This window comes from Moschus berezovskii, chromosome 12, assembly GCF_049115385.1.
Source record: "Moschus berezovskii isolate FMDL1 chromosome 12, NW_MosBer_1.0, whole genome shotgun sequence".
Classification (NCBI taxonomy): Eukaryota; Metazoa; Chordata; class Mammalia; order Artiodactyla; family Moschidae; genus Moschus; species Moschus berezovskii.
In genome coordinates, this window is record NC_142471.1 from 9,339,249 (window position 1) to 9,627,606 (window position 288,358).

General features: G+C 42.7%; 2 protein-coding genes, 2 non-coding genes and 2 pseudogenes across 5 annotated transcripts; 4 read left to right on the plus strand and 2 right to left on the minus strand.

The window, feature by feature from the left end:
- Window positions 1–7,031: 7,031 nt before the first annotated feature.
- On the plus strand, window positions 7,032–88,038 carry ACTN2 (actinin alpha 2). Its single transcript, XM_055425748.2, has 21 exons — window positions 7,032–7,231; window positions 39,950–40,064; window positions 40,933–41,052; window positions 43,435–43,521; window positions 49,422–49,509; window positions 51,017–51,095; window positions 54,429–54,510; window positions 58,629–58,714; window positions 60,338–60,430; window positions 62,263–62,493; window positions 64,804–64,951; window positions 66,823–66,973; window positions 72,334–72,442; window positions 74,682–74,822; window positions 76,989–77,171; window positions 80,062–80,196; window positions 81,097–81,276; window positions 82,160–82,306; window positions 84,015–84,080; window positions 86,153–86,311; window positions 87,813–88,038. The coding sequence occupies exons 1-21, from the start codon at window positions 7,106–7,108 to the stop codon at window positions 87,969–87,971; spliced, it is 2,685 nt and encodes an 894-aa protein (XP_055281723.1). The 5' UTR covers window positions 7,032–7,105; the 3' UTR covers window positions 87,972–88,038.
- On the minus strand, window positions 15,183–15,517 carry LOC148775930 (small integral membrane protein 20 pseudogene; annotated as a pseudogene).
- Window positions 46,847–46,953, minus strand: LOC129556096 (U6 spliceosomal RNA). The gene has a single exon (XR_008685930.1). It is a non-coding gene; the product is annotated as a U6 spliceosomal RNA (small nuclear RNA).
- A 12,925-nt stretch (window positions 88,039–100,963) lies between the features above and the next one.
- MTR (5-methyltetrahydrofolate-homocysteine methyltransferase) lies at window positions 100,964–227,592 on the plus strand. 2 transcript variants are annotated; one of them, XM_055425744.2, is made up of 33 exons: window positions 100,964–101,420; window positions 116,619–116,833; window positions 124,150–124,239; window positions 126,642–126,711; window positions 128,679–128,771; window positions 130,137–130,243; window positions 132,366–132,425; window positions 133,192–133,286; window positions 136,879–136,979; window positions 138,010–138,071; window positions 139,115–139,182; window positions 141,561–141,640; window positions 144,263–144,375; window positions 147,667–147,807; window positions 148,944–149,129; window positions 168,067–168,246; window positions 171,013–171,129; window positions 171,439–171,579; window positions 182,218–182,307; window positions 183,332–183,484; window positions 186,551–186,658; window positions 187,716–187,816; window positions 196,168–196,235; window positions 196,790–196,910; window positions 206,073–206,154; window positions 210,637–210,735; window positions 211,794–211,869; window positions 214,722–214,877; window positions 216,474–216,670; window positions 220,396–220,596; window positions 221,267–221,459; window positions 222,901–223,013; window positions 223,473–227,592. In XM_055425744.2, exons 1-33 carry the CDS (start codon window positions 101,387–101,389, stop codon window positions 223,557–223,559), a joined length of 3,798 nt encoding a protein of 1,265 aa, XP_055281719.2. In that variant the 5' UTR covers window positions 100,964–101,386; the 3' UTR covers window positions 223,560–227,592. The 2 variants fall into 2 exon arrangements, with proteins under 2 accessions (XP_055281719.2, XP_055281720.2); XM_055425745.2 differs by having other exon boundaries at window positions 116,622–116,833.
- TRNAE-UUC (transfer RNA glutamic acid (anticodon UUC)) lies at window positions 176,768–176,840 on the plus strand. The gene has a single exon. It is a non-coding gene; the product is annotated as a tRNA-Glu (tRNA).
- On the plus strand, window positions 227,237–227,591 carry LOC148775931 (large ribosomal subunit protein eL34 pseudogene; annotated as a pseudogene).
- Window positions 227,593–288,358: the final 60,766 nt, after the last annotated feature.

The window sequence follows — 288,358 nt, forward strand, 5'->3', positions numbered from 1 at the left end:
CTTAGTCATGTCCTACTTTTTGTGACCCTATGGTCTGTAGCCCACCGGGCTCCTGTGTTCAAGGGGATTCTCCAGGCAAGAATACTGGTTGCCATGTCCTCCTCCAGGGGATCTTCCCAACCCAGGGATTGAACCTAGGTCTCCCACATTACAGGTGGATTCTTTACCTTCTGAGCCACCAAGGAAGCTCATGAATACTGGAGTTGGTAGCCCAACCCTTCTCCAGGGGATCTTCCCGACCTAGGAATTGAACTGGGGTCTCCTTCAAGTCCCTAAAATCCCTTTTGAATTTTCATTTCATCCTGGGGTTACCGAGAAATGTGTTACTGAATTTCTAAACATCTGGGGATATTCTAGAGGTCTTTTTGTTTCTGATTTCTAATTTAATTCTATTGTGGTTTGAGAGCATACTTTGTAAGACTTACATATCCTTTTCAACTTACTGAGAGTTGTTTTATGGCCTTGGATATGATCTATCTTACTGCTCATGGTAGTTATTCATAATCCTTAAGTCCCATTGGGGTGACTCAAAGGCCCCTTTTGGAAGCCTGTCCCCATGGCAGGTTTTGTTATAGGAGAGGAAGACTGAGCTTGGCGACTTGAGACCTTCATAGCAGAAGCAAGACTGCTCTTTGTTTGAGGGCAAATGCTACCTCATCTGTCAAGATTGCTCACTGCAAATATAATGGTGAGAAATAGCCTGGATAAATAAAGCAGCTAGGGTTCTGCAATTTTGGCATACCTATGAGAATGTGTAGTCATACTCGGGACCCATGGTAGATTACCCCCCAATAAGGTCACTAAAGTTCTTCTCATTCTCCTGGATTATTTTTTTCTGTCTCTATTTCATTTTGGATAGCTTCTATTTTTAAAAAATATTTATTTATTTGACCGTGCTGGGCCTTAGTTGCAGCATGTGGGATCCTTAGTTGTGGTATGCAAACTCTGAGTTGTGGCATGTGGGATCTAGTTTCCCAACCAGGGATTGAACTCGAGTTCCTTGCATTGGGAATGTGGAGTCTTAGCCACTGGACCACCAAGAAAGTCCCCATAATTTTTTATTTTTATACTTTCAAATTCGCTACTCTTTTCATCTGCAATCTCTAACCTGCTCATAATCCCATCCAGCATACTTTAATCTCAGATATAAGTCATTTTATTTCTAGAAGTTTCATTTAGATATTTAAAAAATATGTATCCTCCATGTTTGTTTTTAGCTTTTTAAACATATGGAATACAGTTATCACAACTGTTTTAATGTCCTTGTTCTTTCTTTCTGTTTTTAAGGTAAGAGCTGAGGTTATTAATACAAGATCCTTCTTTGCTAATATAAGCATTTAGTGCTATAAATTTCTCCTTAAGTAAGAGTTAGTCATTCTGTCATGCCCAACTCTTCATGACCCCATGGACTGCAGCCCACCAGGCTCCTGTGTCCATGAGATTTTCCAGGCAAGGATACTGGAGTGGGTTGCCATTTCTTTCTTAAACACTGCTTTAATGGCACCCCACAACTTCTGATATATTGTTTTCATCTTCATTCAGTTAAAAAAATACTTTCTAACACCTCCCCACCTTGTTTTTAGAGTTAATACGCACTCAGATGGGAAACTCAGAAGATGCCCAGAGCCCTCTCTCTGTGTGTAGCCCTTTCCTCTCTGATACTTTATCCTATGAATACTTGCTGTCTTGTCTCCCTGGACTCTCAGCTTCACGTCCTCAACTCAGGGAACCCTCTGGACTCTACCTCTAACATCTGCGTCAGCCCTCGATCAGTTTTAACTGCTTGCTATTTTCACTATGGGTTGTGTTTTCCTGCTTCTTTGCACATGTGGGAATCTTTGATTGTGTGCTGGAAATTGTGACTTTCACCTTGTTGAGTGCTGGATGTTGTGTCTTTATAAATCTTGAGCTTTGCTCTGTGATGTAGTTCAGTTACTTAGAAACAGTTTTATCCTTTTGAGTCTCGCTTTTATAAATTTGTGATTCTTTTATGATTTGTTTTTTAGGGAAGAGCAGTGGTCATTCTAGGCTTAATCTAGAAATAATTAAGTCCATGCTACTACTTGTCTAGGAATAATTCATTCTACACAACTGAAGTAAGATCTCCCTAGGGACTTCCCTGGTGGTCCAGTGGTTAAGAATTTGCCTTCCAATGCAGGGGACATAGGTTCAATCCCTGGTCTGGGAAGATCCCACATGCCTTGGGGCAACTTAGCCTGTGGGCCACAGCAACTGAGCCCATGCATCTAGAGCCCTTGTTCCTCAATAAGAGAAGCCACCATATGAGAGACCTGTGTGCCGCACCTGGAGAGTAGCCCCTGCTCACTGCAACTAGAGAAAGCTGAGCACAACAGTGAAGGCCTAGCACAGCCATAAAGAAATAAGTTTTAAATGCTTAAAATGGCAATTAAAAAAAAATAAAGACCCTCCTAGGTCCTCTAGTCAATGCTCCGTGAACTGAATGTTTTTGCAGTCCTGGCATTGGAGCAGGCACCCACCCGGTCCCGTGTGAATGCCACGCACTATTCTAACACTTGCAGATGGCTCTTTCCTTGATCATGGTGGCTGCCTCTCAAGCATGTTCTGATCAGTATGCACTCAGATGGGAAACCCAGAAGTCCAGAAGATGCCCAGAGCCCTCTCCCTGTGTGTGGTCCTCTCCTCTCTGATAGTCTATCCTATGAATACTTGCTGCCTTTGTCTCCCTGGACCCTCAGCTTCATGTCCTCAACTCAGGGAGCCTTTTGGACTCTACCTCAATGGTCTGGTCTGCAAGCTTGCTCAGGGATACAAACTGAGGCAGTTAAAGAACTCTCTTGGTTTGTTTCCCATCTCAGGATTCCTGTCCTTCATTACACGATATCTGTTGTATCAGAAAACCATTGTTTCATATGCTGTCATTTCCTTTTTTTTCCTTCTTGTTTCACGAGGAAAGGTGAGGGACTTCCCTGGTGATCCAATGGTTAAGAATCTGCCTCGAAATTCAAGAGACTCAGATTTGATCCCTGGTCAGGTGGACGGAGGAGCCTGGTAGGCTGCAGTCCATGGGGTCGAGAAGAGTCGGACACGACTGAGCGACTTCACTTTCATGCATTGGAGAAGGAAATGGCAACCCACTCCAGTGTTCTTGCCTGGAGAATCCCAGGGATGGGGGAGCCTGGTGGGCTGCCGTCTACGGGGTCGCACGGAGTCGGACACGACTGAAGTGACTTAGCAGAAGCAGCATCAGGGAACTAAGATCCCACATGCCGTGGAGTGACTAAGCCCATGTGCCGCAACTACTGAGCCCACACATCACCACTAGATGTGACGCAACTAAAAATAATGAACAACTGAGAAACCTGATGCAGCCAAATAAATATTTTTTAAAAAAGAGGAAAGGTAATTTCAGTCCTTATTGCTTCATGTTGGCCAGAAGTAGAAGTCTCTTTACTAACTTCTTAAGTTTAGCTGTTATTCCTTCAAGGTTTTTTTTTCTCTATTCTTTCACTTTAGGGACTCTAACTACACAAACATTAGACTGCTGGAAATTTTGCCATCTCACTCATCCTCTGCTTATTTTTTTTCTCTCTCCATGTTTGTATTGGATTATTTCTATTGCTAAGTGTTCAAGTTCACTAATCTTTTCTTAGCCAATGTCTACCCTGTAGTGAACCCCATTTAGGGTATTTTTAAAACATTTAATTTATGAATTTGGCTGCATCAGGTCTCAGTTGCGGTGTGTGGGCATCTCTAGTAGTGGCACATGGGCTTAGTTGCCCTGCAGATTGTGGAATCTTTGTTCTCCAACCAGGGATTGATCCTGCATCCCCTGCATTGAGAGGCAGATTCTTAACCAATGGACCACCAGGGAAGCCTCCCATTAAGGGTATTTTAAATCTCAGATATTGTACTTTCTAGATATTCAATTTGGGTCTTTTTTTTTTTTTTTAATCTTCCATGTCTCTGCATAGTATGTTCAATCTTTCCTTGAGCTTCCTGAGTACATGGAAAGTAGTAATAGTTGCTTCCAGTGTTCTTTCCTAGGCTTCCCTGGTGGCTCAGACAGTCTGCCTGCAGTGAGGGAGACCTGGGTTCGATTCCTGGGTTGGGAAGATCCCCTGGAGAAGGAAATGGCAACTCACTCCAGTACTCTTGGCTGGAAAATTCCATGGACTGAGGAGCCTGGTGGGCAACAGTCCATGGGGTCACAAAGAGTCGGATACAACTGAGCGACTTCACTACTACTGGTGTTCTTTTCTACTAACTCTATCATGTGTCAATTTTGGATCAGTTTTGATTGATTGTTCTCATTATGGATCATACATTCCTGTTTCATTACATACTTGGTAATATTTGATAGGTGCCAGAAACTGCAATTTTTACCTTGGTAAGTGTTGAACAGTTTTGTTTTCCTATGTATATTTTTAAGTTTTTTTCTGGGATGCAGTGATGTGATCTGGAAACAGTTTGACTCTTTCAGATCTCGCTTTGGAGCTTTTTCAAGTAGCATCAATACATCTAGCTATGACAAACCTAGACAGCGTATTAAAAAGCACAGACATTATATTACTTTGCCGACAAAGCTCCATATAGTCAAAGTTACGGTTTTTCCAGTAGTCATGTACTGATGTGAAAGTTGGATCCTAAAGAAGGCTGAGCACCAAAGAACTGATGCTTTTGAATGGTGGTGTTGGAGAAGAATTCGAGAGTCCCTTGGACTACAAGGAGATCAAACCAGTCAATCCTGAAGGAAATAAATCCTGAATATTCTTTGGAAGGACTGATGCAGAAGCTTCAAGACTTTGGTCACCTGATGCAAAGAGCCAACTCATTGAAAAAGACCCCGGATGCTGGGAAAGATTGAAGGCAGGAAGAGGGAAAAAAGAGGATGAGATGGTTGGATGGCATCACTGACTCAACGGACATGAGTTTGAGCAAACTCCGAGAGATGGTGAGGGACAGGGAAGCCTGGTGTGCTGCAGTCCACGGGTCGCAGAGTCAGACTTGAACGAGTGACTGAACAACAACCAGTATGCATCATTTAGTTTAAGCCTAAAGCCTCTTTCCCGAACCTTCACTTCTGAATACTCCATCTGATGCTCTGTGAATTTTAAGGTTTTCCCCTCTAGTTAATGGAAATGGAAACTATTCCTAGACTTTTGTAAATTCTAAGTATCAATCTTTCTAATCTTTTAGGGTGCTTCTTTCTTGACCTCAAATGTTTTTTTCCTGTGCATTCACTGATCAGACTCAAGGGAGACCCTCTGCAAGTCTCCAGGGTTCTCTCTTTTTGCAGCCGTCTCCTCTTCTGCAACTGGCCTTGCGAATTCTAGCCGCAGTTCAGGAAGACCACTGAGTTATACCTGCGTTCCCTTTATTCCTTTTATGATACATCTTGGAATCTTTTTCCAGGTGATAATCTGGGACAATCATAATACACATGCCATTTGTTTTCTGCCTCTCAAGGATCATCATCCTTTGTTGCCTGATGGTCAGTGTCTTAAAATGCTTTGCTTAATATATTTCCCCTCAGATTTTAGTTGTTTCAGGCAGAATTGTAAATCTGATGTCTTTTAACACCTCTCATCTGGAACCTGAGGTCCCCACAATTTTCAAGGTCTAATATGAACAGTTTTTGTAGTTGTTGGTCCTATTTCTAATAGTTAAAATTTACTCATAAACTTGTTGAGAGATTATGATTTTAATCCAAAACTAAAATTTTAAATTTAAACCCCAGCAAATTAGTTCAGTCACTATTTCTAAGGGTACCTATTTCATCAACAAACAGTTGTGCACATAGTGTATGTTATATGGCAGACATATTTCTAATTTCTGGGGATTACAGCCATGAATGAGACTAAATCCCTGGCCTCACAGAGTTCATATTTTAGTGGACGTTTTGTTTAAAAACGAACATTTAGTGGACATGTTGTTTAAAAACGTTAGCATGATGTATTTGCAAATTTGTCAAAGTCTTTTGGCAGAAAGCTCAAAACAATAAAACTAAGTGATGGAAAAAATTCTAAGGAACAATGGTAAATCCAGGCATACTTTCAGCTTGAAACCTGTCAACAAGTTAGTAGCCCTGAACCACAGCTGTGTAGCCTGTGGGCACTTTTATTCACTTTGGACATAAGTTGCAGGAGGCAAGTGTCTTGCCTGTCAGCCGCCCTCTGGGTTCCCAGTGTCTACCGCAACCTCCTCTTCAAGGGACCTCATCTTGGTTCCTACAGGGGCACAAGGGACAGGAAACAGCTAGCCTGGGCCGTAGGGATGAAAAGGCTTAAGTGCAACACATCAGGGAGAGATGAACATGTAACTCGAGGCTGGCTGCTTGTCCTCCATTGTCAGTTGTTTCAAATTTACGACTGGCAGGTGACAGCAGACACTTTCTGCCTTTGGTTTGGTTCCTGACTTTTTAACACCGTTGGTCCAAGTCCTTTGCCTTGATTTCCCCAGGTGAGGGTAAGGGAGGAGAGTAAGAAGAAAAGGGAGTCTGTAGCTTCTGAACTTTACTTTTTAGGGGTGTGTGTGTGTGGAATCTATGAATATGTGGGAACACATGGAAAACCTGAATACGCTGGACAACACAGATGTGCCGGGGGATGGGGGGGTGGGGGGAGGTCAGGGACCCAAGCCATGTGTGCCCCTCCTCTGATCCCCGAACACCCAAGCACCCGGGTAACCCAACTGGGCGCCGGCCAGTCCTGCCGTTCGATAAGCCTCAGGGTGTAGATGGGCGGCGTGGGCCGGTGCCGGTGGGCTCAGCTCGCCGTGGGGCAGGTTTGGGGCGGCACCGGGCGTGCGGACCCGAGTCGCCGCGCCCCGCCGGCGGCCAGCACGTGCTGGGAGCGCCGTGGCGGGCGCGGGCGGAGGCCGGGCGGGGCGGGGGCGCGGCCGGGCGGCCACGTGACGGGCGGCGCGGGTATTAAGCGGCGCGGCAGCCGCGCGGGGCCCGAGCTGGTGCTTCGCCCGCGACCCAGCGCCCAGCGTGCCGCCCCGAGAGGACCGCGCGAAGGTCACCCCGCGCCCGCCTGCCCGCCGCCCGTGCCTCGCCGGCTCCGCCGCGTCTCCGCCCGCCCGCCCGTCCGACCCCGCGCGCCGCGCCGCCGCCCCGAGCGCCATGAACCAGATCGAGCCTGGCGTGCAGTACAACTACGTCTACGAGGATGACGAGTACATGATCCAGGAGGAGGAGTGGGACCGCGACCTGCTCCTCGACCCCGCCTGGGAGAAGCAGCAGAGGAAGGTCAGCCGGGGTCGCGCGCTCGCTGTCTGCGGGCTCCACCCGCTTGTCCGCGTCTTCCCTGACCCGGGGGCCGCCCGGGTGCACCTGCGGGAGGGCGCTTGATGGAGGGCTGTGCGGTCCCGTGTCCCGGTAGCCCGGCTGCCCCGGGAGAGGCGAGATAAAGTCCAGGGACGGTCACGGATCTGGGCGTCGTGGGTGCGCGCGCGCGTGGGTGCGCGCGTGTGTCACCCAAGAGTTACAAAACGAAAAATGTTAAGGGAAGAACAGTGCGGGCGTTTCAGTTTTAACCTGCATTAGAGCCCAATCTCAGAGTCTCAGGTCCGCTCCTGACCCCTCGAGTCTGTGACCTTCGCCACAGAGTTATTTCTTGGTCCCGTTGTGTTCAGTAATGCCCCCCCCACCCCTCCCCAAATAAAAGAGGTCAAATGAACATCAGTTTCATTCCGATTTTCACAGGGCTGCCCCAGAGTAGAACTGGAAATCATTTATTAAATGTTCTGGGGCTTCTTGGAGAGGGATGCTGTATGATCACCAGATATTCACCCATAAAGTAATAGTTATTTCACACTCTATTTATGGTTCGTTGAGGTAAGCACACAGGGACGAGGGAGTCAGCCAGCTCTAAAAGTTCCCTGCTCATCTTCGTTGGCGCTCTCTGGGGGCCCAATGGAACATTCCACTATTTCAAGGTTTCTTCTTGATCCCCTTGGCTAGAACTCTAGGGACTGCTCACCAGGAGGCTAAATCCCGCCTCCGTTTGACTGGGCGCAGAGCCTGGCCAGGTCAGGGATGCCAGCGCAGACCTGCTCAACCCAGCCTTCTGATGACAGTGTCCTGGCAGAAGCGAAGTGCCCTATGCTTTTTCACCCCCTGTTTTTCTTGGGGTGGGGCAAAGTGGGTTTCCCTTCTAAGGGCCTGCTTTTAAGTGGATAACGCCTGTTGACCATATGTGTGCATGGGAACGCTCTGTGTAACTGCCACAGTGGTGATTATCTGATAATGCCTGGTGAATGAGTGTCTGGCTGCAGGAGACACATCCCATACTCCTAACAAACAGAAGCAGAGAGGTCTCCTATTTGGATGATTATCAAATAACCATTTTAGAGGGGTTTTTGGTTATTTATAAAATAACCAAAGATTTTCAAATCCAGATTTTTATTTTGTTGTTATTTCTCTGTTAAGGAGACCACTTAATAAATTATTTATTTTAAAACTCTGGTTTAGCTACATTTCATTCTCCCTCCCTACTTTCTTGAAAACAGTGGAATGAGAGTGATAAGTGGAAGTTGAATCTATAGAGGAGAATAAAATTTCAGACCTTCTACAGTTTTTAAAATAACTATTGTGAGGGAAACACCTGGTCTGAGGATTATTACTGTTTATTATTATTGTGTCATCTGGGCTGATGGACACATTATCAGTCAGAAAGAAGTTAAATCGTTGCCTTAATTTTTAACAGTGTGTTTCTTTTTTAAAGTTTTCCAGTTTTGATTACTACATTTTTTTCAAGGATTTGTTGCAAAGATTGCTCTTTTTTTTCCCCTGATAGGTAGTCTGCCCATCATTTTTGAAAGTAATAGTCTAATCACAATAGTTTGTGTTGATTTTTTAAAATTACAGTACAGGGCAGAGTTAGTTTCCAAAGGCCATATAGACATTTGTCGTTTGTCATATATACATATATGTATATAAAAATATATATATTCACACACACAGTTTTTAATTATTTTACATATAATGTATAATTATATATAATTTTTTAATGCACACTGTTTGGGGATATAATTTCATTGTTGTAATTTTTTAAAGTTTGGGGTTCCTATGTGAATATATTATTAAAACTGTATAACACTTGAAATATGTTATTAAAAAACAGAGATATGTCCTGGTCCTAGTACAGAATAATGCTAAAAAGTGATAATTCATTTTTTTTCTCAGGTGGGTTGAGTGCTGTGTTGTGACATTAGGGAAAAACAAAACAGAAGGAAACTTTCTATTAGGATATGAATCTGAACAGATCCAGAAGATCCTCTGTTTTCTACTTTTTGTAGAGAACCCACTCAAGGCAGTAAAATAGTTCTGAACTGTGAGGTCCCGGCAGCCAGAGCAGTGGCCTCTATTTATGTCCTATGAGCCAAACTGCTGGAACAGGACAAGGATAAAATGCCATTGTTTCTATTGTGGGCTACCTTCTCCACACTTGCCGTTTCGGTGATATGCCGGGTATGAGATCTGTCAACAGATGCTGGTAACACATGATGACGTCTGTAGTGTTATAATGGATGTGGGGCCTAATTATATCCACAGTTCACAGAGTCTCATGGGCTGTGGTAATCCTTGCTCTCTGGTATGGAATTCCTCACTACAGAAGGACTTAGTAAAAGTATAGTGCTGTGTGTGTGATGAGAGGTTTTTTTTTTTTTAACATTAATTTTGTCATCTTGACTATTTTAAAGTGTACAGTTCAGTGGTGTCAAGTTGAATGTTACTTAACTATGAATGTTAAGTACATTCATATTGTGTAGTCAGTCTCCGTTAACTCTTTCCTTCTTACAAAACCCATTGAACCCAAACTCTGCACCCACTGAATGATAATTTTCTATTCCCCCCACCCCCAGCTCCTGGCAACCACCCTTCTACTTTCTGTCTCTATGAATTAGACCCCTGGGGACCTCCTCCTGGACTCATACACTATTTGCCCTTTAGTGTCTGGCTGATTTCACTTAGCAGCATGTCCTCTAGGTTCATCCATGTTGTCATGTGTCAGAATTTCCTTACTTTTTAAAGCTGAATAATAATTCACTGACTGTATGGGCCACATATTTTGTTTATCCATCCATTGATTGATTCACCCATGGGTTGCTTCTACCTTTTGACTATTGTAAATAGTGCTGTGAACATAGATATATATAAATACCTCTTCTTGACCTTGCTTTCAGTTTTCTTTTTGATTATGTACCCAGAAGTGAAATCTCTGGATCTTGTGGCAATAATTGGTTTTCAATTTTTTGAGGACACACCATGCTCTTGCCACAGTTTAGAAGATGTTGAATTTAGCAAGAGTGTGTACAGGTGCTTCAGAGTTCTCCCCTGCTCTTTCCAGGGGTATTTGAGAATATTTGTATTCATGTAAATGGGGCTCTCTTCAGTGGACTTTTAAAACTTCTAGATCTTAGAAGTAAGTTTCTCCTGGAAGCAAAGAGCACATTCAGGCTTTAATTCAACAGCGGCTTAATTGGGAGGTGACTTGTCAGAGCAGCAATGCTGAATATGTGTGCTATCTCCGTGGGCACAGAGTGCTGTCCTTCACCACCCTGCAAAGCTAAAACAGGCCTTTTAAGGAAGTGACTGTGTGTTTCGATACAAAAAGTCTTCTTCATCCTTAATCTGTAAGAGCTAGGAGATCAATACACTTTTCTGTTCATTGTCAAGAACATAAGAGAGTTGTTCACTTATTCCACATTCAGAATTCCGACCAGTTCTCATTGTTTCTAAAGAAATTCAAGTTCTGTGTATTCACAATTTAGATGGACCAGCTCACCGTTCCTTGGTGCACTGGCTGTCAGTCCTGCCATCAGACTAAAATGTTGCCACGTGGGGTCAGGCAGTGTGGAAGGACACTTGTGTGGGAGTAGCTGCCCACAGGTCCGGATTAAATAGAGAGCTCAGAAACTGCCAGTTGCCCCTTTCCGTGTTGTGACGAGCAGCTTAGGATGGCTTAGGATGCAGGTGTGGGCTCTTCTACCCTGCACTTAGGAGTACGCTCTTGTGGGAATTTTTCCTGGGGAAGAAAAGGTGAGAATTGTTCCAATAAGGTGAATGATGAACCAAGGACCCGTGAAGTGTCTCAAATTCATGAGCCCTAGATGAACCTCACCTCCACCTGGTACTCTCTGTTTGGTCATAATTAAGTCACTAGACCTTTAGAGTTGTGTCTCTTCATCTGGAAAATAAAGATAAGGGATTCCGTGTCTTTCTTGCCTCACAGTGTTTCAGAATCAAATGGTCAAACTAGTTTCCATCGAAAGGGGCTTTGTAGACCGCACAGTGATCTGTAACTGTAAATATTATTACTATTCTTATGCAGCCAGTAGTTGTTAATTTCATCAAGCAGTGTCGATAGTAATCAGTATTGTGGTTGGACTTTCGAGGGAAGAAGAAGCACATTATTTGTTCCTTAGTGATCTGGATGTACTTTTTTGTGTGTGAAGTAAAATGTACAGAGCATAAACTTCACCATTTTAACCATTTTTAGGAGTACAGTTCAGTGACATAAGTACAGTCACATCTGACCTGGAGGGGTGGGGTGGGGGAGGGTGAGAAAGTCACCGAGTGGCCAGACCGGGATTTGGGCCTCGAGACACTCAGCTCTGTGTTAATGGATGTGCTTGCTGACATGTCTGCTATTCAAGATGTGTCTGAGGAAGTGTGAAGAAGAGAGGAGCTTAACTGAAGCCAAAGATGCAGATTCAGTCCCAGTGCTCTGTGACAACCTAGAGAGGTGGGATGCAGTGAGAGGTAGGAGGGAGGTTCGAGAGGGAGGGGACATGTGTATACTTATGGCTGATTTGTGTTGATGTATGGCAGAAGCCAGCCCAATATTGTAATTTTCCTCCAATTAAAAATAAATGAAGAACAAATTCAGAGAGAAAATTACATCGGTAAACTGGGGAACCAGGTTATAGAGGACCTGGGATGCCAGGCTGAGCGTGGACTTCGAGCTCCAAGAGTGCTCTTGGGAATGCTTGAGCTAGGAGGGGCCATGTTTCAAGTAGTTTATTGTTTGCAGCATAAACGGGAGTCGGTAAGCGCCTGAGGTGGAGGATTCCAGGTAGAACTCATTACGGGGACTATACATTTCAAGTGGTGAGGATTAGAGGCAGTGCTGAGGAAGGCATTGATTTGAGAGAGATCAGGAGGGATTATAAAAAGTATTAAATAACCCCATGTGGTTCCCTGGCAGGCTGTTGTATAAATCCAATTAAGTGGGCATGATCTCACCATTAGAGCTCCTGGACTTAAAACTCAAGATAGTGATATCGACAAGTAACAAAACTAACCAGGAGTACCTGCTTCTCCATTAGGAGATGTGTCTGGGCAGAAAGCTAACCATTTATGGGATGTATCATCCAGTTCAGGGGGGCGAGTTGTGCATCCAGGTGGCTGTTGCCTGAAGAGAGGGCTGGAGTTTCAGGTATCCTTTGGTGTCCAGAGAGAGTTGATGATGGGTACTCTTGCCTGGAAAATCCCATGGATGGAGGAGCCTGGTAGGCTGCAGTCCATGGGGTCGCTAAGAGTCGGACACGACTGAGTGACTTCCCTTTCAGTTTTCACGTTCATGCATTGGAGAAGGAAATGGCAACCCACTCCAGTGTTCTTGCCTGGAGACTCCCAGGGATGGGGGAGCCTGGTGGGCTGCCGTCTATGGGGTTGCACGGAGTCGGACACGACTGAAGCAACTTAGCAGCAGCAGGCTTATAAGACAGGGTCTTGTAGGAGCCCTAAGAGACCTCTGCCCCCAGAGTGGCTGTTGTTCTCAAGGTGCCCTTGGTTTGCTTTGCAGAGTCGCAGGTGCAGTAGCTGTAAGGTGGAGAAATCAGTCTTTTTCTCTTCATCTTCTTTTAGGTACTGTGATATGCCCTGGAGTCTGTTCACTCTTCAACCTAATTCACCGAGGAAGAAACTTGAACCCCAAATAAGCTTTTCTGAGAGTGTGGGAGGAGGAATAGAACTCTTAGCTGGGAAACGTAATGAACACAGCTTCAGAAAACTGTCAGAATGCCCTGCAGTTGATGGCTGCAGCTGGGAGACACCTACAGAAAAGGCGCAGCTCCGGGGTGGGTGGGGGTGCTCCCATGACGAGCAGAGGAGTTGACACGGAATACGTTGGAGGACAGTCAGAACTCTACCACTGTTTCCCTGGGAACGGGACTAGTTCTTCCAGAAAGAACAGAAAGCAAAGATGAGGGGAAATTGCTTGCTAACTACCGTGCTAGACGAATTTCTCAGGCAGGAACATCTCAAACACAAGATGGTCTGTCTAAAGAAGGCTGAGGACTGTGATTTACACAAGTACCTGTCTGAGCAATTGCACACACACACACTCATTTGTGAGTATACCCCCCACCCACAATTTCCTTGAGCAGAAACTGTCAGTAGAAGATTGTTTTTCCCCTTGCAACCTCTACTGAAGAGCAGAACAGAAGTGGAGCAGGAGCATGGCTGTTCGTTCTTTCATCCCTTTGGCAGCTGTTGATGACAGTCGTGCTGGGGACCAGGGTTAGAGCAGGGAGTTAGCTCCATCCCAGGCCTTAAGGGGCTTGCAGCATAGTTCAGGAGACAGGGGAGTGGGGAGGACAGAGCAGGGACTGGCTCACGGAGTGAAGCGGAGAGCATTTCCGGAGCCCCTTCTGCATGGTTCCTGGTCATGGTGCTTGGAAACATAGTCCTCTATGTACCCAGGTGGGCAACCTGGGAGTTACCCTTGAGCCCGTCCTCTCTCCCACCCCTGTGGAGCCCACCTGCTAAAGTCCCCCAGACCCTGCCCCTTCCTCCCAGCATGTGCTTGAAGGCCCTTCAGGGTTTCTGCGTTAACTGTCTGGATGGGGGGGTGGCCTCTGCTCTGTCAACCTTCCATACTCCGTGCATGTGCTCAGACTCGTCCCCCTGGTGCTGCAGGAGTGATCTTTATGAAACACAAGCCGGGTCGTGTATTTCTACTTAAAGCTACTCTGTGGTTCTTTTTTAAAATTTATTTATTTGGCTGCCTCGGGTCTTAGGAGTGGCGCACGGATCTTTGATGTGTTATTTAGGATCTTTCATTGCTGCACGATGACTCTAGTTGTGGCTTGCAAGCTTCATTGCTCCGTGGGAACTTAGTTCGTCAGCCAGGGATTGATCCCGTGTCCCTTGCATTGCAAGGCAAATTCTTAACCACTGGACCACCAGGGAAGTCTCCCTCTGTGGTTCTTTATTGCCTTGAGGGGGCCTTTCAGATCTCTCACAGGGTTTGGGAGGTCAGGCCAGCCCCTGTCTGGTGCTCCTCTTAACCCAAGGGTTCTTGGGGTCATCGTGTTGTTTTTAGTTCATCCCTTTGCTTATACCCGAGTCCGGCCTCCTCCCCTGTTCTGGGAGTTCTTCCTGCTCAGGCCCCTCCTCTAGAACGTGGCTCACTAGATGCTCTCCTGGTCTCTCCCGTGAGCAGATGCTCTTCTCTGGTCCCCTGGGCCTACTCAGAGTCTGCACTCACATTTGTGAAGTACAGAAATTATAAGTCATATTTTGGAAAAGAATTTAGTACAGTTATTAATAATTTTTTTTGCAATCTTTGTAACTCCATGAGCTAAAGATGTATTAAATCCAACTCACACTAATGTTTAATGCTTTTTTTTTTTTTGAAGTAAGAGAAATCATTTTAATATATACATTTTCACTTCAGTCAATTCAACAATGATTGCTAATAGGCATGCAGACCCATTTAGTTTGCTTCAAATTTGTTTATTTCTCAACAGGCAGCAACCTTCCTAATGAGATAGTGAGTTGAACTATTTATTCTTAAAGAGTACAATGTACCTTGTCCTCAAAGAATTTTATCAACTTTAACATTTTCAAAGAGCCCTATGAGGTTGCTCAATACGGTAGTTTTCCCCTGAAATTTCCTATTTGGAGGATGGCAAAACAGTCTAGAATCTTCCCCAGTCTACTGGTTGCTTGTATTCATATCACAGCTTGGCTGGCTAAGAGGTAGAGACTGAATAATATGTAGATAGCCTTCAAGCCCAGCTGAGTGAGACAGCTTCATTTTTAGAAAGGAAACCAAATCATGAAAACCCTCCTAATAGTATGATTTGTTCCACGGTTCTTTTAAGAAGGGACGTAATCCTCATGCACAGGACTCTTTACGGCCTGCTAGAGTTTTCTGCTCCAGCCAGCGTTCTCTAGCCAGGTGACTTACTGCACTTGCTGCAGAACTAATAGCATGAAGTCTCTGTCTACTTTCAAAATTAGAGGTGGCGTTAGTCTTCTCATTTCCGGCCAAATGGATCCGACCACACTTTCAACCCTGGTGGCTGCACGTCTTCTTGAACAATACCCGCTCGATTTATGGCTTGTTCCTTCTTGTACTGCTCCAGCCGCATTAAGGGCCGGAAGTAGATGGGGTAGAAGGTGGCGCCGATCAGGGAGATGAAGCCGCCGAAAATGACAGCAGTGCGCAGGTTCCGGGACATGGCTCCAGCCGGGGCTACCCGGAATCTCCGAGTGCCCGGGACTCTCCAAACCCGGCTCCCCCCGCTGGGCCGTGACCCCGCTCGGAAGAGCTGTTTAATGCTTCTTAAAGGTGTTTTCTCAAGTTCCACAAATGATGGATTTCTCCAACTTGGTTCTTATTCCAAGACTGATCCTAGAAGAGAAGCTGCTTAATGTTTTTTAAAAGTTGCAATTTAGAGATTTGGGGAATAAAATAAAACCATACATGTAGATATATTTAAATGATAATAAAATGTGTCACCGCATGAATGAACAAAATTCTGATAACCTAGATTTGATTTCATATGACTCTTTTGTCCAGATTGAAAACATCTACCCATGTGATAAAGTTCCAAATTCATTTAGACAGAGAAATATACATTTAGATCTGTTCTTCTGTATGTAAAACCTGGTAAGACAAGAATTTTTGGAAGACATGCCAGGCTTCACAGTAGCAGAATTAGAAAATAGGGAAGAGATGCAGGTGTGTGGACCCTGGAAAAGAATCTGCCTGGGGCAGTCTTGGTATAAGCCAAATAGCTTGTATAAGCTACAGAGGTAGTGTGACTTTGAGTTGTTGCATTTGTTTGTTTTTGCTAGGGGATAAATATGTTACTCATCATTCCTAGAGATAACTGTTTCATGAAAATAGATTCTTATTAGTGTCTGTTACAACAAGAAAAGGCTTGCTATCTTAGTAAAAATCTTCTATTTTTTTTAGTAATTGTGAGGGTCACGTGAACAAGGAGGTGCCTATGCGACTGGGGTGGAAAATGACAACAGCATTTGATATTGAAGGTATGACTGCATCTTATATAGATGCTTATAACTGAGATTGGCAAATAAAGAAATCCTATCTTTTAGAGTTACGAGGTGTCTTTAAGTTACTTTATCGTAGTGAAACAGGATGGGAAGATAATAATTACTTAGAAGATAATCTCATTGCTTTTTATTAGAATTTTAAGATATTTTATACTTATTAGTTTGAACCATAGGAAATTTTGACTTTGACCATTTTGACCTCCCCAAATTGCAGTTTCTTATGGCTCAACCGGATAAAACCGCTGTATCACTGCTTCTGTCCCACTATATTCGAGGTACAGTATTTGACCAAGACCTCACAACAGCCAAGCCATAAAACTGAAATCAGCTTGCTTCTAGTCTTATCTCTAGAGCCTTTGGTATTCAACTGGGAAAATCAGGGGGTGGTTAGGTTTTTGTAGCAGTTAAAATTGAGAGGTTTGGATTGGGGGATTGATTGACAGCCCATGGAAACATCAAAAAGAAAGGTCAAGCCTAGAGATTTATGTGCAAGAGTTACCTGCTCAGAGGCCAAGTGTGAAGCTATTAGGAGGGGGAAGTAGAAGATGCACCTGGCAAATGCTGAGGTGAGCTGACAGCGAGGGCTCCTGCAGGAAGCAGTAATTACCGAAATGTGGAAGCTTTGCTTCTCTGGATGAAAACATGCATTTATTGGACGACTTGGAACCACTCGAACTGTTGAAATGTCTTTGCTTTTCTTCCTGGAGAAATCTCACCTTGGTGTTTTGTTGGACCTTTGCCAGTCCATCTGAATCTGGCATTTGAATTGGTTTAGTTGCTAGAACAGAAACCCAAGGACTTGGCACCATGGAATGGGAGCTCTTTTGGCTCATGAGATAAGTTATGGTTTCCAAAGGAAGTGAAAAGCTGTAAGAAACTATTTGTGGTGGTGTGCTCAAGTCTGTGACATAAAATCTTTCTGCAACTGGAATGGCCAAGGTGGGGCCTTCTTGAGGAAGACTTTATTGCAAATTTGTAAGGATTATCAAGAGAAGTAGTTTCATGACTGAAAAGAATTTGTTTCATCTTAACATACCGAATGTAACATTCAATCACAAGGTAGATTTCTCTTTTCTGTTTTTGTTTATTATTATTATTTAGCTGCACCATGCGGGATTTAGTTCCCCAACTAGGGATTGAACCTGCGCACCCTGAACTGGAAGCTCAGGATTTTAACCACTGGACCGCCAGGGAAGTCCCTAATATCCCCTTTGGTTTTTCCTTTCATCCTTAGGAAACATGTTATTGAATTTCCAGTTATCTGGGAATTTTCTGGAGGGCTTTTTGTTTCTGATTTCTAACTTAATTCTGTTGTGGTCTGAGATACTTTGTAAGACTTATATCCTTTTAAATTTACTGAGAGTTGTTTCATGGCTCTGAATGTGATATATCTTGCTGCTCATGCTGGTTCTTCCTAATCCCCAAGTGTCATCTGAGTGACTCAAAGTGCCCACAATAGAAACCTGCACACACACTGGGTTTTGTTATAGGAGAGAAGGCTGGGCTCTGCGAGTCCTGACTGCCCAGGAAGTCCCAACTTCTTCTGTTTTATTGTTTATAAAATTTTAAAATGAGATGAATGGTGGTCCTCATTTAGGTGTTTTGTTTCAAGTTTTTTTTCTTTAAACTTGTTTATATTTGTTTTTTCAGTATAACAATACAAGAAAAATATTCCAGTAAGAGTAAAAATGATCTTTTAAAATATGGATTTTTTGGCTAGTGGATTAAAAAGGGGAAGGGGATTTGGCACATGGTTCCCAGTATTCCAAGCTATTCACTGTTACAGGACAGAGCAGCTCTTTATTGAGAATTTCCAGGCACTGTTTTAACCATACATATTATTTTATTCTAATGTCACAGCAGTCTTAAGAGATGAGTATTGTGATTCTTACTTTTCCATTAGGAAGGTTAACCCACCTACGGATGGTTGAGGGTGGGGAAGTGGTAGCTGGGAAATAAATGTACACAGAATTTTGTCTGTTTTACAAAGATATTATCTTTCACAACCAAAATTATATAAAATACAGAGGTGCTAATTATTTTATTGTGTATTTTGATCTGCAAGCGGCAGAGCTGAACTTTGCATCCAGGTGGCAATGGCAAGCCACTCCAGTACTCTTGCCTGGAAAATCCCATGGATGGAGGAGCCTGGTAGGCTGCAGTCCTTGGGGTCGCTAAGGGTCGGACACGACTGAGCGACTTCACTTTCACACATTGGAGAAGGAAATGGCAACCCACTCCAGTGTTCTTGCCTGGAGAATCCCAGGGATGGGGAAGCCTGGTGGGCTTCCGTCTATGGGGTCACACAGAGTCGGACACGACTGAGGTGACTTAGCAGCAGACTTAACTCCAGCGGAGGTGCTTTTATTTTAATTTTTGAAAGATTTATCTTGTTGAAGTTTGGTTGATTTACAATATTGTGTTAATTTCTGCTGTACAGCAAAGTGATTCAGTTACATATATATATTCTTTTTCATGTTCTTTCCCATTATAGTTTCTTACAGGATATTGAATATAGTTCCCTATGCTATACAGCAGGACCTTGTTATCCATTATATATTGGATTGAGCCAAAATATGGGTTGATCAGAAAATTCATTCAGGTTTTCCCATAACACTTATGCAAAAAACTCTGAATGAACTTTTTGGCCAACCCCAAATATAATAGTTTGCATCTGTTAAACCCAGATTCCCAATTCATCCTTCCCCCAACCCCCCTGTTTGGAAGGGGGTGTGTGTCTGGATTTTCAGTTTCTCAGTGATTCAAGGGGGACTCTCTGATGAGAACGAGAACACTGAATCTGAGACATGGAAACTATTGTCCTTCCAAGATTTTCCACTAGTCAGGCTCTAGCAATCGCTCTACCCCACAGAAATGCCAGAGAAGGAGCACAGGGGCCACAGGAAAGCCAACTACATCTTTCAAATGGAGGCTTATTGGACATGCCACTAAGGGCACATCTTTGGGATTAACTGCTGGTCTGTCTGACACAGTTCCAGAAAGAAACTGGAGTTCAGGATGCCTAAGTAATTGAGTCAGTTCCCTTTGGGAATGAGAAAAGGAGACTTCCAGAAGCAGGAGTGTAGATTAGAGCCATCTTCCTGCAGACATGATGTCTTAGTGGACAGGGATGCTTGCCAAGACTCAGGCTCCATAGACATTTGGCCAGTGGCAGTGCCAAGGACTCCCTTCACTTTACATTGAAAATACCCTGCCTTTCTTTTATTTATTTTTAACTTATTATAGAAAATTTCAAACATACACAGAAGCAGAGAGAACATACAGTGAATCCCTCTGAACCCTACTGGGCAAGGGAAACCCAAGTTTTGCAAATAAAGGATGCCTGGCTCTTCCCCCCACCCCAGCTTTATTGAGGTATCATTGAGAAGTGAAAAATTGTATATATTTAGTGTGCCACATATTTTGATAAATGTGTACATTGTGAAGTAATTACCAGGGATGTGCAATCCTAAAAGGAAAAAGAAAAAAAGTTATGTTCAACAGATGCTTTATTCTCTAAACAAAATTGTGAAGCAAAACTGCCAAGTGAGCCAATTGTTGCCTTCCCTGTTTTGAAAGTTCTGGTTCCTCCCCTCAGACCCAGGCTTCCTGCTGCCTGCTTTTGCCCATCCAGGCCTCTTCCCTGCTCTGCTTGGACACCTCTCCTAACCCCCAGTTCCCCTGAAAATTTCTCACAGTGTTATGATTATGTTATGATTGTTCCTAAAAACTAAAGATTTTTAGGCTGGACCTGCCTTCCCAAGGATCATCAATTATTTTAACTTTCTTTTTTGGCTGCACTGGGTTGTGGCTGCTGTGCACAGGCTTTCCCTAGTTGTGAGGAGTGGGGGCTTCGCTCTAGTTGTGGTGGGCAGACTTTTCATTGCAGTGGCTTCTTTTGTTGCGGAGCACAGGTTCTAGGGCATGAAGGTTTCAGTAGTTGTAGCATGCGGGCTTAGTTGCCTCACAGCATGTGGATCTTCCTGGACCAGAGATCAAACCATTGGCAGGTGGATTCTTAACCACTGGACCACCAGGAGTGTCCAGGGGATCATCAATATTTTAGCGGTGACCTTTCTAAGACAATAATGCTGTTGTCTTATTCCTAGTTCCAAGAAGAACCGTAATGGTGAATTTCAGGCTCAGAAGGGGAAGAGAACAAAATGGTGCCAAGAAACCTCTGTTGGCAGAGGCAAAGCCTTTTAACATCCTGTAAACATGGTGGATGGGTTCACCGTAGTTTGTGGCCCCACGTGAGAAGGCAGTACTGGTAGGCTGTTTCTCTTCTCTTGCTGCAGACTGATCTGATAAATTGACCCCATAGGCTCCTTCAGGTTTATTGGTCTGACTCCTGTGACCATTGGAGAAGGCAATGGCAACCCACTCCAGTACTCTTGCCTGGAAAATCCCATGGACGGAGGAGGCTGGTAGGCTGCAGTCCGTGGGGTCGCTAAGAGTCAGACATGACTGAGCGACTTCATTTTCACTTTTCACTTTCATGCATTGGAGAAGGCAATGGCAGCCTACTCCAGTGTTCTTGCCTGGAGAATCCCAGGGACGGGGGAGCCTGGTGGGCGGCCGTCTATGGGGTCGCACAGAGTCGGACACGACTGAAGCGACTTAGCAGCAGCAGTAGCAGCTGTGATCATTGCTTTTACTGCTTTGAGTGGGGAGCTTGAATTTGAGACAGGAGGTGGGAACAGTGTCTGAAGATGCTGAATTTGATACCTCTGCATCTTTATTTCCTCCACCACCCCCAGAAGAGAGCCAGAGGAAGGAGCCGAGCAGACATGTAACATGTCTTTGGGGAAAGGTTATTTTTAGGGGCAGTCTTGCCAAGACTGCTTCCGGAGCTTTTATTTAGACATAGATCAGATCCTCACCTGCTTAGGTATGTGAATTTCTAGGGGAGGCCTGGAAGGGATAGGGGCTATCTGCGTGTAGCAGTTCCTGGCCACCTCCTTCCTTGCAAAGATTCATTTTATTTGTTTCCCAGCTTTATTGGGATGTAATAGACATTTAACACTGTGTTAGTTGAAGGCGTATGGCGTGATGCCCATCCCTCAGATTTTCAGTTCTTTATGAAAGGAAATGAGGAAGAGGGGGAGTTTGAGCCCAGAGGTCAGGTGACTCCCTCATCTAGGTTTTTCCAAGACAATCTCAGTTGTGGCTCTTGTCCTAGAGTCACCTTTGACCCTCAGAGGTGCTCTGGCTTAGACTTCAAATTCTTTGGTCATTCTGTTCAGAGGAGATACACAAGGCCATTTCAGAGAAGGTTAAAATAATATCAAGACCCAAATAATTTGTATATTGGACAATAATGCCTTTTCTGAGAGTTCTGGCCTATTTCTGAACTTGAAAAAAATGCAAACATTAGTGAAACGAGAGTTCTAAAACTTCGACAGATTTAAATATCACAGCCCAGTAATTTCTGAATCTTCTAACTCATGAATCCTTTAGAAGACCAAGCCTTGCAGCCAGCATTGGGAGTGAGCCCTATATCTGAGAGGTATGGGACCACTGACCTCACTGGAGGCCTCCCGTGGGCCAGGTTTCCCTCTGATCCACATCACTGTGTCATTTTGGTAGTTTTTATACTGTCCGTGTAGTCTTATAAGTAGTATTTATGCTCATACCTCAGATGGTTTGATAATAATATGTGCTAGACTTTAAGGGTACTGATTTTGCATGTCTAGAAAATTAAGGATTTGGACTTCACCAGTGGCTCAGGTTAAAGAGTTTGCCTGCCAATGCAGGAGACATGGGTTTAATCCTTGATCCCTGATTCAAGCAACTAAGCCCATGCTCCAAAGCTATTGAGCCTGTGCTCTGGTGCCTGGGAGCCGCAACTACTGAGCCCCTGTGCTGCAGCTTCTGAAGCCCATGCACCCTGGGGCCTGTGACCCACAGCAAGAGACGCCACAGCACCACTCACACATCACAACTGGAGAGTAGCCCCCGCTTGCAGCAACTGGAGGAAGCCCATGTAGCAAGGAAGACCCAGCACAGTAAAAAAAAATAAAAATAAAAAACCTAAAGTGCTAATCGTTCAGTTGTGTCCAACTCTTTGCAACCCCATAGACTGTAGCCTACAAGACTACTCTGTCCATGGAATTCTCCAGCCAAGAATACTGGAGTGGGTAGCTGTTCCCTTCTGCAGGGGATCTTCCTGACCCAGGAATCGAACCCGGGTCTCCTGCATTGCAGGTGGATTCTTTACCACCTGAGTCACCAGGAAAGCCCCCAAAATCCGAGTTAAATGTTATTAAAATATCTGGACCTATTTGCAGGTCAGATCTCTAAGTTTGTTTTTATGACAGCTTAAGTCTTCTTCTTAAAGAAATTATACATATCTTTAGAGACTTGAAAGTCTGATAGTAAAGTGGGAATAAGTATATTTACTGTGGGATAAAATTGTGTTTAATGTGAAATTGTCCCTTCTGTAATGAGACGCAGGTAGAGTAGTTGCCATGGGAGTCCTTTAAGGACTTGGTCAGGAAGCAGGGAAATTGCTGTCAGAAATACCTGGGGGGTGACCGTGGGTCTATTGCTGTCGCTGGTGTCTGGGTAACTAGATACTAAGGACTCCAAAGGATTTCTCTTCCATGGCCCTTGGACTTGGACAGTGTGTACCTTCTCCATGGGGCATTTTTTGTTGTTGTTGGAGTATAGTTGATTTACAATGTTGTGTTAGCTTCAGGAATATAGCAAAGTGAATTGGTTATACATATACATATTTCCATTCTTGTTTATTTAAAGATTCTTTTCCCATATAGGCCATTACAGAGTGTTGAGTAGAATTCTCTGTGCAATGCAGTAGATTCTTGTCACTTATCTATTTTATATTACATTTTAAAATGTGATATTGAACTAGGGATTTCTACTGTGAAACTTACAAAAAAAAAAAAGCCTTGAAGTAGCACTTTATCAAGTGATTAACTTCAGAAATTTAGACTTGCTGGAGTATGTCCAATTTAATGACGAAGGCTGAGGAAAGTAAAGCTAGTTAGCATAATTACAGCTAACCAGAGAAGGGCAGAGAGTCTAACCTAACAGATTGTATAGGCTTTCCTAAACTACTTTTTGGAGATACATTTTCAAATAATTGCCCAAGTCATATGTCTTTATTACAGAAAATATGGAGAAGAAATTTTTTAAAGTCACACCATAGAGAAAACTAGTGTTAACATTTTGTCATATTGCCTGCTAGATGACTTGAGGCCATAGTTGAAAAGCATATATTTATTTTTTATACTATAATATATATTGTCTTAAATGGCTTAGGATATGAAGACTTTTGACCACTTTGCCCTTAGCATGATACCTAGGGAAGAACTTCTTGATGGAGGAAGTGCCAGCTCGGTTCCCTCAAGTGGCAGGAGCTTTGGAAATGCCCAGCTTCCCTCTTTCGTAGCCCTTCTGCTTTCCAGAGCTGTCCCTGTATGCAGAGCCAACCTGTGGATGGAGCTGACTGGGGCCTGTTACCCACTTAGAACCATGCTAGGGTTCCAACCACCAGCCCAAAGGATGTGGTGTATTCCAGAGAGTCATTTCCTTCAAAATAAGCACTTCTAATTTTTCTTCGTAGACAACCATTTATTTGGGTCCCAGAAAATAGTAGCAGTATGGTGAACTTGAATTAAAGTATATTTATTTTGCTGTCTGGGTAGAACAAGCTGCTTCCCCAGTTGCTGGGATGGACTAGGGGGAAGGGACGGGGAGGCAGGGGAAAACATCAGTAAGCTTTTCTTTAAGCTTGAATTCATCCTCAAGAAGAGGGTCATGAAAGCACAATGAATGCTGCTCTTGCCTGTAACCAAGGAACAGTTGGGTCTGCCCTGACCCAGAGCCGTGTCTTGCACATAATCACCCAGGCTCCAAGGGAACAAGTTATTTTGGGAAGCATAGCTCAGGATCAATCATATGTAAGGCTGTTTGTTGGGAACCTTAAATGCTTGCTTACCAGAAAGTCCTCAAAGGAATTCTTCACCAAGGTTGTGCCAGCTTGGGGGAGGCAGGTGTGACCCCACGCAACTCCCAGCCAGAGGCTAAGTCAGGTTGTTGGCCTCAGGAAATCTTTAAGCTCAGATGACCAGGCATCAGTAGCTTTCATGTGGTTCTTTGAACTTACCTTTTTTGTTGTTGTTGTTTTAATACTTTAAAACAAAAATAACCAAAATTTTGATTCAGTGGATATTTGATTTGGTTAGCATATGCTTCCAGTCCTAAAATTGTTTGGGAAGTAACTGCAGATTGCTAATCTTAACTTTCTTTTTTTCCATTTAACAGTTAAGATGGGGCATTTCATCACGATCATTTAACTGCCCTGTGGAAGACAGAATGCTGTAACTTTTTAGAAAATTTATTTTAATTGGATAATTACTTTACAGTGCTCTGTTGATTTCTGCTGTACAGCAGTGTCGAATCAACTGTAAGTATAGATGTATCCCCTCCCTGTTGAGTCTCCCTCCCACCCATCTAGGTCACCACTGAGCTCCAAGCCGAGCTTCCTGTGCTGTGCAGCAGTTTCCCACTGTTTTACACGTGCTAAGGTATATGTCAATGCTGCTCTCTTAATTTGTCCCACCCTCTCCTTCCACAGCAGTTCTCTCAAGAACTGAAAAACATCCCTTGGAATGAAAGTAAAAGTAGTTTGGATTGCAAACTAGTATTGGGTCTGTGGCCCAGAGAACTGTTGATGTCCTTGCTAGGTTGCTTCTATCTTGAGGGCTACAGAGCTGTAAAGATGAGTAATTGCAGCTGAAAAGTAAGAATTAGGGAATGAGTAATAAAGACTCCTGTAAGTGGTAATAAAATGTTTGTAGGGAGTTTTCTTGAGTGGGGAGGAAATTAACAGATGGAAATATACTTTAGCTTCTAGAGAAATGTATGATTTTTTTATGAAACAGAGAAAAGTGCTAAATAATTCAACCCAAATCCAATATTATTTATGGTGATCTGTGTAAGAGGGAACACGGGGACACACATTGGGATTGAAATGAAAAAGGAATGCAGTAAGCTGAGACTTCTGACAGTTGTCATTTTCACAGGACAAGGGAAGTGTACTGTCATTAATGTCAGTGAGTGATAGACTCCAGTTAGTTCAGTGTTTCATTCTTTTTTGTAACATTTTTGTTCATGTCCTTTTTATTTTTTATTGTCATATAGTTGATTTACAATGTTGTGTTAGTTTCTGGTGTACAGCAAAGTGATTCAGTTATACATCCATACATATGTATATATGTTAGCATATTCTTTTTTGCATTCTTCTCCATTATGATTTGTTACAGAATATTGACTATAGTTCCCTGTGCTCTACAGTAGGACCTTGTCATTTACTTTATATATATTAGTTTGTATCTGCTAACCCTAAATTACTAATTTATCACTCCCCCACCCTTATCCCTCTTTGGTAACCATGCGTTTGTTTTCTATAGATATCATTCTTGTGCATTGATTACTACTGGCCTTAATCAAAGTCAGATCAGTAAAATTTAGATTGGAATAGTGAATATTTTAGCACATTTGAATGTTTACCTCTTTTTAGATGAAATACTCTAAAACTATAAGACAGTTCTTAAGGTAAAATCACGACTCTCATATAAGCAGAAAAATAAACACGTGTTAAAGATGATATTTAATTAACTCATGAGAAAACTGGAGAGGTGTTCCAGCTGGTTCAAAAGATAATCTGAAGCACAGTTATACATTTATAGATTAGGAGTATTGAAACTAATGTCCGAATATTGGTAGACACTTTTTAATGGGAGCAAGGAGGATTGTCCCTGAACTGAACAAAAGGCATTCCTTGTCTGTAGAAAAGAACCGGTCTGCATTGCTCTCATCCATCTATTGGTTAGATAGATGAGCTGTAGAATAGCGTAGAAGGGGTGCTGTAGACGGAGCTCAGATTTTTCCTAACATAAAGTACCTTATTATTTTCAACATTTATTTTTTAGTTGAAGGTAATTGCTTTACAGAGTTTTGTTGTTCTCTGTCAAACATCAACATGAATCAGCCATAGTTATACATATATCCCCTCCCTCTTGAATCTCCCTACAGTACCTTATTTACCTACTTCCTCTTTCCAAATTCCATGACTTTAATCTGTCCCATCCTTTCTGGAAGTTATGAAGGAGACTCCACATATCAGACAGGTCATTCCTTAAACCAGAATTAGCCTGGGCTAGACTTGGCTTTGTTTAAAACCTGAAAAGCATTTTTGTCCCATTAGGCAGCCTTGAGGATCGTTAGCACATTTTTGTAATCTATTCTGAACATCCAGGAACTAAATGGAAGTCAGTTTTATGAACCTGGTGATTGAAGCCTAAAATTCATGATGAAAACCAGACCTGGTTAGGACTGTATTTTCAAGGGCTGGGAAAGCCATTTTTACCCTCTCCACTTCAAGTTTCACTTATTAGCCAGATTCTATTTTTAGATCCTCTTCAGTAGTGAGGATTTTTATGAGTTCAGTTCAGTTCAGTCGCTCAGTCGTGTCCGACTCTCTGCGACCCCATGAATCACAGCACGCCAGGCCTCCCTGTCCATCACCAACTCCCGGAGTTCACTCAAACTCATGTCCACAGAGTCGGTGATGCCATCCAGCCATCTCATTCTCCATCGTACCCTTCTCCTCCCGCCCCCAACCTTTCCTAGCATCAGAGTCTTTTCCAGTGAGTCAACTCGTCGCATGAGGTGGCCAAAGTATTGCAGTTTCAGCTTTAGCATCAGTCCCTCCAATGAACATCCAGGATAGTGAGCCATTTTTTTGGGGGACAAGATTCTTCTTTTTTTTTTTTTTAAATATATAAGGGTTCTCTAGTTAAGTTTGACATAATAAGAATCTTTGGAAGCCTGGAACTTGACCAGATAGAGATTTCTAGCTCTGCAGTGGTTTTTATTTTTTTCAGTTTAGAAAGTCTGATAGCTGTCTTCTTTGTCCCAGAAAGTCAAACAAGATGTTATTCAGCAAATAGTTACTGAGTGCCACTGTGTCCCAGGATAAAGTGTCTGGAACACAAAACAAAAATCCCATCTTTGGGAATTCCCTGGCAGTCCAGGGGTTAGGACTCTGAGCTTCCAAGCTGGAGGTCTGGGTTTGAGCCCTTGTCAGGGAACCAAGTTTCCCACAAAGTGTGTGGTGCAGGAAAAAAAAGAAATCCCAGATTCTCTGTGTGTCACTCTCACAGACATTTCTAGAATGTTCCAGGTGGTGGTATCACCCACCAGGTATTTCTGAGAGGATTTTTCCTGCTCCCCTACCAAGTCTTTAAAGCCTTCTCATGGTGACAGCCCTACTTGAGTTGCTCGTAGGCTTTGACACTCCTTAATTAGAGATTGTTAGCTATTCTCACATTGCCTAGAAAGAAAGCCTGAATCCTTGTAGGCAGTATTTGTTGGGGATGAATCAGTGGGAAAAGACTGCCTCTCTTTTTTTTCTCTTACTTTATCTTTGAGTCATTAAATTTGTGTTTATGTGTATTCCTGATACTCAGATGAAAAGCTGTATGTTGGTACTGTTAAGGCTCCAATTTATTTATGACTGAAATTGTCACAGTTTAAGCTTGAAGTATTAAAAACTTGAATGGGTCCTGGCTCTGTATGGGTTCATACAGGTGTACCTGCTGGGTGCTGGGTTCATTAGGTGACACAAAGGTGAATAAGGCAGGCAGTAGCAGCAGAGACTACTGTGTTCATTTTGTGGATCTTTAATGTATAATATGTGTGCCTGTGGGCATGTGGAAAGCCTGAGAAACCAGTTGTGGGCCTTCCATTTGCAATGGAGCACAATGGAATTTGCCTTTTTGCATGAGTTAACTTTAAAGCTGTTTGTATCTAATGTATCACGAACCAAGTTCTGATTCCCATGGAGGCCTTCATATTAACTCTGCCTTAGGAGTAAGTTGTTTTTTAATGCATGGACAAAATATTGTTACCCTTATGAGCAAACACTAGTATTGTAAGCACCATGGACCCTGAGGAAGTTAAGGTACGCCAGTGGTGTCCTCGGTCCTTTGATTGGTGGGGTGAGTACCTGTGATAAGCAGGAGAGGCAGAGAGCTGGTGTGGATCTGGGTCCATGCACCCCCTCTGTCTGTGTGTAGCAGCGGTCTGTGGAGTGTGCTCAACTGACAGTGTGCTTACGCTCGGTTTGTCAGAGGTGGAGTATCTCCTGTGCTTTCAGTCAGTTCAGTTCAGTCACTCAGTCGTGTCCGACTCTGCGACCCCATGAGTCACAGAACGCCAGGCCTCCCTGTCCATCACCAACTCCTGGAGTTCACTCACACTCATGTCCATCGAGTCGGTGATGCCATCCAGCCATCTCATTCTCTGTCGTCCCCTTCTCCTCCCACCCCCAACCTTTCCCAGCCTCAGAGTCTTTTCCAGTGAGTCAGCTCATCGCGTGAGGTGGCCAAAGTATCTCCTATGCTTACTGAGACATAAATTGTGACCATGGACTGTCTTTATTTTTCTATGCAGTGACTTACTTCCCTTTCCATTGAAACCCCAAAGCACCTCAGATTTCTTTGAACTTCCATCACCTACCGCTTGCTGTTTTCTTGTGTTCCTGTAGCATTTATATTTGCAAAATATTTTCCAGTCCCCTACAATTCGTCATACTTCCCAGCCAGCTCATTGTTTTAGGTTCATGATGCATTGCTTAGGGGAAGAAATAAGCCACAGGATTGGCAGAGGCAAACTATTATTTTAGGATGGATAAACAACAAGTCCCACTGTCTAGCACAGGGAACTATATTCAATATCCTGTGATAAACCATAATGAAAAAGAAGATGAAGAAAATATATATGTGTATAACTGAGTCACTTCGCTATACAGCAGAAATTAACACAACATGGCAAGCCAGTTGTACTTCAATGAAATTTAAAACAAGAAAAAAAAGTCACAGGAAAGATGAGCTGACTTGCCCACACCAGACGCTGAGTTGGTCACAGAGCCAAGCTCAGGCTTTTAGAGCCGGTGATTTTTAGGGACTGCTAACCTGAGCTGTTGTGTGCTGTGTTATCTAGCAGGATCTTGGAGACTAAGCAGAGATTTTTGGGCAGAGAATAAAAGGGCTGCCCACCATGCTGATAGCTGCCTGGTTATGCCAGTTTTGAGAACGTTAGGGCCCCGAATGGACATCCGAGATGTCTGGTAATTGATTGCAGCGCATACAGCATCCTTAGAAGGAGCATTCTACTTCTTGCTTTGATTCAGTTTTTTAAAATGCTGTCTGTAATTGAAAAGTGTGCTTGGGTGCTTGGCAACCTTGAAGATTTGGAGTTTTTTAAAGATCACTATGATCTTGGTTGATGATTAGTCAGTGCTCATTGTGCTAAATGTTGGTCACCATTGTGAGTGACTGCTGAGTCCAGAGAGCTATTCTAATGTTAAACACCAGCAGCAACACCTCCCCCGCTCCCCGCAACTGCATTACATTTTTTTCTTTTTTTTAAATTGACATATGCTTGATTTACAGTGTTGTGTTACTGCTGTACAGGAAAGTGATTCAGTTACACGCATGTATACAGTCTTTTTCTTTTATATCCTTTTCCCTTGGGGTTTCTCATAGACTTTTGCATATAGATCTCTGTGCTATACAGTAGAACATTGTTGTTTATCCGTCCTATAAACAGTAGTTTGCCTCTACCAGTCCTGTGACTTATTTCTTCCCCTAAGCAATGATCCATGAACCTAATACAATGAGTTCGTTGGGAAGTATGATGAATTGTAGGGGACTGGAAAAATATTTTGCAAATATAGATTGTGTAAGAGCACAGGAGAACAGCAGTAGGTGTTTTTTATCTATATAAAAGCTTACATCTGCTAACCCCAACCCTCTACTCTATGCCATCCCTCTCCCAACGCCTCCCCCCTGACAACCACCAGTCTATTCTCTTGTGTCCCTGATCCTGAGAAACACCTTTTAAATGTTTTTAAAGTTGGTAGAGTGTCTTACCCTTTCAATTTAGGGTCACTCTGCTGATTTTTCTGATGTGATTCTGAAGCAGCATATTTTTCTGGGCATTGTGGCAACATGCAAACTCACCCAGGGCTGTTCCCCCATGATGCATGGGTCAGGGTCTTTCTGGATGAGGGGTGGAGAAACTTTGAGGTGAACTAGCATGGCTGCCCGGAGAAGGCAATGGCAAGCCACTCCGGTACTCTTGCCTAGAAAATCCCATGGATGGAGGAGCCTGGTAGGCTGCAGTCCGTGGAGTCGCTATGGGTCGGACACGACTGAGCGACTTCACTTTCACTTTTCACTTTCACACATTGGAGAAGGAAATGGCAACCCACTCCAGTGTTCTTGCCTGGAGAATCCCAGGGAAGGGGGAGCCTGGTGGGCTTCCGTCTATGGGGTCACACAGAGTCGGACACGACTGAAGTGACTTAGCAGCAGCAGCAGCAGCATGGCTGCCTCTACCAGCCACGTGGGTTGCATGGATCGTCTCCCTCAGAGGAGCGGCTCCCTGCCCTTGAGGAGGGCAGTGCCTCCTTACTTAAAATGCCAGAGCTGCCTGCTTCTCCTCCCTTAACCAGACATTTTACAAAATGTGTGCATCTTCCTAGACACTCCCACCCCCTGCCTTACTTTTCAAATATTAAAGAAGGACCAGGATAGTAATTAGAAGCAATCCTGGCAAATTGGGAATTTGTGAAGTGGAAAAGAAAACACGGTTATAATGATTATTGTAAATAGAAAAAGAAATGGAGCGTTGTTAGAAAATCGACTTAACAGAGTTGTAGTTTTCAATAGTTTTTTGAGGGAGGCTGTTCAGAGCTATTGTGATAATAGATTGTGTTGCCCAGCTAGCTTTTGTATTTCTTCCCCTGATAACCTTTTGAATTATTTCATAAAGTTGATCGTGGCAATTTTTTTGGTAGCTGGGAAAGTGTCAGGACATGAAGGACAAATAATTGCATGGTGTCAGAATCAGAAATAGAATCTGAGTTCCAAGCCATGATAGTGAGTTGGACCGGGCCCCCCACTCCTTCTTGGGGACCACTATTTCTGCTCACCTGGGGCTCAGTTTTCTTGCCCAGAGGATCTGGCCGGGAATCCACACTCTGACCCTCTTGATGTCTTTACTCATGGATGACAGTAAATGATAAGCAAACTCAAAATTGTAGAAAACTCTAATGCTGCCTTAAACTAGTTTTGACCTGATAGACAATGCTGCTTTTTAAGTATAGTTGATTTACAGTGTTGTATTAATTTCTGCTGTACAGCAAAGAGATTCAGTTATTTATATACATTTCTTTCTTTTTTAATATTCTTTTCTGTTGTATCTCAAGATATTGAATATATTACAGCTCCCTGTGCTATAGAGTAGGACTTTGTTGTTTATCCATTCTTTATATAATAGTTTGCATTTGCCAACCCCAAACTCTCAGTAACAGTGTTTTATAATTAGTGGATTGAAAAGCTGAAAGTTATTCAGGCTTACCTAGCCCAAATTTCATGCTGCTGCTGCTGCTAAGTCGCTTCAGTCGTGTCCGACTCTGTGCGACCCCATAGACGGCAGCCTACCAGGCTCCCCCGTCCCTGGGATTCTCCAGGCAAGAACACTGGAGTGGGTTGTCATTTCCTTCTCCAACGCATGAAAGTGAAAAGTGAAAGTGAAGTCGCTAAGTCGTGTTCGACTCTTAGCGACCCCATGGACTGCAGCCCACCAGGCTCCTCCATCCATGGGATTTTCTAGGCAAGAGTACTGGAGTGGCTTGCCATTGCCTTCTCCGTAACTTCATGCTGCTGTGCCCAAATGTCCCAGCTCTCAGTAAACCCTGTTCTGTTTCGTTCAGAAATGCCCAATGACTGAAGTGAGTCTCCATGTTAGGAAATGTGACCTCAAATTAGTATTTTATATAGTTATTATGAAAATAAAAGCTGGTTCACAAAATGTAAAGGAAATTGATATCTGTTATGTTGCCAGATTTTTGTTTGGAGAAAATGGAATAGTAAATTGAACAAGGGTGGTCTTACAGGAGCCAGCCCAATCTTACAGCCTTATTGCTAGAAAAATTAATAATTAACTGATGGCATGAAATGGACTCATACTCAGAGAGCTGTGTCAGATTCAGGATTGATTTTTTCTTTTTTCTTTTCGTCCTTTTTTGTGTCAGATGATGATGTCTCCCAGGTAGAGATGCAAACTTGCGTTATTTTAACAATATAATTAATCACAGATATTACCCATTTTCATGGAAAGATATTGTTTTCCCCTCTCTCTTTGGAATAATCTACATTGTATCTGTAGGCTTAATTAACTTAAAAAGAAACTAAATACAAATGCATAATGTTCAATAACTCAAGCATATCTCAACATTTCAGTGAGGATATAAGTACTTTTTTGTCATTAAGCACAGTGTACTGATTGTCATGACATATAATTTAACTTTGAGAAAGGCAATGGTCTTAGAGTTTCTATGTACTTGGAACTTTGCTAGTAAGTTCTTCAAAGAAGAAGGTGTGGCTTCTGAATGGGGATAGCAATTCATGCTAACAGATATTTTTAGGAAACTCCTACAACTGACATTTTTATTTCTTTTTAAAAGATTTTTATATTAGAGTACAGTCGATTTCTAGTGTGTTTCAGGTGTAGAGTTCCCTGTGCTATATAGCAGGTCATTTTGGTCATCTGTTTTATATAGCAGTGTACATGTGTTTTGGAGAAGGAAATGGCAACCCACTCCAGTGTTCTTGCCTGGAGAATCCCAGGGACGGGGGAGCCTGGTGGGCTTCCATCTATGGGGTCACACAGAGTCGGACATGACTAAAGTGACTTAGCAGCAGCAGCAGTACATGTGTTAATCCCAAACTCTTCTAATTTACCCCTTCCCCCAACCTTTCTCCCTTGGTAAATATAAGTTTGTTTTCTATCTGTGAATCTGTTTCTGTTTTGTAAATAAGTTCATTTGTGTCAGATTTAGATAGACATATAAGTGATGTCACATGATATTTGTTTTTCTCAGACATACTTTGCTTAGTGTGACAGTCTCTCAGTGCATCCATGTTGCTGCAGGTGGCATTTCATTCTTTATTATGACTGAGTAATATTCCATTGTATATATGTACCACATCTTTATCCATTCATCTGTCAATGGACATTTAGGTTGCTTACATGTTTTGGCCATTCCAACTGACATTTTTCTCAACTACCGTGTTTTAGGGGTTGAAGAGTGTTTTCTGGCTCTCTAGATTATGTTCAGAAGTATAATGGAGCTGCACCTGTTGATCATTTGAATATCCTGCAGACTTTTCATGTGAAAACATAATACTACAAGTCGTGGGCACAGAGCCTTAACCCCCAGCTGTTTTCCTAGGCTCTCTGTTTTTTCAGTTTCACTACAGTGGCCAGAGAGGGTCCTGTATGAGCAGGGAGACCAGTCTGCACCCACTGCCCTTCCTGGCCAGTGACTCATGGAGTATGATTCTGTATATTTCAGGGGGAAATGCTATTCTTTACTCCTCTGCCAAAGGAATATATACACAGTGAGTCAAAGACTCCTGTGCCTTTCCATCTTTCAGTGACTGAACACTCATTCCCTTAGCTTTTAAAGAAATAAATACATATGTATTTATTTTATTTTTAATTGAAGTATAATTGATATAAAGGGTTAATTTCAGGTGTATAGCAGAGTGATTCAGTTATACGTATGTCTATTCTTTTTCAGATTCTTTTCCCTTATAGGTTATTACAAAATATTGACTATAGTTTCCTGTGCCATACAGGAGGTCCTTGTTGGTTATCTATTTTATACATAGTAGGGTGTATCTGTGAATTCCAAACTCCTAATTTATCCTCCCCCCTTCCCCTTTGGTAACCATAAGTTTGTTTTCTATGTCTGTGATTCTATTTCTGTTTTATATATAAATTCATTTGTATTCCCTTTTTTGAAAAAATTCTACATATAAGCAGTATTGTATGGTACTTGTTATTTCTCTGACTTACTTCAGTTAGTACGATCATCTCCAAGGCCCATCATTCCCTTAGCTTTGTCGAGAGCATCTTCGGAGGGTGAAAAGGACTGAGAACGTCAGCCTTTTCTATCTGTGGGTAGATGGTTATGTGTTTTCCCATCTTGTTTCTCTTTATGTGGCTCAGAAAGATTGTTTAAGTGTGCTTAATTTTAAGATGCAGAAAGGATCTATAGAGACTTCCCTGGTGGTCCCATGGTTAAGAATCCACCTGGCAATGTAGGGGACATGGATTCAGTCAGTCTGGGAAGATCCCACATGCTTATGGAGCAATTAAGCCCTAGAGCCACAACTCAAGAGCTCCTATGCTGCAAGCATCCTGGAGCCACAACTAAAACCTGACAGCCAAGTAAATAAAAAAAAAAGTATATGTGTTTATCACTAGGTGAACAGGAGCAGAGAAGTAGCTGTTTTCTAGGAGAGAGGTAGAGGGAGGTTTGAGTTGGAGGCAAGGGAGGAGGTTAGAGAGCTTTAATGTGACGAGGCGGCATCTGAGATGGACTCTAGGCTGGGGGACATTGACCTGTTTCCTCGAGGGACTGTGTCTGGTTTACAGAATACTATTCCTTTTAAGAAAGGACACCTGCCTTGGTAATCTGGTTTGAACGAAGGAGCCTCCTTTCAAAACCACATGGACATACCTTGGTTCCATTTCAGTTTTCCAAGATTTAGTTTGCAGGGACCTTAAAGATGCACGTTGCCATCAAGTAACAAGAAAATCCACAAAGATGCCTTTTAGGTACAACGTGTGGGATTTTGTTGCTGCTGTGGTGGCTTTCGTTTTTATCTCCTTCATGATTTGCAGCTTTTTACAGAAGCAGGGGACAATGGGGAAGGCATGCAAATGGTTTCTTTGGGCCACGGTAATGAAAACTGTAAATAGAGTGAAAATTAAACAGTCTAATAAAGCTTAAAATTCCTTTTCAGAATGCACTGGCCTCTTTGCAAGCTATTATCACAAAGCCATTGGGGTCCTTTTTTGCATTGAAGTTAGTTAGTCACCTTCGGAATACTCATTAAAGAAAGTGAAACTTCATTACACTTAACTGACTAAATTGACCTTGTAGATTCAATTCATTCTCTGGCTTTGTGCAACTGAATAATTATCTATGGTAAATTACCTTCATCGTATGCATACCTAGAAAAAGGTGGTATCCTACAGCCGTTCACAGTGTTCCACGGTGGGGGGTCAGGAACTGCACTGATTTCATGAATAGACTTGGGGTTCTATCCCGAAATGCTTCTGATACTTGTATTATGAAGGGGCTTAAATAACATGGTAACAAAGTAAGGAAACTTACACCAGCAATATTTGCACATTTTTAAGTAGAATCTAGATAGGGACAACTCAATCAAGATTTTTTTTGAGTTGCGTTTTTAATTTTTTTCTCTATCAATTCCATTAAAAAAAATCACAACCTGCTATATTCTTTTGTGCCTTTCCCAAAAGATTAGGAATATGGTTAGTCTCTGTATTGTCAGAAAAAACAAACTGAAAAACTACTTTCAAAGTAGTTTTGCTTGCTGAAAATGGAGCCTGGGAAGTTTTTCAACTATATGAACTTAGTTATCTGGAAGCAGCCTAAAATGTTCATCCAAGGAACTAGTTCAAAAAAGATGGTATAGTCACAACAGTGGAATACTACGCAACCATAAAAGGAGTAATCTTTGTTGATATTGAATGATCCCTAGGTTATATTTTTCTTTCTTTCTTTTTTTTTGGTTAAAGCAATTGCTAAATTTTTTTTTAATTTATTTTAATTGGAGGCTAATGACTGTGTGGATCACAAGAAACTGTGGAAAATTCTGAAAGAGATGGGAATACCAGACCACCTGACCTGCCTCTTGAGAAACCTGTATGCAGGTCAGGAAGCAACAGTCAGAACTGTACATGGAACAACAGACTGGTTCCAAATAGGAAAAGGAGTACATCAAGGCTGTATATTGTCACCCTGTTTATTTAACTTATATGCAGAGTACATCATGAGGAACGCTGGGCTGGAAGAAGCACAAGCTGGAATCAAGATTGCCGGGAGAAATATTAATACCTCAGATATGCAGATGACACCATCCTTATGGCAGAAAGTGAAGAGGAACTCAAAAGCCTCTTGATGAAAGTGGAAGAGGAGAGTGAAAAGGTTGGCTTGAAGCTCAACATTCAGAAAACAAAGATCATGGCATCTGGCCCCATCACTTCATGGGAAATAGATGGGAAAACAGTGTCAGACTTTATATTTTTGGGCTCCAAAATCACTGTGGATGCTGATTGCAGCCATGAAATTAAAAGACGCTTACTCCTTGGAAGGAAAGTTATGACCAACCTAGATAGTATATTAAGAAAAGCAGAGACATTACTTTGCCAACCAAGGTCCGTCTAGTCAAGGCTATGGTTTTTCCCGTGGTCACGTATGGATGTGAGAGTTGGACTGTGAAGAAAGCTGATCGCCGAAGAATTGATGCTTTTGAACTGTGGTGTTGGAGAAGACTCTTGAGAGTCCCTTGTACTGCAAGGAGATCCAACCAGTCCATTCTAAAGGAGATCAATCCTGGGTGTTCATTGGATGCTAAAGCTGAAACTGCAATACTTTGGCCACCTCATGTGACGAGTTGACTCACTGGAAAAGACTCTGAGGCTGGGAAAGGTTGGGGGCAGGAGGAGAAGGGGACGACAGAGAATGAGATGGCTGGATGGCATCGCCAACTCTATGGACATGAGTTTGAGTGAACTCCGGGAGTTGGTGATGGACAGGGAGGCCTGGCGTGCTGTGATTCGTGGGGTCGCAGAGAGTCGGACACGACTGAGCGACTGAACTGAACTGACTGAACTGAATTACTTTACAATAATGTAGTGGTTTTTGCCATACATTGACATGAACCAGCCATAAATTAAAAATTCAGGTGCAGAACAGTGTGTCTATTATGATTTATGTTAAAGGGATAGAGAAAATGACGTATGTGTCTGTGTTTCCACATGTGTAGAATGTTGTTGAAGAGAAATGCAAGAAACTGAATCTCTTTGTTGTTCCCTCTGGGGAAGGAAACTGGGCGACCGAGAACAGGAGTGGAGAGGGAAGCTTTCTCCTTTATACCGTTTTGTACCCCTTGAATTTTGAATAATAGATTCTTGAAACGATAGATAGGTAATAATAGACTCTTGTTAATAATCTTAGCTTCAGAACAGAAACTCTGACTATCTAGACTAGCGCTGTCCAGTAGAACTTTCATGTTCCATGCCTGCACCATCCAATGTAGCAGCCACTAGTCCTGTGTGGCTTCTGAGCACTCAAAAGGTGGCTTGTACAGCTGGGGGACTAAAATTTTAATTTCCTTTAATTTTAATTGATTATATTTAAATAGCCAAGTGTGTCAGTGACTACCATTTTGATTAGGTGCAGATCTAGAGTGTATGGCTTAGGGTATCTCTCTGTTTAGACCAGAATAAAGTTTAGGGGTGTTTTGGGAGAAATAATTATTAGTTTAGGCTCTCACAGTAACATTTATTATTGTAAATCTAAGAAAATACCTATGTTTTCTTTTTACCCTAGAATTTAATGCCGTCACATGTTTCTTTTTAGAAATTTATTTTATTGAAGTAGAGTTGATTTGCAGTGTTGTGTTAGTTCCTTTTGTACAGGAGAGCGATTCAGTTATACATATGTATTCATTCTTTTTCATGTTCTTTTCCACTGTGATTTATCGCAGGATATTGAATATAGTTCCCTGTGCTATATCCAGTTAGGACCTTCTTGTTTATTCATTCTGTACGTAATGGTTTGCATCTACTATCTAACCTTCCAATCCATCTCGCTCCTGACCCCTGACCCCTTCCGCCTTGGCAACAACAAATCTGTTCTCTGTGTCTGTGAGTCTGTTTCTGTTTTGTAGATAAGTTCATTGGTGCCATATTTTAGATTCCACATGTAAGTGATATCGTATGGTATTTGTCTTTCTCTTTCTGACTTACTTCGCTTGGTATGATCGTCTCTACGTCCATCTATGCTGCTGCTGCTGCAAATTCCTTTCGCATATTTCTTGAAATAACTATTAGTCAAATTTGAAAATCCTTTTTATTACCCAGGAAAATCATTTTAATGGAAACTGTCTTTTTGTATTCTAACTTGGAAAATGTCTACTTCTGAGAGGTTTATTTTCTTACCTATAGCACAAACCCTATTTGTGTGTCTCCCTCCAGTGTAGTGTGCCGGGCACTTTGTTCTTGAGCTCAGCAGCTGTTGTGTGACAAGGGGACAGTTTGCATTCTTAGCCAGCAGCTGCCAGGAGCATTTCTAATCTGGTTTTGGCAGGAAATAGTGCACAAGTGGAAGCCAAGTTAAAAGCTTGAAAAATAAACAGAATGACTTCGGATACCCCTTAGTATATCATTCATATTTCTACTTAATATTGCTCTAGTTATTTCTTAACTTGACTGGAATCTGAACCTTTCTAGGGCAGAACTCTATCTAGTTGTCTTTGAAATCTGGGGTCTAACCCAGGGCCTGGAATATGCCAGTAGGAGGCCACTATTATTACTCTTGCTGTGATTAGTAATGATTGACTGTACTGCAAATTTGTTTAATTGATTCAGTTCCTAGCTGAAAACTGTTGTTCATGCAGGATAAACTAGTTGTAGATAATTAGTGGTTATGAGTCCCTCTTTTCTTCCCCTTCCTACTACACAGTGCCTCCCACCTTCTGCTCTAAAGTATGACATTTTGAACATTCTGTAAGGATTATTTATTCATCTGTTCTGTAAACACATGGATTTTTCTTGTACGCACATCCTAATTTAATCTGTCTTTCTTACAGAGTAAGAGGTTTTCAGAAGGCAAGGGCATCGGTGTAAAAACACAGTACCTTTTACAAAATTTTTATTATTTTTTTATTGAAGTATAGTTGATTTACTAACAGGTATACAGCACAGAGATTCAGTTACATATATATATGTATGTGTATGTGTTTGTGTGTGTGTGTGTGTATATATATATGAACTTCCCTGATGGCTCAGCTGTAAAGAATCTGCCTGCAGAGAAAGAGACAGAGGAGATGCAGGTTCGATCCCTAAGTGGGGAAGATCCCTTGGAGGAGGAAATGGCAACCCACTCCAGTATTCTTGCCTGGAAAATCCCATGGACAGAGGAACCTGGTGGGCTATAGTCCATGGGGTTGCAAAGAATCGGATACAACTGAAATGATTTGGCACAGCATGGTTCCTTCATGCAGTGCTTTGAGGAGGATATATGTGTGTATGTATATACATATATATATATATATATATATATATATATTCTTTTTCAGATTCTTTTCCATTGTAGGTTATTACAAAATGTTGAATATAGTTCCCTGTGCTACACAGTAGGTCCTTGTTGGCTATCCATTTTATATATAGTGGTGTGTATATGTTAATTCCAAAAGTAGTACCTATTTAAACTGAACAAAAATTCCTCAAGTGGTTAGACCAAATAAACGACTTCCTTTTCTTTGTCTCTGAAGAGGAAATGTTGCTTATATCTTACCTTTGGGCTGCAAATCGTTCTTTCTATCCAATTCCAAGATGCCCCAGCCTCCTGTGTCCCAGAAGGTGTAAGATGTTGGGTGTGGTCCACGCAGAGGGGCGCTGAGTGTGGACAGAGCTGTGCTCAGCACTGTTCGCTTCTTGTTGCAGACCTTCACCGCCTGGTGTAACTCCCACCTCAGGAAAGCTGGCACTCAGATCGAGAACATCGAGGAAGATTTCCGGAATGGCCTTAAGCTCATGCTACTTTTGGAAGTCATCTCAGGTGAGTCTTAAACATTTTTAGTAGGTGTTATACCCAGTTTGTCTGAGCAGTAGATATGTATGCATCTGTTTTTTTTTTTTTAAAAAAAGCTCCCTTTGAACCTGGCTGGGCAAGAACATGGTATTATTGGCAAAGAAAACTTTCCAAAGAGCAATCTGTCTGGAGTTATTTTTCTCTTCTAAAAGAGGAGTGAATTCTGTTTAAAACGGACTTATTAAAATAATGTTTCTGCCACCCACCTCGGAACAGAATGAGAGAAGAGAAAATGACGTTTATATAACTCCTCACCAGGCTGCCCTGTCCAGCTTTAGTCCAGCTAGTGTGTATTCCAAAAATTCTCTTTCATGCCAAAAGCCAGTGTACACATTGGCTTAACTCTGCAAACAGCATATAAAGTTTCTGAGGGGTCTACCTTGCCCTGAATGTCTGTCAGCTAGCTAGTTTAAACATTGGGTTGGAGAATGGATGAAGGCAGGGCTACCCTGATCCGGGTATCCTCATACTCCCATGTTTGAGATGAGCCCTGAACTTTGAAAGAGGCTCCCTGACTTCTTATCATAGCTGGTCAGCTACTCCAATTGCTGCGGCGGCCCCAGCCGGCTTCTCTCTTTTTATTTTAACATTGGTTCATAGACCAAACAAGGCTCTCCCAGCAGGTCTGAAAAGCATATGGACTTCATAGCACAGCCTCTGCTCTCGTCCATTTCATCTTGAAAGTACTGTGATTTATAGAAACTGGAGACACACGAGAAACAGTCAGATAATGATTTTTGTTTAAGGAGGGCGTGAACTCTGAATTTTCTCATCTTGATTCCGCATCAAGGGGCTCTCTTCTCTGTGTCTACATGATTCTTTCTTCACCCGACAGGGGAAAGGCTGCCCAAACCTGACCGAGGAAAAATGCGATTCCACAAAATCGCTAACGTCAACAAAGCCTTGGATTACATAGCCAGCAAAGGCGTGAAGCTGGTGTCCATCGGGGCAGAAGGTAAATGGGGTGTGATGGGAAAGTGCACCAACCTCCCCATAGGGCAGTGGGCCTGCAGCTGGTTGCCTTCGTCCCTCCCCGTTCCCTCCTGTGTCAGCCTCTTTGCCAAGCTCTGGATACCGTGACCAGGAGACAAGGCTCTAAGGTTGTTTGAAAAGAATAGAGTCAAATAGAGCCGATACTTTCCCCTCGTATGTTAAGCTTTTAACTTACTAGCTGTATTGATTTAGCGCTTATTTTTAACATTGACATGAAACAAAGATGGCTTCTTTTTTTAGGCATTTTTTGAGAACACAGTGTCTAGATTTTAAGAAGATATTGCCACTATCCCAATGATCTTATTGTTAGATAACTTAGAGTGAATGGGATTTGAACTTCATGCATTTGTGTGTGTATGTGTGTGCTCAGTCATGTCCGACTCTTTGCAACCCCATGAACTGTAGCCCACCAGGTTCCTCTGTCCATGGAATTTTCTAGGCAAGAATACTGGAGTGGGTTGCCATTTCCTTCTCCAGGGGATCTTCCTGAACCAGGGACTAAATCTGCATCACCTGCATTGTCAGGCAGATTCTTTATCACTGAGCCACCTGGGAAGCCCTAATACATTTTTAGAGGGTGTCAGATTCAGAACTAGACAGATCCATCTCCTGACCCTAAACATGGTCCTAAAGTAAATTGCTTTAGAAAATTGGATCCCAAAGATTACAGATGGGGAATTTTGAAGTCTGTCTGTATTCCATTGGCAATCAAAAAGGCCCAACTAAAATAATTGTGGCAAGGCTGACAGATATGACAGATATGACAACTGTGGACTGTTTGAAAAATATCATAGCTTAAAGATTATGACTTTGGAAGAACTGAGGTGATCAGCAGTGAAAAGAATCAGAACATGTGACATTCCTTAAAAAATAATTTTAATTTGAATAATTTTTCCTGTATTACACATAATAAAGAGAAACTCTTAATGCTTTGTGCAGAAAAACGAATAGAGTCAAATATGCTGCTGTCCCCTTCAGACTAATCATCTGAAGGAGAAAGAGTTTATACAGCCCAATGAGTTTTTTAAAAAATTGGAGTATAATTGCTTTACAATGTTGTGTTAGTTTCTGCCATACAGCAGTGTGAATCGGCTGTATGTGTACATATATCCCCTCCCTCTTGAGCCTCCCTCTCACTCTCCACATCCCACCCCTTTGGGTCATCACAGAGCACCGCGCTGAGCACCCTGTGCCATACAGCAGCTTCTTCCACTAGCTGTGTGTTTCACACAGTGCAGTGTCTGTATGTCAGTGCTGTTCTCTTGGTTCGTCCTACTGTCTTCTTCCCCTGCTGTGTGCACAAGCCTGTTCTCTGCATCTGCGTCTGTGTTCCTGCTCTGCAAATAGATTCATTAGTGCCATTTCTGTAGATTGCATATATATGCATTAATATATGATATTTTTCTCTTTCTGACTTACTTCCCTCTGTATACCATACTTTAGGTTCATCCACATCACTATAGCTGACTCAATTTCATTCCTTTTTATGACTGAGTAATAGTCCCTTATAAATATGTGAATGTGAAGTTGCTCACTTGTGTCCAGCTCTTCACGACCCCATGGACTGTAGCCTGCCAGGCTCCTCTGTCTGCGGGGATTCTCCAGGCAAGAATAGTGGAGTGGGTTGCCATTTCCTTCTCCAGGAGATCTTCCTGACCCAGGGATCGAACCTGGATCTCCCACATTGTAGGCAGACGCTTTACCCTCTGTGCCACCAGCGAACTTTATACAACTTTTCTATCTATTCATCTGTCAGTGGACGTCTAGGTTGCTTCCATGTCCTGGCTGTTGTAAATAGTACTGCAGTGAACATTGGGGTATGTGTGTTTTTTTGAATTATGATTTCCTCAGCCCAGTGACTCTTAATGAGAACTAATAGGAAAGATCTCCATTATCTGTGGGAGATTGGGAGTCCTGGTGAGTCTAGCGGGAGCTGAGACTACCCTGCCATTCATTTATTTTGCAACTGAATCCGACAGCCTGCCAACTGGGGAGCTTGAGAAGAAGAATCAGAGTAAAGATGAGTCTGTGTTCGATTATTTAGAACCTTAGCACATCTAGTCTTTAAACCTGGGAAATCCCTGGGTTGTTTTCAGTGACTTTGCATATGCACGATCTGTGCTCATTATTAACTTGGAATTTATTTAAACTGGAGGAATTTGGTTATGAATACCACATTTATAACTAGACATGCTACGACACTTACAAAAACAGAAACTGGTCTTTCCATATGTTATTTTCCAATAGCTCTGAAGTCAAAGCTTGTAGAAGACTCATAGGAAAACTTTATGTGCTGATTATGTTATCTTTAACCTCATTTTTTGTTGTTTTTTCTTACCTAAAGAAATTGTTGATGGCAATGTGAAGATGACGCTGGGTATGATCTGGACCATCATCCTGCGCTTTGCTATTCAGGATATTTCAGTTGAAGGTAAAAGATTTGGGTAAAAACCTGGTAGATACTTAGAATAAAATTGAGTTGATAAAGTCAAGTTTGAATAGAGTTTTGTAAAACTGAACAGTCACATGATTGAATGAAAGCTGCTTGAATTGGGTTTTCACGAGTTTTCTATTTGTATGAAAAAAGACCCCAGCAATGCTGTTTCATTCATGGGGGTGGAATCATTTAGGAAAAGATGAGCACATGTTCAGAACAGAAGTTGCTTTTTTAAATGAGTATTTTTCTGAGCTTCTTTATTGCTTGTTATACTTGTCGGTTCATGATTATAACAGTTCTTTAGACTTCACAGCTTGAAACCCTTTTTTTTCCAAGTGCGAAAAGATAATCAATTGAAATCTGTTTGTTCATTCCTTAGTTCTTTTTTAACTTCCTCTTTCTCTTATCCTTCACTCCTTACCCCCCCTTTTTTTTTTAAAAACAAAATCTCTATTGTCATCCTGCCTTTCAGCCCAGTAACTGTTCCATTGTTGTAATATAATCCTAGTCCTTGGCCCTGCCACTGAAGTGGGTCTTTTACACCCACTGCATTCCCAAATATTTTGATGAATTCAACACTGTCAAAAGTGTCAAATTGACTTTCTTAAAATTAGAACTTGGCTTGTTTAGCACTTGAATCACAAAATGCATAGCTGCACATCATACTTAAGGGTAGTCTGACTTGTTCAGCCTTCTCCAAATTTGTCACCTAACAGATAACTAGGCACCTGAATGGTAAGGTCAGAGAGCATTGTTTATAATTCTGTCTAGGAATTTCTCTAAAGATCAAACTAAGATATAATGATATTAAAGCCTCAATAATTCAAGCTCAGGAATAGCAGCCAGCTTGAATTTATTGAGTCTGAATTTGAAAACTTTCAAATGGACTTTTTAAAAGAAATATTTGTTTATTTATTTATTTGACTGTGTCGTGTCTTAATTGTGCATTAGTGATCTTCACTGCAGACACGTGGGCTAGTTTTGGCGCATGGGCTCCGGAGCATCTGGGCTCAATGGTTGAAGCTCTCGGGCTTAGTTGCTCTGTGGCAGGGGGGATCTTAGTTCCCTGACCAGGGATCAAACCCATAACTCCTGCATTGTGAGGCAGATTCTCAACCACTGAACCATCAGGAAAGTCCTTCATACAGTATACTCTTATTAAAGTATATTCCTTTCATGCTTGTGAAATAATAAGATGCTTTTTAAAAGTTCCTGCTTTATTAAGAAAGAATAATTTGTAATCATTTAATCAATTTTATATACTTCTGCATTTAAATATTTAAGCAATTGAGCCCACTTTGTAGAGCAAGTTAAAAAATCTTGTTCACATCATTGCATTTACTACACTACCAAGTCCTTTTTCCACAGATATTACAGAGGTGAGCTTGACCTCAGGTTTTTCTGATTGGTTACATTTTAAGTCACTGATAATATTAATTGAAAACTTACTTCTATTTCAAATGTTACTATGAATGGAATGATCCACTAGAGGTTTTCCCCAAAATTATTATTAATGTGCCCAGGATAAGATAATCAAATCATAGTTTTTTTGTAAAACACATCATGATAGAAAGATTTTCAAATGACTAGGAAATAAGCATTCAGAAGTGTGATTTCACTGGCAAAATGCTTAAATCTCTTCAAACAGAAGTCTTTTAGTGTCCTACACAGTAGATAGTTTGCTAATTTATTTTTTTATTTGTTTAACTTTCATGGAGTCATTTCTTAAAAACCTCACTTAATTTCTGTAAGTGTACAGAAAAATTGTCTGATTTATTTAAATGACATCTATTATGTAGAAAAAGACATTGTTATTTAGACGGAATTCTTTGAGAAGCAACTCTCCATCACAGAAAGGATGGGCCTCTTCTAAGAAGGAAAATGAGAGGTTGCCATATCTGCGTTGAGGGCAGTGCAGAGATGCCTGAGTAGGTGCGGTTCCTTGGTGTGTCCTATGGTTGTTCATGATGGAATGACAGATGACACTGCCTATTATAGCATGCTTTGTATACCCACCGTCAGGGTTTCGTGTGTGGACTTTTCAGGTTTAACCTTTACCTGCAGGAGGTGAGGTGTACCTCAGTCATGTGCTGTTTGGCACAAGCTTGGAACCTTCTGTTGAATGCCTCAAAATGAAATTGGGGTGAGAGAGGGTCAGCTTTGTTACAGTAGCCAACTCAATAGGGAGAATACTTGCTTCAGCATTCATGGTCTAAGAGTGTTCAGACACATTCAAACAGAAATTAGGTTAAACTCATAGCTTTTCTTGCCTGAGGAATCCCATGGACGGAAGGAGCCTGGCAGGCTACCATCCATGGGGTCGCAAAGAGTCGGACACGACTTAGTGACTAAACAATAATGATTTACAAAATGACTGACAAAAATTAAGGGACTTCCCTGGTGGTCCAGCAGTTAAGACTTTCCCTTCCAAAGCAGTGAAACTCAATCCCTAGTTGGGGAGCTAACATCCCCAACCTTGGGGCCAAACAAACCAAAACAAAACAGAAGCAATATTGTAACCAATTCAATAAAGACTATAAAAATGGTCCACGTCAAAAAATCTTTAAGAAAAATCGTAAATTTAAATGTAAGTGGCAGTAATGACAAATGTAATTAAGATTGTATTAATCTACTTTCTGTATGTTTACTTATCTAACCTGTTTTTTTTATTGAAGGATAGTTGCTTTACACAATTTTGTTGTTTTCTGTCAAACCTCAACATGAATCAGCCATAGGTATATACATATAACCCCTCCCTTTTGAACCTCCCTCCCGTCTCCCTCCCCATCCCACCGCTCTAGATTGATTCAGAGCCCCTGTTTGAGTTTCCTGAGCCATACAGCAAATTCCCGTTGGCTCTCTATTTTACATGTGGTAATGTAAGTTTCCTTGTTACTCTCTCCATATATCTCGCCCTCTCCTCTCCTCTCCCCATGTCCATAAGTCTCTTCTCTCTGTCTGTTTCTCCACTGCTGCCCTGTAAATGAATTCTTCAGAACCATTTCTCTGCTGCTGCTGCTAAGTCACTTTAGTCGTGTCCGACTCTGTGTGATCCCATAGATGGAAGCCCACCAGGCTCCCCCATCCCTGGGATTCTCCAGGCAAGAACACTGGAGTGGGTTGCCATTTCCTTCTCCAATGTGTGAAAGTGAAAAGAGAAAGTGAAGTCGCTCAGTCGTGTCCGACCCCTAGCGACCCCATGGACTGCAGCCTACCAGGCTCCTCCATCCATGGGATTTTCTAGGCAAGAGTACTGGAGTGGCTTGCCATTGCCTTCTCCGAACCATTTCTCTAGATTTCATCTATGTGTGTTAGAATACAGCATTTTAAAATATTCACAGATTTTCGTGTCATTCTTGCCAAGGGGCCATGCTAATCTTCTCTGTATTGTTCCACTTTTAGTATATGTGCTACTGAAGTGAGCACTAACCTAAGTTTTATTTAAAGTTTATTTTAAAAGTTTGGATTATCTCCTCCTATTGTACTTTTTCTTACTAATTCCACTGGCCAGAGCCCCAAAGGCAGGCTGTTATGTCTACAGCAGAACAGCTAGCTATGGAGTGCCATATTTCAATATCTGTATAAATTAGTATTTCAATGAAGTCTTAGAACTTTCAGTCTTTTTCCTTAACAGGAACTTGATATTCATAAGAGACATGATCAGGAACCATTCAAATTATTCTTGGAGCACATGAAATTTGGGGGCTTGTGTTGTTTCATCTGGATTATGGGTCAAAGAAAAGTCTGAACTAGAAGTGGGAACTTTAGAGAAGTAATTATAGAATACTTATCTGGATTTGAAAAAGTCAACTTCATACTGAAATGGAAGGCCAAGGCCCAGTTTTGACTAAGAGTCCACACTTTCAGGTTTTGAGGAGCTGTTTGGATGTATGAAACTTTGGGTCCTCTAAGAAGCAAGTGCCAAGATGGTGTTATAAGCTGTCATAACCTATTCAGGCTGCCATACAATATACCATAGGCTGGGTGGCTTAACAGAAATTTATTTGGCTGGAAGTGCAAGATCAGGTTGCCATCTTTGTTAGTTTCTAGTGAGGGCTCTCTTCTTGGCTTGTAGATGGCTGCCTTCTCTCTGTGTCCTCACATGGCAGAGAAAAAGAGGGAAGGGAGAAAGACAGGTGGGAAAAGAAGACAGAGGCAGCAGAGAGCTTGCTCATCTTATAAGGGCACTAATCCCATCATGAGGGCCCTACCCTCAGGACCTCACCTAACCCTAATCACCTGCCCAAAGCTCCATCTCGAAGTACCAGCGCATTGGTGGTTAGGGCTCCAACCCATGAATCTGAGGGGGACACAGACATTCAGTTGGAGGAGGCAATGGCATCCCACTCCAGTACTCTTTCCTGGAAAATCCCATCGACAGACGAGCCTGGTAGGCTGCGGTTCACTTTCACTTTTCACTTTTTTATGCATTGGAGAAGGAAATGGCAACCTACTCCAGTGTTCTTGCCTGGAGAATCCCAGGGACAGGGGAGCCTGGTGGGCTGCCGTCTATGGGGTCACACAGAGTCAGACACGACTGAAGCGCCTTAGCAGCAGACATTCAGTGGAGAAGGAAATGGCAACCCACTCCAGTACTCTTGCCTGGAGAATCCCACGGACAAAGGAGCCTGGTGGGCTACAGTCCATGGGGTCGCAAAGAGTTGGACACGACTGAGTGACTAACACACATACACAGACATTCAGTTCATAGCAAAAATGCTAGAGATTTGTTGGGGAAATGCCTGTGGAGGATAAGATAAGGGAAGCAGTAGATGGCAGGGCACCTTCAGGCCTGGTGCCTGGCTGACACTTGTGCTGTGGAGAGAAGGACTTGGGAAAGAAAAGTCTCATTCTGCAGAGTGGCCCTCAGGCAGGTTCAGCCGGGCCGATGGGGACTCCTTCAGCCTGAGTTGCTCTCAGAGGAGTCCCACGTGTGGCAGGAATGGCCCCACTCTGGTGCCCCTCCCTTGCTCAGCCTGGGACTGGAGTAGCCCCGAAGAAGTGTGTCCTCAGGGGGATGCAAGGGTGGATTCAGAGGATGGCAGCAGGGATGTCAGTTCTGTGCTGTGTTCCCAGCAGTGAGACATCTAAGCAGTGTCTTCATGGCTGTTGCAGCAAGGTGGCTGCTGTTCTTGATGTTTTGCCACACTGTGTGACATGCGGTATCTTAGTTCTCCAACTAGAGATGGGACCTGAGCCCCTGCAGTGGACGTGTAGTCTTAACCCCTGGAATACCAGGAAATTCCCAGCAGTGGTTGGTTGGTGTTTTTTTTCCCACCTTGGTCAGAACCCCATTGGCCAAACGTGGAATTTACCAATAAAAACCTTTAAGTATTTTAAAATCACTGAGGGAATATTGAAGGGAATACATTTCAGACACAGTGGCCTCTCTGAATTCCATTTATTTAAGAATATACATTTTAAATGAGATCTTGACAAGTTGTGTATATGTGTTAGTCGCTCAGTCGTGTCCGACTCTTTGCGACCCCATGGACTATAGCCCTCAGGCTCCTCCGTCCATGGGATTCTCCAGGCAAGAATACTGGAGTGGGTTGCCATTTCTTTCTCCAGGCAATGACCGGTTAGTTAAGTTATAAAGTATACACATAAAAAAATTTTTTTTTCATCAGAAAGGTAAGTTACCAGTACCCCTCATGTCTGGTTTGGTATTCATTATGTCATACCTTCTGTATTATCCTTTTTAAGCCCCTTCAAGGGCCTCAGAAGTCAGTCCCTGGGAACACGGTTCCAGCCCCTCTCCTCTTGCAGAGGTGATGTCTTTGGCGATGGGCCCTCTAGGAAGTCTCTTTTAACAAGTGACAAGAACTTGGGTGAGTGACGGGTAAGGGTGAGGGTGTTTCCTTGCGAACTCTTTCTCTTGGCTTTTGTTACAGAAACCTCTGCCAAAGAAGGCCTGCTACTTTGGTGTCAAAGGAAGACCGCTCCTTATAGAAATGTGAACATTCAGAACTTCCATACCAGGTGAGCACCCAGGGCCCTGGGGTCCTTATAGGCCCTCTGGCATGTGAGTGGACAGGGAGAACAGTGTTTCTTTATTTCAGTGTCTCTTCCTGTCTGTGGGGCGTTTTCTGTATGTAGTAGAACTCAGGCTCTGGGCTGATGGATGCTTAGGGTCCCACTGGGGAAAACGTTGGATTTAGGCTAGGGAGACTGGTACTGTTCGTGAGCATCATGCAGGGATACGGCAGGGATGGCTTCTTAGGGACAAGGAGAGATTGAACTGGGGTCTGCATATCCCATGTACGAGGTCCTCCCTGTCCCTCTTGTCTGCAGTGCCCAGAAGATGCTTCATCAGTCAGCTTTGTAGGCTGGGATTGGAGAAAAGTAGAAAAGGCCTGTTTGAAAAACCATAGGGAGCTGAATGAAGGAGATCCAGAAATAATGTGAGAGCATGATGCTTCAGTCTTTCCTTTCTCGTGAACATCCTGTGCCAGGTGTTTATGTTTTCTCCCTTTGTGTGATAGGGATGCCCGTGAATATAAATGGGTCCCTAGCCCCCATAGATTACAGGAAAGAAATGAAGGATACAGATGAGCCCCCAGGACCAACCGGGGAGGTTCCTCTAGGGAGATAAGTATTATTAGGTGTCCTGAGTGCACACAGGTGAGAAGGAGCCTTGCTGTTCCTACAACAAGCTGTCAGGATGAGAGCACCTGGGAAGGCTGGGACCTGCCGGTTGAATGTCAGAGGCCCAGTCTGGCCTCCCACTCACCTTCTTTTCTTCCTCTGGCCCAAAATGGGCCTTCAACAGTGTAGCCCCTGGGGTCTCCTTCTTCCCCACCCTTCAAGGCACAGGACTCCTGCTCCTGGTCGTCACCAGGGAGCTCATAGCCTGAGGGTGTCTGGTGGTGTCTTTGAGCAGAGCGGAAATCCAGACTCTCCCAGCTAAGTCCTTCAAGTACTTACTTGTCATTGCCTTCAAACAAACAAACAAAGCAATAATAGAAAAGAACCCTATGAAGAAGGATAGGGGAGAGGGTAGGATTTCGGAGTATACTGAGGAGCCTGCTCTTGGAGGAAAGTGTGTCCTGGGCATTTCAGGGTAGACCGTCCTGGTGTCTGTCTGTTGGGCCGGGGAGGAAGCCAGACCTGCCAGACCCTGAGCGGGGAGAGGGGCAGTGGTGGGGGGAGCATCTTCCCTCTGTCCCTGCTGGTTCTCCCAGCACAGAACTGACCAGTGCAGGAGAAGCGTGGCAGGGAGGGAGTCCCAGGCAGGGCTGAGCCCGAAGCTGTAGATGGAATCGAGACTAGTAAGGGGGAGGCAGTCCTCGGCAGACTCCAGGAGAGAGATGAGTACTCCCAGGGAAGGGGCCACGGCGTCACTGGGTCGGGGAGCGAGGGAGGTACCTGGGGCTCCGGGTCTCAGATTCCAGGCCGACATGTGTGTAAGGGCAGCCCCTTGCTGCTGCTGCCACCGCCTCTCCGTTAACCCGAGTTCCTGTTCCTCCCGACTGTGACCGTCGCGCAGCTGGAAAGACGGCCTTGGACTCTGTGCGCTCATCCACAGACACCGGCCCGACCTCATTGACTACTCAAAGCTGAACAAGGTCATTTGGGGGGCCCGGCATGCTGTGTCCACCCTGCCCCCAGCATGTCGTCTGAGACTGAGCCCGTTGGCCCTGAACTCACAACACCCAGGCTGCTGCCAGTATGCGCTCCCGGCCGGCCCAGCGAGGGGTGAGGACAGGAAGGGTGGCTGGGAGCGTGCTCACCCGTCATTTTAGGGCAGGACGGGACCCAGAGCCAAGTCACCGTTTTGGCCCACATTACGATGTTTGTTTTATTGGCTTGATTGACTATGAAAGCTTTATATGTGTTTCTTAGGGATTTTACATTCCCAGATTGAAAATATGGGAAGTGAAGTATCCATTTGGGGAAGGAGATGCAGATACCCCAAACCTTGTATTTAAATTCCTTTTATCTTTTCTGAAGGATTTAGTTGCTGACATAGTTACTCAGAGTTGATTAACTTGTTTCTCACTCAAGAGATGCTTCATAATTACCTTGCTATTGATGTAAGGTGTTAGTTGCACCCTTAGAAAAGAGGTTTGGGGGATATGGGGTCTTCTCTTTTTAAAAAATTCAGCTTATGAAATTTTTTATTTTTTTCAGCTTAGGAAAGTTTCATTCTCCCTTTAAGCTTAAGCTTTTATTGCGCTTAAGTTTAAAATAGTCTGAATTCTTTCTTTAAAATAGCTTGCACATATGATCTGTGATGGAAAAAAGAAATCCTGCCCCCTTCTAAATCTTGCAGTGGACAGTCTGTCTGCCCAGTAGTAAGGCCACATAAAGACTTAGACGCCCCGTGACCGTTCCTGCTGGCGCGTCGGGCGCGTTTCCTCCCGCTGCTGGTGCGCTTGGCTGGCCGTGCACTCGAGTCGCTGTGTTTGGTGTGGGGTCTGGTCTTTGCTGCATGCTTCTCACGGTGTGGCCCGTGGGCGGTGGGGTGGAAGAGTGTGCTGGCTTTCGCCACCTTGCAGTTGTCACATGCTCACCACCCTCCCCCTGACCTGTCTTCACTGACCATGGGGTAGCACATGAAAAATGCACTTGTGTCCTGAAGATGAGAACTGTGGTCCTCAAATGGATTGCCAAAGGGAATGGGCAGCCAGAGTTTTTCAACTTCCTCAAGAGTATTTTCTCAGCCCAGAGTTATTCTGAAATGTAGAGACAGTGTATATTTTTTTCAGTTACTGTTTAGCTTATTTGTAAAATGAGGGAATTATACTAAATAAAGCTAACTTCATCAGCAGTTTATAAGGGTCAGTTTTTAGTGCTCAGTCTCTCAGTCGTGTCTGACTCTTTGCAGCCCCATGGACTGTAGCCTGCCAGGCTCCTCTGTCCATGGGATTTTGCAGGCAAGAATACTAGAGTAGGTTGCCATTTCCATTACTCCAGGGGGTCTTCCCAACCATGGGATTGAACCTGAGTCTTTTGTTTCTCCTGCCGTGGCAGGCGGATTCTTAACCACTAACGCCACCTGGGAAGTTTTTATTACGAAAGGTCAATAGACATGTGGTAATTGGCCACCTATGATCAGTAAAAATATGATAATAATTAACAATACCAGTTAATACTTTGATAAGCTCTAGATTAGGCACTTAATAAGTATATATGTTTATTATGTATGTATTAGTCTGTGTCATACATCTGGGTGTTACTATTAATATTAATGCATATATTTTATGTATATTATGCAAGGGCTTCCCCGGTGTCTCAGCTGTAAAGAATCTGCCTCCAATGCAGGAGACACAGGTTCAGTCCCTGGGTCGGGAAGATCCCCTGGAGGAGGGCATGGCAACCCAGTCCAGTATTCTTGCTAGGAAAGTCCTATGGACAGAGGACCCTGGCGGGCTATGGTGCATGGAGTTGCAAAGAGTCAGACACAGCTGAAGCGACTGAGCACACATGCATGCACGTGCACAGATAGTCTTTCAGTCTTCGTAACGCACAGTAAACTATGTAAGGTAACGTGCCAATAACGTTGGTACTCTTGTTATCCGAGATTTACAGATGAAGAAGAGGAGAATTTTGTAATCTGCCCAGGGTCGCATACCAGTAACTGAGCCAAGAAAACACTTAATTGCCATGTTTTATGTCAAGTCACATTCTAAGTGAGATACCATTCACAGAGTCTCTGAATTATTACTTTGTTTTTAATGCTGAAATTTTTCTTCTGTGTTAAGAACAAAAAGAAACTTTTACTCAGCTATTTGGCTTTATAACATTTGCATAAAATGTGCAGCTGAGACTCCCCTTATTATATGGCTGTTTTTAATTAAAGGATTATATGCTTTGTGAAGACAACATGGAATTGAAAAAACGTTTTGCCTGCAATGATAGTAAACTCTGAGAGGCCAGGAGGCTTGCCTTGGTTTCTTCCTTGAACACTGAACGTCTTTGAAGCCTGCATGTTTTAAATGTTTCACCATGTCAAAGTGATTGTTCTCATTGCAAAACATTACAGCTTCTGAAGAGTTTAAATGGCTTTGATGGTAAAGTTCATTATAGTCATCTCTGGACTAACATTACTTCTCATTTTGATTTTTCTGTATTGTATACTCCCCCATCCCATTTCAGATTCATGATACTTAATCTCTTTAGAAGATAAAAAGAAGAAATATTAAATACATTTTTAAATTTTTCAGTATTTCAGTTAAAAATTTCTGGTTAAATATACTGTGTTATGTTACATATATGTTTAACCAGTTTTACTGTGGATGACAAACAGTCATGAGAACAAGAATTTCTTCACAGTTTTCATTTACAGTATTGTTTCTATGGTTTCTTTAATAATTTGATTTTTTAAATTTAATATTCTGAAAACCGAACTTTGGCTCTTTGCCACGTTGTAGCAATCTTTAGTGATCTAAAAGTTTTACCTAAACAGGCTAAAAGCAGAATTTTCTTGTATTTAAAACATAAATCACTGTAAAGTTAGTGTTTTACTAATAAATATTCTCCGTGACCACCTTCCAGATCTGGAAAAAATGTATGTTTCATGCTTCCTTTTGGGGTCATCTAAATTTTTGTTATCAAGAGTTGGAAATAAATGCTAAGGTATCCAGGATGGTTTTTTTTTTCCCCATTCATGAGAAGATATCTCACAACTTTCCTCCCAGCCACACAGTATCTGCTCTCTCAGACTTTTTGCTCACATTTTATAAAGTGTGCATGGATTGAGTGATTTTTATGTTATTTTTGATGTTTCTCTAAATGTTTGAAGTGTTTGGGGAAAGATAAGAAAGAAAATCTTATACTATTGTGGTTATGTATGGATGGGAAAGTTTCATCCCCAAAATGAGGCATATAAAAAAAAATTAATGAAGTGCTGTTCAAAAAAACATGTTAAAAAACTGGTTATATTCTTTTCCACGCAGGATGACCCAATAGGAAATATCAACCTGGCCATGGAAATAGCAGAGAAGCACCTGGATATTCCCAAAATGTTGGATGCAGAAGGTGAGATGAAAATTGTGTTTACTGACTTACAGAAAATTGTGTTTACAGTTACACTGACTTACTGTGGGCTCCCTGTTACAGCCACACATGGGGACTTGTAAACTGTATACCTAGGTTACATCTGGCGTGCTGTGGTTCATGGGGTCGCAAAGAGTCGGACACGACTGAGCGACTGAACTGAACTGAACTGAGGTTACATCTGAAGCACGAGGGGCCCTTAGAAGTTTCTGTCATTGGCCTCATAATTATTAGAATATTTCATGTGTAGCTAGTTCAAAATTATTTTTTAGAATCCTACTCAAAACCAAGCCAGCAAGACTGTCGTGAAAGGACTTGGTAAAAGGTTCAACTTTGGCAAAGAAATGGAATGCTTTGGTTTGTGATTTTCAATGGAAAGCTGCCTATCTTAATTTAATTTTTTAAACAACCTAAGGTTACTTCTTTTTTTAACTACATAGGCAGAAATTTAGTAAATAAATCTCCTTAAGCTTTAAGACTCCACAAGGGAAAAAAGTCCTTCCCACCAGAAGTTATGGAAGCACAGCGTAGACTATAGAACAGTTAGCTGTCGTGTGCCTCTCAAGACTTTCATGTTTCATCTTGAATTTGTTCAAGTTAAATTTAGTTTCACTAGAGCTGGAACCTCTCGATATGTTGCAGCTTAGCAGCCCTCATGCTGGGGACTGGTTTCAGTACTTTTCCTGCCCTTTTTGTGAGATGAGTTTGTCTGAGTTTTGCCCTGGCACAGCGTCGAAAGTGCATATACATGGACATCATTCACTTATTTCATCTCACTTATGCATGAATCACTTCTCACTCAGCAGATACTTGATGAGCACCCACCGTATACAAGACCCTGGAGATGTTTCAGGAGATGATGAGATGCATCAGGCAGGGCCCAGCCCTCAAGGAATGTATATTCCCGTGCTTGGTGTTAATCTTATTAGTCTCTCTTGGTTTGTTGCTTCTGCTAATTAGCGTTGTTGGGGAAAGAGCTTAGTTCTAGTCAGTTGTCAATCTTCTGTTCTTCCTCATTTTTGGTGACTGTATCACGGCTGCCCTAACAAAATACCACTAAGTAAGTGACTTGAAACAACAGAAATTTATTCTCTTATAGTTCTGTAAACCTAACTCTGAAATCACGGTGTTGGCAGGGCCGTTCTCCCTCCAAAGTCTGTGGAGGAGGGCCTCCTCTTGTTCTTCCAGCTTCTAGGAGCCCCAGGTGTTCTTCGGCTCCTGTTAGCCTCGCTGCAGTCTCTGAGTGTCATTACGTGGCCGTCTTCCCTCTGCGTCTGTCTCTGTGTCTTTTCCGTCTTCCTGAAGGATACCTGTCACCGTGGATTAAGGGTGCGTCTTTCTCCAGCATGATGTCAGCTTAACTTGATCACATCTGCAAAGATCTGCTTCTAATAAGGTCACATTCACAGGTACCAAGAAGCAGGACTCCGCCTGTCATTTTGGGGGCCACAGTGTAACCCACTCAGTGATGTGTCAGTAGTCGAATTTTGCCCGCTTGTTAATGGCCATTTTATCAAACACCTGTAATGCTGGGTGTTGAACACAACTTGAATACATTCTTCAGAATCTACTTACGGTTTTTCACAAACCCATTAGAGGGAGAAAGGCAATGAAACAATGAAGTCTTCATGTAGAAAAAGTACCTTTTTCTTCTTATCCATCCATCTTCTGACCTACGTTTACATTTGGGTGCTCTGTCCTTTAAACTTTGCACACAGTAAATACCTATGCAGAGTTTATCACTTGAATGAACAGCTAGGATACTGAAGAGAGGAAAAAACGAGTGACCGTAAATTCATGTTTTCCTTCACTGATGCCTCCCTGACTTCTGACAGTGGAGGGTGAGCTTGGAATTACCCTGTTACTCTGGCAGGCCGCCCATCCTCTTGCTCCTGGCTCTCCTTTAGTCTCTGAGTCCTGGTCTGGGCATATCTTCTGCTTATCCTGAGCCCGTGGGATATGTTGGCACTCTGTTCATTTCCTGCTCCTTCGTGACATCCTTGCCTCTTATTATTTTTCTTTTTTGTTTTGTTTTTGATGGTTCATAAAAATGCTTATGCACGATATTATTTTCTTTGCAGAGTAGTTTCTGTAAGAGTCTTCTGGCGAAAGAGTTATGAACTTGAGTGGCTTGGGTGTGGGGTGTGCGGTGGTGTAACCATCTCCCCAGCAGATCTTCCCTTGCCGTTAATTATTCTTTATGTGTTTTCCACCTGCATCTGGACTCACCGAGCCCACAGCTTCGTAGTAACATGTTCCTCCCTCTGTCACTCTCTCATTGTAATGTCTTAAATACCAGTTTCCTCCCCTCAGATCATTATCACTTTGGCGAATCCTTGCCTCCATCCCAACCCCCCCACCTCCCCCTACTGCTCTTGACCTTACTTCCTGTCATTTGTGATGGTCTCTGAACTCTAAATGGAGGAGCCACCCACCTGTGAACCCGTAATAAAAACTGGTGAGATTCTTTCCCGGCTTAAGTACCTTCCACACTTTTTAAAAAGCTGTGAAAGTTGTTTCTCTATGTTCCTCCCTCCAGCGAGCACCAGGTGCAGATTTGTCGGTGCTCATGTTCCGTGTGGACCTGCCGGAGGCACCTTGGTGACCCGGGACACCCCATCTGTCTAGAGGGAGGGAAACACGGTTGTGTGGACTCAGTGGAATTCTAGAGTTCCAACTCCAGGTGTGGATGAGACTTACTTGCTTGTTTAGGGCTCTTCTGAACTGGCCGTACCCTTTTCTCTGGCGGTTCTTAGAAGTACACACAGAGTAAGGAATTTGCAAATGTGACTTCCTTGATTTGAGCCAAAGTTTGAACATCAGAAGTGTGTGGGCAAGGGGGAAGATTTGAGACTTTGGCCTCTCTGAGAGGCCTGCTGCTATTGGAACATCCAAGCAGTTAACCTTTTTTCCACACGGATTTAGTATACGCTGCCAGACCTGATGAGAGAGCCTGTTACTATTGTGCTTTTGCTGGTGCGCAGAAGGCGAGGGTGTGAAACATAAGTCACCACTCACCTCTTACCTTCTGTGTCTTGATGTTTTCTTTCGTTGTTTTTCTCTCCCCCGTCTCCCAAATCCTTAGAGTAAGGAGATCCATCTGGTTCCGAAGAAGCAGTTGTTTGTTTTTTTCAGTCTGTTTTTCTTTGAAACGTACTGTCTATGCAGTAAGTAGTATGCCATTCATGTTCGTTTTCTAGAAGGTTCCATGGGGTTCCACAAGCCCACATCCTATTGATACCCTCTGGTAATCCGATGACGAGCTTTCACCTTGGGGAATTACACGGCACCTTTTTAAACTGCATTCTGTCAGTGACTGAACTGAGTCTCCAGTTAGAAAGCTTGATAATTCAGCCACAAATGGGGTGGCCAAGGTGAGAAAGGAAGAGTGTGTGTTCCTGTGGTTCTATTTTCTCTCTTCCTGGTGGTTGTCCTGGCAGCTCCTATACATGGTGGCAAGAGTCATAGGGAGAAGTTCAAGTCATCTGTGCCCTTCTGTTTAGAAGTTCTGTTTCTCTGGGTGGCTCCCATCAGTGGCATGGTAAGGATGGGTGGAAGGATTAGGGCATGTGCTGTCTTCAGTGAACTTCATCCCCAGTTAAGTGAGGGCTGTGCACAGAGCAGAAAGCCAAGGATTATGAGGGAGGGGAGGGGAAGTGGTGGCCACGAGGGGGCCAAAGAGGTCTGCTTGTCCTCCTGCATCTTGCAAAGGGACACACCTTGCTCGCAGCCAAAGTGGCAGATGATGTGATCCACTAAAAGGCAGGATCCCACAGGTCCTTAGGAAGTGGGAACCAACTCTAATAGGCAGCACCCGGGTTCCCTGAAGTGCACCTTACCTGCAGTTAAAAAAAACAACACAACCAACCCGGGGTGGGAGAGAAACCCTCATTTTGACGATGTAAAAAGAAATGTGCTGGTTGAAAGCATTGCGTTCACGAGCGTTCAGTTCTGTACAGCCTTCCTAAAGGTCAGGGTGGTGGGCCCAAAAAACACAGAAAGTCAAATGGAAACCAGTTTGTTCTTCCCTTTGTTCACCCTGGTTTCTGCTCTTCATCTGTGTGTGTGTCTATTCTCTGTGTTATTTTTCCCTCCCTCAGACATTGTGAACACTCCCAAGCCCGATGAAAGAGCTATCATGACATACGTTTCCTGCTTCTACCATGCTTTCGCTGGCGCGGAGCAGGTACTTAACCCTCGTCTGTCCGGTTGCCCTGATGCCCTTGTGCACTGGTTTCAGTTATGTGTGTATGTGTGCGCGTGAGCACGTGCGTGCATACCTGGGTGTGTGTCCGTGCGCTTCACATCTTACCCAGGACTCTTTCTGAGTGTTTGGTAATGACCTAACTTGGCAAGTTCCAAACTGTGAATGCCTTTTTACTTAACAGCTTTACCGTTCAAGTTCTTGAAGTGTTCTTAGTTCTCTGTCCTTCTGAGATATTGCTCATATTTCACTAGTCAGTTGTGGGAAATACTCGTGCTTTAGGAAAAGCAAGAGCCATGAAAATTGGGCTGCATTGGTTGAGCGGTGAAGGGGGATTTGACCAGGAGGAGTGAACACCTTTCCAGGGCCCATTTTTATTGACAGTTCTCTTCTATCTGGATGCCCTTCACTTTCGGTGACCTGTTCAAACATCTTGCAAGATGAATATTAATGTAACTGAAATAGTGAAAAGATAACAGTGTTAAAACCTCAAAAAAATGCATACGCCTTAACCAACAGCCTGAGGGACATCACAGGTTGGTGTCCCTCTCTTTTCTCCGTGGTCCCCTGTTTTTGCCTCCTGCCTCTTCCTGTGTCTCTACTTGCAGTGTTCTTATAGATGGGGGTGGACAAGGGATGTATTATTTCTGTGATCTCTATAACTCTATAAGACTGTCACCAGCAAATGGTGGTAATTGGAAATTGGCCCCTATGAGGGTTTCAGAAGCAAGGCTTGGGACGAGGCAGGAGGGCTGGAAGCCAGATGGGTCTCATGGTCATGGTTTAAGGTTCTTGGCCACTCCCAGCTCAAGCTCCCCACAAAAGGACAATGGAAAATTATTGATACCACAACAGCTACTCAGGTGGATTAAACAAAGTCTTAAAGCAGGTTCTGTTCCGAGAAAGGATCCCAGCTAACACATTCTACGTGTTCATTTTGGGAGAAAAGGGCTTCTGAGAGCTCAGGGCAGTGACAGATGTATTCAGATCCCAGTCCTCTCTGCTGTGATATCTAATGTGATTGGAGGGTTCCTGCCCTGTAGTTTTGAGGTTGGTTAGAGCAGCGGTCTCCAACCTCTTTGGCACCAGGGACCGATTTTGGGGAAGACAGTTTTTCCGGGGACCGGGGTGGGGGATGGTTTCGGGATGATTCAAGTGCATTACATTTACTGTGCACTTTATTTCCAGTCTTATTACATCTTAATTACATCAGCTGCACCTCAGATCATCCGGCATTAGATCCCGGAATTTGGGGACCCCTGGGAGGGCTCAGGTGGATGCCCAGGGACCGGAGATTTTTGTTTCTGCGACCCATTGATTTCTGTTACTAACCTGTTTGATGTTCCACAAAGCTCATGTTTTCAACTAACGCTAATCTTCCCGTTATTCCCTACAGTATCACCTTGCTGTGTAAGTCTGTATGAAACTGTCCCAAAGGAGTGCAATGACCCATAGTGTGAAAGAGCCATATCCTCAGGCTTACCCCAGCAGAAGCTAGAACCTGCACCATTTACAGCACATGCCACCCCCGCCCTGCCGCCTTCCGCCTCATGTATGCATGTCCCTGTCGACAGAGCCGTCCCGTTTACCTATTGTGTTTTACAGGCCGAGACAGCGGCTAACAGGATATGTAAGGTTCTTGCTGTGAATCAAGAGAATGAGAGGCTGATGGAAGAATATGAGAGGCTAGCGAGTGAGGTAAAGGAAACGGGTCCCCGCGGTCTTGTCCATTCCCTCCCTGAGGGTGAGAAACAGAGGGTGAACATGGATTGTCAAGTGTTTTGTTTTTTTTTTTTCTTTGCATTTTTCATCTCGGGTAGAATAAAGTAGGAAGCTCCACTAGCTCTCAGGAATTGTTCATCTTGTAGCAGCTTGATTATTCGCACAAAGATCATGCTGCAGGTTGTTCCAAGTGCTGCAGGGCATGGAGGTAGTTTGCATGTTGCAAGGTGCAGTAGAAGCTGTGTACCTCCACGGTTAGACTCCCCTAGATGACACTGCGTTCCTTGTTTTTTTCCTGCTTCATTGGCTTCTGACATCACATTGGATGCGCTCTGTATTTAGAATCCTGGATCCACGCAGTGACTTAGGATCTAAGGAACATGCCCAATCCATAGTGAGAGGACAGAGGCTCAGTCCTGTGTATGTATTTAAATATTAAATATCTAAAGGGAATCTGGTGGAGGCAGAGCTGGTAGAGCCCTCCATCCAAGAGTCCTCCTTTGAGCATGAGTTTCCAGGATGCCTTTTTACTGCTCTTCAGTCAGGTTCTTGGTTAGAGTAGCACTTTCCACACTGCTCTTCTTTTTGTTCTTATTATAGTATAATATTAACTAAGCAGGACCAGGGAGGCCAGGTGGCTTAGTGGTAAAGAACCCACGTGCCAGTGCAGGAGATGCAGGAGACTCAAGTTAGATGTCTGGGTCAGGAAGACCCAGGACATGGCAACCTACTCTAGTATTCTTGCCTGGAGAATCCCATGGACAGAGGAGCCTAGCAGGCTATAGTCCATGGGGTTGCAAAGAGTTGGCCACAACTGAGCATGCATGCAACAAAAACAAAGCAGGACCAGGGTGAGGTCCACAGTCACCTCCTCTCTGGATTGAACTCAGCCACAGTGACAGCAGCGGAGAACAAGTAATATTTGCTGTGAGTTACTCGGGCTCATACTTGGCCTGTCCTGGGTAAGGCATCGGAACACTTGGAATCAGTTTTCCCAAGTAGTTGTATGTATTAGGCCAAGCTGATGATGCTGTTTTTTACTTTGTACTGTTGTGGGAAAATTCCATTTGCAGCATCATTTAATGCCAGTGATCCAGCTTCAGGGTTGAAGTGTGACCAGGACTGAAGGACGGATGCTCCTCGGTGATGATAACCTTCATTTTCTTACTTGGTCCTTTATTCATCCTCTTCAGATAGACTGTGTGGGGCATTTGTATGGCCTTGGTGCTAATTCAAGAGAAAGGGGCATCCTTCATTCTTGGGAGTCACTGCCATTTTCACCTTCACCCTGTGTATTTCCTTGAAAGTTAGCTATTAAAATGCACTTTGGCGTTGAGTCAGTTCCAGATTTAGTGCTTTTGTCTAGTAACTAGACCCATTAGATTTGAGCCGATTGAAACTAGAAGTACATTTTAAGATAAACCCAGTCCTTTCCTGATTTTATTCCACCACGTGAAGTTTTCGTTTTTTTTTTTTTTTCATTTGAAAGCTCCATCCAGCATTTGTCTGCTCATGTCTGGTCCCCAAGTTTCCTGTAAATGTCTCAGTTTTGTAAAACATGCCTCGTGCTGACTCTGAGTTTTCAACCCGTGCACTTGGGCAAGGGTGAGTGGCCCTGGGTGGGGACTGAGGTCTCCATTGTGCCCTCCTTACAGATGGGGCTTTTACAGACTTCTGTAATGTCAGGAGCTTTGGGTCCACCCATTCCCAATTGTTAGGTGCCTCTGTTTTATAACTGGAGGTCAGTTTGCTGGTGTTTTCAGCAGGTTTTTTTTTTTTGTGTGTGTCTGTGTATGTTTTGGGAGCAGCTTTTGGAATGGATTCGGCGCACGATCCCCTGGCTCGAGAACCGGACTCCTGAGAAGACCATGCAGGCCATGCAGAAGAAGCTGGAGGACTTCCGGGATTATCGCCGGAAGCACAAGCCTCCCAAGGTGCAGGAGAAGTGCCAGCTGGAGATCAACTTCAACACCCTGCAGACCAAGCTGAGGATCAGCAACCGGCCAGCCTTCATGCCCTCTGAGGGCAAGATGGTGTCGGTGAGTAGCCCCTTGGCCCTGGGGGCACCCCGCTCTTTTTTTTCATTAAGTCCCTCCTCTGATTTGCCGCTGAGAGGAGGCACTGGCTATAATTTTGAGCCTGTGACCACTTCCTTCTGGATGTTTTCTCTCTGCCATCATGCAGTTCTTGCCTCTCCCTGCTGTGGGTGCCTCACACAGAGCAGGCCTCTCACAGACACCTGGTGGTGAGGGTCCCTCCCTCTCCTCCCCGCCTCTGGGTGGACCGGCATCTCCATCACATACCTCTGTTCCCTCCTGGTACCACCTCCCCGTTTCACCTTCTCCAGGGCTCAGTCCTACATTTACCTCCCTCTCTGCATATCAGTTTCTCCCACTCTTCCGAATCTTTCCCATCCGCATTAGGAAGCCATCTAGAATCTGCCAGACAAAAATGAAAACCTCCTATGACTACACATCTCCCCACAGCAGCTGTCCTGTTTCTCAGCTCCCTTTGCAGCAGGACATCCAGAGAGAATTCTTTATGGTCCTTATCTTTCGTTCCTTCCTCTTATTTTACTTCTTTTACTCTTCAACCTGCAGTGAGTAACCTGGCTTCCATCCCCACCTGCATGGAGACTGTTCTGTTCAAAGTCAGCAGGATCCATGTTGACAACCCAGTGGTCGCTTCTGATTTCATGTTCTCTGTTGCTGTGACCATGCTTCCTAGAAACTCCTTCCACTCTTGAACTTAGCTGAGTTCCTCCTGCCTGACCACCAGGTCCTTCCAGTCACTGCTCACAGCTTGGCTTCCTCCCCCGAAGCTATAGGTGAATGCTTTCTGGGTCAAGGGCTCCTGATTTTCTCCTCTGTCTTGACACCTGCAAGTGAACTCATCCAGGCTTGAGGCTTTAATTACCAGCTATAACGGCAATGTCTCCCAAATTTTACATCTCCAGCTCTGATTTCTGCCCTAGTTCCAGATTCATATGTCCACTTGGATGTCTCAAAACCTAACGTCCAGGAGTCCTTCTGCAGTGAGCTCTGTCTGAGTAAATGGCATCACTGACCCCTAAGTTACTAAAGCCCCAAACCCAGCTGTCATCTCAGATCCTCCCTTTCTGTCACTTTCTCGCATCTGGTTCCTCAGCAAGTTCCACTGGCTCGGGATCATACCTTGAATCTGAGCCCTTTTCTCTACCTCCGCTGCTGTCGCCTGTGCTAAGCCACCATTGCTTCTCTTTGGACCCTGCAGTAACTTTCTCACTTGCTTTTCTTGTTCTTTTCCCCCTAAAATGCATTCTCTACATAGCAGCTGCCGTCATCTTTTAAAAAAAATTTTTGCCCTGTGGCATGTGGGATCGCGTAGTTCCCCAACCAGGAATCAAACCTACATCCCCTGCATTGAGTCTTAAGCCCTGGACTACCAGGGAAGTCCCCATCTTTTTTAAAACATAAATCAAAGTATGTCTCCTTTCTTCTCAAAACCCTCCGGTGACTTTCTAAAATATCTGGCGTAAGATGCAGATCCCTTTTCCGGAATCTGATGTGGTCTGACCCCCACCCCACCCTGCTGACCTCGTCTCCAGCTGCTCTGCCCCTCACCCATCTGTGGACACACCACCTGCTGTGGTCCTTCCGAAGCCCAGAGTGCACCCCTTCCGCGGGCCTTTAGCTCATCGCTCACTTCATCATGAACTTGGCTTTTCCATCCCTGAGGTCTTGACTCAAATGCCACCTCCTCAGAGGGGTCTCCACTCAGGAAGCCGCCTAAAGGAACCGCTGTCACATGCCCTCAGTGTCACTTGACTGTGAGTTGTTTTCCCTTAGCGGCACATCACTGTCGGAAATAGGAGTTTTGCTGTTTAATTCCTTATTTGTTGTCTTTCTTCCACCCCCCACCACAATCATGAAAACTACACCGGGGCCCTGGGAACTTTACAGGTGCTGTCTACTCTTGTATCAAAGGTTCCCACAGTGCCTGGCGTGTGTGTGATGCCCAGGAACCAGTTGACGGCTGGGAGAGCCCAGTCCCTGAGTCATTTGGGGGCTGAGTCACTTTGCGGCTTCAGCTTCTAGTAGCCAGAAAATTAAAGCATGTAAGCCTCTGTCCACATCTGGAGAAGCATGTGGTATCTGTTCACTGATGATCCTAAAAAGGCCTGGTGATAATGAAGATGTTTAGAAGCCAGAACACGGGGATGGTTATTTGGGGTGGGTGGGGAGTACAGAGGGCGAAGGAAGGACAAGAAGACACCAAGGAAAATGCCGCTGACATCACAGAGGGGATCGTAGGGGAGCCCAGGGGCCAAAGCATAACAGATGTGTCGTGCTGGTTCCCAACCATCCCAGGACATTGCGGGCGCCTGGCAGCGGCTGGAGCAGGCGGAGAAGGGCTACGAGGAGTGGCTGCTGAATGAGATCCGGAGGCTGGAGCGCGTGGAGCACCTGGCTGAGAAGTTCCGGCAGAAGGCATCCACGCATGAAACCTGGGCGTACGGTGAGTCCTGGGGGCACGGTGGGGCTCCTGGAAATTCAGGGTTGAGTTGCAGACAGAGCCACACATGTGTGCAGTGATCACTGTCCCTGGCACCTGTGACCCCGCAGGCAGCTGTCCTCGCCCCTTTCTGGTTGGCTGTCCCAGGTACTAGGGTACTTCGGGAGATGGGTATGGGGGATTTCCTGGCAGTCTAGCGGTTAGGACTTGGTGCTTTCATCGCTGTGGCCCAGGTTCAATCCCAGGTCAGGGAACTAAGACCCAACAAGCTGTACTGTGCAGCCAAAAAAATAAAAAGTAGATATGAAGATGGGTGTTTTTACCAAACAGTACTCATAGTACATTCTTCCCACACTTAGCTACACAGCTAGGCCTCCTCCTTAAGGCCCAGCCCCCTCCTGACTCACCCCACTTTCTTCCGTCTGATTCCACAATCATCTGTTTATTCCCTAACTGTGGGTCAGACAGCCCTGGCCCAGACACTAGCTTCTGCAGATAAAGGTTTTATTAAATGCTACAAAAGGAACAAAATTTCCCACTTAGAAAATCTGCTTGCAAGGAAAGAACACAAGAAATGGTTTTCTGTCTTCCTAATGCTCTTGTTTCCCTTAGATTCATCTGCTCCTTTCAGGCCTCACAGGCATCCCTGTTTGCATGGCTGTGATGCTGTGCTTGTGGTATCGTTTTGACTCTCTGCTCCTTGCTGAGCTAGAAGAACAGAACATCCCCTTATGACATGCATCTATTTTAAGAAAGAATAGGGAGGGTTCCCTCATCCTCTGGGTTCCTTTTGCGGTCGTACTGCTTGACTGTCCGTGTTGCGCAGCAGGACAGTCGCACAGACATGCAGCCAGGCAGGTTGGCGTCCTAGCACTGACACCTCCCAGCTGTGTACCCTGCGTGCTGCTCACCTCTCAGGGCCTCCGTGTCCTCTGCAAAGCAGGCTCACAGTCGTCCTTCCTTCACAGGGTTTTTATGAAGGTTTGATGAGTTCATATTTATAAGGTATTTCAGTTGGCATTTGGCATGTAGTCAATGCTATGTTGTCATCAGTCAGTATGTGAATATTTGCTTTCCATGTCTTGCTTTGTGGAATTAAATTCTTAAAGGTCATCACCCAGGGAATAAAAATGGGTCCAGTTATAACCACAGACGTTGCTTGAATTAAGAAATATTTGTGGGGAAACAGTCTCAGAGAGAAATTTTTCTATTGTTATTAGAAAAAAGTCACAGGCTGCATTTAATCTCATTAAAAAATAAAGTTTTCAAACCAGCAGAATTGGGCCAATATGGTTGAACCTATGGGCAGACAAGAGTACAAGTATCTTATCTAATAATCCCAGATAATTTTCATGGGCTAGTAATTACTAGCTTAACTGAGCATCATACAGGAAAGTCAGATACTTCTTTAGGAATAACACAGACTTGTTATTTAGAATGTGCTCAGGGTGCTTTCCCGACTTCCCAGGTGGCGTTAATGGTAACAGACTTGCCTGGCAGTGCAGGAGACTTAAGAGATGGAGGTTCTATCCCTGGGTTGAGAAGATCCCTTGGGAGAGGGCACAGCAACCCATTCCAGTATTCTTTCCTGGAGAATCCCATGGCCATAGAAGGCTTCAGGCTACAGTCCCTAGAGTTGCAAAGAGTCGGACATGACTGGAGTGACTTAGCATGCACGCAGTGTGCTTTCCACCCTTCCAGAACACACAGGGGCTCAAGGCCTCCTTAGCAGAGTGACAGCCTGAATTCTAGCTGAGATATTATCTCTGCCTCTTCAGGGCTGTCCTTTTCTCCCTCCTCTTCATTCTCTGAAATGACCCAGGACTTTGCAAAGAGGCCAAAGCCCTCACACTCCCTTGCTGCAACCATTGTAGGCAAAGAGCAGATCTTGCTGCAGAAGGATTACGAGTCGGCAACCCTGACGGAAGTCCGGGCTCTGCTGCGGAAACACGAGGCCTTCGAGAGCGACCTGGCTGCGCATCAGGACCGTGTGGAGCAGATTGCTGCCATTGCCCAGGAGCTCAAGTACGTGCTGCCTGCGGGTGCTGGTGCTGACATTGAGCCCTGGGTCCAAGCAGGGACCCCACCGAGAGCTTCCCCAGGCATTCCCAGGGAGGGGTCTCTGGGGGGCCACCTTTCCTGTCCTGTCCTAAACATCGATCCAAGCCAGAGGATGCTGTGATGGGATCGGTCCTGTTTGGTTTTTTTCTTTTCTTTTTTCCTTTTTTATTTTGTATTGGGTTCCCCCCCCCTCAACTTTATATTTTGTATTGGGGTATCAGGGCTTCCTTGGTGGCTCAGACAGTAAAGAATCTGCCTGCAATGCAGGAGATCCCTGGGTCAGGAAGATCCCCTGGAGAAGGGAATGGCTACCCACTCCTGTAGTCTTGGCCTGAAGAATTTCATGGACAGAGGAGCCTGGCGGGCTACAGTCCATGGGTTCGCAAAGAGTTGGACATGACTGAGTGACCAGACCTTCACTTTCAGATAGCCAATTAACTGTGTTGTGGTAGTTTCAGGTGAACAGCAAAGAAACTCAGCCCTACATATACATGTATCCATTTTCCCCCAGACTCCCCTCCCATCCAGGCTGCCACATGACATTGAACCAGTGTGCTATATAGTAGGTCTTTGTTGGTTATCCATTTTAAATATAGTAGTGTGTACATGTCCATCCCAAACGTTTAACTGTCCCTTCCCCCTGTCCTTCCCCCACCCGGCCACCATAAGTTCATTCTCTAAATCTGTGAGTCTGTTTCTGTTTTTTAAGGAAGTTCATTTATGTCATTTCTTTTTAGATTCCATCTATAAGGGATGTTATAGGATATTTCTCGTTCTCTGTCTGACTCACTTCACTCAGTATGACAATCTCTGGGTCCATCCATGTTGCTGCAAATGGCCTTATTTCATTCTTTTTAATGGATGAATAGTATTCAAGGTCCTTTTTTATTTCCTTAAAGATTGACACTGACTTTTGCTCTGGTCCTTTGGTTTTGGTAGTGTCCCTGTGTCCATCCATCAGGCAGCACCCCCACGCCCAGCACAGGCAGCTCCACTTCCAATAGGATGAGAAACAGCACTCGGGATGGGAGCATGGCTTGCAAAGGGGGCCTCACCCAGGCCTGGTGCACGAGATGGTCCCATATTGCACCCCCCCGAAACCAAAGACCAAGATGCCTCCAAAGGAAGAGATGTTAAGGCCCCACTTTCCTTTGTCATCAAATAAGTGGCGTTTCATTTTCATGCTCTTTATTTTATGGGAGGAGCTCTTGCCTAGAAAATCCCATGGATGGAGGAGCCTGGTAGGCTGCAGTCTGTGGGGTCGCTAAGGGTCAGACACGACTGAGCGACTTCATTTTCACTTTTCACTTTCACACATTGGAGAAGGAAATGGCAACCCACTCCAGTGTTCTTGCCTGGAGAATCCCAGGGACAGGGGAGCCTGGTGGGCTTCCGTCTATGGGGTCACACAGAGTCGGACACGACTGAAGTGACTTAGCAGCAGCAGCAGCAGCATGAGGAGGCTAGGGTAGTTTAAGCCCCAGTGGGCGTTGTAGGTCCCACTGGTCCAGACGCTGCTTCTGGCTATGGCCACCCTTCCAGAGAGGGACTGCTCTGTTGTTCCTAAGCCTTCTATTTTTCTTTTTTTTAAGGTCCTTGCTTCTTTTCCTAAATACAGAATTCCATTCCCTACTTCTCTATCCCTCATTATCACCACTGATAGATCTGTACAATTTTTAGAGCCTGTCACATAATGATAACTTTAAACAACCAATAGTAAATGTTTCTTATGATAATGTTACATTTTAAGACTCTTATGTTCCTCCCTTTTGACTGGAGCGAATTCCTTAATTAACAGAGATGGCCTCTTTTAAGAGTATCTTCTTATTCAGTTCAGTTCAGTCACTCAGTCGTGTCAGACTCTTTGCGACCCCATGAATCACAGCACACCAGGCCTCCCTGTCCATCACCAACTCCCAGAGTTCACTCAAACTCACCTCCATCGAGTCGGTGATGCCATCCAGCCATCTCATTCTCTGTCGTCCCCTTTTCCTCCTGCACCCAATCCCTCCCAGCATCAGAGTCTTTTCCAGTGAGTCAACTCGTCGCATGAGGTGGCCAAAGTATTGGAGCTTCAGCTTTAGCATCAGTCCTTCCAATGAACACCCAGGATTGATCTCCTTTAGAATGGACTGGTTGGATCTCCTTGTAGTCCAAGGGACACGCAAGAGTCTTCTCTAACACCACAGTTCAAAAGCATCCGTTCTTCGGCAATCAGCTTTCTTCACAGTCCAAATCCACATCCATACGTGACTACTGGAAAAAAACATAGCCTTGACTAAACGGACCTTGGTTGGCAAAGTAATGTCTCTGCTTTTTAATATGCTATCTAGGTTGGTCATAACTTTCCTTCCAAGGAGTAAGATCTTTTAATTTCATGGCTGCAGTCACCTTCTGCAGTGATTTTGGAGCCCCCCCAAATAAAGTCTGACACTGTTTCCCCATCTATTTCCCATGAAGTGATGGGACCAGATGCCATGATGTTAGTTTTCTGAATGTTGAGCTTCAAGCCAACTCTTTCACTCTCCTCTTTCACTTTCATCAAGAGGCCTTTTAGTTCCTCTTCACTTTCTGCCATAAGGGTGGTGTCATCTGCATATCTGAGGTTATTGATATTTCTCCCGGCAATCTTGGTTCCAGCCTGTGCTTCTTCCAGCCCAGCGTTCCTCATGATGTACTCTGCATATAAGTTAAATAAGCAGGGTGACAATATACAACCTTGACATACACCTTTTCCTATTTGGAACCAGTCAGTTGTTCCATGTCTAGTTCTGACTGTTGCTTCCTGACCTGCATACAGGTTTCTCAAGAGGCAGGTCAGGTGGTCTGGTATTCCCATCTCTTTCGGAATGTTCCACAGTTTCTTGTGATCCACACAGTCAAAGGCTTTGGCATAGTCAATGAAGCAGAAATAGATGTTTTTCTGGAACTCTCTTGCTTTTTCCATGATCCAGCGGATGTTGGCAATTTGATCTGTGGTGCCTCTGCCTTTTCTAAAACCTGCTTGAACATCTGGAAGTTCACGGTTCACACATTACTGAAGCCTGGCTTGGAGAATTTTGAGTATGACTTTACTAGTGTGTGAGATGAGTGCAATTGTGCGGTAGTTTGAGCATTCTTTGGCATTCCCTTTCTTTGGGATTGGAATGAAGACTGACCTTTTCCAGTCCTGTGGCCACTGCTGAGTTTTCCAAATTTGCTGGCATATTGAGTGCAGCACTTTCACAGCATCATCTTTCAGGATTTGAAATAGCTCAACTGGAATTCCATCACCTCCACTAGCTTTGTTCGTTGTGATGCTTTCTAAGGCTCACTTGACTTCATATTCCAAGATGTCTGGCTCTAGGTCAGATCGTGATTATCTTGGTCGTGAAAACTTTTTTGTACAGTTCTTCTGTGTATTCTTGCCACCTCTTCTTAGTATCTTCTGCTTCTGTTAGATATCTTCTTTTTCAGCCTTGCCCAAATATATTCTTAAATATTTGTGGCCTTCATATCCAGTTTTTCACTGTATTTGTGGCTTTACCATTGTCTTATTTCTTAATGCTTCTTGAATGTTGGCCATCTGGCTGCTTGTTAACAATTTCAAATAAAAAAAGGGAGAGAAACACAAGCAATTTAATGTTGTATCATAGTTCCCACAAATAATTTGGGATGGTTTCAAGTATTGCTCATAAAAATTAAGTAACAATTTTATATTATTATTATTCCTGGTATCCCCAATGTATATTTCTTTACTCACTCAAGAGAGGAACTGCAGAATCTAAACCTGTGTTCATCTTACTATTATTAGCATCCCTTTCCTTTTTACCTTTTCTAAAATAATGAATGTTTATGCAGTCCTCAAAGTACAAAAGGAAAGAAAATGCCCTGCACAGCTATGCACACCCTAAGTCCTCGAAACTAGGTATGTGTAGAGCTAGTGTGTATGAATTAGAAAGAGGGATAAATGTTCACCCTGATGATAATCACAGAAAGCTGTGATCGATGCCTCCACTGTGGATCAGTAGAAGGTTCCTGGGTTTTTAGTTCTGAAATCTTTCTGCTCTTTAATTGCACTTGGTTGCATTTGAAGAGCCGTATCCTTTTCACTTTGTATTCAGGGCTGTGCACATTGCTGGCATATTTTGGTTGGTTTTGATTTTCTGGTTATAATAATCGCAGAATCTCTATTCATCTCAGTTAGTGGTGTGTGTGTATCTGTGTGTGTACATGTGTACATGTGTACACTGCTGCTCTTAAGACCTGGATTCTTTAGATGATTAGGAACTTCTTACCCACAGAAAGCACACTCATATCACAACACATGCATCTCCTTTGTTCAGAAACAGTGACATTCAATAAAGACAAGTTAACTTTGTTTAAGAGAATAAAAAACAAGTTAACAAACAACCATTGCCTTAATTTAGAGTCGAAAGAAGGAATAAGCTTCAGGGAAATGGATTTGGTCCTATAGGAGGGGATTTCCTGAAAGCCTCACTTTGGACCATTTTGAAAGGAGTCTCCTGAAGATGTCTATAAACCTCCCTGTCTTGCTTTTATCCTAACTAGAAAGGTGGTTAAATTTTGTCCAGGATTCAAACTTTCTATCCCCAGAGACACTAGGCTTACTTTGTAGTCAGTAATTTGCTTGAGTGGTAAATTCAGGTTATCTCACAGAGACCCTGTTAGGATGTACAGCAGGGCTGCTGAGGAACAGGGACTGCCGAGGGAGAAGTCATGCTGTCCCTGCTGTCACACGAGTGACGGATGATGAGTCAGCCCTTGTCAGCGGGGAAGGGCTTGCTTCTGCTGGGCTCAGAGTCCCAGCACCCCCGCCCCCGCCCTCCCCCCAGGACGCGGTGCTCTGTCCAGCCTGATGCCCTTTGAGAGGAACCAAGGGCACAATGGGGTGCAAGCTGATCCCCCTCTCCCTCCCTCCCCCATGACTCATTTGATGTTCCAGTCACCGAGGTTTCAGCACGGCCCCCGGGACTGTCCTCAGGTCAGATTCTTGGCTTCATTTACAGGTACATCACCACTTAAAAATAATGCATTCCGGGGGCCTGGCCAAGAAAATGAAGGCAGAGTAAAGTTAACCCGGGGTGTCAGGAGGACAGCTTTTCTGTTTAGAAATCTGTTGACCACCAAGAATTTTCCTAATTCTTCCTGAGATCTGTCAAGAGAATAGTGATCATGTTTGCAATGCCAAACAAAACCCTGAAATACCCTGCTCGTTCTCCATTACATCTTTTTTTTTTAATTACTACCAATTTATTCTGAGCCTGTGTCCACTTTTCTTCATGTCATCTGGGAAAGTTATTCTTCATTTTCCCTTCTAATAGTGAACTGGACTATCATGATGCTGTGAATGTTAATGATCGCTGCCAGAAAATCTGTGACCAGTGGGATCGGCTGGGAACGCTTACACAGAAGAGGAGAGAGGCCCTGGAGGTGAGTCTCCAGGCCACCTGTTGGCATGACACCTTCTGATAGAGGTTCCTTTACTAACTCACTGTTATTCATTTTGTTTTTCTGCGTCATGATGTGTATAAACCGAAACAGATTGTCTGTGAACTTCCCTGGTGCTCCAGTGGCTAAGACGCTATGCTCCCAATGCAGGGGTCCCAGGTTCGATCCCTGGTGAGGGAACTAGATCCCATATGTCACAGCTAAAGATCCTGTGTGCCACAACTAAGACACAACACAGCCAAATAAAATAAATATTAAAAAATTAAAAAAGCATGTGTCGTGAATAGAGCTTCTGCAGAGAACATGAAAAGCAGGAGAACAGGGAAAATGGAAAGCTGGTAGTTGTGTTGTCATTTATCCATATGGCAGCGACACGCCATGTTGAATTAAAAATACAGAAATCCAGTAGTAATGAGATAATGGTATAAACTCATTTTTGTGAAATAATAATGGCAGTGAGTTTCCCAACGTCCTTATCTAAGAGTAAATTGAGCTGAGACTGAGTCAGGAAATAAGGAAGAATGGAAGTTGAGACGTTCAAAGGGAAGATGGCAACACATGTTGAGGTAAGTAAAAATGGATGTGAAACAGAATCAGGATGAATCTGGTCTTATTCAAGTATAAGACTTGGAGAAACAGAAGTAAGTGGCTGGTTTTTAGCTGAACCTAATCATCTCTCAGGAGAAGGAAATGACAACCCACTCCAGTGTTCTTGCCTGGAGAATCCCAGGGACGGCGGAGCCTGATAGGCTGCCGTCTGTGGGGTCGCACAGAGTCAGACACGACTGAAGTGACTTAGCCGCAGCAGCAGCAGCAATCATCTGTCAAGATTTCCCCGGTGGCTCAGTGGTAAAGAATCTGCCTGCAGTGCAGGAGATACAGGAGACACGAGTTTGATTCCTGGGTCAGGGAGATCCTCTGGAGGAGGGCATGGCAACCCATTCCAGTATTCTTGCCAGGAGAATCCCATGGACAGAAGAGCCTGGCGGGCTATGGTTCATAGTGTTGCAAAGAGTCAGACACAGCTGAAGCAACTGAGCACACGCACATGCTGTCTCCTCTCACCGTGAAGGACTTGGACGACATGAAGAAAGAAGCAGTTAGCAATTTTCTGAGTCTTTTCACCCTGACTCTGATGAAACTTTTAACATGTGTAATCAGCTATTAATATATTCACTTAAAGAAAGAAAGGAAGGACCGGGCATGTGACAGAGAAAGCTCAAATTTTTTGAACAGGAGGCAAAATGACTCCAACTATGGAAGAGTTTTAGATTCCAGATGCCTCCCTGCCTGCTTGCCAGCCTCTCTGCTATAGGAAACGAGCGAAGTATAGTTCTCTATGACTTGAAGCTTTGTGCTTTCAAATGCCCAGAAAGGCAGAGAGGTTCTCCAAGTTAAATCCTGAATGAGGATTTAAGAACATGAAAGTGTAATTCTTCCTGTCCTCTCTAGGTGGTTGACTGTTGGGAAAGGCACAGTGTTGATCATAAAATGAGAACAATACCGTGAATTTTCTGTGAACCAACATGGTTAGAGAATCAGGTCCTCTAACTTCTAAACTGTGCTTTAGCTGAAAGCACCTTACTGCATACTCTATGTGAATTCTCAGTCTTCCAAAGGTAGGATGTGGGGACTTTTCCGGGGGTCTAGTGGCTAAGAATCTGCGTGTCAATAGAGGGGACATGGGTTTGATCCCAGGTCCCTGGGAAGGTTCCACATGCCACGGAGCAACTAAGCCTGTGCCACAGCTGTTAATACTGAGCCTGTGCTCTGGAGCGCATGCTCTGTGATAAGAGAAGCCACTGCAATGAGACGCCTGAGAAACACAAGGAAGAGGAGCCCCCACTCGCCACAAGTGGAGAAAGCAAACCCGCAGCCACAAAGACCCAGCACAGCCAAAAATAGACAAATAAATAAATAATTTAAAAAATTATTATTATTACCAGAGTAACGTGTGGTAGAGTATTTTAAATACTTTCAGAACATTGTGACTCTGAATGTAGTTAAATCCACCTCTGATTCAGAAGGCACTTCAGAGACCTGCAGGGTTCAGCCTAATCCTTTGCACATCAGTTGATCTTTTTGTATGCACACGCTAGTGATGAGAGGGTTGTGATGAAACATTAGGTAATAGTTTATTGTCCTGGAGTGCATCTTTACATGTTCCGAGAACTTTTCATGATTTAGTCTGTGATAACACTGGCTTCTATTTCGTCTTCAGAGAACTGAGAAATTGCTGGAAACCATCGATCAGCTTCACCTGGAGTTTGCTAAGAGAGCAGCTCCTTTCAACAACTGGATGGAAGGTGCCATGGAGGATTTGCAAGACATGTTCATTGTCCACAGCATTGAAGAGATCCAGGTAACTGAACACAGCTCTGTATTCCCACTACTAGAAATGAATCGTAATTTCAAAAGAGTTCTCTCTTTTGTTTTGTCTCATTTTTTAATTAAGAAAAATGTGGCTGGGGGCAGCCCTGGTAGTCTAGTGGTTAAGACTCTGAGCTTCCACTTTAGGAAGTAGGGGTTTACTGCCTAGTCAGGAAACTAAGATTCTGCATGCTGTGCAGCAAGGCCAAACACACACACACATATATAGGGCTAGAAATCCCAATGTACCCTTTGACCTTTAGCTTAAAAATGTGTATACTACTTTGCTACAGCTAAAGTAACATCAGCCAAATAAAGGAGAACATGTTTAAAAGTGTATGTTCTTTAAAATAGAATGTGAAATCATATGAGCAGAATAGACATATACGCTCTTGGACTTAGTCACAGCAAATTAAGAGTTTATTGGCTGCTAAGTTACCAAGTTTGCAATGTTTGCATTTACTGTTCATTAAAATCTATAGAATTTCACCAGCATAAAAAAACCTAAGGCATAAAAACAACCCCACAAATCAGTACCTTCCACCTCCCACAATCCGAAATGTTCTGCTTTTGATCTCTTCTGGAGCATCAGTTACAAATAAGACTTAAAAGTGATTTAGGGAGGTGGTTCAGTTCAGTTCAGTCGCTCAGTCGTGTCCGACTCTTTGAGACCCCATGAATCACAGCACGCCAGGCCTCCCTGTCCATCACCAACTCCCGGAGTTCACTCAAACTCATGTCCATCGAGTCGGTGATGCCATCCAGCCATTTCATTCTCTGTCGTCCCCGTCTCCTCCCACCCCCAATCCCTCCTAGCATCAGACTCTTTTCCAGTGAGTCAACTCGTCGCATGAGGTGGCCAAAGTATTGGAGTTTCAGCTTTAGCATCAGTCCTTCCAATGAACACCCAGGATTGATCTCCTCTAGAATGGACTGGTTGGATCTCCTTGCAGTCCAAGGGACTCTCAAGAGTCTTCTCCAACACCACAGTTCAAAAGCATCAATTCTTCAGTGATCAGCTTTCTTCACAGTCCAACTCTCACATCCATACATGACCACGGGAAAAACCATAGCCTTGACTAGACGGACCTTTGTTGGCAAAGTAATGTCTCTGCTTTTTAATATGCTATAAGTTCCTCTCAAATACCCAGGACCCAATTTATTTAGAGACCATTTGATATATAATGGAATATAAAGAGAAAATACTGTTAGATTCTTTTTTTCTGTAAAATAGATTAATCATCAAAAATAATCTAGATATAAAAGAAATAGTGAAGGTTGGGATTTGAACCCAACCAAGGAGCATTCTAGAAGGGTTTGTACCTGATTGTAAGGGGAAAGAAGTTACTTCCATGAACATGACCTTTGTCTTCTGAAATAAGCTGTGACAGTATTTCTTGTATGCACTCTTAAGCAGAGGTTGGCAATCTAAAATCATTTTTGGAATAAGTGAGACATCAAAATATTCCTTGGAAGCCATACTTGATGCGTGAAGTAGTCGCTTCATTTAGTGAAAGGTTTGCTGGCAGCTGATTGGTTGCAGCATCTGTACTGAGTATTAGCATCACCCTGGAAGGTGGTCCCCATGGCATCTACATACAACTGAACATAAGGAGCTGCTGTCTTACACGCTAGGGTCTAAGGATAGGGTTGTTAAGTGGTGGCTTTATAAAGCCTGAGGGGAGTGAGTTGGTTTCTGTGGCCTTTTCTTTTGCATGAAAGGGATGTACTTCCTGGTGGTCTGTAGGTATAAAGGCAGCAAATGGTAGGTTCCTTTTGAGGGGCTAAGGCTAAATAAACCCTGGTCATTAGGAAGGGCAGCTAATTTAAGTTCTGTACGTTGCTGGTGAGTAAGACCTAAACAATAGCTGAGAATCATGATTAAATCAATTATGATTTTTAAAAGAAGAAAACAATTATTTTTTAAAGACTTTGGATTAATAGACACCAGTGAGTCATCAGGAGGTCTTTTTTTCCCCCCCATTTTGACGAACTTGACTTTTGTGTAACAGATAGCTTCTCTGAGACATTCAGAATTTGTCATCCACTGGAGAGTCCTGCAATTGTAAAGTTATTTATATGCCTGCGGAAGGGAATAGCAAACCTGTAAAATTCACTCTGAAGTAAGTCAGGTTTTCTCCACTTGTCTCTGGCTTAGAGCTTGATCACTGCCCATGAGCAGTTCAAGGCCACGCTGCCTGAGGCCGACGGCGAGCGGCAGTCCATCCTGGCCATCCAGAACGAGGTGGAGAAGGTGATCCAGAGCTACAGCATCAGGATCAGCTCAAGCAACCCCTACAGCACCGTCACCGTGGACGAGATCCGGTCCAAGTGGGACAAGGTGGGTGACTCAGGGTCCAGGGGTGGGCATGGAGGGTGTGGGGTGAGGCGGGTGTTCTCAAGTCGAGGTGGAGAGATGAGGTGAACCCCTGGGGAAGTTAGAGTGATTCCCTGGTGATCAGAGTTGCCTTTACCCCAAATTTCACAGCTGTGTTAAAAGAGAAACTGAGGCATAGTAGCAAGTTTAAGTTTTTTTTGAACAAAAGTCAGTTTGAACTGGGCTGCATCCAATCTAGCAGACAGAAGGGAGCTCCAAGGAGCTGTACAAAATGAAAGATTTTTATAGGCAGAAAAGAGTAGGAACAAGGAAGTTACATGGCCAAAAAAAGAAGGTTGGTTATTGCGAAGTTACTTCCCTTTAGGGGTCTACTTGGCAGATGGTCTCACTAGTGCTGATCAGGTGATTCCTGACTGACTGGTTTTTAAGATTCCATTTCTGGGAGAGCGGAAACTGTATTTAAGTCTAGGTCTGGTGGAGTGGGATTTAGCATAAGCGACTCTATTTTGGGCCTGTTGTCTTGTTTTTCACAGATGAAATATGTTACACTCTTCAATACCTAAATACATGTAGCAGTTTCTGTGATCTGTAAGAAAGTAGAAATGATTGTCCTTAAGGAAAATCTTATCAGTGTTAGCAAACTCAGTACAGGTTATGATACTAAAACTATTTTTAAAACCCCAGCTGAAAATTTGGTGGAATCCATTTTCTGCTGGTACTTCATCAGAGATTTTTAAGAATATGGGATAGACATGTCCCAAGTGTGTGTGAATTTAAAATATGGGAAAATTACTTAGGAAACTATATATGGGGAACCAAAGGACTCCCTGCTAGTTTACTGCCACTTATATTTTGGGAAACTATACAGATTTAATTATAGTCCAGTGGGATCATTTGAACCCTTTTGTCTCATTCTTAAGAAAGATTTATTTTCATGGTTTAAATTGTAGTATGGTTATCTTAGTAGGCTGCTAAGTCTTCAGTGAAGAAGTACACCAGGTGGATTTGAGGTAGCTTGCTAAAATGGCAACCCACTCCAGTGTTCTTGCCTGGAGAATCCCAGGGACGGCGGAGCCTGGTCGGCTGCCGTCTATGGGGTCACACAGAGTCGGACACGACTGAAGCGACTTAGCAGCAGCAGCTATAAAAACACACGTAACAGCTGTTTAGTTATAAACCATGCAAAAGAGGAGGGAAAGAAACAGGTATGGGAAAGAGAGTGTTAAACTGAGAGATAGTTAGTTCTTGTTTCTGACCTTAAAATTAGCTCTGGTCTTCTGAGAGTCAGAGTAAAAAGGAAACCGTGTTGAGCTGAGTAGTTTCCTTGGGTGGAAAAAGGGAAATATGTCATTTCTTTTCTTAAAATTTATTATTTTTTAATTGAAGGATGATTGCTTTACAGAATTTTGTTGTTTTCTGCCAAATATCAACATGAATCAGCCACAGGTATACACGTGTCCCCTCCCTCTTGAGCCTCCCTCCCTTAAAGTGAGATAAACTTTTCTCCTGTCACTTAAGTTATAAAGCAAAATTTTCCAGAGGGAGTTTTGTAAAAGGGACATTAAATAGTAATGTCTTTTTGCCAATACACACAGAAAAAGGCTTCTGATGTAGCTCTTTTGTCTATGGATTCAAAGAGAACTCAGGCATAGCATAAAATATAAATCACAGGGTACAAATGGAATGGAAAAAAATGTAGGCCAAGTGGGATCCTTTCTGGTGAGCCAACATTATATAGGGTTGCTCATGAACCTGGCAGGGGTTCCCAACGTTTTTGTGTCTTAGATCCTTTGGTAGTCCAGGGAAGCCTGTGGATCCAGTCTGATAAAAATATGTATAAATTCACAAAAAATATTAAAGGTTACAAAGCAAATAAATAGTTATTAAAATATATATGTGTATAACTGAATCACTTTGCTATACAACTGAAATTAGCACAACATTATGAATCAACTATACTTCAATAAAAATAAATATTAAAGAAGACCAAAAATATGTATTTTTAAAGTTGGAATATACTGCCATATTTTAAACCAAGATCTAATAGCAGATCTAGTAAACGTGAGTGGTGATGAGTGTCCATGATATTTTGAGAGGTTCAGTTCAGTTCAGTCGCTCAGTCGTGTCTGACTCTTTGCGACCCCATGAATCACAGCACGCCAGGCCTCCCTGTCCATCACCAACTCCCGGAGTTCACTCAAACTCATGTCCATCTAGTCGGTGATGCCATCCTGCCATCCCATTCTCTGTCGTCCCCTTCTCCTCCCGCCCCCAATCCCTCCCAGCATCAGAGTCTTTTCCAGTGAGTCAACTCGTCGCATGAGGTGGCCAAAGTATTGGAGTTTCAGCTTCAACATCAGTCCTTCCAATGAACACCCAGGATCGATCTCCTTTAGAATGGGCAGTAACTAATGAATATAAGAATGTGATTTTTGTTGTGATAAAGTCACAGTGGACTTAGTGTCCATATTCATAATCAAAGGAAATGCTCATTTTCCGCTGCAGCTGGGGAAAATAAGGATGTCAGTTTTGGTTCATTCAAGTTCGCAAATCCTCTGCACTCTGTACCCAGCCCTGCAACCCGCACCCCGCCCCATCCGGGTTAGTGCGGCAGGCCAGGAACCCCAAGCTGGACAAATGGTCAATGTCCCTTGTGCAGACTTAGCCTTCAGCAGGCACTGGTGGCACTGGGTGGCAATCAAGGCGAGCCTGAGCGCCCCCTTTAGTCTCTAAAGCAGGGAGCTCACTCCCCTTCCTCCCCCTCCCGCTCCCCGTCCTCCCCTCCTCTCCTACTCTGCTCCCACCCCTGCCCTCCTCCCACCACCACCTATCTTGGTCACTCCTCCTGGACCACCACTGGCCTCTAACCCCTGTTGTCCTCGAATCCTGGCAGGTGAAGCAGCTTGTGCCCATCCGGGACCAGTCACTGCAGGAGGAGCTGGCCCGCCAGCATGCCAACGAGCGTCTGCGGCGCCAGTTCGCCGCCCAGGCCAACGCCATCGGGCCCTGGATCCAGAACAAGATGGAGGTGGGTTGGTGCTTCAGAGAGAGCATGTCACGGCCTCCAATTGGTCCCCAAGCTGCCACAACCACTGCTCTCCACTCGGCGCCGTGAGAACCCTGTCCAAGCCACCTGGGTCTTACCCTGGGTGGCCCCTGGGCTGTTGCAGCCCGTGCATCAGTTTAGAGGGGGTTGAGGGGAGGATGCACACGCACCAAAGCCTGGCGAGGCTGTTCTTGCTGTCATCTGTTCATCTCGTCATTAAAAATGGTGATGAGTCTCCTTCTCAGTTTTCAGCCTCTACAGGACCTAGATTTTAAACCATCCATCCCTAAGGAGGATGCATGAGGAGTCACAAATACTTGGCATTTGAAGAACCTTTAAGGAAAAGTAATCTTTGAATGACACTGATTTCTGGGTTCATTTTATTACCAAGAACAGTGAAGAGACATTATTGACCTACTGTTGTTTTCTCTGAGTCCCCCCTTATGGTGATAAAATGTTAGCTTCTTTCTTAAAGAAGAGAGCATCTAAAAATCTAGGAAATTCTTCTGACCACTGATGAAGCATCCAGTGGTCTGAAATCTCTCAGGCAGCCACATTCCTGCAGACCATCCCCAAGTCTCCTCGAAAAGAGGCAGCTTCAGGCATCCGTCTTTATTGGAAGAGGCTGAAAGGCCTCCTTTCTTCATGGATCTTGGTTGATTTTTTTCTTTTCCTATTCTCTAGATAGATTAGAACTAGGGCTTCCTTCATGCTGTGGTACTGCCCTATTTCCTACTTCATCTGAAAAATAAGGGACTTTGGCTGCCGCCTAAAATGCTGGTGTAGCTGGCATCAGAAGCAGAACCAGGAAGGATGCCGCCCACATAGTCACTCGAGAGGCCGGCTCACCTTGTCCTCCTCCCCTGCCCTTGCCTCCACCAGGAGATTGCCCGGAGCTCTATCCAGATCACGGGAGCCCTGGAGGACCAGATGAACCAACTGAAGCAGTACGAGCACAACATCATTAACTACAAGAACAACATCGACAAGCTGGAAGGCGACCATCAGCTCATCCAGGAGGCCCTGGTCTTTGACAACAAGCACACTAACTATACCATGGAGGTACAGCTGCGGCACAGGCCTGCGGTGCCCTGGTGTCTGCTTGTGACCATTTCACCTAGTCAGGGTGTCTTCCGCCCACATTTGTCTCTATCTGTTCCTGTTTCATTCGACAAGTATGAAAGTGAGGGATCATTAAGCCTTTACTGTCACTTTATGTGAAACAGTTTTGTGAACTAGATCAAGCACTGTGTGTGGGTGATCAGTCGCTCAGTCACGTCCAACTCTTTGCAACGCCATGGACTATATAGCCTGCCGTGCGCCTCTGTCCATGGGATTTCCAAGTCAAGAATACTGGAGTGGGTTGCCATTTTCTCCTCCAAGGGGTCTTCCTGACCCAGAGATTATACCCATGTCTCTTGCATCTCCTACATTGTCAGGCAGATTCTTTACCACTAGCGCCACTTGAGCAGCTCAGATCAAGTGCTATATAGTTGTTATTTATCAACATCATCCTCAACTTTGTCATAATTATTATTACAACAGTGAATTCATTGCACTGCTTTGGAGAGACTCCCAGGAATGGGACTGTTTCATTTCTACCAGTTTGGCCCAGTTTGATCTTTCTGGGAACCAGTGGGTATAATCCAGGGCCCATCCTGCTACCTGGGGAACAGAAAGGTGTTCCTGGTGACAGAAAGACTGTACACTGTACATTTTATTCTACAAAGTGCTAGTTGTCACTGTTAGAACCCTGCTCCTCACTTCTGAGTATTTCCGACTACAGAATCTTGAAAGAAAGTGGAAAAGTAGAATTTAAAAAAAAAAGTATGGAGAAGTCCTACTTGTCTCCCTTTGGATTGACTCTCCTGTTATGAAAATGAGCAGGCAAGATTGACCTGCTGGGAGAACCTGGAACTGATCATTTTCTATTTTCTTTTGGTAGCACATTCGTGTGGGCTGGGAGCTGCTGCTGACGACTATCGCCAGAACCATCAATGAAGTGGAGACGCAGATCCTGACAAGAGATGCGAAGGGCATCACCCAGGAGCAGATGAATGAGTTCAGAGCCTCCTTCAACCACTTCGACAGGGTACCTCACTCCTAGTTATTTGAAAGGCAACACTGGGGACATCAAAAGATGTATTTGAAATAGCACTCATGCTGTTATTGTTAAGTCGCCACGTCCTTAAAATTTATTGGGAAACAGGATGATTAAGGCCAGAGGAAAAGAGCCACTGAAATGAAGTGTGCTAAGTTCTGATGTTGCTCGAGGTGACATCAGACAAAGGCTAGGTTTGTGGGCTCTTTTATACAGATCACTTAACAAATGCCTTTGTAGTTGGGAGCAAAGCAAGATTTATTCTAAGTGAGAGTGTATCCTTAACAGAATATAGTTGAAGGATTTAGGTCATTTTCTAAGCACATAAATACAAAGCTCTAATGTACTTTTCCTAATTAGCTATTTAGGTGAAGCACCTGATGAAAATTAGCCTACTCTTTTGCCATAAAACTTAATTTTCTTTTTTGATGAACAAAATCAGCTCATGAAATGTTATAAGGAAAATGTATCAACAAAATGATGATCATATAAAAAGTTTAGTGCTACTCTTAAAATATTATCTAATATTTTGATTTAAATATAATTGGATAAAACCAGTTCTTCACAAGAAAATGCCCAGTTTGCTTATCATTTAGTTAATAGTGACTCCTAAGGCCACATTCCATTTGTTAAAAGATCCCTAACAAAGTATATTTCATTCTCTTGCTCAGGACCCTGTGTATGATTTTCAAATATTAGTTAAATGGTTCTTAAAATGCCTGTGGACTAGACCAGCCATATTCAGGCCTATTAATGAGTTCAGAAAATAGACTTCTGATCAGGGAGCTGAAGCATAAATAAAGTATTATATCCAGAGATGGATACTAAAGTTATTTTGGCTTCAGCACAGCTGTACTGTCCATGCTATAACACTGACCTGACTTCCTTCAGGTCGGGTCATTTTCCTCCCATGGAGGGAACTAATCGTTGTTGCTGCACACATCACCTGGGCTTGTAGGAGGATAGCTCCGCTTATTTGGGTCACCTCAGAGAGGGAAAATCCACATCTGTTTGAATCCAGGGTAACGAGACTGTCTTTTGCAATAAAAGTCCAAAGGAGGAGAATGCAGAATCTGCCAAGCTTAAAAGTTTAAGTAAAGCAACTATATTCCAATAAAAATTAATTAAAAAAACAAAAAACCCAGCTTCCCAGTCTCAGTGAACAATTTACATTCATCTAACAAGAACTCCTTTCATACCAGCTTTCCCTTCCCACCCCCAGTAAAAAAATTAATAGAAGTTTAAGTTAAGGATTCTGTCTTGGAGGGGCTTGGGCCTGAGAGTGACTGTCATGCTGTCATCTTTGGGGGAATTTTACAAGCGAGGTCTGCCTGGGGCCTGAAGAGTGTGAGGCTTTCTCAGAACACTTACATTGTGTTCGGTCATCAGTGGGTGGCAGTGGGCAGCTTCTGACGTGGTCATTTTCAGTGGTACTGGATATTCCTCCTGCTTTCTTGAAGGTGTGGTCTCCATTTCTGACTGCTGTTTACCCTCCTTCCCTACTTTTTCCTTTTTAAGAAATTATTTTGTAATGTAATGTCCCTATGTTGGGTCTGTCCTTTCTGTAAATCAGACCTTTAAAAATTCTTTGACACATGTCAAAGTGTCCCTTCTCTTGCTGGATTTTGTTCCTGGTCAAGTAGAGTTGTTTATTCTGCCTCTAACACTCAACTTCTTTCTTCTTTGTCTTTGTTGGCAGAGGAAGAATGGTCTAATGGATCATGAGGATTTCAGAGCCTGCCTGATCTCCATGGGTTATGACTTGGTAAGACAGAAGTTGAAATTTTACTACTATGATATTCTACTGAGATTATTTAGGTTTGTATTTTAGAAGACAACTGCCTTAAACTATGGCATCACTTGGGATTGTTTCATTTACCAAGGTTACTAGGTAACATTGAAGGTTTGCCTGGTACCATATAAAAATAACTTCCCGGAGCCAGAACATATATTTTCATTCAGTCATTGGTCAGCTGGTTTTTTCCTTGTGAAGGAAGATAACATAAACTTTTCTGATGGTGTTTAAACAGCATTATTTGAGAGAGAATGGATATACCATACAATTTGTCCATTGAAAAATTTCCTGCTGATTTTTAAAGTGCTTTTTCCTCTAGTATTTTAGAAGGTAGAAAGTTTTTAGTGGGCTCCCCTGGTAGCTCAGTGGTAAAGAATCCACCTGCCAATGCCAGAGACACAGGGTTGCTCCTTGATCTGGGAAGATCCCATGTGCCTTGGAGCAACTAAGCCCATGTACCACAACTGTTGAGGTACCCTGTGCTCTAGAGCCAGGGGACTACTGCTGCTGAGCCCATGTACCACGGCTGCTGAAGCCTGTGCATCCTAGAGGCTGTCTGCATAACAAGGGAAGCCACCACAATGAGAAGCCCTTGTGCAACTAGAGAGTAGCCCCCGCTCTTTGTGACTAGAGAAAAGCCCACGCAGCAATGAAGACCTAGCACAGCCAAACAACTAAGAAATTAATTATTTTTAAAAAAGTTTAAAATCAGCTAAGAAAGCTTACATTTCCCTGTGGGTTGTGAGTACCTGTATTAACCTCACTTCTCTGTTACCTGTTAACACATTACTGACCAAAGACATATGAATATGTCTTTTGTTACCTGAACATTATTGACTGGAGATGTGAGAGTGATATAATTTATATCATCATGCGAAGCTGTTAGAGCTTAAAACTGACCAAGGGTTTATTATGCAAAACTTAACGATTGTTGTTATCATTCACATTTTGCCCCATTAGCTTCTAGTCCCAACTTGTGTATATTATAAACACAAGCTTATTACCATAAAATTTTCAAAAATGATGCATAGCAAAATTTTGAGTGAAGAAGAATTTTTCAATGAATTTTATGCAGATTCTTTCTCTGATTGTCCCAGTGACATATATACTTTAGTGTCTCATAATATGATAGTTCTTCCAAATATAGTTCTGATTCAGACGATGTAAAAATTAGACCAACAAAAAGACAAAATATCTTAATGATTGATTCTGATACGGAAAGTGAAAATGAAACTCACTGTGCTGGAAGAGACTTTATATAGGTGTCAGGTGTAATTATTGAATGTAATAACCTGCAAAGTGTTAGTGAAGTAACAGTATTAATTTTTGGCCAGTCAAAGCAAAAATCACTGTTCCACAGGCATTAGTTTCTGCGAAAATCCCCCAGTCAATAATGACTTAATATGTAATGTTGAACAGGAACTGCTTTGATGCATCTCCCTTTCAAATAACCACTGTGAGAGCCCACCTCTAACCAGCCTTCTCTTTGGCAGTATTATTCTTCTCAATTATAGCCTGAGAAAAGGCCTAAGTCTCTGAATTCTTCTTCCATAATTATGTTAAATCCCAAGGTAAAAGCAGTGACTCAGCAGTAAAGAATCTGCCTGCCATTGGAGGAGATGGGAAACGTGGGTTTGGTCCCTGGGTCAGGAACATCCCCTGGAGAAGAATATGGCAACCCGCTCCAATATTCTTGCCTGGAGAATCCTATAGACAGAGGAGCCCGGTGGGTGACAAAAAGAGTCAGAGATGACTTAGCAACTAAACAACAACAACCCGAGGCAACATGGATCAGGGAGAGAAAGGAATTCTGACATCAGGAGCTTCTGGGTTGATTCTGTAGCTACATTTCAGAATCCTTCAATGGCAGTAAAGTTAAGTCACCCATAAGAGGAATCTTCTAAAAATGGAAGGGAAGTGCAGGGAATATTTAAGTTTTCAAGCAAAAAGGAACTTGCATGCCAACAGGTAAAAGCGGGAGAGCAGCTCAGTTAGGAGTTGTGTACTGTTGAAGTAAATGTTTCCTTGCAACCTTGCCTCAGGGTGAAGCTGAGTTTGCCCGCATCATGACCCTGGTGGATCCCAACGGGCAGGGCACTGTCACCTTCCAGTCCTTCATTGACTTCATGACCAGAGAGACGGCTGATACCGACACTGCCGAGCAGGTCATCGCGTCCTTCCGGATCCTGGCCTCCGACAAGGTCTGCATCGACACATTTTCTTCTGCCTTTCTGACAGTCTACTGCTTTATTCCAATAAGAATGGAAACAATGTTGCAAATAATAATGATTTTGATACTACTGCATTTTATACCACATCAGCACTGAATTCAGAAAGCACTGAAACAGAACAGTGGTGTACTTAGAACAGGTTAAACACAGACATTCTGTCCTGGCATTTGTGCTTGGTCCTTGTAGGGAGTTTCATAGAAGGAGCCAGTAGTATGAATTTTGCAGGTTTTTTGTGTTGTTTTTCTGGTTCAACCCTACTTTACATTCTGGATTGGTAGATAAGATTTCTGAAAGATGAAACAGTACAATTCAGATGTTAGAAAACTGAGAACCTTCTCTCAAGGATCAATGACACTCACTGTGGCCAGCCCGTGGAGTAGAGTTAAATAGAGCCATTCATTCTTTGTAAAAATTGTCAAGTTTTTCATTACATGTAACCTAGAAATTAAGTAGGAGTTTAACTGCAAGTTCAGAATTTTCAAATCTCCCAAAACAATATTAAAACTTTTCAGTATGTATAAGTTCAATTTGGGATATGATCCCTTTGCCTTGTGTTCTAGCTGAAAGGGAAAGGAAGTTAGGATTCTAAAACACATCAGCTTGGCCATATTTATTACCTTAAAAAAAATCTTATCTGACAACATAAACTATCTTTAAAATAATTATGTTTGTTTTAAAATGAATCCTTTATCATGTGGATATGGGTTGAGGGGAGAAAGTCCAACTGATTTAGGAAATAATAAGCCAAGGCTTATCTAACACACCCAAAACCCTACTGTATATTACAGTATATTTGCTCTTTATTTATCTTCACCTATCAGTTTGTTTTATGAGAATTATCCTATTTTCTCTTGGACATTTGACATTAAAAACAAAAGACTCCGTTATTCAATGTCAGTTTAGCTTTGCTTTAGAAGGAGTTTTTCACCAGTGGCAACATGCCTCTAGTTTTTAAATAAATTGTGTAGGAAAGCAAGCACATATCACATGTATTTTTTAAAAACCACATTGATCATTTTAAATTAAATGTTCCTATATTTTCATTAGTGTATGCTGTAAACCAACTTCCCCTTTATCTTTCTGTATAAAATTTACATCATAGTATTTTTCACTGACATATGGCTCAGTTTGAGAAGCATTGATGGCACTGCTCCCTTTGCCTCTATGAAGCATATTAAATTTCCCACTGGCCAGAAGACAAATTACAAGTAAAAGTCAGCCTTTGGTTGGCTGTCCGGTACTGTGCCCGTCAGACTCCCTACCTTTAGTCTTTTGTTTTTTTATCTTTATCTTATATTAGAATATAGTTGATTAACAATGTTGTGTTAATTTCAGGTGTATAGCAGAGTGATTCAGTTAATGTTTTTTTTAACAATTAAATAAATGCAAGAAGTATGTCAGTATTTAAACCATATAAGTTCCAGTGTGTCTTGCCATTGATTTTTTAAAACATATGTGTACTGTTTTCCAGCCATACATCTTGGCGGAGGAGCTGCGTCGGGAGCTGCCCCCAGACCAGGCCCAGTACTGCATCAAAAGGATGCCTGCCTACTCAGGCCCAGGCAGTGTGCCCGGAGCCCTGGATTACACCGCATTCTCCTCTGCACTCTACGGGGAGAGCGATCTGTGAGGCTGGGGTTTTGTAGTCACTGATCAGAATGCAATAAAAGCTGAAGTCACAGTTTGTTTCTTGGAAACTTTGACAAGCTTTATTACGTTATAGAGGGAGAACACTTTTCTCGCAGCTCAGTTATTGCCAGCAATGTAAGATGGCTGAAGTTAAGTTTTTCTAGTAGATGACATAGTGTACTTTATAAGTAGGTTTCTTTACTTCTGAGTTTTTAGCTAAATGCAATGAACTATCAGGGGTTCTGCTGGTTTCTTTGATAAAACAAAGCCAATCCTTGAGTAGTGTGGCTGGGAAAGGTTGGGGGCGGGAGGAGAAGGGGATGACGGAGAATGAGATGGCTGGATGGCATCACCGATTCTGTGGACATGAGTTTGAGTGAACTCCGGGAGTTGGTGATGGACAGGGAGGCCTGGCGTGCTGTGATTCATGGGGTCGCGGAGAGTCGGACACGACTGAGCGACTGAACTGAACTGAACTGAACTGAACTGAAGGATAGAAGGAACATACAAAATGGGAAAATTCTGAAATATCCAAGATTCAAGACCAGAAAAACAATAGTAAATGTTTGACATTGAAAAAAAAAATTCTCCATATATATAATATGTTTATATGGTTATCTCTTGGGGAATATATTTGGGATACTGGTGTTTTGCTTTCTGGCTCATCCAAAGATTAACTATATTTAAGATAAATGGTAACTGTCACCTCATTAGCTGAACTGAATATTGTGAACTTCCGGAGAATATAAACAGACACCCCAAAAGACTTTTAGCACTGAAAACATTTTAGGTAGAAATCATAGTCAGCTCTTCGTTATTTAGGACTACATGGTCCAGTTAGTTGATCGCAATGCCTTACTCATACTGCAAAGCAGGAACCTCACCATGGAAGTTAGCTTCATTGTCAGGGAGGAAGATGGAAGCACTAGGTAAAATGTGTTTGGGGGGGATTATTGATTCCAGGTTTCTGTGCTTTTTTTTAGAGCTTGTTAGTATGTTAGATACGAGATGACCATATATAAGTGCTCTGTTTTTAAGCAAACAGGTGTCAATAGCAATAGTTATGATGGGGGACAAGTCAAAAGCTGCTATTTTTATAGCTTTCCAGGCAGAATTTCTCCTTTTTTGCCTTTTAGTTTTACTATCTGGTAGAGAGAAGGTGTTAGAGGGAAGAGTTGGTAGGAAAGGACTAATTCTCACCAACAGTAGAGGCAAGTTCTTTAACTGCAGAACCTTTACATACTTCAGGTGGATTCATTTTGTGTAGCAGGAATTCTTGATGTTTCTGCCAGCCCTCGGTGAGTGTCCCCACTGTGACTGGATGGGGCATTGCCACACATTCTTCCACGTCTATGTGGAAGCCCCTTGTAGAGGACACCAATGGCTCCTGCCATCCTATCTGTCAGCTTTCATTCATTTTTCTGCTTGTGCTGCTGTATGCTGTACCTCCCCTGTTTTTCCATCTTGTTGACAGCTTGTAAAGAATAAAGCAGGAATTCTTTTTATATCTGAATCCTTAATGATCAGATGAATTAGAAACAAACAAAAACAGTTGTAAACAGCAATCGAAGTGTTACTAGAAAAACAGTCATGTGCCTGTTAACCTATAGTCTTTTTCTTCAGATTTTTCTAGATTTCCACCAGAAATGGGATATTTTCCATTCATGACTGTCTTGTAACTTAATATTTTTACACAATTGGCCCATTTAGAACCTTCAATCTTTGTAAGTTTCATTGGATTTGCTTCGTTTTATTAAGTAGCTGATAGTTTACAAATTTCTGAAATCTGAGTCCTTGAGTTCAGTGCCAGATACCTTTGAGGTGGTGTTTAGGTGAACTGTGACTCCTTATTCTACTTCATGCAGGTGCTATATTCCAGCTGTATAGGGAGAAAAACGGGAAGATATTCTGCCTTTGAGGCTACTAGTGGGAATTTGTGGTGTTTTACGGTTGGTATAGGTAGTTCATCTTCCTAAAATTTTAGTTTCTTTACAACATTCAAGCAAGAGAATGGATCAACACTATCTGCTAACAAATGAAAAAGGGAAATAAACTCTGAAACACTTAATAAACATATTTATACTCTCATTTTAGAAGTTATTTTTATTTCTGAAGCTGAATTATTGATTAAACTTAATTTGTAAAAGAAAAGGAATCCTTGTTTTATTATTATTATTATTTCAACTAATAACCAGTTTCTTTGGTTAACCACAAACTTTCCTCACTTAAAATTTCCATCATCACTTAAAGCTTTCATTTGGTTTAGCATTTGTCTTGTTTAAAGAATTAGAGACTGGCTTGTTGGGTAGAGGGTAAATTTGAGATGAGGAATTAAAGTTGGCCCAGTTAGAGATGAGTGATGAATGGACTAGGGAACGAAATGGATTAGGAAAAAATTTTTACCCCAGATATCATTTCAGAATCCCCAGTAGGTATTTTGAAAATGTATGGCACCCCCAGCCCTAACCCCAGAGCTTCTAGTTGTGAAGGTCTGCGTTAAGACCTGGACATCTGCATTTTCTGAAAGCTCCATGGATGATTCTGCTGCTGCTGCTAAGTCTCTTCAGTCGTGTCCGACTCTGTGCGACCCCATAGACGGCAGCCGACCAGGCTCCTCCGCCGTCCCTGGGATTCTCCAGGCAAGAACACGGGAGTGGGTTGCCATTTCCTTCTCCAATGTGTGAAAGTGAAAAGTGAAAGTGAAGTTGCTCAGTCGTGTCCGACCCTTAGCGACCCCATGGACTGCAGCTCACCAGGCTCCTCTGTCCATGTGATTTTCTAGGCAAGAGTACTGGAGTGGCTTGCCATTGCCTTCTCTGATGGATGATTCTACTAACCCTCAATTGAAAACCACTGGATTAGAGGTAATGGAAAGGGTCATTAGTAATCAGGAAGTGTAAAACAGATAGAGAAGCTCTTACTGGAAAGGTTAATGGTTGGACCACATGAATGGCCAGGCCAACCCCTGTACCATCTGGTTGGTGATACACAGATATTGGCAATGGCTGAATTTCAGATGGGTACACTTGTCTTCATATTCTTTCCTGCTGCGTACCTGATTCACACATATTCATGAAATAAGCTGGAGATGAGCTCTCTACAGCCTTTAAGTGAAAAGAAGCAAATCAAAATGATATAAAGTCAGAAATGTGTATTTCTTTTTAAAATTAATTTTAATTGGAGTATAGTTGATTTACAATGCTGTATTAATTTCAGCTGTACAACAAAGTGAATCAGTTATACATACACATATATTCACTTTTTAAGATTCTTTTCCTATATAGGTCATTGCAGAGTACTGAGTAGAATTCTCTGTGCTATATAGTAGGTTATTATTAGTTGCTGCTAAGTCGTCCGGGAGTTGGTAATGGATAGGGAGGCCTGGCGTGCTGTGATTCATGGGGTCGCAAAGAGTCGGACATGACTGAGCGACTGAATTGAACTGAACTGAAGTTACTTCAGTCGTGTCCGACTCTGTGTGACCCCATAGACGGAAGCCCACCAGGCTCCCCCATCACTGGGATTCTCCAGTCAAGAACACTGGAGTGGGTTGCCATTTAGTTACCTGCTTTATATATAATAGTGTGTGTATGTCAATCTTAATCTCCTAATTTATTCCTCCCTGTCTTTGTATTTTAAGAAGCAGCGAATTGTTACCAAGCTGACAAAGACTCACCCACAGTTGCCTTGGGTTATTTGACAAGAAGGCACTGAGTGTGTTCAACTGTGTCTGTGAACTTTCTCAAATACCCAGGAGCGTGTGTAGCACTTTAACTGCGCTCTGGGGGATGTTCTCATATTTCAGATGGAATCAGCAGAGAAGGAGACAGGTTTTTTTTTCCCCCTTTTGGATTCATTAATTAATAACTCAGTACTTAGTGTGTTAGTTACTCAGTTGTGTCCAACTCTTTGTGACCCCATGGACTGTAGCCTGCTAGGATCCTCTGTCCATGGCATTCTCCAGGCAAGAATACTGGGGTGGGTAGCCATTCTCTTCTCCAGGAGATCTTCCCAACCTGTGGATGGAACCCAGGTCTCCTGCACTGTAGTCAGATTCTTTACCATCTGAGTCATCAAACAGCTGACAAATCATCATTCTTTTTAAGCTGGGAGCTGGAGACAGTTGTGATCCATCAATGGGAATCCCTAACCAAGGATTCCCCACGACCTTAAAGTCTTTTCGAAGTAATCTCCAGAGCACTGCAAACTTCCGTGTTGATAAAACAAACGGGCAGAAGTGATGGCAAACTGGAGTATCAGTAAGAAATAAATGGCTTTTTTGGGTCATGTATTTAAACATTAGGAATTCTTTTCAACTACTTTCAATAATAATACTTAGAACAAAGAAACAATCCAACTGAAAAATGGGCAGAAGACCTAAGCAGACACTTCTTCAATGAAGACATACAGATGGCCAACAGGCACATGAAAAAATATTCCACTTCGTTAATTATTAAGAAGTGCAAATCAAAACTACAATGAGGTACCACCTTACACTGGTCAGAAAGGCCATCATTTAAAAGTCTACAGATAATGAATGCTGGAGAGAGTGTGGAGAAAAGGGAACCCTCTTACACTGTTAGTGGGAATGTCAACTGGTACAGCCACTATGGAGAACATATAGAGGTTCCTCAAAAAAAAAAAAAGAGTGGCCATAAGATCCTGCCATCCCACTCCTCAGCATATTTATCCAGAAAAACACTAATTGGAAAAGACACATGCACCCCAATGTTCACTGTAGCACTATTCACAACGCCGAGACATGGAAATAACCTAAATGTCTATCGACAAATGAATAAAGATTAGTATACGTATACACAATAGAATACTACTCAGCCATAAAAAAGAATGAAACAATGCCATTTGAGGCAACATGGGTGGACCTAGAGATTATCATCCTAAATGAAGTAAGTTAGAGAAAAATACCATATGATATCATTTATATGTGGAATCTAAAATACAACACAAAGAACTTGCCTATGAAACAGACTCACAGAACAGATTTGTGCTTGCCGTGGAGGAGGGAAGGACTGGGAGTTTGGGATTAGGAGATACAAGCTATTATATATAGAATGGATAAACAACAATGTCTACTGTACAGCACAGGAACTATATTCAATATCTGGTGATAAATCATAATGGAAAAGAATATGAGGAAGAATGTATATATATGTCTAACTGAATCACTTTACAGTAGAAATTAACAGAACCTTATAAATCATTAAAGAATAATCCTTAGAATGATTTAACTTCAGTTGCTAAGTTGTGTCCAACTCTTGTGACCCCATGGACTGTAACCCACCAGACTCGTCTGTCCGTGGAATTTTTCAGGCACGCATACTGGAGTGGGTAGCCATTTCCTTCTCCAGGGGATCTTCCCAATGCAGGGATCGAACCCGGACTCTTTACCACTGAGCCACCAGGAAGCCCTAAGAATGAGTTAGCCAATTAGAAAAGCACCTCTGAAAAACCAGGCAGCATAGACTGGTAACAAGAATGCTTTCTGAGACAACCACAATTGTCAAGTTTCACTAGATAAAAGTTGTGGTAATTGTTTACATGCTTTCGTTTAGATTTGATGTATATTATATGAGAAAACACTTAAAACATATTTATCCAAGCATATAAAATATTCCCATTACAATCTTTGACTTACTTCATCTTACAAAATATTCAGTATGTACTATTTCATGTTAGCAAAAACATATAATTTATGCTAGATACCAGACTAATTTTTGATAGTTTATATTTTACTCTTTCATTAAATACTTTGAAAAACTTTGATCAGAATGTTTAAGACAATGGAATTAGTTCCTGAATTTATACATGATTTTTATATAACTATTCCCAAACACGACTTCAGTACACATAAGCACAGACACTTACCAACGGAGCTCCATTCCTTTTATCATCTCTCCCCTTGTTTCATGAAAAACTTAAAAAGTGTAGCTACATATTATACTGCACAAATGAGAAAGATTTACGTAATACAAATTTTAATTCTATTAGCACAATAGCATTTTAATCTTGACTTAACTGCCTTTATAAGATTCTGTTCAATATTTATTTCTCAGTGGTTTTTAAACAATTCGTCAAAATAAAGATTTAAGTTTATTTGAATTGAAAATGAAGTCAGATTTTTTTTTTTAACAACAGAAAGTAAGGCTGATTTACTTAATCATTTAGCTTTACTTGGGTAATTAGGCTACATGGGGGACATTTTCCATTTTTTTCAGTTATCTAAATCTGAGGTTCCAATGTTTTGATGAAAACATAAAACACATGATAATATAAAAACATTTTATTGAAAGAAAAAAGGAATTGGCAAAGCTGTGTTAAAACAGCTTCCCCTAACTTTTTCTGAATACGGTGGTCTAAATAAGGAGTCTTTAGGAGAAAAGTAACAGGAGTCATTCATAGTTGCTAAGTTCGAGGAATGGCACAGCTACAGCTTAGAAGAAATCTGAGTTTCTGTTTGGGAGATCACCCCAGTGATACGGGCTGCTCCCCTCAAAACTGCCATGTGGAAACAGAAACTTGTGTATGTTTTAAGCCACTGTATTTAGAATATCTGTTACAACAGCTTGACCTTACCCTAAATAATACTAGTAAAAGTAACCTTGACAGCTTCCTCACCTAGCTGTATAGCTACGTTTATGATATTTTAGATATACTAAACATTTTAACTTTTACCTTTTTATTTCTCAACTTTATATGAGTTTTGATAAAGAGAGATAAGGACATTTTGTTCCTAATTCGACACATTCATTCACTCATTTTACAACCACTGTATTTTACAGCCACTATTATCCAGAATGCTGCATGGTGTGGCCAAAAAAATTATTTAATAAAATAATACTAGTACATATGAAAGTGTCTTAAATTCAATGAAGTTTAATAATCCTAGGCTACATACAGACATGGAAGAGGAGCATATAGTGATTTGGAGAAATCAGAATGAGGTGAAGAGTTTAGACAGCAATTTTCTTAAAAATGGAGGACAGGTGACAAAAGGATGAGAGGAGACTAACAAAGCAATAGCAGAATTACAATCTGCATCAGAAATGGATTTTATAAAGACAGCAATTATTTTGCAAAAATCAGAAGTGGAGGATGGATATCTAAGTTAAATGTTTTTAAACCCTAAAACTTACAATTATTCTAAAGTAACAGAATGGTTGAACAGAAGCAATAATCAAATATATCACTAAATAAGATTTTCTTGAACTGAAAAAAAAAAGGATTTAAGCATTCAAGCAAAAGAGCACACAGTATACTGGGCAAAACTCAATGAAGAAAAACTAACACCTAGATATATTCTGCCATTCAAAAAAGATAATTTTCAAGATAAGAAAATAATGCAACCAGGCAGAAAAAAAGACAATAAAATATAAGTCATTTGGGCTCAGACTTCTCTCTAACACGAGATGCAAGACGACAACATAGGAAGAATGGAGATGATTAAAATAGCTGTCCCTCCAACAACAAAAACAACTGAATTGGCAGGAGCTGTCTGAAGCAACTAGTTTGGAAAGCTGGGCTGGTAGAACACTTGCAGAGCCTGGGGAGGGTCTATTGAAGCAACTGAATCTCAGGCAGTACGAGGTACCCATCTCTCATCCTTCAACCCTGTGGCAGGCAGCTGTGAACAGAGGCAAGAAATTCCTGGTGCAGCTTGCTACAGTCAAGGTGGGTAACAAGGAGCTTATCCTCCAAAAGTTGAGGTCATGTGTTTTGAGTGCTGCTGCTGCTAAGTCGCTTCAGTCGTGTCCGACTCTGTGTGACCCCATAGACGGCAGCCCACCAGGCTCCCCTGTCCCTGGGATTCTCCAGGCAAGAACACTGGAGTGGGTTGCCATTTCCTTCTCCAATGCATGAAAGTTAAAAGTGAAAGTGAAGTCGCTCAGTTGTGTCCGACTCTTAGCAACCCCATCACTGTGGAGCCAACACAGAAGTCAAGCATTATTTCAACCCACATGGGCTGAAGTGGCTTTCCAGCAAGGAGGGGATTCAAAGATGGGATCTATTTTTCACTTTATGGGAACCAGACATTTAAGGAAATCTTTGTAAGGCCAAAGACAACTGCAGAGATGATGAAAGAGATAAGTGATCTTACCTAACATACAATACAAGTGCTGCAAAGTTTGGAAAATTCACATGGCTCAAGCCTTCAACCAGCAAAAACTAGCAATCCCTGAAGAGCGGGAGAATTAGACTTCCAGAATTACTACATTATACTCAGAAGGTTTAGTTCTCAACAACAACAAAAAAATGTAAAACATACCATAAACAGGAAAGTATGACCCATTCATTGGAAATAAAAAATCTGAGGGACTTTCCTGGTGGTTCAGTGGTTAAGACTCCTTGCTTACAATGCAGGGGGTGTGGGTTCAATCCCTGGTCAGGGAACTAAGATCCCACATGGCACATGGCATGGCCAAATAAATGAACAGAGTCTTAGAAAAGATGACATTTAAAAAGAGAAAAGCCATCCAGATTAGAAAGAAAGTGAAATTATCTCTGTTTTACAGATGATATGATCTTCTATGTAGAAAATTCTAACAAACCTATACAAATTTGTCAGAGCCAAAAGAATTCAGTAAGGAGATTTAACATCAACACCTCAAAATCAGCTGTATTTCTACACACTTGCAATTAACAATCTGAAAAGGAACCAATGAAACAGTTCCATTTACAACAGCATTAAAAAGTAATATCATTTTCCTTCCTGCCCACTTGTCTTACTCCATCTGGGCTGCTCTAACAAGATGCCACAGGCACCTATAGGTAGGGTATTAACAACAGATTTATATTTCTCATAGTTCTGGAGGCTGAGAAGTTCAAGATCATGGCGTTGGCATGGTTAGATGAGAACCCAAACTTCCCTGTATATCCTCATATAGCAGAAGGGACAAGGGAGCCTTCCTGGGCCTCTCTTACAAGGTCCCTAACTCCCTCCGATGGTTCCACCTTCATGACCTAGCCACATCCCAAAGCCCCTACTACCAACGAGCATTAGGGTTTCAACATATGAATTTGGAGGGGACACAAACATTTAGCCCATAGGTCCATTATTTTTTCTTATATTGTAGTCCAAATCTATCTCTTTACATAAATTTCTTGGGTTTTCATATTTTGAATGAACTTCTTTCTTTTCTCTAGTCACTAGCTTTCCCCTTGAATTTCTGTTATTCCATTTATTATGATCCACTTTGTCTTATTCACTCATAATTTGTCTTGCAGGATCTTTGGGGAGCAAATCCTATTCTGAACATCTTTACGTATCCCCAAAGCATCTGATATGGTGCCTATCCACTTTAGGTACTTAACTGGCATTTATTTGATAGAATTTTCTGCTATCAATATTAATTATACACTTTGATAATCTGAACAGTGTAGGTTACAGTTTCTTTGAAATTCATTTAGTTCCTAATTTTAAAAGAAATCCAAGATTGAATATACACAGAACTAACCTTGCACTGCACATTAATGGTTTTTGACAAATTGAATAATTGGTGATTAAATATTTACTTGAAGAAAAAATACATTATTTAATTTTAATGTTCATTTCTGTGTGACATCCAAATTGATGGTTTTGATAATTTATATTAAGGTTCTTAATACCAGTTGGCTGGCCAAGTGTAAAAACCACCTCAAATACTATTAGAAGTACATGATCCTTATACATGGGTATCCGTAATCACACACCAGGTATAGTACTTCTACACTTGAAAGGGGAACAGCAATCCCAACATGGCTGTCTGTCACCAGAGAAAGACTAGCTTTCTAGAAAAACAGGCAATACTTGAATGACTTTGAAAACTAGTGTTGTCCAGACATTACAGCAGAAGATACACAATCTCCATTACAGACACCAGCTGCACCTTCATCTCAGGAACAGGGTTAAAGATCTCAGCAGCCAGGTGAGCATTCCTGAGTTCCTTGGTCTACGCCTCCATTCCTAACCAATACTCAGTCCCACCCTCCCATAGTTGCTGAGAGGCAGGTGTTTCTTTACCAAGATTAATAACTTTAATCAAGTTACAGTCAGCTTGACCTTGGGAATATTTTGCTTTATTTAGTGTTAACACTAGTGAAATTTATCTTGTGTGTGTGCTAAGTTGCTCCAGTTACATCCTGTGACTCTATGGACTGTAGCCCGCCATGCTCCTCTGCAAATGGGATTCTCCAGGCAAGAATACTGGAGTGGGTTTCCGTGCCCTCCGCCAGGGTATCTTCCCCACCCAGGGATCAAACCCCACCGTATCTTTTGTCTCCTGCATTGGCAGGTGGGTTCTTTACCATTGGCACCACCTGGGAGATTTATCTTACCATTGGCAAATAAAGGAATCATATTTCCAATTTTAGAGAATGATTATAGCTTTCAAGTTACATCCTGGTTAAGACAAAACAAAACAAAGAAACAAAAACCCCCTCTTTCTGCCAGTAAAAAGTCTGCTATGGAAGCTGTGCTAGCAGTGTTCATCAGATAATGTCCAAAAAATGGTGACTGCAATATTTCTCCAGTAATTTACCCTTGTGAACACTGTTTAGTCACATGCCACCTTGTGCCAGGTATTAAATGTTGCTGTGGCTATATAACAAGACCAAGACAGAAAAAGTCTGTCCTAAAATAAGACTTTCTTTTTTTAAATAAGCTTATTTAGTGCCTATCATCTGCATATGTGCTCTGCTTAGTCGCTCAGTAATGTCTGACTCTTTGCGACCCCACGGACTGTAGCCCACCAGGCTCCTCTGTCCCTGGGGGTTCTCCAGGCAAGAATATTGGAGTGGGTTGCCATGCCTTCCTCCAGGGGATTTTCCCAACTCAGGGATCGAAACCTTGTCTCCTGCATTGGCAGCTGGATTCTTTACCACTGAGCCACCAGGGAAGCCCCAACTCTTTATTCATTTATTTCTCTTAGGCTTCACAGGGTCTTTTGGTGGTGAGGGCTGTCTCTAGTTGAGGGAATGAGGGCTTTCTCTAGTGGCCAATACGTGGGCTTTTCGTTACGGTGGCTTCTCTGGTTGCAGAGTACAGGCTTCAGGCACAGAGGCTTCCCAAGTTGTGTCACACAGGCCCTAGAGTGCATGGGTTTCAGTGGTTGTGGAGCACTGGCTTAGTTGCTCCAAGGTATGTGAGATCTTTCTGAACCAGGGATCGAATCCATGTCCCCTGCATTAGCAGGTGGATTTTTAATCAAGGGACCACTGGGGAAGTCCCCATTAACCCTGTAAACATTAAAGTTTTATCTGTCCCCAAACGCCAAGTAGGATTTTCTCCCATTGAAAATATAGAATATTTAAGATTCCAGGGTTTCATGAATGACAATAACATTTGTTTAATGTTAACAGTGAGGCAACATTTTATAATCTCACTTTATTCTGTAAATTAAGGCCAGGGAATCTGAGTAACAATGGAAATTGCAAGCAATTTGGTGTGTCCATATTTCTGGAAACGGGGCTCTTTCATCAGCTGTTCAAAGGAAGTGTTAAGGCTTAGTGATAAACAGGAGGAATGTTGAAACCAGTTTCCCCAGGTTTGAAGTCCAGCTTTACCACCTCTTAGAAGTGTGACCTTGGGCAGCTTGTTTAACTTCTGTTTTTTTTTCCTGCCTTTTTCTTCTAGGTTAGTTAAGTGAAGCAGTGGGGGTGGAGAAGAAACAAAGAAATCTGCAACTGGTTGTGATCAATGAATTGTAAACAGCGTTGCACTCTTGCCCTCTGATCAGCCAACCTCTCTTTACTTTGGTTTTCTTATCAGTAAACAAGGATGATGACAGACACTAGCTTATAGAGATCCTCCTCCAGGGTACTAATCTTGCTTTATAAAGATATACTTGATTATCATTTGTCCTACCCTCTAGGCCAAGGGTCCCCAAACTCTGGACCGAGGATCAGTACCTCCTGTCAGATCAACGATGGCATCAGATTAGAAATATACAATAAACGTAATAATCTTGAATCACCCTGAAACCGTACCCCGCCCCCTGGGCCATGGAAAAATTGTCTTCCACGAAACTGGTTGTTGTTGTTCAGTCGCTAAGTCCTGTCCAACTCTTTCCAACCCCATGGACTGCAGCACGCCAGGTTCCCCTGTCACGTCTACTGAGCTGATGATATCTTCCAGCCATCTCATCTTACACAGCTGTCCTTTGTTTTCAAATTCTCTCAAGTGCTGTTTCTACCCACTAGTTTATCTCTACAAAAATGGCCTTAACTTGGCACATACTTTCTCTTTAGAACTCAGCTTCTCCTTTGAAATCTTCCCCCAACACCCTTGGGGTTCTGAGTTTCTTTGGTACACTACATGTGATTCTTTTTTTTTTTTTCTGTTAAATTATTATTCTTAATCAGATTGTGAGTTCTCCCTCTTAAGAGAAAGGTGGGGATATGATGTAGCTTGTCTGTCTTTGCATTTCAAGTGTGTAGTCTAAAGTCTGACACATAGTGTGTGCTTAATAAATGTTTATTGTCAAAAAGTGACAATTAACATGCATATATGTACTTCAGAGTTTCCCAGCACGTTCACACAATCCTACTACTAATCCCTACAACAACCTTGTAAAATAGTAATTATCATCACCCTATCATTTTCTATTTTATAAAGTGTAGAGCGGAGCCTGAGATTATCTTGCCCAAAGCCAGTTAACAGTAAAGCGTGACTAGTACCTACTCTTCCAGACTTCAAGTATCAGCCTCTTGACATCATTAATACATTTTGAAGTCAGCGCCAACTTCGTACCAGGATTTAAATTTGGGGAGACCACTGGTGGCCACACTTTCAGACGTCGGACTGAGATGCTCAACTCCTCGGAGGGGTACCTGGGATCCTGAACTACATCTCCCAGAAATCCCGAGGGGGGGGAGGGGGGCGGCAAAGCCTCATGTGAGTGGTTGAATCGGTCAGCCAATAGAGTCGCTACGAGCTCCTATAGACCAATCGCGGGCCTGAAGGGGCGGGACCTCCCACCGCGAGGCTGGATTGCGCGCAGAGTAACAGTATTCTGAGTTACCCAAACCCACGGGGGACTGCGAGCCCTGGCCCAGCTCCGCGGCCGCCACGTCGTCCTCCTCTTCGGGTCCAGCCCGCGTCCTCCTCTCGACTCGGCCTCCGGTCGCGCTGTTTTAGCCACCGGGCCTTTGCCGAGGACAGGCCAGGTGACCGAGAAGAAAGCACGTGTTAAGCAGCGGTCTGGGCAGGGGGCCCTCCTGTCAGCGCCGCGCGGCGCTCGGGCCCTGACTGAAGCCCCGCTGTCGGGTCTGGTTGCGGGGAGGCCCCTCAGTGTCCCTGGGATCCCGACCTTCTGTGAACTCCTGGCCGGGCGCTGGCTGGAGTGACTCTGGGCAGTCACGTGTGGAGGGTGCGTCTTTTCGGCCGAGTCCCCCGGCCCGAGGAGGAGAGGACTCCGCAGCATGGCCCCCACGCTCCAGGACCTGACGCCGTCTGGTAACTCCACTCCCCGCGCTTCGGTGGTTTATTACCTCCTAATCCCTAGGGTGATTCAGTTACCACCCGGAGACACCTGGTTAGCTTTCCCGGGGCGGGCGGCGCCTCTGAACGTGCGAACCCTGAGGTCCCCTGTTTCCTCGCTGCCTGCGTTCCTTCTCTCCCCCACCCACCCGGCTTCCTCCCCAGGTAGACAAACCATCAAATCCACAAAGCACGCCCCGACCGGTGCCCCAGAAACATTCTGAGCACCAGGGTAACGAAACTTTTCAGTTTGATGTACCGTCCGGGCCTTATAGAAGTTATGCATGATTGAACGTTTTTATTCAATATGTTTATTGAGCATCTAAGCCAAAGAAAGTTCAGGTGCTGAGAAATAAGGAAGCCCAGAAAGCTATTTAAAACTGCATTGACCTTTTATTTTCCACTTCGAGGTTACAACAGTAGTTCTGCCAACTCTAGTGTGTGTAAAATCACTATGTTCGAATAGATTAGCGGGTATTCAGTAGGTTGGGATGTGGTGTTGGAGAAGACTCTTGAGAGTCCCTTATACTGCAAGGAGATCCAACCAGTCCATTCTAAAGGAGATCAATCCTGGATGTTCATTGGAGGGACTGATGCTAAAGCTGAAACTCCAATACTTTGGCCACCTCATGAGACGAATTGACTCACTGGAAAAGACTCTGATGCTGGGAAAGGTTGGGGGCGGGAGGAGAAGGGGACGACGGAGAATGAGATGGCTGGATGGCATCACCGACTCTGTGGACATGAGTTTGAGTGTAATCCGGGAGTTGGTGATGGAAAGGGAGGCCTGGCGTGCAGTGATTCATGGGGTCGCGGAGAGTCGGACACGACTGAGCGACTGAACTGAACTGAACTGAACTGGGATAAGGGGTAATAATAATTCCAGGTGATTTTGATGTTGGTGACTCTCACATTAAAAATGAGGAAAAAGAAAACTAACACAAGAATTAAGTATATCAATATTTTCAGTTTTACAATGAGCCCTAGGTCTTTAATGCCCTCCCTGATTGTAATTTGTGAACAAATATACCTATTAAAACTTGTGAGGTATGAAGAAGCAAATGAAGAAACAAGAGAATCAGTAACAAGGACATAACAGTAGATGTGACAGATAAGGATCTTCAGCTCAGGAATTCCATAACTCTGAAATTTTTCAGGGGTGAGCTCAGTTCAGTTCAGTTGCTCAGTCGGGTCCGACTCTGCGACCCCATGAATCACAGCACGCCAGGCCTCCCTGTCCATCACCAACTCCCAGAGTTCACTCAAACTCATGTCCATCGAGTCGGTGATGCCATCCAGCCATCTCATTCTCTGTCGTCCCCTTCTCCTCCTGCCCCCAATCCCTCCCAGCATCAGTCTTTTCCAGTGAGTCAACTCTTTGGCCAAAGTATGGAGTTTCATTTTTCGCATCAGTCCTTCCAATGAACACCCAGGATTGATCTCCTTTAGAATGGACTGGTTGGATCTCCTTGCAGTTCAAGGGACTCTCAAGAGTCTTCTCCAACACCACAGTTCAAAAGCATCAATTCTTCGGCGCTCAGCTTTCTTCACAGTCCAACTCTCACATCCATACATGACCACTGGAAAAACCATAGCCTTGACTAGATGGACCTTTTTTGGCAAAGTAACGTCTCTGCTTTTTAATTTGCTGTTTAGGTTGGTCATAACCTTCCTTCCAAGGAATAAGCGTCTTTTAATTTCATGGCTGCAGTCAGCATCCGCAGTGATTTTGGAGCCCAGAAAAATAAAGTCTGACACTGTTTCCACTGTTAGTGACCGTTTTATTCTAGTTCAGTTCAGTTCAGTCGCTCAGTCGTGTCCGACTCTTTGCAACCCCATGAATCACAGCACGCCAGGCCTCCCTGTCCATCACCAACTCCCGGAGTTCACTCAAACTCATGTCCATCGAGTCGGTGATGCCATCCTGCCATCTCATTCTCTGTCGTCCCCTTCTCCTCCCGCCCCCAATCCCTCCCAGCATCAGAGTCTTTTCCAGTGAGTCAACTCGTTGCACGGAGAAGGCAATGGCAAGCCACTCCAGTACTATTGCCTAGAAAATCCCATGGATGGAGGAGCCCGGTAGGCTGCAGTCCGTGGGGTCGCTAAGCACGACTGAGCGACTTCACTTTCACTTTTCACTTTCACACATTGGAGAAGGAAATGGCAACCCACTCCAGTGTTCTTGCCTGGAGAATCCCAGGGACGGGGGAGCCTGGTAGGCTTCCATCTATGGGGTCACACAGAGTCGGACACGACTGAAGTGACTTCGCAGCAGCAGCAGCAGCAGCAACTCGTCACATGAGGTGGCCAAAGTATTGGAATTTCAGCTTTAGCATCAGTCCTTCCAATGAACACCCATGATTGATCTCCTTTAGAATGGATGGAGGTTCGTGACATTGTTCAGGAGACAGGGACCAAGACCATCCCCATGGAAAAGAAATGCAAAAAAGCAAAATGGCTGTCTGAGGAGGCCTTACAAATAGCTGTGAAAAGAAGAGAAGCGAAAAGCAAAGGAGAAAAGGAAAGATATAAGCATCTAAATGCAGAGTTCCAAAGAATAGCAAGGAGAGATAAGAAAGCCTTCCTCAGTGATCAGTGCAAAGAAATAGAGGAAAACAACAGAATAGGAAAAACAAGAGATCTCTTCAAGAGAACTAGAGATACCAAGGGAACATTTCATGCAAAGATGGGCTCGATAAAGGACAGAAATGGTATGGACCTAACAGAAGCAGAAGATATTAAGAAGAGGTGGCAAGAATACACAGAAGAACTGTACAAAAAAGATCTTCACGACCAAGATAATCACGATGGCGTGATCACTCACCTAGAGCCAGCCATCTTGGAATGTGAAGTCAAGTGGGCCTTAGAGAGCATCACTATGAACAAAGCTAGTGGAGGTGATGGAATTCCAGTTGAGCTATTTCAAATCCTGAAAGATGATGCTGTGAAAGTGCTGCACTCAATATGCCAGCAAATTTGGAAAACTCAGCAGTGGCCACAGGACTGGAAAAGGTCAGTCTTCATTCCAATCCCAAAGAAAGGGAATGCCAAAGAATGCTCAAACTACTGCACAATTGCACTCATCTCACACGCTAGTAAAGTCATGCTCAAAATTCTCCAAGCCAGACTTCAGCAATATGTGAACCGTGAACTTACAGATGTTCAAGCAGGTTTTAGAAAAGGCAGAGGCACCAGAGATCAACATCCGCTGGATCTTGGAGAAAGCAAGAGAGTTTCAGAAAAACATCTATTTCTGCTTTATTGACTATGCCAAAGCCTTTGACTGTGTCGATCACAATAAACTGTGGAAAATTCTGAAAGAGATGGGAATACCAGACCACCTGACCTGCCTCTTGAGAAGCCTATATGCAGGTCAGGAAGTGACAGTTAGAACTGGACATGAAACAAGGACTGGTTCCAAATAGGAAAAGGAGTATGTCAAGGTTGTATATTGTCACTCTGCTTTTATTCTAAGGTCCTGATAAATGGGACCATTAGAATTATTCATGAAACAGGTGGATATGTGACTAAGAAACATTTTATCACTCTTGCTTTTTAGTGAGACCTATATCTCCCATAGGGGTATCATTTATGTATTTGAACAGTGTTTTTTACTGATGACTTCTGACCTTCCTTTTCCCATGTAATTTAAAAGGAAGTATGTGATTTCTCCTTTATCTGAATATATCTGGAGCAAAAACCCCTGAAGATTTAGAATAGTTTGAATAGTGATCTTTTTACAGCAGATGAAAGGAAGATTGTTAAGTGTTTGAATCTAGCTCAGCTTGCTGACCCCAAGGCTCACCTCCACAGCTGAACACCAGGTCAATAAGGTTAAATCAAGCCTTGGGCCCCTGAAGGAGCTCTGAGCCAGACCTGAAAGACTTCAGAATTATTCCTGCTTCTCTTTATGTAGGGAGCCTGTATGTTGGATGAAAATCAGTTTTAACTTCCTAAAAACCCTTACTTATTGAGGTCCAGTCTTAGTGAAGCTCTTGGATGAATAAAACTGGAAATTCCTGAATCTCAGGGTTAGGCCTTAAGACTGAGTGTCCGTGACCTCAGGCCATGGTTGTGGGCTGGCGAATACTTGTTGAGAGAAAAGTTTTAACTATAGTGTGTAAAGATTGCTTAGTTTCATTGTTGCTTACTACTACTATGTATTGGGTTGGCCAAAATGTTCAGGTTTTTCTGTAAGATGTTGTCTGGAACTCAGGTGATAAATGATTAATGAAAGAGTAAGTAAATGAGCCAGTGAATTGCTCTTAGCCAGTTCAGTTCAGTCGCTCAGTCATGTCCGACTCTCTGCGACCCCATGAATCACAGCACGCCAGGCCTCCCTGTCCATCACCAACTCCCAGAGTTCACTCAAACTCATGTCCACAGAGTCGGTGATGCCTTCCAGCCATCTCATTCTCTGTCGTCCCCTTCTCCTCCCACCCCCAACCTTTCCCAGCATCAGAGTCTTTTCCAGTGAGTCAACTCGTCGCATGAGGTGGCCAAAGTATTGCAGTTTCAGCTTCAGCATCAGTCCTTCGCAGGATTGATCTCCTTTAGAATGGACTGGTTGGATCTCCTTGCAGTCCAAGGGACTCTCAAGAGTCTTCTCCAACACCACAGTTCAAAAGCATCAATTCTTCGGCTCTCAGCTTTCTTCACAGTCCAACTCTCACATCCATACATGACCACGGGAAAAACCATAGCCTTGACTAGACGGACTTTTGTTGGCAAAGTAATGTCTCTGCTTTTTAATATGCTATCAAGGTTGGTCATAACTTTCCTTTCAAGGAGTAAGCGTCTTTTAATTTCATGTCTGCAATCAGCATCCACAGTGATTTTGGAGCCCCAAAAAATAAAGTCTGACACTGTTTCCACTGTTTCCCCATCTATTTCCCATGAAGTGATGGGGCCAGATCCCAAGATATTTGTTTTCTGAATGTTGAGCTTCAAGCCAACCTTTTCACTCTCCTCTTTCACTTTCATCAAGAGGCTTTTGAGTTCCTCTTCACTTTCTGCCATAAGGGTGGTGTCATCAGAGGTTATTGATATTTCTCCCGGTAATCTTGATTCCAGCTTGTGCTTCTTCCAGCCCAGCGTTCCTCATGATGTACTCTGTATATAAGTCAAATAAGCAAGGTGACAATATACAGCCTTGACGTACTCCTTTTCCTATTTGGAACCAGTCTGTTGTTCCATGTACAGTTCTGACTGTTGCTTCCTGACCTGCATACAGGTTTCTCAAGAGGCAGGACAGGTGGTCTGGTATTCCCATGTCTTTCAGAATTTTCCACACTTTATTGTGATCCACACAGTCAAAGGCTTTGGCATAGTCAATGAAGCAGAAATAGATGGTTACACGTTTCTAATCCTTCCCGGTTTCATTAGAATTAAAGGGGAAATAGTATATTTCAGAAGTGGAATATTGCACAGGCAAAGAGGTGTCTCCAAAATGTAGCAAGTTGGTGCAAACTGGAAGTTAGAGATTCAGAAATGAAGTGTCTTGCAAGGGACTTACAGGGTAGTAGTAAGATAGTCTTTAATATAGTCAAGTCAGGAAACTGCTGAGAAAAGTGTTGGGATCATTTGCCTATGAAAAATTCTTTTCCTTGCTCTGTGTTTTTCCCAGTTAGTGCAGTGGATGTGGGAGTCCTAAGTAAATCAGAGCTGCATGGGATCATTCTGTGTACAGAGTAAATGTGTTCCTGACATATATTACTTAAAATCATGTGTATTTGGGGTTTATTGGTTTATGGCATCATCTTGTCTTTAGGATGGTTCTTGTCTTAAAGAGCCATTATTTAGGATGGTTCTTAAAGGTGATACTGTCTGATTTATCCACCTCAACATCTAATTGGTCCTTTAACCAGTTAATACCATGTTTTTTACTCTTTGGAGCATTTACTATGAATCACGGTGTCATTGCTGGGAAATAAAACATTAATGGGTAGAAAAAAAATCACCCAAGTAAAGTACATTGACTACGTCCTCTCAAGCTGGGAAAAACATTGTGATCTCTTAGGCTCACTAGACAAGGATATTCCTTGTGTCTTTCTCTTTTAGACTGTTATGTATATATATCATCCCAGGTGGTACCTGCAATGCAGGAGATGCAAGAGACTCGGGTTCTATCCCTGGGTCGGGAAGATCCCCTGGAGAAGGGCATGGCAACCTACTCCCGTATTCTTGCCTGCAGAATCCCATGGACAGAGGAGCCTGGCAGGCTACAAGTCCATAGAGTCACAAAGAGTTGAACAGGACTAGAGCAACTGAGCACACACATATATATCTTAAACATAAAAATACTTCTCAGACAGTGTTGTAACTAATCAGATAATTGAAGGACCTGCAAAGCTATATTTTTATGTTCAGTTGTGAAAGATGTTAGGGAGAATCTTTGCTATTTAGAACCTAACTAGTTAGGAGTAAAATGTATGGAATGTTCTTAGACCTAATGAACTGAATACAGACAAATACCACTTTTTTAGCTGCTTATGGAAGAGCGACATTTCAATGTCTGCTCACCCTGTCAAGGGGAAGAATTGTTAAGGTGACTTACTGTCATAACAAGGTTCTGGAGGAGCAGTGGTAATTAGAAGCCAGTGAAAGCTAATCTCCTACTGGAAAACATTGGGGAATCCATGAAGATTAGAACAGTGAATGATTATACCAATACACATGGGAGGAGGGTTTTTTAGTTTCTCTTACCTTAAATCCTGTGTTATCCCCCAAACGGTAAGTAAGGACATGGAAAAGGTAGAAGCATTGGATTTTTAAGGACCTCAATTGCAGAGGATTTTTGTATTCAACTGTTATAATTCCCACTCATATTTGTTTTAATATGTGTTCCCGTTTACCTCTATTTTCTGTTCACAATTCTCTTGCTCCTGTTTCACGTATTTCATCATATTTTTACATTTCCTTGTAGACGCTCGTCTATGTATATATTTTTCATTTATATAAATAGAATCGCAGTAGTTAGCCATTTCTGACTTCCTCACTCAATCAATAGAGCAATGCAGTGGTAGATCGATCTGGTTACCACTCAGTAGTATTCCACACACAAGCATCCTGCACATTTGACTTTGCCATTTCCCAGGGTTGTCTCCAATTTGCGACTTTTCTAATATCCTCTGATGTGTTCTCTATGCATCGGTGGAGCCTTTGTTTGGGAAATACACTCAGTTGTGAGACTGTTGAGTTTTCCACAGGCTTAATTTTATTGACTCCTGCTAGGTTGCTCTCCAGAATGACTGTATCTGTCTACGTTCCAAAAAGTAAGGGTTCTGATTTTCTTTGGTATTATCCAGTCTTCTAATTACCGCCCACCCATTGCATATGTATTGCTTTTGTCTTGTTTTAACTCATGTCTCTCTGATGGCTTAGAGTTGGAGCGTCTCTTCATACACTTGTTGAGTATTCAGTTTCCCTCCCTTGATTTGCCTATTCACATCTTTTGCCCATTTTTCTGTTTAATTTCTTACTGATTTGTAGGAGCTCCTGGTATATTATAAATTTTAGTCTCTTTCAGGTTTTTTTTTTTCCTTCCTTTGGCTGTGCTGTGTGGTTTGCAGGATCTTAATTCCCTGACCAGGGATTGAACCCTGGGCCCCCAGCAGTGAAAGCACAGAGTCTTAACCACTGGACCGACCACCAGGGAAGTCCCAGTACCTTTCAGTTTGACATTGCAGACTCTTCCTTCAGTTGATTATCTGTTTATTACTTTTGTCAGTGGTGACTTTCATTTGACAGAAATCCTTTGTTTTTATGTAATCAAATTTACTTTAAAAAAAAATTATAGGTTGATCTATTTAAGTCTTTAGATGTCTTGCCATGGGCTAAGTGAGAAGATATTCTATATCTTACTTTCCTTATTTTATAATATCTTGTAGTATATAATAATATTTTGTAGGCCAAGTCGTCTCTTTCTACTTTTTAAAGTTAACTTAGCTCTTTCTGGGCTTTTAGTCTTCCACATAAATTACAGAGTAAGTTGGTCAAGCTTCTTATTTAAAAAATTACGTGTTTTGTTTAGAGTTTTTTAAAAAACCTTTTGTCTGTTATGTATATGATGACTCTTAACAAGCTATCAGAATTTGTGTGGGGATGGAGTTGTTTTATGGTAAATGGTGAACTTTCTTAAAGATTGAAAGCAATTCATATTTCTGATTTGAAAAGTGAATACATTAGAGGCCTCTTGGAAAAATGCTTAGACCTTTTTTGAAAATAGGACAAGTTGGGGCACACTCCATTGTCAGATCTGCAGTGAGTAGAGAAATGCCAAACCAACTCTGATGAAGGACACCAGGGTGGGCGGAGGTAGGGCATTTCTTTTGTTGTTATGTTAACTTTCCTTTCTTATTTCTATCTCCTTAAACTCTTGTGTACATGGGCAGTGGAGGAGATAGAAGTACAAAGACATGTAAATCATATGGTATTTACTGATCATTTTGGTTGATGGTAATGATTTTAGTTGCTAAGTCGTGTCTGATTCTTGAGACCCCACAGACTGTAGCCCGTTTGGATCCTCTGTCCATGGGATTTTTCAGGCAAGCGTACTGGAGTGGGCTGCCATTTTCTTCTGCAGGGGATCTTCCTGACCCAGGGATTGAACCCCAGTCTCCTGCCTTGCAGGTGCATTCTTGACCAACTGAGCTACCTTCCTGATAAACTACTCACCATTTTGCTGATGCCAAAGACATATTTCTTTGGGGATTTTTTTTTTCCTCAAAGGTTTGAATACTTTTTTGTTTATTTTTTAAGACTTTTTTTCAATGTGGACCATTTTTGTTTTTTTTAATTTATTTTTTAATTGGAGAAAGATTGTTTTACAATGTTGTGTTGGTTTCTGCCATACAACAAGAATCACTCATAATTATACATATATCTTCTCCCTCTTAAAGCCTCCCTCCTCTCCCCCTACCCCACCCATCTTAAGTCATCACAGAGCGCCAGGCTGGGCTCCTTGTGTTATATAGCAACTTCTGTTTTACACTTTATTGTTGTTCAGTCACCAAGTTGTGTCCAACTCTTTGCAACCCTGTGGACCGTAGCATGCCCTGCCTCCCTGTCCTTCACCGTCTCCCGCAATTTGCCCAAGTTTATGTCCATTGAATTGGTGATGCTGTGTATATGCTGATCCTGCTTTCTCCATTCATCTGCTCTCTCCTTTTCCCACTGTGTCCACAAGTCCATTCTCTATATTTACATCTCCATTCCTTCCCTGCAGATAGGTTCATCAGTTCTGTTTTTCTAGATTCCATATATAAATGTTAAAAATGATATTTGTTTTTCTCTTTCTGCCTTTCTTTGTTTAAATAGGTTCTAGGTTCATCCACCTCACTAGAACTGACTCAAATTCATTCTTTTTTATGGCTGAGTAATATTCCATTGTTATTTGTGTACCACATCTTTATTCATCTGTGGATGGACATCTAGACTGATTCCATGTCCTGGCTATTGTAAATAGTGCAGCAGTGAACACTGGGGTACGTGTTTCTCTTAGAATTGAGGTTTTTCTCAGGGTCTATGCACAGTAGTGGGATTGCTGGATCATATGGTTGTTTTACTCCTAGTTTTTAAAGGAATCTCCATACTGTTCTCCATAGTGACTGCATCAATTTACATTCCCACCAACAGTGGAGGAGGGTTCCCATTTCTCCACATCCTCTGTAATTTTTATTGTTTGTAGATTTTTTTTGATGATGGCCATTGTGACTGGTGTGTAGTTTTCATTTACACTTTTCTAATAACTAATGATATTGGGCATCTTTTCATGTGTTTATTGGCCACCTGTATGTCTTCTTTGGAGAAATGCCTGTTCAAGTCTTTTGCTCATTTTTTGACTGGGCTGTTTGTTTTTCTGATATTATATTGAGCTGTATGAGCTGCTTATATATTTTGGAGATTAATCCTTGTCAGTTGTTTCATTTGCAATTATTTTCTCCCATGCTGACTGTTGTCTTTTCATCTTGTTTATGGTTTCCTTTGATGTGCAAAAGGTTTAAAGTTTAATTAGGCCCCATTTGTTTATTTTTGTTTTTATTTCCTTTACTCTTGGAGGTGAGTCAAAGAGGATCTTGCTGTGATTTATGTCCAAGAGTATGCTGCCTATGTTTTTCTCAAAGAGGTTTACAGTTTCTGGACTTACATTTATTTAAGTATTTAATCCATTTTGAGTTTATTTTTGTGCATGGTGTTAGGAAATGTGCCAGTTTTATTCTTTTACATGTAGCAGTCCAGTTTTCTCAGCACCACTTATTGAAGAGGCTGTCTTTTCTCCATTGTATATTCTTTTATTCTTCCTCTTTTGTCAAAGACAAGGTACCCATAGGTGCATGGGTTTACCTCTGGGCTTTCTATCTTATTCTGTTGGTCTGTATTTCCGTTCTTGTGCCAGTACCATACTGTCTTTATGACTGTAGCTTTGTAGTATAGTGTGAAGTCAGAAAGGTTGATTCCTCCATTTCTCTTTTTCTTTCTCAAGATTACTTTGGCTATTTGAGGTCTTTCCATAAAAATTGTGAAATTGTTCTAGTTCTGTGAAAAATACCATTGATAGTTGATAGAGATTTCAGTGAATCTGTAGATTGTTTTGGGTGGTATGATTATTTTCACAATATTGATTCTTCCAATCCAAGAACATGATTCTTCCAATCCAAGATGTCTTGTGTCATCTTTGATTTTTTTCATTAGTGTCTTATAGTTTTCTGCATACAGGTCTTTTGTCTCTTTAGATAGGTTTATTCCTAGGTATTTTATTATTTTTGTTGCATTTGTGAATGGGATTGTTTCCTTAATTTCTCTTTCAGATTTTTCATTGTTAGTGAATAGGAATGCAGGGATTTTTGTATATTAAGTTTAGATCCTGTGACTTCACTATTTTCATTGACTAATTCTAGTAATTCTGGTGGCATCTTTAGGATTTTCTGTGTATAATATCATGTTGTCTGCAAACAGTGAGGGTTTTACTTCTTATTTTCCTTCTGGATTCCTTTTATTTCTTTTTATTCTCTGCCATGGCTCTGTTTTCCAAAACTATGTTGAATAATAGTGGCAAGAGTGGGCACCTTTTTTTGATGTGGACCATTTTTAAAGTCTTTATTGAATTTGTGACAGTATTGCTTCTATTTTATGTTTTGTTTTTTTGGCTCTGAGGCACGTGGAATCTTAGCTCCCCAACCAGGGATCAAACCTGTGCCTCCTTTGTTGGAAGGCGAAGTCTTAACCACAGGACTACCAGGGAAGTCCCTTGAATACCTTGGCTAGCCAACACGGACTATTGTATAGCACATGGAGCTCTGCTCAGTGTTACGTGCCAGGGGAGGAAGGCTTTGGGGAGAATCCTCACATGTATATGTATGGCTGAGTCCTTTTGCTGTTCTCCTGAAACTACCACAGCATTGTTAATTGGCTATACACCATTACAAAATAAAATGTTTAAAGTTTGGGGAAAAAAAATTAGATCGCATGCTTGCATGCATGACTTACTCCTTCCTCCAGCTTCCCTCCGCCACCACCATGTCCACACCCTGTGTTCCCACCAGTTGGGTGATTCAGTCACACATGTTCTCATTTTAGGAAGGGTTGCAGCTACATTCTTTGAAAAAGAAAGGAATTCAGTTGAGCATATAGGTTAAAGTTTTTAATTTTTCTTTTTATTCCCCATCTGAAAGGATCTCCATGTAAATGTTTTCGCTGATTATTGTGTTTGCTCTGCCACATTCAAGTTCATCTCTAAACCTGCAAACATGCCATTCCTGCCTCTTGCCCAACATGAACAGAGCTGAGAGCTTCAGGCTTCCGTGATGCTTTTTCTTAACCCACTGGACCTATAGAGTATAGAAAGCAACCTTCAGAGTTTCAATCCTAGCTCTATTTTTTATTAGCCATGCAATAATAATGATGTAATAGGAGTTGCTAACATTTGTGGGGTGATTATGCCAAGGTTATATCTCTCATGACTTTTATGAGAGTCCCAGTTGTTAACATCTGGAATATGCCTTCAAATGCATCATCTCGTTCTGTTGTCACATATCCTGTGATAAGGGAAAACACAGTCTGTCCAAAACCCCATATCTACTTTTGAGAGCTGGGACTAAAACCCAGATTTCTTGACTTTTTTTGTCCTGTTCCCATTAGCTTAATCATATCAAATTCTGGGTGCTTCTTAGCTGAAGGACAGCCACATCATGGGGTGTCTAAATTAATGCCACACCTGAATTGCCTTTGTTGACATTAATTGGAAATGACCAAACCACTGCCCAGTTGCCTACCAGTCTTTCTATTATACATGTCTCATTGAGCCCTGCCTTTTCATCACACTTCCAGGAAGTGATTTTTTTTTCCTTTGATGCTTGAGGTACTACTGCTCAGATTTTTGGATCTTAACTTTGTTTCTTTTTCAGTTTTCTTATCCCTATTAGCTCAATAAACAAAATTAGCCAGTTTTGGAAAGGAATAGTAAACCCTGAAATAAACATAATGCCCTTTGGGAAAGAAACCAGATACCAACAAATTTACTTTACAGGTTGCTAGAACAACCTTTCTGAAGCCTGTTAAGGAGTAATTCAGTCAAAATAGCTCTATAGCCACCATCCATCCCCTGTTTCTTTATAGAATACCTAAGACTTTGGACAGTAAGGTCTGGGTTTTAAATTTGCACCACTGCCAGTTTACAAGTATTCATACGTTACTGGTTTGGGGTTTAAATAACCTTCTCTTGTCATCTTTCCTCACTGTTTTGCTGTGTCAGTTTAGGAAATTCTTGCTGAACACGTAAGTGCTGGATACTGTCCTTGGTGTTGCTAGGGATACAGATGAGTTGGCCTAATCCCAGTCTTCCTCCAAGAGTCTCAAAGAGCTTAGAGCCAGCTGCATTTTACTCCAGCTTTGCTCCCTCTCAGGGGTCACAGAAGTACATGTTGACTAGAGAGGTGGGTGTCATTGTGATTTGTTTTGAATAACTTGTAGTAACTTTGGTAGGCAGTAGGGAATTGTTGAATGTTGGAAGCATTGGAAGCATTGTTGAAGCATTGGAAGCAACTGGTTTAAACATGCTTTTTAGGAAGATGCATCTGGTGCACAGGATGGATTGGAACATAGGGTGACCAGGCATAGTCACCCCAGTGGTTGAGATGACACTTTGTATGACACTTGATTTTTTTTTTTTTTTAACAAAGCATCTTTGTGTCTTATCTCCTTTAACCTATGAGACAATTCTGTGAAGTTGGGATGAGCAGGTATTGTCTTTCTTAGTTTTCATGGATGCAAACTGAAGCTCAGAGAGGACCTGTGATGGCTGGATGTTTAGTAATGTCTTGAGGAAAGGGTTGGCACTGAGGATGGAAGCTGGGCCCAATGTGGATGGCATTTTGGATGCCAGAGCTATAGGGCTTGAGATCTGAGTAGATATTGATTATCAAGGAGAATGAGGAGTCACATAACACTGAGGTTGTCAGGTCAGTCTTCTGGAAAGGGTGATGCATTCATAAAAATAGAGAAATCAGACAGGGGATGTGGCAAGTTTGGTTTTGGATAGTAGATTGAGGGGCAGGCTGTAACAAGTGGACAGCTTGGAATCTGAGTCTTAGATTGGAGCCCAGTGTTTTTGGTAATTGAAAGATCATTAGAAGGTAATTGGGTGACTTTAGGGAGTGATTTCAGTAGTGTGGTGGAGGAAGAAGCCACAACATGAAGGTAAGTTGAGGTAGAATTGCTGGAGGTGGGAAGGGGTAGACAGGAGGGACAGTGGGAGGTGTGGGTGGAAGTGATCACATGTTCTTCTTTAGGTGCAGAGGGAACCTAAAGAAGGTGTGTGTGTGGGGGTGAATTTGAGGAGCTCCCCAAAGAAGACTCTTTTGTACAAGATTAGGTGAAATCACCTCTGAGTTAAAAGGATGAGAAAGATTTTGTGCTAAAGGCAAGCAGAGGTCTGGGACAGCAGGTATGGGAAGTGTTGAGGGAGCTGAGGAAAGGTGAACCAAAGAAGAGGCTCAAAGTTAGGAATTTGCGATGATTCCAATCAGCATGGTTTTGTGGCTTTCCAGTAGTTCTTGGAGACCAGAAAATAGGATTGGAAGGAGTAGGCATTAGGGCTTTTCAAGGCTGGGTAGCCTGTCATGAGTTCTGGTGGTAGTGGAAGAGACTGTCAGACTTAATAGTCTAAGTGGTAATTTGGAATTATTGATGGATTTCGGTTATCAAACCAGATCTTATGTCTTATTCTGGGCACATGCACAGAACCAATGGCGGGGGTGCCAGGGGAGTCCTGCAGACCTCCAGCAGTTGGCCTGGGCTTGTAGCAGTTGGCTCTTTGCTGTCTGTTGTGCTCATCTTTGAAACAGGAATAACTACAGCCTACCTTAACCTTAAAAGATGTTTACTCCTTGGAGGGAAAGTTATGACCAACCTAGATAGCCTATTAAAAAGCAGAGACATTACTTTGCCAACAAAGGTCCATCTAGTCCCATTTACATCTAGTCAAGGCTATGGTTTTTCCAGTGGTCATGTATGGATGTGAGAGTTGGACTGTGAAGAAAGCTGATCGCTGAAGCATTGATGGTTTTGAACTGTGGTGCTGGAGAAGACTCTTGAGAGTCCCTTGGACTGCAAGGAGATCCAACCAGTCCATCCTAAAGGTGATCAGTCCTGGGTGTTCATTGGAAGGACTGATACTGAAGCTGAAACTCCAATACTTTGGTCACCTCATGGGAAGAGTTGACTCACTGGAAAAGACCCTGATGCTGGGAGGGATTGGGGGCAGGAAGAGAAGGGGACGACAGAGGATGAGATGGCTGGATGGCATCATCGACTCGATGGACGTGAGTTTGGGTAAACTCCGGGAGTTGGTGATGGACAGGGAGGCCTGGCGTGCTGCAGTTCATGGGGTCGCAAAGAGTCAGACATGACTGAGCGACAGAACTGAACTGAACCTTAACCTTGGTGTAGTGCTATACCAGTGATTCTGTGCTGTGTACAACCTCTTGTTTCATTAAGCATTGTAACTTAATGAAAACATTGTGGGGCAGCCTTTTCAAAGTCTGCAGGATTGTGAGAATATATGTATGAGCCCCATTTACTCCCTGTTGTGAATTATTTTAATTTAGTCTACAATCCCTCTCCACACCTGTTTTTCCCCTTTCATTTTGGAAACTCACACTTTCACTTTCTTTAAAGCAGGTATGGAAAAGACCCTGCAAGATGAGATTGAAGCCATCCTGCGGGAGAGGATTATGGTGCTTGATGGAGGGATGGGGACCATGATCCAGCGGCACAAGCTGAATGAAGAAGACTTCCGAGGACAAGAATTTAAAGATCATGCCAGGCCCCTGAAAGGCAACAATGACATTTTAAGTATAACTCAGCCAAATGTCATTTACCAAATCCATAAGGTAAAGCTTCCTTGAGTTCTTATATTTTTATCTATCATTCTGCAAGTCCTTTGGTGTCCTTAGGGCAGACCACTGTGCTAAGTGCTCTGGGGGAGACAGAGAAAGAGGTGATTTATTCAGAAAGAGGTGGCTTGTTCAGAAAGTAGGTTTCAGTTCAGTTTGGCCGCTCAGTCATCTTGGCGACCCCATGGACTGCAGCATGCCAGGCTTCCCTGTCTATCACCAACTCCTGGAGCTTGCTTAGACTCATGTCCATAGAGTCAGTGATGCCATCCAACCATTTCACCCTCTGTCGTCCCCTTCTCCTCCTTGTTTTATAGGTTATCATAGGAATTTTGTAGAACTATGGCTAAAAGAAATAATAAGTTGATTTAATCTGTTTTCTTGGTCTGGATTCAATTTAACTTTAATGAGAAAATTTTCTCTTTGGAGTAGGGCATTGTTATAAGTATTTATGAAACTGGAGCCTATTATACAGAGTGAAGTAGGCCAGAAAGAAAAACACCAATACTGTATACTAACACACATATATGGAATTTAGAAAGATGATAAAGATAACCCTGTATATAAGACAGCAAAAGAGACACAGATGTATAGAACAGTCTTTTGGACTCTGTGGGAGAGGGCGAGGGTGGGATGTTTTGGGAGAATGGCATTGAAACATGTATATTATCATATGTGAAACGAATCACCAGTCCAGGCTCGATGCGTGATACAGGATGCTTGGGGCTGGTGTACTGGGATGAACCAGAGGGATAAGATGGGGAGGGAGGTGGGAGGGGGGTTCAAGATGGGGAACACATGTACACCCATGGCGGATTCATGTCAATGTATGGCAAAACCAATACAATATTGCAAAGTAATTAGCCTCCAGTAAAAAAAATAATAAATAAAAAATAAAAACCATAATTATTTTACAAAAAAATAAAAAATTGCAGTATAACTGACAAATAACATTAGTTACAGGTGTACAACGTAATGATTAGGTATTAGTATATGTTCCAAAATGGTCACCACAGTAAGTCTAGGTACCATACATAACTTCAATTTTTTTCTTGTGATGAAGATTTTTAAGATCTACCTTCTTGGCAACTTATAATATAGTAGTATTGACTATAGTCTTCATGCCGTGTATTACATCCTCGTGACTTTATAACTGGAAGCTTGTACCGTTTGACCCCCTTCATCCGTTTCCCCCACTGTCCACTCCCCAACTTCTGGCAACCACCTTTCTTCTTTTTTATAGCTCAGTTATATTCCATTACATATAATATGACATTTCCTTTTTTCATTCATCTGTCACTAGACACTTAGCTTGTCTCCATATGTTGACAACTGCAAATAGGTTCATCAGTACCGCTTTTTTGGATTCCGTATATATGCATTAATATATGATATTTGTTTTTCTCTTTCTGACTTGCTTCTGTGTGACAGACTCTAGGTTCATCTGCCTCACTAGAATGGACTCAAATCCATTCCTTTTTATGGCTGAATAACATTCCATTGTGTATGTGTACCACATCTTCTTTATCCATTCATCTGTTGCTAGATATCTGGGTTACTTCCGTGTCCTGGCTAGTGTAAATAGTGCTGCGGTGAACACTGGGATATGTGTGTCTTGTAGAATTGTGGTTTTCTCGGGATATATGTCCAGTGGTGGGATTGCTGGGTCATATGTAGTTTTATTCCTTTTCTTTTAAGGGGTCTCCATAGTGGTTGCATCAGTTTACATTCACAGTAACTGTGCAAGAGGGTTCCCTTTTCTCCACGTCCTCTCCAGCATTTGTTGTTTGTAGATTTTTGACAGTGGCCATTCTGACTGTTGTGAGGTGATACCTCATTGTAGGTTTGGTTGCATTTTTCTAATAGTAAACGGTGTTGAGCATTTTTTCATGTGCTTATTAGCCATCTATATGTCATCTTTGGAGAAATGTCTGTTTACGTTTTCTGCTCATTTTTTGATTGGGTTGTTCTTCTGATATTGAGCTGCATGAGCTGCTTGTACATTTTAGAGGTTAATCCTTTGTCAGTTGCTTTATTTGCAATTATTTTCTCCCATTCTGAGGGTTGTCTTTTCATCTTGTTTATGGTTTCCTTTGCTGCGCAGAAAAGCTTTTAAGTTTAATTAGGTCCAATTTGTTTATCTTTGTTCTTATTTTACTCTAGAAGGTGAGTTATAGAGGATCTTGCTGTGATTTGTATCAAAGAGTTTTCTATCTGTGTTTTCTTCTAAGGGTTTTATAGTTTCTGGTCTTACATTTAAGTTCTTAATCCATTTTGAGCTTATTTTTGTGTGTTGTTAGGAAGTGTTCTAATTTCACTCTTTTACATCTAGCTATCCAGTTTTCCCTGCACCACTTATTAAAGAGACTGTCTTTTCTACATTGTATATTCTTTCCTCCTTTGTCAAAGATAAGGTACCTATAGGCGCATGGGCTTATCTCTGGGCTTTCCGAAGGAACCGTAACTGATTCTGTGAGCCATTCACAGTTTCCCTGTACTGACTGTGTGTACTTAGACATGCACAGCTTAATATTTGAAACAAGTGTGCTACTGGCAGGATCAACCAAGTATCTTCTATCTTTTTGAGTTTTGTTTTTGTTTTATTTGGCTAATACCCAGAAATAAAATTGCTGGGTCATATAGTAGTTCTATTTTTAATTTTTTGAGGAGTCGCCATTCTGTTTTCCATAGAGGTTGTGCAAACTTTACATTCCTGTCAACAGTGCGCAAGAGTTCCCTTTTCTGTATCTCTACCAGCACTTGTTATTTCTTGTCTTTTTGATAAAAGCCATTCTGATAGGTGAGCTCTGACATCTCATTGTGATTTTGATTTGCAGTTCCCTGATGATTAGTGATGTTGACTGTCGTTTCATGAACCTGTTGGCCATCTGTATATCTTCCTTGGAAAAATGTCTGTTCTAGTCTGCTCATTTTTTCCTTTTTGGCCATGCCATGCTGCATATGGAATCTTAGTTCCCTGACCAGGGATGGAACTATACCCCCTGCAGTGGAAGTGTAGAGTCTTAACCACTGGACTGCCAGGGAAGTCCTGTATTCTGCCCATTTTTCTTGAATTGGTTTGTTTGTATTTTTTTTGTTGTTGTTGGTTACTGAATTGTATGAATTCTTTATTTTGGATAGCCATATCAGATACATGATTTGCAAATATTTTCTCCAGTTCAGTAGATTGCCTTTTCATTTTATTGCTTGTTTCTTTTGCTGTGTAGATGCTTTTTAGTTTGATATAGTCCCACTTGTTTATTTTGGTTTTGGTGCCTTTCAGATTCTTCTTAAGGAAATCACTTAAACGAATGATTAAATGATTCATTGAGGGTGGAAGGAACCTTCTCTTGGCTGGTAAAGACTTTGTTCTAGATAAGATGGAGAATAATTTTCATTTGAAGAAAAACTAGGAATGCCTTTCCTTTGTTGTAATAGAAATTGTCAGTACTAGAAGATTTAAAATTTGATTCTATAAGTTTTTCTGCTAGGCCTTCTAATATGTGGTCAAATTGCATTATAAAATTCCAGTACATTGTAGATTGGGAATGCCATCATGGGTACGAATTGCTTGATACAGTTACAATTATTCTGCATGCATGCTCAGTCATGTCCAACTCTTTGCAACCCCATGGACTGTAGCCTGCCAGGCTCCTCTGTCCATGGGATTGTCCAAGCAAGAATACTGGAATGGGTTGCCATTTCTATCTCCAGGGATCTCCCCGATCCAGGGATTGAACCTGTATCTCCTGCATCCCCTGCATTGCAGGAGAATTCTTTACATTGAGCCACCAGGGAAGCCCAATATGGATACAAACATCAGTTCTTATCATGTAGTTGGTGAAATCACCTCCCTTCCCCAACCATTAGCTTCCTGAGGGCACTAATTTATGCCTATTTTTCACTACTGAATTCCAACTGCTTAGAACAGTATCTTACACAAAGTAAGTCAGTAAATGTTTTTCAAGAGGGTGAATCTTTGTCTTCTGTGTTAGATAGGCAACTAGAAAGAATGGCAAGTTTCCTGGGATAGGGACATAGATCAAAATGGCAGTAAATACAATAAGGTGTATCTGGCTGTCCCATTTGTGTGGGATATTGACTCACTGGAGTTCTCTGGATATAGAGACCATGTTATGTTCATGGATGAGGAAGGGAAAAAGACTAGGTCTTTTCACACTTAGTTATTTCTAGTAGTGTTAACTGACCATAGAGCTGATCCCTTGATCCTTAATTTTAATGGAATGTCCAGGCTGTATACACAGTGCAAGTCTCTGACACTAAGCTGTTTGATTGTAATGTAGGTGCCTGACTTTCAGCTTCTGGTTGGGGAGGCATCCATTTCAAAGGCATCCTTGTCTGTAAACACCCTGCCAGCTATATGAAACGGCTGCTGCTGACTAACCGACTAGCAACCAGGCTTCCCCCACCATGAAGTTCCTCTTGAAGAAAGCCCTGGGTAACCTAAATGAGTGACCCTGCCTTTTCCTTCCCGAACCCTAATTCCTACTGTTCTCCAGTAAAGAGGAACCCACAATATTCTAAGCGTCTACCTTGATCCCAATGAAGGCAGAACCCTGGTTCTCTCAGGTATTTCCCTCCAACCCCCGCTACCTCACTGTGTGGCCTGAGCACGCCTGCACCCTTCAGGACCTGTGGATAGTAGGACCTTTTTGTTTTCTCAAAAGTTCCCTGATAGTAATTGCTGAGGTGAGTCTTGCAGTTGTAATGACCGCTAGGGCCAGTCAGGCCGTGGCATTGGCTCCGTCCTGGCTCAGCGCTGGGGGTCAGGGCCCAGGGGAATGCCTCATGCATTTCCTAGCCCACTGCTGCTGTTAGGCTGAGACCTGCAGGAACTGATACTGAAAACACCTGAAGGTAGCCTCTGGCTGTGTTGTCATTAATGGCCTCCTTTAATCTTGACAGCTTTTACAGAAGAAAGCTGAGGAGCAGAGTAATTAAGTAGCTTGCCCACAGCTGTCAGTCTTTTTGTTTAAACTTTTAATTTTATACTGAAGCATAGCTGATTAACAATGTTGGGATAATCGCAGGTGCACAGCAGAGTGACTCAGCCATGTGTATGTGTGTATCCCTTCTCCCTCAAACTCCTCTCCCGTCCTGGCTGCACGTGAGATCGCGCAGAGGGGCCTGTGCTACACAGTAGGTCCTTGTTGGGTATCCATTTTTAGTATAGCAGTCACACGTGTTTTAATTGGTGAGAATAGGCTTGGAATCTCGGGGTGTCATATCCAGATCCCATGAGTGGGGTATTATTCCAGGAAAGAAGGTGGAGAGAAAAGGTGAAGAGCTAGAAGAAACACCTAATAAACTTCATATTATGGAAAATTTTAAACCTACGTGGAATTGGAGAAAATAACTGGGAATTTAGAAATACTCTCTGCCTAATTATAGAGATAATATGTGTTCATTGTTACAAAAATATAATGTCTAGCTCTATAGAAAAACATAGAAGAAAATAAAAACCACCTGTAATGTCAGTATGTGTGTTTATGCTCAGTCACTCAGTCATGTCCAGCTCTGTGACCCCATGGACTGTAAATTCAGTACCAAGACATACTTGTCCTTCACATATTTTAATTTATATTTCAGACTAGTTTTCTGTATTTGGGTTTTTAAAATTAAATTGGGATTATTATTACTCCATACTTTTTTATAATTTGCACTTTTATGGTTTTAATAACTTTGTACAAATTTATTCTATGCATATATCACCATTTGCTTAATTTAACCTTATTCTTCAGAGAAGGCAATGGCAAGGCACTGCAGTACTCTTGCCTAGAAAATCCCATGGATGGAGGAGCCTGGTAGGCTGCAGTCCGTGGGGTCGCTAAGGGTCGGACACGACTGAGCGACTTCACTTTCACACATTGGAGAAGGAAATGGCAACCCACTCCAGTGTTCTTGCCTGGAGAGTGCCAGGGATGGGGGAGCCTGGTGGGCTTCCGTCTATGGGGTCACACAGAGTCGGACACGACTGAAGTGACTTGGCAGCAGCAGCAGCAGCAACCTTATTCTTAGGCGTTAAGGTTGTTTTCAGTTTTTCTTTCTCTTTTTTGAAAAGCTAAATTTTAATTTGTTCTGATAAAACAAAACCCATAGTTAAGAATAAATTCCCTTTTAACCACTACTCCAGATTTCTATTTTCTTTCCCAGAGATAACCACTTATACTAGTCGGTGTATGTCTTTCTGAATAATTTGTTATGCATTTATGCATCAGTGTATATGTGTGTGTACTAGAAAACTCAATACTATTTGTATGTGTGTATATTTTAAATTTAATGGTGTCATATTAATTTTGTTTTTCTACTGAATAGTATTTTTGGAGATGTTTCCATATTCGTAGATATTTATACACAGTGTTGTTGTTATTGTTTTACCTATTTTTTGGCGGCTTGTTGTATGCAGGATCTTAGTTCCCCAACTAGGGGTCAAACCTATATCCCCTGCAGTGAAAGCAGAGTCTTAACCACTGGACCACCAGGGAACTCCCCACACATGGTGTTTTTTAGCTGCCACATAACATGTAATAAAATGAACATGTTATAGTTTATTTAGCCATTTCCCTATTGATGAGTATTTAGGCTGTGACTTAAAAGTGTGTAAATCTTGGATTTTATTTCCAAATTTTTCTGCAAACAGTGTCTTATCTGCTTCTGTGGGGTTGAGTTTACTCAGTATTGGAAACTCAGGCGATTCCAGCGTGTTTATCAGATTGAGACAGAGTGAAACAAGGAAGAAAGGTTTCAAGCAGGGAGAACAGGAGGACACCAAGGTCCCCGGGGTTTAGTGGGGGTTCTGATCTGGCTCGGAGCAGCCGGGAGCTGTGGGCTGAAGCAGCTGTGGTCAGAATCGAGACTGCAGCGAGAGGGTCCTTCTCAACAGAATCCTAGCTGTGCTGAAGCTGGGACATGGCAAAGGAGTGGACAGAATATCTGTTGAGGGCCATCGTGTGCCAGGAGTTTGATGTGTGATCTGTACTATCATCTGGTCACCGGTGAAGCAGGGTTGTGATACTTTCAAATGAGGAAACTGAAACTCAGAGTTTAAGGAACTCGACTCAGTTCACACCACATTTGAACTTTGTCTGACTTCAAGTTCTGTTTTATTTATACCACATGTCTTTCTATGAAATCCTTATATCCTTTTGTGTCTGTATCTTGTATCTAGTGTAGTGCCTTGCACTTAGTAAGTAGAAGGTATTTGGTGAAGATGATGAGGAAAAGGCAAGTTTACTGTTAGGAGGCAGGGATTCTGTAACTCATAGCATTGACATGACTTTCTCTTGTTGCAGGATTACCTCCTAGCTGGGGCAGATATCATTGAAACAAATACTTTCAGCAGCACTGCTATTGCCCAAGCTGACTATGGCCTGGAACACTTGGTAAGGATTTCATTTTTCCTTATATTTAAGATAGTCATGAGCATTTACTATTGGTAGTTGCTAGTGAGAAAACCAGCCAAACCTGCAGGGTCAAGCTAATGTCTAGTTATCTATTGTTTGTGGTTAGACAGAGAAAATGGTTGGAATCTCTTCTGCTTGTAAACATAACTGCCCAGTCATTTTCCAGCTGGCTTCTTTTGTGGACAAGTGATAATCAAGTAAAAATGATGTTTATTATGCAGTAATTGAATAAAAGCATAATGATTGGCTATGTGTGCAGTTTTGTGAAGTCTTTTTAAATTGAGTGACAGATCTGGTTTCCTTTTTTAAAAAAATTGTGGCAAAATACATGTAACATAAAATGTACCATTGTAACCAGGTTTAAGCATGCAGTTCAGTGGCATTACATACATTCACATTGTTTGTTGCGCCACCATTACCACCATCTATCCATGTTACCCTTCCTCTTGTAAGGGGAGGGTAACATTAAACTCTGTACCCATTAAACAATTTTCCCTTCCCCCCAGCCCCTAGAAACGGCCATTCTGCTTCTGTCTTTGTGAATTTAGCTCCCCTAGCTGCCTCATGTAAGTGGATTGTCAGTATTTGTCCTTTTGCGACTGGCTTATTTCACTTAATGTCCCTTAAGGTTCGCTCATGCTGTGGCATGTGTTGGAATACCCTTCCTTTTTCAAAGGTGAATAGTATTCCATTGTATGGATATACCATATTTTGTTTATTCATTCATCCACTATTGGATGCTTAGGTTGGTTCTACCTTTTGGCTGTTGTAGACAGTTACTCTGAGTGCAGTGTACAGATAATCTGTTCTGCATCTGTGCTTGCATTTCTTTCGAATGTATACCCAGAAGTAGAGTTGCTGAGCTATATGGTAACTCTGTTTAATTTTTTGCAAAACTACCACATTATTTTCTGCAGTACCTGCATCATTTTATATATCCACCAACAGCGTACAAGGGTTCCAGTTTTTCCACATCTTTGCCAGCATTTGTCCTGTTTCTGGTTTTTTGTTTTTTTTTAAAATAATTTTATTTATTTATTTTTGGCTGTGCTGGGTCTTCGTTGCTGGGCCGGCTTTTCTCTAGTTGTAGCGGCAGTGGTGGGGGGTGGTGGCTACTCTCCATTTGTGGTGCTCAGGCTTCTCATTGCAGTGACTTCTCTTGCAGACCACAAGAGAAGTGCGGGCTTCAGTATTTGCAGCTCCTAGACTCTAGAGCACGGAATTAATAGTTGTGGCACACGGGCTTAGTTGCTCTGAGGCACGTGGGATCTTCCTGGTTAGAGGATCAAGCCCGTGTCTCCTGCATTGGCAGGCGGATTCTTTACCGTTGAGCACCAGGGAAGCCCTGGTTTTGTTTTTGTTTTGTCCTCATAGTAGGCATCTTAGTGGGTGTGGGGTAAAGGATTTGGTTTCTTTTTAATCAACACATTGCTTCCATATTCAGATTTTGTAAACCTGATGAAAATAGGTGGTAGAGGCTGAGATTCCTATTTCTGGACAGAATTTTTTCCAGATCTGCCTCTGTGTTCAGGCATGTAGTCCTGAATGCCCTGACACTGATTTCCCTCAGTGTTGGGGCTTTGTGAAATCACTTGCCTTTGGGGTTATCAAGAGAAAATGAAATTCTGTCATAATTACTTTTGTGTTATTTTGGGGCAGGATTGGCAAACTTTTTCTGTAAAAGGCCAGGCAGTAAATGTTTTAAGCTTTGTTGGCACATACAGTCTCTGTTGCAACTGCTCAACACTGGCATTATAGTACGAGAGCAGCAACAGATAGCACCTAAATGAATGGGCTTGACTGTATCACTGCTTTGGATGTTTGTGTATGCTTGTCTATTAGTCATAATGAGAGGGTTCATGGCCCTTCTCCAGATTCTCTAGAGGTTAATAATCTACAAAAAGTTCAGACCCACTGTCTCCAACCATTGTATGGTAAAGAAGCCAGGGCCTGGGGGAGTTGCTAAGGGAACTGCCTAGGCAGATGGTGACAGAGCTGGTTCTAGAACCCAGGTGTCCTATCTCTGAAGCCTGTGATTTCCCCATTTCTGTGTTGTGTTTTTCTTTTTTTTTTAATACTCAGCATATTTTGTGACATCAGCTTATTCTGATGTGCCAGATGTCCAGAGATTGCCCTTTTTGCCATCTAACTCATGGTTTTGGGGAGGAACATAAAAGCAGTTCCTAAAGACTTGCCTTTCCTGTTGCCTTCATTGCTGGGGCAGCTGGTAGGCCTTATTGGCTAAGATTTTATTCAGATTTCAAATTAATTCACTCTGCATTTTCTTACTGAATAAGACTGAGTTTTAGAAGGTCAGGAATTCCTTACTCATTTTATGGAAGAAAAGAAGGACAAACTAACACTTGCCATTGATGTATTAGGCCTACCGGATGAACATGTGCTCTGCGGGCTTGGCCAGAAAAGCAGCCGAGGAGATAACTCTCCAGACAGGTAAGGAACCTTGTTCTCCTTTTTTTTCTTAAAAAAAAAAACAAAAAGCTGCTTCCTTTGACATCCTTAGCTCTAGTAATCTGTGCTTATTGCCCTTTTTCCTTCCGTGACAGCTGGCCTACAGCAACACTGCAGATGCCATCATGTACTTGTTTGTAGGTTAGTTCTCTGCAGTTTCATAATCAAGCATTCAGTGTCTCTCTGAATTGACCCTGTCTCCGTGGATCTGTTTCCTGCTCTGTGTTTACGCGATGTTATATCTTAATTTTATAGTCGGGACCATGGCTTCCCCGTATGTTTACAGCTAAGATGATTTCTCCACCTTCAGAAACACATCTTCAGGTTATTGAGTTGCAGCCGACTGCTGTGGTCGTAGTGGTGATCATTAAGATATCTGATCTTACCCCTTTTAAGCGACATTCATCCTTGAGGTTTTCCTCACCGAGGTAAAGAGAGATTGTCTTTCGAGTGTTTTCCACTTCATGCCACTAATGTCTTTGCAGGCGCTGTTGTGTAGCACAGAAGAGAGGGTGACAGTAGAGTCAGTCTTGCTGGGATTTGAGAAATGGCTCCCCAAAATAACTCCCCTCCTGGCTGGCTGCCAGAAGAACACTTGGGCGCCAGCTGGAGGGGAGGCTTTGAGGGCGGGAAAGGGATGGAAGAAATATATGGAACCCCTGAAGATTTGGAAATGTGAAATTATTGCCAACAGGAAAGATGTAAAGCAAACTTGTTAGGAAGTTAGACACAGCATACTAATGAAGACTGAAGCAATTTATAGAAACTCTTTTTCTGAGAGAGAATGTTAAATATGGAAGGGCATAGACTGTTGCCCCAGTAGAGCCACAGGGCAGAGGATATTCAGTCAGTCAAAGCAGGGAAAGATAAGAATGTTTTTCTTACACCAACATTATTGTCCAGGTGGGTAAAGAATATTGTAACCTGCTAAAGACTGGGTTATCGATTGGTTAGTAAATGGTAAAACATAACCATTTGGTTAAAATCACACAGTTGATGAGCCGTGTGCCCCCTGCTTCTGTTATGATTTGTAAATGAACACAACATGTCAGGCTCTTAGGAGCACCAGGACTCTAGCCTCGAGGAAAGATTATTCAGGAATTCTTAAAGAGTTATTAAAGTAAGATTTGATCTCCTTCATACTTTAATTTCAGGCTTTGTAATTATTCATTGTGATTTAATATTTTCCCCCTGCAAAGGCCCTGCAATACAGCAGTGGGGAGAGTTTCAAGATCAATGCTGCTGTGAGGAAATTTTACAGAACCTATGTTCATGACCTTCAAGGTTTCTTAAGGGTAGGAAGAGAGAATTTGTCCAAGCATAGCTGTGGTGATGCTTCCATGGTAACTCAGACGGTAAAGAATTCGCCTACAACGCGGGAGACCTGGGATCAATCCCTGGGTTGGGAAGATTCCCTGGAGAAGGAAATGGCAACCCACTCCAGTATTCTTGCCTGGAGAATTACACGGACAGAAGAACTTGGCAGGCTACAGTCCATGGGATTGCAAAGAGTTGGATGTAACTGAATGACTTTCGCTTTCACATAGCTGTGGTTGATGGGAAAGGGTTACTAACTGAAACTCTGAAGCCAGGCATGAGATTCCCTTTGTTTGCATTGGCTTGGAGGCCACATGCGCACATGCTTCATGTTGCATGATTTCCCCAGTGGGACCCGGGACGGCCCTCATAATCAAGGATCTGTTTGCAGTAAAATCTATGAATTGTCTGCTAAGTGGAGTAAAAACTATAAATAGCCTCTTGTAGTTCAGGTGAGGTCAAGTTTTGTTGTTGAATTAAGGGAAAAAGTGAGGCTTTTGTGCTTTCTGAATTTCAGAGTGATGGACAAAGGATTGTATTCCTGTGTTCTAGGGAAAATCTGATGGCCTATTGACTCACACAAAAAGGGCAAGCTATTTAGGGATTTCACGCTTGTTTTTCTTTTCCCAAAGGAATTAAGAGGTATGTGGCAGGAGCTCTGGGTCCAACTAACAAGACACTCTCTGTGTCCCCATCTGTGGAAAGACCAGATTACAGGAACATCAGTGAGTATCATATACAATCATTGACCTTGGGCAAGTACCTCGGTGTCTCAGTAATCTGTACATCTGTAATATGGGGCCAGTGCCAGCTTCTGTTTAGGGGTTGTTGTGACTTAAGGGCTTAGCATTCCCTAGGATGTGGTAGACATTTAAATAAAAGCGAACTGTTATTAGTCATTGGATTAGTATTATTTATCTTGAGTCTACTTTCAAAGATCCATGTTGTTGTGTTTGGGCTTCTTTATCAGCTGTGGAAATAAGACCAATCAAAATGAAACTTTAAACTGAGAAGTTGAGCAAATATAGATACTAGGCCTTGATCAGTTTATAGGATAGCCCGCTAGACCCCACTTTATTTGTCAGGGAGCAGTTATAAACAGACTAACATTATACACCAGCATCTATAAGTATACTTGCATTGAAATTTTATGAGAAGGCTAGAAATCTATGTCAGTTTAAGCATTAGACTGCAAAAAAACAAAAAGAATTAAACGGTCGGAGCCAAATAGTAATACCATGTGTGGTAATGGATTCTGTGTCAAAGACAAGTTCAGTCAAGCGTGATTTGTAGATTTTGGTTCCAGATACCACACTTTTCCACTAGGAGTTGCTCATTCTGGGCTGACGTGTGACCGGAGCTTCTTTTGTCCTTAGTGTGGCAGTGGAGAGCTTTCCTTTCTTGCACTGTGTAAGATAAAGTAGGCTACTCTATTGAATGTATGTGCATCTTTCCTTTCCTGGGTGAGAGGTAAAATGGGGAGTGCTACAACCTCTGAGATAGAAATAGATAAGACATTTTTAACAAAATGTTTACCTAGGAGTGATTGTACCCTTTTGTGTTTGAGACTGAAATTGCACACCAGGCAGGTTTCTTCTCTGACAGAGTTGACAGTGTCAGAGGACAGGAGCAAAATCGATAGAACCACAGACTTTTACCCCAGAGGGTGTGAGAGAATGTGACTCGACCAGTCATGAATCCACATCAGTGTGACACGTTTCTCTAATCATTCCTCACACTCTTCCCTGAATTGATGGATTAAAGCCATCCCTGGAAAGATCTGTTTGAAAGATCTTAAAGTAAGAGCCACGGCTCAAGAAATCATGTCCCTCCCCACCCAGTTAGTGGCTTGTTCTCTGCTCACACATGGGGAGCGAGCCTGTGTGCAGAGTGTTCAGGAATGTTGGTGTTTAGTTTGCTGGTTTAACTTCCACCACTGCCATGTGTCTTACAAAATGTGGTGTTGCCCTTAAATTATGCATATAAACCAGCAATAGGTAGTTCACCTGGACCAGGCCTAAATTTGGTGTGTCCTGGGCTTTCAGAGGATATTGATGACTGATGTCCTGGGTGTGGTTTGTTTTCTGCAGCATTTGATGAACTTGTTGAAGCATACAAAGAGCAGGCCAAAGGGCTTCTAGATGGTGGAGTGGATATCTTACTCATTGAAACTATTTTTGATACCGCCAATGCCAAGGTGAGGAAAAGGGGACTGGGCTGGGGTGCTTCCCCTCATGAAGTAAGGAAATATAACATATTAGTATTTTATGTATTGTCACACAATATAATAAACATTATTCAAGTTAAATCAAATTCCTCAATTCTGTTTTATTCTCGAGTATTTTTGACTGAGTCCAGTAGAAAGAAGGAAATTTTGAGAGGCTATCTTTCTTTTAAAAAGTACTTTTTAATTATGAAACTGAATATTTTCATGTATAGCTGTTGTATGTGCATGGATGCATAGGTCAGATATATATGCATGATTCTAAAATTCAAGATAAATGTATGGAGTAAAAGGTAAATATCCTCCCTGCCCCTGTTCCCTGGGTATCTAGCCGTCTTCCTAAGGGACAGCTGCTGTTACTAGTGTGGAGGCCCTATGGAGATTCCATTCAGAGAAAAGTATGCGTGTGAGTGTGCATATGTGCTTGTATTCCTTATATATGTACAAAGGTACGTAGTGTGTGGAATAAAAAGTAGCTATCCTCATGCATACATTTTTGATGGTGTCTCTGAGTATAAATTTCTACATGTGAAATTGCTTCTTTAAAGAGTCTGGGCACTGTTACTTTTGATCTCCAGCGTCAAAGTACCCTCCAAGATTGTACTCTTATCCTCCAGTCAACGAGCAGTCCACAGGAATGCTGCTGCTTTTACCACATCCTCTCTATTGAACTTTTTGATCTTTTCCACTCTAATAGGTGAAAAATACTACCTTACTATAGTTTTTATGTATGCAGTATCTCTGTCTGTGGGTTCTGATATGGAAGAGCTTTGAGCATTAGTTAGGTTTGAGCAGACCTTAGTTTCTGGTCTTGGAACTTAAGTAAACATGGACAGTACAGGTTAACACAGCATTTGTGTCTTTACAATCCATTCTAGCTTATATTCTTTTTTGCAGTGACATACACTATTGGTTCATGTACCTACCTTTTTTTTTGTGAGGCTGTGGAAGTAGAGGCTTCATATTTACCTCTTTTTAGTTTTGATTGAAAGAATGAAGAAAAAGAGTAGCTCTTCAGATCTTCCTCAGGGAAATATTAGTTCATGGGTAAACTTCCAGTCAGCGTTTGTTTTGTTGTAATATGTACAGTGGAAGCACAAGGTGAAATCAAGATTGCCGGGAGAAATATCAGTAACCTCAGATATGCAGATGATACCACCCTTATGGCAGAAAGTGAAGAAGAACTAAAGAGCCTCTTGAAAGAGGAGAATGGAAAAGTTGGCGTAAAGCTGAACATTCAGAAAACTAAGATCATGGCATCTGGTCCCATCACTTCATGGCAAATAGATGGGGAAACAGTGGCTGACTTTGTTTTTTGGGGCTCCAAAATCACTGCAGATGCTGACTGCAGCCATGAAATTAAAAGATGCTTACTCCTTGGCAGGAAAGTTATGACCAACCTAGACAGCATATTAAAAAGCAGAGACATTACTTTGCCAACTAAGGTCCGTCTAGTCAAGGGTATGGTTTTTCCAGTGGCCATGTATGGATGTGAGAGTTGGACTGTGAAGAAAGCTGATTGCTGAAAATTGATGCTTTTGAAGGGTGGTGTTGGAGAAGCCTCTTGAGAGTCCCTTGGACTGCAAGGAGATCCAACCAGTCCATCCTAAAGGAGATCAGTCCTGGGTGTTCATTGGAAGGACTGATGTTGAAGCTGAAACTCCAGTACTTTGGCCACCTGATGCGAAGAGTTGACTCATTTGAAAAGACCCTGATGCTGGGAAAGATTGAGGGCAGGAGGAGAAGGGGACGACAGAGGATGAGATGGTGGGATGGCATCGCCGACTCAATGGACATGGGTTTGGGTAAACTCCGGGAGTTGGTGATGGACAGAGAGGCCTGGTATGCTGCGGTTCATGGGGTCTCAAAGAATCGGACATGACTGAGGGACTGAACTGAATATGTACAGTGTTACCTTTAGAAAAGAGTGTGGGTGTTGTATGTTACATGGAGGACTTATTTCTCCTCCCCAGAGAGCGTGATATGTATCTTATCTGAAGAGGCCTTGGTAAAAGGAACATTTTGATCAGTCTGTTAGACTGTGACCTTTGACATAGTCTCTCAGTAACAAAGATGTCCTTTTTCTCCCTGGCAGGCAGCCTTGTTTGCAGTCCAAAAACTTTTTGAAGAAGAGTATGTTCCCCGGCCTGTCTTTGTAAGTTCTAAAGTATTTGCATGATGAATTCTGTGTTGTTTTTTTTTAATATCATCATTTTGAGGGTAGGGTTTTAGTTTTCCTGACATAGAACTTTTGAGAGTATTGATCATCTTTTACTAACCAACTATTTTAACTTCCTCTGTTTACCCGCCTCCTACCACCATTCACACCAATAGCAGTCTTATCTGCGTAAATGTGAAGACAACGAATCTAGAGGTGGTTGGTGAAAGGCAGGCTGTTCCAAGGAAGCCTGGCTGAATTGGTCCCCCAGAGTCAAAGGCTCACTGTTTATAGGGCCCGAGGAGGGACGGACTTGAAACTGACCACGAAGCGTCCACCACCAGAGACAGCAGACTGCCAGTTCAGTGATGCATTAGGCAGGCCCACACTGCTTGCTGAGAACAGATTAGAACCCACAAGGGTTGTTAGACGAATCAGATGTTGAACTGCAGGAGACCAGAATAACCTTAAATATCTGTGGAAAGTCCTCTCCCATGGGACTGGCAGTGTGAATCCTAAAGCTTTTTTGGGCACTGCTTTTGCCTCCCTGACTTTGCCTTTTCTCTGTTTCTGTGGCTTTCCAACCCCTCCCGTGGGCACTTTGCATTCATCTGTTTCCAACCATGGTTAAACAGTGTTGCCTTAAAGTTGGAGTGCTATAGTTCTCTTTCATGTTTTTTTTTGAAAGCTTCATAATTTATTTTGTTTTTGAGACTGTATTCTTAAGTCTGTGTGGTTGACTGAGTTTACTTTATCAATTCAGATTTCAGGGACAATTGTTGATAAAAGTGGGCGGACTCTCTCTGGCCAGACTGGGGAGGCATTTGTCATCAGCGTGTCTCACGCAGACCCACTCTGGTGAGTGATCATTCTTTCCTGCCCTTATTCCTTTTGGGGTTCATCTCTTCTGATGACTACAGCCTGTGCCCTGGGAGTGAATTGCTTCTTCATATTCCCACAGTATCACTTGTGTGAAATATTGACTTTCCTTGAGGTACATTCTGACTGCCCTGAGGACGTCAGAAGACCCCAGCCTAAATGAATCAATTTGAGTCACTGGGAGAGTTCTTATACTCCTTGGACAAGCCAGAGAGTTGCCTTTTTGTCTGTGAATGTTCTCCTTATAGTTTAAGACTGCCTTGGCCCAGTAAAAACACTTTAAATCTATTATCAGCACTTAAAAACAGCAAGGTTTTTTCACTCTCTGCTTGTGGAGCAACCAGAAACAGTGTAGCTTGGAATAAGATGAAGCAGCCTAATTTGAAATACAGTAGGAATTCTAAGAAGGAATTCGGAGAAAGTAATGGCAAGCCACTCCAGTACTCTTGCCTAGAAAATCCCATGGATGGAGGAGCCTGGTAGGCTGCAGTCCATGGGGTCGCTAAGGGTCGGACACGACTGAGCGACTTCACTTTCACTTTTCACTTTCACACATTGGAGAAGGAAATGGCAACCCACTCCAGTGTTCTTGCCTGGAGAATCCCAGGGAAGGGGGAGCCTGGTGGGCTTCCGTCTATGGGGTGGCACAGAGTCGGACATGACTGAAGTGACTTAGCAGCAGCAGGAATTCTAAAACTTAGGTTTTTATCTTTAAAATTAACATACCCGGGACTTTCCTGATTGTCCAATGGCTAAGACTCTGCACTTCCAATGCAAGGGGTCTGGGTTCAAACCCTGGTCAGGGAACTAGATCCCACATGCTGCAACTCAAAGTTCTCATGCTGCAACTCAAAGTTCTGATGCTAAACCAAAGATTGAAGATCCCGAGTGCGGCAACTAAGACCCACCGCAGCCAAATAAATACATAAATATTTAAAATAACATGACTTTTACATTGTATTTTAAGATATCTCTATATTTTTCTGATCAAAATGGTGATGAGATGGAAGCTCCTAGAGTATGCAGTTTCCTCCTGTGCCTTGTCCATGGCTGGAGGCTGTGCCTGCCCTGCATTCTCACCCCCACACAGGAGCCTTTCAGTCCATCCCTAGGGTCCTCTCCAGGGACTCTTCCCTCCCTTACCAGCCCAGGTCAGTGTTCTTCTCAGAGTGCTCTGTGAACTTTTATTATAGTCCTGGGCATAAAAATAAGAGTCGTAGACGTTTATTGGGAGTTTGCTGTGTGCCAGGCTCAGTTCTAAGTGCTTTATGCTCTTTTAATTTTGGCAACAACATTTTGAGGTAGCTGTTTGCTCTTCAGATCTTTTGTTTATTTTTTGAGTTGGGTAGTTTTCTTATTGTTGAGTTTTAAGAATTAAAAAAAGAACAGCTTTGAATACCATATATGTGTTTTACAAATATTTGCTCCCAGCCTATGGCTTGTCTTCTCATGCTCTTAAAGTCTGCTCTTTCATTGGACAGAAGTTTTTAATTTTAGTGAAGTCCAGCTTATCAATTTATTTTTCTTTCATGGAACCTGCTTTTGGTGCTGTATCTAAAACTCATTGCCAAACTCATGGTCACGTAGATTTGTCTCTTGTGTAACCTTTATATACATGTTTATATCTTTAATAGTTTTGCAGTTTACAGTTAACCATGTTGCATTAATTTTATGAAAGATGTAAGATCTGTATCTAGATTAAGTTTTTCAAATGCGAATGTCCAGTTGTTCCAGCACTGTTTCTTGAAAAGATAATCCTTTCCCCATTGGGTTGCCTTTGCTTCTTTGTCAAAGGTCAGTTGATTCTGTTCCTAGATTCTATTCTGCTGCATTGCTCTGTGCTCCCACCAGGGATTCCTTTAGCTTTTCAGTGCATCTTGAAGTCGGGTAGTATCAGTCCTTCAACTTTGTTCTTCTCCTCCAAGAATTGTATTAGCAATTCTGGGTCATTTACTTCTTCATATAAACTTTAGGATCACTTCATTGATATTCACAGATAACTTGCTGGATTTTAATTGATGTGTGTGAATGTATATAAAATTGGGAAAAATTGAGGTCTTAAGTATAATAATCTTCCTGTTCATGAACTTGGGATATATTTCCATTTATTTAGATCTACCTTGATTTCTTTCATCAGAGTTTTGAAGTTATACACAAGTATTTCATTTGTTTCGGTGCCATTGTAAATAGTGTTTTGTATTTCAAATTTCAGTTGCTTATTCCTAGTGTATAGGTAAACAGTTAACTTTTGTACATGAAACTTATACTTTACATTTTGGGTTCAAAGAGCGTTTTAGATGATTCTTTGGAATAGTAATAGATAGTCTTACCTGTGAAGAAAGAGAAATTTGTTTCTTCCTTTCCAATCTTCATTCCTTTTATTTTCCATCTTCTCTTAATGCCCTCCTAGGACTCCCAGCATGACATTTAGCAGGAGGTGAAAGAAGTCATCCTTACCTTGTTCCAGATCTTGTGGGAAAAGTGTTTAATTCTACATCTTTAAATAGATGTGCTTTATCCAGTGTGAGAAGTTTCCTTCTGTTCCTAGTAAACTAGGAGTTTTTTCACAAATGGGGGTTGTGAATTTGTTAAATAAACTTTTTATTGTGGAATAATTTCAGATTTGCAGAAAAGTGGCACACATGGTACATACAGAGAGTTCCTGTATGCTCTTCAGCTAGTGTTTTTTTTCTTTTTAATCTAGTTTTTTCTAATGTGACATTTTGCATTACCTGTGATACTTTCAGCAAAACTAAAAGCATATTACTGTTATCTAAACTCCACACTTTATTCAGGTTTCAAGTTTTTCCACACTGTTCTTTTTCTGTTCCAGGTTCTAATCTAGTATATCATATTGCACTAAGAAATCATAATGAAGGGAAAAAAGTAAAATATGAAAAAATAAAAGATGACATAGTCCCAGTCACTTCATAGTTAATTCTTGAATTCCTGAAGGCTTTGACAACTCCTGCTGAGAGTGACTTAGGAGGGGTTTTAGCAGCTCTGCTTTGATCTGTTTTGAGTCCTCAGTAAATTTCATTTGCAAAACACAGAGCTCCTTGGTTACAAGTAAACCCACTTAATGTATAAGAGGACAAGTTCTAAGTCCAGGGTCACATTGCCAGTCAGCTGGAGCAAGGGCCAAGTCTTGGTCTCCCAGACTCCCACAGCGGCCTCCGCGTGCCGTTAATATTCATCTACCTGCCAGAGTTGCCTTTTTCTTTCTCTTCAGTATTGCTTTCCAATCAGTGGTTATTAGCAGTGGTAATTTGCAGACATTTTGTTTCATGGTATACCAGTGATGAAACTGTGAACTTATTTTTTTATTTATAGTCTGGATCCTTAAGCTGTAAGATCATCTAATGTTGGAGACGTGGGCAGAAATATTTAGTGCTGCAGGGAGCATCAATGAGGTGGCTTTGACTGGAGCTGAATTAAATGTGCTTCAAATCAAGAGATTTATTATCTGCTTGGTTTTAAATATTCTCCTTTCCTCATCATAACTTTGTATATGTATAAATATTTAGAATAAAAGAGGGTGCTTCTAATCTCTTCTTTTTGTTTTTTTCAGCATTGGATTAAATTGTGCTCTGGGTGCAGCTGAAATGAGACCTTTTATTGAAACAATTGGAAAATGTACAACAGCTTATGTTCTCTGTTATCCCAATGCAGGTATGTGTTTCAGGGGAGTCACACATAGGAGAATCCAGATACACAAGACCTGAGTAGATAGGGAAACAGAACTGGATTAAAAGAGTTTGCTTTGTAGATCTTAGGATATAGTCAGCTTTTAATAGGAATTTTTAAAATGAAGAATACTTGGGTCTGGACAACTGTTTCCCTCTAGGCATGAAAGAACAGTTTGGCTCAGCCTGAAAGTGTCAGAAGTAGACAGAGCTTGGGGGAATGAAGCCTCATTGCTTAACTGACCAGAGTCTTAGGACTGGTGACAGTGCTTGCCATGTGGGCATGGCCAAAGTGATGAGTGCAAAGACCCTGTGTGAGAGCTCTCTTTGTTCCACTGTATCAACAAATGAGCAGATAAAGAACCTGTAACTTTTCCTTTTTTTAAGTTAGGACTTCAAATTTGTGGTCTATAAAAATTCCTAAGATAAATGTAGACAATTTTTAAGCTGTCCATTTAATATTGATAATCCATCCTGGGTTAACCAGATTTCCTGGTGTATGTTTTTGAGCATTAGGAGTAAGATAACTAGAAGTGGATAATAAATAAAACAGGAAATTGGGTAATTAGATGCTGAAGTCTTTCTTGGGAAAACTCACTTGAAAGGGGATGGGTTGTGTTTTGGTTGGTTTTAATTGCATGCCCAGTGCTTGATAGTTCAAAGGATGTGTGGTACTCCCTCAAACCTTACCCCCTGGCAGCTAGGTGACTAGAATTAATTTCCTTTATAGGAAGGGGAGGGCTCGAGGTGGAGGAATTCTGTCCCATGTAGTAGTGATGCTTTTCTTTGAAATGGAACAGAAATAATGGATATTTATTTTCCTCTGTGATTTTGTTGTTGTTTGATATGTTGTCTCTGTACTTATTATGTTTAATATTAAGAATTCTTATTTTTTTAAGTAATCTTGCTTTAATTATAAATAAAAAGTTTTCTAACCTTTTAACCTAAAGCCTTTACAAATACTATGTCTGTTTGTGAAAATAATTTCCAATAATGGTTGAAATATGCTTTCTTAGGTCTTCCCAATACCTTCGGTGACTATGATGAAACTCCCCACATGATGGCCATGCACTTAAAGGTCACGATTCCTCTTTCACTTGGTTTTTGAGAGATAAAGAAATGGAATTTTTGATTTAGAATATTTAGACGTAGACTTTGCCTCTAAAGAAAACCCGATGTGTATATAAGAAATAAAAGCTAAAGATGAATGAACATGATGGAGGCAGAGTAAGGGGCTTGTTGTCAGCATCCCTCTCATAGTGGAAACAAGTGGATTCCCAGTGAGGTCTGACCCAAACTAACTGAAACTCGTCCTCTGAGCCCTCCCAAGTGGTCTTCTCCACCCACCAAACTGCTCGGTGGAGCTGACATCTCTTTGCTCCCCTTTGTCATCTCCCCCGCTCTCCTTCTCCCCATACACCTTCCATCTTTGAAGTCCTGGTTCACAAAACCGCATTGCCCACAACTCCTCCTTATTTCTGACCCCTGGGTCTCTTTTCCTCATTCCTTGGATTTGTAGCTTCTGGCTCATTGACAGTGTCTCCTAAAGTATTCCTGACTTAATTCTTATGATTGCAATACCTTATGGAGATGCTCTTTCGAGTACTGTCACTTCTCAGTTCCTTGACTTCCTCTCTGCTCTCTTGTCCTTCAGACCCGCTGTGGTTAAACTCCAGACCCACATTATGCATTATGTAACCTCTGTCACTTGTGGTCATTGTGGTACTTGAAATGTGGTTGTTGTGACTGAGGAATTGAATTTTTGAGTTTTTCAACATTTGAATTTAAATTTAAAAACTGATAACTTAGATGTTATTGGAAAATGCATTATTCAGTTCACATTCATTCTGCTCAGTATATGGGTAAAAGAAATTTTTATTATGATCAGATAGGCAGATGTCTCATTGCATTTCATCTGAACTGTTCTCTGCTTTTAACCTTGTATCTGAGTCTTGTGAAGGCTTTATATCTAGAGTCAAATATGTTTAGCTCTCTTTTAAGTGTAAAATTAGTTATTCAGGAAATGTGGATGGTGGTGAACTTAGAATTGATGCTGAATTGATGGTGGTGAACTTAGAATTCAGATGAGCTCTTTGAAACTTTTTCTTTTTCTAAATGCAGGATTTTGCTGTTGATGGCTTGGTCAACATAGTTGGCGGATGCTGTGGTACGACACCAGATCATATCAGGTGATAATCACTTTAAGTGTTTGTTATAATCACTTCTGATTTTTTGTTATGGGATGAATTGTGTCCCTCCGAAAATTCATAGATCGAAGCCCTAATCACCAGTTCTGAATGTGACAGTAATTAGAGGTAGGGTGGTTAAGCAGGTGATTAAGGTAAAATGAGGTCATGTGAGTAGATGCCGATGCAGTGTGTGGCTGGTGAGGACACAGACACGCACAGGAGGGCACCCTGTGAAAGCACAGGGAGGAGAGAGGCATTTAGAAGCCAAGGAGAGGAGCCAGTCCTGCTGACGCCTTGACCTGAGACTTCTAGCCTCCAAAACTTTGAGAAATGAATCTTATTGTTTAAACTCCTCAGCCTGTGGTGTTTAATTATGGCAGTCCTAGCCACTCCAGTACTATTGCCTAGAAAATCCCATGGATGGAGGAGCCTGGTAGGCTGTAGTCCATGGGGTCGCTAAGGGTCGGACACGACTGAGCGACTTCACTTTCACTTTCACACATTGGAGAAGGAAATGGCAACCCACTCCAGTGTTCTTTCCTGGAGAATCCCAGGGATGGGGGAGCCTGGTGGGCTTATGTCTATTGGGTCACACAGAGTCGGACACGACTGAAGTGATTTAGCAGCAGCAGCAAACTAGGATACTTTAATTTTTATAAAGTACAAAAAGAATGAAATGAATTCCCGTGTGCCTAAGATGTAATTTTCATAATTTTCAGCGTTTTGCTATTCTTATTTTGCCTATTCTCTAACTTTTTTTTCCCCCTTAGATGAGTATAAGCAAATCCTAGTTATCTTAACAGTGTCCCTTTAAATACCTGATTAATATTCCACTGTTCAATTCCAGTGCTCAAGGAAGGACAGCTCATATGTGGAGAAATACCTGCCTCCACTAGATTCTTTCATGGACAGAAAAGACAGTAAGCAGCAAGCACCTTGAGGTCAAGAAGAGCATCTTCACCTCGCCTGGCACAGTCACCGCTTAACCCACATTGTTGAGGGTTAAGGAAGGGAATGTGAGACAGGACATGGTGAAGGGCGTGGTTAAGTCCCTACAGTTTTATGATTAATCCTCTTATAAAGAGGATTGGAGTTGAAAAACAACTGGAGTAAAACATAGTTGAGGACTGTTTCTGTTTTTATTTTTTTTCCCTAAAGTGACTGGTGACCATATTTTGAGCCAGTCACCTGACTGTTCTGTGTCTGTTTCATACTTATAAAATGTTCAATGTATGAATTGCCTAATTTTGCACTGCTTTTGTTGACCTCTGTGATAGACTCTATTAAGAGTCTATAATTTTTTAAACATCTTTTAAATACTATTTTAAAGCTATTAATAGTTGAGGATAGCTTATCTTTGGATCTCTTTTTGTTTTGATGGTTATTGCCTCCTTTATAGAGCTTCCCTTGTGGCTTAGCTGGTAAAGAATCTGCCTGCAAGGCGGGAAATCTGGGTTCAAACCCTGGGTTGGGAAGATCCCCTGGAGAAGGGAAAGGCCCTCTTCCCTGGAGAAGGGAAAGTCCTGGAGAATTCCATGCGCTGTATAGTCCATGGGGTCACAAAGAGTCGGACACGACTGAGCGACTTTCACGTTCACTGTCCTCCTTTATAAAAAGATTTGCTTTAAAAATACCTCTGTGTGTGTGTCTGTTTATCTGTCTCTGTGTATGTATATTTGCTGCTTTTGTTTTGTCATTCACATATTAATTTGGGGGACTGCAGTGAATGGTTCATACTGGTCCTGATCAATTTAGTAGAGCAGGCAGATTTTTCAACCTTGATGAGAGACATATTTCATTGAAGCTGAGAAGGTTCCAAAGAGTATGAATAACTAAAACAAATTTCCAGGAGTAGTTATTTTGGAGTTTTAGTGATGTCTTACTCTGAATCCTCTCTACTGTGTGTGTGTGTGTGTGTGTGTGCGCGCGCTTGAAGAAAAGTACCTAAAGGATTTAATTTCCTTTGCTCTAGGCATCTCCTCTCCTCTTTACTCTTCCTTCTCAACAATGAAGCCTTTTTTTCTTTTAAATTACTGTGTGGATTTAGGACATCTTCAGGTTTGGGAAAGGGGTGGAGGAGATTTTCTGTTTGCATTTGTGTAAACTGTCTCATATCTATAGGTGCGTGTTTGTAGGTTCACGTCTGTGAGCATAGAAACTAGTCCAGTCCATGCACAGCAGACGGGACAGGTATAGAAATGTGAAATATTAGAGCGTCATTTTCTGCTTTACTGAGAAAACTAAAAAGCACAATTGCTGCTGCACATTTGGAACTAGGTATATAATTATGTTAAACAGACTTAATGTCATAGCTGGAAATTAGCTTCATTGAATTTTGTTCTGAGTTAATGGATATTGTGTTTTCTCTTTTAACTCAGAGAAATTGCTGAAGCTGTGAAAAACTGTAAGCCTAGAGTTCCACCTGCCACTGTTTTTGAAGGGCATATGCTACTGTCTGGTAAGTTGTAAAGATGTAATTTTTTTTATAATTTCAGAAATCGTTTGTAGATAAGTTTGTTATGTTTAGTCTACGTGGTAGTGATGTTTATGCCAAGGAACTTGTTTATTCGGTCAAAGAAGACTATGTATTTTTCTTGGCACTTAATTCTAGCAAAGAACCCTTTGTGTTTTTTAAGGATGGGAACAGGAAGATACTGACTTCAGGGAAATGTGAAGGAAGGCGCAGGTAGTGCCTTTGGTCAGAATTATTGTGCACTGCTTTGAAAATGTACATGGGCCACAGCCTAACAGTTTTAATTGTCAGATTTGCTGCTAGTTGCTAAAAAGTCTAGCCTAGGCTCAAGGCTAGACTTTTTTTAATGATGGTAGTTTCTTCCTAGAAAATTTTATGTGCTTCTAAAATATCATTGTCATGCTCTTATGCTGAGTGTTCAGAACTTTACAAAGAGTTGTAATATCTATTATTCTGTTTTGTTCTCAACAGCCCTGTGGGGTAGGCAGCTTCCCTTTTTCAGAATAAGCTTCAGTGTTCAAAAGAGTGTTGGTAAAATAGGTTATCATGCCAACTATTAGAAAAAAAACTTTAAGTTTTATATTTTTTCCCACAACACCTTAATGTTGTATTCTTAGAAAATATCTTTAAGCAAAAAGAAAAATGTATGTACAGTTTCTTAGAGAACCTGCAAACAGCACACATGAGGAATTATGCACCCTGAGAATTTAACATTTCTCTGAACTGATGTGTTTTTGTTGCATATGTTCTCCTAAGAAAAGTGAGATAAAGTGTAAATTACAGTAAAAGTAATACCTACTTTCTTCACTCAGAACATACTGCATAGAATTAATCCCAGTGAGTGAGATGAAGTTGAGTTAAAAATATACCTCTTCAGTCTACCCTTTTTTTCCTTTTTATTCTCCAGAAGATAGGATAACATTAGAAGAAGAGGGATTTGTGATTTATGATACACCCCTACCCTGAAAAAGGGGCTTTTATCAGAGAGAGGTGTGGTGGAATAGTTTATTTCATCCTTAGATCTTACTTCGGCCAAAGTGTTAGTCGTTCAGTCGTGTCCAGCTCTTTGCGACTCTGTGTACTGTGGTCTATCAGGTTCCTCTGTCCACGGGATTCTCCAGGCAAGAGTACCAGAGTAGGTTGCCACTCCCTTCTCCAGGGGATCTTCCCGACCCAGGGATCAAACCTGGGTCTCCCATATTGTAGGCAGATTCTTTACCATCTGAACCACTTCAGCCAAGGACCATTAAAATGGTTAACCTTTGCCACAGTCGAAATAGGAGATAACCATTTAGTTATGATTTTTAAAGAGAGTTTGTATATGTAAGAATGAAAGAATTCTTTCTTCTGATTTGAATTTCATGTGCTATTTCTAAATCATTTTAAAAAACCACCTTCAATCAGATTTTAGAAGAGTAACATCAAACATACTCTTTTTAATTGTTCTTTTATAAATTGCAGGCTTGAGAATAAATGTAGTTTTTCTGTCAGATGCTTCACATTTATAATAGATCAGAAGTGCTTTGCGTGAAATGCTTTTAGAGTGATGCAGCAGGGCCTCTCCAGCATTTAAATGTTGGCAGCCTGCTTGTGTGCCCTGGGAACTCCAGGTTCTAACTAAAGATCAGGGATGCTCTGAGGCTGGCATGGGGAAATGAGGCCGTGAGGATGGTACCAGTGGGGGAAAGCACTGGCCCAAACTGGGAAGTGATAGTCACTTCCAAGTCAGGGAACAAAAGACCCGGAGCCATTTGGTGAGCTCAAGCCTCTGAGACAAGTCCCCTGGGGTGTTGACTAAAATGGCTGTACAGGGCTTGCACCTCGGGGCTGACTGTCCCCAGAGCCTGCCTGTGACCATCTAGCAAGGCTTCTGTTCCTAATACTGTAAATATAAGAGTAGAACAAAAACAGTTAAAGGTTGTTTCCTCTGGTGGTACTTTATCCTGCATGTTGCTTTCTTCCTCAGTGTAACGTGTCCACAGTAATTATCTAATATTTGCCCCTAAATTGGCCTTTAACGGGAAGGTGTTATTGTCCCTTAACAAATAAGAAAGGAGGAGCAAAAAGCCTAAGTGGCTCGCCTAGCGTCAGCTGTCTCCCAGTGTTCAGCCCGAGTCCTTCCTCGTGACCCTGTCTGGCCTTGCTGATTATTGGTTCTTGGTCTCTGGATCAAAGAGATGAGATGAAACTCTAAATACACTGTTGGTAGGATTAAGAAAGCTTACTCCATCTGGCTTCGAGCCAGTGTCTGAATGGACAGCTGGGGAGGTTTCCTTTAGATTCTAACCTCATGGCTTTTGCCCCAGACTCTTGGTTGCATAAGAATATGATGATAATTTTGCCTTGTTACTCAGAGCTGGTTATGATTCAGCTGTTTAGATAAATTTGCAATTTCAAACCCTGAAATATTTCTTCTTTTGAGAGTTCTGGTTGTAAACATAGAGACTTGTACTGTGTTTAAATATCCCTAGGGGAAAAGGCCATGCCTAGCTACTCAGATGGGATATGGCATAGAAACTTCTTTTCTATCTCATGAAAACATTTGTTTTCTGTCTCTTGTTGTTACATGTATTTTCAGGAAATTTAAAAAATACTTCTCCTTTTAAGGTCTAGAGCCCTTCAGGATTGGACCATACACCAACTTTGTTAACATTGGAGAGCGCTGTAACGTTGCAGGATCCAGGAGGTTTGCTAAACTCATCATGGCAGGAAATTATGAAGTGAGCATCATTAATAAGACCCTTGAGGCATCCGCCATGTATTTTGGCTAAGACAGCATGTAAACAAAGCTGCTCTGCCTTTGATAGCATTGTTAGCAGAGCTGCTAGACAGTGTGAGAATGGTAAAGTGTGTTTGCAGCTGGCCAGGCTGGTGGGAGGATGAGGCTTAGAAAAATCAAAGCTGCTCTTGTTGATATTTGTCAAAAAAATGCACTCCAGGTATGAAATGGGATGAGATGGGAGGGATCCAGGTTCTAGCTGTTTCTATTAATTGTGAAATTTTAAAAGTTTGAAGATACTGTTCATTTCAGCTTCTCACAAATCCTTTAAAGAAATGGAAAGCCAAGAAAATTCCTGTTTATTTTCTCATGACCACATCAGATACTGACCAGCATGGTACAATTGATTCTATTCCCTGTAAATTACAATAAACAAGCAAACACAAAAGAAAGACTAGGCCCTGCCTTGAAAAGTTTTTCCGTAGTGTTCTTAAACTTGATCTTTCTGTGAATGAGCAGAATTTAATCCAGAGAGAGCCCACCATGGACAGACTTCTTTTTTCTTATGCAAATATGAGGTTAAAACATGGAGGAATCTGATCTGGGCTTTAATGATTTTATTTTTTTCATTAACCTTCTCTCATTTTAAGATTTTAAAAACCTTTAGACCTTCCGTCAACCAGCATCAAAGGAGACTTAGTTTTAGCCACAGAGAGGGTGTGCATCTGTCATTCTTTGTAAGCGTGTTGATGAGCGCTCTGTGGTTCCCTCGGAGGTCTTCTCTGCGGTGCTTCAGTTATATGGTTATATGGGTCCTGATGGCTCCTGTCTGTCCTCTTCCCTTCATGCCTGCTGCTACTCAGCCAGCACGGCCTGCTGCTGTGGTCTCCCCCAGTTCAGAGGCTTTCATGGGGTGGCTTTTTTGCACATGGGATTCAACCCAAACTCCCTAGGCCATCATCCAGTCCTCTCCAGTTAGACACCAACCTGCCTTCTGTCCTGATCTGTCATCTGAATGTTCCAGGAGGCTTTCTTCTGCCTCCAGGCCTTCGTTCATGTCTACTTTTATGTAATCCCTATAGCCATTCATGGTGGTATAGAGTTCTGCAGTGGTGGTGTTCTCTTTGTGTTTTGATAATTAAAACCATTCTGTGGTGTCCCTTTCAGTCTCACATTTGATAGATTTGCTACTGAGAGCAGACAGCATTTTAGGAAGAAACAGGCAAGTGGGAGTGGTATCTGTCATCTCATAAGGTCTTACTACATGCCTGTCACTGTGCTCAGCCCTTTGCGGCATTATTTGCTTCATCTTTTCAGACCTGTGAGAGAGGTGCTATTATCATTCCCATTTTACAGATGTCCAGCTGGAGGCTTGGGGGAGGTTAAAGCATTTGCCTGTTGTTTCACAGCAAGTGAATGTTAGACCCCGAGTCCTCCAAGCCCATACCCATCACCGCTCTGCTGTCTCAGCAGGGATGGGGCTGGGAAGTAGGAAGTGGGTGGGGAGGAATGACTCCTGGCTGGATTCTAGTTGCCCTGTTTAGTGCTCCCTCAGGGTTCTGTGGTTATGGGAATGAGCACTGACCTGAGAGAAGATCCAGTCCAGTCTGTTCACTCAACTTGTACATCTTTAAACAAATCACTTCATCCCTTGGAGCATGTGTGGGAAGTTGGACCCCTGAGCTATTATTCTGTCACTCTTCTGATATAGAAAGGTCAGGCGTTGGTGTCTCTGTTTTGTATCTTTTGACCTCTGGTCTAAACAGGTCACTGCTTACTGTCTCCCCTCTGCTTCCTCCAGTTTGTTTCCCAGGGGCAGCTGAAGCCATTCTCTCTCAGGTACCTTTCTCTCTTCAGTCCTCAGAGATCTTGCCCTTCCAGGTGTTTAGGCAGGACATTTGACTCTCACATTGTGTGGTAGCGTCCATAACTTCTCCTGTGACTGTCGTATGCCCTCAACTAGATGTAAGCCCCTCAAGAACAGGCACTGTGGCTTATGCTTCTTTTTATTCTTTATGATATTTAATATATTGCTGATACCAAAACAGTTTTTGATTTGCTGAATCTTATTGCAACCCTTTTTCTCTGTGAAATGTTGGATCATTGTGAATGGAATTCCCTCGTGGCCTGTGCCAGAGCGTCTCATGCCTCATTACAAATGGTCTTCCCTTGTGGCCTGTGCCAGAGGGTCTCATGCCTCTTCTCTCATGATTGCTAAAAATTTCTGTTTGATTTTCTTTGGCTAAGAAAAAATTAGGACAACATTAGAATCTACTGTTGATTTTATTCCTGCTTATTTTATTACACTGTGAAGCATACAATAAAGACTTAAAGTCTCTACCAGTCAGTTAGAAAACGTTATTGAACACGTCTGTTTTGCTTATCATTGTTCAAACAAGAGTGGGAGATACATAAGACCTTTCTCAATTTTCCAAGTGATTGAAATCTGTTTCAGAGAATAAGCGCATATTTGTGAAACCGTGAGGAAATGGTAACGTCATGTACCATGTGATAATGTTTATAATTGTTGCAGGTGTTTAGAGGCAGCCAGTCATTATAGAATAAGCAGTGTTTCCCAAAGTATGTTCTCTGGACTGCTGATCCTACAGGATATTCCGTAAATGATCATAAGTGGGGAATGCTGTGTACTGTATTTTGTACTTGGAGATTTACAGTGTATAATAATGTATTAATGGATTTGAAAATCCTTTTAGCATAAAAAAGTTTAACTTATATTTCATGTAACTGCTGTCTGTAGCATGCAGTGAATGCTTTGCATGATTTGGTGAATATTGAAGAGTTAGATAAATTTTGGATGGTTTCTGTAATGACTTTCCTGAAGGAGGTGGGACTTGAGCTCGGTCTTAAATAGTATAGAAAGGGAGGGGATTGTATTCGAAGCAGAGGGAACAATATGTGTGACACAGAGGTGGAAGCAGATTTGGCTGGGTGAAGGGTGCCAGGGTTCGGGGGGAGATGTTGAGTTGGATAAGAAGATGGGTCAGGTCCCCAGGACCTGGAACACCATACTGAGGGACGGAGATTCTTTACGAGAGGAATCAGAGCCTCTCTGGGTTCTGAGGAGTGACGAACTGTGATGGAAGAGATGTTTAGGAAAGGTTCATCTGTGATGGTTGAGAGCAGCTCAGGGTCGGGGGTCGGGGGTGAGGGGCTGGCTAGTTAGCCTAGTGGAATTGGAAGGGACTGCCTGGGATGGTGAAGGACTACTTTTGTCAGCCTTTTCTTGAGTTACCCTCTCCTGATGCTGCTTCCTTTTGAATTCTTTCCTCAGGAAGCGCTGAGCGTTGCCAAAATGCAGGTGGAAATGGGAGCCCAGGTGTTGGATATTAACATGGATGATGGCATGCTGGATGGTCCAAGTGCAATGACCAGATTCTGCAACTTCATTGCTTCTGAGCCTGACATTGCCAAGGTTGTACAGAACTTTGATTCATCAAGGGAATTTACACATGCTGCTCTGTCGCTCATTTGGCTTTGTCACTTTTCCCTTTGTCTGTCATCTCATACACTGGTTTTCTGTTGTACTGTGTTGAAAACCCAGTGGTTTCTGATTGTCCGTTTTCTCACCTAATGGCAACCTTTCACTATAAACCAGACTTCAGAGAGAAAGATGTGACAGCAGTGCGACTGTTTCCAAGGCTTCTGGAATTGGTCACAAGGATCATTAAATTTCCTCTGATGTCTGGATAGGCTAAGAACTAACTTCTTTTCTCTGAAGGGTATACTTACCTCTTGCTACCAAATCATTAGTTCTGTTTCTACCACAGACTAGGGAACTCAGATAGTCCTTCCTTATTGCAGGAAGAAGGGACCTTTTTAGGCATAGCAGAGTAAGACAAAATTATAAAAAAAGATTAAATTGAGGTATTAATGTCAGCTTTTACATTTGTTCTTTAAGATGAAAGTTAATTTTTGTGTCAAGCTTTTCAAAAAATTTAGATGGGTTCTAAAAAATTAAAAATGTTCATTTCTTTGCAGTTGAATTTGTGATGAGTGAGTTTTGACTTTTTTTTTGTTTTTGTTATTCTTTTAAGGATACTTCCTAGTGCCTTAAGAGCTAGGGCTGTCATTTTTTTGTTAAGCTTCAGGAAATGTTTAAGTGAGAAGTCCTGTGGTAAGCTCTGAACTACATTAACCCATCCTTCATTTGTGTCTTAAAGCTCTGCACTTAAAAGCCTCAAGGCTTCTCTGGGAGTAAATATTTTGAGAATTTAAGGTGAAGAGAAGCTAAATGACCTGTTTAAAATCAGAATCAGAGGGGGCGAAAACCCCAGTGAAATGACTTCTGTGCTCTTGTTCTGATATTTAGCTATGATCTTTTGAGTTACCAGTTTCTGGCCCACACATGAGGTCTCTTGTTAGACTGGAATTACTCCAAATATTTTGGTATTTAGGTACAAGAATAAGATTAAAATCCTATCTCTGTCACACTGCTGTTATTTGTTTATTGTTTCCCTAAAGGAGAAAGAGGGAATATATGAGAGTCCTTGGAAGGGGATTTGTGGTGACTTGCTGTCTTTCTGTGATGTCTTGCCTTTCTGACCTCAGGTGCCCTTGTGCCTTGACTCTTCCAATTTTGCTGTGATTGAAGCCGGGTTAAAGTGCTGCCAGGGGAAGTGCATTGTTAATAGCATCAGTCTGAAGGAGGGAGAGGATGACTTCCTGGAGAAGGCCAGAAAGATTAAAAAGTTTGGAGCTGCCGTGGTAGTTATGGCTTTTGATGAAGAAGGACAGGTGAGTGATTTCTTTTGCTCTGGCTTCACTGTTTTACACAGTGGCTTAAAGCAGTGGAAGAGAACTGAGTCCAAAACAGATATGTATACTGTATGTACCATACATATGTGTATACACACGTGGGAATACCTTAGAGATACCATGGGTTCCATTCCAGGCCACTGCAATAAAGCAAATATCGTAGGAAAGCCAGTCGCATGAATTTTTGGTTTCCTAGTGCACAGAAAAATTATGTTTACACTATACTATAGTCTATTAAGTGTGCAACAGCATTGAAAGTGAAAGTGTTAGTAGCTTAGTCGTGTCTGACTCTGCAACCCATGGACTGTAACCCACCAGGCTCGTCTGTCCATGGATTTCCCAGGCAAGAATACTGGAGTGGGTTGCCATTCCCTTCTCCAGGGGATCTTCCCAACCCAGGGATTGATTGTCTAGGAAAAAAGTACATAACTTAATTAAAAATACTTCATTGCTAAAAACTGCTATTATCGGAACCTCCAGTGAGTTATAGTAGTAGCATCAAAGATCACCATAACAAGTAGAATAATAAAAAAGAAGTTTGAAACATTGCGAGAATTACTGAAATGTGACGTAGACATGAAGTGAGCAAATGCTGTTGGAAAAGTGTTATCAATAGATTTGCTTGATGCTTGGTTGCCACATACCTTCAGTTTGTAAAACAATGCAGTATCTATGAAGAACAGTAAAACAAGGTCTGCCTCTATATATACGTATATATGTCTGTGTGTGTATATATGTATATACCTATTTACATCTATCTGTATATGAAAATTTGCTTATATAGTAGTCTCTGCTAAGCTGCTGCTAAGTCACTTCAGTCGTGTCCGACTCTGTGTGACCCCATAGACGGAAGCCCACCAGGTTCCCCCGTCCCTGGGATTCTCCAGGCAAGAAAGAACACTAGAGTGGGTTGCCATTTCCTTCTCCAGTGTGTGAAAGTGGAAAGTGAAAAGTGAAAGTGAAGTTGCTCAGTCGTGTCTGACCCTTAGCGACCCCACGGACTGCAGCCCACCAGGCTCCTCCATCCATGGGATTTTCTAGGCAAGAGTACTGGAGTGGCTTGCCATTGCCTTCTCCGATAGTAGTCTCCACATTAGTTAAAAAAGGAATTAAATGCTGTTGGATAACTGGCTATGATTTTAGAAGAAAATAAAACTTGAGCCCAATTTCCCACCATATACCAAAATAAAATATACATCAATTAAAGGTCTAAATGTAAAAAAAAAAAGTCCAAAGAATATATGGGAAAATATTTATCTAAATTTAGGAAGCCAGAAATAAAACTGACAGACCTATTTATATAAAAAGGTAAAACTTTGTATGACAAAAGATACGGTTTTATTTGCATCATGAGTTACAACAGTGGGTTAATGCCCCTAATATGCAAAGAGTTTCTAAAAATCAGAGAGTAAAATACCCCTATCAAGTCAGTGGAAGAATGAACAAAGAAAATGAGCAGCAATTTTTAGAAAAAGAAACACAAAATAGCCAATGAATATCCTAAGTCACGCATTCGTTTTTCCCTTGTAGAGTGATTTTCTTAGTTCATAAAAGTGGAATGGCTACATCAAAGAGTCTGCTCATGTGACATTTTGATATACATTGTTAAATTTTCCTTCTGAAAAGTCATCTTCCGCTGCTAGTTAAGTGTGGTAAGGCCAGTTGACATAATTTTTATTTTTTTACCAAAGGTATGACTATGCAGATAGTTAGAGAGACATGTTTGTTTTTTTTTTATGAAAACATAAAACATATATTGTTTTATGAAAAGCAAAAGCCCTAAGCCTCCAGATCCCCAGACAACCACTTACAACTTAGCTGATTCTTGTATCATTTACCTCCTCATCTTCAAATGCCAGTTTTAGTTGTTATTTATTGCTGTTCTAGTGGTTAAGAACTTGACTTTTTCATCATTCTCTACCCCCACTCCATCCTTCCAATATAGTAAATTTCAGTTGTAACTGTTTTTGGCACTTATATTAAGTAGTATAAAAGTACTAAGAGCTGCCAGAACTTACCCAGGACTGGGAAATAGACTCTTGGAGGGAACAACAGAAGCTTGTGCACCAGGACCCAGGAGAAGGGAACAGCGACCCCACAGGAGACTGTCCTGGACTTGCCTGTGGGTGTCTGGGGTGGGTCCAGGAGTCTCCAGCGAAGGCATAGGTCAGTGGTGGCCTGCTGCAGGGTTGTGGGCATGGACTATAGTAGTACATGCATGGGATCTTTTGAGGGAGGTCACCGTTATCTTCATTATTTCCACCCCAGATAAATAGCAGGTAAATTTGGCCCCAGGTAAATAGCAGGGAGGGAACACAGCTCCATCCATCAACAGAAAATTGGATTAAAGATTTACTGAGCATCACACTGCCCATCAGAACAAGACCCAGTATCCCCCTCAGTCAATCTATTCCATCAGGAAGCTTTCATAAGCCTCTTATCCTTTTCTATCAGAAGGCAGACAGACTGAAAACCACAATCACAGAAAACTAACCAATCTAATCACGTGGACCACAGCCTTGTCTAACTTAGTGAAACCATGAGCCATGCTGTGTAGGGCCACCCAAGAAGGATGGGTCATGGTGGAGAGTTCTGACAAAACGTAGTCCACTGGAGAAGGGAATGGCAAACCACTTCAGTATTCCTGCCTTGAGAACCCCATGAACAGTATGAAAAGGCAAAAAGATAGGACACTGAAAGATGAACTCCCCAGGTCGGTAGGTGCCCAATATACTACCAGAGATCAGTGGAGAAATAACTCCAGAAAGAATGAAGCGATGGAACCAAAGCAAAAACAGCACCCAGCTGTGGACGTCACTGGTGATGATAGCAAGGTCTGATGCTGTGAAGAGCAATATTGCATAGGAACTTGGAATGTTAGGTCCATGAATCAAGGCAAATTGGAAGTGATCAAACAGGAGATGGCAAGAGTGAACGTCGACATTTTAGGAATCAGTGAACTAAAATGGACTGGAATGGGTGAATTTAACTCAGATGACCATTATGTCTACTACTGTGGGCAAGAATCCCTTTGAAGAAGTGGAGTAGCTGTCATAGTCAACAAGAGTACGAAATGTAGTACTTGGATGCAGTCTCAAAAAAGACAATGATCTCTGTTCATTTCCAAGGCAAACCATTCAGTATCATGGTAATCCAAGTCGATGCCCCAACCAGTAATGCTGAAGAAGCTGAAGTTGAATGGTTCTATGAAGACCTAAAAGACCTTCTAGAACTAACACCCAAAAAAGATGTCCTTTTCATTATAGGGGACTAGAATGCAAAAGTAGGAAGTCAAGAAACACCTGTAGTAACAGGCAAATTTGGTCTTGGAGTACGGAATGAAGCAGGGCAAAGGCTAATAGAGTTTTGCCAAGAGAACACACTGGTCATAGCAAACACCCTCTTCCAGCAACACAAGGGAAGACTTTACACATGGGCATCACCAGATGGTCAACACCAAAATCAGATTGATTATATTCTTTGCAGCCAAAGATGGAGAAGCTCTATACAGTCAAAAACAAGACCAGGAGCTGACTGTGGCTCAGATCATGAACTCCTTATTGCCAAATTCAGACTTAAATTGAAGTAAGTAGGGAAAACCACTAGACCGTTCAGGTATGATCTACATCAAATCCCTTACGATTATACAGTGGAAGTGAGAAATAGATTTAAGGGAGTAGATCTGATAGAGTGCTTGATGAACTCTGGATGGAGGTTCGTGACATTGTACAGGAGACAGGGAGCAAGACCATCCCCAAGAAAAATGCAAAAATGCAAAATGGCTTTCTGAGGAGGCCCACAAATATCTGTGAAAAGAAGAGAAACAAAAAGCAAAGGAGAAAAGGAAAGATATACCCATTTGGATTCAGAGTTCCAAAGAATAGCAGGGAGACATAAGAAAGCCTTCCTCAGTGGAAAACAATGGAATGGGAAAGAATAGAGATGTCCTCAAGAAAATTAGAGATACCAAGGGAACATTTCATGAAAAGATGGGCCCAATAAAGGACAGAAATGGTATGGATCTAACAGAAGCATAAGATATTAAGAAGAGGTGGCAAGAATACACAGAAGAACTGTACAAAAAAGATCTTCACGACCCAGATAATCAAGGTGGTATGATCACTCACCTAGAGCCAGACATCCTGGAGTGGGAAGTTAAGTGGACCTTAGGAAACATCACTACAAACAAAGCTAGTGGAGGTGATGGAATTCCATTTGAACAATTTCAAATCCTAAAAGATGATGCTGTGAAAGTGATGCACTCAACATGCCAGCAAATTTGGAAAACTCCAGTGGCCACAGGACTGGAAAAGGTCAGTCTTCATTCCAATCCCAAAGAAAGGCAATGCCAAAGAATGCTCAAACTACCGCACAATTGCACTCATCTCACATGCTAGTAAAGTCATGCTCAACATTCTCCAAGCCAGGCTTCAATAATACGTGAACCATGAACTTCCAGATGTTCAAACTGGTTTTACAAAAGGCAGAGGAACCAGAGATCAAATGGCCAACATCTTCTGGATCATCGAAAAAGCAAGAGAGTTCCAGAAAAACATCTATTTCTGCTTTATTGACTATGCCAAAGCCTTTGACTGTGTGGATCACAATAAACTGGAAAATTCTGAAAGAAATGGGAATAGCAGACCACCTGACTTGCCTCTTGAGAAATCTGTATGCAGGTCAGGAAGCAACAGTTAGAACTGGACATGGAACAACAGACTGGTTCCAAATAGGAAAAGGAGTACATCAAGGCTGTATATTGTCATCCTGCTTATTTAACTTATATGCAGAGTACATCATGAGGAACGCTGGGCTGCATTAAGCCTAGCTGGAATCAAGATTGCTGGGAAATATCAATAACCTCAGATATGCAGATGACACCACCCTTATGGCAGAAAGCCAAGAAGAACTAAAGAGCCTCTTGATGAAAGTGAAAGAGGAGAGTGAAAAAGTTGGCTTAAAGCTCAACATTCAGAAAACAAAGATTATCACATTTGGTCCCATCACTTCATGGGAAATAGATGGGGAAACAGTGGAAACAGTGGCTGACTTTATTTTTTGGGCTCCAAAATCACTGCAGATGGTGACTGCAGCCATGAAATTAACAGATGCTTGCTCCTTGAAAGAAAAGTTATGACCAACCTCGACAGGGTATTAAAATGCAGAGACATTACTTTGCCAACAAAGGTCCATCTAGTCAAGGCTGTGGTTTTTCCAGTGGTCATGTATGGATGTGAGAGTTGGACTGTGAAGAAAGCTGATCGCCGAAGAATTGATGCTTTTGAACTGTGGTGCTAGAGAAGACTTGAGAGTCCCTTGGACTGCAAGGAGATCCAGCCAGTACATTGTGAAGGAGGTCAGTCCTGGGTGTTCATTGGAAGGACTGATGTTGATGCTGAAACTCGAATACTTTGGCCACCTGATGCGAAGAGCTGACTCATTTGAAAAGACCTTGATGCTGGAAAAGATTGAAGGCAAGGGGAGAAAAGAATGACAGAGGATGACATGGTTGGATGGCATGACTGACTCAAAGGACGTGGGTTTGGGTAAACTCCGGGAGTTGGTGATGGACAGGGAGCCTGGCTTGCTGCATGCAGTCCATGGGGGTCTCAAAGAGTTAGACCCGATTGAGCAACTGATCTGACTGAGTGTAAAAGTGGAGCCGTGTAGTATACCATGATTCTTTTTTCTTTCCTGAATATTTGTTTTCTGTGAAGTTAATAGTTACCTTTGTGTTTACTTTGTTTTTATATATTTTCAAACTATTCCCTGCTTGTGTAAATTTCCAATATGCAGTGTATGCAGACACATGAAGTAGCCTGTCATTTTAATTTGTTGAATAATTCTTCCTCCAAGACTTCTGACATAAGCAGGAGTGGTTGCTCAGGAGGCTAACTGCATAACTTTCACTGTGATATGTCCCTCCCCATCCTCCTGACAGTTCTTTTTACCTCTCTCATAGCTGTTTAGATTTCCATTTCCTCATACCTGGTTTAATCTCTTACTTAGCGAAGTGCATCCTCTGGTGAAAGAAGACATGGAAGTAAACATTTTTGAAGCCTTATGTGTCTGAAAATTGCTTTATTCTACTTTTATACTTAATTGAAAATTACATGAGCACAAGCCTGGGATTACTTTCTCCGTGTTTTGAACTCACTGATCCGTTGTCCTCTAGTTTCAGTTGGTCCTGGTGAGTCGCTCAGTGCTTGTCTAACCCTTGATTCTTTTTTATGGAGCCTATTTATTGACCCTTTTTATGGGTGCTTCTTGGATCTGTTGTGTCCGTGGTTTTCTGAAGTCTCATGATCTTGAGCCATTCGTGGTGTTAAGCCCTCAGTAGGCATGTGAGTCACGACACTTATGGCCACAGTTGCAGGAAGTTTCCTTGAATGGTTTATCCTGTCGTGGCCTGTGTATTATTCAGAAACTGGATGTTTTGGAAAAATTGCCTAAATTTTTACCTTTTCTCTCCAGTTTTTCAACTTTGACATTTGTGAGATTTTGACATCTACATTTATCTTCTCTTGAGTTTTATGTTTTCTTCTTCCAGGAGCTCTTTTTTGTTACCTAAATGTTCTTTTTCAAATTTATATAGCAGCCTGTTTAAAGGAGGCAGATGTCTTCTCTAATTCATTCAAGTGTATCTTGAGCACCTAGTATGTGCCAGGCTGTGAGGAGTTGGCAAGGAACAAAACCTAGTCTCTTCCCTTGCACAATTTGTATTCTTAGGGGACAAAAGGAATAAGGAAATAAACATCATAAAAATACACACACACACCCCTGGATAGTGTTGAATACAATGAAGGGATGTGGAGAGAGTGAGGGTGACAGGCATACCACAGTGGGAGACGCTCTTTTATGTAGGGTGGTTGGAGATGGCCTCATGGATAAGGTGACATCTTAGCAGAAAGCTGAAGGGAACCAAGGAATGAAACATGTAAAAATGTAGGGCAGAGGGAGCCTTGAGATAGATGCCTGCTGGTCATGTTTGAAAACCACAGGGAGGCCGGTAGAGCCAGAGCAGAGGGGAGAAGAGGTGATCGAGGGAGGACATGAGGTTGGAAAGGCTTCAGGTCAGATCACGTGGGGTCTTGGAGACGTCTGCTAACACTTGGACTTTTCCCCTGAGTGATCTGAGAAGCCACTGAAGGGTTCTGAGCAGAGGAGCGAGCCTGGTCCGAGTTGTATTTCAAAACCACTCTGGCTCTTTGTGGAGAAGGGTCTGCGGGGACCGAGCAGAACCATTGGAGGTTGTTGCTGTTGTTCAGATGAGAGATGACTGGGACTGGGACTAAGGTGGGAGCAACCGAGTATGTGAGGACTCATCTGTTTCTAGGTATATGTTTGAAATAGAGCCAGTAGGATTTGCCTTCATGGAGCTTGTGAGCCATGAAAGGAGGAGGAGTCTGGGAAATTTTTAGGTTTTTTTGGCCTGGGCAGTTGAGATAGAAGGACGGTGAACAGCTTGTTTGGATGGGGTTGACTCGAAGTGTGTGTTTGGACACATGTTTGTGTGTTAAGTGTGTGCTTATGTAGATGAGTCTGGTTTTCCTGGGCAAAGTCTGGCTTGAGGATAAGATTCCTTTCCTTGGGAATTATTTGTGCATTGATGAAAATTAAAGCAGTGAGACTGACTTCACCAAAGGAACAATGGTAGATAAGAGGTCCTAGGAACAAGTGACTCTTGGAGCCACAGTGCTTAGTGGTCAGGAAGAAGAGAGGATGCTTTCAGAAGGACTTAGGAAGGAGACGCCTCCTTGGTAGAAGAAGAACCAGAGGAGAGAGTTCACCTGGAAGCCAAGTGAAGAACAAGCTTTCTGAAGGGCATGATGAGCTGTGGATAGATCAGGAAGGAAGAGACAAGCATTTACCCTTGGATTTGGAAACGGAGTAGTTTATGATCTTGCAGAGAATGGGGGGGCAGCAGATGTCAACCATTTGAGGGGAGTTTTGCCATAAAGGAGAACAGAAATAGAGTGGAAATCAGGGATGCATGTGAGAATAAGAATGAATGTGTGTGTGTGTCTGTGTGAAGGTAGACGATGTGACCACATGGTTTTGTAAGCTGGTGGGAATGACCTGGTAGAGGGAGTGGGAGGAATTGATGTGCAAGAGAAAGGGGGTGCCTGCTGTGTCCATGACCTCATGGGCTGAGAGGACTGGCAGCCAGTCTGCACAGGGAGGGGGAGTTAGCATGCTCACAGTGCAAGAGAGAAGGCAGAGCTGAGAATGCTGGGGGAGTCTGTGCTTCTATTTCCTCAGTGAAGCAGGAGGCAAGGTAAACTCTGAGAGTGAGAGTGGAGTGTTGTGTGCTTTGTGTATGTGGTGCTTTCCTGGGAGTGTAAAGCAGAAAGGTTCCCACAGGGAAGGACAGTCACTGCCTGTGCTTTTAAAAAAACATACATAGCCCTGGGTTCTGCCCCTTGAGTTTCTGACTCATTTGGCCTGGGGTGAGATCTGACTTCAGTAATTTTACAGCCTTAGAGGTGATTCTCATGAATACTCTGGCTGAAAACCACCAGCAGCATTTAGTCCTCATAGCAACCACATGGGGTAGCTGTCGTCCTATCTTACAGTGAGCCAAGGTCAAATGGCTGGGACATAACGGAGCCACATTTGGATCCCTGGCCTGCCTGTTTTGAAAACTGATACAGGCTTCCAAATCCTGTGTTATCTCCACTGCAGAGTACTTGATCTTGGCTAAGAACAAGCGTTCCCAATTTAGATTTGAATGTGTCCACAAATAAAAAGCAAATGTAGGAGAAATTTTTTAACTTGCCAGTTATGAGAAAAATACACATTAGGGCAATATTAAAGTAATGGTTTGTCCTTACTAAGTTAGCAAAAGTATACTTTAAAATCATCATTAAAAAGATCTGTGCTAAACAGTGGTAAAGAGAAAGTCTTGTTCATTGTAGAGTGTAGCATAAATTGGGATAGTCCTTTTTTTTTTTTAAGTTCTACCAAGTTTATTGCTACCAACCCATCTCCCTCCACCCTTATGCCCATATGCTCATTCATGTAATTCCATGGACTGCAGCCTGCCAGGCTCCTCTGTCCATGGACTTTTCCAGGCAAGAATACTGGAGTGGGTTGTCATTTCCTTCTCAATGGATAGTCCTTTTGAATGACCCTGTGATACTTAAAGACGTAAAAATGATCATACCCTTTGAGATAATGATCTCATTTCTGGGAAGTTATCCCAATAAAAGCATTAGCAGCATAAGAATATTGTATATGCAAAGATTTTTCACTAGCTTTTTATTGAAGATATAATAACCTTAATGCCCAATTGGGTAGATACTGATAACTTATGTTACATCAGTCTGTTGAAATATTATTCAGAGTATTTAAATATTAATTATGAATATTGTGGAGCTGCATAACAGTGCTTTCAAGATATAAAGAAAACCATAAAACAATAGTTATATAAACACTGCATATATCCAGCTACATAAAAACTGCATTTGGTAAAGACTGGAGGAAAATGTTGTGAAGGAGAATAATTGTTAGAGTGAGATGGTGAAATTAAAGGTCCTTTTTTCAAAACTGCTTTTCCTAATTAAAAATATTTTTCTCTATGATTATAGACTTACATACTCGTTGAAGAATTGTGGTATTAAAAATTATAAAGAGCAAAGCAAAAAATTCATATAGTTGAAAAGTTGAGGAACCAACAATGCAGGTATTTTGGTGTAAAGGCATTTCTTATGTTGATTGAGTTCACAGTACTATTGAGTGTAACAATCAGTTAAGAACCAAGATTTGCTTTGCTTGACTGATACCACACGTTATAAGTAGAAAGCTCTCTTAAATGGAAAACCACTGTTGCAACCAAATAAAGCAGAGGAATTCATGTGTACTTTTGTTCCAGTACATGATGGCTATCTTTGCTTTATGTTTGTGATCTATATTGCGATGACAACCTCAAGGTCAAAGCAAGGTCACGGCCATGTATGACAGAGAACTGGCCTTCAGACTTCTGGATTAGAAGGCAAATAAGGAAGCATTTCTATTTTTTTTGGTTGATAGTAGTAGTTTAAATCAACTTACTTTAAATTTTTTTTTAACTTTATTTGTTTTAGGCTGTGCTAGGTTTTCATTGCTGTGCACCAGCTTTCTAGTTGCGACCAGTGGGGGCTACTCTCTAGTTGCAGTGGGAGGGCCTCTTATTGCTGAGGCTTCACTTGTTGCGGAGTACAGGCTCTAGGGCTTCTGGGCTTCAGTAGTTGTAACACAAAGGCTCAGTTGCCCTGCAGCATTTGGGATCTTCCTGGACCAGGGATCAAACCAGGTTTTCTACATTGGCAAGTGGATTCTTAACCACTGCCAGGGAATTCCTTGCTGCTGCTGCTGCTAAGTCACTTCAGTCGTATCCGACTCTGTGTGACCCCATAGACGGAAGCCCACCAGGCTCCCCCGTCCCTGGGATTCTCCAGGCAAGAACACTGGAGTGGGTTGCCATTTCCCTCTCCAATGTGTGAAAGTGAAAAGTGAAAGTGAAGTCGCTCAGTCGTGTCCGACCCTTAGCGACCCCATGGACTGCAGCCTACCAGGCTCCTCCATCCATGGGATTTTCCAGGCAAGAGTACTGGAGTGGCTTGCCATTGCCTTATGTGATAATATATAAACTATAGTAAGAAACTTCTGTGGGGGAAAAATAACTATCACTACTCACTTTCTAGATTGATTGAATTCTCCTTTTCTGATTGAAATGATTATTTTTATATGACAGTTTTTAATTATGTAAGGTTTCTTAGAAGTACAGTTAGCACATAATAGAATAGACTATATTATTTTTGCTTATACATGTGTATACTGATTATATGAAAGGATAATCACTATTGTCCTATAAAAGATTCATTATATTCAACACATTTTCCTATGTTAAAATGGTTTGAAAATAATTTTCTAATTTATAGAGAAATAAAACTCTTTCAGGATATTGATTAAAATTAACTAATCCTAATCTTGAAAACTGGAGGAGGGCATGGCAGCCCACTCCAGTATTTTTGCCTGGAGAATTCCATGGACAGGGGAACCTAGCAGGCTACAGTCCATGGGGAAGCAGAGTCAGACACGACTGAAGTGACTTAGCACCCAATCTAGAAAATAATGAGGAATCTGTATCTGGGAGTCATTCAGGAACATGATATGTCTTTTCAGTTACTATTCAATCAAGTTTTATAGTTTTTCTTTAATAGGAAATCTCAAGAGCATTCCTATGTATTTGTGTTGTTTCCTTGTTGTGATTTTTGGCTTATTTTTACTTTTGTAAATATTTTTCCTTTGATAGTAATTTTTAGATTTTTATTTCATCAGCTTTTTAATTAAATTCAGATAAGTTGATACTGGTTTTGAGTTGAATAGCTTCTATTTTCCAATAGGGTGTGTACCAGCAGTTCTAGGAAACCAAAATCACCTTTACTTTTACTTTGCTGAAAGTAGTTGACCCCAGCCAAGGAGTTGATTCTCAAGTTTTCTGCTCTGACACTCTTTGAGCTTTGTTAAAATCTGATGTATATTTTCACATTTCAAGAGACTCCTTTTTCGTGGCTTTGGAGAGGTCACCCCTCTCTGGCTAAGATGGCATGATTGAGTATTTCTCTCCTTTAGCCTTTCTTTGTAAGATGGATTGTATTTTAAATTCTTTGTAGGAAGGAGATTTGTACAGTGCACCTTCAGAGGTGAGAGTTTGTTGTAGGAATATGAGGAGCATAGGCCTCTGACCCATGTTTAGTCTTACCTTCATGCCTGGGGTGTTCATCCTGTCCTCAGAAATAATAGCACGACATTCAATTGGCATACCTGCACTGCTGAGGGTCCCAGCTGCCCGGAATGCATCTAGTGTGAGAGAGATTTGAGTGGATTCATTTGTTCCTGTTGAGGCATAGTGTTGCTTCATCCAGCCTGTAGTATTTGGCTTTGTGGAGTAGGATTTTCTAGCTAACAGCCTCTCTCTGTTATTTTTAGAGAAAAGCCATGAGGAGACATTGGCTCATGATAAAGACCATTCAGATGAGTCTGCTTTCTGATCTCCTCACCTGCTATGTCACTGGTGGTTCTTCTAAACCAGTATTTCCCAAATGGGGTGATTTGGCCACCCCAGGAGACACTTGGCAATGTCTAGACAGATTTTTGTTTATTGTCATGACTGGGTTGTTGGGAGGGGATGTCCTTCTGACATCTAGTGGGAGAGGGCAAGGATTCTGCTAAAATATCTACAAAGCACAGGGCTGCACCTGATGTGGAGAGCTGACTCATTTGAAAAGATCCTGATGCTGGGAAGGATTGAGGGCAGGAGGAGAAGGGGATGACAGAGGATGAGATGGTTGGATGACATCACCGACTCTGGACATGAGTTTGAGTGAACTCCGGGAGTTGGTGATGGACAGGGAGGCCTGGCGTGCTGCGGTTCATGGGGTCCCAAAGAGTCGGACATGACTGAGTGACTGAACTGAACTGATTCTTACTGATGTGAGGTAACAACTCATCATAGGTATTTTGATTTGCAAATTTTGATTTCCATTTCTCTAATAATTAGCAACGTTGGGCATCTTTTCATGTGCCTTTTGGCCATCTGTATGTTTTCTTTAGATCTTTTGCCCATTTTTGATTGTGAGTTACCCGATTCTTAATCCAGGGCAACTTCTTTTCTGCAACTCATTTTTCTCTCTGATATTATCTGGCTGATGGAGAAAGGACACATAGAGTTTTCATATTTAGTCCTCTTCTATGTGCCAAGCGCTGGCTCTGGGCACTGAGGATATATAAGAGCCAGTAGAGGACCCAGCTCCTTGTAGGATTCAGTGTCTTTCAGAGGTTTTGGTAAAAGTGGAAGAAAGACTTGATGAGGCAGGGAAAATCTAGGATAGTAGGATTCCAGAAACATCTGTAAAGCAGGGAAAGAGTTCATTTTTAGGGCTTGGAGCACTCCCTGGGAAGCCCTGTTAAAAGGAAGGCAAAACTAGATAGGTTATAGGTCTTATCTAGGTAGGTCATAGGTCCTGCCTAAATATTGGGGGTATTTGTCTTAAATCCATCTCTAGATAATAGGTCAGTCTTTTTTTGTTCTTCCTGGGAGCTGTCTCTTTCTACTGTATCTGCTTTCTAGCTTTCCCTTTGAAGGTACTAAGGCAGACCCATCCTCTGCTCTTTCCAGGGATTGATATGTGTACTAAGAATCTGGGGAAGGAAATGGCAGCCCACTTCAGTATTCTTGCCTGGGAAATCCCATGGACAGACAAGCCTGGTGGGCTATAGTCCCTGGGGTCGCAAAAAAGTCGGACACAACTGAGCACACACATGCAGGGGCAACAGCAGTGGGATTTTGTCAGTGTCATATCACTGGGCAGTCAGGTTGGCTCTGCTGCTGCCTGGTCACCAGCCTGTCTTTGGCTGGCTGTGTTTGAAAACAGTATTTGAAAACAGTGCCTTAGAAAAAGCAACTTATGAACCTTCTCCCTGCAATTTTGCCTATACCAATTGCTTGTGTGGCAGACTGCCTCTTCATAGTTGGCTCCAAGGTCAAATCTAAGCAATCAGAAATTCTCAACTAATGGAGAAACTTCCCTTTATTCAACTTCCCTTTTTCTGGTCAGCATCCGCTGTTACCCCTCCCTGACACACACCCTGCCCCCACATCCCCTTGTGGAGATTTATTCTCTCTCCTTTGTGCTTCCCCAGGGCCCCTCCTGGCTGTCTTCCGTCCGTGACACTGAGCACCTGTGTCCATTCCGCCTCCTCCTCCCACCCTTGGCCATGAACTCCAAGCCAGACTCATTTTCACATCCCCCGACCCAGGAGCAACTATGCTGTTCCTGGCCAAGTTATGACCATCAGATGAACTTGAGAAACAAAATGCTAATGGGAAAGTGCAGCCCTCTTTTCCTCACCAGGTTGCCTCTCAGTGTTGATTTCACGTCTGAAATCCTGTCCGTTTCCCCAGTAATCCCAAGTTCCTAGCCTTCACATTCTGCCTCAAGTGTGAGTTCTGCCAGGGGCACAGCCTCCATTCTTTCAGGTGAGGCGTGAACTGGGAGACATTCCAAGGCGACCCTGCGTCTCCCAGCTCAGTGCTGTCCCCTGAGCTTCATCCCCTGCCTCCATTTCTGCGTTCAGGCCTGCTGCTTCTTGCTGGGCTCTGGGTGTCCTCACACTTGCCTTCAGCTTATGTTCATACATTAACTACAGTAGAGAAGCCACTCCAAGGATTTCTGAACAAAGTCTGTGCCCTCAGTGATTTTGTAAAGCCCAGGTGTCTCCTGTCATGTGTTTTCCCCCAGCCTTTTTCTTTCTGACTTGTCAGTGCCTGTCTGATGGTGGCATGTGCGTCTCTTCCACCACTTCCATTTTGAACTCTGGCAGCAGAATGGCCCCTGCTGTATTCCCTGTCCCATGTTTAGCTGGTTCAGTCATTTGAAACCTTTAAGCTGCCTCTGAAGTTGGTCCCATTCCTTCTTTGCTTCTTGTTAGGCTGCATTTTCGCAGAATCTGGGTGTCTCTGATTCTTTTTCTTGCCTTCTCATAGTATCAGCCTTGATAAATAAATCAAAAATTATTTTACATTTATCTTATTTCTCCTTAAGTGTCTGATAATCATGCCAAGGCTGAGCAGTGGATTTATTAACGAAACCTCTACCTACTGATGGCTATCTAGCTTTCCTACAGCTTAAGAATAAACCTAGTAAATTGTAAAATCAGAGAAGATATTTATTCCTCCCTCTTGGCCCTTAGGTTTGTGGTATTGTCACTGGGGTTTCTTCTAACTCAGCCTAAGAAGGTGCACCTCACCCATCAGTGGTTCTTACCTGGGCAGTACATTAGGATCACTAAGAGGCTCTTTCCATACTGTTACTTAGGTCTCATTTCAGGGTTCTGATTTAACTGGTCTCGAGTGAGGTTCAGGAACAGGTATTAGTATTAGAAAACAGAAATCCCTCCGGGTTACTCAAATGTGCCAGCAGAGTTGAGAGCCTTCTGGATCTGTAAAATCCTCAAGCCTTGAGGCTTATTAGCATGTTTGTGTCACCACCCTGGCTGAGGAACAGCACAGAGGGAATCTTGGAATATCTAGCTTGATATGCTTATGGCAAAGGCCTGTCCTTTGAAACTGTGCCTTCTGAGATTTGCTTGTTTATTTAACAGATGGTAGTTGCTTTCTGTTAATGTGGCAGGTAGTGTACTAGGTGTTGGGAGAACAGTTTGAAAAGGCCTCATTCTTATGGAGCTGATGGTTGTTGCTTCAGTTCTGACCTAGTGATGGATTCATGACTCAGATGAAAGAAATGACCAGGACCTACCAACCCAACTTCCCTTTTGGCTCAGCTGGTAAAGAATTCACCTGCAATGCAGGAGACCTGGGTTCGATCTCTGAGTTGGGAAGATCCCCTGGAGAAGGGAAAGGCTACCCACTCCAGTATTCTGGCCCAGAGAATTCCATGGACTGTACTGTCAATGGAGTCGCAAAGAGTTGGATACGACTGAGCGACTTTCACTTCACTTCACCGACCCAACTAGGTTACTATGAAATAGTAACAGCACTGGTAGCCCCAAACCCCTGTTCCTGTTTAGTTAATGAGCTTAGCTGGGCCATTAACCTAGAACCTAGACCTCTGTTTGGCCCTCTGGTGAACAGGTAACTGAAGTCGAAGATGAAAAGGCAGCCCTAGGTGACCTGCTCCTGACTACTTCCTTCTGGGCCCACATGTTGATTTTAACCTTATCACTAACTGAAGGGAGAGGTAAGAAGTTGTTGAAGACATTCAGTTAAGAAAGATGAGAGTCTGCCAGCTTCCCTAAAGCCTGGAGCAGTGGGGCTACAGAGCCCGTCCTTGTGGTCCTTTCCCTAGAACCTGTGATCTGCTCAGTCATCCCCAGCAGGAGGTGAATTCTCACCTGAGCAGCCACAGGAACAGAGAGAGAGTAGAGACCAACGAGACCGGTTGTGAAAGAACACCAAGGTAGGCGAGCAGTCAGAAGCCCAGATCTGAGTGAGGTTTTGTATGTTCCCCCCACCACGCTTTTCCTGTCGAGAAGCAGTCGTCTTCTGATTTCATGGTGGCAGTCACTGTCCACAGTGGTTTTGGAGCCCAAGAAGAGGAAATCTGTCACTCCTACCACCTTTTCCCCTTCTATTTGCCATGCAGTAATGGGACTGGGATTTGCTTGTTTATTTAACAGATGGTAGTTGCTTTCTGTTAATGTGGCAGGTAGTGTACTAGGTGTTGGGAGAACAGTTTGAAAAGGCCTCATTCTTATGGAGCTGATGGTTGTTGCTTCAGTTCTGACCTAGTGATGGATTCATGACTCAGATGAAAGAAATAACCAGGACCTACCAACCCAACTTCCCTTTTGGCTCAGCTGGTAAAGAATTCACCTGCAATGCAGGAGACCTGGGTTCGATCTCTGAGTTGGGAAGATCCCCTGGAGAAGGAAATGGTAACCCACTCCAGTATTATTGCCTGGAGAATCCCATGGATGGAGAAGCCTGGTAGGCTACAGTCCACGGGGTCGCAAAGAGTCGGACACGACTGAGCGACTGAACAGAACAGAACAGAATGGGACTGGTTGCCGTGATCTTAGTTTTTTTTTAATATTTAGTCTTAAGCCGACTCTCATTCTCCTCCTTCACCCTCATCAAAAGGCTCTTTATTTCCTCTTCCTTTTCTGCCATTAGAGTGGTATCATCTGCATGTCTGAGGTTGTTGATGTTTCTCCTATCTTGATTCCAGCTTGTAACTTGTCCAGCCCAGCATTTCTCATGATGTGCTCAGCTTATAGGTTAAACAAACAGGGTGACAGTTGGCAGCCCTGTTGTACTCCTTTCTCGAATTTGAACCAATCAGTTGTTCCATACAGGGACATACCTAGACAGTGTCTTGAAAAGCAGAGACAACAAAGGCCCGTATAGTTAAGGCTATGGTCTTCCCAGTGGTCACATATGGTTGTGAGTGCTGGACTGTAAAGAAGGCAGAACACCAAAGAATTGAAGCCTTTGAACTGTGGTGCTGGAGAAGACTCCTGAAAGTCCCTCGGACAGCAAGGAGATCAAACCAGTCAATCTTAAGGGAGATCAACTCTGAATGTTAACCGGAAAGACTGATGCTGAAGCTCCACTGTAACTGTTTTGGTCATCTGATGCAAACAGACGACTCTTTGGAAAAGTCCCTGATGCTGGGAAAGATTGAGGGCAGAAGGAGAAGAGGGCGTCAGAGGATAAGATGGTTGGACAGCATCACCGATACAATGAACATGAACTTGGGCAAACTCCGGGAGATGGTGAGGGACCGGGAGGCCTGGTGTGCTGCAGTCCATTGGGTCACAAAGAGTCAGACATGAATGAGCGACTGAACATCACCACCGTGCCTTTCTCTGAAAGATGGGTCCTCACTAAATGTCCTTGAACTGCATAGAGTATCCTCACCCTCCTCCCTGTGGGCCCCTGGAGAGCTCCCCTTAGAGGTGAAGATGTGTGTGATCAGGAACTGCTTCTCGACCACTCTTGGCACGCACATCCAGTCAAGGGTATCCTGCCTCCAAGTAGTTAGCTTGGAAGACTCAACACTTCATTCAGTGGTGTTGGCCATTTTTGAAAAACAGTTTGCGTATTTACTCAGAATTGTATGTAACTTATTTTTTCGGAACTTCTGTAGTGATAGCAAGTATTCGTTTTTTCTTTAGAGCAAATTTGTTTATTCTGCAACCAGAAATCATTCAGCATGTGATTCATTGAATAAGCCTTGCATTGAGATTGTAAATTTGACCTGAAGACAGTTTCCCTGACAAAGTTCAGAAATGCTCTGAGTCAGAGGTACATTCATTCATTCAACAGAAATATTGAGCACATCCTCTGGCAGGCATTGCTCTAGGCTCTGGGGGTACAGCAAGACTGATTCTAGCCCAATTAATCATATCTAAAGAAACAAGTAAAAAACAATAAACAAGATGCCGAATAAATATATTGGGTTGACTAAAAAGTTCATTCAGGTTTTTCTGTAACATGGAAAATAATTTCTAGGAGGAGAGATGCTATGCAGAGGGGTGGAGGAGGCGGAAAAGGCGGTGGTGGAACTGGTTTAGAGATCGTGATTAAGGAAGGCTTCTGGAGAGGGGACATTTGTGCAGAGGCCTGAGTGCTGTGAATCACAGAGCCGTGCATAGTGTGTTCCAGGCAGTGGCAGCAGTGGATGGAAACAGATAGTGGCCACTTCCCACAGTGGCCCCGAGGGAAGACAAGCTTGGTGGGCCTCAGGAACATCACAGGAGTGGTGTGGGGAGAGTGGAGTAGATGAGGCGGGAGATACTTTCATCAACACAACAGCTACCCTGCTTCTGCAAAAAGAAAATCCTAAAATTGGAGGTGCAGGACCTGATTCTGAGGGAGATAGGAAACAGTGGTGAGTGGGGCTTTGCTGGGGTCAGTGCTTGGCTTCCTAGGGTCACTGTTTGGAAATATATTAGCTAATGCTGTGATGGGTGGGGTTGGAGGTGGGTAATAAATGCACATCTTTGGATCTGTTATAAACTTACTATAGGAAGGTCCAAGAAAGCCTGGGTAACAGTGCAGGCAGGTCCAGAGAGGAGGGGCACTAACTTTGTAATTTATTTGAATTCTTATCACTTGTGTCTTTTTAAGAAACCTATTTATTAATATACCATATGTGTGTGTGTGTGAGAGAGATTTGATTTTTACAGAAGCATTATAGCTGTTGTGTGGATGAAAACATAAAGGGACTTTAAACCAGTTCCTCCTCTGAGATAATTTGATAAATGTTTAAAGGCTGCTTGGCATTTGGATTTGTATGAAATCCAAGCATTGGTACTTTAGCGCTTTTGACAAGTGAATGGTCCTTCCATTTTCGTAGATAACACCTCATTTTTCTGTTTCAAATTGCATCTTCTACTCCTTCCCCAGGCAACAGAAACAGATACCAAAATCAGAGTGTGCACTCGGGCCTACCATCTCCTTGTGAAAAAACTGGGCTTCAATCCAAATGACATCATCTTTGACCCTAATATCCTTACCATTGGTACTGGGATGGAAGAACACAACTTGTACGCTGTTAATTTTATCAATGCAACAAAAGTCATTAAAGTAAGTATGAACATTTTTCTCCTTTCTTCCCAAGACATTTCTTAGATTTATCACATAGCTTCAGTGAATAGCTTGAGCTCACATATGTATATTTATTGGCAAGGAATATTGACATTCTTAATCTTGTAGCAAATAGGCTTTCTGAAATTTAGGGCTTTTAAAATTTTTCTCTATGTTATTTTATACTGTGATGTAAAACACACACACACTGGGGGATATATAAAAGATGCAGAGTTTGGTAAATGGTTCTGAGGCATAGAGTAACTTCCACTTGGGGCCTGAAACAGGACATGGAGGGTGCCCCGGGTCTCTTCATCTCTGATTATACCTCGTTCTGAGTTTTACGGTGCTACTTGTTGCTCTTCTGTGATTTTAACGCTTCTGTGTACACAGTCAATCCGAATTACCCTGGGTTTTTTATTTGCAAATTCACCAACTCACTGAAATTTATTTGTGGGCTTCCCTGATGGCTCAGTGGTAAAGAATCTGCCTGCCGGTGCAGCAGACACAGGTTTGATCACTGATCCAGAAAGTTCCCACGTGCTGGTGAGCAGCAAAGCCTGTGCGCCACAGCTATTGATCCAGTGGTCTGGAGCCCGGGAGTTGCAACTGCTAAGCCCATGTACTGCAACTCCTGAAGCCCGTGCACCCTAGAGCCTGTGCTCAGTGACAGGACAAGCCACCGCAATGAGGAGCCCATGCATTGCAATGAAGAGTAGCCTCCTCTCGCAGCAACTAGAGAAAGCCTGAGCAGCAACAGAGACCCAGCACAGCCAGAAATTTAATAAATAAAATTATTAAAAGAAAATTATTTATGACTCCAGAATCAATGCTGACGGTTCTTCTGCAGTCATTCACGGGCACGCACATGCGCAGAGTGGTGAAAGCTCTGAGTGCCTGACCCCTGTGATCCAGATGAGTCAACAGAGGCACGCCCTGCATCCCTGGGTTCAGCCCTCATTCTGTAAACAAGCACCCTTTTCATGGCCTGTTTAGTGCCACATTTTTCACGTCTTTGAGCGTTTTTTTTTTTGCTGATTGGTTTCTCTATTTGGATGGCCCCTGCGCACTGTGCTGGAGTGCTACCCTGTGTTCCTGCACACACAAAGACTGTAATGCGCTTCATGGAGAAACTGTTAGATGGACTTTGTGTAGACATGAATTGTGATGCTGTGGGCTGTGAGCTCAACATTAGGGAATCAACAGTATATATTAAACAAGATATCTTTAAATGGAAACATAGGAAACAGGGTTATATGTTGATCAGTGATGACAGTTTTGTGACCAGAGTTTCACAGACCTAACCCTGCACTTCCTGTGGGAGCAGTGGTTTTCAGCATGCCCCAGTTCAGTGTTTGCAGTGACTTCATGGAATGTAAGTACCACAAATAGCGAGAATTCACTGTAGAAATAGTCTAGTTAGTTTTGCATATTTTTGAACTTCATGTTAATATAAACAGAATCTTAAGATTCTTGTGCATTTTTCCTTACCCAGTCTCACTTTAAAGATCCACCTGTGCTGTAGTTGTGCTTTGTTCAATTTTACTAATGTATAATATTCCATCATTTACCTTTTCCATAATTAACTGTTCTGTGGTTGACATATGCTTGGTTTGTTTCCAGTTTGGGTAAGTTATGAGCAAAACTGTGTGTATACATCTCTTGTATCTATCTCTTCATGATCTTCCCTATAGAATATACCCAGAAGTGGAAGGGTTGGGTCAAGTTGTAGATAAAGGCAGCTGTCTCTCCGAAAATGCTTGAACTAGTTTGTTCAACCCTATCTAACAGGAAGTAAGAGTTCCTGTTTTACATGCAAACTAATGCTTCATATGTCATAAGGTGTGGTGGGGACCTCAGTTTCCTTTTGTCCTTTTAAAATTAGTCATGTTTATAGTGAACTCGGAGAAGGCAATGGCAAGCCACTCCAGTACTCTTGCCTAGAAAATCCCATGGACAGAGGAGCCTGGTAGGCTGCAGTCCATGGGGTCGCTACAAGTCAGACATGACTGAGCGACTTCACTTTCACTTTCACACATTGGAGAAGGAAATGGCAACCCACTCCAGTGTTCTTGCCTGGAGAATCCCAGGGATGGGGGAGCCTGGTGGGCTGCCGTCTATGGGATCACACAGAGTCGGACACGACTGAAGTGACTTAGCAGCAGCAGCAGCATAGTGAACTAGGGAATTTGTCCTTTAGGCTATAGAAGCCTTCTAGTAGCTCATGAATAACCAGCTTCTCTCTTTTGTCCTCTCTGTTTTCTTTCTATTATCTGTCACTGTTTCTTTTTCTGTTATTTATCAAACAGATGTGTATGTGTGTGTGAATGTGTGTGTATATATATATATATTTAGCTGCACCATGCGGGATCTTAGTTCCCCAACCAGGGATTGAACCCCTGCCTCCTGCAGTGGAAGCTCAGAGTTTTAACCACTGGACCGCCAGGGAAGTCCCTATTCAGCAAATACTTTGTGTCACACTCACCATGTATTGTGGCCATATCATGGTCACTGTAGAAGTACAGAGATAAAGCAGAAGTTTTTCTTTTCCCTTAGGGAGATTATAGTAGGAAAAACAATGAAGCACTGCTTTCATGTCTCCCTGATACGCAAGTTGTGGTCTACGTCTAGGTACAAGAAGCTCTGAATTACTTTGGACTTTATATATCTTCTTACTTTCCATTCTTATTTTGAAAAGCTTAAGGAACACGATTGCTGCTTTTGGCAAACTAGAGAAATCTTTTCATATTTTAAAATTTTTTCTAGGAAACGCTACCTGGAGCCAAAGTAAGCGGTGGTCTTTCCAACTTGTCCTTCTCCTTCCGAGGAATGGAAGCCATTCGAGAAGCAATGCATGGGGTTTTCCTGTACCATGCAATCAAGGTACAGTGGAACACCTATTTGCCTTGGACACCAGCCCTTACTTAGGGCAAGTGTTTGCAGACTTTGGCCCACAAACTAACTCTGGTCTGCTGCCATTTTCTGTGAATAAAGCTTTATTAGAACAAAGCCACCCGCTGTCACTTGTATTCTGTCTATGACTGCTTTTATGCTGTAGCAGCAGAGTTGAGTGGTTGTGACAGAGGCTGTGGCCTACGGTGGTTTTTTTATCTGGTCCTTCACAGAAAGAGTCACTGATCCCTGGTTTAGAGTATTGCTGGAAATCCTTATTTTTGTTTTTATTGCCCTTAGTTTGGTATGGACATGGGAATAGTGAATGCTGGAAGCCTTCCTGTATATGATGACATCCACAAGGAGCTTCTCCAGCTCTGTGAGGACCTCATCTGGAACAGAGACCCTGAGGCCACCGAGAAGCTCTTACGCTATGCCCAGGTAGGGAGAGAGGTTCTGATGGATGGCTTTTCCTTTTTTTCTTTGAATCTGTCTTAAATGTACAGTTACTAGTCCTTCATTGTAGAATGGAAGGAAGGATACCACCATGTCTTCGGATCACTGAAAGTTTCTAAAGAGAGTTCCAGAGAAGGCATTTTCATTAGGGTGAGGAAGGAGAAACAGGCCTTAAATATCTGCTTTAGTACTCTTAATTTGTATTTCTGTAGGTTTATTTTGAAATGTAAAATTTATTTTTTTCAGACCAAAGTAACACACATTAATTTTTAAAAATTTATAAAATAAGGGTAAGCAAAAGAAGAAATAGAAATTATTCATAATCCTACTACCCATCATTAACCACTGTTGAGGTTTACAGGGAGGCCTGGCGTGCTGTGATTCATGGGGTCGCAAAGAGTCGGACACGACTGAGCGACTGAACTGAACTGAACTGATTCATGGTTTTGGTTTTATTTTTCTGGAACAAAAAGTGAATAAGTATGTTCACACATATGCACATGCAGACACACACTCATGTACATTTTTATAAAAATCTAACTTTTCTTGATGCTTTTCTGGTAACCTGTTTGTTTAGCAGTGTACTGGGAGCATCTTTTCATTTTATTAGATATTTTTCTATCTCATGCTCCGAATTGACTATTTTGGATTTTCTTGTGTGACCATGTGGTTAGCTGGTACCCATTGTTATATCTTTACATTTTTATATATACCTGTTTATGTTAGGATCTGGTCCAAGTCTACAATTCAAGGCTTGAGGTCTGCACACTTCTGATCTATAGACGTAAGAATAATTATAGTTAATCCAAAAATCAGTTCCTTGTTTCCATTTATTATGTAGTGGGCAGTCCTAGGTATAGTAAGTATCTATCATGGATGTTGCTTTCTAGAATTCACTTTAAGGAAAGATGAAATCTTTTTTCAAGAAAACTTACTTTATAATTTATTTCAGAAAGCAATGGCAAAGGAAAACATTTTTCTCACAGAGCATGCCAGGAAAGTGGCAGAGTGACTGTGTATGTTGCCACCCGGGTTAATGTTCTCTAGGTTAAAATATGAATTTAACTTTGGTAGAACTGCTGACTTTTCCTCTTCCTTTGAAGAGTACTAAAATGTTCTGGAGAAAGGATAGGACAGCTTAGGGTTAATTGCATCCTTGATTTGTCCATGTATGGCAAGATTTGCTTTCTGAAACTGCCCATGTTAGCCTTAGGTTCACTCAACAAAGACGAGTTCAGACTCAGTGCTAGTGAGCACATGACCCTCCTCTCAATTCCTTAGGACATTTATAATCTCTTAGATGGATGCAGAATGTCCTGGATCTTGACTGTTGCAAGTGTAAACAAGCTCTCCTCAGTTCATTACATAAGAAACAGTGGCGAGATTTCCTTCCCTATCTCCATGACTGTGTCTGCTCAGGTAGACAAAGCGCTGCGCCATTTCTTTGGACACCAGGATACAAGCATGAAACAATATCCAGCTTTTTTCCTTAGCCTGCCTTCCACTTGGCAGGAGATTGTTCATTAATCGCCAACTAAGATGAGGTTCTACTGAAGACCAGAGGGGCATCATAGCTTCTACTCAAGCATTTTTAGTTAACCCATAAAGTGATGTGCTTTCTCATCTTCTTCTCCACTGTCCAGATGAGATAGCTCTCACTTAGGAAAGATAGGGCTCCTTATTTGTGAGACTGTTCTTATTTAATATTTTGTTCAGTTCAGTTCAGTTGCTCAGTCATGTCCGACTCTTTGCGACCCCATGAATCACAGCACGCCAGGCCTCCCTGTCCATCACCAACTCCCAGAGTTCACTCAAACCCATCTCCATCGAGTCGGTGATGCCATCCAGCCATCTCATTCTCTGTCGTCCCCTTCTCCTCCTGCCCCCAATCCCTCCCAGCATCAGAGTCTTTTCCAGTGAGTCAACTCGTCGCATGAGGTGGCCAAAGTATTAGAGCTTCAGCTTTAGCATCAGTCCTTCCAATGAACACCCAGGACTGATCTCCTTTAGAATGGAGATCTCCTTGGATCTCCTTGCAGTCCAAGGGACTCTCAAGAGTCTTCTCCAACACCACAGTTCAAAACCATCAATTCTTCGGCGATCAGCTGTCTTCACAGTCCAACTCTCACATCCATACATGACCACTGGAAAAACCATAGCCTAGACTAGACAGACCTTTGTTGGCAAAGTAATGTCTCTGCTTTTTAATGTGCTATCTAGGTTGGTCATAACTTTCTTTCCAAGGAGTAAGCGTCTTTTAATTTCATGGCTGCAATCAGCATCCACAGTGATTTTGGAGCCCCCCAAAATAAAGTCTGACACTGTTTCCACTGTTTTCCCATCCTTTTCCCATGAAGTGGTGGGACCAGATGCCGTGATCTTAGTTTTCTGAATGTTGATCTTCAAGCCAACTTTTTCACTCTCCTCTTTCACTTTCATCAAGAGGCTCTTTAGTTCCTCTTCACTCTCTGCCATGTTTTATAGCAGTCATTGTTTTCGATCTACATTCACTTACAGTATTTGTTTACAAGTTTTTGTTTCTTTATTTCTTGCTAAACTGCCAAAATGTTTTGCTCCTAAGGGACAGCTAAAGAGTAAGAGGGGAAATCTTAATAGCAATTTCAAGGCTTCATCAATCCATCATATAAAATATTGCCTCCCTGTTTATGTAACCACAGGACTTATTACAAGCCACTGACCCAATCTGTCATGTAGGTTAACTGTCTACATTCAAGGTGACTTCTGTTGCTGTTAAGGAATTAATAACCAAAACAAGTATGCTTTCATCACTGCCAGGAGTCGCTAGCTCTTTAACCATTCCTCAGGGTACACTGATTGCAAACAGAGCTTGAAAAGCAGGAATATTGTGAGGCAAATAAGGGTTGAGGAATTTTTTTCTTTATGAGAGAATGATTCTCTCTTTTCATTGTCAAATAATAAGGTCTACACTCGAGTTTCATCTGATAGATTATTCAATATTTTTGTTGAAAAGGGTAGGAAGAGTCTCATCTCTGACCTTCCTAAACTCTAATGGGCTTTATTGAAAAATAATACTCTCGGTATGGTGCAGGCTGACCTGTGGTGACTAAATTATCTTGGGTAAGAAGACGTTCCAGGTAACATGAGACCGTGTAACTCACGTGGAGTTTGTTCATTGGGCAGTACTGTTTGGGTGTTAACAGGGACAATCTCTGGGTGTGATGGCTCTTGAATGGCCTTGGATTGTAAGAATACACATGTCCTCAACTTATGATGATATGCAGGCAGTAATAAGCATTCAGTAGAAACTGTACTTTGAATTTTGATCTTTCCCTGGGCAGGCAATATGCAGTACCATCCTCTCTTGTGATGCTGGACAGAGGCAGCACATCGCAGCTCCTGTTCAGCCTGCCATCACGAGGGGAAACAACCACTGACAACCACTCTGGACCCACACCACCATTCTGTTTTTCACTCTTGGGACAGTATTCAGTAAATTACATGAGATATTCAACATTTTATTATTAAAAAAAAAAGCTTAGGTGTTAGATGGTTTTGCCGAAATAATAGGCTAATGTCAGTGTTCTGAGCACAAACAAGGTAGGTGAGGGGCTAAGCTGTGATGTTTGGAGGGTTACGTAAGGAAGTGCGTTTTCAGCGTAGAATCTTCAACAGATGATAGGTTTATCAGATGTAAGTATTCTTGATGCTTTTCTAGGAAAAAGGTCCTCTCTGTTCCTTACCCGGCCTTGTTTTCTCATTGCCAGTGGGTGCTCACACTCCCCTTTGGTTTTCACTCGAGCAGTTTCCTCCCTTGATGCTGGTCCAGTTTGATGTCAGAAATAAAATACATGTCCTCATAAGGCACCTTGCTAATGAGGAGCGACTCGAGCAGTAGAAGCAGATGAAGGAGTAGCCAATTGAGCGGTTGAGCGGCCACTGTGCTTGGAGGCTTCCTGTTTTGATGACCTTTCTCCATGTGCCTGGTGTCTGGGCCGCTTAGTGTGTGAGGCCCCGACAACTTGTGTTTGGATCATGGAGAGCGTCCTAACGAATAACTTGTTGGAAAGCAGATGGACCCAGTATGCCGGGTCATGCTTCTGAAATAGCTGCTCTTAAATGGTACCATTTAGAATACTGATTTTCTGAAGCATGTTTATCATTTATCAGGTGTGGTAATGAAACTCTGTACACTGTAAGAAATCCTCACTGGGAAGAAATTCCCACTGTTCACAATCACACAGCATCGCCCCCTCCCTGCCCCTTCCATGTGGCACACTGCTGTTTTTCTGTGAACACACCAGGCCTTTTTTTCCAAGAGTGTTTGGAACACTCTGTCCTGTTTACTTATCAGACTCCATCCCACAGGCAGGAATTGCCTGATTGTGTGGTTGACAGGACAAGTGATGTTTACATATATCAAGTGATGAGAATGTGAGCTTTAGAAAGACTTTTTTTGCGGGGGTGGGGGGTGTCACACTGCTCTAGTTTTGTATTTTCTCTTAAATATCAGAGTACTTAATCTATGAATTTTATAATTTTTATAACTTTTAGATCTAAACATTGAGATATGATCAGCATATATTAGTGTTAGATGCGTAACATAATGATTTGATATCAGTGTATACTGTGGAATGCTCATCACAGTAAGTCTGGTTAACATCCATCACCCCATTTGTTTCTGTTTTTAGATTCCAAGTGTAAGTGAGATCAATAAGGTATTTGTCTTTCTGTCTGACTTATTTCACTTAGCATGTTGCCCTCAAGGTCCACCCATGCTGTTTCAAATGGCAGGATTTCCTCTTTTTGTGGCAGAATAATATTCCATTATATATATATGTGTATAATATATCACATTCACTGACGAGCACAAAGGTTGTTTCTGTGTCTTTTTCTATTATAAATAATGCTGAAACAAATGCATTTTTGATTGCCGTCTTCTTTATGGTCTCTCGTCGTATGGGAGCAGCGTTAGTCTCTTGCATGCGAGAGTGCCCTGTGTGGTCAGTTGCTGCCCCGGCCCTCCATCCTGGAGCTCCTCCCAGTCCTCCTTCCATGCTGTCCATTGATGCTTTTATGTTTGTCCTTTCCTTCCCTTCCTGTTCCTGCCACTGGAGTTCAGGCTTTCATCGTGAACTTCTGAAACATTCTCCCCTTTCTAGGATTCTCTTAAAAATACTACTTTGGTGGGAATTCCCTGGTGGTCCAGTGGTTAGGACTTGGCACTTTCAGTGCAAAGGGCCCAGGTTCAATCCCTGGTTGGGGAACTAAGTTCCTGCAAGCTGTGTGTCTCACCTCCTCTGCAAAATAATCGTACTTGGAATGTTACTCTGAAGCTTCAGAATTTGTGTCATTCCTGCACCTCCACTCTTGCCACAGTTGCCTGGAAGGTTAAGTCCAAACTCCATGGCGTGGATTCCTAGCACTCTGTGGCTTGACCTCTACTATCCTGCACAACCATTGCTCTGGGAAATCGGTTCTCATTCAGCTAATATTTACCGAGGTTTTGTTTTCTGCTTGTACTTTGTGAACTTGGAGGCTCTAACTAATAAGAGAGGCATGCCGCTATAGAGCCTGCAGTGCAGTGAGACGTGCACTAGCATGTAGCGGCAGTTGTCATCCAGTGTGGTGGATGGATGCTGAGATAACGCATGTGCAGGCTGCTGTAGACTGCTTACAGACACTGAACCCAAAGGTGTAGGGGTGGTCAGGGAAAGCCTCCCGGAAGGGATGGGTTGGGGGGGACCTGAGAGCTCAGTAGGAGTTAGCCAGGCTAAAGTTTGAGGTTGGGGTACAGTACTGGTATTCTCTGCCAGAGGAGGAGTGTCTGCGTCTAGCTGGGGCCTGGCATTCTGGCAGGTGCTAAAGAGAAGATTGTCGGATGAGTGGATGTAAAGAAAGGGCCGGGGATGAGAGAGATGATGGAGAACATAAGGAATTGAGATGTTCAAGGTGGGCTGAGTTCTTCAGGAATGGCAGAAGATGAAGCTGGGAGAACATCAGTTCAGGACATTGTCCAGCATGAAAAGGAATCAGTACAACATTCGGAGAGCAATAGGGAGCTTACAGTGAACCTTCCCATGGGGGCAGTTTGATCAGGTTTGCGTTTTGGAAAGGCCCCTCTGGCTACAGTGTGGAAGATGCATTGGGGACCAGGGTGATCCTGGGCTGTGGAGACCAGTTAGACGCTTGGACTATGAAAGTGGAAGCAGAATAGAGCGAAATATTGAGGCGGTGTAATTATTAGGGCTAGGTAACTAATTGAACGCGAAGCCCAGATGGAGAAACAAGAGAGATACTTAGATTTCAGAATTGGGCAACGAGTGACATCAGTTGAGAGGGAGGAAACAGATATGCAATTCACCTTCCATCCCAGGATCATCACAACTTTGTCCCTTTGCTGAGTCTGTCAGCTTCTTCAAAGTCTCTCTTCACCACTCAAGTTTGTGATGATCACTCTGTCCTCAAAATTCCTAGCCTTGTCTGTGTCATCTTCTCATTGAGCACTTGGCACAGGCTTTCTCGTGTAGCTTACCTGTCTCTGTGTATTTCCATCTACCTTACGATACGGCAGAGTCCTTGAGAGCACGGTCTGTGTCTGGTACCTCACAGTGTGCCCACCTCTAAGACGATTTCTGACTTGCCTTTGTTACAGACTCTTCACATATCTGAGTAGTGATGGTCCTACATGAGAACTTTAAAAGCTCATCAGATATCAGGTTTAGCTTTTCTTACTGTCCTGGAAATCTTTGGTCCCAAGATGCTATCTTTTAGGAAAGAAGGAAAGGAAAATAAAAAAAAAGGAGTCTCACTCCATCTCTATACTGAACATTCAAATCCTAGTGAGGAACATTTTATAATTATAGAAATACTGAATCACTGTACTGTGTACCAGGAACTAAAACTATAGGTCGATTATGCTTTAAAAAAAAAAAAATCATAGGAAAAGAGATCAGATTTGAAGTTACCAGAGGCAGGGGCTAACGGGAGGGAAAATTGGATGAAAGGAATTCCTCTTAAGATGCATAAGTACTAGGGATTTAATGTACAATGTGATAATATCACTGACACTGGTGTATAATATATGTGACAGATTTTAGAATAACTCAAGAGTTCTCATCACAAGAAACAAAAATGTTTTTTCTGTTTTATTTTCTAGCCATATGAGATGATGGATATCAGTTCAGTCGCTCAGTCGTGTCCAGCTCTTTGTGACCCCATGAATCACAACACGCCAGGCCTCCCTGTCCATCACCAACTCCTGGAGTTCACTCACACTCTTGTCCGTTGAGTCAGTGATGCCATCCAACCGTCTCATCCTCTCTTGTCCCCTTCTCCTCCCACCTTCAATCTTTTCCAGTATCAGGGTGTTTTCAAATGAGTCAGTTCTTCACATGAGGTGCCCAAAGTGTTGGAGTTTAAGCTTTAGCATCAGTCCTTCCAATGAATATTCAGGACTGATTTCCTTCAGGATGGACTGATTGGAGCTCCTTGCAGTCCAAAGGACTCTCAAGCGTCTTCTCCAACACCACAGTTCAAAAGCATCAATTCTTCAGCACTAAGCTTTCCTTATGGTCCAACTCTCACAGTCATACATGACCACAGGAAAAACAATAGCTTTGACTACTCGGACCTTTGTTGGCAAAGTAATGTCTCTGCTTTTTAATATACTGTCTAGGTTGGTAATAACTTTTCTTCCAAGGAGCAAGTGTCTTTTAATTTCATGGCTGCAGTCACCATCTGCAGTGACTTTGGAACCCCCAAAAATAAAGTGTGTTACTGTTTCCACTGTTTCCCCATCTATTTGCCATGAAGTGATGGGACCAGATGCCATGATCTTAGTTTTCTGAATGTTGAGTTTTAAGCCAACTTTTTCACTCTCGTTCACTTTCATCAGGAGGCTCTTTAGTTCTTCTTCGCTTTCTGCCATAAGGTTGGTAATATCTGCATATCTGAGGTTATTGATATTTCTCCCGGCAGTCTTAATTCCAGCTTGTGCTTCATCCAGTCCAGCATTTCTCATGATGTACTCTGCATATAAGTTAAATAAGTAGGGTGACAATATACAGCCTTGACATACCCCTTTCCTAATTTGGAACCAGTCTGTTGTCCCATGTCCAGTTCTAACTGTTGCTTCTTGACCTGCATACAGGTTTCTCAGAAGGCAGGTAAGGCAGTCTGGTATTCCCATCTCTTTAGGAATTTTCCACAGTTTGTTATGATCCAGCGGTCAAAGACTTTGACATAGTCAATAAAGCAGAAGTAGATGTTTTTCTGGAACTCTCTTGCTTTTTTGATGATCCATTGGATGTTGGCAATTTGGTCTCTGGTTCCTCTGCCTTTTTAAAATCCAGCGTGAACATCTGGAAGTTCACAGTGCACGTACTGTTGAAGCCTGGCTTGGAGAATTTTGAGCATGACTTTACTAGCATGTGAGATGAGTGCAGTTGTGCAGTAGTTTGAGTATTCTTTGGCATTACCTTTCTTTGGGATTGGAATGAAAACTGACCTTTTCCAGTTCCGTGGATACTGCTGAGTTTTCCAAATTTGCTGGCGTATTGAGTGCAGCACTTTCACAGCATCATCTTTCAGGATTTGAAATAGCTCAACTGGAATTCCATCACTTCCACTAGCTTTGTCCGTAGTGATGCTTCCTAAGGCCCACTTGACTTCGTGTTCCAGGATGTCTGGCTTTAGGTGAGTGATCACACCATCGTGTTTATCTGGGTTGTGAAGATCTTTTTTGTATAGTTCTTCTGTGTATTCTTGCCACCTCTTCTTAATATCTTCTGCATCTGTTAGATCCATACCATTTCTGTCCTTTATTGAGCCCATCTTTGCATGAAATGTTCCCTTGGTATCTCTAATTTTCTTGAAGAGATCTCTAGTCTTTCCCATTCTTTTGTTTTCCTCTATTTCTTTGCATTGATCACTGAGTAACGCTTTTTTATCTCTCCTTGCTATTCTTTGGAACTCTGCATCCAAATGGGTATATCTTTCCTTTTCTCCTTTGCCTTTTGCTTCTCTTCTTTTCTCAGCTATTTGTAAGGCCTCCTCAGACAACCATTTTGCCTTTTTGTACTTCTTTTTCTTGGGGACGGTCTTGATCAATGCCTCCTGTACAATGTCATGAACCTCCACCCATAGTTCTTCAGGCACTCTGTCAGATCTAATCCCTTGAATCTATTTCTCACTTCCACTGTATAATCGTAAATGATTTGATTTAGGTCATACCTGAATGGTCTAGTGATTTTCTCTAGTTTCTTCAATTTAAGTCTGAATTTGGCAATAAGGAATTCATGACCCGAGCCATGGTCAACTCTCGGTCTCATTTTGCTGACTATATAGAGTTTCTTCATCTTTGGCTGCAAAGAATATAATCATTCTGATTTTGGTGTTGACCATCTTGTGATGTCCATGTGTAGAGTATTCTCTTGGGTTGTTGGAAGAGGGTGTTTGCTATGACCAGTGCATTCTCTTGGCAAAACTCTATTAGCCTTTGCTCTGCTTCATTCCATACTCCAAGGCCAAATTTGCCTGTTAGTCCAAGTATCTCCTGACTTCCTACTTTTGTGTTCCAGTCCCCTATAATGAAGAGGACATCTTTTTTGGGTGTTAGTTCTAGAAGGTCTTGTAGGTCTTCATAGAACCGTTCAACTTCAGCTTCTTCATTATGGTTGGGGCGTAGACTTGGATTACTGTGATACTGAATGGTTTGCCTTGGAAACAAACAGAGATCATTCTGTCTTTTTTGAGATTGCATCCAAGTACTGCATTTCGGACTCTTGTTGACTCTGGGGGCTACTCCATTTCTTCTAAGGGATTCCTGCCCACAGTAGTAGATATAATGGTCATCTGAGTTAAATTCACCCATTCCCGTCCATTTTAGTTCACTGATTCCTGAAATGTCGATGTTCCCTCTTGCCATCTCCTGTTTGACCACTTCCAGTTTACCTTGATTCATGGACCTAACATTCCAGGTTCCTATGCAGTACTGTTCTTTATAGCATTGGACTTTACTTCCATCACCAGTCACATCCATAACTGGATGTTGTTTTTGCTTTGGCTCCGTCTCTTCACCCTTTTTGGAGTTATTTCTCCACTGATCTCCAGTAGCATATTGGGCACCTACAGACCTGGGGAGTTCATCTTTCAGTGTCCTATCTTTTTGTTTTTTCGTACTGATGGATATACATTAAACTTATTGTAGTAATCATTTCATTTGTACATAAATCAGCTCTTTATGCTGTACACCTGAAATTTGTATAGCACTGTATGTCAATTATACTTAAATAAAACTGGAAGGAAGAAAATTTTTAAATAAAATTTCAAAACCTGTAAGATTTATCTCTTTTCCTCTCTCCTTGAAGTGAAGTGAAGTTGCTCCATCTTGTCTGACTCTTTGCAACCCCATGGACTGTAGCCTACCAGGACCCTCCCTCCATGGGATTTTCTAGGCAAGAGTACTGGAGTGGGTTGCTATTTCCCTTTCTCCTTACCTCAAACATTTTCCAAAGATTTTATTCATGCTGGCACTGTACTAGGGCCTTGAAACATAAGGGAAGAATAAGACATAGTTTTTTTCTGCCAACTAGCTGAGTAAGCAACCTATTGTATCATCTCTCTATTCACATTTCAATCCAGACTCAGGGCAAAGGAGGGAAGAAAGTCATCCAGACTGATGAGTGGAGGAATGGCCCTATCGAAGAACGCCTTGAGTATGCTCTTGTGAAGGTGAGTGTGAGCCGGAGGCTGGTTGCGGGTCCTGGTGGCTGATGGCGCGGCTGGAGGAGAGGTGCTGGCAGCAGCTGATGAAGGAGATTCCCGGACTACTCCTGAGTGATGATGCCTTCCATCCTACCCCTGTGTCTAGTACATCAGGCAGTATCTGGAGATATTTTGGTTGTTGTGACTGGATTGGGAGGTTTTACTGGCATCCAGTGACCAGGGATGCTGGTAAACCTGCCACAGTGCACAGGAGAGGCCTGTGCCACGAAGAATTGTTCAGTGCAAACTGTCAGCAGTGCCGAGGGTGAGAAGCGCTGTTCTAGGCCATGTGGCTGTCTCTTGATCAACAAATGAGTTCTGGCTCTTCTGCTGTAGTTAGAGTTTTAGTCCAGATAGATAATCTCTTGGCTTCGGTTTCCTCATTCGTGCGTCTGGAAATTTCAGGGGTTTTTTTGGTCTCTAGAATTTAACTTTTAATTTCTTGGAACTTTTGAGATTCACCTACTTCAGGTTGTGAAACTAGTCATCCACCTCTTTGGGTCCTTGAACTGGGGACACTGGAGGATTTGGGCTTGATCAGTGAAGGCTGGGTCCTCCCTGCACCCAGCCCTGTCACAGTGCAGTGGGGAAACAGTGATTTCACAGGAGATGTTTGTTTACATGGAATCTGTTAAGCCACTAGGATAAAAAGTGTATTTTATTATGAATTTGAACTTATTAGTACTCCTTCCATCACTAATTTTTCACTTTATATCAATAAAATGCTTTATGTCAATAAAGCCATCTAAGCACTTTACACTTTACACATTTAATCCTCAAAATAACTGAGAGGCTGGTATTGTATGATTATTAAATCAGGAAACTGATGCTTAATAAGTTGTCTAAATTAGTGATAAGAGCCAGGATTTGAACCCATGCAGTCTGATTCCAAAACCCACACTCTTAACTATTTATTTGTTGTTGGATGTTTGAACTAAAGCCAATTTTTCCTAATTAAGTGAATTTTCCCTAATTTTTTGTTTTTCTGTAGGGCATTGAAAAATATATTATTGAAGATACTGAGGAAGCCAGGTTAAACCAGGAAAAATATCCCCGACCTCTGAATATAATTGAAGGGCCGCTGATGAATGGCATGAAAGTTGTTGGTGATCTTTTTGGAGCTGGAAAAATGTTTCTACCTCAGGTTGGCAAATGGTGGGGGAAAAAGTCTCACAAGGAAAGAGCCTTTATCTTTTAATAATAGTAAATTTGCATCTGTTTCTCTGGTTTTAATTTTGATAAGAGCCCAGGGGCATTGAGGTGTGATTCTGCTCATTCTTTCTCTGAATGCACTTTTAGGCATAGTCTGAAAAGTTCATCTAGGGTGATGTCGAAGTTAGAGGCCATCTGGACATTCCCAGCATTAGTCTTCATGTTCTGGGGTTCTGTACCACCTCTTACCCCAGCACAAGTCTCTCCCCCAACCCCCAAATTAAAATAAAACCCAAGATTAGTATAAAGTCAATCATGTTAAGATTTGATTTGACCAGCCAGTGTTCATCCTTAAGGATAAATATTTTGAAAAGATCATTACCATTTTAAATAATGATATACATTAAATAATATGTTTCAAGTAAAACCAGTAGTCTTACTCTTATTTTGATTTACAGCAGCTACCGACCACATTGATTAACATTGGTACTTTTTGAGACTTCTGGGTTCAGGTCTGTGAGGCATACAAAAAACAAAAAGTCCCTGTTCTTTTTTTTTTTTCTTTAACTTTTTAAAATTGAAGTATAATTGATTTTTAAAATTTATTCTGTATTTAATTATTCATTGTCCATTCCCCATTTTCCTTCATAGCATTTATCTTTTCTTACAGATTTACTGTTTTATAATTCACATGCAATAGAATATGCATGTTTAAAGGATGCAGTTTGATAAGCTTTAACATGTCTGTACTTGTGAAACCATCACCACACTCAGGGAACATTCAGTTGTCCTACATTAGTCTCCCCAAGTCTGGGACAGTTTCACAGACTTTTTTTTCATGATGTCAACTTATTGTTTTAACTTCTTATGTTTGAGTAAACTTTAGACTTACAAGTTGCAGGTGCAATTTAAGTGATCATGTATCCCCCTCAACTTCTTCCCCTAATGTTAACCTTTTCACTTGATCATAGTGTAGTTATCAGAACCAGGGAATTAATGATACTGATATAACCATGTTAACTAATGACCTTATTCACATTTCACCAGTGTTTCTGCTACTCTACTCTTCTCTTCGTGTTCCACAATCTCATACTGCTTTTATCTTGAACAGTTCCAGAGTTTTTCCTTATGACCTTGACTTTTACAGAGTATTGTACAGTTTGGTAAATGATAGGCTCTCCCTCAGTTTGAATTTTCCTGATGTTTTCTCATTTTTGGCAAGAATAACACAGAGTAATGCTGTGCCCTTCTCATATCAGGAGGCCCATCATGTTGCTATGTCTTATTACTGGTGAGGTTAACTTTGATCATTTTGTTAAGAGTGTCGCTATGTTTCTCCACTGTAAATTTTTTTGTAGGGAGAAACATTGATACTATACAGATACCCTGTTTTCTCATCCTGCTTCTCATGTATTTCAGTATACGTTCGTGAATTTTATGAAAGTCCGTGTTCTTTTTTGTCTATTTAACAAATTTGACTTACGTTTTGTCAGTTTAAGGTGTACAGTGATACATATTTTAATATGATTGCCGTTGAAATAATATTTATCACACTATATCATTATCATACATTATTGTCTATTCATTATACCGTGTGTTAGATCCTGTGACTTATTTACTTGTTACAAGTTTGTACCCTTAAATATCATCAGTCTTACCCTCCCATCCCTATCCCGTGGTAACCACAGTTTCACTCTCTGTTTTGTTTTGCTTTTTCTTTCCAGTTTGACTTTTTTTAGGTTCTGCATATAAGTGAGATCATCCAGTACTTGTCTTTCTCATTCTGATTTATCTTGCTTAGTATAATGTCCTCAAGATCCATCTGTGTTTTTTTGCACATGGCCGGATATCCTCTCTTATCATGACTGAATGATACTCCATTCTGTATATATACCACATCTTTTTTATCCATTCATCTGTTGATGGGCATTTGGGTTGTTCCATGTCTTGGCTGTTATAAATAATGCTGTGTTAAACCTATTGAAATCCTATTTTCATTTCCTGTAGGTTTATACTGAGAAGTGGAATTGCTTGATCATGTGGTAGACCTATTTTTAATTTTTCTAAGAACCTCCATATTGTTTTCCATTCCCACCAACAGTGTATAAGAGTTCCCTTTTCACCACATCCTCACCAGGACCTGTTGGTTTTTGTTTTCTTGATGGTGACCGTTCTAACATATGAAAGTGAAAGTCACTCAGTTATGTCCGACTCTTTGTGACCCCATGGACTATACAGTCCATGGAATTCTCCAGGCCAGAATACTGGAGTGGGTAGCCTATCCCTTCTCCAGCAGATCTTCCCGACCCAGGAATTGAACTGGGTTCTCCTACATTGCAGGAGACCAACTTTGTCAACTGAGTTATCAGGGAAGCCCTGAGCTATCATGTGTGAAGTGGTATCTTAGTGTGATTTCTATTTGTATCTCCCTGATAATTAGTAATGTTGAGCATCTTTTCATGTGCCTATTGGCCATTTTGATATCCTTTTTGGAAAAATATCTTTTTAGTTCTTCTGCCCATTTTTTAATCAGATTATTTGGGGTTTTGTTTTAAAGTTGCATTAGTTCTTTATATATTTTGGATATTAATCCCTTATCCAATTAATGTTTACAAAATTTTTCTCTAATTCTATAGACTTTAAGGCTCTTTTTTCCTTTTGCATAAGCCTTAATTATAAGTGAATTGTGACAGTGGGGATTGAGAAGAAAAGGCTGAGAAGGGGCTTTTGGAGGAGAAGCTTGACACTTGGAGGATGTGCAGAACTTCAAGAAATGATAGAGGGCCTTCTAGGTGGAGAAAAAATAACATGCAGAAGTTCAGAGGACAGAAACTGCAACATTTGATTTCCAGCCTTGTTTTTCTTCTTCTGTACCTGACTGATTAATTTTCCTCATGGTGAACTCATTCCTCACCCACCCACTGTCAAAAATGGATTCAAGGGTGGCTGACCTAAGGTCAAAACATGCATGATAATTTGTGCTAAAATCTGACAAGCAACCGTGTGTAACCAGCCAGGTGTTTTGGTAAAGATGCCTGACTCTGTGTATTTTACCCAGGTTATAAAGTCAGCTCGGGTCATGAAGAAGGCCGTGGGTCACCTTATTCCCTTCATGGAAAAAGAGAGAGAAGAAACCAAAGTGCTTACTGGCAAAATAGAAGATGAGGCAAGTCATTTTGTTGGGGCCTGTGGACCTTGTGAGGAATTGACTCTGGATACTCTTACTGGGCTGGAGGGTAGGGACCTAAGCCATTGGACTTGACTGTGTCATTGACGATGAAGCAGAGAAGTGAAACAACTTTTTTACCAAGTATCAGAATACCCTGGGATTTTCTATAGAACGTGGCTTTATGAAATTTTTAATAGAAACATTATTTTCTAAACAAAGCCATGATTTCAAGACAAAACCAGTTCCTTCATTCATCTACCAACTATTTACAGAGCTCTTACCAGGTGCCAGGTAGTGTGCTCGACTCTGTAGCTAAAAAAGATCAGTCCCTGCCCTTGAGATGCTGTCTGGTTTCGGAAAACCTCTTACCTGAATATTCTGTGTGCTGGTCATGTTCTTGGCACCACTGCTGGGTTTAGTTCCCTTCCTGTTGGCTGCGCCACCGCAGTAAATCATTAAGCTTTTGACCTTGTTTAGCTCCCTCTGAAACTCGGTCAGCTTTGGCCCCTAAGATTCTGAATTCTTAAATCTATCTGTTTGTGAATGGCTCTGATAGTAGTGTTCATAAAAATCCCACTTGCCTTGCATGTCTTTTTCTTTTCTTTTTCTTTCTTTGAGGGAGGAGATGGATTCGGAACAACAGTGTTGAAGAAGATGGTCTGAGCCCTCCTGCCCTGGGCTGTTGTGGTCCTTCCCATTCTGATGGGACACATGCAATTCACCAGAGCCGCCCTCTCCCTTTACTGCTAACATTTACTAAACATTTGTCAGATGGGTTTGGGGATTACAAATATGATCTTCAGTGATGGGACTGTTTTGTATTTGAGCTTAAACTGTTTTTGAGATGATGGAACACATGATCTGGGTTGAAGCCCGCTCAGTGAACCGCCTGGGGGGTTGCTGAGGCTTACAGCCTTCTTCGCACAGAGCACGAAGCTTGGGTTCCAGCTGCATCTTTGAGGGTTGCATTGAATTGCTTTCTGTGCCAACACCTGTCTGGCTCCAGAGAACCAGATGACCCTAGCAATGCTGAGCTGTTTGACTTCCTCTCCAGGACCCTTACCAAGGCACCATCGTGCTGGCTACTGTTAAAGGTGATGTACACGACATAGGCAAGAACATAGTTGGAGTGGTTCTTGGCTGCAATAATTTCAGGTAAATTAGGACCCACCTTTCTTCCCTGAGCCCCTTTCTTATTTAAAGTAAAAGCATTAACAGGTGATTCATCTTTGGGTGGGGAGGGCAGGGTAGAGCTGTGGATGTTAGAGGTTGTTTTTCTTCACATGTTTTTGAATTGTCTGCATTGAACATACCTTTTCAAATGAAATAATTTAGTAATTATTCAATGGTGTACATTCAGTAAGGACAAAAGAGAAAACGGTATTCAAGCAGGGTCAAACAACCCAGAGGCTTCTGGGCAATTGACTTCAGGCCAGAGGCTCAAACATTGGACCCCACCCCATGGCCGTATTCCCTTTTTACTCTCAATAAGCTCAATTAAGCCAAGATCTTATTAAGACCTTGGCTAAATGGAGTTTTATAAGAAGGCTTTGACCGTTCTTTTTCCTTTGTTTAGAAGAGAACCATGCATGCCTCTTAGTATTGATGAAGCTAGTTTTTGAATGTTGTATACAAGTAAAAATCCCTTTTTTATATCTCTCATTATAGTTGAATAATTATTCAGTGCCAATTTATTTCTGAGTGAGAGCTCATGACCCACAGTAAGAACATGTTTTGCTCAGATTTCAACATAGTCTTTGTAATGAAAAGCCTGATATAACTAATGTCTTCTGTGGTCCATATCCAGCCAATGGTTTTTTTGAGGCGTGGACTTCTTTCCATGTGCTATTTTCGCTATAGAGAGGAGAAACAACTGCCTGCAGCTGCAGCTGGGCCCCCTTGGGGTTAGGGTTAGAGAGTTCCCACTGTCCGATAACCATTATGCTCTAAGCCCCCCCTCCCTGCTTTCGAACAGTTCATCCATGTCTGCGTTCAAGGCTAATTAAATGCAGCTAAGGAAGGTTGGAGATGAAGGAGCATTGACAGAGTGGCACCTTATTCCTCTGTCTTCACAGGCACTTCTGTTTGGCTGCCTGTTCACTCTCAAAAGACGGAGCATTCTCTCCCAGTCCTGGAAATAAGGAATATTATTCTTGGAATACTTTATTATTTTTTTAAAGATAAATATACCAGAGAGACAGTGGAGGTTGTTACAGTAAGATTTTTACCTATAGAATAAGTATTTGGATGAGGAATAAATATTTGATAAGGTGTTGGCTTCCTAAAATCTCTTGACATTTCTGCTGTTGTCTCATCTTTTCAAATCCTATCTGTTGATTTCTATTTGCATTCATCTCAATTAGTTCAAATTCATTTCAGCTAATAGATGTTTGTAGATCATCTACTATATACCATGCATTGTATTAGAGACACCCAGATGCTTTAGCTGACTTTTCTCCATTCAGGAACTTTACTGTTTGTCAGGCTAAAAAGCCAGGTACATGTTCAATGGTGATAATGGAATGAAAACTGTTGAAAAAAGGCACTTTGTAAGCAAACTCCCTAAAGCAATTCTTGAGATATCATTGTCTGTGTTTATCCTTTTGTATTATGAAAAATGGGTAAGTAGGTGAGAGAATCATACCAGTGATGTTTCTTCCTCCAGTCAAAGGCATTTTAAGAGGCCAGGGAGAACTGTGGCATTTCTCCAGGGTGCTACTGGGAGCCCGATGTCATCAGTGAAAGTGACTTATTAAACCCAAACGCTTTCCTCCAGCTTTCCTCCATGCTTTCCTCTGGCTTGTACACTGGAGGATTGCTTATTTTTTGCTGGCTTCCAGGTGACATAGTGGTAAAGAATCTGCCTGCCAATACAGGAGACACAAGAGACCTGGGTTCGATCCCTGGGCAGGAAGATCCCCTGGTGTAGAAAATGGCAACCCACTCTAGTATTCTTGCTTACAGAATTCCATCAACAGAGGAGCCTGGTGGGCTACCACCTGTGGGGTTGCAAAGGGTCAGACATGACTGAGCACTCACGTAATAATGGCAACTGGAGAAATATCTTCTGACGAAACTTTATTCGTTTTGTTAAAAATAAGTGAATGTGCAAACCTTTTCTCTTTGGGGTTAAACACCCCTTTGGGTCTTGTGTCTCATAATACATGGACTCTCGACACTGATGGGTTTAATGTTATGTGTCAGGTAGTAGACAGATGCCCCTGAGATAGGCCTTGTGCTGTGAAATGTATACTTTGACTGCATGTCCGTGCTGCAGGCTAATGCCTGGGTGGATCACCCAGCTCGTTGAGTGAGTCTAGCAAACCATCTAGTACCAGATGCTAATACAGCTGTTTCATTCCCAGCTCTTTGTCACTGGTCAGTAAATCTCATGAAGTGCTAAGAGTTCTTTGCGGGGAAAAAAGAAGTAAAAAGGACTCAGAGTGATAGTTCTGTCTAGACAGAAAAAGCACCTTTTTTTAATGGGGATAATGCAATAGAATTTGCAGATTTGAGAATTTGAATAGATCTGGGGATATGTCCACCTTAGGTATTAGAGTTTACTAATACCTGACATTTATTTACCGCTTCACAATTTATATAGTGCTGCTTTAATGTAACTGATTTTTCCTTTTTTTCCCCTTTGCATTCTTTTCCTGATTTTTTTCTTTTTTCTTTTTTTCCTGTCCTTCATGCTTTTTTTCTTTTTACGGTTTTGATCCTGCTTTGTCTGCCTCAGTTATTGTACTTCTCATTTTACACAGCTAGCAAATGGCAGGCCATCCTCAGGGCCTCTGAATCCAAAAGTCAGGATTCTGTATTGGGTCAGTTTAGCTTTCAGTATTTATTCCTGTTTTAAGCAACTTTAACTGTAATGCCTGATATTAGTATTCCAGTTTAATTCCTCTTTAGAAATAATTTAGAATATTTAAACATATTTTGATCAGATATTTGATTACATTAAAGTTGAGTTTAGAATACTCTAACAATTATTATATAAAAAGACAAATGTAGACTTTTCCCATTTAACATAATGCACGCTGTTTAATTGGATGAGAAAAAAAGAGGATGTAATATCAAAATTTAAAATTAAATATCACACATCTAGTATTTAAAAATATGGATCTGGTGAAACAGATAATGAGATGTATTTTTGTGTTAATCAGTGGTTCTTAATATAACTGTCTAGGATGGGTAAACAATATATGGTTAAGAAGGGAACACTTTAAAACTGTATACTGCTGGAGTTTTCAGCTAAGTCAGGAAAAGGAGTGTATAAGTCAAGGGCACACTAGGCCACTCTCTCCTAGTACCTCACAGGTCCTCTTGATCATTGTTTGGATGCTTTCAACTGTTGTGTGTCCGTGCTTTTGCAGCTTAATTGCAATAGAATTGACATACAACATGGTATAAGCTTCAGGTGTAAAATGTTGATTTGATACACTTACATGTTGCAGTATGATCACCACATGGTGTTAGCTAACCCATCACATAATTACCATTTCTTATTTGTGGTGAGAACATTTAAGACACACTTTGTTAACACTCTCATAGCATGCAGTGTTGTTAACTCTGTTCAGAGTGCTGTGTATTAGAGCCCTAGAACTTAGTCATCTTCCAGGTGGAAGTTTGTACCCTTGACCAACATCTCCCCATTTTCCCCACCCTACTGCTACTGCTGCTAAGTCGCTTCAGTTGTGTCTGACTCTGTGCGACACCCATAGATGGCAGCCCACCAGGCTTCTGCATCCCTGGGATTCTCCAGGCAAGAACACTGGAGTGGGTTGCCACTTCCTTCTCCAGTGCGTGAAAGTGAAAAGTGCAAGTGAAGTTGCTCAGTCGTGTCTGACTTGTAGTGACCCCATGGACTGCAGCCCACCAGGCTCCTCCATCCATGGGATTTCCCAGGCAAGAGTGCTGGAGTGGGCTGCCATTGCTTTCTCCGTTCCCCACCCTGCAGCCCCTAGTTTAAACCTCTTCTACTTTTCTTGCTGTGCATTCAGCTTTTTAGATTCCCCATATAAGCCTGTCATACAGTATTTTACTTTCACTGTATATCTTATCTCAGCATAATGCCTTCAGGGTCCATCCATTGTTTCAATGGAAAGGTTTCTTTCTTTCTTATGGCTTCTTAATGGTTTCATTGTGTGCATATATCACATCTTTATCCATTTATCTGTTGACACAGGGCTTAACCACACGTTGGAAATCTTGAATGGGACTGCAAACTGGTACAGTACTCCCATCTAGTGGTGGTACGTGTGAATTGCAGGATCAGAAGACACTGCCACCTTTAACTTCCCTTAATGGATGTGAGGCACCCTAAGAAAAATTAGTTTTATTTTACTTTTTCATTCTTTCTGGAGAGTAAAAGGGGCTTTATCTATTATAAGATTTATTTTCAAAATTTTATATATTCTTAAATATTTTTGGATGCCTTTGCTAAGGCATTTGGTGCAGCTTACCTTTTTATCTGAATTAGAAGCCCAAATTAAATGCCTGAGTTTACAGCTCTGTTATAATCACTTTAGAATAATGATTGTAAAAATTTGAAAAATCCATAGTATTCATTTTTATTTTCTTTAATCTCTCATGTGGCAAAATAAAAGTATGTGTGTAAGAAGAGGCTTACAGACATGGGGTATAGTTCAGAGTGCAGAAGGGAAATCAGGAGAAAGCCAAGGGAGGTGTCGAGGTTTGCAGGGGAAGCAGAGAGGGGTGGTGGGCAGGTGGCGGCAGGCAGGGACAGCATTGACGCAGGCTTCGGATCCTTTCCTCCAGCCAGAGTTCCCCAGGGCCGGTTGTTCATGACTCTAGACCTTTGTCATGCTAGTCTCTACTGGATGGCCCTCTTCTTTCCTTCACCTGGCTAGTACTTGCTCGAGATTCAGCCGATAGCACCCTCCTGGAGTCCTTCTAAAACTGTTGTCCAGATTAGATGGCCTCTCACAGCACACTGTAAAGGCTCCCTTCCTGGCACTTATCACACTGTTTTCTGATTCAGAACTTGCCAGCAGTCTCTCACCTCACACATGCCCAGAAATGGATCCGCTTCTTTCTCCAGTGTGTGACTGAGGACAGCCCAGTCCTCGATCAGCTGACACTGGTGGCGAGTAGCCTCCTTCCTGTATCCCAGTGCCACAAGTATTATTTTCTACGCATGGAAAACATTGTAAAGTGCTCCTCTAAGCAGTGATACATTTGACTGTTTCCCAACAAAACTTCTTAAAGCAGCCTAATAAGGTGGAAGTTGAACTCGTCATACTCTAGGCCCTAGTTCATTGTTTCCAGACCTCTTCTTAACCTCCCTAACGGCTGGTCATCTCTCTTGCTGATTGCTCCTTCTCTGTGTGACCCCCGAAAAGGGGAGTACTTCAGGGCTTAACCCTGGGACCTCGTCTGTGTCTGTCCTCACTGCTTCTCAGACTTCAGTGTACCTTCTGACCACCTGGGGATCTTGGTAAGTCAGATCTGATTAAAATAGGTCTGGACAGACAGATCATCTCATTCAGTCTAATGAATTTTTTTTTCTGTTCCTCTCCCCTGTCATCTTCTCTTCCCTTGCGCTCCTCTTCCCACTGTTCCCTCCACCCCTTCTCTACAGCCCCTACCCACTTTTGACAATTCATTTTTCTAAATATTTTACACATGGTCTCAGGACTTCTTAACGCCATGTAATATGCCAGCAAGTCCCAGGTTTTATCTCCAGCTCATCTGGACTGCAGACTTACAGATCCAGATGACTACCTGAGAACTCCATTTAGATTTCTTAAAAAAAACCTCAAACTTAATATTTTGAAATTTTAAACAATCATGAAGATGTTCTCTTCTCTCTCTCTGAGCTCACTCCCTACAGCTTTCTCCTTCCTCCATTTCTATCTGACCACGAGGTCTCCTTAGTTTTCCTCCAACAAAGCAAGCAGGCACACGATGTTCCTGAAAGATAGCACGCCTGAAACGAGAAAAATAATTGAGAGTGAGATGATTCTTTCCATGATACTGATGAGTTGTAATTCTTAAAATACAACATACGATGTTGAAAGCAGTCAGCTTTGAAATCCATACCTCTTTGTCTTCATGTGAAAACGATATGCTCTTTCACTTGGTGTTACAGGCTGTATTTAGTCACAGTTCAACAAATCCAGTTACCAGACTGTGTGCAGTGTGCTAAAGAGAAAGTCGGGGGTCCCCTCACCCCCGTTATAACCTGCAGTGCCCTGTCATCAACCTCTGCGGCATGTTTTCTAGTGGATTAGTGCTAACTGACCTGAAGAGAGTCATCATTGATTTGAAATTGTCCACTTCCTGTGGATTCCCTATGTGCTAGTTTTTTTTTTTTTTTTTTTTTAAGAAATTTGAGAGTCCCTTGGACTACAAGGAGGTCCAACCAGTCCATTCTAAAGGAGATCAATCCTGGGTGTTCATTGGAAGGACTGATGCTAAAGCTGAAACTGCAATACTTTGGCCACCTCATGCGACGAGTTGACTCACTGGAAAAGACTCTCATGCTGGGAGGGATGGGGGGTGGAAGGAGATGGGGACGACAGAGAATGAGATGGCTGGATGGCATCACCGACTCGATGGACATGAGTTTGAGTGAACTCCGGGAGTTGGTGATGGACAGGGAGGCCTGGCATGCTGTGATTCATGGGGTCACAAAGAGTCAGACATGACTGAGTGACTGAACTGAACTGAACTGAAATAATATGATACCAAGCTAAAAAATCCAACTTAAGCATAAACAGGTATATAATGAGAAGCAACGCTCCTTCCTGCCCTTGGTGTTCCACACCTCCTGTTAACAACTGCTGTGATGTCAGGTAGTGGTTCTTAAGCATTGCTTTTTTTTTTTAACTTAAAATCATTTTGTCTGTTTAGTTATTTAAGAATGTTGACATGAGAAAACAAAATGTGCACTGTAATTTTTAAAACATCTTTATAACCAGTGCTCATGATGACATTAAAATGATGGACATCCTTGGTACTCTCTAAATCTAGAGAGAGGAGTGGTTTATAGAACATTTTCCAAGGCTGAAATCCCGTTTTCTTTGAGATCCAGGGAGCCGCCTGCTCCTGCAGTCGCAGCTTGGTGGAGTCGCTGTGTCTGCGGGCGCGCTCCAGGCTGCCTCTCTCCTCGTGTGCGCGCCGCGCTCTGCTCTTCCCTTGAGGCTCGCTCATCTCTCGTGGCAGCTGTCCTCTCATTTGTTCGCCCTCTCCTTTGACTTACGGGAGATCCCTTCTCATCAGCTTTTCATGTACAGGAACTGAGCTCTTCTTCCTTCTCCTTCTTGTTGGCTTCCACGTAGGGTATACTGTTCAGTAGATATTTATGGAGTGAACTTCTCTAACGTCTTTATTGGCCTCCATGGCTAAGAAGACGAGTTTTCGTGTCAGTTCCTGGTTCAGATCGCAGCTCCACTACTAGTTAGTTGTCTGGCTGGACAAAATGCTTAACTTACGGGCACATGCTTTTCTAGACCCTTCCTTATTAAAAACGTAAAAATCATGTTTTCAAGAATTAAAAAAAAAAAAGTATTCTTTGGTAAAACCTACCTCAAAATCAAATTTTAAATAGGAATCAAACATCATAAAAATATTTATATTGTTTAATGCAATAATTCCATTTATAATAGTCCATCCCATGTATATATTTGGATAAATACATGAAATAAATATATGGAAACAACCCCCCCTCCCAGAAAAAAAGACACGGGCCCCATGATCGTGCTTCCATGTACGGTTCCTGTGAGGGTTAAACAAGATTGTTTATATAGAAGGCTTAGCATAGTGGAAATAGCCCAGGTGTCCATTGACAGATGAATGAATAAACATCTGGCACATTCATACAATGAAATATTATTCAGCCTTAAAAAGGAATGAAGTTCTGACTTAGGCTACAGTGGGGGAGGAACCCTAAAGATGTTAGGCTAAGTGAAATTAGCCAGACCCAGAAGGACAAATGATGTATGATTCCACTTGTAGAAATATCTAGACAAGGCAAAGTCATAGAGATAGAAGGCAGAGTAAAGGTTACTTGTTGCTGAGGGATTATAGAGTTTCTGTTTGGGGCAATGAAAGAGTTTTGAAATTAAATAGTAGTGATGGTTACACAACATTGTGACTAACTAGCGACCCTCAACTGTACACTTAAAAATGGTTAAAATGGCACGTTATGTCTTTTATATATTCTTAGAAATAGAATATAGAATAAAGAGCTTAGAAAATAATGTCCTTTACCAAAAGCTACCTTAAACGGGTGAATTGGATGCTCTGTGGATTGTGTCAGCGAGGGTCTTTAAAAAAGCTTAGTGTAGCCCCTGCCCACGATCAGTTCCTAATCAATGGCAGTCATCATTGAGTCCGTTGTCAACGTTTAGTGAGCTTTCCAGTGTGATTCCAGTTTACATTAGAGCAGTGTTCAATGGCTAAATAAAAATGTTCCTTTAGCTTTTTTGATAATTAATGGGATCTCACTAATTATCTCACATCTCGTTTCTGTACCCCAGAGTTATTGATTTAGGAGTCATGACTCCATGTGACAAGATACTGAAGGCTGCTCTAGACCACAAAGCAGGTACTATGCAACCAGGTTCCTGGGCATTTCAGTAAATTGTGTTCTCCCAGTGTCCGTCGGTGAAGGGTGATGCCCCCACCCATTACTGCCTGGAGGGTTCTGTCATTGCCATTTATAATGGGGGCAAAAAGGGTGAGTAGGTAACAGTGAAACTCCTTTATAGTTCCGAGGAAGGGGTACGGGGATAGGCTTCTTAGAACCATTTGTATTAGATTTTATTTTTCTCTGTGTGTATGTGTTCTTATATTTCTTCTGACACTGTGACATTTCCCTTCTGGGAAATCATTAACTAACAGTTTTGTGGCTTTTCCTGAAATGGTGGCAAGCAGATTATTGCGATTTGAAGTTGCAAATCATATTTACTACCAAAAGCAAACAATAAATTGAAAACCCCCAGTCAGAAAAGAAGTCTCAAAATTATTAATAGAAATTGGGACTTTATCTTCTGGCTTGTGGTCTTTATTACAGAGTTTTGAAAATGAGTCTTCATACTTTTACTCTTTTTCTCTCATCCTCCTTTTCATTGTTCTTTTTTTCCTTTTTTTAAATAATAGACATAATTGGCCTGTCAGGACTCATCACTCCTTCCCTGGATGAAATGATTTTTGTCGCTAAGGAAATGGAGAGACTAGCTATAAAGATCCCGTTGTTGATTGGAGGAGCTACCACTTCCAGGTGAGTCATGCTAATGAGCTTCGTGCCTCACTGAAATTTTCTTAGATGCTAGTGTTTAAAAACAGTGATAAAACCTGGGGGTTTTCCTGCACATAGCGCCTTGGCTCCTTATTATATAAATACACAAAGTTTCCAGTCTTCATGCCACAAGAGCCAGAATAATTTGGGGGCCTGCTGCGGGAAACGCCTCTATCAGTGCCACCCCCCCACACCTGTTTTTGGATTCCTTTGGCCTATAATCTTTTTCCCTTAATCCTCTCACCTCCTGTTCAGTTCCTGAGATTTCTAATGAACACTTAAACCTCCTGCAATGAAACCGAGTGAAGATGTGTGTTTTAGCACAAAGGCATTGCCTGAACTTTAGCCCACTCTCTGTCTTGAAGCAGGTGTCTGAATAATTAACAGGCTCTATTGAAGAAACTCTAACCTTGTAATAGTTGAGATAGAAAGCTGACCCAGAGAAGATGAATCAGAGGATCACTTTGGGAAGTTGTTTCTGAAAAGGAGACCTTTTGGGAACCTTTGGGTCAAATAATTTAAAGAGAAAGTTTAAATTTGGTCACACGATCATTATTCATTTTATCAGATATCTTCTGGGATCATGATCATAATGATATTTGGTGAGAGGTATGTTAATTAGAGGTAGTAGGCTTTTTATGACACATTCCTTGTGCCCCATATAGCTCACTTTGGCAGGGAGCAGGGCCCAGGTAGAGCATTGGTCCCGATGGTCGCACAAGCATGCAGTTTGTTTCTGATACAAAATACAGTAGATGGCCAGGCCAAAGCTATTCAGAGTTCCTTTCATGCTAGAAACAACTGTATGTTAAGCCACTTGTAGTAGTTAGGAATCTCCAAACAGGATGTGTGTCTGTACATGGGGCATGGGGGGAGGGAGACAGAGAGAAATTGATTTTAAGGAACCATCTCATGTGATTCTGGAAGCAAGAACGTCTGAAATCTGCAGAGAAGGTGGGCATGCTGGAGGCCTGGCAAGAGCTGCTGTTGAATCTTGAGTCCAAAGGCAGTCTGGAGGAGGAAGGCCTTCTTCCTCTGGGAACCCCAGTCTTTTCGCTTTGTTGTTGTCCTTCAGTTGCTCAATCATGTCTGATTCTTTGTGACCCCATGGATTGCAGCACACCAGGCTTCCCTGTCCATTACCATCTCCCGGAGCTTGCTCAAATTCATGTCCATTGAGTCGGTGATGCCATCCAACCATCTTGTCCTCTGTCGTCCCCTTCTCCTGCCTTCAATCTTTCCCAGCATCAGGGTCTTTACCAGTGAGTCGGCTCTTTGCATCAGGTGGCCAACATACTGGAGCTTCAGTCCTTCCTGTGGATATTCAGGACTGATTTCCTTTAGGATTGACTGGTTTGATCTCCTTGCAGTCCAAGGGACTCTCAAGAGCCGCCTTCAACACCACAGTTTGAAAGCCTCGATTCTTTGGCACTCAGCCTTCTTTATGGTCCAGCTCTCACATCCATACATGACAATTGGAAAAACTATAGCTTTGACTGTACAGACTTTGCTATGTGCAAAGTAATGTCGCTGCTTTTTAATATGCTGTCTAGGTTGGTCATAACTTTTCTTCCAAGGATCAAGCATCCTTTAATTTCATGGCTGCAGTCACCATCTGCAGTGATTTTGGAGCCCAAGAAAATAAAGTCTTTCACTGTTTCTGTTTCCCCATCTATTTGCCATGAAGTGATGGGACCTGATGCCCTGATCTTAGTTTTTTGAATGTTGAGTTTTAAACCAGCTTTCTCACTCTCCTCTTTCACCTTCATCAAGAGGCTCTTAAGTTCCTCTTCACTTCCTTCCATAAGGGTGGTGTCATCTGCATATCTGAGGTTATTGATATTTCTCCTGGCAGTCTTGATTCCACCTTGTGCTTCATCCAGCTCAGCATTTCACATGATGTACTCTGCAGATAAGTTAAATAAACAGGGTGACAATATACAGCCTTCTCTTAAGGTCTTCAATTGATTAGATGAGGCCTTCCCATATTATGGAGGGCAATCTGCTTTACTCAGAGCCTACTGATGTAAATGTTAATCACATCTGAAAAATATCCTCACAGAAACATCTAGATTGTTGTTTGATCAAAAACTGGGTACCATGGCCTTGCCAAATTGGCACATAAAATTGACCATCCTCTCACTTATAATCTGAATAGAACATTTTCATGAGTGGTCACAGTGTTCTATCTCCACTAATTGCTTTTCATACTTGGAGAACTCAGTAATGTGGCTATTATTGCTAACATTAGAAAACTGGCTTTGTTTTTCCACAAAGAACTTAACCTGCTAGGATTATGTGACAGATTGTTCTCCAGGAATATGACTAACCATCAATAACCGGGATTTCAATGAGCATGGTTTGGGTAATTGAATGATTATAGAGGGAATATTCATTAGCTTAGTAAAGAGAATGGTAAGAGAATCTACAGATTATTGTCAACATGAAAGACCTTTTAAAATCATGGTTATAAAATAGGAATAAAGAAATATTTAAATGAGCAGATGTAGTGAAATGCATTATGAGTTATGTGAATGTGATGGTAGTTTCCAAATAAGGAAGATTTTATGGGGACTCTACACTTGGAAGTTCAATATCAGGAAACCACATCCTGCTACTTGTTCAAGCTGGAACATTGTTGTTGTTGTTTAGTCTCTAAGTTGTGTGCAACTCTTTTGTCACCCCACGGACTGTAGCCTCCCAGGCCTCTCTGTCCGTGGGATTTCCCAGGCAAGAATACTGCAGTGGGCTGCCATTTTCTTCTCCAGGCGATTTCTCTGACCCAGGGATCGAACTCCCGTCTCTTGTGTCTCCTGCTTTGGCAGGCAGGTTCTTTGCCACTGAGCCACCAGAAAAGCCCAAGTTGGAACATTACCAATAGTTAATTCTATTTTATCTCTCACCAAGTAAGAGCCACAGATTAAAGAGGTTCCTTAAAAAATAATCAGAAGTAACATGACTAGCCTCTCAAGATATATCATTGGCAACATTAGCCAAAAATGACTCTTAACAGTTATAACCTGGTATATCAAGTTAAAATCAATCAGATCAGTAATGACAGTCTTCATGCTCTTATAGAATATCTGCTCTCTTCATCTGGAGAACTGAAGGTGTTCCTCCCAGGAGACAGACATCTGGTTCTCATGATCTCCCAGGTCTCTTTAACTCCGATATTCTGTTTTTCGATGAGTTTTTCTGGTTCTCTTCTCTTTCTTGCCTGTTACAGTTTCTGAAAAATTATTTAGAAAATAAAAGCCAGTAGTCGTGCTTCCAGGTAACCATCTCTTTCTCCAGTTTTGCCTGCATTTCAGCTTTGTATAAATGGATTCCATTGATACTACTTATACTTAATCTACTGTGTATATTCTGTGTCCAGCTCAACATTATGTCTTTAAGGCCCAAACTCATTGTTACAGTAGTGAGGGGTTTTTGGTTTGATTTTTTATTTCAGTTTGTGGTAAAGTATTGAATTGTATAATGCCCTCTGGTTTATTTATCCATGCTACTGTCGTGGGCATTTGGGTCTTTCCAGTTTGCTGCTATAAATGTATACCGTTCCTGAAGCAGACTTGCTGGGTCACAGAATATGCATATGGTCATCTGCATTCCATGGACAGAGGAGCCTGGTGGACTATAGTTTATAGGGTCACAGAAGTCAGACACAACTTAGTGACTATATGGCAACTTCATCTGCATTAGATATTTATTGCAGGGTCTTTTTCCAAAGTGATTGTACTAATTTATACTCCCACCAGCAATTATGAGGTTTCTAGTTATTCTACACCTTTTTCAGTGTTCATCATTTTAGTATGTGTGTAATAATATCTTAATAAGATCTTCATTTATATTTCTTTGCTGACTAATGATGTTGAGTACATTTTCATATGTATGTTGACAATTTGGATATGCTTTTTGAATTTTTTCTTTTCAAATTAGGTATTTCACCATTTTTCTTACTAATTTGTATGCATTCTTTATTCACATTGGACACAGCTCTTTCTCAGAAAGTGTTAGTCTCTCAGTGGTGTCTGACTCTGCAACCCCATGGACTGTAGCCCCCCAGGTTCCTCTGTCCATGGAATTCTCCAGGCAAGAATACTGGAGAGGGTAGCCATTCCCTTCTCTAAGGGTTCTTCCTATCCCAGGGATCAAATCCTAGTCTCCTGCATTGCAGGCAGATTCTTTATTGTCTGAGCCACCAGGGAATCCCCTATCAGATATATATATATAGAGAGAGATATCTATCTATCTATCTATATATAGCAACAGATTCTTCCAATATGGCTTACTCTTTATTTTCTTAGTGGTATTTTGGGTAACAGAAGTTCTTCATGTTCATGAAGTCTGATTTATGGATCTCTTCTTTTATGGTTAGTGCTTTTCGCATCTGTGTAAGAAGCCATCTACCCTAGGAGAGTCAGCTTTGCTAGAACGCATTCAGGAGTTTGAATGTCTCAGCCATCTGAGAACCCTTATCATCACCTCCTACAGACCTGTCGAGGGAGGAATTAGCAGTGGCTCAGTTCTTTCCTTTACTAACTCCTTTTTGAGCAGATGGAGGCTCAGGACTTCCAAGTTCTCATGAAAGCAGATTTCTGAGGGGAATAGCAGCATGGCTTTTCCAGACTTCAGGGGCCTGCGGTAGGTAGCATGAGAGAATTAGAACTGTTCCCCCAGATACTGGAAATAAGGCTTGAGGATGGATCCTTGGAGAGGCTGAAAGGGTTATACAGATTTTGGGATCATTTGTGGGTAGAAATGTGCTTGGAGGGGCCCTTTTAAACCTATAGCAATAAGAGAATAGAAAACTGAACAGTTTACTGTTTGTAATACAGATGATTTTGTATCACAAACTAGAAATGACTTTAATAGAAATCTGGCCCTTTTAGGTACAGAACCTCTCTAGTCAAAAGTCTGGCAGTTAGCTCTCAATTTTTAACCGGTTTAAAGCCAATCGCTGCAAAATGTCTTTTTCAATTATCTTTTGTGTAATTTAACTTGGAGAATTCAACAGGAAATCACATTGCTCAAAGTAGGAGGTAATTTTCTGAGTTTTGCTTTGTTTTTTTAAATTGCTCCAAAGTATGGAGCTGAATCACATAACTGATAATATTTTCCTCTGTATAGGATTTCATGGAATGAATTTTATATGCTAATCTCACTCCTGAGTCTGTCTTAATTTTCCCGAAATTTATTTTCCATTTTCTTTCATTTTTCTCATCACAAGTTTTGGTCATGCTGCATTTATGTGAAACACTAATTCTGGGATAGGATAGGACATGAAATAGATGCTTAGAAGTATGTGTTCTTTTTCAGAATGTGAAAGAATTTCTTCTTATGCCCTCTTAGATCAGCTCCAGCCTGCAGCTGGGGGCAACTTTGTGCCAGCAGTTCCACAGGCTCAGGGAAGACCTCCGTATTAGACACCTAACCACTTAGCACAGATGAGGCCTAATCCACACTGGTAGCAAGGTGGGAGACCTTGGGCTAGGGCTGATACTGCCAAGGTTAGTCAGTCACTATGGGAGGTGACTAATTAAATCCTAGATGTTGACTAGTGATTTAACAGAGATGCATTTGAGATTCAGCCTCAGCCTCTACCCCTTTGCTCTGGGTATGTAGGAGGGAGAGGAGAGATTCCAATGTTTTGCATTTTTTCAGACTTCAGAAAGAAGTCTTTTTCCACCTGGAGAAGTTTGCATAAATGGAGGCTTAGAAAAAAGTGGAATCAATGTCAAACCAGAAGCATTCTTTTTTTAAAATTAATTAATTTATTTTAATTGGAGGCTAATTACAATATTGTAGTGGTTTTTGCCATACATTGACATGAATCAGCCATGGGTATACATGTGTTTTCCATCCTGAACCCCCATCCCACCTCCCTCCCCATCCCATCCCTCAGGGTTGTCCCAGTGCACCGGCTTTGAGTGCCCTGTTTCATGCATCGATCTTGGACTAGTGGTCTATTTCACATATGGTAATATACATATTTCAGTGCTGTTCTCTCAAATCATCCCACCCTCGCCTTCTCCCACAGAGTCCAAGAGTCTGTTCTTTATATCTGTGTCTCTTTTGCTGTCTCACATATAGGGTCATCGTTACCATCTTTCTAAATTCCATATATATGTGTTAATATACTGTATTAGTGTTTTTCTTTCTGACTTACTTCACTCTGAATAATAGGCTCCAGTTTCATCCACCTCATTAGAACTGATTCAAATGTGTTCTTTTTAATAGCTGAGTAATACTCCATTGTGTATATGTACCACAGCTTTCTTATCCATTCATCTGCCAGTGGACATCTAGGTTGCTTCCATGTCCTGGCTATTATAAACAGTGCTATGATGAACATTGGGGTACACGTGTCTCTTTCAATTCTGGTTTCCTCAGTATGTATGCTCAGAGTGGGATTGCTGGGGTTGTATGGCAGTTCTATTTCCAGTTTTTTAAGGAATCTGCACACTGTTCTCCATAGTGGCTGTACGAGTTTGCATTCCTACCAACAGTGTAAGAGGGTTCCCTTTTCTCCACACCCGCTTCAGCATTTATTGTTGATAGCTGGACAAACTCAAACTTCATGCCTGTGCTCATCCAGCTTGGGCAGTTTATGTTGGAAAGGAGCACTTTGATTTGTTTTGTTTTTTTAAATCATGAAACGCATCCATTTCTTCTCAGTGAATTTTTCCAGACCATCAGATAGACGATGAGAAATCTTGGACTTGCACTGAGAAACCTTGGATACTTATTAATATCAATTATGTTGATTTAAACATTTCAGTTTTTACCAACTAGCTTTAAAAGAAATGTCACTGAAATCACATCGGGCCTAAAATATTGTTTCCTGGGGGAGCTTCATGGATGAAAAAGACATAGGTATATTTGTGTGTTTCAAGTTGCTGAGAAAGCATCTGAGGAAGAGGAAGCATACAGAGTCTGACTTGTGTTCTTTTTTGAAGCTGGAAGCAACTCCTTCTTTATAACTTTTTCTCCTGTTTGAAAATCTTCCCCACCTCATAGACTACCCAAGGTAACTTCAGAATCTTTGGTCTCCAGGCACACAGTAGGCACAGATGGTCCTGAGGAGACAGTGGCATTCCTTAGGCTGCTCCAGGGCTGCGGTGCAGCGCCCCCTGCTGGTGGTCATCAAAGCCTCCCAGTCCAGAAGACACCTTCTGCGCTAGCTGGTCTAGGCCTGAACTTCCATCTTACAGCCCAATTCTGGTGGCTTATGCTTTTCGTCCTTTGCTTTCTATTTCTGTAGAGAAATATGCTGAGAAAGGAGACAGGTGAAATGTTAGAGGTTTTGTCTGTCTCATTGTGAATTAGTTTTTAGAGTCTTTCTTTCGGTTCAGTTCAGTTCAGTCACTCAGTCGAGTCCGACTCTTTGCGACCCCATGAATCACAGCACCCAGGCCTCCCTGTCCATCACCAACTCCAGGAGTTCACTCAAACCCATGTCCATCGAGTCGGTGATGCCATCCAGCTATCTCATTCTCTGTCGTCCCCTTCTCCTCCTGCCCCCAATCCTTCCCAGCATCAGACTCTTTTCCAGTGAGTCAACTCGTCATATGAGGTGGCCAAAGTATCGGAGTTTCAGCTTTAGCATCAGTCCTTCCAATGAACACCCAGGATTGATCTCCTTTAGAATGGACTGGTTGGTTCTCCTCGCAGTCCAAGGGACTCTCAAGAGTCTTCTCCAACACCACAGTTCAAAAGCATCAATTCTTCGGCGATCAGCTTTCTTCACAGTCCAACTCTCACATCCATACATGAAGCCTATTAAAAACACACTCAGATATTACACCTTTAATTTTTCTTTTTTGTTTTGTTTTCAAAAATTGCCTCAGTCATTCACACTTATTAGAAGATGTCAAACAATTCAGAAAGTAAACTTTTGTCTCTTCCTTCCCAGATTCAGTCCCAGTTCTAATCTCCATATAACCAGTGCTGACATTTTGATATTTTTCTTTGCTTTTTCTGTTATACAGACACTTTAAGGTTGGTTGGTTGGGGCAGGTTGAAGGTGGTAGTATTTTTTTTTTTTAAATAAAATTCTGTTAAACACACTGTTTTTTGCTAGATTGGTTTTTCCCCATCAAATAGCACATTCTAGACATCTTTCCAAATGGGAATATATTTTAGTTGAGGGGAAAGAAGATGAAAGTATGTGACTTGGGGAAAGCTGCTGCTGCTTTAAGGGGGAAAGAAGGAGGAGAGAAGACTCGTTTAGTGGGAGAGGGAACTACTGTTGTCACCCTTGTGCATGGAATTGTGGCAAAGTCTGACTTCTGTCCCAGCCTCAGAGCCATAGATTAACCCCATACAGTAAGGAAGGATGTCCATATCTTCAGTTCTCACTTTAATATGTTATGCTGTATACTAAAATAGCAGATATGTAGCCTGTGCTGTTGATATAAACATTCAGCAATCAGAGGGCAATTTATTGGTAAAATCAGGTAATTTTAAGCATTAAAGAGTGTTTCTTCCTCAGAACTGACATTTTCAGGTTTGGCGAAAGAAACTGGGGGCTGAGCCAGTATTAGGATAAGATCCTGTTGCTTTGACCTCTCTCTGTTACTGTGTGTTGAATTTATTTAGGTCCAAGTTTCCTTCCGACAAGTAGAAGGTGGGCTTGGGTTGGAGGAGTGTTGGTGTCTCCTGGTGGGAGGCGGGGAGCAGCAGCTGGGGAGTGGTGTCCCATGTCCCCTGCCACTGTCTGCTTCTCCAGGGACTCTGGCTGGTGGCCCAGTTCATCTGCGGGAAAAAACTCCACTTTGACCTTTATGACAGCAAAGTGCAGTCACCAGGCCAGTCTGCTCCCTTAGTTCAGACAGGCTGCTAATTAGTGTGAGGTCACAGGTCTGATCCCATTGGCAGAGAGCTGAGGACATTGTCCTCTTTTGATCCTAAACTTCTTTGTTGCCTGGGCCCAAAATCCATGTCTTTTCCCCTTGGCTTCCCCATGTTAGGGTAGGGAGAAGGTCATTCTCGCTTTTCAAGGGATATTCAATATTTATAAGTATTGTGAAATTTTTCTCTGGAAAGCACTGTAGAAACACATTATCTCTAATGGTTCTGAACAGGAGTTGTGTAGCAACTGTCAGCCCTGATGGATGTGTTTTTCTCCCTGACCCCTCTTTTCAGAACCCACACAGCAGTTAAAATAGCCCCAAGATACAGTGCGCCTGTGATCCACGTCCTGGACGCGTCCAAGAGCGTGGTGGTGGTAAGTGTGGGCCTCATGTTATTGCAGATCTGTTGTAATGAGAAAACGAGAGCGTTGAGAGTTAGGGGTATTGCCCAAGATCTTCTGTTTATTTTTGTCCCGTTCTGTAAAAAAATCTTCAGACTGTCTTTGGGCTTGTGGTAGGGTCCCTGCAGGTATCTGCATTGCCGGAGGAGGGTGGGTCCATGTGTCCTGTGCTTCCAGGGACCTCTTCCTGAGCCAGCATCAGCAGTGCTGGTCTGAGCAGCAGAGGAATGAAGCCAGGACAGCAACCCAGAGGGGGAGTTCAGTCATTTACAAATGTTTACAGATATGAATGGACACTTTCTTAAGTCTGCCCAAAGGAATGTAGAATTTATCAGTTTTTTTTAAATTGAAGTATAGTTGATTTACAGTGTTGTGTTAATTTCTGCTATACAGCAAAGTGATCAAGTCACACGTATTTATACATTTTTTTTTTTTTTAATATTCTTTCCCATTATGGAATACAGTTCCCTGTGCTATACAGAGGGACCTTGTTTATCCATCCTACCCATAAAGCTTACATCTGGTAATCCCAGCCTCCCAATCCATCTCTTCCCCCATTCCCTCTCCCTTGGCAACCACCAGTCTGTTCTCTATGTCCATGATTCTGGTTTTGTTCGGAAATACATTCATTTGGGTCCTGTTTTAGATTCTGCATGTAAGTGGTATCATATGATATTTGTCTTTTTCTGACTTCACTTAGTATGATAATCTCTAGGTCCATCCATGTTGCTGAAAATTTCATTCTTTATTATGATTGAGTAATAGAAATGTAAAGTTTTTTAAAATAACCCATTTCCAGATAGAAAAATGTTTAAACTGAAATGGGCTGGTTGACCCTACCTAAAGACAGAAACACATTCACAGATATATGTTGAAAACGCAGAGTTTAGTGAATATAATAAAAAACTTACCTTAGTGGTTTTTCCTGCTTTTCTCTCTCATGAAGCCTAACATTCTCTCTTGTTATGTGTTTCATTATATTCATTGAATAATGGGACATAATAGCTGTTGGGAATCTGAGTGACCATGTGATCCAGTGGTTTCCAAGTATGTTTTTGCCACAGAAACCTTTGCAAGTGATGTCTTTTCTGGAAACTCAGTGGGCAAATAAGGGTGACCCATTCCCCTCCCTCATCACACTCCTGTTTCTCATCAAATGAGCACAATTTAAACATCACTAATCCAGCCCAGGGATTCCCAGGTGGCTCCGTGGGTAAAGAATCTGCCTGCAATGTGGGAAACCTAGGTTCAATCCCTGGAGAAGGGCATGGCTACCCACTCCAGTATTCTTGCCTGGAGAATCCCATAGACAGAGGAGCCTGGCGGCTATAGTCCTTACAGTCGCAAAGAGTTGGACATGACTGAAGCAACTGAGCACACACAGCACAGCCTAGTCCAGCCTTCACATTTGCAGGCAAGGCAGGTCACGGAGGGGCCTGGTGATTTCTGACACTACCAGGCGCCATCCTGCAGCCTGGATGAGGGCCACCATACTTCCCGAACCATTTTCCAAAGGAATTGTTTCAGACCTGTGAATTAAAGTTGTACAGTAACCGCTAACATTATTAAACATTCGTAGTGTGCCCAGCACTGTGCTAAGCACTTTACATGGACTTTTTATATAATTCTCATGAGGTAGATGTTTTCATTATCCCCATTTGGAGGCAAGGAAATGGGAACAAGGAGGTTAGTAACTCTTGAGGCCACAGATCCCTCAAGCAGCAGGCGTGGATCGGAATGCACGTGGTCCTACTCTGTGCTGCATTAGTTAAACTTGTTCTGTTAATGTTTAATAAGTCTCCTTTATTAAGGATAAAATTAAATTGGGCTGAAATAATAAAATTGCAGTTTTTTTATTTGCCATTGACATAAACTAATGTGCAAATAAAGTACATTTCTACAACTCAATTTTGAAACACTGTTTGTATCTTATATTTGGATTGTATTTCCTAAGAAGCTTACTTCATGTCCATGGTTGAGTAACCAGTGCAACTCTCTTTAAGGCTAGTGGCTATTTTCAAATGCTAATGAGTGACTGAACATTTCCCATTTGAAGACCAGGCTGTTGAACCCATTTGAGTAAACAGGACTGATACAGCCCCTACAGGTCAGGGTGCACTTTAGCTGGGAAGCACTTGGCCTCTTGATTCCATCTCTCGGACACTCTTCCATTGTCTTGAAGAGCTTAAGCACCATGGGCCCAGCTGGAAGCCAGCAGAGGAGGAGGCGGGTACATCTGTGTTCCTCACTGTGTGGTCCAGCTGACTGTGGTTGGTTCTTCTCATATACAAAGAAACAGCCACCCTTTGAAATCACTCAGATATAAGTCTGATGATAAATCAGTTGGGTAACTACTGGTAACACATTTTGGGAGTCATTGGTAGAGTTTGTTTAGGCTGATTTGTTTAGATTGATAGTTGGTTTAGAATCTTTTGATCTCACTGCAGTGAGTACGACACAGGCTTATGCTCTGGCTACTGTCTCATGTATTTATTTGAAAGATTCCAAAATATGGTAACTGCTTAATAGTTGGAGATTTAGGTTAGGGGATGCTCCCTTGCTTTTTTCCTTTTTTTAAATAAACAAGATGCCAAAATTTATTTTCAATGTATTCCCTCTCATTGTGCTGTGATTTGCTGTGTGGAAGGAAAAGAGGAAAAGCTGTACTGGGTCTGATGGTTGCCGTGAAAACCTAGGTTGACTCTGATTTTGTGATTGATCATATGGAACAGCCCAAATAATTGGCCATGAACTTGTTCTCATTGAGCAAGTCAGCCTGGACAGGAAGGGGCTTGTCACCATAACTCTGGGAGCAGGGGTTCCACGGGGGTTGTGGGAGGGGCCAGCCAATGGAAGCAGCACCTTCCATCTCCCCAGTAGTTCCCGTTGGGTGCTGTAAAGTTCTGGAAATAGGGGGCTTACTTTCCCAGAGTTTAAAATCTAGCAGAATGTATCAGTGTTTTAAAATCTTCAAAGCATTGGTTGCATGTGCTTTGGGGACTCGGGAGTAGGCATTCCTTCTTGTTTTCGTGAGCTCTGCTGAGTTTCCTAAAGGAGAACTCCACTGAGGCAAGGCTTATGTAAGACTGATGTGAATACCATTTGGGGGCCTAGTTTTAGGCTTGTCACAAAGACCTTTTCTGATTTTGTTCCTTAATAAAGCGATTTGGTCTTATACTCACTCACAGGTCATTGGATTGTTGTTAGAGATACTTGGGCAATTCACATAGAATTCTAGACATTTAAAGCTGATGGGCACTGTAGCTGTCATCCAGCCTAATTTCCTCCCTTTCCGATAACGATATTGAACTCCCCTGCCTGTTTGTGTGTTAGAAAATCCTGCTGGAGGATGCAGGGATGGGGCAGAGCTGTGATTTTGGAACTGATGTGATTAGCGGCAACCATGTCTTTCTTCTTGGTGATTATATTTTGAGCTTTGGTGGCAGCGATTCTTCTACCAACTTGGTAATCATAGTCATAAATATACTTGGCTGTTTCTGTTTTATAGTTTACTGAGTAGCCTCACATTTCCCAGATGATCGGTTTCCTTTCTGTTTTAGCAGAAGTTCATGGTTGACTGTGAAGATCAGCCTCATTCTGTCAGCAAACATTCAGTGAGGATGCACCTTGTGTGTGCAATCCTGCCTTCAAAGGGCCTGTCTTAGTAAGGGAAGTAGACACGTAGACAGATGCTGGAAGCCTGTGGCAAGTGCAGTGACGGAGAGATGAGCAGAGTGTCTGTGAAACCCTGAGGAGGGGGCACCTACCCAGGGTGCTGTGGGTCCCCAGAAGCCCCTCGGCTTCAGTGACTTATTCAGTGACTCACAGAACTCAGAAGCGCTGTTCCACTCACAACCACAGTTTATTACCTTGAATGGACACAGATCAAAATTGAGTGAGATCGAGAAAGGGCCAGGCACCAGCTTCCGGGTGTCTCTCCCTATGGAGTCACATGGACAGGGCTTGATACTTCAACTAATGATGTGTGATAGCACGGATGGAACATTGCCAACTAGGGATGCTAACCAGAGCCTGGGTGTCTTGGGCTGTTACTGGAAGTCAGTCACGTCGGTGTGGCATGCTCACTTGACTGACGTAGTTACTCAGTCTTGAACTGCTCCAGAGGTCAGACAGAGCGCAAGCCGAGTGCCCCCATAAATCACATTGTTAGCATAAACAGTCTGGGATGGCCCAAGGCCCCAGGTAGACAAAGACACTCTTTGTCACTGAAGATTTAGTATTTATCTCACAGGAACTGTCCTCTGTTTCGAATGTCCAGCACTGAAGCGTCCCCAGCCTACTGAGTTAACCCTTTACTTTACAGCCAGGCAGAAACTAGCATAATTGGTAAAGGGAGAGGAATGAAAGTGGTGACCTCAGGACTGACCATTGTTATGCCTGTTTTGTCTTCTTTTGCTGCTCTCTGGTTACTGAATTTTGATCTTGCATTTCCAGTGTTCTCAACTGTTAGATGAGAATCTAAAAGATGAGTACTTTGAGGAGATCCTGGAAGAATATGAAGATATTAGACAGGACCATTATGAGTCTCTCAAGGTAAGTAACAAAAACAGGTCCCCCTTCTTCTTTGGGTAATAGAATGATCCTACAGTTATTATCATGATTTTGCCGTTGGAGGAGGGGAAGGTTTGGGATCATTTTAGAAAAGTCCTACTTTCTGCTTCACATCAGCATTCTTTACTGTTCCCACTAATTTTTGGCTGTATTAAAATTAATTTTATTTATTCCGCCAAGCATATATTGAGTAAGCAGTAGGTGTTGGGTGCTGTTTGCTACCCGAGTTATGAGAATGAATAAAACATGAGCTCAGAGGCAGCAGCAAGACAGGAACTGAGACAGTGTGCCGAAATAACTCCCACAGATCCTTATTCTTAAGGAAATAATGGAAGAGAATGAAGACATTAGGAATATTGTAAGCCTCTCTCCCTCATCATCCAGCACTCTCTGTGCAGAATAATGTTTTGAGAACTGTCCTTCTCTAGAGGAGTCGCAGGGGATCTATGGAGATCAGGCATGATTACTCTTTAGAGGTTGTCAGGATATTTCTTCCTGGTTATCTGCTTACTGGGCTTTGTGTTGTGGATAGGGGATGCATTTTGGGGATGGCCCGGTAAGTGAAATGTGATGACCAACAGTGAGAAAGGAATACGTTCCTGAGGTGTTGGCTGGACCAAGACACTGTGGTTGGCTTGCCCACTGCTCAATCTGCCCACAGTTGGCTGTTTTGGTTCTGCCTTCTGGGCCTCAGGGCAGTCGGTGGCCCCAGTGAACCCCAGCCTCAGGTAAAGTTTGGGCAGGAGTCTGCCCCATCGCATGCTTATTTACCTTACAGTTAAGGCTGCAGGTCTACCTTGCATTTATGTATCCATGTGTACTGGATGTGTATTGTGTCTGTTAGTAACTCTGCTGTCTACTAGTAATTCTATTGTCTGGTGCTGATGTGAAGCCATTTTAGATGTAACAGGAGGAGTTTTCTAGAATATGAATTTTTGTTTTCTTGCAAAATATATTTACTAGCTTCCTTGGACATACTTTCATAATAGCAGCTGAAAATCTAAGAGTCTCTGACTGAATAACTTTTCTTTTTTTCATAGGAGAGAAGATACTTAACCTTAAAGCAAGCTAGAGAAAATGGTTTCCATATTGACTGGCTGTCAGAGCCTCCTCCAGGTCTGTTGGACTGTGGGTTAGAGAAAAGCGCATGTCATAGCTCTGAGCTGAAGAGGTTTGCATTTCCAAGTCAGCAGAATCAAACAGGCAGCTGGAAACTCTTAATTACGTTCAGTAGTGATGATGAATGACAATAATGATTGAAAGTTAAAGTCAATAGGTGCCATTATGGAGAACCAAACAATGTCCTGAGACTGAACTGCAGCAGCTCTGAGTCCTTGACACAACCCTAAAATGAATGTGTTATTATCTCCACTTTAATGTGAAGAAATGGAATTTCGAGTGATAACTTGAAAGGTTACTAACAGTCAGTCTCTGCTGTGTCTTCTAAACCGTACTCTTGTCTCTGTGCTGTGCTTGAGTGGGCCTTCTTCATCTGGAAGCCATTCTAGAGACCTGCCTGATGTCAGTGTCACCGCTTTGGCCTGGGTCCCAGCCGGCCCAAGTACAGACATGAATGTCTGAAACTGCAAATTCTTGCATGTTGAAGAGACTAAAGCATTGCAGCAAAGCAGGCCCTTCTGCTTCTGTTCACTCTCATTCTCGCGCGGACGCTTCCCTCTTGTGATTTCCTTCATTTGGTTTCTTTCCCTTCTGGTTTCTAACCTTTCTTGCCTTGCATAGGTGTTCACGATAATGTGTAAGATATTTTGACAGGTTCAGAGAGGCATGAGATATGAATGCAAAACTGAGACAGGGTGAACGGGGGTTACATTATAATTGAATCCATATTTCCAAGGTAATACCTCTAATCTGCTTTCATTGCTCATCTCATCCATGTTCTGCACATGTTCAGCAGAGTGATGGGTATTAAACTAGAAGCATAGGTGAGCTATGTTCTAGATTTAGTCCAGCTGAGTTTAGCGTGAAGAAGGCACATGGGGAATTGGGAGGCCTGGGTTCTAATCCCAACTTGGCTCCTGGCCCTGTATCCCTGAGTGACTCTGAGCATCTTACTCCCATGTGCGACAGTTTCTAATATGTAAGAAAGGAGTTACTTTATGGAAATGTTGTGAGAATAAAATAAGATAGCATGTGTAAACCTTTGAAAAATATGCATTACTATACCAGCCCAATCGATGAATTTGTCTTCAGCTTTCACTATGAAATTGGAAGGGAAGATCCTTTTTAGTCAAGTCAAATGTCCAAAATACATCTCAGTAGAAATAGCTCCCTCAAGGTCCACAGTTTCAGGCGGCAGTGGTGGCAGTTTTCAAGAGCTGTTTACCCCCTTGCAGGGCCCCTTAAGGACAGCCCAGTCCTGGCGTATTTTCAGGAAGTCAATAAAAGGAAAAGGTTCTAGGTCTTTGGTGGTTAACCTAGAAACCTCAAACAAACCTCCAGCTCTGACCAACAAGCTCAGTCAAGAATAATACCCTTCAGTCACCCAGAAGCAGAGTGTTTCCCTGCCTTTCCAGGCAGGAGGACACTTCAATCACGAGAACAGCTGTAGTTTCTTTTTAATTACCAAGCAAATCAGCAGAATAAAATACTTACAAGGAAGGGGTTGTCCTGTATAGTAAAAAGATGACCAGGAACACATGGGAAAAAACTCCCATGAGTGGTATAAAAAGGTAGAGATTTCCAGGCAAAATTAAGAAGCTGTGCATACTTTTCCTATACTTTGACCTCTCACTTATACTATCTAATGAGAGAAAACCACTCTTGAGACTTCCTGTGTTAGCACTGAGCACCAAAGCATGGTGGTTTAGTTTAAGTTCTCTGATCCCTGTTTGTAGATCAGGAAACTGAGTATGTGAGGGCTGGGAAGCGGGCAGCAGAGTGATCACCTTGGACCTCGGCCTGACCCATCCCAGGCTTGGTGGCACAGGGGGCAGCAGTGGTGTCCAGGAAGCCCAGGGGCACTGTCTGTCTCTGAAGTCTTCTCCAGTATTTCATTTATGACTCACAAAGCAGTGTAAAGAAGAATGTGTTGAATATCCATGTACCCTTACCAGTCACTTAAGAAGTAACCTACTGCCCATTTTAAAAAGACAGAGCAATACATAGTGAAAATCTCTGTGAGCCCCTGCCTCCCTGGCAGGACCCTGAACCTGATGCCTGGTTTCCATGCATTTCCTTAGACTTTGATCATGTGTATATGTATCAGTGAAAGTGCAAGTTGCTCAGTAGTGTCCAACTCTTTGCAGTCCCATGCAGCTCAGAATACTGGAGGTAGTGGCCTTGCCCTCCTCCAGGGGATCTTCCCAATGCAGGGATCAAACTCAGGTCTCCCGCGTTGCAGGTGGATTCTTTACCAGCTGAGCCACAAGGGAGGACCAAGAATACTGGAATGTGTAGCCTATCCCTCCTCCAGCGGATCTTCTCGACCCAGGAATCAAACCAGGGTCTCTTGCATTGCAGGCGAATTCTTTACCAACTGAGTATGAGGGAAGCCCATATGTATCAGTAGGCAGTATAGATTATTGATCATGTTTTAAAACTTGATGGACGTGGCTTCTTCTATGTGTCTTTCTCCTGTGCATTTTCTTTTAGTGTTATCTTCCTCTGTACAAGTGAAGGTGAACCCAGTCTGCCTTTTTTCTTGGGCGAGGGTGAGGGGAGGGGTTGAGGGGAGTTTCCAAGGGTCATGTAGTCAATCAGCTGCAGGGGAAGAAGAGTTTTATTTAAGATGTGCTGCAGAATTAGCCTTTCTCCACAGTAATTTCGAGTTCCCCTCTTTGTAAAAGAACTCCTCTGGGTGACAGGAGGGAGGCAGAGCATGGGAGCTGACAGAGCAGGAAAGGAGCAGGCCAGGAAGGCTTCTTGTAGGTGGCTCTGGGCACAAAGGGTGCTGAGCCATAAGCCTGCCCTGGCATCATCGGAGTTGATGGCTCACTCCTTTCCTGCAGTGAAGCCCACGTTCCTCGGGACTCGGGTCTTTGAAGACTACGACCTGCAGAAGCTGGTGGACTACATTGATTGGAAACCTTTCTTCGACGTCTGGCAGCTCCGGGGCAAATACCCGAACCGAGGCTTTCCCAAGATATTTGATGACAAAACTGTAGGTTAGTTCCATAAGTGCTTCCATCCTGCTCTGATATTCAAGACATCGTCTTGGGCCCTTGAAGATGAGAATAGGTAGTGGAGCAGTGGGTTTGGATTATGCCGGATGGAGTGTTTTGTTTTTTTGTTTTTTCTTTTGGCTGCACCTCAAAGCTTGTGGGGTCCTGACCAGGGATCATACCTGAGCCCTTGGAGTATGGAGTCCTAACCCCTGGACTTCCAGCAGATTCCTAGACTTCACTGTTACGATGTGATATAGGATATTGTTTACCTGCTCAGTCCTTTGATGGTTTTTAAACTGCTGGGTTGATTGTTATTTATTGACTAAACTTGGCATTTCGCTTACCCATTCTGTACTGAATCTTTGTTGACATCAGTTACTTGCTGGGCATTGGGGATCTGCAGAGAAGACGTATCATGGCTGCCCTCGTACCTGCTGGCTGGGGCAGCAGTGGAGGGTGATTCCCATATGATAGACTGGGCTTCTGCTTCAGGGCTAAGCCTGGGCCCCTGTGGACACCGGGAGATGAGCTCAAGCTCAAACTGGAAGATCAGGAAAGGCTTCCTGGAGGAGGTGGTATTTGAACTGCTCTGTGAAGATTATGTGGGAGTTACTGAGGCTGGGACTGGGAACGTGAAATGGTGATGAAGTAAGGACACTCCAGGCTGAGGAGACCGAGTGAGAAGGCACAGGTGTTTGGGCTGATCTGAATGGCAAGGAATCCATTGTGCCCAGTGGAGGCAAGGGTTGGGGGCTTGTTGCCAGTCGATAGATAATCTGCTATCCCTGCTTCTCTCCTCCAGCCCTGCCCCAGAGACATGGGATCTAAGCCCTTCAAAGGGTTCAGTAACAGCCAGCTCAGAGCGGGATGAGGCGTGGAGTGCTGGACATGTGGGGTTAGGGCTGAGGGGAGCCTGAGAGGCCGCCCCTTGCCCCCTTCCTGGAGGGCTCCCTGGGGTGCATATTAGGATGCTGGGATACAGCAGCTCTCAGGCTCCCCAGGGTGCAGTGGAGAGAAAAGGGTGCTCGTTCGGAAGTGCTCCGAGTGATCACAGAGAGCAGCAGAGAGGCCACAGTAGAGCTGGCTGGCCAGGCCCTGGCGAAGGCACTGAGGCTCTGCTGGCACCGCCGTAGCCAGGCGAGGCCTGCGGATCCCTGCCGGGTGCTGCCCAGGAGCAGCACCTGAACCCCACTTCACTATGCAGGCTGTTCTGTACTCTGGGGGTCACAGCGAGGTCAGGGAAGCTGTCTGTGCACAAGGAACGCACAGATGGGAGGATCTGGCCTGCTTTGCGTCACTCTGTCTGACACGTTACTGCAGGGAGTGAGAGCTGGCGCCCTGCCTTTTGTTAAACGGAAAAATATGAGTGGTGTGAGCTGGTCGAGCTGACTGTGTCTGGGAGCTGTACTTAGCAGAACCGCTGAACCCTCAGCTGCTGCACCTGGGGCTGTGCTGACTGCAAACACTGACTTAAAGTATTTGAGAGGAAAAGAGGGATAAGAAGGGAAACTGGGGAGAAGGAGTGGTTTTAAAAAGCTTTCTTTAGTGGGTGTTATTGGCATCTCTAAGTGAATTCTTATGATATTTTCCTAATAGGTGAAGAGGCCAAAAAGGTCTACGATGATGCCCAAAATATGCTGCAGGCACTGATCAGTCAGAAGAAGCTCCAGGCCAGGGGTGTGGTTGGGTTCTGGCCGGCACAGAGCATTCAGGATGATATCCACCTGTATGCAGAAGGCGCAGTGCCACAGGCCTCAGAGCCCATAGCCACCTTCTACGGGCTCAGGCAACAGGTATGGAGGCCATGCTGCCAGCGAACACGTAACCCTCCTTTTTGGTTTAAGCACTGAAAGATCATAAACAAGATTGGCAGAAGTCTGAGCTTTGTGTTAGCATGGCTCTGCCCCACCTCACCCTAGATGACCCATCGCAGTCCAGAGCCCAAGGCTTTGTGATGCAGAGAATGGGCCAACACAGGCTTCAGGCACCAGCAGGAGGGCGGTGTTTCCTGTCAGGTTGGATGGGTGAGGAGAAACGCTGCTGTTGCCTCAGGGTCACACACAGTGGCCGTTCACTTGCTCAAGAACATCGGTTTGGGTCCAGGCCTGTTGTTAAACCAGGCTGGTGGCCCCCTTTCTCAAGGAGGAAACAGGTGGGAGCACACTTCCACTGCTTGTCTCCTGGGGGCCAGCTGCTTAATAGGGTGCTTGATGGACCATCTTGTTTAACTTCCACCCAGCTTGTTGGCAGGCAGTGTGCAGAGGAGAACATGAAGGCCTGTGGAGAGTACAGTAGGCCCCACAACTTGGAGGGAGCCCAGCCTGTCCACACCCCCCACACCACTGGCTCCTCCTGGGTCAGAGAACAGGCTCTTCTGCACATGGCTCCCTCTCTGTGCCCCTACCTTTAAATATGCAAATTTTTAAGCACATCCCTTCAGCTGCTATTAAAAAAACAGGTGTCCTAATCAACTGGAACCAATATTCCCCAGTCATTAACAAAGGGTGGTAGTAAGTTATTTTTGCAAGGTCTTAGCTACCATTCTCCGGAGAAGGCAATGGCAAGCCACTCCAGTACTCTTGCCTAGAAAATCCCATGGATGGAGGAGCCTGGTAGGCTGCAGTCCGTGGGGTCGCTATGGGTCGGACACGACTGAGCAACTTCACTTTCCCTTTTCACTTTCACACATTGGAGAAGGAAATGGCAACCCACTCCAGTGTTCTTGCCTGGAGAATCCCAGGGACGGGGGAGCCTGGTGGGCTTCTGTCTATGGGGTCACACAGAGTCGGACACGACTGAAGTGACTTAGCAGCAGCAGCAGCAGCAGCTACCATTCTCAGTCCTTCGAAATGATAGTATTGCTTTTCATCATCAGTTCAGTCAGTTCAGTTCAGTCGCTCAGTCATGTCCGACTCTCTGCGACCCCATGAATCACAGCATGCCAGGCCTCCCTGTCTATCACCAACTCCCGGAGTTCACTCAAACTCATGTCCATAGAGTTGGTGATGCCATCCAGCCATCTCAATCTCTGTCGTCCCCTTCTCCTCCCACCCCCAACCTTTCCCAGCATCAGAGTCTTTTCCAGGGAGTCAACTCGTCGCATGAGGTGGCCAAAGTATTGCAGTTTCAGCTTTAGCATCAGTCCTTCCAGTGAACACCCAGGATTGATCTCCTTTAGAATGGACTGGTTGGATCTCCTTGCAGTACAAGGCTTGACTCTCAAGAGTCTTCTCCAGCACCACAGTTCAAAAGCATCAATTCTTCGGCGATCATCTTTCTTCAGAGTCCAACTCTCACATCCATACATAACCACGGGAAAAACCATAGCCTTGACTAGACGGACCTTTGTTGGCAAAGTAATGTCTCTGCTTTTTAATATACTATCTAGGTTGGTCATAACTTTCCTTCCCAGGAGTAAGCATCTTTTAATTTCATGGCTGCAATCAGCATCTGCAGTGATTTTGGAGCCCCAAAAAATAAAGTCTGACACTGTCTCCACTGCTTTTCCATCTATTTCCTATGAAGTGATGGGACCAGATGCCATGATCTTTGTTTTCTGAATGTTGAGCTTCAAGCCAACCTTTTCACTCTCCTCTTTGACTTTCATCAAGAGGCTTTTGAGTTCCTCTTCACTTTCTGCCATAAGGGTGGTGTCATCTGCATATCTGAGGTTATTGATAATTTCTCCCGGCAATCTTGATTCCAGCCTGTGCTTCTTCCAGCCCAGCGTTCCTCATGATGTACTCTGCATAGAAGTTAAATAAGCAGGGTGACAATCATAACCACCATATAATTCATAATGACAGATATTTTAACTGTAACAACATCTGAGGGAATCCTTAAATTGGGGACATTAAAAGGTACCTTAACAAGTTAAATGGGAGTAGCTACAGCCTTGCTGTGTGCACCAGGCCCAGCACATCCTCACTGTACACTCAGGCTCAGATACCACAAGACACAAGAGGATTCTGATGTTAAGTTCTTGCCCCTCCTCACTAGGGAATTAGTGACTTTCCTTTTACTGAAGTAACTCAGTTCAGAAGCCTCTTCCCTGGCCTGAATTTCCCTCCTTCAGCCCTGTGTCCTCTGATCTCTTTTTACACCCAGCACCATTCCTGTCAAGGCAGTCTGTGATGGACGGCATTAGGGCATTTAATGTAATGACCTTAGTACGTATATACTTACCTGGATAGATACTTCTACGGAGGTGCTTTTTTCCCAGTACACTGGAAAATTCTGACTGTAGCGACTTACTGCACTGGGGGATCTTCTCTTCTGAGTGGCTCTGATCGCTGTTTCTTTGAAAGTGCTGTGGGGCTCTATGACCTGTCTCTCCTTATGGTGCCAGGAAGCTTTGTCTTTCTCTCTGGCTTTTGTTAGCAAAGAGTAGTTGATGGGCAGAGTACAACTGGAAGGCAGCTCCTCCCTGCAGGGCTGGCCTGAGTCTGTGACATTCTCATGTGCCTTTGTCAACTACCTTTTTGCCTGCAGCCACTTAACCATTTTCTGCCCAGTGTTGATTAAACTGTACTTGTTTCTAGAGCTGGCAAGCAAATAACTATGAAGATTCTGGCTGGCCACTTACTGTTTATTCGTTCTGTCCTAAGCAATGCTGCCTAGTGGTCAGGAGCATTGGTTGTGGATCTGACCTGCGACTGTCTGGCCTTGAACTAGTTCTTCAAGCCCTCACTGCCTCAGATTTCTCGTCTGTAAAATGGAACTGATGGTATCACTTACTTCACAGAGTTATTGAGATGATTTAATGAATTAGTTCATATAAAGCACCAACTAATGCCTGATATGTAGTAAGCACTCAGTACATATTAGTCATTCAGTGTTTACCTTCTCAGCAAATGTGTGTTGATTATGGAACATGTGTAAGACTTTGCTTGTCAGCGTAGCAGCAGGAAGAGTCAGTCATCAGTTGGAGATGGAAAACAGGGAGGATGGCTGCCTGGCCTGAGGCGAGAACCCCAGAAGCAGATCCTGCATTGTTTGATTTCAGGCTGGCCCGTCAGTGTCCGTAGCTGTCTCCTGATGCACCGCCCATGGCGGGCAGCTTGTGGCCCTGTGTTGCTGACCTTGGACGTTTGTTGAACTGCTTCTGTCGATGCGAAGTAGAGGCTTATACACCAAGTGGACTTCTTTTGAACATAACTTCAGGATTTAATGTTGCTCTCTAATTGACAACACTGTTGGAGGAAAAAAAACAATTTATGTGACTATTTAGGGTTCCAGTTCCAGTAGGCATTCAGTAGATGTTTGTGAGTGTATGAGGTTAACTGGTTTCTCAACTATGTGTGTATGTCGTATCATATAAGTCTTGTTCCATTTGTTTATTCAACATGTGTTTCCTGAACACTCTGTATATCAGGCACTCTTCTAAATCCTGGGGGTGAGCACAGCAGACAGCCCCGTTTGAAGCTTGCATTCATTGGAAGATGCTCAATCACTGTCGGCTGTGTGTGAGTGCCACATCCATGCTAATGGCCACTCCACCCACTCCTTGCATTTCAAGGCCGAGAAGGACTCTGCCAGCTCGGACCCCTACCTCTGCCTCTCGGACTTCATTGCCCCTCTGCATTCGGGCATCCCCGACTACCTGGGCCTGTTCGCCGTTGCCTGCTTTGGGGTGGAGGAGCTGAGCAAGGCCTACGAGGAGGAGTGTGATGACTACAGCAGCATCATGGTCAAGGCGCTGGGGGACCGGCTGGCCGAGGTAGAGCTGTGGTGCCCTGAGGCCAGGGGCCAGGGCTAGGAGCCAGGGACGGGCATGTGTGTTTATGCGTGTGTGTGCGTGTATGCGCGTGTACTCCTGGCTCTAACAACATGTGTGCTCTTAAATCTTGAATTCTTGAGTTGTTCTCATGCCTCATCTTTGGGCACAGAGCAGCCTTCAGCAACACCATAGTTGGAACAGCCCCCAGAGTCTTGATACAGTGTTTTCCAGAAGAGCCCGATGAAAGCCAAACAGATTTCTGATTCAGAGCTTCTCGTTCTGATGTTGGACTCCTCTGTAGATTCCTCATCTTCCTCTGTGGAGTGGGGCAGCCTGTGTGGCTGTGGGGGCCGCTTCCCTTTTCCCGAGGCCACTGTCACAATCCGCCCCCCTCTCCTGGCCACCGTAAAACAGAACCTGAGGGTCAGGGGAAAGTTTGAAGGGCCTCAGATCTCAGATCATGGACTATGATCCTTCAGAGTCCAGACAGAGACCAAAACTGAACCCCAGAGCCGCTGGTGACACTACAGATGAGTTGAGACTGTTGGCTATCACTTGTCCCTTTGTGGATCTTCCCTGCCTGCAGGGCGAGTGGGATAGCAGGCAGGATGGAGGCAGGAGAGGGGCTCCTACCTCTGCCTGAGCTGTGTGCTCCGTGTCCTGGTCCCAGGCCTTCGCTGAGGAGCTGCACGAGCGGGTCCGCAGGGAGCTGTGGGGTTACTGCAGTGGTGAGCAGCTGGCTGTGGCTGACCTGCGGAGACTGCGCTACGAGGGCATCCGGCCAGCGCCTGGCTATCCTAGCCAGCCCGACCACACTGAGAAGCTGACCATGTGGAGGCTGGCGGATGTGGAGCAGTGCACAGGTCAGTGCTAGAGAGGGGCGTGAATCTTCTTTGGGTTACACGCACAGCAGCGAAGGAGAGGCATGAAGGGGTGACGGGGAAAACGTGGAGAGGGGCTTATGGTAGAATCCCCAATCCCATCTTTCCTCACCGTGCATGTGCTTAAGTCGTGTCCAACTCTTTGTGACCCCATGGACTGTAACCTGCTAGGCCTCTCTGTCCATGGGATTCTCCAGGCAAGAATACTGGAATGGGTTGTCATGCCCTTCTCCAGGGAATCTTCCCAACCCAGGGATTGACCCCACATCTCCTGTGGCTCCTGCATTGCAGGCGGATTCTTTACCGCTGAGCCACCGAGGAAGCCCTTTCCTCACTGCTTGCAGTCTGTTCTAGCACTTCACTTCCATAGCATTATTATTTTCCAACAAGAGGAAAAGAAACACATTTTAATTTCTGCCCATGGAGGGACTGTAGAAATGGTACCTCTTCCCTCCATATTATCGAGTGGTGGTCTTACATCATCATCTTTAGGTTTATCAGTTTATTTTTTTCTCTTCACCACAACAGATGGAGCTTAACTGATTCATACCATCTCACACATCCCCTACCCCATTCCCTGATACACGTGTGTTACTGTTTTCAGCCTCTCCACTAGTGAGTGACCTCTGTGACCTCTAATAACACACTTCACATTGCTCTGTCCTCCCATTCCTTCCAGGAGCATCCTGGACTTTTGTCCCACAGAACTCCCATCCTTCCCTTCCGCTCCCTTCCTCTTTATACTACTGTTAATGCACTGTTTTTAGTGGAGTTCATCAGAAGCGTGCCATCCACGCTGGAGAATAAAAGAATGTAGGTGCCCATAGGAGCTGTGAGGCTTGTTGAATCTGGGCTGGCAGGAATAGCACGGGCTCGGGAGTCAGGAGGTGGGGATTAGGACCCGTAAGCCAGCCGGGGGACCTTTGACAAAGCCCTTAAGCGTCATACTGCTCTGTTGCCTTGTCCAGAAAGTGAGTGACGCAGACTAGGTGGCCGTGACGTGGGCTTTTGCTTAGTGGAGCCCAGCTGTCAGTCATTCCCCAGTGACCTGGACCCCACAGGAGCTTCTGCAGGCCCAGGTGGTGTCCTCAACTCCAGGGTTGGAGTCCTTATCTAGAAGGCCCGGGTGTAGCCTCTGTGACTGATCTTGGAGGGTGGGGGAAGAGTGTAGAATCTTCCAGGCCTCCTCCCCTCCCCTGCCCTGGTCACAGGAGATCTTCATGTCCTCAATTTGTTCATCCCCTTGGTGGGAGTTTGCTGTACTACTCTGCTCACAGCTTTCGTGCCACGTCATGTGTCCACCTAAAAGGCACAAGTTCACTCTCACTCACTTGTAAATAAGACTTCATTGCGTGCCTACCAACTGGCAGGCCTGTCTCAGCACTGAATACATGAGCATTTTTCCTCATGCTGCTCTCCTCAGGCATTAGGTTAACAGAATCGCTGGCCATGGCACCTGCTTCAGCAGTATCCGGCCTTTACTTCTCCAACTTGAAGTCCAAGTATTTTGCCGTGGGGAAAATTTCCAAGGATCAGGTAAGTTAGCTGTTTCATTGTAGGCGGTATCCCTTGGTGCCTGTCTTGTTTTAAATGGGACTGTTAAACCTCTTTTATTTTACATGTGAATGAGAATAAAATGAGAGGCAAAAGATGAAGAAATTTATCCCCACTGATGTCTCGCTTTGGTTTCAACTCATTACTCCAATTCTAGTCCTCCCACGCGTAAATAGACCACCCTCCCCTCCCCTCCCCGCCGCACAGCCCAGCGAGGCTTCTAAGCACCTGATAGTTACTACATATTGTTTTTCTGCCCAGAGAATGAGACACTCTAGTGAATAAATAAATATCTGTCTCTGCTTAACTCAGTGGATCACTATTAATATTAAGATATGACATGGAAGGTACTTAGAGTATCTTAGTGAATGAATGCTGTGGGAACTTTAGTTCAGAAAGTCATATCATTTGTTTTAACAAACTGCCTTTAATCTTTTGCAGATTGAGGATTATGCTTCGAGGAAGAACATGTCTGTGGCGGAGGCTGAGAAATGGCTTGGACCCATTTTGGGATATGATACAGACTAACTTCTTTTTTTTTTACCCTGTCTGTACTTGGTGATTCTCAGGGAAACACAGTCCAAAGTGCCTTAATCATAACAGCGCAATGGCCAGGAGCCCATCTGCATCTGGTTGCCCTTTGCACCACTCCAGGGTGCAGACGTTTGGGGGGACCTTATAGAAGAGCAGGGTCTTCCTGCAGTTCTTTTAAAACAAGCAGCTGTTTTCCAGGGGACTTTGAAGAAAGAGCAGCGAGTCAGACTCCAGGGGCGTCCCTGGTCCCTTGGGGACTAGAGCACGCTGGAGATAAAGGTCTTTTGCATTTCAAAGCAAGCCAGACTTTTTCATTTTTATTCCAGACCTAGGAGGTCACTTCAGTTGAATAGAGAAATGTGACCCTTTGGCAGAGTGATGCCGTGAGCAATGGGTTATTTTAATCTGAGTGGTTAGAGCAGTTACTCTGACAGGGAAGAAGCATCACTCTGCTCTCTCTTCGGAGACCTCCTTTACTGAAGCCTCAAGGAGATGCTTGAAGGCGTCCCTTTAGCCAAAGGCACGCTCTCCCTGAGGCTTATTAGAGGTGCTCAGGCTGCTTGCCCTGGCGAGTCAAATGAGTCAAATACAGTTGCATTCTCCAAGCATTTTGTTCTCTCATAATTTCCTATTCCCTTGCCCTGAGGGAGAAGAAGGAGGTAGGCAGAGGGAGTGGTCGCTAAGTATAGTTAACATCCTTGGGTCATTTTCCAGAATTGAGCAGGCTCAGCTGCATGTCCTATGCAGAGTGGATGGATGGGCAGCCTCACTCTTCTCAATTCTTCCTTTTCTGCGCTGCCCCAACTCCAAACGTGTATGGTATGGGAACAGCACTTGGTTCATGGTTATTGCAGGGAGATGGTTAAGAGCGTGGGCTTTAAGTCAGACACAGCTTTGTCACATGCTTGCTGTACGATGGAGGCAAGTTCAGTTCTCTTAACACAGTTTTCTCATCTGTAAAGTGGGGATAGTGGTACTAGATCCTCTCTTGAGGTCATGAGATGTGGATTAAACGCGATGATGCATGTAAGGCAGGTAATATGGGTCTGGCGTGTAGTGAGAGCTTGATGGCCAGAAGCTTCTGCAGAGGTCTCCAGAGCCCAGCACAGGACAGGTGCTCCAGGAAAGGGAATAAGAGATTAATGGGGGTGAAAAGACCTTCAGGAAGTGCACGTGGGAATGACTGGTTCAATATACTAGGTACCCTTTCTGGAAATAGAGCCCCATTGAACACAGTGACTGGAGTGAGAAGCTACTTTCTATGTCATTGGCATCATCAGATCTCATTTTCTGTAAGACAGTCCCCCCTCCCCTCATGGTATAAGCTGGCCTCGTCCCAAAGAAGTTACATCAAATATACACTCAGGTGTATTGGAGGTGAAAGGGGGAAAAGCTTAGTAGTTGATAATCCTACATAACTTAGCATATGTGTTCCTGAAGAGTAACATGCCTTTTCAGGCATCACTGGCCCTTAAAGAGAAAAGTATATGCCTTCTTTAGGGTCCATTTAATCTGTTCTAGATGCTCCGTTGGAGGACTTATTTCTGTTCCGTAGCAACTCTGTTACTCTAGGCATTGGCACATCCTTCTGTATAAGACAGAATAACCTTTTCCTAATATTTTAATGTATTTTATCTGAATCACAGTTAAAAGTCTCCCAGTTTCATTAAATGTTTACCATATCTTTTCTCAACTCATTATGTGACAGAACGGCTTCCTTCATTGTATTGATGATCCCATGATGGATGCCTTTTATCTAAAGACAAAACCAATTTGTTCAAGTTTGAGTCCCTGTATTTTCATTAAAGAATATAGAAGATAGCTTGAGGAAAACCCCTTCTTTATGTAAGGTGACCTCAGAGGCAGGAAGGTGACCTTGCTGTACCCGACGTCTTTTCTGTGTCTCTGCCCACACATCTAGAACGTCACCTGGCGGTCAGCATCCATGGCTCTCACATTCACTTGCTCACTCTCATCATTCCCATTAGGGACCCCATGTTTATTTTTCCCTCTAAAGAAGCACCTGTTTGGAAGCTTGCTTGCTCTGCTACCTGTGTATGGGATGGAGGCCAGTGTAAGGATGATGGTAGAGGTCAGGTCTCATAATGTCCTATTTCTCCTCTGAGACATTCTGCTATTCCTTCCTTTCACATCTGGGCTCATAGAGAATAGCCTGTCTTCTCCATTTCTCTCAGGCTTGTCTTCAGCAAGTATCTGAGTGTCTGCTTTGTGCCAACCACTTTTTCCCAGTCTCTCCTTAACTCAGTGAAGTTAGGTGTTTTTTTTTAAACCCATCTCTTCTGTCATAAATGACCTCTTAATTGTTAGATCCATTAAGATCTAACATTGGCTATTCTAGTGATGTTTCTTCTCCGGATTTCGGCAATGTTGACCATTTCAGAAATCGTCTTTCCCTGTTTCCTCCTGACTTCACTCTTCTGGTTAACTTTACGTGTTTCTTATTTCTTAGCTGCTTTCATAATTTTCTCTTTCTCTGCCCATTTAAATCCTGGTCCTCATGATCCCATCACTAGTTATCTTCTTAGTCATATAGTTTTAGTGGGCAACCTCATCAAACCAGTATCTTTATCCAGACTCCTCTGTCCTGAAGAACATAGCATAGCAAGCATCCAGTATACAGGAGACACCTCAGACCCAGTGCGTCTCAAACCAGTATCATCTTACTTTTCTCAAATTCTTGATATATTCAATAATGAAGAATTCTACTGTCACTCCAGCAGAAACCTCAAACTCACCCCAGTTTGCACATAAAAGACACACTTTTAGTTGGGAAGGTGAAATACCTTTCACAATACCTTAACCAAATTGTTAAGGCAGGCAGTGTTTTAGGTTAAGGCCTGATTTGGGACCTGAAGGATAAAGGTGAAGAAGCAAGGTAAACACAAATGAAGAACTGTCTTTGTTCATGAATACTGAAGGTTGTAAGGGTGTCCTGTGTCCCCCCAGATTATATGTAGACTGAATGCCATTTCAAGCAGAAATTCCAACAGAGGTTTTGTTGACTCTGACGAGCAGATATTTAAATGTCTGTGGGATGGCAGAGGAGTAAGAGAGCTGGATGCTTCTAACTATGAAGAGGTTGAGGAGACTTACGAGATAGTAAGTTTTATTGTAGAGTCTGTGTTGTGTGTGGTGCAGAGGTGGGCATTCTGAGCGGTGCGGTGAAATGAGCCTGGAGAGTAGCCCGTGCATATACACTGGCCTTTGAGATATGATGAGATGGCTGACAGGTCAGTGGGGGTGAAGGGTGACCCCATAAGGAGCTCTAGAGCAACGGTCATCCTTACAGAGAAAATGAAGTTCGGTTCATGCCTCACACCTCACCTAGCAGTCATTCCAATTACATTAAGGTCTGAATTACAGAAACCAAATCTTTAAATGTTTGTATGAAAGAAAAATCTTTGGGCCGGAACAAATCTCTGAGATATATGCTAATCATTAAAGATGATTAAGTCAAATATATTCAAACTAGCACATAGGTTAAGCTAATAAGCAATTTAATGTAGTAAAAAGACAAGCCAAGACTTGATATTTACAATACTGTTAACTGAGAAGGAGGTAGTAAGAAGGATATAAAGAGAATTCCTATTTTTTTAAATAATAGGAAAACAGACTTCCTCTTCCCAGGGTGGTATCTAGAGGCATTCAAGATGGTCCAGCATTTGATATACCGCTGTAGGCTTTCCTGCTACAGCCTCTTAACAAGACTAGGCTGTCCTTAACCCCTGGTAATAGAATTGTTTACCTTTATACCAAGAAGGTTGGGATAGCACTAAAATTTGCATGTGGTTTGTGCCCAGGCCAGCTTCCAGGAGTTTGTGCTGTGAGACCTACGGTTCTTTATGAGGTGGTCTAAAGCAAACAGACCTGTCAGCCAGGCCTGGTTTGCTGTGTGGTGCATATGTCTGTGGCAGGATCAAGTGCACTTTCCTTATTGAGGAGCAGAAAATCGTGAAAGTGTTAAGAGCAGAAGCACAGAGTCAGAAAGCTAAATTTAAGAAATGAAGCTTTTTTGAGTAATCTTAAAAAATCAGAAGAAAAAAAAATGGAAAAGACTTGAGGCATTTCACAGAAGAGAAAATACATGGGGCTTGTAAATCAATAGAAACCTTGTGAGATACAAATTATGATCGCAATGAGCTTATAAGTTACATCCATAAGATTCATTAAGTTAAAGAATGTTAAAGAAGATCCGTGTGAGCTCATTTCATGATGTGTAAACAGGCACCCCTGCTTTAGAAAACAACCACACCTCACCAAGTTGAACATTTGCACACTTTGGGCTCTAGCTTATGACTCCACCTTCCAGCTGTGTATCCAGTAAACGCCTGCATTTGTGTACCAGGAGTTAGGTACAAAGATGTTTATAGTAACATCTTCATGATAGTTATAACTGGAAAAACTGAAATGCCTTCCTGTCTACAGGACAGCGTTTAAGTAAATTAGGTATATTAACAGTAAGGAATATTATTCAGTAGTAAAAGTATAAGTGAACCGGAGCTATACCTGACAAGAAGAATGAACCTCTTCTCTATTAAAGAGAAAAAAAAGTCCCAGGATATGATTGAGACTATTTTTATTGAGCTCAAAACCAAGCAAAACCAGAAGAGCATCTTCTCAATGCACACATAAATGGTAAAACTAAAACTGTAAAAAAATAAAAAGATAAGCCAAAATTCAACCTAGTAATCACCTCTGAGAGGGAAACAGAGGGAGCAGATATCTCAGACGCATGGGTAGATGCTGGTTATTAGTAATGTTCAGGTTTTGGGTTGTAAGGTTTATGGTTATGTTATGCTTCACAACTAGCTTTATATTACAGAGTTCTGTATGTATTACATATTATTATAAAAATAATAAAGGAAAAATGGAATAATAAGCCAAAGTGTGGGGTGCTGACTTTGAAGACGTTTTTTATGTGTCAAATATGTGTTTTAAACAAAGGAAGGACAAAGAGAGCACAGCACTGCATAGGTGGTGGGGGGGGCTGAGAACTGAAGAGCTGTGCCCGTGTCCAGCTAGAGCCAAGTGTGTCCCCAGATTATCCTTTGAAGGATAATCACTGGTGGTACCCTGTGCGCAAGCAGAGGATGTAGATGAGGAGAGAGGCATTCTGGGCAAATGGGCCCTGACGGAGTCGGACGCCTGGACACCTGACTTTGGAATTGGAAGAATGGCGGGAAGCTTCATCACGGAGGTGGAGGTGTGGGTGGGATGGCATCTGGAGAATCTCAGGAGAAGATGAACTTGATTCTGGGACCAGTGATGAGGGACAGCCAGTGGAGGAGCCGACACGCGGAGTGAAGGAGACCGGGAGAGGGGGCCACGTCGGGCAGAGCAAAGGAAGAGAGGGTTCAGGATCTGACCACAGAGCCCGGTGCTGCCAAGTGCTCTGGGAACACGACCCCTCTCACGGGCGACCCTCGTGGGGCAGTTGGGGGGCGCTGTGGGTACCAGGCACACTGAGCTAGATTGAAGACAGTGGGAGGTGAGGCAGGTTAGTTGGTTGTCTTAAGAAGATGGGATGGGAAGATAGAATTGAAAGTGTTGATCATGGCATCTGGTCCCATCACTTCATGGGAAATAGATGGAAAAACAGTGGAAACAGTGTCAGACTTTATTTTTTTGGGCTCCAAAATCACTGCAGATGCTGATTGCAGCCATGAAATTAAAAGACGCTTACTCCTTGGAAGGAAAGTTATGACCAAACTTGATAGTATATTAAAAAGCAGAGACATTACTTTGCCAACCAAGGTCCATCTAGTCAAGGCAGTGGTTTTTCCCGTGGTCATGTATGGATGTGAGAGTTGGACTGTGAAGAAAGCTGATCGCCGAAGAATCGATGCTTTTGAACTGTGGTGTTGGAGAAGACTCTTGAGAGTCCCTTATACTGCAAGGAGATCCAACCAGTCCATTCTAAAGGAGATCAATCCTGGATGTTCATTGGAGGGACTGATGCTGAAGCTGAAACTGCAATAACTTTGGCCACCTCATGCGACGAGTTGACTCATGGAAAAGACTCTGATGCTGGGAAAGGTTGGGGGTGGGAGGAGAAGGGGACGACGGAGAATGAGATGGCTGGATGGCATCACCGACTCTGTGGACATGAGTTTGAGTGAACTCCGGGAGTTGGTGATGGACAGGGAGGCCTGGCGTGCTGTGATTCATGGGGTCGCGGAGAGTCGGACACGACTGAGCGACTGAACTGAACTGAACTGAAGATAGAAAACTAAGAGTCAGACACGACTGAGTGACTTCACTTTCACTTTTCACTTTCCTGCATTGGCTAAGGAAATGGCAACCCACTCCAGTGTTCTTGCCTGGAGAATCCCAGGGACGGGGGAGCCTGGGGGGCTGCCGTCTGTGGGGTTGCACAGAGTTGGACACGACTGAAATGACTTAGCAGAAGCAGCAAGATAGAAAAAGGCTTTTATGCTGAGGAGTAACTACCAGGTAATGCAAAAAAAAAAAAAAAAAATGACTATCATCTACCAATCACCAACATTTTAAACCTGGGAATTATTCCAAAACCTGTCTGTTTTTTCTTTCAAACTTCATATCCAATTCATCCTCACACCCAGATGGTTTTACCCACTAAATATCCATGCCTGGTTTAGGGTCTGATAATTTCTCCTCTGGACCCCTCTGCCACCATCTCTGGGTGAGTTTCCTGGCTTCCTTTAGCTGTAGATGTGAGTACTCTGATGCTTTATGCCCACACCAGTGCTTCTGCCTAAACCAGTCCCCCGCCCATTGTCTCAGATACACGAGTGTGAAAACCTCCACGTTCTGACCCTGCTCCACATGCTCCAGCAGCCCTAAACTGCTGCAGTTTCCCCGCCTGACCTGAAGGAGGTGTCTGCTTGCCTTGTCCCCTCTGCCTGAAATTATCCCACGCTTGAGCTTCAGGAAAGCTTCCCAACCCTCTGCTCCCCTCCTCCTAGAGCTAAGTGAAATAACATCTGGTCTTACCTCCTTAATAGCAGGGTGCGTATTTCACCATATTCTCAGGATGGCAATAGTGTGTGTCGCCACTGGACTCTGTTCCTGCTCTCTGAAGGGCAGGTCTGGAACCTTGTTCGTCTATGCTGTATCTAACATAGCTCTCGATTTGTGACAGGTGCTCAGTAAAGTTTGTCTTCAAAGAGAAGTAGATGTTTTCTGGGGACAGTGGGTTGTGAGGAGAGCAGAGTGAAAAGCTCCTTGAGGGCAGGGGCCATGCCTCTGACTGGGCTCAGAGTACCCAGAGCCTCACTCAGCACCTGCCATGTAGTTTGCTACAGAGTTTTCTAAATGAGCAGAGGGAAGGAGTGATGATTTCTTTTACTCAGAAGGAGACTGAGACATCAGAGCCCTAGCTCCTTCCACCCCCAACTTAAATTTTTTAACTACCAGTAAAGATGGCACGCTGGCAGCCCTGCAGGAAACTGCCTCACTATAGCTTCTTGCTATAGATCATCTCTGTGCTGTCAGACTGCAGAACAGAAAGTATATTATGATTCCGTGTGTGTCTGTGTTTTCAAGAAATGTATGCAGTGAAAATGTCCACGAAGATACACAAAATTCTTAAACCTCTCTGGGGGATGGGAAGAAGGGGTGAGGACCTCATGGTTTAGGTATGTCTCACTTTCTGCACAGTTTCAATGTTTACAACAAAGATACTGTAAGAAAGATTAGCTTGGCAACAAAATCCAGCTTGAAATAATTGCTATTTTGAATAATCTGAATGAAAATTTTTTGCATTTCAGTGAATTAGCCCCTAAATTCAGTGTCATTTCTCAACACTTAGAATACCTAATTCCATTTACATTCTCCCATCTTCAAATGTAACTTTCAAAGATATATTTTGCCTCATCCCTTGCTTTTAGGTGTTATGATAGTCTTTTGGAGACTCACAAAGCAAGCAATCTCTAGAACTGTTGTCTAGGAAAGGATTACAGATTAAATGGTTTTCGCGAACCTTGAGAGTAGATATTCCATGAAGGGGAAGAAACAAAAACCATACAGACCCATGAATGATACTTATCACAGTTCCTGTCTTCCGCAGTGCAGATACATACGGCAACCTACAGAGTATGAAGCTTGCAGCCGCTGAGAAAAAGACTTTGAACTTTTTACAGTTCTGTTTTATTCTTTCCTCCAGAGAGAAACCAGAGTAAAGTGACATTTCATTCCAGATTATCTGAAAGAATTCTGATACTTAACTTCTCTTTAATCATGAGACATTATCCTTTTATAGAAAAGAAGAGGCTGGAACTTCCTTGGTGGTCCAGTGGTTGGGACTCCACGCTTCCAATGCAGGAGTCATGGGTTCAATCCCTGATGAGGGGACTAAGATTCAACCTGCCACTTGGCGTGGCCAAAAACAAGAATAGGCATTTATTTTGTGCATGTTTTCAATGAAAATATGTGAAATCCAGTTGTCTTGGTGAATAGTGCTAAATATCAAGAGTTAAAATACTTCAGATCTGGGAAGACATGGGGACCAAGTGGCAGCAACTCAGACATCTGAGCTGCCACTGCTGAAAATGGGCCCACAAGACAGATAATAAATGTCTCCAAGGTTTCTGAATACTTTTGTGTCTCCTCTCAACGTATGCAGAATTTATGGATAGTGTTTGAGATGGAAGACTGAGGGAAACTTGGGAGAGATTGGTATTAACAAAGGTGAACTCTGCTCAGAGATTAAATATAAAACACCTTGACCTAGAGGAGAAGTATGTTTTATGCAAACCTTTGATGGGTGGATCTTAGCAGAAGCAAAAGAAGATGATACAGAGGTGGAGCTTTCTATATACAAGGCCTCTCCTGGAGTGTGATGAAAGGATTTCTTCCTCCTCGCATAAAGCCTTCTGGTGTAAAGTGTAGGATTGTTACATCCTAAAGCAAGATTGGCTTCTTTTCAGGGGGGATTTGAAAGAAATCCAAGAACCTGGTGACAGAGGGCTGGTATTGAAATCTAGAGCAAAGTAATATTGCAAAACTCTATACCTTTCCTGAACTTTGCTTTAGTCTTGTATAATTTGGGTTCTGAATTTGATTGTATTTGAATAATGAATCTAAAAATCCAGATTTTCCTTTTCATTTACTTAAATGCACATATACATGAATATACGTAAACACATGACAGCAAAACAGGTTCATTTTTAAATTATATATGTGTGCGTGCTAAGTCACTTTGGTCGTGTCTGACTCTTTGTGACCCCATGGACTGTAGCCTGCCAGTCTCCTCTGACCATGGGATTCTCCAGGCAAGAATACTGGAGTGGGTTGCCATTTCCTTCTTTAGGGGATCTTCCTGACCCTGCATCTCTTACGTCCCCTGCATTGCAGGCAGATTCTTTACCATCTAAGCCACCAGGGAAGCCCATACTGTAATCTATAAAATTCAGCCAACATAAGCTACATCGTGCACATTAAAATCATTGTCTTTATTTTAACTCTTCTTAGAATTAGTTGCCATTAAGATACTAACCTCAGTGTATTTAGAATGAAACCATAAATATTGCTGTTAAATCAGTGATGATAAGATTCAAAGTTAGCAAATTTATTTTAAAAAAGAAATGTATGTATAGATCAGTGTCTTTCAAGCCTGTACCCCTTTTAAAAGGCATATATTCTCACAGACAACCCCCACCCACCCCATCTCCCTGCAATGTGAGTTATACTAGTTTTATTTATTATAATATTGCGTGCATGTGTATTGTTATAAAATCAGGGACAAATTCTTCAAGCTTATTTCACCTATACTGGTATAAAACCAGAATAGAGCTATACAAATAAGATTACAAAACTTATAATTTTCAAGTTAAAAACGAAATGTGTGAATGTTGTATTCTGCTTTTCTCAGAAGGATCAGCTGTCCAAAGTTGATTGCAGCATAAAGGACATCATTAACTATAAAGTATATCACTCCAGAGCCCCTGAAGTTTTTTGGTTAGCATGTTAAACATATTCCTACACGGTATAACTAAAATACCATTCTATATTTTAGAAATTTTAAAGAATAAGGTATTAGGTATAACTGGCTTAATTTTTCAGTTGTGATACTTTGGCTTAGTGGCATTGCCATTTCAATAAATTTAAAATATTAAGTAAAGAAAATGTTTAGCCTGATATGACAGATTGTTGCTGGTGTTTGACTCTGCTGAAATGAGCACATCAAGAAAATTTCAAAAGTTCCAGTGAGAAAATTCTTAGTGTCAAAAGTGCTTGGTTATTTTAAAAATAACATAACTTTTTACTGAGAAGCAGCAATTAACTTTGAGACATATCTCAATGGTTTGTCTTATATAAAGCCTTCCATCTGGTCATCATCTGATTTCTCCTAACATTGCTATGGGCAAGTACTAACACATGCACTTTAAAACTTGAGGAAGCTGAAGGATTAGCTTGGTCTTTAGTAGAACCAAGACTGGTTCTTAGTCTGTAGACTAATTATTTCCTTCCACTGCCCTCAAATTAATCATCTTGAATAAAGTTAGGAGTCAAATATTAATGAGTGGATATATTCCTACTTTCACCCCCTCCCCCCAAAAAAATTGAGTTATATGATGGAAAGAGGTGGGGCATCACTATACAACTTTTTTTCCCTATATAAATTTTTTTTTAGTCCATTTCACTTGGCAAAGGGATGAGCTTGGTTAAAATTCTCCTTCTTAGTTAGAAAAATGATCAGTATGGTGAAAATAATTAAAAAACCTAATCCTGCTTCACACTTCGTGTGTTATCATCCAACAGATGAGACCAGAGAAAGACCTCGTGAGACGTCTACTCCATCGGCTACAATTAACCATTGTGGGGAAAACAGACAAAACCAAAACTTTACCAGAAAGTTGAAGATAGGTATATTATTCTATTTGAAAAGGTACTCAATGAACTTCCTTGATCATTTGTAATAGTTCATGCTGATATCAACCGGGTTTCTTGCCCTTCCCCAGTCAATAGAAATCGGCTAGAGGCCAGACAAGAAACTCAGGCAAAGCTTTACTGGGGCCCTGCTGCAGTAACGGGGGAGCAATAGCAAGTAACAGGTTCCCTTGCTCGCTCCGCCTGGGAGTGAGCTGGTTCCTTATATGGGGTGATGGTAGGGTGTGTCCATGGGTCGGGTCAGAGGGGTGGCTTAGGTGGTTTGCCCACCGCTTTGGTGGTGTTGAGTGCAGGGGGCATGTGCCTGCTTTCACTCCTGACACCCTGCTTTTGCTCCTGGCGCTTCAGAAGTGGCAGTTACTGGTTTGTTTGTTTTTTTTTTTTTGGTCCATAATTTGCCCCAACTGCATATGCACGCAGTTATTTTTAGTCCCTTATAGTTTCTTTGTATTTTGTTGCTCCAGAAGTAGCTTGTCCAGATGCAACCACTGCAGTGAAGGGTCCCAGGTCCCAGCCCGTCTCAATGTCAGAACCCAAATTTAGAAATTCTACTAAACACATAGTAGAAAACTTAAATATTTGTTGAATGGATGAAATCATACTAGAGGACTAGACACCAGGAAACCAGCTAGGAAGTGAGAGAGGAAACAAATACTGTGTGATATCACTTATGTGAGGAATCTAAAAAAAAAAGTAGAATCCCCACCCTCCCCAGAAAAAGAACAACTTTTCTATAAAAACAGAATTGGATAGTGGTTATCAGGTCCTGGGGCTGGGGTGTGGACAGGGCGGGAATTGGGGTGATGTTTAAGGGTACAGATTTGCAGCTAGGTAAGTTTTGAAGATCTAAGGCAACACATAGTGATTAGAGTCAACCATACTATATTATAAATTTCAGAGTTGCTAAGTGACTAAACATAACTGTTCTAAACACAGAAATGATAAATATGTGATGTGACAAAGGCCTTAGCTCACTGCTGTAGTAATCATATCACAATAGAGAAATGTATCAAACTAACACGTTGCACATCTTAAAGTTACACAAGGTTGCTGCTGCTGCTAAGTTGCTTCAGTCCTGTCCGACTCTGTGTGACCCCATAGACGGCAGCCTACCAGGCTCCTCCATCCCTGGGATTCTCCAGGCAAGAACAGTGGAGTGGGTTGCCATTTCCTGCTCCAATGCATGAAAGTGAAAAGTGAAAGTGAAGTCGCTCAGTTGTGTCCGACTTTTCGTGACCCCATGGACTGCAGCCTACCAGGCTCCTCCGTCCATGGGATTTTCCAGGTATATGTCAATTATATCTTTTTTAAAAAAACAGCTAGCTCCAGAGAGCTCTTCCAGCATCCAGAGGCATGTTGTATGTGACCAGTGCAAAGAAACAAGAGCAGAAAGCAAATCTGCATCCATCAGTGACCTTTCCAAAGCCTACAATTCAGTGATCACCAATAGCCATAATGATGAGTCGTAAGTATTGTAATATTCCCTCACCCTCCTTCTTCATCATCCAAGACTCATGGAAATCCAGTGGCACTTCAGTATTAGGTACATTTTACCATATGCCTTACTATAGCTGAAGGCTGGCCCCCCAAGGATGACAGTGTGATTCCTTTCCTTTAAGCAGAAGGTAGATGAAGAGAAATCCTTCCCTCCCCTGTTGTCAGGAAGCAGAGTTTATCTTTGTCTGCTCTCATCCGTGGCAGAAGAACCAGGCCTGACATGGTTTAAACTAGAGAGAGAGGTGCTGGAGTTAAGGAGGTTCACTGGGGTGAATGAAGAGATGTAGAAGGAACGTGGTTACAAAATGAAGTGTGTCGTGACAAGGGTGTCAGCTCAGACCCTGGAAGCTGAAGGGGCTGGTGCCTGGCAGGGCTGAGTCACTTAGCGCCGCTGGCATTGAGGGGAAGGCAAATGCTAATTTTAGATGGTTTGTATTGAATTCGCAGGAGGCTCTGACTTCAGAAAGCAGAGTAATTATTGGGTTTGATTAAGTGAAAAGTGAGGTTTGACTTTAGATGCCACCCTTAAATTTTGACTCGCAAAGTGTGTGGTGGGGAATGTTAAGATTTCTGGGTGGTGGGAAGCAAGAATGAGTTTTACAAAGGGTTGGGTCTTGTAAGTAACCAGTATTTGTGGGCATACTGAGGGCAGGGAGCAGGGGGGAAAGTAGGAAAGAGTAATGCTCCATTTAAAGCAGGGAAATGTGAGAGTAGAAAGAATTTAGAGGGACAAAGCCTTCCTTCCGTAGATAAAAAAGATGGGGTGCTTATTCTCGGGGGATGGGTATGTGGCCAATCAACATTGATTTTATGAATACAGATGACTCAGGTAAGAATCTGAAAGACCTTGCTTATTTTGCAGATTTAATTGGAACCTTGCTATCAACGTCCTGCTAAGATTTGCTGTAACAGGGGAAAACCCACTTACATCTACCTTGTAAACTTATCTTCCCGTGAGCTCCAACAGTGCTTGTGTTGTTAGAGAAAATGCCGATTGGGCAAATTACCTCTCCTTTTGCTTTGGCTGAGATCCCCAAGAGGGAAGATACTCATATTCATTCAGCCCATTCATCTATTTGTTCATTGATCAAACATTTATTGGGCCAGGTCCTGTTCTAAGGGCTAGCTTGCAATGAGTCAAACTCCCTGGCCTCCGAGAGAGTAACATTCTCTGCAGAGCTTAGAGCGACTGTACCACCAGTGCTTGGTATAATTCAGTTTTTGTTTTCATTGGAATATAATTTCTTTACAATGTCGCATTAGATTCTGCTGTCCAACATCTTGAATCAGCCATGTGTATACACATACCCCTGCTCTCTGGCGCTTCCCTCCCACCTCCACCCCTCATCCCCCCTTCTAGGTCATAACAGAGCACAGAGCTGAGCTCCCTGCATTACACAGCAGCATCCCACTAGCTGTATTGCACATGGTAATGATATGCTTCAGTGCACTCTCTTGATTTGTCCCACCCACTCCTTTCCCTGCTATGTCTGTAAGTCTGTTCTCTCTGTCTTCGCCTCTATTCCATCCTACAAATAGGTTCCCTACTACCATTTTTCTAGATTCCATATATATGTGTTAATATACGATATTTGTTTTTCTCTTTGTGACTTACTTCACCCTGTTCTAGGTTCATCCACATCACTTCAACTAACTCAATTTCGTTCCTTTTTGGGGCTAAGGTGTGGTGCATATATCATTTAGGTTTTGAACACCTTCCACTGCAGATTCAAACATATTATTTTGAGGAATATTCACTACTCATGTATTTTATTTTAAAATTTTTTATTGGGATATAGTTGCTTTATAATGTTGTATTGAATTCTGCTGCCAGCGAAGTGAATCAGCTATATGTTTAAATATATACCCTCTTCTTTGGATTTCCTTGCCATTTAGGTCACTGCAGAGCATTGAGTTGGAGAAGGCAATGGCACTCCAGTACTCTTGCCTAGAAAATCCCATGGATGGAGGAGCCTGGTAGGCTGCAGTCCGTGGGGTCGCTAAGGGTCGGATACGACTGAGCGACTTCACTTTCACTTTTCACTTTCACACATTGGAGAAGGAAATGGCAACCCACTCCAGTGTTCTTGCCTGGAGAATCCCAGGGACGGGGGAGCCTGGTGGGCTTCCGTCTATGGGGTCACACAGAGTCGGACACGACTGAAGTGACTTAGCAGCAGCAGCAGCAGCAGAGCATTGAGTAGCGTTCCCTGAACTATATAATAGGTTCTCATTAGTTATCTATTATATATATATATAAATAGTGTATATGTGTCAATCACAATCTCCCAACTCACCCCTCCCTCTTACCCTCCTTAGTGTCCGTACATTTGTCCTCTACATCTTTGTCCCTATTTCTGCTCTGTAAATAGGTTCATCTGTGCTATTTTTCTGGATTCCATATATGTGTATTAATAGTTGACATCTGTTTTTCTCCTTCTGACTTCCTCCCTCTGTATGATAGTCTCTAGGTCCATTCATGTCTCTGTAACCCATGTTTTTAATTGGCCTCTTTGCCAAGATTTGACTGAAGTTTCTGAGTGTAACTCCCAGCAGTTAGGGAACTGTAACCTTCCTTACACCGTGTCACCCTAACCACCTCAAGGTTTAGGCTTCATCAAGCAAGCCTGGTTTTATTTCTCCTTGCTTAACCCAGATTGAAATCAGTATGCTGTGTTAGACTGTGGAAAACACTGGTACAATGCCCTGGGGACAGAATTCTTTCTGAACATTAATCTTATTGCTACGCCAGAATCAGATAAGAGCAGTGTGTGCATGTGTGCATCACGTGTGTGTAAGCATCACTCTATCTTAGAAGGAAAGGTCTGGGATTAGCAACGAGCCTACACTGCTCATTGTCAGCTCAGCATTGCTTGTGAATACAGGTCCAAGAGCTGCTGTCAAGCTTGGTGAGGTGTGATAGTTCTTCAGTCATGTCTGACTCTTTGCAACCCCATGGGCTGTAGCCCACCAGGCTCCTCTGTCCATGGAATTCTCCAGGCAGGAGTACTGGAGTGGGTTGCCATTCCCTTCTCCAGGGGATCTTCCTGACCCAGGGATTGAACCCTGGCCTCCTGCCTTGCTGGCAGATTCTTTACCATTTGAGCCACCAGGGAAGCCTGCTGTCAAGTTTCCCTCTTCCTTATCTGATCATGGTTTTGGGGGAACAAAAGTACCCAGACATCTCCCCTTGCAGATGAGCTAGCCACAATGCTGACAAGTATTTACCAGTAAACATCTGCCTCCCAAAGGGAAAGCATTTATTCAACAAACTGCTCTTCAGAGATTTATAGATGCACCTTGCCTTCCTGCCATTGCCCTAAATCACAGTTCCCTTCTTGTCTTCCTCTATTTTTCTTTTCTAAAAATTTGCTTTTTGAGACTTGGTGCACCAAAGTGTCAGTCATTTCACGGTAACATAAATTTGTAAAAGTTCCACCTTACTTTAAAACATCATTTCTCTTCGGTCATTCAAGGATATTTATGATGAGCAAAATCAACTGAAGAACCCTGGCTTATCACATTAACCCCCTGTGCCCTCACATGCCTGGTAGAGATAAATGCCCCTAACTACCAACTACCTGCTATAAAGTCCCTCGTTGGTGTTGAGGCAGAGTCCAAACATGGGTTGGAAAAGAATTTCCAGACAGAGGGCATTTCAGAAGGGACTGAGTTTATTAAGAACAAAGAGCAGAGATAATGGGTTGCAGGTTGCTGTGAGTGCAGCAGGCTGACCTTCTGACAGACCAGGGAGAGGTGACATTTTCATGGGTTAGTAGCCAATTTTTTTAGCCTCAAGTCAAAGAAAATTCCTGCTGGAAGATTGGCATTAGGTGATTGGTTAGAGCACTCTAGGATAACTATCCGGGTGGGCATTTTTGCCTAATTTGGGGTCAGGAAGTCTGCTGGTGACGTTCAGGGTGGCTTTTGGCAGTGGTTACAATCGGACTCAGTCCGCTTCAGGTGATCTTCGTTCTGGGCTCCACTCTGTGGCCTTGGGGCAGGACTCCACGGTTACACTGCATTAGTCTGCAGATCTTTGTCCTTCCTGTGTCATGCATGTGTGGTGTTTTTGAGGGTACATGGTATCGCTTTGTAACTCTCCTCCTGTCATAGGGTATATGTAGTATGTCTCCAGTTCGATTGTAGGATATTGAAAAGGGCAAGAACCATCTCCTCTGCTTTCTTTGTTTCAAAACTGTGAAGAGTTTGAGGAGAAGAGATATGAGGTGTTTGTTAATAAACTGTCTGTGACGAACAGTTTTGTCTCTCAGTGGACAAGTGAGTGATTAGCTGTCATGTAAATTCTGTGTTATTCACCCATGCCTCCCCCAACCCCACACTTCCAACAATTACTAGCTGGGCGACAACGGACAACTTACACGGCCTCCGTAGGCTGCAACTTCTCTCTCTGTAGGATGACCGTGATGCTGCCCTTCACCTTGCAGGATAGAACAGGAGCTGGGATGAAGTCCTTCACAGAAGGCACCCAGCATATGCCTGGCTTAACACACAAAACCTTCATTAACTAACAAATGATAAGAAAGACGCTTGGGAGATGTTTGATTTTTTCCCATGCTTTATGAAAAAGTGAATACAACACCACATCAAACATACCTCATGTGTAGACAATGTATGTGAATCTAGTTATGAATGCTGAAGGCACAAGGGAAGTTCAGGGACAAGAAACATAATCTTGGTGATACTGGGAATTTTCCCGAGGGAGCTATAAATATCATGGATGAGCCAACTGGGTGCCAATCAAGGCCATTATGGATTAAGAGAAGGTGATTTGAGTTTTGTCAAGTTATCTTATCAAATGTAGCCTCACATTTTTGTATATTAATCTTCTCTTTATAGAAATTTCATTTTAATTTTGACCAGATTGAATAGACATAAGTGGGAAACTTATTTTGGTCTACAGTTATAGACAATGTTCCTGTTACAGGATTGACATTTTACAAATGAATTATTCCAGTCATGAGAATGATGGGTAGGTTAGTAAAATTTATCCCACACCTGGAAAAACACCTCAAATACACTAAGCTATGTTTGAATTAGCTAAAGTCCACTTAAAAATAGGTAGCATTTATTCCTTTTTTTGGCCGCGCCACACAGCATGTGGGATCTTAGTTTCCTTGCATTGGAAGCACAGAATCTTAATCACTGGACCATCAGGGAAGTCCAAAAATAGGTAGCATTTTTCATTATAAAATTTGTTCATTGCAAAAAGCTTGTAAACTATATACAAGTATGCAGAGGAGTATCATATCTATAATCCCTACTTAGCTACTACTAATGTTTTATTATATTTCTTTTCATCATCTTTACTTCGTTCTTTCCTTCTGTCCATCCATGTGTGGGTAAGCTGAATAATGTCCCTCAAAGATAACCATGTTGTAATCCCAGAACCTGTGAATATTACCTTATATGACAAAAGATGGAGTTAAGTTAAGAACCTTGAAATGTAGAGATTATTCTGTATAATCCAGAGGAGCCTATGTGCAATCACATGTATCCTTAGAAGAGGGACACAGGCAAAAATTTGACAGAAGAGGAAGCAAAGTCACCACTGTAGCAAGTCACTGTGCCTCTGGCTCTGAGGATAGAGGAAAGGGCTATGAGTCATGGAACGGAGGCAGCTTCCAGCAGCTGCAAAAGAAACGAGAAATGGATTCTCTCCAGAGCCTCTAGAGAGAGGGCAGCCCTGCTGACACCTTGATTCTGGCCCAGTGACACCGGTTTCTGACCACACAGAGAACTGCAAGAGAATAAATATGTGTTGTTTAAGCCACCAAGTTCATGGTTATTTGTTACAACAGTGAGAGGAGATGAATATACCATGAATCTCTCAATTTCTGTATCCATCAACCTGCTTACCACATATCTTTTTTAATATGACTTATATGTTTCTGTGTATGTAACTATACATTCATATTATATATGCTCCATGGACTTTAGTCTGCCAGGCTCCTCTGTCCAAGGAATTCTCCAGGCAAGAATACTGGAGTGGGTTGCCATTCCCTTCTCCAGGGGATCTTTCTGACCCAGGGATTAAATCTGGGTCTCCTGCACTGCAGGAAGATTCTTTACTACCTGAGTCACCAGGGAAGCCCCTATAAATATATATAATACACATACAAATACTATATATATATATATCTCCATGTACCAGTTTTTTTCATTTTGTTAAAATATGCATAACATAAAAATTTACCATTTTACATTTTTAATTGTACAGCTCTGTAGCACTAAGTGCATTCATATTGTGTGACCATCATTACCATCCATCTTCTGAACTTTTTTATCTTCCCCAACTGACCCTTTATACACACTAAACACTCCTCGTTTCCTCTCCTGCTACTCCCAACCCTTGGCGATCACCATTCACATCCTGTTTCTATGAATTTGGCTCCTCTAGGTACCTCAAATATTTGGAATCATACAGTATTTGTCCCATTGTGACTTATTTAATGTCCAAAAGGTTCATCTATGTTGTAACATATGTCAGAATTTTCTTCCCTTTTAAAGCAGAATAATATTTCATTGTATAAATATACCACACTTTATATACCCATCTGTAAGTTGATAGAAACTTGGGTTTGTTCCACCTTTTGGCTATTTTGAATAATGCTCCCATGAACATGGGTGAACAAATATCCGATTGCATCCCTGCATTCGTTTCCTTTTGTTATACAACTGCAAGTGGAGTTGCTGAGTCATTTGGTAGTTCTATGTTTAATTTTTTGAGGAATTTCCATACTGTTTTCCACAGCATCTGTCCCATTTTACATTATCACCTCCAGTGCACAAGGGTTACCATTTCTCACCAACATTTGTTATTTTATTGTTGATAATAGCCATCCTAATGGGTATACGTGGTATCTTATTGTGGTTTATACATATCTATTTTTATATTACTTTTTCCACCATTTGATTATCAAAAATAATCAAATTATTTTTGATTTTTGTTTTAAATCAAAGTCTTCAAAGATTTTTTTAAGCCTACATAACACACTGTTTTAATAGATACTATCACTTATAAAACCATTCCTCATTATAGAACATTTGGCTCTTGCTAACTTCGCCATTGTAGGTTACAAAAGTATAAGACTAAATGAACACTACACCTCTGTCCACATCTCTTAGTATGTCCTAAGGATAAATTACTCAAAGAAACATTACACTGAAAACTATTGGTATGTTTAACCAAATTACTTTTCAAGAGGCTGTTCTGATCTGCAGACAATGAGAGTGCTGAATAGCACATTTTTCAATCTCCCCTTTTTTAGGTGTACAGGGTATATTTAGAATACAGATGAGAATACCTATGAACTTGAACATCCACATGAGCAGAATGCACTTGCTTCTTTGGGTGCAAAAGTCTCACTGTTCGATATTGGGTTAGATTGTTCATTTTAAAGACAATTTTTTAAAGAGTGGTGCAATGAACATCTAGGTACATGTGTCTTTTTCAATTCTGGTTTCTTCGGGTATATGCCCGGTAGTGGGATTGTATTCTTTTCTCCCATTCTGAGGGCTGTCTTTTCACCTTGTTTATAGTTTCCTTTATTGTGCAAAACCTTTTAAGTTTAATTAGATTCCATTTTAATAGGTTTGTAATGGGTTTGCCATAGCTTTCCTTCTAAGTAGCAAATTTCTTTTAATTTCATGGCTGCAGTCACCAGCCACAGTGATTTTGGAGCCCAAGAAAATAAAATCTGTCACTGTTTCCACTTTTTCCCCTTGTATTTGCCATGAAGTGATGGAACCGGATAACATGATCTTAGTTTTTTAAATGCTGAGTTTCAAGTGACGTGAACTTTTTCTTTAATTGTTTTTTAAATGCCTCTTCTTTTTTTAAAAAAAATTACTGAAGGAAAATTGCTTTACAGAATTTTGCTGTCTTCTTCAAACCTCAGCATGAATCAGCCATAGGTATACATATATCCCCTCCCTTTTGAACCTCCCTCTCATGTCCCTCCCCATCCCACCCCTCTAGGTTGATACAGAGCCCCTGTTTGAGTTTCCTGAGCCATAAGCAAATTCCCATTGGCTATCTATTTTACATATGGTAGGGTAAGTTTCCATGTTACTCTTTCCATACATCTCACCCTCTCCCCCCACCAGGTCCATAATTCTATTCTCTGTCTGTTTCTCCATTGCTACCCTGTAAATAAATTCTTCAGAACCATTTCTCTAGATTCCATATATGTACACTGCTGCTGCTGCTGCTGCTAAGTCGCTTTAGTCGTGTCCGACTCTGTGCGACCCCACAGACGGCAGCCCACCAGGCTCCTCTGTCCCTGGGATTCTCCAGGCAAGAACACTGGAGTGGGTTGCCATTTCCTTCCCCAATATATGTACACTAGAATATGATATTTATCTTTTTTTTTTCTGACTCACTTCATTTTGTATAATGTGTTCTAGGTTCATCCACCTCATCAGAACTGACTCAAATGCATTTCTTTTTATGGCTGAGTAATATTCCATTGTGTATATATACCACAGCTTCTTTATCCATTCATCTGTTGATGGACATCTAGGTTGCTTCCATGTTCTAGCTGTTGTAAATAGTGCTGCAGTGAACAGTGGGATACATGTGTCTCTTTCAGTTTTGTTTTCCTCAGGGTATATGCCTAGGAGTGGGATTGCTGGGTCATATGGTGGTTTTATTCCTAGTTTTTTAAGGAATCTCCATACCATCTTCCATAATGGCTGTATCAATTTACATTCCCACCAACAGTGCAAGAGCATTCCCTTTTCTCCACACCCTCTCCAGCATTTATTGTTTGTAGACTTTTTGATGATGGTCATTCTGACCGGTGTGAGGTGATAACTCATTGTGGTTTTGATTTGCATTTCTCTAATAATGAGTGATGTTGAGCATCTTTTCATGTGTTTTTTAGCCATCGGCATGTCTTCTTTGGAGAAATGTCTATTTAGGTCTTTTTCCCACTTTTTGATTGGGTTGTTTATTTTACTGGCATTGAGTTGTATGAGCTGCTTGTATATGTTAGAAACTAATCCTTTGTCAGTAGTTTCATTTGCTATTATTCTCTATAATTCTGAGGGTTGTCTTTTCACCTTGCTTACAGTTTACTCTGCTGTGCAGAAGCTTTTAAGTTTAATCAGCTCCCACTTGTTTACTTTTGTTTTTATTTGCCTTAGTCTAGGAGGTGGGTCATAGAGAATCTTGCTTTGTTCTATGTCTTCAAGTGTTCTGCCTGTTTCCCTCTAAGAGTTTTATAGTTTCTGGCCTTACATTTAGGTCTTTAATCCATTTTGAGTTTATCTTTGTGTGTAGTGTTAGGAAGTATTCTAGTTTCATTCTTTTACATGTAGCTGTCCAGTTTTCCCAGCACCATTTATTGAAGAGGCTGTCTTTGCTCCATTGTATATTCTTGCCTCCTTTGTCAAAAATAAGTTACCATAGGTGCATGGGTTTATTTCTGGGCTTTCTATCTTGTTCCGTTGGCCTATATTTCTGTTTTTGTGCCAGTACCATACTGTCTTGATGACTGTAGCTTTGTAGTATAATCTGAGGTCAGGAAGGTTGATTTCTCCAGCTCCATTCTTCTTTCTCAAGACTGCTTTGGCTATTTGGGGTCTTTTGTGTTTCCATATGAATTGTGAAATTTTTTGTTCTAGTTCTGTGAAAAATGCCATTGGTAATTTGATAGGGATCACATTGAATCTGTAGCTTGCATTTGGTAGCATAGTCATTTTCACAGTATTGATTCTTCCTACCCAGGAATATGGAATATCTCTCCATCTGTTTACGTCTTTGATTTCTTTCATCTATGTCTTATAATTTTCTGTGTATAGTTCTTTTGTCTCTTTAGGTAAGTTTATTCCTAGATATATAATTCTTTTTGTTGCAATGGTGAATGGGACTGATTCCTTAATTTCTCTTTCTGATTTTTCATTGTTAGTATATAGAAATGCAAGTGATTTCTGTGTATTGATTTTGTATCCTGCAACTTTGCTAAATTCACTGATTGGCTCTAGTAATTTTCTGATACTGTCTTTAGGGTTTTCTATGTATAGTATCATGTCATCTGAAAATAGTGAGAGCTTTACTTCTTTTCTGATCTGGGTTAATTTTATTTCTTTTTCTTCTATGATTGCTGTAGCTAGGACTTCCAGAACTATGCTGAATAATAGTGGTGAAAGTGGACACCCTTGTCTTGTTCCTGATCTTAGGGGGAATGCTTTCAGTTTTTCACCATTGAGAATAATGTTTTCTGTAGGCTTATCATATATGGCCTTTACTATATTGAGGGAGTTTCCTTCTATGCCCATTTTTTTGAAGAGTTTTAATCATAAATGGGTACTGAATTTTGTCAAAGCCTTTCTCTGCATCTATTGAGATGATCATACAGCTTTTATCTTTCAGTTTGTTAATATGGTGTATCACATTGATTTGCATATATTGAAGAATCCTTGCGTCCCTGGAATAAACCCAACTTGATCATGGTATATGAGCTTTTTGATGTGCTGCTGAATTATGTTTGCTAAAATTTTGTTGTGGATTTTTGCATCTATGTTCATCAGTGATACTGGCCTGTGGTTTTCTTTCTTGTGTCTCTGTGTCTGGTTTTGGTATCAGGGTGATGTTGGCCTCATAGAATGAGTTTGGAAGTGTTCCTTCCTCTGCAATTTTTTGAAAGAGTTTAGAAGGATGGGCATTAGCTCTTCTCTAAATGTTTGATAGAATTCTCCTGTGGAGCTCTCTGGTCCTGGGCTTTTGTTTTTTGGGAGATTTTTGATCACAGCTTCAATTTCAGTTCTTGTAATTGGGTTGTTCATAATTTCTATTTCTTCCTGGTTCAGTCTTAGAAGACTGAACTCATCTAAGAATCTGTCCATTTCTTCCGGGTTATCCATTTTATTGCCATATAGTTGTTCATAATAGTTTCTTATAATCCTTTGTATTTCTGCATTGTCTGTTGTAACCTCTCCTTTTTCATTTCTAATTTTGTTGATTTGATTTTTCTCTTTTTTTCTTGATGACTCTGGATAAAGGTTTGTCAATTTTGTTTATCTTCTCAAAGAACCAGCTTTTAGTTTTATTAATCTTTACTTTGTTCCTTTCATTTCTTTTTCATTTATTTCTGCTTGGATCTTTATGATTTCTTCCCTTCTACTAATTTTGGGTTTTGTTTTTTGTTCTTTATCCAGTTGTTTTAGGTGTAAAGTTAGGTTGTCTATTTGATGTTTTTCTTGTTTCTTGAGATAGGATTGTATTACTATAAACTTCCCTCTTAGAACTGCTTTTGCTGCATCCCATAGGTTTTGAATTGTCACATTTTCATTGTCATCTGTTTCTAGAAACTTTTTTATTTTCTTTTGATTTCTTCAATAACCTGTTGGTTAGTTAGAAGCATGTTGTTTAATCTCCATGTGTTTGTGTTTCTTACAGTTTTTTTCCTTGTAATTGATATCTAGTCTTACAGCATTGTGGTCAGAGAAGATGCTTGATACAATTTCAGTTTTCTTAAATTTCCTGAGGTTTGATTTGTGACCCAAGATGTGGTCTATCCTGGAGAATGTTCCGTGTGCACTTGAGAAGAAGGTGTATTCTTCTGCACTTGGATGGAATGTCCTGAAGATATCAGTGAGAGCCATCTCATCTAATGTATCATTTAAGACTTGTGTTTCCTTATTAGTTTCTGTTTTGATGCTCTGTCCATTGGTGTGAGTGGGGTGTTAAAGTCTCCTACTATTATTGTGTTACTGTCAATTTCTCCTTTTATGTCTGTTAATGTTTGTCTTTTGTATTGAGGTGCATAGATATTTACAATTGCTATGTCTTCCTCTTGGATTGATCCCTTGATCATTATGTAGGGTCCTTCCCTATCTCTTGTAATCTTCTTTATTTTAAGGTCTGTTTTGTCTGGTATGAGGATTGCTACTCCAGCTTTCCTTTGTTTCCCATTTGCATGGAATATATTTTTCCATCCTCTCACTTTCAATCTATATGTGTCTTTAGTCTGAAGTGGGTTTCTTATAGAAAGCATATATATGGGTCTTGTTTTTGTATCCATTCAGCCAGCCTGTCTTTTGGTGTCTTTTGGTTGGAGCATTTAATCCATTTACCTTTAAAGTAATTATTGATATATATGTCCCTATTGCCATTTTCTTAATTGTTTGGAGTTGATTTGGTAGATCTTTTTTCTTCTCTTGTATTTCTTGACTATATACATCCCTTAAATATTTGTTGTAAAGCTGGTTTGGTGGTACTGAATTCTCTTAACTTTTGCTTGTCTGAAAAACTTTTTATTTCTCCATCAGTTTTGAATGAGATCTTTGCTGGATTGTGTAATCTTGGTTGTAGATTTTCCCCTTTCAGTATTTTAAATATATCCTGCCATTCCCCTCTGGCCTGCCGAGTTTCTGCTGAAAGATCATCTGTTGAGCCCTTGCATGTTATTTGTTGCTTCTCCCTTGCTGCTTTTAATATTCTTTCTTTGTGTTTAGTCTTTGTTAGTTTGATTATTATGTGTCTTGGTGTGTTTCTCCTTGGGTTTATCCTGTATGGGACTCTTTGTGCCTCTTGGACTTGATTATTTCCTTTTCCATGTTTGGGAAATTTTCAACTACAATCTCTTCAAAAATTTTCTCATAACTTTTCTTTTTCTCCTCTTCTTCTGGGACCCATATAATTCGAATGTTGGTGTGTTTGATATTGTCCCAGAGGTCTCTGAGACTATCCTCAGTTGTTTTCATTCTTTTTAAATTATTCTGCTCTTCAGAAGTTATTTCCATCATTTTATCTTCCAGCTCAATGATTCATTCTTCTACTTCGGATTGATTCCTTCCAGAGTATTTTTAATTTCAGTAATTGTGTTTTTTGTCTCTGTATGTTTATTCTTTAATTCTTCTGCTGCTGCTGCTAAGTCGCTTTAGTCATGTCCGACTCTGTGCAACCCCACAGACTGCAGCCCACCAGACTCCCCCGTCCCTGGGATTCTCCAGGCGAGAACACTGTTCTAGGTCTTTGTTAATTGTTTCTTGCATTTTCTCCATTTTGTTTTCAAGGGTTTTTTTTTAATCATCTTTACTATGACTATTCTGAATTCTTTTTCAGGTAGTTTGCCTCTATTCTCTTCATTTATTTGGACTTCTGTGTTTCTAAGTTGTTCCTTCATTTGTGCTGTAGTTCTCTGCCTTTTCCTCATTTTTTTTAAACTTACTGAGTTTGAGGTCTCCTTTTCCCAGGCTTCAAGTTTGAATTCTTTCTTCCTTTTGGTTTCTTCCCTCCTAAGGTTGGTCCAGTGGTTTGTGTAAGCTTCATATAGGGTGAGATTTGTGAGTTTTTGTTTGTTTGTTTGTTTTTCCCCTGATGGGCAAGGCTGAGTGAGGTGGTAATCCTGTCTGCTGATGATTGGGTTTGTATTTTTGTTTTGTTTGTTGCTTAGATGAGGCATCCTGCACAGGGTGCTACTGGTGGTTGGGTGATATTGGGTCTTGAATTCATGTGGTTTCCTTTGTGTGAGTGTGCACTATTTGATACTCCCTAGGTTTGGATCTCTGGTAGTCTAGGGTCTTGGAGTCAGTGTTCCCACTCCAAAGGCTCAGGGCTTGATCTGGTTCTGGAGGCTGGATGTTCACCATCAGGGTGGCAGCAGATCAGGTTCTGGTGAGGGATCACTTCCTGGTTGGAGACAGCCCAATATTCCCTTGTAACTTCAGGTGTCTGCATCTCCTGCCCTGGTCTCACTCACTCTCCAGGTGGCCACCAAGCTTAGCGTCCCCAGGGCAGAGAACATGGTTGACCCAAGGTAGGAGGCTGAGGGTTTGCAGAGCAGGTCGGGGAGATGGTGCGAGAAGTTGCCACCAAGGAAGAAGTCTTGCTCTGCTCCAGCAACTTCTTAAGGGAGGCCCTGGCTTCCAGGTCCAGTGGGGCCCCTGAGAAGGGCATCGGGGTGCCAGGCAGGGCCTCATGGGGGCTGAAGTGAGCTTTTTCACTCTTCTTTCACCCTCATCAAGAGGCTCTTGCTCTTTTGTTCCTCCCCACTTTCTGCTGCTAGAATGGTATCAGCTGCATATCTGAGGTTGTTGATGTTTCTCCCAGCAATCTTGATTCCAGCCTGTGATTCATCCAGCCTAGCATTTCACATGATGTATTCTGCATATAAGTTAAATAAGCAGGGTGACAAGATACAGCCTAGTCATACTCCTTTCCCACTTGTGAACCTGTCCACTGTTCCATGTTCACTTCTAACTGTTGCTTCTTGACCATGTACAGCTTTCTTGGGAGACAGACAGGTAAGATAACACACACAGGTAAGACTACAGGTAAGGTAATCTGGTATTCCCTTCTCTTTAAGAATTTTCCGCAGTTCGTTGTGATTTACACAAAGGCTTTATCATAGTCAATGAAGTAGAACTAGATATTTTTCTGGCATTCCCTTGCTTTCTCCATGATCCATTTCCTGGAGAAGAAAATGGTAGCCCAGTCTAGTATTCTTGCCTGAACCCTACAGACAGTATGAAAAGGCTAAAAATCCATGTACTTATGGTCAATTAATTTACAACAGAAGAGGCTAAAGTGTACAATGAGGAAATAACAGTTTTTTCCATGGTTGGTATTGGGAAAACTGGACAACTACATCTAAAAAATGAAATTAGAACATTTTTTTCTCATTATATACAAAAATAAATTTTAAATGGACTAAAGACCAAAATGTAAAGCAAAAAGCGTAAAACTCCTAGATACAGGCATAGGCAGTACAGTTTTTTATGTAAGTTTTAGCGCTGTTTTTTTGGATTTGTCTCCTCAAGCAAGGGAAACAAAAGCAAAAATAAACAAATGGAACCTTAAACTTAAAAGTTTTTGCACAGTGGAGGAAACCACCAACAAAATGGAAGACAGCATACTAAATGAGAGAAAATATTTGCAAATGATATATATCTGATAAGAGATTAATACTATGTAAAATATGTAAATAGCTCAAACAACTCAGTATCAAAAATATAAACCAATTAAAAAATAGCCAGAAGACCTGAATAAACACTTTTCAAAGAAGGCATAAAAATGGACAACAGGCACCTATAAAGGTGTTTAACATCATGAATTATCAGGGAAGTGCAAGTGAAAACCACAATGAGATATCACTTTGTACCTGTTGGAATACCTAGCATCAAGAAGACAGGAAGTGTTGGCAAGGATGTGGTGAAAAGGGAACCCTGGTACACTAGGAGAGGGGATGCAAACTGGTACAGCTGCCGTGGAAAAGTGTGGAAGTTCCTCAAAATATTTAAAAATAGAACTAACATATGATTCAACAGTTTTATTTCTGGGTAATTAGCCAAAGGAAATAAAATCATCTTGAAGAAATATCTGTACCTCCACGTGCTTATGTTTACTGCAGCATTATTTATAATAGTCAATGTATGGAAACAATGTAAGTTTCTGTTGATTGAAGAATGAATAGAATACACACACACACAGACAGGAATATTATTCACCCATAAAAAGAAGGAAATCCTGCCATTTGCAGCAACATAGACAAAAATTATGCTTAATGAAATAAGTCAGGCAGAGAAAGACAAATACTGCATGATATCACTTACTAGTGGAATGTTAAAAAAAAAAAAGATCAGGCTCATAGTAACAGAGTAGAATGGGGGTACCCAGGGGCTCAGAAGTGGGGGAAATGGGGATAAATTGTAGTTGTCAATTTTACCTCAATAAAACTGAAATAAAACTACTTTTGTTAATAAAATACACGTTTCTCACTGTTGGAGAAAGCAATTACAAATGCGGAAAGGAGGCGTGACCATTGCCAAAGCTGGCACTCTCTGGTATCTCTTTTTAATCTGAATTTTAAAAAACATCCCAACATTTGGAAACATTTTGGATAAATGAGAATTCATTGTAAAATTAATCATAATCTCGATAGTTACATCTTTGGATATACTCTAATTCTTACTTAGAATTATTCTCGGGCCATAACCCAGGTATCTAGTAGATTTTGGTTTGCTTTATAATTTTAAAAGAAAATATCTTTAAAAAATTCTTTCCAATGAAAAGGAACAGTGATTTTCAAAATGTATGCACAAAACAAGAGGAATTTTCTGTCAGACATAGGCACAGTCCTCGGGGCAGCCAGAATTGTCTGGTGTTTCCACTTTAAGCCTCTTAGCTACATTTCTGCTTCTGCAGAGCAAGAGCAGATCCCAGAAAAGTAATTTTTCTTCCTTTGTAGAAACTTCTTTATCTGGCAGAAAATGGTAACTCATTAAACCTGCAGTAGAAGGCAACTCTTCACCTCTCAGTCAATATGATCAACATTAAGCATCCATCAAATGAAGGATTGGGAGTGATAACCTTAAAAAATCCTGCTAGGCAACTAGTTATTGATTCTCTGTTCAGCCTGATGGATGAAGGTGCAAAGGCAACAAGTGATTGGAGAAAACACACACCTGCCTGCCTTCCTGCATTGGGCTGGTTCAGGCAGGAATTCCAGCCAGAAAGCATCATCTCCGGTTTTACTGAAAACATAATTCCTTCATCCTGATTCATCAGAATTCGATTCTAGCAAGATATCTACTCTTCCTTGTCTTACCTTTGGATTTTCAGAAAAGCCCAGGGAACAATTTACAATAAAACATAATTACTTTTAGCCTGGCTGTTTATATGCTTGGGACTATTTGAAGGATGAAGTTTGTGATTTATACCAAGAAAAAAAAAATGGCATGTTTAATAGCATGAAGGGGCTTGGCAAAAGGGCTTAACTTATTTTTGAGATTAAATTCTTTTCAGGGGCTTTAGAAACATTGATTCATATGAAAATAATAAATGTTCTAATTACAGCTTAATTGTTTCACCTCATTAAGGCAATACCACAAGACCTCTCATTAGCCACATCAACTTCACGGTGAAAATGATTATAGCTCTTGTGCAAAGACTCCTGGAGTCAATCAGCTGTCATCAGGCTGAGCTACTCTTGTCCAGAATCAGAGAGTTAACGATCTTTCTGGCAGTAACCTTCTCCCATCTCCACAGGTGATGTTCAGTGCCCTTAGGTTTTCTGCAGTAACATTTCTAAAGCTCTCCTTGACCAGTTACCTTAAGAAGGATAGAGTATGAAGTGGTGCTTCATTACAGAACTTGTAACTTTCTGTTACAATGATTTATTCAGGATTCTCTTCTTACTAGACTGTAACTTCTAGTCAATAAATTTTCATTGAATAAATTAATGTGTGATTGATGAAAGTTATAAATGACGAACATTGGGACTTCCCTGGTGGTCCAGTGGCTAAGAATCTGCCTTGCAATGCAGGGGACATGGGTTCGATCCCTAGTTGGGGAACTAAGATCCCATGTGGTGCAACTAAACCTGCATACCATGATTACTGAGCCCGAGTGCTCTGAAGCCCATGTGCCACAACTCAAGATGCCACGCTACAAACAAAGGCCTGACACAGCCAAATAAATGTAACTATTTATTTTAAATGACCAATACTGTTTTGCCCATTTCAAAGTAATTAAAATGTAATGAACTAGATTGTAAGCTCCTGATGGATCTTATTTAAGATCTTATTGAAGTTGGGTTCTGGAGGATAACACAATGGCTGGCACAAAATGGTTGCTTCAGTTCAGTTCAGTTCAGTTCAGTCACTTAGTTGTGTCCGACTCTTTGTGACCCCATGAACCACAGCACGCCAGGCCTCCCTGTCCATCACCAACTCCCGGAGTTCACTCAAACTCATGTGCATCGAGTCGGTGATGCCATCCAGCCATATCATTCTCTGCCGACCCTTCTCCTCCTACCCCCAATCCCTCCTAGCATCAGAGTCTTTTCCAGTGAGTCAACTCGTCGCATGAGGTGGCCAAAGTATTGGAGTTTCAGCTTTAGCATAAGTCCTTCCAATGAACACCCAGGATTGATCTCCTTTAGAATGGACTGGTTGGATCTCCTTGCAGTCCAAGGGACTCTCAAGAGTCTTCTCCAGCACCACAGTTCAAAAGCATCAATTCTTCGGCGCTCAGCTTTCTTCACAGTCCAACTCTCACATCCATACATGACCACAGGAAAAACCATAGCCTTGATTAGACGGACCTTGGTTGGCAAAGTAATGTCTCTGCTTTTTAATATGCTATCTAGGCTGGTCATAACTTTCCTTCCAAGCAGTAAGTGTCTAAAAGATAATAAAGAGAAAAATGATGACAACCTCTTAACCTCAAAAGAGCAAGCTCTGATGGGAGAGTTCTGAACTCGGACAAGAACAGATTTGGATGAGAGTCTTTCCGAGTACCAGCTGGAGTTACATGTCTCCCACTGGGATCCCCCAAAGGGGAATTACCTGCATGAATAAATCCCTTTGACTCAGACCCAGCAGAACTACAGCAAACAGCTGCCCAACAGTCATGAACTGGCTGTCACTGGACGTGTCCAGGGAGAGTCAAGATGTGTCGAAGCCACTGGTGCGGGGTTCCTCCATCCAGAAGATTATGTGAGCGTGAAGGCTCCCTGGGTCATGTTCTCATTTACGGCATTATTCACAGACTGACAACAGAGGACTATCATCATCATCCAATGAGGCTTCAGCATTACCAAAGAAGCAATAAGAATGTTTTCCAGCTCAGAGCATGTAATTCCTATCACAGCAGAGTGGGATACCCACGCACATAAATCAATTCCCATCTTAATTAGTCAGTGTCTGCTGAACACCTTGAAATTGAAAAGAGACATGTAACAAAAGTTACATAACAAGCCTGTAGCTGCAGCCTGTCCCCTGCCAGCCCCTGAAAATCCTTTTAGTAACTGTATTCTGATGGTTCACCTCTTCTGTCTCCGAAACTGTGAACAGACAGATGAAGGTAAATAGTTAACAAGAAAACATCTCAGAGCCTCTCCTCCTGCTCGAGGATGTAGTTTGACTGAGTGTTGTGTATTTACTTGAGTTGACTGAAAGAGAGGAAAAGACACTCATCTGGCAGCAGGGAAATGAGCCGCCAGAGTGTGATCAGCCAGAGAGATGTGATCATTTTATAAACCAGTCCGGCTGGTTTACACTGTGAGCCCAGGAAAAAAAAATTTTTTTTCTCTCCTCTTCATTCCAAAGTTTTGGAAATGGAAGTAAACTTCATGACTCACTCTTGTTCCTGTTGAATGCTGGCACAGAGATGAAGGAATAAAGGAATAAATACGGAAACAGGTGATGAAGGAAAATCAGAAGACTGATGTGTTGTGGGTAGGGGAAAGGAGTTAGTCCTCCTGTCTTCCCTTCTTTGTAAACTTCATGCTTTGACAGCGGGCTTGAAGTCTTCCTCAAAACCTTAAGACTTAGCAACACATCTGGAAGATTTGGGGAAGGGGCTTTGTGTGCAGAGAGGAACAGTGTTCATGTTAAGAATATTTCAAGTTCTGACATTTGTACTTCATCAGCAAGAAGAAATTTGCTTAAGTGATTGTGAAAATACCGTAGGAGGCACCCCATGGAGTGGGGTACAGGTGCAGGTGTGTCCCTGGGAAGCTCATGCCACAGAGAGAAAGAGAAATGCGTGCAGGAGCCAGAGAGCAAGGGGCACACACGCTGATGAAGACAAACGAGGAGAGGAGTTTGTGCAGAGGGAAAAGTGGGAAGAGACGCGGCGTAACTCCTTCTCTCTCTCTGCCTCTGCATGCTCAGCGACCCTTACTGGAAGCACTGTGCCCACCCCCCAACCCCGGCCATCTCCGCTCCCACACCCACAGATGCCCCTCCAGGGTCAAGCCCCAATCCTGTCCCCCTTCTCTCTCACACCGTCTCATCCATCGACCCCGTTGCTCAGGCCCTTCAGTGGCTTCTCTCCTTGAGAATCAGGTCTAAGCCCTGTGTGACTTGGCCCCTGGGTGCCTGTCTGTCCTCGTCTCCCACTGCGCTCTCAGCCCCCCCGGTCCTGCTGTCCCCTGCCGAAATGTTCCCCACACGGAGGGTCCGGTGGAACACTCCCCGGCGTGACTGAGGTCCCTGCTCCAATGTCCTCGCTTAGAGAGGCGTTACTGACTGTCATCAAAGGGCAGCTCCTCTCTCCTCCACGCCAGCACCGCCTAGCCTGCTAACCAGATTCCGGCTAACATGCCTGATATTCTGGTCCACTAGGTTCACTGTCTATCTGCTGTACTAGAGCATCAGCTCCCCAAGGGCCTTCCACACCTCCACCGTATCGGGCGCCAGACCAGTGTCCCATCAATGCATTTTGAGTGGACATGTGAATGAATCATTGCACTGTGCACGGCTGCTTCTCTTTTCCTCAGATTTTGTGTCTGAACATCTGCGTGTCATTCTCTTCCCTCTCATGCCCCACACAGTGCCTCCCACTTGGGGAGGTCGAAATGCCCAGGAAGAAAAGCATCTATTGTCTTAGAGGCTCCTTTTGTGTGTCAGCCACTGACAACAGCCTTTTGAACTGTTCAGTTCAGTCCAATTCGGTCGCTCAGTCGTGTCCGACTCTTTGCGACCCCATGAATCACAGCACGCCAGGCCTCCCTGTCCATCACCAACTCCCAGAGTTCACTCAAACCCATGTCCATCGAGTCGGTGATGCCATCCAGCAATCTCATTCTGTCATCCCCTTCTCCTCCCGCCCCCAGTCCTTCCCAGCATCAGAGTCTTTTCCAGTGAGTCAACTCGTCGCATGAGGTGGCCAAAGTATTGGAGTTTCAGCTTTAGCATCAGTCCTTCCAATGAACACCCAGGATTGATCTCCTTTAGAATGGACTGGTTGGATCTCCTTGCAGTCCAAGGGACTCTCAAGAGTCTTCTCCAGCACCACAGTTCAAAAGCATCAATTCTTCGGCAATCAGCTTTCTTCATATTCCAGCTCTCAAATCCATACATGACCACTGGAAAAACCATGGTCTGCGGTGGCGCAGACACGAGAGACGCCGGCTCTGGCTCAACCGACCACGCAAAGAAGCGCGGCCGTGAGGAGCTATCTCTCGCCCGCGGTCAGGGCCGGCGGCCAAGAGGAGCTACCCCACATCCAATAGGAGGTGGCTGAGTGGGCACAGGAGGGCCGAGAGGAGCTACTCCACGTTCAAGGTCAGGAGGGGCAGCCTTGAGGAGATACCCCTCGTCCAAGGTAAGGTGCAGCAGCTGCGCTTTGCTGGAGCAGCTGTGAAGAGATATCCCACGACCAAGGTAAGAGAAACCCAAGTAAGACGGTAGGTATTACGAGGGGGCATCAGAGGGCAGACACACTGAAATCATAATCACAAAAACTAGTCGATCTGATCACATGGACCACAGCCGAATGTGGTCCACTGGAGAAGGGAATGGCAAACCACTTCACTATACTTGCCTTGAGAACCCCATGAACAGTGTCAAAGGGCAAAATGATAGGATACTGAATGAGGAATTCCCCAGGTCGGTAGGTGCCCAGTATGCTACTGGAGATCAGTGGAGAAGTAACTCTAGAAGGAATGAGGGGATGGAGCCAAAGCAAAACCAATACCGAGTTGTGGATGTGACCGGTGATAGAAGCAAGGTCCGATGCTGTAAAGAGCAATATTGCATAGGAACCTGCAATGTTAGGTCCATGAATCAAGGCAAATTGGAAGTGGTCAAACAGGAGATGGCAAGAGTGAACATAGACATTCTAGGATCAGTGAACTAAAATGGACTGGAATGGGTGAATTTAACTCAGATGACCATTATATCTACTACTGTGGGCAGGAATCCCTTAGAAGAAATGGAGTAGCCATCATGGTCAACAAGAGAGTCCAAAATGCAGTACTTGGATGCTTTGAACTGTTAGCAGTTTCTTAATAATTACTTGGTTAATGAACATGTCTGCTGCTGCTCAGTCACGCAGTTGTGACTCTAGTGACCCTTTGGACCACAGCCCGCCAGGCTCCTCTGTGCATAGGATTTCCCAGGTAAGAACACTGGAGTGGGTTGCCATTTCTTTCTTGGGGATCTTCCTGACCAAGGGATCGAAACTTCATCCCCCGCATTGCAGGCAGATTCTTTACCACTGAGCCTTCGGGGAAGCCCGTGACCATGTCTCCTGGCTGATTTTATTATGAAGTGAGACTGGGTGATGGGCAGCTAGTTCTTGGGGCTGCATTGAGGGAAAATCTTCTATTAAGAGCTGTGATACCCAGGACTCCTGAAGACCCATCTGTCCGTCACACTGTTCACTTTGGTTTAGAATCCAAAGAACTTTCTTTACAGTGAACATTTCATGGTTAAAGATTCGCCTCCTCAACCTAAAAAGGCTTTGGGTTGGTAGGTTTCCTCTTGCAAGGGGTTTACTCCTCCAAGGTAGGAAGGGTACCAGCTGGATGATGTCCAGGTTCATAAGGGAGCCTCTCCATCTGGCACACCCCAGCTCAGGATTCAGTAGCCCTTCACCACTCTGCCCACTCCAGTCTCAGCCCCGACAGTTTCTCGCTGACAAACCAGTCCCTTGTCTGAGCATCTAATGTGGCTGACAGACAGGGACGGGCCTTGGTTGATTGGATGGTGGGGTGGCAGCAGGTCTGTGGAGCTGATACTGACTTTCATTAGCACTCCTCCAGGCTGCAAAACCCCATTAATGAAGCTAGTGATGCCAAAATGGTTTGAGAATCTTCCAATCCATCCAATCCCTTCCTGAAAGCACAAGAGGGGCCACTGTAACCATCCCCAGTGTGTGTGTGTGTTCTGAAGTTGTTTTGCTGAAATGGTGACCTTGGTGCTGAACGGTCCCACTGTACTACTCCCACAGCCCCCAAGTCCTCTGATCGTGAGACATCTTGTGTACACACTGGAGAATTTATACTCACAATACAACTTGGTAGTAGGGGAAAAATAAGAATTAAATGTCCATCCTGGCTTGTTGATCATTTGGTTTTACCCAGTACCTGTTGATTAAAAATGCTCAAACTCTCAGATGTATTTTCTGCCCTCTTCTTTCTCTAAGATCGTATATGGAGCGGGTGAGGCATATATGCCTCTCGTGTGGTAGGGAGGGTTTTTAGGGTGCTTAGCAGTGCTCTCTTCTTTGGGGGGTGATATTTCTTATCCATCTGGGAGCTGCTGTTGTTTGCAGTTGAAATCTAACTTATGAATTGGTCTCTATCTGGTTAGAGCCCAGTCTGGACATATCCCTTCTGAAGCTTGGCTGTGCCTCCTGCTTGCCTGGGCATCAAGATAACCTTTCAGAGCCTCCTCATCCCTGCTATTGGGACCTCCTCTGCTCACCCCTCTCCCCAAAGATGCTGTCAGCCGTGGGGGTCTCATGTATTGAAGAGGAATAAAATATACCACCCCAAATGTGCCTCTTTGGCATAAAGATTAACTTGAGCTGGGTTTTGTCTGTTTTTTTCTTTTTTGGCCACACTGTGTGGCTTGTACTAAATAGGTTCCTATTTTCACCATCAGGAGTTGAACCCAGGCCCTGGGCAGTGAGAATACAGATTCCCAACCACCGGGCCACCAGGGAATTCCTGAGCTGTTTATTTATAAGGAACAGCAGACATAGGAAAATCTCTGAAAATGAAAACTTACCTTTTTGTTGTTGTTGTTCAGTTGCTAAGTCGTGTCTGAATCTTTGCGACTCTTTTAGGAAGAGATGTTTATATTTCTAAGGGACATCTCCGTTTGTAAGATTGTACTGGGAAGAGGAGAATGACCCAGTATCTGGAAACTCTCATCGGTGGAGATGACAGCAACTTAACCTGCATAACTTCCACATCCCAGTTTACTGTTCCCTGCTTGATAACCTCCCATAACCGGCATCCCCTGCCCTGTACCCCCAGTATCTCCTTCGTCTTAAACTGGAGATGATATTTAAGGTGCTTGGTTTGGGCCAGTTCAGGGAGGTATCCAGTAAACCTGTTACTAAGCTTCCATTTGTTTTGCTCCTGCTAATCTGTCTTTTTATTACAGGGACATAGCCTAGAACCTAGAAGGGTAGAGGGAAAATGAAAATTATGTTTCCTCCCTTACAACATACCTCACTAGAAAGGGAAAGCCCAGACGATGGGTGCCTGAGGCCTGCTCACCTGACCATCCTGTGTGGCAAGTCTGCTTGGCTATGGCCGCATACAGTCTGGTCCAGGGAGGCCATCTTACTGGGCTTCTTCTGGAGCCCCAAACCAGGAGAGCAGAGGAGCGTCCCTTTCTTCTTCCTCTGGCCCTTCACAGTGGAAAGAAGGGATCGTCTTTTTCTCTTCCTTCGTCATTGTCTTAGTTTGCTAGCTTTGCCATGACAAAGCACCACAAACTGAGTAGCCTAAACAACAGAACATCTACTGTCTCCCACTTCTGGGGGCTAGACAAAGTCTGAGATCAAGGTGTTGGCAGGAGCATTTCTTTTTGAGAACTGTGGGGGAAGAATCTGTCCTCAGCCTCTCTCCTTGGCTTATAGATAACCATCTTCAGGCTCCTATGGCCTTGTATAGCTGTCTGCACAGATTTCCTTCTATAAAAGCACACCAGTCATGTTAGATTGGGCTGCCCTGGTGGCTTAGATGGTAAAGAATCTGGGTCTGGAAGATCCCCGGTAGAAGGGAATGGCTACTCACTCCTGTATTCTTGCATGGAAAATCCCAAGGACAGAGGAGCCTGGTGGGGCTACAGTCTATGGGGTCACGAAGAGTGGGACATGAATGAGCCACTCACACACAACATTAGATCAGGGTTCACCCTCTTACCTCATTTTAACATGATTGCCTCTGCAAAGGTCTTATTTCTAAATAAGATCACATTCTGAGTTATAAACTGGGGTTTAGGGTCTTAAAAATGTGAATTTGGAAGGGGGACACAATTCAGCTTACAGTGGTCATATTCTGCTTCTACCAGAGAGGAATGTGGGTTCTCAAGTCATTCCCACCCAGTAACTGTTATGGACAAATGGATTTGCCTTTCCTTCATTAGATGGATGACTGTGACCCGAGTCATGCAGGCTTGATGGTTAATATGCCAGTGGCTGAGAGGAAGGTACTTAAAAATCCTCTGTTAACCCTGGTTGCAACACCATTGCCTTAGTAGTTAATCCTGCTTTACATGTCAAAAGCTGAATATTAACTAAGTCTTTCTCTCTACACTTTTTCTGGGACATTGTTCATCTTCCTCCAAACATCCCCTTCTTCCAATCTGTGCCTGGCTGCTCTGGACCAGCTGGGAGGAGGTCATGCAATTAGAAAGATAAGAGAACAACCGTTGCCAGATTTTAAAGCATTATCTCTATTGCAAGAAACTGATGGGTGATGGCAGTCATCTTTGAAAAGAAGACAATCATTTTGCTCTTTCATTTGCCAGGCTGATTTTTATGAGTATTTACTAAAATCCATAGATCTTGGTTTGGGCTTCCCTGATGGCTCCGTGGGTAAAGAATCTGCCTACCAGTGCAGGAGACACAGGAGACATAGGTTCGATCCCCGGGTTGGGAAGATCCCCTGGAGAAAAGGTGGCAACCCACTCCAGTATTCTTGCTTGGGAAATCCCATGGATGGAGGAGCCTGGTGGGCTATAGTCAAAGGGTTGCAAAGAGTTGGACACAACTGAGCGACTAAGTACACATACACACACAGATCTTGGTTTACAATAATATTAATTGAAGAGATAATCTGATATTCAGGATGGAGAGAGATAGCTATGAAATCAGAAAAAAAAATGTAATTTGAGGGAGGAATTGATTGAGGGAGTTAAAGAAATAAGCTCAGTTTAAGACAAAACTTTAAAAGCAAATAGAGACCAAAGATGAGGTGGTTGGATATCTTTCCTTACCATTTTCTCCCCTGCATCCCCACTTCCTCAATTCTCTCTTCTTTCCTCCCTGCCCCTTATCTCAGTTTGATTTTCCTTCTACAGAGCCTTTCTTCAGGTCCTAGAACCAAGGATGGAAACGATTAGTACTTAGATGAACTACCTATGAGTTAAAAGTTAGGTTTTTTTTTTAATGCATCAATGAAGAGAGATAACCTTTGCATTGCTTTTTGTTTCCATTTTAATTTTAAAAATAACATGGCACCATCAAAAGAAAACTTTTGCTCATATTCCTACTACTTTAAAACACCTAATTTCATTTTTCTGTACCACCCTCCTGGCATGCCCGTCTGTAGAAAAATTGCTGTAAAATTGTCAGGTTAGGCCACATACCAGATATAGCTTCCAATTCTTTCACTTAACAGCATATCACAATCTTAATAATCACAACTGACATGCCATAACATCATAGTAAATCATGATCATTGTTTAATATTTGTATAATGTCACAACACACCGATTTCTCTTAATTATTTTTCTTTGAGGCACAATTTGACAATATCCAGTTCTACAGTTTAACAACAACAACAATCATTGAACATCCTGGCTCTTTTTTTCTCACTAAATTGGTGGCTTTAGGGCACATTCCTTGCAGTGCCATTCTGGGGTCAGTAATTAAAAACACTTCCATGCCTTTTGATATGCATATACATCATGTATTTAACTGGAAAATGAAAGCTGAGTTTTCCAAACAAACTGCCACACAAAGTTGTATCAGCTTGCTGGTTTAAAAATATATATTGGCTATGCTGTATTGTGTTCATACTATGTAAATGTATACTTCTGTGTACAGATAAACCAAATTTATCAGTCTTCTCATGAAGAGTGTATTCTTAGCAGTGGGGAGCTATAATATGATGCACGAGGGCAGGATTCCTGTTCTCCTCCATCCCCTTTCAGTTCCTGGGACACTTTCAGCCTACTGAGAACACCAGTGAAGGCACCTCGCTGGGTTCTGGTTGCCGGGGAGGAGACGTGGTGCACTAACGCCTTTTTCCAGAATATTCCTGTAGGCGGAAGGAGTAGGAAGTGTTGTCAAGGCCTGAGAAACAGGACCCAGCTGCCTCTCAGAGCTCTGGAAGAAGCGGGGAGGTTGCCTTGTGGGCTGCCGTCTCTCCTCCTTCAGGTGAAGCCACAGTTTGAATATCTCTGGAGGAGCAGAGATTTGATTTCCTCACTAGCCTGCTGCCAGCTCTCAGCAGCTGGCGGGGCTGCCAATGAACGCGTCTAGAGATGGATTTAAAAGAGAAGGAAGATGGAAATGGCTCTTTCGTGCTGGCCTGCCTGCCTTTCTTTTTTATCTTTCTCTTTAATTTCTGAAGCATTAAAAAAAAAAACAAACCCAAACATTATGCTTCAGAACAAGATGTGTAGCTTTACAAGGAGCAAAGATCAAGTTCCAGCTTCCAGGCCCCCCACCTGCTCTCTCCCAGCCTCTACCAACTAAGATTAACTTAACCAGGAAGCCGGAGTAGGAGCCAGGGAGGGATGGAGGCAGGGCCTTGCCTCACAGGATGGCATCTGTTTTCTAATCAGCTGTGGAAGGAGAATTCTGTTGTTTATCCTGAAGTGGTAGGTGATGAGGCTGGGCTTGGCGCTGTTGAAGAAGTGACCGTGTCTTTTTTTTAAATCCTTTCCCCGCATGGTTTCTCACAGGGTGTTGATGTGTGGCTCCCTGTGCTCGACAGTAAGACCTTGTTCATCCATCCTGTGTATAACAGTGCGCACCCGCTAACCCCAACCTCCTGAGCTCTTCCTCCCACCTCCTGCTCCCCATGGGCAACCACAAGTCTGTTCTCTGTGTATGTGAGTCTGCTGCATAGATACGTTCATCTGTGTCATATTTTAGATTCCACATGTAGATGACATCATATGGTGTTTGTCTTTCTCCTTCTGACTTACTTCACTCAGGATGATCATCTCTGGGTCCATCTGTGTTGCCGCAAGTGGCATTAGTTCATCCTTTTTATGGCCGAGTAATAGGCCATTGTGTATATACACCACATCTTCTTTGTTGATGGACACTTAGGTTGTCTCCATGTCTTGACTATTGTGACTAGTGTAGCTATGAACATAGGGGTGCATGAATTAAAGCTATTACAAATAAAACCTTTGAAAACAAACAAAATGTTTAAAGAAATAAAGGAAGGTGTCACACCCCTAAAGCTGGTGATTATGAAATAAGAACATGTAGCTTTGAAAAGAGACTATCTGGATATCTTGAACAAAAAAACAATTTTGCAAAAGCAACAGATTCTTTCTTGGGAACTTTGGAAGTCAGGACATGAGGGAAGAATGCTGCTGCTAAGTCACTTCAGTCGTGTCTGACTCTGTGTGACCCCAGAGACGGCAGCCCACCAGGCTCCCCCGTCTCTGGGATTCTCCAGGCAGGAACACTGGAGTGGGTTGCCATTTCCTTCTCCAATGTGTGAAAGTGAAAAGTGAAAGTGAAGTCGCTCAGTTGTGTCCAACCCTTAGCGACCCCACGGACTGCAGCCTACCAGGCTCCTCCATCCATGGGATTTTCTAGGCAAGAGCACTGGAGTGGCTTGCCATTGCCTTCTCCAGAGGGAAAAATACTTGGGGGAAAAAGTGTGATGAGTACTTGTATATCTAGCCAAATAATCATTTAAAAGTGGGAGCAAAATAAAGACATTTTAAGTCACATGAAGCCTTTGAGAAGTTATCACCCATATGTTCCACTGAAAAACTACTAAAGGTTGTGTTCCTGTTAGAAGATGGAAGAACGCAGCAACAACAAGGGCCATACAAGAGGCAGCAGTGAGAAACAGTAAGTAAAGTGTACTCTTGCTTCAGATACAGCCTTTGATTAGAAACATGGGCTGAAATTTGCAAGTAATATTCAATGTACAGTGTCGAGATGAAGGAAGTGGGGCTTGAAAGTCTGTGTACCTGAGGGAGATAAGAAATGTGTTACAGATCCTGGTTTATGCTGGGGGAACCTGTTGGACCACATGAAATTACCAGTTTTTGTAAATTAAAAATGTCCCAATACTGGCAGTTTCACGTGGTTCAACTGAATCGATACTGCTTTACTCTGTAGATGAAAAGATTAGAAATGGAATGGATGACTTTCAAATCAACAGAGGGAGAAATGAGAGGATTTCACAGAGAAGGAAACAAAGATGTTTAAGTTGCTTTGGATGGAAGCCTGGCCCAGGTCCCACGTGAGACCTCCAGGTCCCATGTTCCCACTGGAACTTATGCCTTTGGTGCCAAGAAGCACCCCCTGGTGGTTCATATGGACGCTGATGTTTCTCCTTTGGCAACCAGAAATGTATGAGTGGTGCGGATTGAGGAGCTGGTCACATACCCTAACCTCTGGGGTTCCCTCCCTTTGCTGTCCAAGGGGCAGAAGCTCAGATCTGCAGGAGAGGCAAAACGGAATCTTTGGTTACAGACCGTCCCCTTAGGCCCACATACAAAGGGCTGGAGCTTCTTGTGGGAGGAGTTGCACTGTCAGACCCCATCTTGTGCTCTCAGCTGCTCTGAACAGGCAGAAACAGCCCTTGTTTGGGCAGAAGGGGCCCTCCACCCCCCACCCCCCACCCCAACCAGGAAAGGACAAATGGAGATCAGGGTGGGGCCTGGGCAGAGAGATCTGGGCAGGCTCCAAGGAGGCCTCTGCTGGAGACCTAAGGTGCTCCAGGGGGCTCACTCCGTGCGCACGAGCAGGGGTTCTGCAGAAAAACAGAACCCGTAGGAGATATAGATTGAGGCTGGGATGGGTTGAAGAGAGAGAGGGCGACTTTAAGGAACTGGCTTACAGGCTTATGGAGGTGGGCAAGTCTGAAATCTTTAGGGTGGGTGGGGAGGCTGGAGACCCAGGGAAGACTAGATGCTGTAGCTCGAAGACAGTCTGGAAGCAGGATTCCTTCCTCTTTGGGGCCTCTCAGTCTCTTTCTTGAGACTATCAACGGATAGAATGGCCCATCCACATTATGAATGGGAATCTTATTAACTCAGAGTCTACTGATTTAAATGTAAATCTCAGCTAAAAAAGATACCTTCACAGGGGTATCGCAACAGATGACCAAATATCTTGGTACTGTGGCCCAGCCAGATTGATTAAAAAAATTAACCATCACCTTATGGTTGGTTCCAGTTCATCAGGGGAGAGGTCAGATGAACATTTCCCATGCTCCTTGGGACTCCAAGGCTGCAGAAAGCAGGAAGGTGAGAATCAAGGCTTGCAAGTCATGCTCTTGAGATCTTACATGAGTACCTGAGTACCGAGAGTGCCTGACTCTGCCTTCCACCTCCTTCCCACCCTCCCTGCCTTTTCTGATAGAACACAGCAAATGTCTTCTAACCACACGGGTTTTAGGAGGTAGCCACCAGGAGTTGGCTCAGACAGTAAAGAATCTGCCTGCAGTGCAGGAGACCCAGGTTCGATCCCTGAGTCGAGAAGATCCCCTGGAGAAGGACATGGCAGCCCACTCCAGTATTCTTGCCGGGAAAATCCCATGGACAGAGGAGCCTGGCAGGCTATAATCTATGAGGTTGCAGAGTCAGATGTGACTGAGCAACTAGCACTTTCACACTTTGCGATGCACAAAGTCCACAGGATTTGGAGACCCGGCTTTATATTCCATCTCCACTCTTACGACCTTGAGTAAGTGACCAAATCTCTCAAAGAATCAGGTTATTAAAAATAAATGGTGAGGTTTGGTAAGATAGTATGGGTGGTCCCTGGCACAAAATAGGCAATCAACAAGTGCCAGTTCTTCCACTTATCTATAAGGAAGGCTAGGAGAGCTCTCTGGGGCCCAATAGTGGGTCCACGAAGATTATTTGGCTGTATCAAGGAAAAAGGTAATACACAGAATTGTTAATTCAGGTGATGTAAATATTGGTCTTTGGGATGAACAAAATTTCTTTGGAGATTTTCTTTTCGATGGTCTATCCCTCAGACTTTATTTTTTTGGGCTCCAAAATCACTGCAGATGCTGATTGCAGCCATGAAATTAAAAGACGCTTACTCCTTGGAAGGAAAGTTATGACCAACCTTGATAATATATTAAAAAGCAGAGACATTACTTTGCCAATAAAGGTTCATCTAGTCAAGGCTATGGTTTTTCCCGTGGTCATGTATGGATGTGAGAGTTGGACTGTGAAGAAAGCTGAGCACCGAAGAATTGATGCTTTTGAACTGTGGTGCTGGAGAAGACTCTTGAGAGTCCCTTGTACCACAAGGAGATCCAACCAGTCCATTCTAAGGGAGATCGATCCTGGGTGTTCATTGGAAGGACTGATGCTAAAGCTGAAACTGCAATACTTTGGCCACCTCATGCGACGAGTTGACTCACTGGAAAAGACTCTGATGCTGGGAAGGATGGGGGGTGGGAGGAGACGGGGACGACAGAGAATGAGATGGCTGGATGGCATCACCGACTCTGTGGACATGGGTTTGTGTGAACTCTGGGAGTTGGTGGTGGATAGGGAGGCCTGGCGTGCTGTGATTCATGGGGTCGCGGAGAGTCGAACACGACTGAGCGACTGAACTGAACTGAACTGATCCCTGTCTCCACGGAAAATGTGTAGCTCTGGGATGTGTATACTGGACAGCAGAAAGACTTTGAATGGAGATGCCTAGGTTTATGGGCGAACTTTGCCTTGACTGGCAGTGTGGCCTCAGCTAAGGACTTTTACCTTTTGGGGACATCTGTGGGCCACCATCTTTAATTTCCTCTCCAGGTGTAATATACCACAATGCTACAAACAACTGTTTACATACTAAAATAAACAACGAAGCATGCCACCTGATACTTGGCGGCAAGCTGTGTTTAGGAGAGAGCTGTAATGCATTGTGACTCAGCAATAGGACTGAATGGTCTGCAGCTACAATATTAATTATTCCTGAGAGCAGATGCAGATTATTAATGAGTGTTGCCTCTTGAGTGCATGTGTGCTGAGTTGCTTCAGCCATGTCCAACTCTTTGCAACCCTGTGGACCGTAGCCCACCAGGCTCCTCTGTCCATGGGATTCTCCAGGCAAGAATCCTGGATTGGCTTGCCATGCCCTACTCCAGGGGATCTTCCCCACTCAGGGATCAAACCCGCGTCTCTTTTGTCTCCTGCATTGGCAGTCAGGTTCTTTACCACTAGCGCCACCTGGGACGCCCCATTTGGCCTCTTCGTGCCCTTTATTGTGTGTATCGGTGCCTCCTTCTTCCCCTATCTCCTTTTACTCTGTATATAAAGAGTCTAAATTCTATTGACATAAAGTATGTATTTTGAATTCTTTTAGAAATTTCAGCTTCTTTGGAAATTCTGAATTCTCCAACTTTTTTTTTGGATCTTTCAGAATAATCCCTGGCTCCCCCTGCGCCCCCGCCACATAACCCACCAAGAATTCCTTTCAATAATGCCATTTTGAATTTGAAATCACCAACTCAACATTATGAAGAAGAGGATATTTTCCCTCCGGGGGATACCAAGCACCTAATCTTATTTTGTCAGCATTTAGCATTCTCGGGTATTTATTTGAGTTCTCTCTGCTTCTGAAGTAGTCAGGACTCAGCCTTGCCATCCTGTGGTTTGGGCAGGCTCCCTCTGGCAATTCCAGGTTGGGACAGGTGGTGTGAGAGAAGGACATGCCCACGGTTTGAAGGGGCAACTCCTCCCCTAGGCCAGTGCTGCTCACATGCTGTGATTCAATGACACAATCCCCCGGCCACAGAATGACAGGTAACTCCATGGGTAAGTGGGCCATCGACTCACAACTGAATATTTTTCTTTTTTTCCAAACTCCAGTCTCTCTAAAAACACTGAAGGTTGCAAAGAGTTGGACATGACTGAGCAACTCACACTTTCACACCTGGCGATGCACAAAGTCCGCAGGATTTGAAGACCTGGGCTCCTCCAATACACCTTGATTCTGACTAACTCTGTGGCCTTGAAGATGACAGCCAACTTCTCTGGACATTCGTTTCCTCGTGTGCAAGTGAGAACAGCGGGCTACATCAGGGCAAGATTTAGTGCACATCACTAACTGCCCAACTTGCACAAGCAGCAGACATGACTAATCCACTGTAGCACTGCCGACACTCAAGTAAGCCATTATTAATTGATTGGAGTCAGCACATAAAAGGGCATCTGTTTGTTATGCCTGCACAAAATAATGTCTAAAGTTTTCAGTTTGTTTACAATAAAAAAAAGTGGAATAGGTTGCCAATGGGCCAGACTTTCCTCTACCTAGAATTAGGAAAGTCCTATTTGAAGCAGGGGAATGGGTAGAATGACCTTAAAATTTCCCAACATATCTATAATCGTGTAGCAATCAAACTCAAGTAAGCCAACATTTATTAAATGTGTACTATGGTTAAAGTTTGCTATTCAGTGACACTTGAATACAAAGATAAATGACAGTCTCTGGCCTCAAGAAACTAAAAATCAACTAGAGGAAGCAGATAGAAAGGGAAGGCAGAATGATCTGAGGGTAAACAGCAATCAAAGCAACATGTGGGAACCAAGATTCTAAAAATTATCTCTTACCCAGTTTTCAATACTTTAAGGACAAAATCTCACTTGTATTCATTTGTACTCATTGTAACATAATCCTCTCAACATCTCTGCGAGGAAGTGTCTTTATTATTGCAATTTTTCAGGATGAAGAAACTGACTGAGATTTTTAAAAAATTCCTCAGATTTACACACATCAGTTCAGTTCAGTTCAGTTCAGTCGCTCAGTCGTATCCGACTCTCCAGGACTAAAACCCAGGTACTTGGGCTTCAGGAGGGAATTTCAAGGGGACTAGGGTCAATGTCACAGAGAGTAGACCCCTGGCTTGGAAAATGAGAATGATTTTAATGGGCAAGACAGACAGCAGGGCGAACAGAGCCAGCCCTGGACAGGGTCACAGAAGGACACAGGGGCTCTGGGACCATGACTTCACAGGCTCCTGTCCCATGACCAGCATACTGTACTAGGTACAGGGTCCCTGGCTTTAGCAGAGGCTCAATAAATGTTGGTTTTAAACAGGGTTGGTGGGATGAATTATAAGGTGATGGGGTTGGGGGGTAAATCTGGAGACAGATTTTGCAGGACTTAGGATGCAATTCAGTTCAGTTCAGTCGCTCAGTCGTGTCCGACTCTTTGAGACCCCATGCACACCAGGCCTTCCTGTCCATCACCAACTCCCAGAGTTCACTCAAACTCACCTCCATCAAGTCGGTGATGCCATCCAGCCATCTCATTCTCTGTCGTCCCCTTCTCCTCCTGCCCCCAATCCCTCCCAGCATCAGAGTCTTTTCCAGTGAGTCAACTCTTTGCATGAGGTGGCCAAAGTATTGGAGCGTCAGCTTCAGCCTCAGTCCTTCTAATGAACACCCAGGACTGATCTCCTTTAGAATGGACTGGTTGGATCTCCTTGCAGTCCAGGGGTCTCTCAAGAGTCTTCTCTAGCACCACAGTTCAAAAGCATCAATTCTTCGGCGATCAGCCTTCTTCACAGTCCAACTCTCACATCCATACATGACCATGGGAAAAACCATAGCCTTGACTAGACGGACTTTGGTTAGCAAAGTAATGTCTCTGCTTTTTAATATACTATCTAGGTTGGTCATAACTTTTCCTTCCAAGGAGTAAGCGTCTTTTAATTTCATGGCTGCAATCAGCATCCACAGTGATTTTGGAGCCCCCCAAAATAAAGTCTGACACTGTTTCCACTGTTTCCCCATCAATTTCTCATGAAGTGATGGGACCAGATGCCATGATCTTAGTTTTCTGAATGTTGAGCTTCAAGCCAACCTTTTCACTCTCCTCTTTCACTTTCATCAAGAGGCTTTTGAGTTCCTCTTCACTTTCTGCCATAAGGGTGGTGTCATCTGCGTATCTGAGGTTATTGATATTTCTCCCAGCAATCTTGATTCCGGCTTGTGCTTCTTCCAGCCCAGCTTTCCTCATGATGTACTCTGATCATGAACTTCTTATTGCCAAATTCAGACTTAAATTGAAGAAAGTAGGGAAAACCACTAGACCATTCAGATATGACCTAAATCAAATCCCTTATGATTATACTGTGGAAGTGAGAAATAGATTTAAGGGACTAGATCTGATAGATAGAGTGCCTGATGAACTATGGATGGAGGTTCGTGACATTGTACAGGAGACAGGGATCAAGACCATCCCCATGGATAAGAAATGCAAAAAAGCAAAATGGCTGTCTGGGGAGGGCTTACAAATAGCTGTGAAAAGAAGAGAAGCAAAAAGCAAAGAAGAAAAGGAAAGATATAAGCATCTGAATGCAGAGTTCCAAAGAATAGCAAGGAGAGATAAGAAAGCCTTCCTCAGTGATCAATGCAAAGAAACAGAGGAAAACAACAGAATAGGAAAGACAAGAGATCTCTTCAAGAAAATTAAAGATACCAAAGGAACATTTCATGCAAAGATGGGCTCGATAAAGGACAGAAATGGTATGGACCTAACAGAAGCAGATGTTAAGACGAGGTGGCAAGAATACACAGAAGAACTGTACAAAAAAGATCTTCATGATCAAGATAATCACGATGTCGTGATCACTCACCTGTAGCCAGACATCTTGGAATGTGAAGTCAAGTGGGCCTTAGAAAGCATCACTACGAACAAAGCTAGTGGAGGTGATAGAATTCCAATTGAGCTATTTCAAATCCTGAAAGATGATGCTGTGAAAGTGCTGCACTCAATATGCCAGCAAATTTGGAAAACTCAGCAGTGGCCACAGGACTGGAAAAGGTCAGTCTTCATTCCAATCCCAAAGAAAGGGAATGCCAAAGAATGCTCAAACTACTGCACAATTGCACTCATCTCACACGCTAGTAAAGCCATGCTCAAAATTCTCCAAGCCAGGCTTCAGCAATACGTGAACTGTGAACTTCCAGATGTTCAAGCAGATTTTAGAAAAGGCAGAGGCACCAGAGATCAAATTGCCAACATCCGCTGGATCTCTGAACATCTCTCTGGAGAAAGCAAGAGAGTTCCAGAAAAACATCTATTTCTGCTTCATTGACTATGCCAAAGCCTTTGACTGTGTGGATCACAAGAAACTGTGGAAAATTCTGAAAGAGATGGGACTCCCAGACCACCTGACCTGCCTCTTGAGAAACCTGTATGCAGGTCAGGAAGCAACAGTTAGAACTGGACATGGAACCACAGACTGGTTCCAAATAGGAAAAGGAGTACGTCAGGGTTGTATAGGATGCAGAGCTACTGAATATTGACCAGGGACCCAGTCCTGTGGGGTTCTGAGAAGACCTGTCACATGGCTGACCTTGTTTCTGGATGCTGTCAGCCCTAATATGATGAAGGCAGATAGGGCAGGAGGCTCATAGAGTAGTTTGGGATAAGAGGAAAGGAGAAGACTCCAAAAAGGACACTTGGGGACCTGAGGAAAGGATGCAGGCTTGTGGGTATGTGTGTGTGTGGGCAAACTGAAGATGACCCCAGTTTGTAATCTGGGTGACAGGGAAGATGGCGTGGGCAGGACACACACACACACACACACACACACACTCATGTACATATACTCTCACTGATCTGACACTAAGCCATTTACCACCCTAGTGGAACACGTTTTAAGGCAATGAGATCTGATTCCGCAATAGACTGGCTCATCAGATTTACAAACTGGAAAGTGAATCTAGCCAAATACAACCCCAGAGTTTGAGTCATTGAAGCAGATACCATGTAACAGTGGGTAGGTCCATACAGAGCCAGAGCCAGGGGTTAACGACAACTGGGCATTCCCTTCTAGAAGCTGCGGACCATTGCCTTTGATTCAATGATCTCAAGCAGCATGTTTCCAAAGCAGTCAGGGAAATCTGCCTGAACACACAGCCACTGCCAGGAAGCAGTGAAACAGTACAGAGATAAAGGTAATGTAATACGCTGTCAGAATCCACCTCGGCAGCAGAGAAAACCTTTGAGCTAAGCAGCATCGGGTCCATGGCCGGGTCTAAGCGCTTGTCCTGGGAGGGTGACAATAGGGTTAGCCTCCCTGGGAGTGATTCCCTCTGAATCAGAGATTCCCTCCATCTCTGTCGAGATGCTCAGACAGGTATGATTCGGACATCAAGTCCTGGCTCCCCCCACTTACTAACCATGAGAGTTTGGCAAGTCCTTCAAGCTCAAAGCTTCAACTGCTTCTTTCATAACACAGAGATGTTAAGGAACATTCCTCCTGGGTTGTTGTGAGGATGATGTGATTGTACGGTTGGCACAGTGCCTGGCACCCAGTTAGGACAAAAAACCCACGAGCCATGGTCAAATTACCAGACTGATTCACAGTTCACATGTGGATATGTTGACTACATTCTTTAGATCTGAGACAATTTTCAGGGAGATTTCTATCCATCAGATTTTGGTTTATTTATAATAGATTCTGGCAGGAATCTTAGAGAATGAATCCAGAATATAATGCATGTGTCTCTACTTGTATTTCTTATACAAAGTAAGTCTTTGCATTGGGAGTGAATATATAGCACACATGGACATGAAATGGTTAAAGAGCAAGTCCCAAGGAGGAGAAGAGCAGGTTTCAAGCCAGCTGCCCCAGCCAAGCAGGTGGTTGTGACAAGCACAGGATGCTCTGTGGGTGGACACAGGTCTTGTGAGTCAAGAGATTTTTCCATAGCCTCCAGGCTACAATTCATTGCCAACAAGATCTGGGGCAGGGAGGGGAAGGGAGAGGAGGAGAAAGATTGATTTTACCCCCCAAGGGAGAGAAGTTTGCAGTACAAACACTGAAGATGACCATAAACTTTCTGATTTTGGCCAAAATTTGCATTAAATAAGAGCAGATACAGCCAGAGCTACGGAGATGCTGTTGATAGAAATTGAAGATTTAGCATAAAGACATACACCTGTTGGCTGGGCTGTGTCACTGGGCTCTTCCTGGCCGCCGGCTCCACCCTAACAGGTTTGGGTTCTCCCGCACCGGCCGCCAGAGGGCGCCAGTTAACCCAGGGGGTTAGAGCCTTGTCCGGCAGGCCCTAAGGGGCTCTGCAGAGATCCTGTCCTCTCCCTTCCCGAGTTCCCTGCTACCAGTTTTCTTCCGGTTTCTCACCGGGAAAGGGGGTCGGCTCCTAAGCCCAGCCCGGTTGGTCAGGTCCCTGAACTCTTCCACCAGTTTCGGGCAGCTCCTGCTCCATGGGGTCTGCGCACTGCTCCCGGGTGTCCTGCAGCAGTTTTGCACCAAACGTCCTGGCTTCTCACCCTGGCCCTCCAGCGACACTGAGACTCTCTGCGGCTGCTGGTCAGGCCTCTTTCCAGACCCTCCTCCGCTGACTGTGGCCTTCAGCGTGATTCCTGGTTAGCTGCCCCGCTGGACGCAGTGACTGCAGCTTCGGGCCCTCCTAGAGGAGGAGGCGCCTGCGTTCGGGGCAGTGCTCCCTCACCGCGGAAACCCCTCGGCGCGCTTCTGAGTTACAGACCGCAAGTCTGAGAATTCTGTACAATTTATGTATCAGCTCATACACAGATAGGGCTTCCCAGGTGATTCAGTGGTAAAGAATCCGCCTACCAATGCAGGAGACGCAGAAGAGTCGTGTGCTATCCCTGAATCAGGAAGATCCCCTGGAGGAAGAAATGGCAACCCACCCCAGTATTCTTGCCTGGAGAATCCCATGGACGGAGGAGCCTGGCAGACCGCAGTCCATGGGGTCGCATAGAGTTGGACACAACTGAACACGCATACACAGAAAAACACTGAGGCCTGTCTCAGGAACAGGGATGTAATTTGTGAGGCCCAGTGCAAGGTGAAAGGGTGGGGTTCCTTGTTAAAAAATTATTTAAAACTTTCCAAGATAGAATAGAATAGGAAATCAAGCACTGGGCCCTTCTGAGCCAGCCCTGGCCTCACTGAAGGAGGAGGATGAAGCCTTATCCAGGGGCTGAATCAGAGCTGTATCCAAAACCACACCACACTGTGATCACCTGTTCTTTAGCGCTGCGTGTTGTGTGTATGTGACTGTACACTTACGATAACTTTATTAAAAGGTATACTAAAGGACCCTGCCTTTAGTAACTAGCTTTGTTGCTGTCACTGGAAGCCCCATGTTGAAGAACCTCTTCAGATTATTCTTACAGTGAAGTGCCTACATTGGGTGGCTCCGAACACAGTTGTGATCGAATTTCTGTTGCAGGTAGGCCAGCTGAGCAGCCACTCTAATTCTTGACCAACACAGGAGGAAACTGGCCAGATGGGTGGCGAGGTGATTGATGAGCTTCAGGCTGTAATTTGAAGGATATTTGGAGTAAGTCCTTGAATGTGCTTTGGATTAATCCAGACCTCACTTTGGCAAGAAATAAAGCAGGGTCATATTGATTCAATCAGCAGATATTCCACTCATCCAGGGAATATTTCCCAGGCAAGAATACTGGAGTGGGTTGCCATTCCCTTCTCCAGGAGATCTTCCTGGCCCAGGGACAGATATTAGGTGTTACAAGGACTAAAACGAATGTTACTAAACCAACTTGGGTCCTCTGACCCATGTGTGTGCTAAGTTGCCTCAGTCGTGTTTGACTCTTTGCGACCCCACGGACTGTAGCCCACCTGGCTCCTCTGTCTGTGGGATTCTCCAGGCAAGAATACTGGAGTGAGTTGCCGTGCCCTCCTCCAGGAGATCTTCCCGACCCAGGAATCGAATCCGCGTCTCTCGCGTCTGCCTGCATTGGCTGGCGGATTCTTTACCACTGGCTCTACCCGGGAAGCCCCCTCACCTGCGCAGCAAAGCCAATTTACTGACACCTGGTTGTGTAGGAAAGTGCAGCATTTACTGCAGGGCACCAAGCGAGGAGGACAGAGCAGCTAGTGCTCACAAGGCCCAAGCTCCCTGATGGATTTCAGAGAAGAGTTTTTAAAGGTAAGATGAGGGAGGCTGCACCGGGAGTACCTGTGTGCAGTTCTCTGATTGGTTGGCGGCGAGGTCACAGGGTGTTGTCAACAGAGGTTAACATCATCAATTCTCAGGCTCCAGGAGGCCTGGGGGCTATGTGCTCATGGCCATCATGTAGTTAATTTCTTCCATCTGATGAGGATTCGTGGGGTTGCAAAGAGTCGGACACGACTGAGCGACTGAACTGAACACAAATCAGGAATGTATATTAGACATTGTTATCTATGTTCTTCAGGGAAGAACTAAAGATTCTGTGATTCTGCTATGTGGCTGATCGATTATTTAAATTGTTACCCGTTCTTCTGGCCCAGTGCCACCTTTTGATACTATTACTACATGCTCACAGTCTTCCAGTCCTCAAATCTTGAGCCAGCCTTTTGTGGCTAAGGGGAGGTCCGGGAGACAAAAGATTTTCTACAAACAAGGGTCAGGGGAGGGAGTCTGCCCCTAGAAGGACCTATAGGGTTCTGCTTGGTTACAGAAGGACTAAGATGTAGCCTTGGCCGTCAGGGTGGCCCAGCTGCCCTTCAGCAGGCCGCAGTGCAAACCTGATGGGTTGGAGGGTGCTTGGTCTCTTCGTTCCTGGGAAAGTGCAGATCACACAGACTGGGGTGGGGAGTGAGTGGAGAGGGAGGGTGAGCGGTACACTGTGGGGGAGCCCGTGAGATGTACGGGGTCAAATGAAGCAAACTTGGGAAGACAAAGATATTTGTCTTTAGCGGGACTCAATGGTATTACGTTTGCGTCTAAGCTCTGGGGTGATGCTTTATCTTTCCCTCCTTCCAGTCCAAGACATCAGCCTCCCACCTGCTCAACTCCCTTATAATCCTTTGGGAATCTTCTCCAGACCTTCTCTTCTGGGGAAGACCCTATTTCCCCTTTCCACTCCAAACCTCGATGAGTTGGCAAAGAGAGTGGGATAAACTAATTTAGGGATTTTTTAAAAAATGTATTTTACTGAAGTATAGTTGATTGACCATGTTGTGTTAATTTCTGCTGTACAGCAAAGTGACTCAGTTATATATATATATATATATATATTCTTTTCCACTATGGGAAAGGATATCTAATGTAGTTCCATGTGCCGTACAGTCGAATCATGCTGTTTATCCATCCTACATGTAGTTTGCATCTGCTAATCCCAAACTCCCTATCCACCCCTCCCCGGCCGCCTCTCCCCCTTGGCAACCAAAAGTCTATTCTCTATGTCTGTGAGTCTGTTTCTGTGGATAAACTAATTTACACTAAGGACTGTATTCATTTGCTAGGGCTGCCATAATAAAATACCACAGATGGAGCGACTTACGCAGCAGAGATTTATTTTTGCATAGCTCTGGGGGCGGGAAGTCCAAGATCAAGGTGCAGATGGGGTAGATTCCTGAGGCCTCTCTGCTCGGCTTGGGGATGGCCACCCTCTGCAGCCTTTCATGTAGCCTGTGTTCACACACATCCCTGGCATCTTCCTGTATCTCCAAACGTCCAGTCAGATTGGATAGCGCATGCCCACATGGCCTCATCTAACGTTCATTACCTCCCTGAAAGCCCATTCTGGAAACGCCGTCACATCCCGAGGTTCTGGGGGTTGGAGCTTCAGCATATAAGTTTGGAGGGACCCAATTCAGCCCATAACAGAGTTAAGGAGAAAGGATCTTCTCCTCCTAAAATTCCTCTCATTTGTAAAGAGGACACAGAAGGAGGGAACCCTGTAGAGGAAAGGATGATGGAATGAAGGGTGGTAGATTTTAGCATCTCAGGACCAGTTGGGTGCGGGGGGGTGTGTGGGGGTTGGGTTTTTGGCTGGGACTCTTCCTGGCACCCTTCACAGACCAACATATAGGCAGCCACCTGCTCTGCCCACGAACACGGCTGGTGCTGGGCAGACAGACCACATTTCATTTTCTTCCTGGCTTCCAAAGAAATCTACCGGTCTCACTTCCCTGCCTCTAAGGAACACCAATATATTTTAAAATAGTTCATCGAATGGCAGCTGTTTCAGTTCTGCCTGGAGAACTGAGCCACCATCCTCACCAACTGTGGAGTGTTACAGGGAGAGGCACGATGTGCCCCCAAGGAGGTAAGGATGCCAGAGTGTTCTCCAGGGCAGGGCCCAGCCTAAAGCAGCTGCCCCTCCTCAGAGTCAGAACCCCTCCTGCGCTACAGCTGTGGCATGCTGTGGAGATAAATTGCTGTTAGGTCCCTGTGGGGAAGACAGAAAGAAAGGGGATTTTGAACTTTTGTGTGAAAAGAGCAGGGTTCCTGCTGTGGGGCATTCAGAGATTGAGTGCTGGGAGATGGGATATAGAACTGTTGGCAGGAAACAGCCAGCCAAGCCCAGCATGGGTCAGTTCCCTTCGGGGGAGGAATCCACCTGTCCCCGAGGAGACTGGACTTCCTCAGAGGCTCCCTGTGACGCATCCTCGTGCCTGGAAGGGACAGAGCCTTTCATTATCCTCTTGTTTGTAGAAAACGGGTCTGTGTGTTTAGCAACTGTAAGCACTAGAATTCAGAGACCCAGTGGAGCTTTTAAAAACACAGTGCTTGACAAACACAAAATCATCTTCTCTGGCAAGTCAGAGAGGATTTCCTTCACCCTTGCTAATCCGAGAGGAATGCCCTTTCATATCTAGATACACATCCAGGCTGCTAATTTTGGGCATTAAAAAAAAACAGATGAAGCCTTTTGCTTCAGCCTCTGTCCTTGTTTGCGGAACAGGATGCTTACCACACAACCAGGCCATCATAAGAAGGATTCTTTTTTCTGTTTTCTTTTTTTTTTTTTTAACAGTAGAAGCATATTTAATCACATTGAAGTGGCCATAGTATATTTTCACGTTTAAAATATTAGATTATAAAACAGTGCTTATACTATAATCCTTTTTGAGAAAAAAAATTACCTTTTTTTTTACATTTAAAAAATTTTTCTTTGGAGTATAGTTGTGAAGAACTGACTCATTGGAAAAGACCCTGATGCTGGGAAAGATTGAAGGCAGGAGGATAAGGGGATGACAGAGGAAGAGATGGTTGGATGGCATCACCGACTCAATGGACATGAATTTGAGCAAGCTCCGGGAATTGGTGATGGACAGGGAAGCCTGGCATCTTCAGTCCATGGGGTCACAAAGAGTCGGACGTGACTGAGCGACTGAACTGAACTGATAGTTGCTTTATAATGTTGTGCTAGTTTGTGTTGTACAGAAAAGTGGATCAGCTATATGTGTACATCTATCCCCTCTGTTTTAGATTTCTTCATTTTCATACAGTTCTCAAGCTATCGTCCAAAGCCTGTGGTTTGTTTGTTTACATTTATCACATGCTGGCAGCCTGCTAGTTGATGGCCCAGAATCCTTAACTGACTGCAGCCTCTGCCAGTAGGATTCACCGGCTGAATTCCCCACTCACACAAAACCTGGAGCAGCTCCTCTCCATCTGCCAGCAGTGGCAACCAGAACTGCTGCAGAATGGTTGAAGTTCAGAGAAGGCTGGGCTTCAGACAGCCAGAGAGATGAGGAAGTTAGATTTTTCCCTAGGATAGGATTTTTAGTCATTTGCCTGAGACATTTCCATTGCTGTGTCAAGCTACAGCTATCTGTAACAAAGGAAGTAGATAAAAGGTGCATTCTTAGAAATGAAAGAGATGTCCACCTTCAGTAAAGAGGAATAGGAAATAAGAATAGAGGGACTTCCCTGGTTTGTCCAGTGGTTAAGAATTCACCTTTCAATGCAGGGGATGCAGGTTCAATTCCTGGTCAGGGAACTAAGATCCCACATACTGCAGGGTGACTCAGCTTGCATGCCTCAACTAAGACCCAATGCAGCCAAATATATAATTTTTTTAAAAAGGAATATATATATAGAAAAGGTCCTAAAGGGAAAGAAAGATTCTATTGCCTAAATTAAAGAAGGAAAAGATCTCCTGATGGCTTGGGTTGAAAGAGGAAGGAAATGGTGAGAACGAAATGGAAAAGGCAGGAGAAAAGGACCTGTGTCTGGTCTTTTCGGCAGGACCAAAAGGTCTGGTCGGCTGGTGGCAGCCTACACTCTGGTGGCAACAACCCCAGTGTTTCAGTGGCTTCAAATGGCACAGGTTTCTCACGTGTTAAGTGTTCTTCGCAGATCGGCAGGAAGCTCTGCGTCCGTGATCACCTGGAAACAGGGCTGATGGAGGCTCTGTTTGTCAGATACAATTTGACAATACAAATGTATTGTCTCTGAGAAAAGGAGACAAGAACATATGTTGATAAATCCTTAAGACAAGCGACGGTCACGTGTCATTTCCAAGACAAGGCACCTGCTCACATCTGACCTGCAGGTGACAGGGAAGTGCAATCCCACCGTGCTTAGAGGAGAACCAGAAACTCTGGTGAAGAGCACTACTGAGTCCCACAGCAAACTTCCCAGACCGAGAGAGGACAGGAGGGAGATGCGGGTGACTGATGCCTGGGTGTGGGGGTGGGCTTCGGATGGGGGCTGAAGTCCTGAGGATCCTGAGGTCAGTATAGCCTTTCACCTGTAGGCTGTTGCACAGCCATAGAGTTTTTTTCGACTGCGCTGGCTTTCTCTAGTTGTGGCATATGGGGGCTTTTCTTGTGGAGCATGGGCTCAGCAATTGCAGTTCAGCTCAGTCGCTCAGTCGTGTCCAACTCTTTGTGACCCCATGGACTGCAGCACGCCAGGCCTTCCTGTCCATCACCAAATCCTGGGGTTTACTCAGACTCATGTCCATTGAGTCAGTGATGCCATCCAACCATCTCATCCTCTGTCATCCCCGTCTCCTCCCACCTTCAATCCCTCCCAGCATCAGGGTCTTTTCAAATGAGTCAGCTCTTCGCATCAGGTAGCCAAAGTATTGGAGTTTCAGCTTTAGCATCAGTCCTTCCAGTGAACACCCAGGACTGATCTCCTTTAGAATGGACTGGTTAGATTTCCCTGCAGTCCAAGGGACTCTCAAGAGTCTTCTCCAGCACCACAGTTCAAAAGCATCAATTCTTCGGCGATCAGCTTTCTTCACAGGCCAACTCTCACATCCATACATGACCACGGGAAATACCATAGCCTTGACTAGATGGCTCTTTGTTGGCAAAGTAGTGTCTCTGCTTTTTAATATGCTGTCTAGGTTGGTCATAACTTTTCTTCCAAGGAGCATGGACTTAATTGCCCCAAGTCATGTGGGATCTTAATTCACTTACCAGGGATCAAATCCATGTCCCCTGCATTGGAAGGTGAATTCTTAACTACTGGACCATCAGGGAAGCCCCACGGCCATAGAAATTCTCTCCCTCTCTCTCTCTCTCTCACACACACACACACACACATGCAGCCATGGATTCTCATCAGCTAAGTAATGTCTGTTCAGGCATTCCTTTTGCCCCCTTCCTTCTCTCTTTCCTACCTGGGACACAAGTTTCACTATGTTAGAACTTTTCACCGTGTCCTTTCTGTTTTTTATTTTTTGTATCTCTCTTTGTCTGTTTTTCATTGGCCTGGCTTTTACTTTATAAATTCTCCCTTTTGTTATGTTGAATCCAATGTTAAACCCATCCAATATGGTGTTAATCTCAATCATAGTAGTTTTTCATATTAGAATTTACATTTGGTTCACCTCTTATAGTTTTGAATCATGATTTCCACTTATTCATCAAAGTTCTTAATCCTGTGTTTTACATTCTTAAATATATTTGTCATGGTTATTTTAACATTTGTATCTGCTTCATTAAATGGACCCGTTGTAGGTGTGTTTCTGTTTCCCTTTACTTTTGACCATGCTTTACCTTCCCACTAATCATATGTGAGCGTATAGATTAGGTCGCTCTGATTCCCTAAATCGCACGTTTCACATGCACATTATATTTCTGCTTCTACACTGCAGTGTACTTACCACCGAAAATTTAGTTTCCATCCATCACCATACCATCCAATTATGTTTTAATAAGTGCCAGATATTATACATGAAAATATAGAGAGCTAATTTGAGACTTTTAATGCTGTTATAGTCTTCCAGAGAGGATGTACTGCTTCTGGCAGGCATCTAAATTACAAACACTCGTAATTCCAGATTGCCTTAATTGAATCACGGATTTACATTATTTGAAGCTGACCTTCAGATCTTGTGAAGCCTGGTCTCTTGGTTCACACTTATTCCCAAAGTAACTAATAGCTCAGGATATTTCCTAGACCTCTCCTCCTCAGCAGTCTCTGAAGCCCATAGTGTTTTCCCCTTTCTTTCTTTCTTAAAAACTGTTCATAAAGTAGCAGTGTATGTTTTAAGGAACAAACATAAAAAGACTGATTTGTTGATACATCCTGCTCATTGCTTGGGTTAGTAAAATTATTATCTTTTATTAACTTTTTTATTTATTATTTTTTAATTGAATGAAGGAAGCCTATAATTTCTCTCTTTTAATTTTGTTTTTTAGTTGAAGGATCATTGATTTACAATGTCGTGTTAGCTTCAGGTATGCAGCAAAGTGATTCACTTATCTGTATCTGTATCTACATCCTTTTTCAGATTCTTTTTCCTGGTAGATTATTGTAGTTCCTTGGGCCATAGAGTAGGTCCTTGTTGTTTATCTGTTTTGTATATAGTAGCCTGTATATGCTGAGCCCAAACTCCTAATTTATCCCTCTTCCCTTTGCCCTTTGGTAACCATAGGTTTGTTTTCTGTCTGTGAGTCTACTTCTGTTTTGTAAATAAGTTCTTTTGTATCATTGTTTTTTAAAGGTTCCACGTGCAAGTGATATCATTTGATATTTGTCTTTCTCTGTCTAACTTCACTTAGTATGATAATCTCTAGGTCCCATCCATGTAGCTGCAAATGGTGTTATTTCATTCTTTCTATGGTCGAGTAATATTTCATTTTTATATGTGTACCACATCTTCTTTATCCATTTGTCTGTTGATGGAAATTTAGGTTGTTTCTATGTCTTGGCTACTCAAATAGTGTTGCAATGAGCAACAGTGTGTATGTAAAAGGATATACTCTTAAACGATCTTTAGTTTCTCAGTATGTGAACTCTGCTCAGCTTGTCAGGCGCTCAACTTCCACTTCAGAATTCTTGTATGCCTCTGAGAAACAATGGTCCCAGATGCCAGACTCATCTATAGCCACATTTCCCTCTTAGACCTGAAGTTTTAAGCCTTGGTAGCTTTTTGCTGCTTCCACAGAGATGCAGTTCTATCTTTACCAGTCTTCCCAGTTGCTCTCGGGGAACAGCCATTTCCAGAATTGTGAATCCAGGAAGAGACATTGGGACTGAGGCCTGAGTGGGAAAATTATCAAAATCTTAGGGAAGAATGTCCACAGTAGGGGAAATAAAATATCTTGTGGTGAGTGAACATGTGATAAGGAGCAGCCAGGCCATGGTGGATGGCCATGAGTGGCCAAGGATGAGACAGAGGGTGGCAAGGATGCAGAGCCAGGGTGGGAGCTGCTGGAGGCGTGGAAAAGAACGTGGATCTTGTCTTAAAGAAGAGTCACAGGCAAGTGGACACAGAGTACCATATGCATCTGTTGAGCTGGTCCCTGCCTTCACGGAGCTCTCCTTGTTGAGAGGGTCATGGACTGTGTTCAGGTCACAGGAGCTTGAAACAAATGATCCAGAGGCTTTGCCTGTGGATCTGAAAACTAACCAAGATTCCTAAGTTTTTGGTGTATCCATAAACCAGGCAGTTTACCTGCATCAGGGCCTATTGATATTATAGAGCAGCTTCAGCAAATGGAAACAAACTTAAGAATGTCGTTCATCCGCACACGGTAGATGCCATGGCTCTAGGAAGATGGCCATCAACTGGATGCTTTCCCACTCTCCTGTCTTCTCCTCCTCCTTCCTCTCCAGTGCCTATTGCTTTCATGCTGTTGAATGTGCCATTCGAAGTCCCCACCACGTCCAGGCCTTCTAGGAAGCCCAAGCCAAGACTCCCTTGCCCTGAGCACTGTGACCCCCATTTACTTACAGAACTCTGCCTTGACAGCTAATAAATACACAGTGAATAAATGAATGAGTGAATATCTGTACAAAGTAATTCACAAAAAGCCTACTAGACTGTATGCTCTGGAGAGAATGTCTTTACCCTAATGAATGTATCATCCTAGGTGGCTCAGTGGTGAAGAACCCACCTGCCAATGCAGGAGACTCAGGTTCGATCCTTGTGGTTGGGAAGATTCCCCAGAGAAGGCAGTGGCAACCCACTCTAGTATTCTTTCCTGGGAAATCCCATGGACAGAGGAGCCTGGTGGGCTACAGTCCCTGGGGTTGCAAAGAGTTGGACACAACTGAGAGACTGAGCATGAGATGACGTAGGGGAGCTAATTTTGAGCAAGACTTCAAATTGTTTGTCTTTTTCTCAGGAATCTTTCAGGGAATCGAAGGCCTGTTCTCAGCACAAAACCATTAAGTTATTTTAACTCCTTTGCCTCCCCTCCCCCCACCCCCACCACCATTTGGAAGTAGCTCTGCTGCTGCTGCTGCTAAGTCACTTTAGTCGTGTCCGACTCTGTGCGACCCCATAGACGGAAGCCCACCAGGCTCCCCCGTCCCTGGGATTCTCCAGGCAAGAACACTGGAGTGGGTTGCCATTTCCTTCTCCAATGTGTGAAAGTGAAAAGTGAAAGTGAAGTCGCTCAGTCGTGTCCGACCCTTAGCGACCCCACGAACTGCAGCCTACCAGGCTCCTCCATCCATGGGATTTTCCAGGCAAGAGTACTGGAGTGGCTTGCCATTGCCTTCTCTGAAAGTAGCTCAATGCCTCCTAAAGCTGTGGGAAACAAAGGTTACTACTTCTGGGGAGAGACTTTGGTATGGGAAGGTAGGAACTGAAACATTCAAAATTGGAAATCAGGTCTCCATGAACGCGAGGGGCTCACACATTGCATTCAGGTCATAGGAACTTGAAATCAATGATCCGAAAGTCCTACTTCTAGAGTGAAGACCTTATCCAAGACTCCTTTTTGGCTTATCCACAAACCAAGCAGCTTAATTCCATCCAAACATATGGATACACAGAGCAGCAGAAGCCACACTTGGCAGGCCAGGCATCGAAGAACCTGCTTCCTGGCTTGCGGGTTAAGCATCACCTGACAGCAAGGGTTAAACATCAGCAGGATCTGATGTTTATCAGGTGATGCTCAGCAGGGCCGATCTTTTACATACTTGAGGTCTCCCTTTCATACAGTCAGAGCAGTGGGTCTAAATACAGGAACAGATATTTGCAGGATTAGAAGAAGAAAAAAAGGAAAGTGTCCTTTTTTAATTAGAAGATAATTAGCTTACAATATTGTGATGGTTTTTGCCATATGTCAACATGAATTGGCATTAGGTATACATATGTCCTGTCATTCTTGAACCCGCCTCCCACTTCCATCTCCATTCCACCCCTTTAGGATGTTACAGGGCGCTGACTGGGTTCCTTGCCTCGTACGTCGAACTCCCACTTGCTATCTGTTTTACTTATGGTAGTGTATGTGTCTCAGTGCTATTCTCTCATATCATCCCGCCCTCTCCTTACCCCACTGTGTCCAAAATGTCTGTGTCTCCTTTTTAATTAACATTTTCTCAAATGGAGTTTTCTAACAATGCATCCTTTAGGCACATCCTACCCAAAGTGAAAAGTTTCTGCGTTTGCAAATCCATCTTCAGCAGACAGTGCAACCCATCCATCTAAGGGGTCCAGCGCGCCTTGCCGTGCTGAGCTGGGGGTTTCTCACCTCCCCTTTTCATGATGACGTGCCCCCAACATGGCCATGTGTGCAACCCGCTGTTCTCTCAAAGTATGAACTCATTCTCACACCAGTGCCCTTTGTCAAAGACTTACCTCCTGTTTTGTTTTTTCCTGTGACGTGTTAGGTGAGCTGGGCAGCATCCTCACCATGTCATTCCAGATTTATCAGGAATGTGTCTCAATACTGAGCCCTTTGACAAGGGAGTTGGGTGGCAGAAATTTTCAAGGACAAGCAGCTCTGAACTCCAGAAATGGTGCTGTTTTTCATTCCCATGGCTCCAACTCAGGCAGTTAAGATTCCAGATGGCAGAAGAACACAGGGCCCTCCTGGGAGCATTCTTAAATCTAATTCTAGGTTCTAGAATAAATACAGTCATTGCACAGGAAGCGCCTGCAGACAGACGTCTTGTATCTGTGAGGCTGAGGCTCTTTTGACTGACTGTCTTGCTTCACGGGTACGTGGTCCATCCATCTCAGGATGGGAAGGTGAGCGATATCTCATGGGGAACAAGTGGACAGTGAGAGGTAAAGTGACTTGCTCAAGATCCCTTTACAAGTTAGTGCCAAATATTTCTAGAAAAACCAAACTTTTTATTCCCCAAGGTCAAGATATGGAAGCTTGCTGTCAGGTAGCACTTAAGGGGGCTGATTCATCCATTCATTCAACAGTTTGTGTGTTGGGGGAGGGGAATCAACTAGACCATCAGGGAGGAAAGTGTAATGGGAAAGGTTATGTTGGCTAAGGGCTGAGCCCTGTAGCACTTAGAGTTTAAAGGACTTACGGGGGAAGAGAAAGCCACAGGGTGACTGCAAGTATACTGGTTTCCTATTGCACTCTAACAAATTACTGCAGACATGCTGTTGACAACAATACACAGTTAGGCTTTTTCGGTTCTGGAGGTCGGAAGTCTCAAATCAGTGTCACCGGGTTTAAACCATACTGTCTGCTGGATCGTACTCCTTGGGTGGAGAGGCTCTAGGGGAGAACTGTTTCCTTGTCTTTTCTAGCTCCTAGAGCTGCACTCCTTGGCTCGTGGTCCTTTTTTCCATCTTTGAGGTTAGCGGTGTAGCGTCTTGCTGAGCTGTGACTCCACCATATTCTTTAGTAGTCATATCCCCTTTTCCTTCCCTCCCATAAGGATACTTGTGATTACATTTAGGGCTCACTTAGCTAATCCAGGAAAATCTCCTCTATCTCAAGATCCCTAACTTAATCACACCCACAAAGTCACTTTTGCCACATAAAGTAACATTTTCAGAGTCTGGGGATTAAGACACAGATATATTTGGGAGGCTATTTTCAGCCTACCACTTACTGTCACCAACAAAGTAACACCCTAGGAGAACATCACAGAAGCTGAAAGAATAGTTTTTCAAGAAGCAGAAGGGGTCCTCTGAGTGTGGAGCTGCTGTGAGACTAAATAAGATGGGAGTAGAAAAGTTTTCCATTGCTCTAGCACGGAAGAGACTCTTGGTGATTTTTGGTAGGCTCCTTGACCTGGATTTTGACAATGATATTTTTGTATGGGACACCAAAGCAAAGGTAACCAAAACAAAATAAGCAAGTGGGACTACATCAGGTGGAAAAGCTTCTGTACAGCAGAGAAAACCATCAACAAAACAGAATGGCCATCTATGAATGAGAGAGAATACTTGCAAACCACATATCCATTAAGGGGTTAATATGCAAAATATACAAGGACTCATACAACTCAACAGAAAAAAAAATCAGATTTTAAAATGAGTAGAGAAACTGAGCAGACATTTTTTCCAAAGAAGACATACAAATGGCCAACAGGTACATGTAAAGGTGCTCAACATCACTAATCATCAGGGAAATGCAAATCAAAACTGCAATGGGATATCATCTCTCACCTAGTAGAATGGCTATCATTAAGGAGACAAGAGATGAGTGTTGACGAGGATGTGAAGGAAAGGGAAACCCTGTGCGCTGTTAGTGGAATTGTAAATTAGTGCATCCACTACAGAATGCAGTGTAAAACTAATTTTTCAAAATATTAAAAATAGAACTACGACATGATCCAGCAATCCCAATTCTGGTATGTATCCCAAAGAAATGAAAACAGAATATTGAAGAGATAACTTCACTCTCATGTTTATTCCAGCACTACTCACAATAGCCAAAATACACAAATAACCTAAGTATCTCTCAGTGGATGAATGGATAAAGAAAATGTGATATGTACATGTATGAAGGGGCTTCCCTGGTGGCTCAGACAGTAAAGAATCTGCCTGCAATGTAGGAGACCTGGGTTTGATTCCTGGGTCAGGAAGATCCCCTGGAGAAGGGAATAGCTAACCACTCCAGTATTCTTGCCTGGAGAATTCCATGGACAGAGGAGCCTGTTGGGCTACAGTTCATGGGGTCGCAAAGACTCAGACACAACTGAGTGACTAACATTGTCACTTTCATATATATATATATATATACACATATATATATGCAACTAATTCATTGTTTTGAGTACTTTTTTATTCATTTGCTTATTTTTCTAAGTACTTTTAGTAATCCAGTCTCGTTCAGTTTAGTTCAGTCGCTCATTTGTGTCCAACTCTTTGCAACCCCATGAATCACAGCACGCCAGGCCTCCCTGTCCATCACCAACTCCCGGAGTTCACTCAACTTCATGTCCATCAAGTCGGTGATGCCATTCAGCCATCTCATCCTCTGTCGTCCCCTTCTCCTCCTGCACCCAATCCCTCAAAGCATCAGAGTCTTTTCCAGTGAGTCAACTCTTCCCATGAGGTGGCCAAAGTATTGGAGTTTCAACTTTAGCATCAGTCCTTCCAATGAACACCGAGGACTGATCTCCTTTAGGATGGAGTGGTTGGATCTCCTTGCAGTCCAAGGGACTCTCAAGAGTCTTCTCCAGCACCACAGTTCAAAAGCATCAATTCTTCGGCGATCAGCTTTCTTCACAGTCCAACTCTCACATCCATATGTGACCACTGGAAAAACCATAGCCTTGACTGGCAACTATCTAAATCTCCTCTTAAAACATTTACTCACATCAGATAG

Coding starts and splice junctions, on each gene's coding strand:
- ACTN2 (XM_055425748.2), top strand. CDS start 7,106: ATGAACCAGATCGAGCCTGGCGTGCAGTACAACTACGTCTACGAGGAT. Junction 40,065..40,932: donor ACTTTTGGAAGTCATCTCAG/GTGAGTCTTAAA, acceptor TTCACCCGACAG/GGGAAAGGCTGCCCAAACCT. Junction 80,197..81,096: donor GGATCCAGAACAAGATGGAG/GTGGGTTGGTGC, acceptor TGCCTCCACCAG/GAGATTGCCCGGAGCTCTAT.
- MTR (XM_055425744.2), top strand. CDS start 101,387: ATGGCCCCCACGCTCCAGGACCTGACGCCGTCTG. Junction 187,817..196,167: donor CTTGGCTGCAATAATTTCAG/GTAAATTAGGAC, acceptor TCTGTACCCCAG/AGTTATTGATTTAGGAGTCA. Junction 223,014..223,472: donor GGAAAATTTCCAAGGATCAG/GTAAGTTAGCTG, acceptor AATCTTTTGCAG/ATTGAGGATTATGCTTCGAG.